This window comes from Cavia porcellus, unplaced genomic scaffold (genome assembly GCF_034190915.1).
Source record: "Cavia porcellus strain 051 isolate PalLab524CR breed Dunkin Hartley unplaced genomic scaffold, mCavPor4.1 scaffold_33, whole genome shotgun sequence".
Classification (NCBI taxonomy): domain Eukaryota; kingdom Metazoa; phylum Chordata; class Mammalia; order Rodentia; family Caviidae; genus Cavia; species Cavia porcellus.
This window is the reverse complement of record NW_026947516.1, coordinates 15,801,268-16,089,625: the sequence shown is the minus strand read 5'-3', so window position 1 is coordinate 16,089,625 and position 288,358 is coordinate 15,801,268. Positions and strand designations below refer to the sequence as shown.

At 35.0% G+C, this 288,358-nt stretch overlaps 1 protein-coding gene, 1 long non-coding RNA gene and 1 other non-coding gene across 6 annotated transcripts; all 3 read right to left on the bottom strand.

Moving 5' to 3' along the window:
* Window positions 1-56,392: 56,392 nt before the first annotated feature.
* Window positions 56,393-60,727, bottom strand: LOC134474516 (uncharacterized). Its single transcript, XR_010045375.1, has 2 exons — window positions 58,269-60,727; window positions 56,393-57,509 (listed from the first exon to the last, which is right to left on the bottom strand). It is a non-coding gene; the product is annotated as an uncharacterized LOC134474516 (long non-coding RNA).
* On the bottom strand, window positions 57,724-57,797 carry Trnak-cuu (transfer RNA lysine (anticodon CUU)). Its single transcript has one exon. It is a non-coding gene; the product is annotated as a tRNA-Lys (tRNA).
* A 758-nt stretch (window positions 60,728-61,485) lies between the features above and the next one.
* On the bottom strand, window positions 61,486-277,975 carry Glra2 (glycine receptor alpha 2). Of its 4 annotated transcripts, none has more exons than XM_005000505.3 (10): window positions 277,725-277,975; window positions 277,067-277,243; window positions 274,849-274,982; window positions 230,538-230,605; window positions 222,729-222,952; window positions 205,442-205,524; window positions 202,716-202,853; window positions 201,049-201,263; window positions 114,607-114,756; window positions 61,486-63,119 (listed from the first exon to the last, which is right to left on the bottom strand). In XM_005000505.3, the coding sequence occupies exons 2-10, from the start codon at window positions 277,132-277,134 to the stop codon at window positions 62,841-62,843; spliced, it is 1,359 nt and encodes a 452-aa protein (XP_005000562.1). In that variant the 5' UTR covers window positions 277,135-277,243; window positions 277,725-277,975; the 3' UTR covers window positions 61,486-62,840. The 4 variants fall into 4 exon arrangements, with proteins under 4 accessions (XP_005000562.1, XP_003463087.1, XP_063098805.1 ...); XM_003463039.5 differs by lacking the exon at window positions 277,725-277,975 and adding an exon at window positions 277,471-277,718; XM_063242735.1 differs by lacking the exons at window positions 277,067-277,243; window positions 277,725-277,975 and adding an exon at window positions 277,471-277,718.
* Between the last annotated feature and the right edge of the window lie 10,383 nt (window positions 277,976-288,358).

Here is a 288,358-nt window from a genome sequence, read left to right as displayed (position 1 = left end):
GAAGTTGATGGCTAAGATAATGGTTAGATAGTTACCTATTGTATTAGTTTTCACTGAGTACTACATTACTATACTCCTCAAACTTAGCAGTTTTAAACAATAAGCATATGTTAATCTCAGTTTCTTAAAGGTAAGAATTTAGGAGCAGTTTCTCCAATAGATTATGATTTAGAGTCTCATAAAGTTGCAATTAGGATGTCACCTAAAGCTATAGTCGGAGACTGAATCTAAACTGGGGACCATGGTCACTCTCCTAGCTGTTGGCAGATTGGGTTACTAGGTGTCTTAGTTACATTTTACTTGTTGCTGAGACAAAATACCTGAAGCCCAAGTTTGGAAAGGAAAGGTTTATTTCTTATAGTTTTTGGAGGTTTCAGTCCACACTCAGTTGGCTCCAGGCAGGCATGGCTGGGCCGCAGTTCATGGTGGCTGCAAAGAGCAAGCAGGAACCAGCAAAGAATAAGACATACCTTCTTCCTGCCATTACATTACATCCTGGCTCCACCCCTATGTGGGTGTAGCACTGACACCATCAATCCAAGCACTAGACAATGAACAATCATTAATGCACAATGCAAACTCATAAGGCCTGGGGGCCACAGACATAAACCATGACATTCCACCCCTGACCCCCAGGACTCATGTACATCCTTTATAGAAAAGACATTTAGTCCACCTCCAAGAGTTGCCAATGTCCTAAGTTTCAGCATTGCTGAACAGTCCAAGTCCCAAGTCTCCTCCAAGATCTATGGCAGACTCTTAACTATAACCCCCTGTACAAACGAAACAAGGTTAAACATTTCTGAAATGCAAAGGCACAAGATAAACATTACCATTCCAAAAGTTACAAACAGGGGAATATAAAGCATTGGAAACAAAGCAAGTCCAACATGCAGCAGGATGAACATTAAGTCCTAGAATTCCATGCTCAGCATCTGAAGCAATCTGGTTACAAGCTTCAAAAGGCTTGGGTGATTCCACCCCCATGGCACTTCCAGGGATATCAGCTCCCACAGCTTCTCTCTTAAATCCTCTCTGCTCACTTTTTTCAGCTTTCCTTTCCTCCAGCTGTTCCTGGCTTTTCCAAACTTCTGGAGTCTCCCCTGCACCTTTGGCTTCACCTTTACATCTTCACAAATTGCCCTCTCAGGGGCACACTGCTTGGCCTCCCAAGCCCTTTGCAATCGAGGTGGAAGCCATCTTACCCTCAGAATTCATGCATTTTCCTTGCACCTAAAATCAGCACCTTGTGGATGCCGCCAAAGTTTGTTGCTAGGTGGAGCAGTAGCCAGACTTTTCTCTCTCTTGGCTGTAGGGGTCAGTTGCCTGGATCTCAGGGCTCTGCTTACCTGATTGTGAGGAAAAGCTTCTTGATGTTGCCACCATTCTGGAACCTCATGTGGCCTCTGTTGCCATTCTGGAACCTCATGTGGTCTGTCGCCATTCTGGAACCTAGTGCTCTGCAGATGTCTCCTCTTAGCAAATTCTTTTACCTTTGCAGTGAGGCTGCAAAGGGTGGGGACCCCCTTCTTGGGATGCCCCAGGGCCATCTTTCTTATCTCTCTGTTTCTCCTCAGCAGTCACAATCTCAACTCTGTCTTTAAAATCCACAGCTTTCCTGGCATTTTCCTTCTGGCCAAACTCACAGTATTGCAAATTATCCTGCTGGGCTCTTTGCACTTGATTTGCAACATAAAGCTGGCTAAAGGCCCCCAACAATAGCCATGCCAAAGCCTCAATATTCAATTGCTTTTTAATTTCTTTTTCAAGATTAATCAGTCCATTTCCCTTTGTCTCTGTCCCAGGTAAAGTCTCTGGGCATGAGCAAAATGCAGACAAACTTTCTGCCAAGCCATAACACACATCATGGGGAGTCCAACAACCAATGCAGTCCTTCTTCCCAGTGGAAACCTCCCAAGCCTGGTCTTTACTATCAGGTTTTCTATCAGCCTTCTGGTCTCCTGAGTTCTGACCAGAATGTCCTCTACAGAACAGCCTAAGCTGCTCCAGCTCTATGCATCCAGGTGACATGTCTGAACCTTTCCAAACTCTGCCCACAAGCCATTTCCAAAGCCTCTCGAGAAACATGGTCGGGTATAGTCACAGCAAACGGCCCCACTCCTCGGTACCAAATTCTGTCTTAGTTACTTTTTACTCTTTGCTGAGACAAAATACCTGAAGCCCAAGTTGGGAAAGGAAAGGTTTATTTCTTACAGTTTTTGGAGGTTTCAGTCCACACTCAGTTGGCTCCAAGGCAGGCGGGCATGGCTGGGCCACAGTTCATGGTGGCTGCAAACAGCAAGCAGGAACCAACAAAAAACAAGACACACCTTCTTCCTGCCATTACATTACATCCTGGCTCCACCCCTATGTGGGTGTAGCACTGACACCATCAATTCAAGCACTAGACAATGAACTATTACAAATGCACAATGCAAACTCATAAGGCCTGGGGGCCACAGACATAAACCATGACACTAGGTTTCAGAAAACACACACAAAACCAAAACTCAAAATTCCCAGCTGTATTTGAATTTCAGATAAACAATGAATAAACTTGTAATTCATCCCATGCAGTATTTTGGACATACGTATACTAAATTGTTTTTTCATTGTTTATCTGAAATTGAAATTGGGTTGGCATTCTTTTGCTTAAATCTAGATACCTAATTGGCAGTAGACCCCAGAACACCTTGTTGCATGGCTCTCTCCAAAGGATTATTGTAAAGTCCTTATAGCATGGTGGCCAGCTTCCCTGAGAACTAGGAAAACTAGGTGGAAACTGCATTACTTTTTATGATCTTATTGCAGAAGTTATATTTCACTACTCTTGCTGTATTCTATTGGTCACATACAACAACCCTGATAGAGCATGACAGGATTAAACAAGAGTATGAATATTGGTTGCCACCTAGGATGCTGTGTCCCATACCTGTGTTGCAGATATTTAGAATTTCTGAGAAAATCATCCTCCATTTCCAAATATTATCCTTCTGTACAAGACCAAATTTTAAGATAACTGCTGATGAGTTATGCCTTTACTGTCCTCTTGTATGTAAGTAGAACCAGGGACTTTCTTCTAGCCAGTAGAATATGATAATGGTGATGAAATATTACTATCTTGATTGTTCTATGTTATATAAGGAAAGTGATGAAGTGTCATTTTTGTAATCCTTTGTATTATGTAGGAGTCCCTCTTTGGTGACTAGCACAAGAAACTCTTCCTTCTTGGCCTTGAGGATACTGCCACATTGAGAGGCCTGGAACAGTCCTGCAATAAAGAATGTAGACAAACTCTAGTAGCATAGAATTTCCTTCAGCTGACAGGCATCCAGGAAGCAGTGATTTAAGTCTTACAGTGGCAAAGAACTGAATGTGACAAACATATCCATGTCAGCTTGAGAGAGAACCTTGAGCCTACTGTAAGGAATACAGCCCTGGCTGCACCTTGATTGCAGCCCTAGTAGGTCCTGAAACAGAGAACCCAATTGATCTGTACCTGTCTGTGCTTGTGACACACAAAAACTCTAACAGAATAAGTTGATGTTGCTTTAAGATGCTAAATTTGTAGTAATTTTATGCAGTAATAGATAACTAGTTTGCTTCCCTATCTTTCCTTTTTGGGGAGGAGGGGTGCCAGGAATCAAACTCAGGACCTTGCACTTCTCAGGAAGGAGCTGTGCCACTGAGCTATATCCCTTGCTGTCCTACCTTTTGCATTGCAAAATATTTGGAATAATATTCTACCTTTGGAAGAATATTATTAAGTTGTCTTCCTTTCACATGCCCACTACTGAACTTTATACTCTTTGATGATATGCCTGAAAAGATATATTAAAGTCACTTTGCCAAACTTGTTTCAACAAGTAGCTGTAATTATATGCAGAGTATTGTTATCATAGGAACACAACAGGTGACTTTGAGCACACAGCATGATAAGCTAAAATAGTCTAAGAATTCAGGAAAGAGCTAGGAGAACAAGAACTAGCTAGATGAAAGTGTGATGGGGAGTATGAAGGCAGATTTTTTAAAAATTTAAACAATTACGGTATGACATAATATATAATATATAAAAATCCAATGCATGTAGGTTGACAAATTTTCACAAAACAAACCCTCATACAAATATATTCACATAAGAAACAGAGTATTAGCTATTAAGTGCCTCCTAATACCTGTCTTGTGTCACATTCCAAATAGTAACCCATCTTCTGTCTCTTTAAGGGTGATGATATGATTTCTAACACCACAGTTTGTACACTTCATACACTGTATGTAGAAACTATATCTTTGCATTTTTTATACTTGAAATAATAAAGTATATGCTGTTTTGTTTTGGTTTTCCCTTCCCAATGCTGTTAGTTAAGATTCATTCCTGTTGTTGCACGTAGCTATAATTGCTTTTTCTACTTAATATTCCCTTTTCAGAAGATATCACACTTGTTCATATTACTGTGGATGATCTGGGTCATTTCACATTTGAGAATCTGTATTACATACTGTGGTATTATGAATATCCTTGTGCCTAATTTTGTTGAACAACTGTATATTTGGAGTAGATCATTAAGAGTAGAATTGGGTCATCAGTAAAAGGCATTGGATTTCTGAAATCAGAAAGGATCTAACAATGACCTACCTTTCCAAGCTCAATTTAGACCATTCTCTGAAGTCCAAGTGTTTGTAACAGATAGAATGTTAGGGTAGTGCTTAATTCTTCACTGTCTTGAAAGATACATTAGCATTAGACTTCATCCTAGAAAATCAGTAAAGGGTTAAAATGAAATGAAAGGTCAAATTTTTCAAAAATATGTCTTCTTGGTTATATTTTAGAGAGAGAATTGAAAAGAAGCAAACCTGCCACAGGGAGACAAGTTGACTATTATTAAAATAGCTGTAAACCACAAAAATTTTTGAACTTTTCAGAGTTTATTGAGTCCAGTGTTGGTGAAGAAAGTTATGATTTATGAAGAAAGTTAGCTTGCATTTAATCATTATCTCATCAAGGATTGGGGGATTTAACTGCCATTCTTCACAGAACTGATTGGAGACATAGTTTGCTTCATTGGCTGGCATACACACGTGGTAATTTTGCCTTCTATTACCACTGTACCACTGTACCACTGTACCACTTGTTAATAAAATGAGTGAAGCATGTGGGCCACTGTCTAAATGGGGTATTTTGGTTTGCTCCTGTTAGGCACATGTGGTCAACACATCCTCATCCATCCACTGAGACAGTTCCAAGTCCAGTGCCCTCTGCCAGTATTCTTTCTAGGCTTTCCTCTATTGACCCCCTGCTTCCTAACTGTTTCATCATGATCTCTTTATTCATTTTCACTCAGGCTTAATCATTATCCCTAAACCATGTATACTTGCATAGTGTCATTTTCTTCCTTCTGATTATAGAAAACTAGGTCTCTATTTAAGGACAATTGTCCATTGTTAGCCATGGGGGATTAGTGCCAGGAACCCGTTTCGACCAATATCCATAGATTCTCAAGTCCTTTCTATAAAATAACATGGTCTATGAACATATTCCTCTATACTGCAGTCATTTCTGGATGACTTAAAATACTTAACACAATGTAAATGCTATGTAAATATTTGTTATGGGAATTGTTTATAATGTTGTTTAGGGAATAATGACAAGAGAAGAAAGTTTGCATATGTTCAATGCAGACATAACTTTTTTTGATATTTTTGATCAGTGATTGGATCTGCAGTTGTGGAACCCATAGGTATGGAGTTAATTGTATATGCTTGCTCCTTGCAGCAAGTATTGTGCTTATAATCTATTTCTTATGTTTTTCTATGAATCCTCCATCCTTCACTCATTTTTTCCAGTCTGTCACAATCTTCTTATTTATCTGTGTTTTTATCCAGTAAACCCCAACTATTCTGGTAAACTCTGCCATACCCAGCATTTCCTTTCCATGGCTACTATTGCTGAACTTCTTTCCACTCTGAAGGCTGATGCAGGAGGATTACTACAAGTTCGAGACCAACCTAGGCTACAGAGTGAATCCAACATCAACCTGAATTGCATGGTGAAACCCTATCTGAAAAAGATTTTTAAAAAGAAAGAAAGAAATGTGTCTCATGTCAGCTTTTTTTTTCTCCACATTCAAACCTTCATCAACTCTATAATCATTTGCAATTTAATGCAGTGTCACCATTCTCCCTTCTCCAATTTATTTTATCCAATGTTGTCTTTAAATATTAACATCTGATGTTAATCTGAAGAGCCTTTTAAGATTATCTCTATGAAAATAAAATCCATTTTCTCCTTAATAAGGCCAGACCTACTTTATGTAATATTATTATTATTTTATTATTGGCATTGTTATTATTTTGGGTTTTGGAGACAAGGTCTCTGTGTAGTTTAGTCTTGCCTTGAACTCACTATGCACTGCACACTGACCTTGAACTCAGCAGTTCTCCTGCCTCTGCCTCCCAAGTGCTGGGATGTACCACCATGCCCGAATTAAGTGTTTTAATTAACCTCTTTAAAATTTAAAATTCAGTAACTTTTGTTATATTTACAATGTTGTGTAACCACCACTATTTTGTTTCAAAATATTTTCAACATTCTGAAGGCAAACCTCATACTCAATAAGAGTCACTCTTCATTCCTTAGAGAGGAATTGAAAACTGTACATTCTGTCTCTATGGATTTACTTATTCTGGATACCTTTTATGTGTAGAATATTATATGTGACCTTTCATGTCTGGCTTCTTTCAATTAACATAATATTTTCAAGGTTCATTCATGTTGTAGCTTGTATCAGTATTTGCCTCCTTTTCCTGGATAGTTTAGTAACATTCAGTTGCATGATGTGATCAAAATACATGGTTAATTTTTACATTTTTAAACATTTTGTTCTGTATTTGCTTTATACTTTTAAAGTTCTTATTAGTACATATTTGTAGTATGTAATGATTACATTCACCATGGGGAGTTGCTGCACGTATATGACACATTTAGTTATTACTTATCCCTTCCCTTTCCACTATCTCTTAGTCTCTTTCCCATTTGCTAAAGATCTAGTTCCTTATTTCCTACTATCTGTATTTTATTTTACTTTTTCCTTTTATTTTGGGTTTCTCATAAAGAGAAACTATGCAATGTTTTCGCTTATGTGTCTGACTTATTTCACTTCACATTTTGGTCTCAAGTTTCATCCATTTTTCTACAAATGTACTGTTTAAATTTAAACATTTACTGCAATAAAAGACATGGCACCATTAATCTTCAATATACTCTCCCTCACACTGAACAGACATCATTCTTGCCACTTTCCAAAGTGGTTCTAGGAGTCCTTTGTCATGAGCATCATTATGAGATGCGATCAAAAATTCAGTGAATGCTGCTCCTAAGTGTGATCGAACAGAAGGCAGACTCATAAAATGTTAGAGTATGCTCACTTTATACAGACTTCTGGGAGAATATGGCAGATAGATCACAGCAGCTATGGAGGCTCTCTGAGTTAGCCAGCTTAGAATCCAGGAAAGGTGCGGTGTGAGGAGTCCTAAGCAAGGAGAGATATACCCTGCCAACCCAGGAATGAACTAAGTTGAGAGAAACCAACTGGAAATGCAATCCTGGTGCTATAACCAGAACAGATAAAATCTCAGCACCGAAGCTGGAACCTGTGCATCTGGAAGCCACGATTTGAATTTCCTGCTGCCGCTGCTGCATCTGAATCAGCATAGCAGGGACAGAGAGGCGAAACCTCTGAGAGCAGAAATCAGCAAACAGAGATGAGAGCGGGACTGATGGGGAGCCCTGCATCGACCTGCAGTGATGAGAGGAACGGGGACCCTTCCATATACTAGGAGGCTCCAACAAAGGACATTCTGGGACCTAGCAGACTAGCCAGAACAGGACGCTGCAGTGACTTTAGTTGCAAGTGGTATTAGTGGAGAGCACTTGGCCTGGGTGATGATGCAGACTAAGACCCAGTAGGATAGCCCAAACTAGGTCCCAGCGCCTGGCGGTGCACCCTTCACTTCACCCAGTGAAGCCTTCAGTAGATTGACTGACCTGAACGGGCAGGTGCCGCAGAGGCTGCCCAGGTCTGTGTCTCCCTAGTACACTGCAGTGGGCAGGAACACCTGGCCAGTGCAATTCAAACAAACTGTAACTGACAAAGAAAGAAACTGGACCTCCTATATATGCTTGTATGGAAGGAACAAAAAGTATGGGAAGAGGGAGCAACAAGAAAGGGTCCTCGGCGCCCAATCCTGAGAACGCTGATCCAGGAAAGGTAAATGCAAGGAGAATGAGGACAGAAAACATGCAATGTCAGACATGGCATCAATAGACATAAAGCGATATCTCCGGAGCCTCATAGATGAGTTCAAAAGTGAAGTATTTAATGACCTAAAGCAAGATATAAGTAGGATAGTTAGAGAAATGCTAAACACCACCCAAAAAAAAAAAAAAACAGATCGAGGAATGGAAGAACAGAAAAAAAAAAGGGGAGAATTGTTTGATGGAGAAAGTAGAGAAAACATGGAATACGTGAAGCAAGTTCAAAGAGATTTCCAGGAAACGAAAAATTTTATTGAAAGCTGGCATAACAGCTTGAAAGAAACTAAGGACAGATTATCTGAACTGGAGGACAGATTTGTAATGTGGGAGCATGAAATGAAAACTTAAAAATCACAAGAAAACAAACAGCAATAATATAAAGGCTTGAAGATGATAAGAGGATCTATAACTTAAGAATTAAGAACATAAAAGAAGAAGTAGGGACACAAACAAATGAACTACAAAGGCTATTCACAGAAATAATCCAGAGAATTTCTATAATTTAGGAAAAGGTAAAGATACTCAGATGTATGAGGCATACAGGACCCCAGCCATCTACAACCCAAACAGAGCTATACCCAGGCATATAATAATCAAAATTCCAGAAATCCAATATAAGAACAGAATATTAAAAGCCGTCAGAGACAAGAAACCGATCACTTACAAGGGAACACCCATCCAAATTACAGAAGACTTCTTGGCACAAAACATCAAATCATGAAGAGTGTGGGGGGAAATAATTCAAGCATTGAAAGATAATAACCTCCAGCCACGATTGATATATCCTGCACAATTGTCCCTAGAAATTGATGGAAAAACAAGGTACTTCCAGGATAAAGAGGAACTAGGGGAATTTGCAACCACCAATTCAACTCTACAGAGAATACTGCAGGACATTTTAAAACAAGAAAAATACCAAGATTCCAGAAACAGTGGCAGAGAGGCCACAATGCATGGAGCAGAAAGCAAAATGCAGAAGACAAACTGACCACTAATGACAGAAAAAGAGCTCAACAGAAATGAGGCAGAGATGGTTGGATGGTAAGAATAGCTGTTTTGCAGGAAATAAGACATCATAATAGCTAGTGCTGATTTAATATCATCTTGTTTCGAAGTACCAACAAGCTTTTGTTCTTCTGTCTCTATTGACCTTAACATGTTGTATCTTATTGGATTTTATTATATGTGATAATATAAACAAAAACTTTTACAGACAAGGAGATTACACAGAAACCATTGTTCATTTTCTGTTAGTTGGTTCTAAATACCCTGTAATACTGTCATTCTCTTGAATGGTTTTACATTGTCTTGATATGTTTGATGCTACAGTATACTAAGTTATACTCAAAGATTTCAAGGAAAGAGACACTATGGTAACTACTTTTATGTGGGGATATCTGGTGGTGAAACACTATTTTGCTTGAATGGTTATGTTTTGACCTGTGCTGTTTTGTTGTTTTGTCCTCTTATCTCAATCTCCTTTTTATATTATTTACTTTTTTATTTTTATCTTCTTAATTAAGGGAAAAATTTTAAAAAGCAGGATATTTTATAGTAAACCACTTTGATTTCCTATTAACTTTACTTGAAACCCTGTATTGCTCTCACCATCTTGTTTTGACTGATTTTCCTCTATTCTGTTTTGCTTGATAGTATCATGTTCGAGAGTATAGGCCACAACTCTGAAAACAATAAGGTTCATTATGATGCCCATTCTGGTTTGACTATTGTCTTCTTTTGAAGTCCTGTAATGTCTCCAATGTTTTGGTTTTATTCTTTTTGTTCTTTACTGTTTTGTTCAATTTTATTATAACTGATGATATAGGCAAATCTTTTGAAGATAGCAATAAGCATTATGGTAACCAATGTTGTTCACCTTGTATTTTGTTTTTACAGTATGTATTATGTCCCTCCTTTTGATTTGACTGACTCTGTTTCGTTATGTCACATTTGGTTTTTTTCTCTTCAAAAAAGTAATAAGAACTGTGGGAGTAATAATTCCCAAAATGTGTAATTGTCATTGTACAAAAGACAGGAAAAGAAAGTGCTCTAAAGGATATAGCTGCATGTATATTTAAGTGTATAAGATAGATAACCATATTACTGAGTTTTGTTGGATCATTGAACAGAATTGTTTGTAGTCTCACTGTTTGAATGTCCAGTTTATATGCTTTAATTTTGTGACTTGAACTATTTCTAAGATGACAATATGTAACCTATTAACTAGTGATTTCCTATTATTTTTTCTGAAGTTCTATATAACTTGTACCCTTTTTCTGTTTTGTTTTTTTTTTAAATTTTTCTCCTTAAATTAAAAAAAAAAAAAAAAAAACTACACACCAGACCTGGCACTCTGCAACTTCTGCTTCTTTCCCAAAGTCAAAATGACCATTAAAGATAAAAGTTTTGAATACATTCAAGATGTTGAGGCAACCATGACAGGGCAACTAAAGGAACTTAGGAAATAGAGCTTCCAAAACTGCTTCAAAAAGTAGCAAGAACAATGGGAAAGGTGTGTTCTGTTTTCTTGATTATGGCCACCCTTGCATATGTGAAGTGGTAACTCCTTGTGATTTTAACTTGCATGTCTCTAATGATAAATGTTGTTGAACATCATGACATGTGCTTGTTGACTATTTGAATATCTCTTTTGGAGAAGTATCTTTATAAGCAGTTTGCTCATTCTTTAACTGGGTTGTTTTTATATTTTTTTGAGTTGTAAAATTTCTTTATATATTCTGGATATGGACCCTTATCTGATAAATGATTTGCAAGCATTTTCTCCATTCCTCTCTAATCTAAGTTGTCTTTTCACTTTTTTGGACCCCTTTTATATATGTTTGCAGCACATAATAGTTACATTCACTGTAGAAGATTGGTACAAGTACATGAAACATTTCAATTCCTTTCTTTTCCCTTCTCCCTTCACCCCCTCTTTAATTTTTCCAGCATTAGACTCATTTATTTATAAGACCTTATTAACTGTCATGCATACAGATTGAAAATCAGACAAAGAGACCAAAGAGCATATAAAACATGTAATACCGTCAAACTAAGTCAAATACACTTTTGGATACATTGTTTACACTGGATTATACTACCTTTTTTTCCATTTTTTTCTCATTGTCATATATTTTGTAACAAATATAGATAGATGCAGATGCAGATACAGATACAAATGCAGATATAGAGTTTTCCATGTAAGAAAAAAAACATTTGGTATGTAAGGTTATGTGTCTAATTTATTTCACTTAAAATTATGGCCTTACATGCATCTGTTTACCTACAAATGACTGAAGTTTATCCTTTTTATGGTAGAATAGTACTTCATTATGCATAAATACCATCTTTTTTAATGCATTTATCCTTTAATGGCCATATAGGCTGTTTCCAAGATTAGCTATTATGAATTGTGCTATTATAAAAATGGGTATGTGTTGGGGACCACTACCCAGCAGCTCTGAGCAGGATTTAAATTTTTCTAATTGGCTTTCTATGTTTATCTGTGAGTCTGTCCTATGCCTCGGCCCCTTGCCTTGGGAAGGGAGCTGTTTCATGGTAAGGGAATCTCTATGAATCACTGGTCCTGGCTGAGGCCTACAGTCCCTGTGAGGCCAGAGATACATCAAAGAACAAGCTGAAGGCCATAGCTGAAGACACATTGGCTCCAACACTAATTAAGTAAATAGAGACTGCAGCTACAGGCATCTCACTCCTGGAGTCTCAATCCTACGTAAATGTAATCTTGGAGATAAGATGGTTCTCCTAATTTGGCTTAACCTACTACTGGGCGGGGGGGGGGGGTCTTTGAAGTGACCCCAGAGGTCCTGCTCATTTCCTGTGTTTTCCTTAGTTCCCCTGCCTTTTGTCTTAGCCCTAATAAAAGTGGGCTAATCTAGAGAATGCTTTGTCTTAGCCCTGTAGTCAACCAAAGGGTTTTGACCCTCCTGGAGCCCTAAAAATCATACAATTTGTCTCTTTTTATTTAACCCCCACTGTACACTCATTTGGAAGGAAGATCGGGAATCTAGGTCAGGACCTGATAGGTATGCATACATCATGGTAGCATGTTGTCTTTAACTCTTTTGAGAAGATATCTAGAAGAGGAATAGCTGTATCAAATGAAATTTCTAGTGTTAGCTTTTGGACAAATCTCCATAATGATTTCCATAGTGGTTGTATCAGTTTACAGTCCCACAAACAATGGAGAAGTGTTTCTTTTCCTCTAAAACCTTGCCAGCCTTTGTTATTATTATTTTTTTGAGACTGCAAACAGCTGTGTTGCCAGCCTTTGTTATTGATTGATTTCTTGATGGTAGCGATTCTTTTCAGAGTGAGAAGGAGTCTTAGGTTTGTTTTAATTTGCATTTCTTAAATGACTAGTGATGTTGAACAAAATGTATTTGTTGGCCATTTATATTTATTCATCTGAGAAGAGTCTCTTTATTTCAGATGCTCATTTTAAATTAGGTCTTTAAATTTTGGGGTTCTAATTGTTTTAAATTGTTAATATATTCTAGATATTAGACCTTTGAGAAATAGCTAGTAAATATTTTTCCTCATTTTTTCAGTTGTCTCTTCATTCTGTTAGTTGTTTCCTTTGATTTGCAGAAGCTTTTATATTTGATGTGATCTCATTTTTTGGTTTTCAGCATTCTGTGCCACTAGGCTTTATTCATAAAGTCTTTGTATATACCTGTGTCTTAGTTTTATAAGTAAAACTTGCAAACTTATAAGCTTTTTCTCCCAGTAAGTTATGTTTCTCTTTTAATGTTTAGATCTTTGATCCATTTTGATTTTAGTTAAGTAAAATGTGAGAGAGATGAATCTAGGTTCAGTCCTTTGCATGTGGATAGCCAGTTTTCCCAACATAAATTTGTTAAATGGGCCATCTTTACTGCAGTGAAGGGATGTGGCCCATTTGTAAAAATAACTTAGCTGAGGGTGCCTGGAATTGTTTCTGTATCTTCTGTTCTGTTGCGCTGAATCACAATGTTAGTTGTTTGTTTTTTCAAATCTATTTTATTTTAAAGAAAAAAAATAAAATTTCAAAACACAATAATTAGGGGATAACAGTAGTATACAGTTTCAGACACTGGTGGAACAATAAGATGTTTGCACATGCATATCTGATTTTTTTTACCAGTACATATTTTTATTACTGTAGCTTTCTAGTATAACTTGAAGTCCAGGATTGTGGTACCGCTTGATTTACCTTTATTGCCAGAATTGCTTTTGGTATTTTAGGTTTCTTCTGATTCTATATAAATTTTACAATTGCTCTCTCTGGTTCTATAAGGAATCTTATCAGTATTGTAATAAATCTATATAATAATTTTGGAAGTAAGGCCATTTTTACTATCTTGGTTTTACCTATCAAAGAACATGGGGGTATTTTTTTCCATTTCTGATATCCTCTTCAATCACCTTTTTCAGAGTACTATAGTTTTTTTTTAAATTTTATTTAAAAGGAAAAAGAGAAAAACACAAAACAAAACAAAGCGGTGTGAGAGTACAAGTAATACAGAGCTACGAAAAAAAGAAAAACCAGTAAGAGATCACCAGTTAATAGATCACATATTATCATCCTAGAGACAGTTGCTCAAATCACAGTATCAAAGCATACAACGTGGACATTCAAACAGTGAGACTGCAAACAGTTGTGTTCAATGATCCAACCAAAAACATTAATATGGTCAGCTATTTAACACCCCTAAACACACTTGCTGTTGTATCCTTTAGAGCTCTTTTTTACAACAAAATTTACACATTTTGAGTTTTATTACTCCTTAGTTTTATTACTTTTTTGGGGGTGATAGAATAAAAGAGTACTATAGTTTTTGTTGTAGAGATATTTTTACCTCCTTGGTTAGGTTAATTCCTAAGAATTTCATTTTTCTTGATGCTACTATAAATGGTATTATTTCCCTAATTTGCCTCGAAATGGGTTTGTTTTGAAGTACAGGACCACTATGGATTTTTTTCATTTACTTATTATTAAGTTGATGGATACGTTTTAGATATACATAAAGATCATATTAAGTATAAGAAATTTGTGCCTGTACATGTGATTCCTCCTTTTTTCCCAGTCCCCTATCTGCTCTTCAGCCCATCTTCCTCGTTCTATTTCCAAAGTTTGGTTCTATTTTACCCTATACTTATCTTTTTCTTTTCTTTTTTTATTTAAATTTTATTTAAAAGGAAAAAGAGAAAAAATAAAACAAAACAAAGCAGTGTAAGGGTACAAGTAATACAGAACTACAAAAAAAAAAAAGGACAGTAAGAAATCACCAGTTAATACATTACACATTATCATCTTAGAGATAGTTGCTCAAGTCACATTATCAAAGCATACAAAGTGCACATTCAAACAGTGAGACTGTAAACAGTTGTGTTCAGTGGTTCAACCAAAAACATTAATATAGTCATCTATTTAACACGCCTAATAACACACTTGCAGTTGTATCCTTTAGAGCACTTTTTTCCCTCTCTTTTTTACAACACAGTTTACACATTTTGGGTTTTATTACTCCTTAGTTCTTATTAATTTTTTTTGCAGGAGAATAAAGTCAAATATGGCAAAACAAAGCTGTCAGTCAAAACCAAGGATAGACATAGCACATGATGTAAAAAGAGAGTACAAGGTTATCAACAATTGTTACCATAATGCCTCTTGCTTCCTTAAAAAGAATGGTCTATCTCATTAGGTATTATAAAATTGAACAAAACAGTAGCGAACAAGACCAATAAAACCTAAACCTTGTAAACATTACAGGATTTCCAAAGAAGATAATAGTCAAACCAGAATTGGCATCATAGTAAATCTTATTGCCTTCAAAGTAGTTGCCTATACCCTTAAACTTGATACTATCATACAGAACAAAACAGAGTCTAATCAGTCAAAACAAGATACTTACATTAGGGAAACTATTCATTATTCACACATGCGAGATTGATTTATTTCACTTATGAGTATGGTCTCAAGCTGCACCCATTTTTTGATAAATATTTCAATGTGATCCTTCTTTGTAGCTGAGTAATACTCCATTGTATAGAAATACCACAACTTTTTTATCCATTCCTCAGTTGATGGACACTTGGGTTGTTTCCAAGACCTGGCAATTACAAATTGTGGTGCTATAAACATAGGTGCACATATATCACTGTGGTATGATGCTTTCAGTTCTTATGGGAATATGCCTAGATGTGGAGTAGCTGGAACAAATGGGACTTCCAATCCCTGCTTTTTGAGAAATGTCCAGACTGACCTCCACAAAGGTTGTACCAGTCTACACTCCCACCAACAGTGTAGGAGAATTCCTTTTCCCCACAGCCTCTCCAGCATTTGTTGTTGTTGGTTTTCTTGACCCTGGCTATTCTTTCAGGAGTGAGATGGAATCTCACTCTGGTTTTAATTTGCATTTCTCTAATGGCCAATGATGATGAACATTTTTTCATGTATTTATTTGCCATTTGTATTTCTTCCTCTGAGAAGTGCGTATTCATTTCAGATGCCCATTTTTGGATTGGATCTTTGAATTTTGGGGGTCTGAGTTTTTTTAATTCTTTATATGTTTTAGACAAAAGTCCCTTGTCTGAGGGGGAGTTCACTATGATCTTTTCCCAATTTGTGGGTTTTCTTTTCACTGTGCTGGAGATTTTTTTTTTGACTTACAGAAACTTTTTAATAAGAGGTGGTCCCATTTATTGATTCTGGGAAGTATTTCCCATGCAGTTTGAGTACTGTTCATGAATTCTCTACCTACCCTTATGTTTTCAAGGTTTCTACCTAATTTGTCTTCCAATAGACTTAGTGTTTCTGTTTTAATATTCAGATCTTTAATCCATTTAGATTTTAATTTAGTACATGGTGATAGGCTTGGGTTGAGTTTTAGTTTTCGGCAAATGTAGAGCCAGTTTTTCCAACACCATTTATTAAAAAGACTGTCGTTTTTCCAGTGACCCTGCTTGGCTCCTTTATCGAAGATAAGGTGGTTGAGTATGTTTGTAGTTGTGGTTGTATCTTCTAATCTATTCTATTGATCCTCTGCTCTGTTTTGATTCCAGTACCATGTTGATCTTACTATAGTTGCTTTGTAGTATAACTTCAAGTCAGGGATTGTGATGCCTCCTGTCTTGCCTTTGTTGCTTAGAATTGTCTTTGCTATTCTAGGTCTCTTCTAGTTACAGATGAATTTTAGGAGTGATTTCTCTAGATTTATAAGGTATGTTTTGGTATTTTTATTGGGATTACATTGAATCTGTATAACAGTTTTGGGAGAATGGCCATTTTTACAATGTTTGTTCTTCCTATCCATGAGCAAGGGATGTCTTTCCATTTTCTGAGATCATTTTCAATTTCTTTTTTCTATGTATTATAATTTTCCCTGTATAGGTCTTTCACTACTTTCGTAAGAGTAATTCCTAAATATTTCATTTTTTTGCTTGCTAATGTGAAGAGTGTGGTTTCTCTTATTTCCCTCTCTGTGATTTTGTTGTTTTTGTATAGGAATGCTATTGATTTCTGAGTACTGATTTTGTATCCACTACAGTACTGAATTTATTTATTATATCTAAGAGTCTTTCAATGGAGTTTAGGGGGTCTTCTATGTAGAGTATCACGTCATCTGCAAACAATGATAATTTGACTTCTTCTTTTCCTATCTTTACCCTTTTATTTCTCTCTCTTGTCTAATTGCTCTGGCTAGTACTTCCAGTACTATATTAAATAGGAGTGGTAATAAAGGACATCCTTGTCTTGTGCCTGATTTTAAAGTAAAGGCTTTCAATTTTTGGCCATTTAGTATGATGCTGGCTGTTGGTTTGTCATAAATGGCCTTTATTATATTGAGGTAAAGACCATCTATTCCGATTTTCTGTGAAGTTCTTATCATGAATGAGTGTTGGACCTTATCGAAGGCTTTTTCTGCATCCAAAGAAATGATCATGTGATTGTTACTCTTGGCTTTATTGATATGGTGGGTTACATTTATTGATTTACGTATGTTGAACCATCCCTGCATTCCTGGGATGAATCCCACTTGGTCATGGTGTATAATCTTCTTGAGGATTTGCTGCATCCTATTTGCCAATATTTCACTGAGGATTTTTGCACCTGTGTTCATTAGGGAGACTGGTCTATAGTTCTCTTTTTTAGTTGGTTCTTTCTCAGGTTTTGGCAGTAGAGTAATAGTTGCTTCCAGGAATGACTTAGGAAGGAATGCTTCCCTTTCAATTTCGTTGAATAGTTTGAAGAGTCTCAGCGTTAGGTCTTCTTTGTATTTCTTGTAGAATTCTGCAGTGAATCCACCTGGGCCTGTGTTCTTCTTTGTCGGTAAGGGCTTAATTTTATTTCCAATTTCATTAATAGAGATTGGGTTATTCAACAGTTTTACATCCTCTTGATCTAGCTTTGGTAATCCATATGTTTCTAGGAATCTGTCTATTTCTTCTGTGTTATCAAACCTTTGAGAGTAGAGGTTTTCGAAATAAGTGTTGATGATCTTCTGTATTTCTATAGAGTCTGTAGTGATTTCACCTTTTTTGTTTCTTATTGCATGAATTTGAGGTTTTTCTTCTCTTTTTTTAATAAGTTTGGGTAGGGGCTTATTGATTTTATTTATTCTTTCAAAGTACCAACTCTTTGATTTGTTGATTCTTTGGATTATTTTCTTAGTCTCTATTGCATTGATTTCTGCTCTGATTTTTATAATTTCCTCTCTTCTTATGGCTTTGGGCTTGACTTGCTCTTCTTTTTCTAGCTCTTTGAGGTGTAGCATCAGGTTATTTATTTATATTCTTCTGTTTTCCTGATGTGGGAACTCAGTGCAATGAATTTTCCTCTGAGGACAGCTTTCACTGCATTCCACAGATTCCGGTGAGTTGTGCCTGCATTTTCATTTTCTTGTAGGTATTGTTTAATTTCTTCTTTAATTTCCCCTGTGACCCACTGATTACTCAAGAGTGTGTTATTCAGTTTCCATGTGTTTGTGGTATTTTTGCAGTATCTTTTATCATTAATTTCTAATTTCAAAGCGCTATGATCTGATAACATGCAAGGGATGATTTCAACTCTTTTGCATTTGTTTAAATATGTTCTGTGAGCTAATATATGGTCTATTTTAGAGAATGACCCATGTCCTGCTGAGAAGAATGTGTATTCTGATGTTGTTGGGTGGAACACTCTGTATATGTCTATCAAGTCCATTTGTTCACAGATGTGATTCTGTTCTGTTATTTCTTTGCTGATATTGTGTCTGGTTAATCTGTCCCTTGGTGTCAATGGCATGTTAAGGTCTCTTGTTACAATTGTGTTACTCATCATTTGAGTTTTCATTTCTATTAATAGTTGTTTTATTTAACTGGGTGCTTTGTAGTTTGCTGCATATATATTTAAGACAGTTATCTCCTCCTCTTGGAGTTTTCCCCTAATGAGTATGTAGTGACCTTCTTTGTCCTTTATGATGATTGTTGGTTTAAAGTTCACGTTGTCTGCAACAGAATGGCTACTGCTGCTCTTTTTTGGATTCCTGTTGCATGAAGTATTGTTTTCCATCCTTTGATTTTCAGTCTGTGAGTATCCTTCTGGGTTAGATGGGTTTCCTGTAAATAGCATAAGTTTGCATTTTGTTTCTTGATCCATTCTGCTAGCCTGTTCCTTTTGATTGGTGCATTGAGACCATTTACATAAATGGTTATAACTGTTATATTCTGGTTTATTGTTGACATGTTATCTCTCTGCTGTTGCATCTTTATCTTTCTGTTTTGTTTAATTATCTGCTTTGCTTAGTGGTTTTTTCCTTTGAGTATCTAAACTGTCTCTCAATGTTTTTTGCAGGGTTGGCTTGGTGTTCATGAAGTTCTTCAGCTGTTTTTTGTCATGAAAGTATCGTATTTCACCATCAAGTTTTGCGTGATAGTTTTGCAGGGTACATCAGTCTGTGTTGGAAATCAGTTTGCTTTAGGATCTGGAATACTTCACTCCATGCTCTTCTTGACTTTATTGTTTGTGCTGAGAAGTCTGCTGTGATTCTGATAGGTTTTCCTTTATAAGTGATCTCCCTTTTCTCTGTGATAGCTTTTAATAATCTATTCTTGTGTTGGATTTCTGGGATTTTGATTATTATGTGTCTGGGTGTAGTTTTATTTTAGTTATGACTATTTGTAGTTCTATATGCTTCACTGAACCTGATGTTGGTTTCTCATCTCATGCTTGGGAAATTTTCAGCTATTACTTCTCTAAATATCCTCTTGACATCCTTTATGTTGTCCCCTTCTTTTTAATTAATCCCTATCAATCTTATGTTATTTTTCTTTACATCGCCTTGCAGTTGTTGAATTGTTATTTCCTGATTCTTTGTTATTTTTAAAAGATCTTTCCTTTCCTGTTCACTAGCTGCCATCCTATCTTCAAAAGGTCTGAAATTCTATCTTCACTGTCATTGAGGCGATTTTTACAGCTTTCAGTGGAGTTTTTATTTCCTGTATATCTCTGTGCATCTGCTTTATGTATTCTGTTTGTTTCTTATATTGCTCATCTAGGGATTCTGTCTTTTTGTTTAGTTCCTCCAATTTTTTAACTGTGTTTTCTTTAGTTATATTCAGAATCTCTCTCATTTCTTTTATCATTTCTTCTTTTACCTGGGAGTTTATTTTGAGTTTGAATTCCTTTAAAGCTTCCTGGAGTTGCTTGTTTATTTGAGTAGCTATTATCTCCAATATTTGAGGTGTATGGCATATATTTCCTTCTATATAGATTGCTCCTAGGATTTGTTGAGATGGGCTGGAAGTTTGAGGTTGAAATTTCATCTTTCATTTTGTCATTTTCCTATATTTCTGTGTTTCAATTGTTATTCAAAAGCTTCCTCCGATCTGTTGGAAATCCACTTCTATGTTCACAGCTCCTCGAGCTCTGGCACCCAGTTCCCCCAGGCCGCTGGGCCTCTAGAAGCAGTGGCCCTCTTCTGCCTGTTTAGAACTCTGTAGTTCCAGATAAGCTGGGCTTCAAGGACACTGTGCGCCCACCTGCTTGCTGCAAACTCCACAGTTCTCTGAGCGCAGCCAGAATGGAGAGGCGGCTGTAGATGCCTGAGACCCACTTAGCCACTTCACTGTACCCGGAAGCCTGGAGGGACCCAAACAGTCTTGGCTTGGGGGCAGAGTGCACTGGGCACTTACTGCAGGCTGCGGGGCCTCTGGAACTGGTGATGCTTACCTTCTTGCTGAGAAATCCAAAGTCCTCCAGACACATGGGGAGGCAGATGCAGGTGTCACAGATCCACCCAGCCCTTACTCTGCACCCAGAAGTTGCAAGAGTCCTAAATAGGCTGGGCTCTGGCAGTAATGTGCGCCCGCCTGCTTGCTACAAACTCCACAGTTCTCCTATTTTTTCCTTTTCATTTCCTTCCTTTCCCCTTCCTGCACCCTAGTTTTTCTTTCCTTTTGAATAATTTCTTCCCATTTCAAAATACTTATTTTCCTTTTTTGTCCTTATTTACCCTCTCTGTTTCTCATACCAGGGATAAAATGCAGTGTTGATACATGTGAGTCCAATTTATTTCATGTAAGAGTATGGTCTCATGTGGTATCCATTTACCTAGCAATGTTGTGTTTTTTCAAATGCTTTTTTCCTCTATTGAGATGATTATTGTGATATTTGTGATATTTTTTCCTTGGTTCTATTTATGTGGTGTGTGGTATTTTTATTTTCTGCGTGTTGAACCATCCTTGTATCTCAAGAATGAATTGTACTTCATCATGATGCATGATCTTTTAGATAATTTCTTGCATTAGGTTTTTTAGCCTCTTTTTGAGGATTTTTGCATCTGTGTCAAGTAAAAAGATTAGGTTATAGTTCTCTTCTTTGGTTGGATCTTTTTCTGATTTTGGGATCAAGGTTGTGCTTGCTTCTAGGAATGACTTTGGGAATACTACTTCACTTTCAATTTAATTAAAGAGTTTCAGGAGTACTGGCATTAGATCTTCTCTGAAGGTCTTATAGAACTCAGTGAATCTGTAGGGACACTGGCTTTTCTTAGCTGGTAGTTTTATTATGATTGTTGTTTTATTCTTCAATTTCATTGATATATTTGGTCACTCAGGATTTTTATATCTTCTTGATTGAGTTTTGATAATTGATATATATATATATATATATATATATATATATATATGAATTTATATACTTCCTCTGAAATTTCCATTTTATTTTTCTCAAAATAGTCTTCTGGATTTCATCACAATCCATTATGATTTCACCTTTTTATTTTTAATTGTGTGGATTTAGATTTTTCACCTTATTTTGGTAAGATTAGCTGAGGATTTGTCTATTTTGTTTATTCTTTCAAAAAAATCTGTTCACTTTATTGATTTTTATGTTGATTTTTTAGTGTCAATTTCATTAATTTCTGCCTTGATATTTATAATTTCTTTCCTTATATAAATTTTAGGTTTGAATTGTTATTGTTTTTCTAGACCCCCAGGTGCAACATTAAATTATTTATTTGAGTTTTTTCTGTCTTTCTGATATGGGAATTTACTGCTATGAGCTTCTCTCTTTATGACTCCCCTCTTCCATTGGTTCTCATATGTCATAGTAGCATCATCATTTTATTGTACTAATTGTCTAATTTCTTCTTTAATTTCATCTATGACCCATTGAGTATTAAAGAGAGTATTTTTAATTCTCATATGTTTCCATAATTGATGTAATTTTTGGCATTGATTTCTCATTTCATTGCACTATGATTTGATAATATGCATGAAATAATCATTTGATTTTTTGAATTTACTTAGACATACTTTACTGGTTAGCTTGTGATGTATTTTGGAGAAAATCTCATGTGCAGCTTAGAAGAATGTGTATTCTGTTGTTGAATTGAACACTATAGAGATCTACTAAGTCCATTCATTTGAAGGTTTGGTTCAACTCTGATATTTATGTGTTAATTTTTTGTCTAGTTGATCTATCCCTTTTTGACAGTGGGGTATTGAAGTTATCATTACTGTTGTATTAGTGTTTGTATCATTACTGTTGTATTAGTGTGTGGTTTTTCATGTCCATTAGTGTTTGCTTTATGAATCTGGGTGCTGTAGTATTTTTTTTTTTTTTTTGTCTTTTTCGTTTTTATCGGTACCAGGGATCGAACTCACGACTGCCTGATTACAAGGCAAGCACTTATGCCGCTGAGCTAAATCCCCAGCCCTGGTGCTGTAGTATTTGGTGTATAAATGTTTCTCATTGTTAACTCTTCCTGTTGAATTGTACACTTAACTAGTACGTAGAGAGTTTCTTTGTGTCTTTTGATCACTTTTGGCTTGAAATCCACTTTGTCTGCTATTAGAGTAGTAACTGCTGCTTTTTGCTGGGTTCCTATTGCATGTAATATTGTTTTCATTCTTTGATTTTTAGCCTGTATATTTTTGAAATATGTATGTTTCTTTTACATGTTGTTGGGTTTTCATACTTAATCCATTTTCCCAGTCTCTGTCTTTTGATTAGGGATTTGAGACCATTCACACTGAGAGTTGTTACAGAGGTAGTAATGTTCTTGTAATTGAATTATTTTCCTGTTGCTGCTTTCTTGACTTTTCCTCTATTGCTTATTTCTTCATCCCACTAGGTAAATTCATTCCTTTTGACTTATTAATGTTTTGGGGTTCATTGTCTCTTTTTTTTGTAATGCTGGTTTGGTGGTCATGAATTTCTTGAGATTTTTCTTTTTGTGGAAGTATCTTTTCATCAATTTGAAAGGAAAGTTTTTCAGGATACTTAAGTTGAGATTCTAAGTTGTTATTCTTTCATGCTTTAAACTTCACTCCAAGCCCTCCTTGCCTTTAAGGTTTGCGTAGAGAGATGTGCCGTGATTCTAATGGATTTACATTTGTATGTGGTTTGCCTTTCTCAGCAGCCTTTAAGATTTTGTCCCTGTGATGGGCTTCTGGAATTTTGAGTATAAGTGACCTGGAGAGGTTCTCTTTTGGTCATGGCTTGTTCACGTTCTGTTTGCCTACTTTTCTATATGTTTGTTTCTTTCCCTATATTTGGGAAGTTTTCTTCCATTATTTCTGTGAAGAGATTTCATTATGCCACTTTCTGTCTCCTGATTTTTTATTTATTCCAATTATTTTTAGGTTTGTCTTCTTTGTACCATTTAGCAGTTGTTGGATTAATTTTCTCTTGCTATTTTGAAGATGTCTTTGAGTAGCTGGACTTTGAAGACATTGCCTTCTTGTTCTGAAATTCTGTTTGCACATTTGTCCATCCTGCTGCCCATACTTTCAGTATGATTTTTTTTTCTTTTTGAGATAGGGTTTTACTATGCTGTTCAGTTGGCCTTCAAGTCACTTTGTACCCCAGGATGATCTCAAACTCACAAAGGTCCTCCTTCCTCAGCATCCTGATTATAGGATTATAGGTATGTGCCACCACATCTGTCTCAGAATGATCTTTAATCTCTTGGGTTTCTGATTAAATCATTTTCATCTCCTCTAATTCTTTGGTGATGTTTTGTACCATTTTGTTTAGCTTATCTATCTTTTTACTAGTGTCTGCTAAGGGTTCCTGCATCTTTTGGTTATTATTTCCATTATATGTTTAGTTATATCCTATTCAATCCTACTGAGTATCTCCTTGAGTGCTTTTCTAATATCCTATCCTATGCTTTTGAGTAATTCAGGAATGTGCTTGTATGTTCTTTTCTTTGGTGTCCCCTGGATTGGATTCAATGTAATTAACAATTTGGGGAGACATTTTTTTCCTTTTCTTCTTGTGTTTCTATTTTCTTTTTAGCTTATTTTCTGCTCATGTTTGTGGATGCTTATAATCTAAAGACTTTGTTGCTACTACAGTAATCTCTTTAGTTGCTTTTCAGTGATTTACTTTGGGCCTGGCCAACTATAATCATTTTCTACAGCCCCAAGATTTGACTACATTGGTTATTTTCAGAAAGGAGGATATAGTGTGGTTAAACCAGTAACCAAATTCTCAGGAAAATTACTATTGTTAATGTCATCAATGTAATCTGAGTGTTTGCTTACAGAGAAATAATGACAAATTTTTTTATTTTTTATTATAAAAACAAAACAAAAAGTTAGAAGTGAAAAAAAATTAAAATAATAGGAAATTAACACTAGTTAATATATTGTATATTGTTATTTTAGAAGTAGTTGTTCAGGTTACAAGGTATAAGCATAAAGATGATCAAATAATCAAACAATGAAAGCACAAGCTTCTTTTTGAAGAACTTACAGAGATTTATAGTATAGTAATCTATCTTTTATATACTATCTTATATATATATATATATATACACACACACACATACATATGTACATATATCTATATACATATAATCTTTTCCCTTCTTTTTCTCCTTTTTCCTATCCCAATTGTTCTTTCCTTTTGATCATTTTGTTTCCCTTTCATTTTCACAATATCTGTTGTACCTTTTGGATATTATTACTCTTTCAGTATTTTTTTTTACACTGGGAAGACAATATGATATTTACACATGTGATTTTGATTTATTTCACTTATGAGTATGGTCTCGAATTGCATCCATTTACACATAAAAGCCTCAAGTTAATCCCTCTTTATAAATGAATGATACTCTATTGAATAAAAAAACCACATCTTTTTAAATCCATTCTGCAGTTGATGAGCATTTGGGTTGTTTCCAAAATTTAGCTGTTACAACTTGATCTGCTATAAGCATTAGTGCACATATATTGCTGTGGCATGTTGTTTTTCAGTTCTTCTGGGAAAATACTCAATAGAGGAATAGCTGGATTGAATGGGACTGCCAATTCTAGTTTTTTGAGGAAGTTCCTTCCTCATTTCCACAGTGTGTCAACACTCATTAACAGAGGAAAAGTGTTCCATTTTCCTCCCAGGCTGCCAACATTTGTGATGGGTTGATTTCTTGATGATAGCCATTCTTTCTGGAGTAACATGGAATCTCAATGTTATTTTAATCTGCATTTCTTTCTTTTTTTGGGACAGGGTCTCTCTATGCAGTTCAGGCTGGCTTTGAGCTCACTTTGTAGCCCAAGCTGGTCTGGAACTCTCAAGGATCTTCCTGCCTCAGCCTCCCTGTAGTGTTGGGATTACAGGCTTGAGCCACCACGCTCCACTTAATTTGCATTTCTTGAATGACCAGTGATGTTGAACATTTCTTCATGTATTTATTTATCATTTGTATTTCTTCACCAGAGAAGGGTGCATTCATCTCAGATGCCCATTCTTGGATTGGATCTTTGAATTTGGGGCCTGATGTTTTTCAATTCTTTATATGTTCTAGATATAATTCCTTTTATGAAAGACAGTTGGCTAAAATTTTTCTACATTCTATGGGTTTTCTTTTCACTTGGATATTGCTGTTGAAATGCAAATACTTTTAATAGGTTGAGATCCCAGTTGTTAATTCTTTGAAGTACTTCCTCTGTGGTTTGTTTTTTGATCATGAACTCTTTTTCTATCCCTATGTCATCAAGATTTCTACCTACTTTGTCTTCCAGTAGTAGACTTAGAGTTTCTATTTTAATATTTAGATCTTTGATCTATTTTGACTTTAATTTACTGCATGATACACATGAGTGTAATTTTAGTCTTTGGCATGTGGAAAACCAGTTCTTGTAGAACTGTTTATTAAGTAGGCTATCTTTCTTCCCCTGAAAATCTTTGACCCCTTTGTCAAAGATAAGGTTGCAGAATGTCTTTATAGTTGTGTCTGCTGCTTCTAATATGTTCCATTGATATTCAGATATGTTTTTATTTGCAGTACCACACTGATTTTATCACAGTAGCTCTTTGGTGTAATTTGAAGTTAGGAATTGTGATGCCTCCTACCTTGCCTTTGGTATTCTAGGTCTCTTTTGTTTCCAAATGAATTTTAAGAATGTTTTCTCTAGATCTGTAAAGTATATTAATGGTAGTTTTATTGAGATTGCATTTAATATGAATAACAGTTTTGCGATTATGGCCATTTTCTCTATTTTGGTTCTTCCTATCCAAGAGATAGGGTATCTTTCCATTTTCTGATACCCTCATCAATCTCCTTTTTCTTTTAGTGTATTATAGTTGTCAATGTGTAGATCTTTTACATCCTTTATTAGATTAATTCCTAAGTAATTTTTTTGGGTGCTACTGTGAAATACACTATTTCCATAATTTCTCTCTTAGTGAGTTTGTTATTTGTGTACAGGATTACTATTAGTTTTTGAGTGTTGATTTTGTATTCATCTATGCTGCTGAGTTTGCTTATTAAATCTAGTAGAATTTCAATGGAGTTTTGGGAGAGGTCTGTGTAGAATATCATGTCATGTGCAAATAATGATATTTTAACTTTTTCATTACCTATCCTTATTCCTTTTTTATGTCTAATTGCTCTGGCTAATGTTTCCAGAACTAAATTGAATGGGAGTGGTGATAGTGGATATTACTGTCTTGTTCCCGATTTTAAAGTAAAAACTTTCAGTTTTTGATCATTAATTATGATATTGGCTTTGGTTTGTCATATATGATTTTAATCAGACTGATATAAAAACAATCAATTCTGATTTACTTTAGGGTTTTTTTTTAAATCAGGGATGAGTGTTGGGCTCTATCAAAAGCTTTTTCTGTGTCTATTGAGATAATGGTGATTTTTGTATTTTGCTTTGTTGATGTGATGTAATCAATAAATCAAACTTATTAATTTGCATATGTTGAACCATCCCTGCATTCCTGGAATGAATGAATATAATGGAATAAAATCCATTTTATTCATAGTGTATAATCTTCTTGATGATTTACATTCTGTTTGCTATTATTTTTATTGAGAATTTTTGCATCCATGTTCATTAGGAATATTGGCCTATAGTTCTCCTTTTTAGTTGAGTCTGTATCTAGTTTTGGTATCAGAGCAACACTTTCTTGCAGGAATGAGTTCAGGAGAACTGCTTCCCTTTCAACTTCATTAAAGAGATAGAGTATCTTTCCATTTTCTGATACCCTCATCAATCTCCTTTTTCCTTTAGAGTATTATAGTTGAGTTGTATTGGTGTTAAATTTTCTCTAAATTTCTCTTAAAATTCAGCTGTGAATCTATCAGGACCTGGGCTTTTCTTTGTTGCTATTTAATGACATTTTTCAATTTTACTAACTAATCATGAGCTATTCAAAATTTTATATCTTCTTGATTCACCTTTGGTAATTCATAGTTTCTAGGAATCTGTCCATTTCTTCTGTTTTCCAGCCTATTTGAGTAAAGATTTTCAAATTAGGCATTGGTGATCTTCTGAATTTCCACAGGATCTGTAATATTTTCACTCTTTTTATACCTCATTGCCATGAATTTGCATTTTCTCTTTCCTTTTCTTGATAAGATTGGCTAAGGTTTAATCAATTTTGTTTATTGTTTTAAAGAAACAATTCTTTGGATCATTAATTCTTTGTATTATTTTCTTAGTCTCAATTGCATTAATTTTTGCTCTGATCTTTATAATTTCCTCCCTTTTATGAGCTTTGTTCTTCATTTTCTCTTTTTCTAGCAGCTTGAAGTGCATCAATAGGTTATTAGTGTTTGTTATGTTTTCCTGGTGTGACAATTCATTGCTATATACTTGCATCTTAGGACCACTTTCATCACATCCCACAGGTTCCAGTATGTTGTATTAGTATTTTCAATGAATTGTAGATGTTATTTAATTTTTATTTAATTTTATATGTATCCATTGATTATTCTGGAGGATGTTATTTAATTTCTGTGTGTTTATGTAGGTTTTCCAGTTTCTTTTGCCATTGATTTCCAGTTTCATTGCACTATGATCAGATAGTGTGCATGGGATAATTTCAATCCCTTCACTTTTACTTAAGCATGTTGTATGGGCTAATATATGGTCTTTTTAAAGAGAATTTCTCATGTGCAACTGAGAAGCATGTGTATTCTGATGTGGTTTGTTTGAACACTCTGTAAACATCCAGTAAGTCCCTTTGTTCACAGGTTTCACTCAGTTCTATTATTTCTTTGCTGATTTTTTTTGTCTAGTTGTTCTATCTCTTTGTGACAATATGGTATTAAGGTCCCCTATTACAATTGTTGTAATTTGGATTTTTCATATCTATTAATATCCATCTTTTATAGTTGAGTGCTTCTGCATTTGCTGCATTTATATTTATGATTGGTATCTCTTGCTCTTGAAGTTTTCCCCTAACAAGTATATACTAACCTTATCTCTTTCAATCATTTTTTGTTTGAAGTTCATTGTCTGCAAACAGAATAGCTATTCTTGCTATTTTCTGGGTTCCAGTCACATGGAATATTGTTTTCCATCATTTGATTTTCAGTCTATGAGTATCTTTTTGGGTTACATGAGTTTCCTGAATACAGCATGTTGTTGGATCCTGTTTCTTCATCCATTCTTCCAATCTATTTCTTTTATTGGTGAATTGAAGCCATTTGTGTTGATGATTGTAACAGATATCTATTGGCTTAACTTTGTCATGTTACTATAACTTTATTATATTATTTTCCTGTTGTTGGTTCCCTGCTTTTCCCCCTTGTTGGATTGCTTTTCTTGCCTTGCAGTTTGTTTCTGTTATTTTTCTGGAAATTGTGGTCATTTTTTTTAATCGCTATCTATTATGTCTTTTAGTATTCTTTCTAGAGTTAGTTTGGTGGACATGAATTCCTTCAGTTGTTCTTTGCCATGGAAGTATCTTATTTCTCCTTTTATTCTGATAGAACATTTTGCTAGGTACATCAATCTGTGTTGAGAGTTGTTTTCTTTCAGGGCTTGAAATATTTCACTCCAAGACTATCTTGTGGATATTTATTGAGAAGCTGACTGAGATTCTACTAGGATTTCTTGATAGGTGTGCTGTTTCTTTTCTCTAACAGATTTTCTTATTCTATTATGATGATGAATTTTTGTGATCTTGATTATTATATATGTGGATGTAGATTTATTTTGGTAATGGCTGCTTGGAGTTTTGTATACCTCATTTATCAATATATCAGATTCTTTTCCCATGCTTGAGAAATTTTCTGATATTCTATAAATAGTTTTTTATGTCATTTGTGTTGATGCTTGTGTTTTGATTGACACCTTTCATTACTATGTTGTTTTTCTTTGCATTGTTTTAGTATTATGGAATTGTTATTTTATGGTCCCTTGTGATTTTTTTAAAGGGTACCAGAGATCGAACTCATGACCACGCACTTGCAAGGCAGGCACTTATGCACTGAGCTAAATCCCCAGCCCCACCCTTGTGATTTTTAAGAGTTCTTTCCTTTCTTGATTGGTAGCTGTGATCCTGTCTTCAAGGTCTGAAAGTCTATCTTCAGTTTTGTTCAAACAGTTTTTTTAACTTTCAATAGAATTTTATTTTCCTGGATATCTCTTTGAATTTGTTCCATGCAATCTTATTTCCTTCCTATATTGTTCATGTAAGTTTTCCATCATTTTTCCATGTTCCTGTACTTTTTAAAAAATCTGTCTCTTCTAGGTATGCTGAGCAACTCCTTTATTAAGGTTGTTATTTCTTTCTTGACCTGAGAGATTATTTCTAATCTGATTTCCTCCACAGCTTCATGGAGTTGTCTCTATATTTTACTTGCTATCTTTTCAGAAATTTCAGGTGTGTGACTTCCAATGACCTCTATTTAAATGTCTCCTATACGTGTTCTGGATGGGTTGGGCATTTCAGATTGCATTTTGCTTTCTTGTTTTGTCATTTTAAACTTTTGGATTAATATTTTGGTCTTTTCAGTCCTGCTAGTTTTGACTGTCCATTGTGTGTGTTAGGGTCTTACGCTGTGGCTGACACTCACCAAGTTGTTGAATTCTACAGTGTAGGGGAGAAACCAGAACCTGTTTCCTCCTGTGGACAGTTGTTTGAGTTCTATATTCTTCCTAGGCTGACTAGTGTAGCAGTATTGATGTGAACTAACCCTCATCATGTATTTTTACTGAAACTTCAGGATGTTCCAGGCCACCAGACCCACCTCTCTATAGTGTGAATACCAGCTGGTACTCTACTGTGTCACTGGAGACCTCACAGGCCCAGTTGGGTTTCTCCAGGTGGGAGGAACCCTCACTGGCACTCTCATCAACCTACCTGGGGCTCTTTGTTCAGAAGAAGGACTCACCTGCACTCTCGCTGGGTTGCCAATGTCCTTGGGTATAGGGAGGGTTGGCTGAGGCTCCTCTAGATCCACTGAGGTCCTCTGCTTGAGGGGAGACTCACTGCACTCTTGCCAGATTGCTGAGGTCCTCTGTGGAGGGGGGAGAGATTCACAAAACTCCCACCAGGCCACCAAAGTACTTCAGGTGGTGGAAGGAGTCCTTGATATTTCTTTGGGCTGCTAATGTTGTCTGCATGTGGCGGATAGGTGGCCAAGGATCCTCTTGGCTGTTCACATTGTCTGGTTGTGAGGGAGGGATTACTAAGGCTCCCTTCAGCTGCTGAGGTCCCATGGGAGTGGTATATTACTGGCTGAGCCTCCCCTTGGGTACTGAGGTCATCTGGGTCAGGGAGATGAGTGGCTGAGGCTACCCTGCACTGCTGAGGTCTTCTGGATGCAGGGGATGGTGTGCACAGTCTTCCCTTGGCTGCTGATGTCATCCAGGTGCAGAGGAGGGTTGGCTGATGACCCCATGGACTGATGAGGTCATCTGGGTGAGGGAGATGGATGTAATAGTAACAATTATGTGATCCTGTTAACATAAAGTGAAAAGGCTACAGTAGTATTTCCAGAGACAATTTAGATACTAGCATATCATAAGAACCAGTTTTGTACCACCCTAATTCCTTGAAAAGAAGGCATCAATTATGATACAAACATTAAGGAAACATAGGTATTGCCTTAAGCTAATATGTATAACATGTAATAGGTATAGCTCTGTTAATCATAGAAAAGAATTCAACTGTGATTTTACAGAGTTTGCTATCATAAGATTAACAAAACTTTGTGGTTATACTATCAAAGATTTAGGATTTTTGGAACTGGGAGAAGGAAGTTTTTAAAGCCTTAAACTATATTATTTGAGGAGCAGAGAGAAGTGATAAAAAGTATCTTCCTGAGAAGCAGAAGGATATCTATACAGTTAGATAAAGGTAGGACAAATAAGTGGCAAGAAATATAAGGTAAAAGAAAAAGGGAAATAAAAGAAATTATATAAAGTGTAAAAGTACAAGAGAAGTAATTAAGTGAGAAAATGTAAATAGGAGAAGCTGAAAAATCAAGAAAGAGAAGAAGAAAAAATATATTAGAATCAAGTCTAAAAGGACAAAGGAAGATTACTAAAGCCTCAGAAAACTAGTGAAAAAAATGAATGAAGGAAAGAAAAAAAACAAGAACCAAAAAAATAGAGAAAACTAAAATAAATAATTGTTCACACTCAACAAAAGTGAAAATAATTTTTTAAAAGCCAGATTAAAAACATAAAACAAAAATTCTCTGATTTTCATCCTGTGATTATCTTATGAGATCAACAGTTTCGTGGCAGTGTCCAATTCAAGGTGTGACTCTCTTCTCACTGTTACACAGAGGAGGCAATTAGAGCCCAGATCTGTCCTGATCGTCACCAACAAGCCAGTTGTGAGATTATAGTGGCATTCCAGTTCTGGGTCTTTCAAATCCACAGTAATTCAGCCTAAACCTGGCCTTTGGTCAAGGCAATGGGGCCTGAGTCATTTAGCTAGCTTGACCACGGAGGTCTCCTGTAGTTGTCCCTCACCCAGTCACTGTTGGACCTTAAAACTGGAAATCCTGAGATGAAAGCACTCAATGGCTGCTTTGAGTCCCAGGTTCAGTTGACCTGCCTCTCAAATTGTGTCTGACCTAGCAGTGTCTCCACTGATAAGACAGACTCTTGGATTGGAGTCACCAACCAGGTAATGTGGCACACAGAATCCAGTTCTTAATTCCACTGATATTTTTCTTTTTAAAGGTCTTTGGAATTGCCTACTTTCACTGTTCCAGTAGGTTTGATCTTCCTTTGTCACAACCGTCAGCCAGGAGCTGGGGAGAAATGCAGATTGCACCTTCCTGTTTATACATTGTGGTGTGTCTCTTTATTTACTCCGTAGGCTCCAGTTTTCCTCTAAGTTACTTCTTGCCTGTCAGGGATCCACCTGCCTTCATTTCTTCTCCAAAGTTTTATTTTCTGTGTCTGGATTCTGAATCTTGGAGAGGCTGCTTCATTGTGACTTACCACTCCACAATCTTCCAAGACCTTTCACCTCTTTACTTTTTGATAGTTTTTTGATGTACAAATTTTTAAAATTTCTGTGAAGTCCATTTAATCAATTTATCTTTGTCACTTGTACTTTTTGTGTCCTATCTAAGAATATTTCATCAAATACAAGACAAGGCTTTTGAATTTTGATTCTATACCAGGAACCTTCATCTTTTGTTTTATTCAAAGAAAACATCTAGTGAGTTCCTAGATAGGCAGTTTCCTTTACTTAAATTTTCCCCTTCCTTCCTTTTCCCATACAAAATCACCTCAGTGTTTGTTCTCAGAATTTACTGGGAGTGGTCATTTAACAGCCTCCTTTCCCTCAGAGTAGTTGTTATCTCATAGACACTTGACATGTAAATTTCTTTTATATCTTTTTCTCCTTTAAAGAATGTAATTCTTTGAGGACAAGGATGGATTTTATTTTCCTCTGAAGCCTATGCCTTTAGTAAATGTTCAGTTTTTGTGAATGAGCAGTTATGAGAAACAATGACTTTTCTTGTCTGATATCCCAACAGTCATTCCTTGCATCCAATTAGTTTTGTGGGAGGAGAGAGATTTCTCAATTCAAGGATCAAATGAAATATAAGACTGATTGAAATGCAGTGCATTGCCATTTGGTGTTAAATACTCAGCAAAGTTCTTTTCAACTCATCTATTCCTCATGGGCTCTTTTAGAAGACCTCTTTCAGTTCTTTCTTAAGGCTGCCCATGATTCTCTTTGCATAAGAATTCAGGAAAGGGAGGTTTCACATAAGATCTAACCTAGGCTTCATATTTTTCAGGAGATACTTCATGTCTTATTTTATTTAAAGCTAGGAGTATGTTATTAGTGAGAGAGAGGGGAATCAGTCATGGGAGTCAGGAAAACTTTTATAGAAGAATTATCTAGTTGCCATATTTTAAATCTATTGTCTCATTCCAGACCTAGTTATAATAAGACACAAGACTCTCTTTACCTAGTTTTTTTTTTTCATTTTCTATTTTCTTCTCTTCCATTTTAATATACTATACCTTCTCTTGTTCTCCTTTGCCTTGATACTGGGGCAATCATGTAGAATATAGTTTTACTGAAATAGCATGTCTTGGACTTAGAGTCATTGTAGTTCATAAGAGATGGAAAATCGCCTTTCAGGGGAGCAAAATCCACCAGGCTACATTGATAGAACTTTTCTTAGGTTAAGATAAGGAATGACTGACTTTTTAGACTGGCATCCATGAGATCCCAGAAATGCCACACAACCTAGGTATTTGTGAGCTTATTGTCCATTGTGGAATAGAGACTATGCCAGTGTGAGGCTATGGTAATGTCACCTTTGCAGTGTCCCCCAACTAGTCATACATAGTTAGTTCATAGAATTTATAGAAGACCCCACATTCCTAGGGAGAAAAAAAACATTTTCTAGGCATGATAATGAATGAATCCCAGAGCAAGACCTAAAGCTTTTCAATATATTGTTGATCACGTACTGAAAAAGATTTACTGCCCACTCGTAACTCTATCACAAACTTAACCCCAAACAAACTCATGTCCCAAATATGAAGTTTTCTTTTCCCAGAGAGACTCTGCCCGGTCAGTTCCGATTACTTACCTTAGTGGCAGAGTGCATGCCTAGCATGTGTGAACCATGTTCTTATACTTGAGAGTTTCCTGTTATGTCTTGAATATCCATTTATGCCATTATTACAAAGTTTAATATCTACATTATGATACATGATATTAAATTGATAGTTATTGAGCATAAATGAATTCATATTTTAGTCACAGGTTAATATAATTATGATATTCTTATAGAGATTAGATCCGTCAATTTTTATTCTCTTTCTCTTCTCATACTTTGATTTCTAATCTAGCTCGGGCTAGCCTTGAACTCACAGGAATCCTCTTGTCCCAGCATGCTGAGTGCTGTGTTTGTTAGACTATCTAGACAAGTTGAATTTTAAAATTCATGTCCCTTAGGCCCAGTTCAACCTATGAATATCCTCTTAAAGATACTTAAGCCAACATGTTCAAATCTAGAAATTTCACATTTAGGGGTAAATTTCCATATTTTCTTATAAAATGATAACTTTGCTGTCCTTGGGTCTCCAATGCTAGAGATCAACACTAAGCAATAATAAAGGAACTGGTGTCACTGTTTTTTTATTTCCTGTATATCTCTGTGCATCTGCATTATGTATTCTGTTTGTTTCTTATATTGCTCATCTAGAGATTCTATCTTTTTGTTCAGTTCCTCCAATTTTTTAACTGTGTTTTCTTTGGATATATTCAGAATCTCTTTCATTTCTTTTATCATTTCTTCTTTTACCTGGGAGATTATTTCGAGTTTGAATTCCTTTAAAGCTTCCTGGAGTTGCTTGTTAATTTCAGTAGCTATTATGTCCAATATTTGAGGTGAATGGCATATATTTTCTTCTATATACATCGCTCCTAGGGTTTCTTGAGGTGGGCTGGAGGTTTGAGGTTGTAATTTGGTCTTTTGTTTTGTCATTTTCCTATATTTCTGTGTTTCAAGTGTTATTTGAAAGCTTCCTCAGGGTCTGTTGGAAATCCACTTCTGTGTTCACAGTTCCTGGGACTCTGGCACCCAGTTCCCCCAAGCCACTGGGCCTCTAGAACCAATGACCCTCTTCTGCCTGTTTACAACTCCATAGTTCCAGATAAGCTGGGCTTCAGGGGCACTGTGCGCCCACCTGCTTGCTGGAAGCTCCACAGTTCTTCAAGCTCAGCCAGAATGGGGAGGCGGATGTAGATGCCTCAAACCCACTTATCCACTTCACTGCACCCGGAAGCCTGGAGGGTCCCAAACAGTCTGGGCTTGGGGCAGAGTGCACTGAGCACTTACCGCAGGCCGCAGGGCCTCTGGAACTGGTGATGATCGCCTGCTTGCTGAGATATCCACAGTCCTCCAGACACAACGGGAGGCGGATGCAGGCCCCCCTAGATCCACCCAGCCCTTCCTCTGCACCCAGAGGGTGCAGGAGTCCCAAATAGGCTGGGCTCCAGGGATAGTGTGTGCCTTCCTGCTTGCTGGAAACTCCACAGTTCTCTAAGCGAAGCGAGAATGGGGAGGCGAATGTAGATGCCTCAAACCCACTTATCTACTTCACTGCACCCCGAAGCCTGGAGGGTCCCAAACAGTCTGGGCTTTGGGCAGAGTGCACTGAGCACTTACCGCAGGGTCGCGGGTCCTCTGGAACCTGCAGTGCTCACCTGCTTGCTGAAATATCCACAGTCCTCCAGACACACGGGAAGGCGGATTCTGATGCCACTGTTTTTAAAGAGATATGTAAGCTCTATTCATTACCAGCTGTGATTTGTGCTTAGATGGATCCCCAAGCCTCATGCAGGTATGGAGGTGGTTGAATCCAGCATTGTTTAGTACTGGGATTGCATGTGTGAGTGCTACACCCACCCAGGGGAAGAGCTAGCATACAGTGTAAGGGAGGGAAGGAGGCATGTGTTACCCCTCCCCTTTTTAACCCTGTTTGCTCCTGTTGTTTGTGACCACCATGAATGGTTGCTCCTTAGCCAGGTCACCCTGCTGTGGTGCCAGCAGTGTATAGACTAAACACTCCCAAAACTGTAAGCTAAATAAACCTTTGCTTCCTTAACTTTGAGCATCAGGTATTTTGCTCCAGCAATGAGAGAAAAGTAGCTGAGACATTACCATAATCTTGGAATTTCCTGTCATTGCCCCAAGAAGAGAGATAGATTGAGTTTCACTTTATCATCATTTTGTCCTTGTTTCTTTTCTTACAAGAAGGACCTATTATTCTGCAGACAATTCTGTCATTCCATTATTGGTGTTAATTGGATTATGGTACAGAAAGTGAATGTTAGGGTTCATTTACAGGTTCGTAATTTTGACCCTTTTTGACCAATAAGAAAACAGCCAGTGACATGCCCTTTACTGGTGGGCTTTTGTGATAAGTCTTTTTCTTATCACTGGTGTTAAAACTTGATTTCAGATTCTTTTATTTTAATTTTATTTAAGGAGAAAAAGAAAAAAAATACAGAAAAGGGGTACAAGTTATACAGAATTTCAGAAAAAATCAACAGTATGAAATCACTAGTTAATAGATTACATATTGTCATCTTAGAGATAGTTATTCAAGTTACAAAATTAAAGCATACAAAGTGGACATTCAAACAATGAGATTGCAAACAGTTCTGTCCAATGATCCAACAAAACTCCGTAATATGGTTATCTATCTGATACACTTAAATATACATGCAGCTGTATCCTTTAGAGCACTTTCTTTTCCTCTCTTTTGTACAATGACAATTACACATTTTGGGAATTATTACTCCCACAGTTCTTATTACTTTTTTTGAAGAGAATAAAACCAAATGTAACATAACAAAACAGAAGCAGTCAAATCAAAAGGAGGGACATAATACATACTGTAAAAACAAAATACAAGGTGATCAACATTGGTTACCATAATGCCTCTTGGTATCCTCAAAAGAATTGCTTATATCATCAGTTATAATAAAATTGAACAAAACAGTAAAGAAAAAAACCAGTAAAACCAAAACATTGGAGACATTACAAGACTTCAAAAGACCAGAATGGGCATCATAATGAATCTTATTGTCTTCAGAGTTGTTGCCTATACTCTCAAACTTGGTACTATCAAGCAAAACAGAATAGAGGAAAATCAGTCAAAACAAGATGGTGAGAGCAATACAGGGTTTCAAATCGAGTTAGTAGGAAATCAAAAGGGGTTACTATAATATATCCTGCTATTTTTTAAATTTTCCCTCAATTAAAAAGATAAAAAAGTAAATAATAAAAATGGAGATTGAGATAAAAGAGGACATAACAACAAAACAGCACAGGTCAAAACATAACCATTTAAGCAAAATAGTGTTTCACCACCAGATATCCTGACATAAAAGTAGTTACCATAGTATGTCTTTCCTTGAAATCTTTGAGTATAACTGCATATACTGTAGCATCAAACATATCAAGACAATGTAAAAGCATTCAAGAGAATGACGGTATTACAGGGTATTTGGAACCAACTATCAGAAAATGAACAATGGTTTCTGTATAATCTCCTTGTCTATAAAAGTTTTTGTTTATATTATCACATATAATAAAATCCAATAAGATACAACATGTTAAGACCGATGGAGACAGAAGAACAAAAGCTTGATGGGACTTCAAAACAAGATGATATTAAATCAGCACTAGTTATTATGATGTCTTGTTTTCTCCAAAACAGATGTTCCTATCATCCACCCTTCTCTGCCTCATTTCTGTTGAGCTCTTTTTCTGTCATTAGTTGTCGGTTTGTCTTCTGCATTTTGCTTTCTGCTCCATGCATTGTGGCCTCTCTGCCACTGTTTCTGGAATCTTGGTATTTTTCTTATTTTAGAATGTCCTGCAGTATTCCATGTAGAGTTGAATTGGTGGTTGCAAATCCCCCTAGTTCCTCTTTATCCTGGAAGCACCTTGTTTTTCCATCAATTTATAGGGACAGTTGTGCAGGATATATGAATCTTGGCTAGAGGTTATTATCTTTCAAAGCCTGAATTATCCCCCCCCCCACTCTTCATGATTAAATGATTTGTGCTGAGAAGTCTTCTGTAATTCAGATGGGTGTTCCCTTGTAAATGATCTGTTTCTTGTCTCTGACAGCTTTTAATATTCTGTTCTTATATTGGATTTCTGGAATTTTGATTATTACATGCCTGGGTGTTTTGTTTCACTTTACCCCAGGGGGCTGGGGTCCTGTAGGCCTCATACATCTGAGTATCTTTACCTTTTCCTAAATTACGGAAATTCTCCTGGATTATTTGTGTGAATAGCCTTTGTAGTTCATTTGTTTGTGTCCCTACTTTTTCTTTTACATTCTTAATTCTTAAGTTATAGATCCTCATATCATCTTCAAGCCTTTGTATTATTGCTGGTTTTTTTTTTTGTAATTTTTAAGTTTTTCATTTCATGCTCCCCCATTACAAATCTGTCCTCCAGTTCAGATAATCTGTCCTTAGTTTCTTTCAAGCTGTTATGCCAGCTTTCAATAGAGTTTTTAGTTTCCTGGAAGTCTCTTTGAACTCACTTCACATATTCTATGTTTTCTCTATTTTCTCCGTCAAACAATTCTCCCCTTTTTTTCTGTTCTTCCACTCAACCATCTGTTTTTTCTTGGGTTGTGCTTAGTATTTCTCTAACTATTCTACTTATATCTTGCTTTTGGTTGTTAAATACTTCATTTTTGAAGTCATCTGTGAGGCTCCAGAGATATCGCGTTATGTCTATTGGTGCCGTGTCTGATATTGCATGTGTTCTGTCCTCATTGTCCTTTGCATTTACATTTCCTGGATCAGTGTTCTCAGGATTGGGGCCCAAGGACACTTTCTTGTTGCTCCCTCTTCCCATACTTTTTGTTCCTTCCATACAAGCGTATATAGGAGGCTCAGTTTCTTTCTTTGTCAGTTACAGTTTGTTTGAATTGTGCCGACTAGGTGTTCCTGCCCATTGCAGTGAACTAGGGAGACACAGACCTGGTCAGCCTCTGCTGAGCCCACCCCACCAGGTCAGTCAACCTACTGAAGGCTTCACTGGTGGGGTGCACTGCCAGGCCCTGGGACCTGATTTGGGCTAGCCTACTGGGTCTTAGTCTGCAGCGTCACCCAGGGTAAGTGCTCCCCACCAATCCTGCTTGAGAGGGGAATGTGACTAAAGTCACTGCAGCGTCCTGTTCTGGCTAGTCTGCCCAGTCCCAGACTGTCCTCTGTTGGAGCCTCCTAGTGTATGGATGGGTCCCCATTTCTCTCACTCTGCAGTTCGATGCAGGGCTCCCTGCCAGTCCCGCCTTCAACTCCGTTCGCTGATTCCCTCTCTTAGAGGTTTCACCTCTCTGTCCCTGCTGTGCCGGTTCAGTCGCAGCAGCAAATTCAAATTGTCGCTTCCAGAGGCGTGGGTTCCAGCCTCAGCACTGAGATTTTATCTGTTCCTGTTTTAGCACTGGGATTGCATTTCCAGTTGGTTTCTCTCAGCTTAGTTTGTTCCTGGGTCGGCAGGTTATATCTCCCCTTGCTTAGGATCGTCAGAGATCCTCCATAGCTGCTGTTATCTATCTGTCATGTTCTCCTGGAAGTCAATTTCAGGTTCTTTCATGGCTGTAAATTTAAGTGTTCTCACTCATGGGAAATCTTTTGTCTCATCTCATTGCTTTTATTAATAACATATTTTTCTCCCTCTAAAAAATGTTATGTACCACTTTTAGCCTTTTTTGTTAGACTGAAAAATAGCCACCAATCATTCTATTCTTTCTATGATTCATGGAAGTGATCTCCCACATTGACTCTTGCCATGCCTGTGATTTATTTTGGCCAGTGAAATACTGACAAAAGTTATACAGTAAAGATTTGGAACATGTTCATGCATTGGTGCTTGCTTTCTTGTTGAGCTTGGGAACACTGTAATCACCAACTATGTGAATGAGGCTAGTTTAGCTTGATGAATGATGAGAAACACAGGCTAGATCATCCCTTGGTGCTCCAGCTATGATTCCCCCAACTTCCAGATATGACTGAGGTCGTCTTAGACTATCCAGCCCCAGTCAAGTTGGCCATAATTAACAGAACCATCTAAATGACTTACTGAATAGTGTGAACTGAGGAATTTTTGGTGTAATATATTTTTGTTTTAAGCCACTAAACTTGGAATGTTTATTATATAACAAGAGATAATAGATACAACATAAAGAGATTCTATTTTGACAATTGGCTTGTGTTATTAAAAATATTAATGTCATATAAGAAAAAACGAACAAGAACTGTTTCATCTTGTAGGAGATTAAAGAGGCATGAAAATAAAGTGTAAAATGTGACACTGGATATGAGAAATTCTTCAAGTCCATTGTTGGAGCAATGGACAAAATTGAAATGTGAATTATAGAATATAAAAATTATGGCATATAAATTTCTTGAATTTAATAACTGTATTGTCAATACATAAGAAAGTGTCCTATTCTTACGAAACACACACTTAAGTATTATGGGGTAAAATGGCATGATTAATGTAACCTATTCTCAAATAACTGAGAAAACTTAATGAGAATGAAACCAAGTAGGAGAAAAGAAAGTAAAAGGAAAGGAATTAGGGGGAAGACAGAATTATAATGCAATTCTGGCAAAATGTTAAAAATTCATCAATCCAGATAGAATAGTAAGGAGTTTTTGTACTATTCTTGTATCTTTTATTTAAAGAATGTTATTTAAAGAATGTTTCTTTTATTTAAAGAAAGACTACACAAAACAGAAAATGGGTAGATATAATACATACTTTCAAAGAAAAAATAAACAATAAGAAATCACTAGTTGATGATTACATATTATTCTCATACAAATAGTTGTTCAAGATAGAAAAGTGAAACATGTAAAGTGGGTCTTCAAACAGCAAGACTGCAAACAGTTCTGTTCAACTACCCATCAAAAACCTAGTAATATGGTTATCAATCCTACACATTTAAACATACCTGCAGTTATCCACATTTGTTCATATCATCATGCGTTAGAAGATCAATTCTCATAAACTGTTTATAGGTTCTATGCATGCATGAGTTTCTACATGTATTTCTATCTTTTCTATATCAGAGGGAGCTACAAAACAAAGCAAGATAAAGCATATTCCTGTAAACACATGAAATGAAAAAGACATATAAAACCACTGTAAAAGGAGTTCTACCATGTTTAGTGTGTTGTCTCTTGTTATCTTCAATAGAATTGGCTATATCATCAGACATAGTATATGTGAATATAGCAGTACATAACAATATTAATGAAAACACAACTTTGTAGATAGTGTAAAACTTCAAAAACAGGTAGTAATCAAACCAGAATGGATATTGTAGTGAATCTTGTCATCTTCTGTGCAGTTTCCTATACTCTCAGACTTAATACTATCAATCATAACAGTTTTGAATAAAATCTATCGATACCAAACAGCAATCAAACAAACCAGATTTAACTAAGATTAGTCATGATAAAACAGTATAAGTTACACAGGGCTCCAGATTCAGTTAATAGAAAATTAAAGATGATTACTGTACTATATCCTGATATTTTTGGGATAACTGTGCCCTCAGATCTAGTGCAAGTAGACAAACTGGGACAGAATAAAATCTATCTAAGCAGAGCAGTGCGAATAATATGGGTTTTAAATCCTGATACACTATTAACAATATCTTCTGCCATCCTTTTGAAGACTATTCCTCCCCTTTCATTCCCCCAGTGTGCACTGTGCATTTTTGGATCTCACCAACACCCTCGGTTTTTAGTTTGGCGGCGGGGGGGGGGGGGCATCCTGCTATTTACCTAAGTGGTTCCGAACCTTCTCCCTCCTGGACTTGATTTCCTTAAGACTACATGAATAGATTTTTAAAGTTGTATTCTTTTACCTTTTAAAGGCTGTCTTTCCAATCTATCCACAAATACTGATCTAGTTGCCTGTATTTCTCTCTAGTTCCCTGTCACATAGAGCATTGTTTTCACATATTTGATTTTTTGGTCCATATACCCTTTTTCAGGTTAATTATATTTCCTATAAAGAGCATCTCAGTGGACCCCACCTCCTGATCTATGCTGCCTGTGTTTTTACTCTCTCTCTCTTTTTTTAGTGTATCAAGGCCATCTATATTAGAGATTATAGCCATCTTTCTCTGCCTCATTTGTGTTATGCTCTTTTCCTGCCATTAGTTGTCTGCTTTTCTTCTTCACTCTGCTTTCTGATCCATTCATTGAGGCCTCTCTGCCAATGTTCCTGGAATCCTGGTGCTTTTCTCTCTCTCTAGAATATCCTTCAGAATTCTATGTAGAGTTGGATTGGTGGTCTCGAATTCACCCAGTTCCTCTTTGTCTTGGAAGTATCTTGTTTCTCCATTAATTTCTATAGACAGCTTTTCATGGAATATCAATCTGGGCTGGAGGTTATTTTCTTTCAGGGCTTGCAATACGTCACTCAAGCTCTTCTTGATTTGATGGTGTGTGTCAAGAAGTCTGCTGTGATTTTGATGGGTTTTCCTTTATAGGTAATCTGTTTTTTGTCTCTGCCAGCTTTTAATATTCTGTTTTTATATTGAATTTCTGGGATCTTGATTATTATATGCCTGGGTGTAGCTCTGTTTTGGTTGTAGGTGACTAGAGTTGTGTATACCTCATACATCTGAATATCATTTCCTTTTCCTATGTTGGGGAAGTTTCCCTTAATTATTTCTGTGAATAGTCTTTGTAGTTCCTTTGTTTATACCCCTGCTTCTACATTCACATTCTTTATTCTCAAGTTATATATCCTCTTGTCATCTTGTAGCCTTTGTATTGTTACTGCTTGTTTCCTTGTTATTTTTAAGAAATTTTTCCTTTCATGATCCCACGTTGCAAACCTGTCCTCCAGTTTGGATAATCTATCTATTAGTTTCTTTCAAGTAGTTTTGACAGCTTTCAGTGGAGTTTTTAATTTCCTGGTAATCTCTTTGAACCTGTTTCATGTATTCTATATTTTCTTTATATTTTCCACCAAACAATTCCCTTCTTCCTTTGTGCTCCTCCAGTTTTCTCTCTGTGTCTTCTTGAGAGGTGCTTAGAATTTCTTTTGTTAATCTACTTATATCTTCCTTTACTTGGTTAAATATTTCACTTTTGAACTCATCTATGAGGTCCCGAAGATATCTCCTTATGTCCACTGATGCTATGTCTGATATTGCATGTTTGCTGTCCTCAATAACTTTTGTATTTACCTGTCCTGGATCAATGTTCTCAGGGTTTGGGGCTGGGGATTTTTTTCTTGTTGCTTCCTCTTCTCGTATTTTTTTTTTTTTTGTTTGTTTCATACAGGCATATAGAGGAGGTCGCAGTCCCTTTCTTTGTTGGTTATGGTTTTTCTGAAGCACACTGTCTAGGTGATCCTGCCCACTTCAGTGTGCTGTTGAGGTGTAAACAAGTGCAGTGTATGCTGACCCTTTCCCTCTGGATCAGTCAACCTGCTGAGGCCTTCACTGCATTAGTGTGCCCCATGCATAGGGAATTGGTTTGGGACAACTTATTGGGTCTTTGCCAGGGGCCTGACCCAGATTAAGCATATTCCACCAATCTTGTCTGGGAAGGGGACAACTGACTAAAGTCACTGTTGTCCCTTGTTCTTGCAAGTCCTGCCCAATTCCAGAATGTCATCGCATTGAAATGATATGCTTTTCTGTGGAAGGGTTTTATTCTTGGCACTCACTGAAGGTCGATGTAGGTCCCTTACCAGCTCTGTTCTCCATTGGGCTTGCCGACCTCCCACTTCAATGCGACTACACTTCAGTGCAACTGTGGTTCCAGTAAGTTGAAGTGGTGGAAATTTGAGCAGCTTCATGAGTCGCAGTTACGTGAGTTGGGGCACCGCAGCAGGAGCACTGAATCTTAGCTGTTCCAATAGTAGCTCTGGGACTGCATGTTTGACTGGTTCTTTTTACTTTAGTTTCTTCCTGGATCAAGAGGATTCGTCTCGCTCTGTCCGGGACTCTCCACGCTGTGTTATTTCAGCATCTAACTTGACTGTCTCAGGGAGCCTTTGTAGTCTGCTCCTATCTATCTGCCATCTTTACTGGAAGCTCCCTAAGCTTAAATATATTTTAAAATAAAGTAGGAAGAAAACCTTGACAATTACAATAAGACAACAACTATTGATAAAGCTTCCTGCAGAGATTTTCTAAAAATAGTATCTTAATATATTTGTTTAAAGCAAAAGCCAAAATACATTTTTGTGAAGACATAGATATGGAGTTGAATGATTGAAATATGAAGTAGAGAATGTTGCAATCATGTTAATTTCATGTTAACTACATGTAAATAGGAACTGAAGTCATTTAAAGGTACAAGGTACTGGAAAGCATGCTTGAGATGGAACAGAAAATCTGAATTTTCATTTTGTTTTTGTCACAACTATATTTATATCTTAAAATATGTTGTACAACTCAGTTTTGGTTTTATTCTTAGATAAAACCAAAGGAAAAGGAAAGTATAAGGAAAAGGTAAGTATAAGGTTTTTACTGATGCTAAAATTTACAAAGTCATTTATACATTGATACTAACTGTGTTTGTCATTGATTTCTATTATTATAATTTTAGTGAGCCTTTGTTATTTTGTGATAATTACACATGACATGTATTTGTAGGTGCTTCATTCAGTATGTAGATGCACAGTGGGTGTAAGCTTGAGTTATTTTTTGGTTACTGTGGAAGCTGGCTATATGGGGTAATATTAGTAGAGAATAACTTTTATATAATCATAATATTTGAAATCTCATTGGTGATCAGGGTAAGTACAATAATCCCAGGATTGTGGTTAGTAAGGAACACCCCCTCCAACATTTGTGCACCTCTACACACACATACTTACTTCTCCAGAATACCAAAATGACAAAGAACAAAGAGTCACAATGACAGAAATGACAGGGTGGCATATGGAACAGGAAGACACATTATAATCTGGACAAGTAGTGGATTACCCACAGGGAAGACTTGTATTTTTAGCAGCATTAAAACAGCTCAAATAAGAATGCCAGCATCACTGTGAAATAATGTCCTGGACCCTTTTGTAACTGTCAGGGATTTGGGGCATATAGTAGAGGCATGATTTATAAAATTGGTGGATATCTCTGCCTCTTGATATTTTACAGCTTTATTTTGTGTTCCTACCATCTCTTCTCTCTTAATGGTTTACATTTCTCCTCCTGATCCTTTTACACACTTCGAATGGCTTGTGACACTTACAAACAATATTAAAGTACTTTAGGAGGTCTGTCAGGGGAAGAACACTAGTTAAATTTTTATTTATTTATTTATTTATAAGTTTTAAAAAATTTTGTTTAAAGAAAGACTAAGCAAAACAGAAAATAGCTAGAAATAATATATATGTTCAGAGAAAAAAAATAAGCAGTAAGAAAGTACTAGTTGATATTTATATATTGTCATTTACAAATAGTTATTCAACATACAAGAGTGGAATATGTAAAGTGGGAATTCAAACAGTGAGACTGCAAACAGTTCTGTTCAACTGACCAACAAGAACTTAGTAACATGGTTGTCAATCCTATACACTTAAACATACATGCAGTTATCCATAGCTTCATTTATGTTTAGATTAAACCAACTAAAGCAGGTTAAAATCATTCTGAACAAAGATTAATAGTATTTCTGGATTTCACATCATGACACTCTGTGATCAGCACTGGGTACTCTAGTGCCTTTTTTAAAATTTAATTTAAAGAAAGACTAAACAAAACAGAAAATGGGTAGAAATAATACATACTTCCAAAGAAAATATAAACAGTAAGAAATCACTAGTTGATGATTGCAGATTGTCTTCTAACAAATAGTTATCCAAGATAATAAAGTGTAGAATATAAAGTGGGGATTCAAACAGTGAGATTGCATCCAGTTCTGTTCAACTATCCAACAAAAACTTTGAAATTGGGTTGTCCATCCTATATAGTTAAACATACATGCAGTTATCCATCTCTTCAATTATGTTGACATTGAATTACCCCAAGCAGGCTAATATCACTCTGATCAAAGAATAATACTATTGCTGGGTTTCACATTATGACACTTCAGGATCAGCACTGGGTATTTTAGTGATTCTTTTTCTTCCAAGTATCTGTTCATTTCATCATGTATCATAAGATCTGTTCTCATAAACTGTTTACAGATTCTACACATGCATGAGTCTTAACATGTATTTCTATCCTTTCTATATTAGAGGGAGAAACAAAGCATGGCAAAATAAAACATATTCCTATAAACACATGAAGCGAAATACACATATAAGACCATTGTACAAAGACTTATACCATGGTTCCTGTGTTGTCTCTTGTTATCTCCAATAGAATTGGCTATATCATCAGACATAGTATAATTGAATATATCAGTACATGACAGTATTAATAAAAACACAATTTTTTATATAGTATAGAACTTCAAAAACTGTCAGTAATCAAACCAGAATGTGTATCGTACAGTCTTGTTATCTTCAGTGTAGTTGTCTATATTCTCAGACTTGATACTATCAATCATATCAGTTTTGAATAAAATTTTCTCTGCCTCATTTCTGTTATGCTCTTGTTTTCCATCAGTTGTTTGCTTATCTTCTTCATTCTGTTTTCTGCTCCATTCATTGAGCCCTCTCTGCCACTGTTCCTGGAATCCCACTACTTTTCTGTCTCTCTAGAATGCCTGCAGTATTCTCTGTAGAGTTGGATTGGTGGTTGCGAATTTCCGAAGTTCTTCTTTGTCTTGGAAGCATCTTGTTTCTCCATTAATTTCTAGAGACAGTTTAGCAGGGTATATCAATCTAGGCTGGAGGTTATTTTCTTTTGTGGCTTGGAAAATTTGGTTCCATTTTCTTCTTGACTTGATGGTTTGTGTCGAGAAGTCTGTCGTTATTCTGATGGGTATTCCTCTATAGGTTATCTGTTTTTTTTGTCTCTAACAGCTTTTAATATTTTGTTCTTATATTGAATTTCTGGGATCTTGATTATTATATGCCTGGGGTGTAGCTCTGTTTTGGTTGTACGTGGCTGGAGTTCTGTATGCCTCATATATCAGAATATCATTTCCTTTTCCTATGTTGGAGAAGTTTCCCTTAATTATTTCTGTGAATAGTCTTTGTAGTTCCTTTGTTTGTACCCCAGCTTCTTCATTCACATTGTTTATTCTCAAGTTATAGATCCTTTTGTCATCTTGTAGCCTTTGTATTGTTACTGCTTGTTTCCTTGTTATTTTTTTTAAAAATTTTTGTTTCATACTCCCACATTGCCAAATTGTCCTCCAGTTTGGATAATCTATCCTTAGTTTATTTCAAGCTGATTTGCTATCTTTCAATAGAGTTTTTAATTTCTTGATGATCTCTTTGAATCTGCTTCCTCTATTCTATTTTTTTTATATTCTTCATCAAATGGTTCTCTCCTTTGTTTGAGTTCCTCCCTTCTTCCATGTGTGTCTGCTTGAGGGGTGCTTAGTATGTCTTTAATTGATTTTCTTGTATCTTCCTTTATTTGGCTAAATATTTCACTTTTTAACTCATCATGAGGTCCCGAATACATCTCTTTATGTCCACTAGTGCTGAGTCTGATATTGCATGTTTGCTGTTCTCATTCTCCTTTGTATTTACCTGTCCTGGATCCATGTTCTCAGGGTTGGGACCTGGGGACTTTTTATTATTGCTTCCTCTTCCCATCTTATTTGCTTCTTCCAAGAGGCTCCAGTTTCTTTCTTTGTTGGTTACAATTCTTCTGAAGTGCTAGATGACCCTTCCCACTGCAGTGTGCTAGTCAGTTGCAGACAGGAACAGCATATGCTGGCCCCTCCCCTCCGGATCAGTCAAGCACTGTGCCCCACACTGTATTACTTTGTGTCACCTCCCCTCCGGGTGGCGGTGGCTGGAACATGGCAGTGGCAGCGGCAGTGGCAGTGGCGGTGGCAACTTTGTGCCACCTCCCCACCAGGTTGGTGGCCATGGTGGGATCAAGGGCAGGGACAGCTGGTGGGCACCCAGTCACTCCCGGGCCTGCAGCAGCGAGTCTTCCAGTGGCCCGGAGGCATTGCAGGTGGTGGCTGGAGTGCAGCAGCACATGGATCATTCAAGTTGCTGTGATGTGCACTATATTTCTTTGCGCCGCCTCCCCTCTGGGTCAGTCAAGCTGCTGTGGCCTGCACCATCAAACTTCTGAGATTTCACTGGGGTAGTGTGTTTAGTGTGCCACCACCACTGTACAGCCTTGATTTCGGATAGCCTATTGGGTCCCAGCCAGGTCACGTGACCCAGGCCTACCTCACTTCACCAATCCCGTTTGGGAAGGCAGCAATTGACTGAAGTCGCTGCTGTCCCTTGTACTTGCCAGTCCTGCCCGGTCCCTGAATGTCATCTGCCATAGCCCCCCTATTTGTGGAATGGCTCCACTCCCATCACTCACCACAGGTCGATGTAGGCACCCTGCCAACTAAGCTCTCCCTTTGGCTCACCAGCCCCTGAATTCAATGTCAAAGCAGTGGGACCACAGACAGCTCGGCAAGTAACCGGGGGACCTCGTCAAGCCACGGTGCGATCTCGGCAAGATGCAGCGGGATCATGTCGGGACCTCAAATGGTCAGCATGTCGCCTTAATTTGTTCTTGGGATGAGAGAATTCATCTCCCTCTGTTTGGGGCTCCCTACTCTGTATTATGTTGAATTCTAAGTTGACTATCTCAGAGAGCCTCTGTAGCCAGTTGTTATCTATCTGCCATCTTGCTCCTCCCCCCTGACTCTAGTTAAATTTTTAATTGATATATGTTTAGAATTTAATAAATTTCCAAAAACTGAATGTACCCTGTAAACAGAGCCCTTGCCCACAAATAGGATTACCTGTAGTCCACAAGCCATTTTCAATTGTTCTTTCTAATGGCAATCATCATCATGACTTCTAGCACTGCAGGTTAATTTTGTCTGTTTGGAACTTCATATAAATGATGTGTTCTGTTATATCTTGCTCAGTGTGTGCTTGTGAGATTTAGCCATGTTGGTGCTCAAAGCTGTGGTTTGTTCATCTTCATTGCTGTGCCTTATTGTATGTAAGATATACCACAATCTGTTTATCCATACTATTATTTTTTTACTTTTTAAAAAAATTTTAAAGTAATAAGAACTATGGGAGAAATAAAACCCAAAATGTGTAAATTTTGTTGTAAAAAAGAGAGGAAAAAAGTGCTCTAAAGGGTACAACTGCAAGTTTGTTTAGGTGTGTTAAGATACATGACCATATTACTGAGTTTTTGTTGGATCATTGAACACAACTGTTTGCAGTCTCACTGTTTGAATGTCCACTTTGTATGCTTTAATCCTGTAACTTGAACAACTATTCCTAAGATGACAATACGCAATCTATTAACTAGTGATTTCTTACCAGTTTTTGCAATTCTATATTACTTGTACCCTTATGGTGTTTTTTTTTCCTTTAAATAAAAAAATTAATTTTTTTATTTTAAAGAGAATAAAACCAAGCAAAATAAAACAGAATAAAGCCAACCAAAACAAACCAGTGTAAGTGTCACAAGACTTCAATACAGCAGGAAATGAACAATGGTTACCATGCCTCTTGTCTTCAAAATAGCTGCAGGTACCTTCAGAGATAGTAAAAATCAAACAGAACAGAACAGAATAGAACCAATAAAAGCAAAATAAGGAATGCAATAAAAGACTTCAAAATAACACAATAGTAAATCCAAAATGGTTACCATAATGCATCTTGCTATTTTTCAAATAGCTGCGCATGCCATTGAATATAACAAAATGAAACAAAACAAAGCAAAATAAAACCCAACCCAAAAAAGCAATGAAAGTGATACAGGACTTCAAAACAAGATAATAGAGAATTAACAATGGCTACCACCTTCAGAAGGAGATCCCCCATAGATGCCACACTGTGTACCAGTAGCCTCTGAATAGATGATCAGACCACCAGCCTAGACCTGCAAAGTTAGTGAAACACCAAACACCACCAGCAGCAAATTGCATTTCACTTTAATATCTATCATTTCAGCCTGTGTTTCTGGGCTTCAGCTGATTGCTCCCAGTCCATGTGCCAGAAGGGGCTGGCGTCTGGCTGTACCCCCCCCCCCAGTGGCCTATATCCATTTTGTTCATGATGGACATGGTATAGCCATTATGAAGAGTGTTGCTACGGACATTCTGGTACTTAACTTTTGACAAAGATATGTGTTGTTTATATCCTTGTGAATGTTGCTGGGCCATAAGAGATGTATACTATACACTCAACTTCAGTCAGTCCTGCAAGGGCATTGTTTTTAAGCATGTTTTGTGGGTCAAGCACTTGTATATCATCACAGTGATCTCATTCTTTATCTTATGTTGCTGAAGACACTGCAATTTGGAAGTGTTAAATAAATGATCCAAGGCCCTTCATTGTTTGGGCTACAACAGGGTTTGGAACCTAATCTTCCTTGACTCTATGGCCTGTTTTTTATTTTTATTAGCTCTCCAGCTAGCTCCTGAGCTGTGATTTAGAATTATGCAGAATTACTTCCATAAGAGATTGGAGCTGGGAACAGGAACACACACTATAATCCTAGCACTCTGGAGACTAAAGTAGGACAATGACAAACTCTAGCCCAGCCTGAGGTACTTAGTGAGACACTGCTTCAACATAAAAGGGCTTTAAATATGACCCTTTGTTTTATCCCCAGTACTGAAAAAAATTAAGGGTCCATATTTCCCTTTGAGGACATGCTTCCAATGACTGAAAACTTCCCACTGGGCCCTGCCTTTTAAGTATTCTACCATCTCCCAGGAGCACCAAGTTGGGAACCAAACCTTCAACACACGAGTCTTTGGGGGACATTAAGTAGCCAACTGAGTTTGATGGTTTGAAGGAAACTTCTTCGCTTTCATGAACCTTATTGAATTTTCCCCTTATGCCCCTTCAGTGGAACCCAAAGCGCTTGTGGTTTGTGCCTGAATTCATGAACCATTGTTTGCTCAAATAAAAACTTTAAAATTTTAAAACGACCAAATCTATCTCTTAAAAGGAAGTCTAAGTGGAATTTAAAAGAGTCAGTTCCTTACCAGGGCAAGTGAAAAAAGGTGTAAAATCAACTTTAATTCATTTTCAGTACTGAGGATTAGGGTCTTCCTGCCCTTGCCATGCCCAACAAAATGAATGGAGCTAAGACACAATAACTTTGAGTTGATTTGAAACCTAGTATCGCCTTGCCATTTCATTAAAAGCTGGTTAAATCAGTTCCCAATGCCATTAAGAAAGTTGCCTGATAGCACACTTTTAATGTTATCTTGAGAGATCCCTTTGGGAACCCATTAAGAGGATCTTTTTGCTTGCCTTGATGTGTGCTGCTTGGATGCTTTACCATGTACAGACTCTGACTTGTGAGCCCATTTTAATGATATCAGAAAGCAAAGCAAAATAAAACAACAAAAACAAAGTAAAAAAAAAACCCAAAAAACAAAGCTAGATTCTACCAAGAGTTTCCTGAGATCAGTACCATAATTACATTTTAGACCCTTCAGGTATTAATCTTCTTTGTTCAGAAAAGCAATTCCATTTTCCTGGCATGATCTCTTAGAAATAATACTGCTTCTCCATAGCTCTTTTTTATTTTTTGTCCCAAGGGAGAAAGAAAGACAAGCCTTTTTCTTTTTCACCTCCTTTGCTCCTACAGCTCTTTTGTCTTTTAAAATGAATGTTTATTGATGCTGTAAAAGGATTATATACAAAGGGCTAAAGTGAAAATATTTTAGACTATTAACGGCAAAAATAGTGTTTTTAGTACTTTTGACACTCCTTGTTTTCATTAGTTTATTTTAAAATATTGTGTTTGTTTTGCAAAGATAATTTTCATCTTTTCTGAACATTGTTATAGGCTAGTTACTGTTATAAATACTTGATCTGTATGAACAGATTTGAATTTTATTAGAATTCTGTAAAATAGTTATTATTTTACACCATAAGACTCTGAGACATAGAGATACGAGAAAATTCACAAAGGCTTACAGCTGTTAAAGGCAGACGGAAGATTTGATCCAAGGTAGTCTCACTCAACCTTGAAGCTATATCTTGCTGATACATAAGTATGCCAAAAGACTATAAACAATTAGATATTTTGATGCCTATCATGGGTTAAATAGTGTCCCCATAAAATTTATGTCCACTCGGAAGCTCAGAAAGTGACCTTTGTTTGTAAATATGATCTTTGCAGGTGTTATTAGTCAAGTTAAGATGAGGTTGTAATGAATCAGTATGGGACCTCTAACGAATTCTTATAAGGATAGGGAGATTTGGAGACTCACAGACCTGGAATGGGAAGATGGCCATGTAAAGACAGAGGCAGAAGTTGCAGTGACCAAACTAGTGATCAATCTACAAGCTAAAGAATGCAAAGGACCACCAGCAGCCACCAGAAGCTAGGATAAGGCAAGAAAGGAGTCTTCCCTAGAGCCATGAGTGGAAGCATGACCCAGATGTCACCTTGATTTCACATTTCTAGTTTTTAATAGTTTGTACCACAGCCCTAGGACTAATATATTACCCTTGAAGTCTCATAGCTTGGTAAAAGAGATAGATTAAGAAATAAGTCATTAAAAAGTGGAATGATGAGATATATAAAAATGAAATATTCAATTTTTTACCTAGAAGTCTTACAGAGGAGTGTAATGATGGATAAAGGAGGATAATACCATGTATCCCATAATGATAATTTCTTTTATTGAAGAAACGATGTAACGTGTTACTAAGAGTATGGATTCTGATGAAAAGACTGTCTGAGGTTGAATCTTGACTGTGACATTTATGAGCTGTGTGCCCTTGGCAAGTTACTTAACCCCTTGTACTCTTGTTTAGTTATACATAAAACTATTTCTAGATACCTTCAACTTTTGTGGTTTTATGTAATTCTCATAGAAGCCCTGGAAAAGTGTGATAATCGCACACATACCATCATCTTCATTTTACAGAAATTGCCATTAGACCACAGTAACTACAGGCAAGGTCTACCTCAATGATGGCGGACCAGTCCTTTAACTGTGTTGTGCTTTAGTTTATGTAAAATAATGGTAATGGTTTTCATGATGGTGATGCTACTAATGGTGTTGGTGATGATGGTTATTAAGGACTGAAGACCTATTCCATGCCTCACCTCCTAGTGGAAAGCCATTATTCTCCATTTCTCACCAAACCAACTGTTTCAAGAGAAATTGAGTAAAGGCCAAGGCTGTCATCATTGTGCTCACAAGATGATTTGATAGAATCTATGTGAAAGCAATCCATAAACTGTACTTATGCTACATCAATATTAGTTATATATAGCAGAAGTCCTCCCAGTAATTTCCACTATTGGCCCTGGTTATATCAATTGAAGCCTTTTTAATGTTTAAACCAGGAAAATGTTTTCCTTTCTCTATTAAGTTAAAATTAAACAATAAAAAACCTGGTTATCAAGGAAGTTTGTTCAGATTGTCTCTAGATACATTTTCACTCTCAGCTAGCATTTTTGATTGTCAGATGATGGTTTCAAATTACAGTAATTAAAGTAGAGCACACAAGGAAGGACTCCATTTATAGGCCAGAAGTTCTGAATGCTATCACTAGTGAAATAAAACATTAAAGGTTGGTGGAAGGGAAATCAGTACTAATATTATTCAGTATCCATTAATAGCAGGTAGTAATCAATTTAATGCTCACCTGCAATTGTATGAGGTAAATATTATTATGCTTCTTAGTATCTGTAGTCCTGAGGCATTAAAGTTTTATCCAAGGAAGAAACAGAAAAAAAATTTAAATTTAGATGTAATTCCAAACACTATACCTTTAACAACTTTTCACCTGCCTTCCAGAAAATGGGCAAATAATTATGTGGAGTTAGAATAAGTTAAAGGAAATAAATTCCATTCATAAATTTCTCTACCTGAAATATATCGGGCAATAGAATTTAGGGGATGTGAGTTCTGAGTCCAAAGGTATATGAACATGCTATGTGACATAGGACATGCCACTTTAACTTTCTAGATCCCAGTAAGGTATGATATTTATAATCAAGTAATAGTTAAGTATCATATTTGAATTGAAGTTGTCTGTTAAAAATCATCTTAATCTTCTAACTATGCCAAAAATATTATAGATGTGCTTTCAGTGTGTTTTGGCTAGGCTGTTTTGTTCCTTTGTAAAGGCAGAGATGATCTTGAATAATTTTGTCCTGTTGAAATGCAAATAATTCAGCACCAAGATCAGATAATCCTGAAGATTGCTGTTTATAACTGTGGTAGGCATCAGCTAGCTTTGTATCTAACCTGAGAAACCTACCATAATTTAACATTGCTTATGAATAGCTAGTTTCTCAAATGCTCTTTGAACTGATTTTGACATTATTTTTCATCAATTTGTAAGCTAAATATTATTTTTGATATTTGTTAGTTTTGTACTTGTTGGAGAATTATGATTTTATACTTTTGAAATGTTTAAGATTATTTAGATAAAAAATACCAAGTCTATAATCTTTTATGAAATATCTCCCTCTGCTTCCTCAATCAAAAGTTGAGACTTCTTCCTAGTGTTTTGGAATCTTCATACCAGATAGCCAATGCAGCAATAGAAGTTTAGTATTCTAGCTTGAAGAATGATCCTGTTAATTAAGGGAAGCTAAATTGCTACTAGATAATAATGATTAGGAGGAATACACCTGAAATGCAGGAAATTTCCCAGGTACCTTTTAGAACTCCCATGTTTTAGAATGCCCATGTTTTCTGATAAAAATCCTTGGTAAAAGACAGCAATTTAGCAAAGGCCTGGCTACTTATATCCCAGACGCTTGTAGATCTGTAGAATTAGGGATTTTTGAACACATCCTTGAAAATATTTTTCTAGTGCAATTCCTTCATTGTTACAGACTCAAATCTACTTAAGTTTTGACTGCAGTTTTTGTCTAATTGGGTAATATTGACTTGCTCAGGTCCTACTAAACCTTCCATACAGGCACTCAATTAGCTTAATAAATATGAACTATTCAATTAATAACTGAATAAATGATTTATTGATTAGATATCTACTAAGTGTCATGCATAATTCTAAATCCTGTAAATAGAACTGTAAAACAATTTCTACATTTTTACCTGGAGAAAGAGAAACAGATAGACAGCAATGCCAATTGTCAGAAAGTGAAAAAGCTTAATGTAAATATAAGACAAAAATTGGAAATAAAGCATAATGGTTGGGGGGTACTAGTTCATACAAAGTGATCAGAGAAGGCTTCTCTGACAAGACATTTCAGTAGAAGCCTGAATTAAATGAGTGACTAAGCCTTCTATGTATCTAGTGCAAAGATTGATAGAGTACTATTTGTAGGTCAAATCTAGTCTGCAGCTTGCTTTTGTAAGCAAAGCTTTGTTTTATCACTGATTTATCTGTTTGTTTATATATTGTCTATGACTACTTTTTTGCTACAATAGTGTGGTTGAGTAGTTGTGGCAAAGACTCTATGGCCTGTTAACCTTAAATCATTTACTGTCTAACCCTTTACAGAAAAGGGTTGCCAACCTTTACTCTAGAGACATAGAGACTGCCATGGCAAGTACCAGTGGCCTATGGAAAAAGTGTGCTTAACATGTTTTTGTATTGCTAAGGTGGTAAGTATCATAGAGAGAGAAGGGACAAGAAGGCACAGTAGGTAAGCAGGACAGACTCTGTGGTCACAGTAAAGTATCTGGCTTGATCTCTGAGTAAGATGGGCAGCCATTGGAGTTTAAAGCAGAGTGACCCAGTACAACTTTATCTTACAGGATATTTTATGTCTGCTGTCATTCTTTTATTTATTCTCTCTTCCCCACTATACTGTCCTGAAATATTTCTCCTCAAGAAGCAGATATAATTTAAGAAATGATTATCCATTGAATTTGACACAGGCATGGCTAGTTATGATCTTTGCTAATGAAGGGTCTTCTTATCCCTGATGCCATCATTTTTGAGGAAAAGAAGCCTTGAATGATGCTTTAGTCTGTGTGAGGGCTGATCAAACTGTCCATTCCATGAGCATCCTGGACCCAGTTTAAGAAGGCCAGTGCCATGAAGACTTCATAAAGTATACCTCAGGTCTTTGCTCTCTCTCTTTGAAGAAACAGTCATTTATTTATGGATCATTTGTGCCAGAGTGATGATATAGTTCCTAAATGCTGGCACATAATCAAGAAACAACTAATACACTCTAGAACCCTCATCTTTGTGGAAATATATTGCCACGGCCAGCATGGGGAAGGAGTCAGGTGAGAGACTGAAGACGCAGGGAGACTGATTGCACAGGAGGCAAAAGGCGATTTATTAAAGGACTCCAGAGTTTTTATAGTGTTTCAAAACAAAGAGCAGTACAAGTCACTTCAGGACACTTTCTTGTGCATGCAGCAAAGGTAAACATGTTCCTGGGCCCATGAGAAACTTCTTTGTTTATGTTATGAAGCTATTCCCAGGTTCATATTAGCACGATGCTTTGTCTAGAAGGCTGAGGTTAGTGCAGGATAAGGAACTGGTTGAGGTCCAGCTTCAGTGTGTGGTTTTCCACACCTGTTCACTGCCAGATCCCTGGTTCCTGCTCCCAACATATCCCCCTTTCTTCTTAAACAAAGCGTCGCATGGGAATTTCGTTAGCAGTTGATTCTAACTTAAAACGTTTCAAGTCTAGACACACATTTCTCATTTGCCCAACAACAATTATCACAAGATATGGAAAAATTGTTATCATGGAGATAAATGCTAGAGCTCCAATCACATAGACCTTTGTAACATATAGTATAATTATGATGGCACAAAAGCCATGAGGGTCCATATACACTTTTGCTTGGGTATTTTTGTTTACATTCTGGAATATGCTCAGGGGGATTGTCTTTTCCCACTCTAGTTTCACTACTGTTGCGAAATATATACATCATATCTACTCCCCAGTGCGTTCCATTAGCAAAGTTTCCATCCCAATCAGAGTATCTTTCTATTAATGTACAATTCTCATTTGCTTTAGAAAAACATAAGGGTAATGAAGTAGACATTCCAGTGTAATTATATACAATAGAGATAGGTTGTATATGAGTGGAAGAAGGAAAACTTAAGACTCGAGTATTATTTACATAAACAATAACATCATTGTTGTCACCCCATGACATAGGGTGCAACAAAGGAGGATTAGGTACAAATGCCCAATAATTATCCGCCCACACAGATATATGAAATGTATGCAAAACCCAAATAATGCTTAACAGTTGAGCCAAAAACAGAAGGGTTTCATTTCTTGTTGCAGGAGGCCTTCTGGTCATTGTTCTCGTCCTCGAGGTCATGGTTAGTCGAAGCATCTTCCTGTGCAATTTTTCTATCTTGCTCTTGAGCATGTCGTACACAACGTTCTGGGATCCACCTGGGTGTATCAGCGTCTGTGGGAAAAACACAAACATATCCTCCTCCCCATATCAGTACTGGGTCAGAACCATGTAATTGATTAGTTAATGGGTCTTTTCAATAAACCATTGGTTTGGAGGGCAAATCAGGAGACCAATGTCTCTCAACTGCAGATCTGTTGTAAGCATCAAAAGTTTAAAAATTAAGAATGTAAAAGCATGGTTAAGAAGGGTTTTGGGAGAATACTTATACCATTACATGGGGCTCAAACCCACGACCCTGGGATTAAGAGTCCCATGCTCTACCAACTGAGCTAGCCAGGCTGCTCATAACAGGGTGGCTCAGAGAGTGGTGGTGGAGCAGAGGGCAGGGGTGGGTATAAGGAGGATGCCACATTCTCTGTGGATTTGGTTTTTCTTATAAAACTTTCTCGAGTTCTTTTTTCCCATTTACTAGACTCAGAGTCCCCTTTTAAACAGTCCTAATTAGAGTCCAAATCGGAAACACCTCCACAGGGACCTTCTCAGGGCCCCAAGCACAATAATAATCCTTAATCTTTTCTCCTACTGCCTTCCAAGTCTCAACATTTATTGTCCCTTGCTCTGGAAACCAGGGGCAAACCTGATGCACAAAATCAACAAACCGATAAATTTGGAGCTTAGCTACAGGAATGCCCCTCCTCTTTAACAAAGAGGAAATAACTTGTTCAAAAAGTTCCCGTTCTAAAGACGGGGAATGACCCATTCTCAATCCTTGTGTATATGCCACTCCCTGTTACTTTCGCTTTCACTTACCCGGGTCCTCATAGCAGCGGTCTTCTCGGAACTCCCGATTCTCCTTCCACTGGAGGAACGCTCTGAATGCTTGTATTCCAAGCCCCACGTTCAGGCGCCAGGTGCCGCGGCCAGTGCGGGGAAGGAGTCAGGCGAGAGACTGAAGACACAGGGAGACCAATTGCTCAGGAGGCAAAAGGTGTTTTATTGAAGGACTCCAGAGTTTTTATAGTGTTTCAAAACAAAGAGCAGTACAAGTCACTTCAGGACACTTTCTTGTGCATGCAGCAAAGGTAAACATGTTCCTGGGCCCATGAGAAACTTCTTTGTTTATGTTATGAAGCTATTCCCAGGTTCATATTAGCACGATGCTTTGTCTAGAAGGCTGAGGTTAGTGCAGGATAAGGAACTGGTTGAGGTCCAGCTTCAGTGTGTGGTTTTCCACATCCATTCACTGCCAGACCCCTGGTTCCTGCTCCCAACAATATATTACTTGTTATTTTAAAAAATCATTTGTGCCAGAGTCAGAGGATTGCATCTTTTCTCATGTTGGCACATGTGAGACAAAGGGAAGGTCATTTTCACTCCTTCAAAATTGAAATAAAGACTTTTAAAGCTGAATTCTATCAGTTGTTTTTTCAATCCCATTATCTTTTGGGGGTACAGTCACACAAGATATTAAATCTCTTTGAAGATGTTCTTAAATTATATTCAAAATTTTTAGCTATTTATCTGAGACATTTTAAATATAAATATTCCATTGTATGCCATCTTTTCCAATTTTTTTTGTCACCTGTGAAAGTGAGTCAGTGTTACCATGACTTTTTACTTTCCAGGCTTTTATTTTCTTACATAGTGTAGACATAGTGAAAGTACATAGTTTGAAACATTTAGAATCAAATTTTTCTGGATGTTTAACCTCTAGTATGGTAGATGAGTTTTGGGAAGACATTTAATTCATGAGGCTTCTGATTACTTATTAAAGGATTAATATTGATTATTTGTGATCTGGCCACTTTAAAATCAAACACTACTGCAGTTATTAAATGTGTTGATGTTTTGAAGGCAGTATGAGACTGTCATACCATCTTTAGTTTTTTCTACTTTATGATGTATGAAAAATATGTACTGCTTGAATCGTTCAAACTGTATTTTAAAAAGAAAAAAGCTCCAATTGATGAAAGTAAGAAAAAGTTTAAAGCTAAGGTTGAAAGACTTAAAGGGAGTATATCTGGAAGACATATAATTTAGATTCATCCAACAAATTGGCTCCAGGATTAGACTAGGAAATGCATAATCCTAAATAAAAATAAAATTCTGAGTCGATTTTTTCTTTCTCAAGGCTGTGAATCATATGATATGGAATTTTATGTTTTATTTAGGTTAGAACCTTAATACTTGATATTAATGGAGTAAGTGAAATGTAAAATGATATTCATTTAATCTTTATTGGAAATTTTGCTTTCAGAATTTGGCAGTTCTGTTCAGTGGCACAGATGAGAAGCTTAACGCTAACACTTTTTGGGAGAATTTTAAAAAATTCACAGCTGGTCTGGTTTGTGTTATCTCTTTAGGGCCAAGGTATTTGAGAATGCCGTACTCTCAAGCATAGGTAATTTTGATGTGTTCTTCAAAACCAATGGTAGAAACTGAAAAACACTTAAAAATAAATCTCCCAATAATTCATTGTTTGATAAATGGTGGCAGTAGATGGTTACCCTGTGTGATTCCTGTACTGGAGTAAACTTACATAAATTTATCTACACACACAGCAAAGGATCTTTCACCAATCTTTCCTAGTGGTAGTACTAATACTCATTGAGCATTTAAGATTTGGCAGGCATTGTGGAGTATCCATGAAAACATATTAAAATCTAATGAAAACAGGTAGTGAATTCTCTTCAAGCCATAAGTTTACTCTTTTACTTTTTTCTTTCAGATTTCTTATTGTGAAAGAAAATTGTTCTAAATAAAATCTCTAATAATATTTTAGAGAAATTTTCTCTTTCTCTAACATATGTCATGTGCAGATGTCTTCCATGAGATGTTGTCTTACTTATTCAATCAAAAGTGATGCATTTTCAAGGTTTTTCCCTGAAAGTGGACTTGAGCAGTTAGTAGATGTGTTTTTTTTTTTAAATTTTCTTTATGGGTGACTGCACTGCCCTCATAGTTACATGGTACACACATTGATTAAATATGACCATTTGCCTTAGGATTTTTATCCCCAAAGGGCTTTTCCATTGTGCCATAATGCAAGATCAGGGTTTTTTCCTAAGATACTTCCAGAGTTAGACTTATTTGCGGGGAGGCATTTTAACCTCAATTTTACTGTTTTACAATGTGAGTAAAAGAATTCAGACTTCACTTATTGGGACAGGAGTGAGCAATAAGACAGAAATAGTGTTTTAGGAATGATGCAAAAAACATGCCAATTAAACTTGCCAAGCCTAGACCTTCTAAAGCTTCTTGTTTGGAAGATAACCAATAGAATTCAGAATAATTATTCTATTATTATCTATTATTTATTGAGAATTTGTTATATATTGGATATGATGCTAATGAGTTTACCTTCATTTTTCTAAGATAGTTCAAGACTATAAAACAGAAATTGTTCAGAGAAGTCAGGTACTTTATCCAAGATTATACTGTTGATAGGTAGCTGAACTTGTCTCTTTCCAAAATTTATACTTCTAAACACTCTATAATATTCTTCTCCATGAAAATTACTTACATTACTGCAGTATTTGTGTAGGGTTAGTAGGTCATAACTATTGATGCCCTTCTTTATGATGGGTATCTTTAGCTAAGGGAAATCTCCAAGGGTTAAGATAAGTTACCTCTACTTCACGGGGGTTTTCAGTATTTTTTTTTTCAGCTTGGAGCTCCATTGCCAGTGAAATTATAATGGGTATCTTGACCAGTTGGTCTTATAAGTTTCTTTTCACCTTAAGATTTTACTGTTCCTCAGTGCTGTTGGAACTTTTCCATGTCTCATATAAAGCACTCTGTTTTAGATTCTGCTTGCATTTGCTACTATTACTACTATTTTTATATTTCTATATTGAGAATAATGTAGCTTTTCTTTTTTACTGCAATTACTATAGCCATCAATAACAAAAAAAGCTGAATATGTGGCTAAAGGACATTTATGAAGAAGACCAGATATAAAAATACAAGTTATCATTGTCTTCTAAAATAATCACATTTAAGTACAAAAATGGAGAATCTAAAGAAGTTTGTGGCACACTTAGCTTTATTGAAATTGAACAAATGCTTTTTAAAATAACCCCTTTTACAGCACATGTAAAATTTAATTATATCCTTATATTTTTACAGATTGTGTTTTATCTGAGTAAGCAAAAATACGTCTTTTTTTTCTTACTTAAAACATGTAGCCAGAATTTAAACCACGTAGCTCTGGTACCAAAAAGGCAACGGGTTATGAAAATCACAGTACAATTTTAAAATTTCTTAAGTTAATCAAGGATATTTAAAATGATATTCGCTTAGATTGACAGTAGAAATTATGAGTCAGTCAACATTAGGACTAGAAGTTACATCTACAATGAGAGCAGAAATGGGAAGTTCAAGCTAATCTGAGCTACGCCATTCAGGACACACCATCTCCGTAAGTACTGCTGCCCAATGGCTAAAATGGTTAAATCACACTTGGGCACTTCAAGTCACGCATAAACATAGCAAAAAATTTTATATATATATATATATATATATATATATATATATATATTTATAGAGAGAGGGAGAGAGAAAGACATTAAGAGTGAGAGAGAGTACACTGACTTGGATCTAAAATAAAATGAGCATCTGTTTTACGAGGGCATCTTATTAAATAATTACACAATACACAATTTCAACCCCAAAATTACATCTAGGAAAAAAATAATATTAAAGTGCACACCTACATAGATAGTACAGTAGAAATCTGTTCCTTGTCATTGTTTTTTGTCATTGTTTTTGGATAAGTAGAAATACTTTACGACCCACGAAAGAATTCGTTGGGTGAAACACTTATTACAGACATTGTAAAGAACATAGCTTAGGAGGCTTATTTTAAAAATGAGGCAGCATTTTCCAGAAAAGGTTTGGTCCTCAACTCACTATAGACTAGTCACTATGGTCAGATGGTAAGCATTTTCAGGGTGTGTGTGTGTGTGTGTGTGTGTGTGTGTGTGTGTGTGTGTAGCTGTGTGTTTTAAGCTTACTTTTCAGTACCAGAATTAGTTCAAACCAAACCAAACCAAACCAAACCAAACCAAAAGGTAGTCAGCCCTTGAGAACTTGACCCTGCATGTCATGTCTGATTGATGTGTCATCTTAAAGAACAATGCTACAGACTATAGATGGGAATTATGCTCATGTGATTCTGCAACATCTTACTTTTGTGCAAACAGTTTTCTTCATTGCCCACATAACTTTTTCATGTAGGTACCAGGAAGCCCACCCCCCTCAGGTTTGCCCTCCCCCCTCCCTCAGTCTTTTCCTCTGTCAAAGTGATATAAAGACAATTTCACTGTGTATTTACAAGCACAACACTTTAGGCGAGAAGGTCCCAGCATCTGTAGGGCACATCTATTTCTTGTGGACATCTTCATGCCGAATGATCTTGTATGTGATCCAGTAAAAGATGTTGAATATGAGGAAGGCCAGTGGGAAGGCAGCTCGAGATATTGTGTCAATCCTTTTTGCCCGGTCCACAAACTTCTTCTTGATAGCATCTGCATCTTTGGGTGGTTGTGGAAGTGGGTTGGCAGGTGTGGCCTTGACAGCTGTTCCATCTTTCACTTGGAGGCAGTGACCCATCCCATAACCACTGAAATTAAAACGGCTTTCACGAGTCACATCTTCTTCCTGGTATAGTAAAGACAGAGGAAGCATAAGTTGATTTTCAATCAAGTTCGATGGAAGATGCTTAAAATTCTTCATAAGTAAAAGGATAAATCACAGTTGATTGTTAGTGTGGGAAGCTTTTGGAATGGCGAGTTACTTTTCAAGTTCAACTCCATTATTCATGCAACACATACAGTTCATTAACTTCTCAGCCTGAGAAATTAAAAGTAAGAATAATGACTTTGTGGTCATTTTAATTAGTTACCAAATATAAACATTATGCCATATTTTAGTATTGACTTCCCGGAAACCTAATTCATTAATCCATAGATATGAATAGATTGTTTTACAGCTAGTTCTCCAAGTTGTAATATTATACTACAGATCAATGAAGAGGATTATTCATTTATTTGTTCATTTTGTCACTCATTAACACACACACACACACGCACACACACACACACACACACACACACACACACACACACACATTTACTGAGCCTCTCCTATGAACCTGGCTCTGTATTAGTAACTGGCCCATCTGCAACCAAGTTTTTCCATTAACTTTGGCTTCAATATTAATGTTAGATCTAAGATGGACTCCTCATATGCTCTAATTCATTCTGTTATATAGCAGAGATTAAATATTCATTATTTGTTGTGAATATTTCTACCATGGCCAATCTTTTCAGTGTTGATTTTTAACACTGAAATTTTTGCCAGCGAATCATCTCTACCACATTTAAACATGTGTCCTTTCAGCTAGTGTTAATAGTATTTCTTTTTTATTATTTCTTCGTTGATTAGATAAAAGACTGAAAATTGTATTTATGGCTTGGTATAAAAAGAAAATAGCCTTAGAGACAAACATGCAGGACCTGGATATGTGATTGAGTCAAAAGAGGGAATCAAATAGTGGTGTTGAAAAGTTCAGATTGAAATAAACTGCTTAATACTAAGTTAACCATAAATATCCATTGGTTGGATCATCTTCTTTTGTAACTAGATTACTGCCTTGACAATACCATGCAACCCCTGCTGTATTCTTTATCTTATGAGATAATAATAATGATTATAAGATAGAGACTTTCAGGGATAAAGGGCAGTTGCACTGCTGGGCCCCAGCTCAGGACTGTTTGCTTACTGAAAGTATAGTATGTACTATTCTTTACCCCATCACTCTTACAAACAATCCTATTGACCTCAGTAACCAGATGAATTATTACAGCCAGGATGGCTTTGGCATAGTGTCTCCAAGAATAAACTTGGTGTGGAAGTAAAGCTACTGGGGATCATTGCAGAGGGGCAGAGGACTAACAAGCTTGTGGGCCCTTAATCTGTTACTCATTAAAAGCATGGTTTCTTTTCCCTCTGAGGTAGAAGAGGCAAAGATATAAAGCTATGTTTGTTAAAACAAAGAACCAAACCTCCACTTGGGTCTATAGGTGTACGGTGGGTAGTAAAAACTGAACAGAAATTGACGTTCCAGTAGCTGGGAATATAAATCAGTGGCCAAAGCACCTGCCTGGAAAGTGCAAAGTTTTTAGTTCAATCCCTGGTAGCAAACAAACAAACAAAAAGTTGACACCTGTGTTTTTATTTTGTATGTCTCCTTTATTACCTTTAAACTTTGAATCAGATCCCTACTCAGCTCCTCAAATAGGCGTGTTAATCACTAAAGGAATGCCTGTCTAAAAATTGTTAATTCAAGGTTTATTAGTCCTAAATTTATCTAACCTAGCTCACTCCACTTTGAGACTAGAACATCAAGATAAGAGATTTGCATGGACATTCAGCTACCAGAGTTTATGATATTTTGTTCCAGGCCCCCTGGAATAGGTACCTATAAGTCTTCAGTCATTGCGTTAAACCTATAGTCACCATGGATTCTAGTAGTGCCTCCATAAGACTGAGACTAACCCCTTTCCCCCAAATAGGAACAGTCGTCACTGGATACTAAATTGCACACAAGCCCTAAGGATTTCTCAGCGCTGTAACAAAAGAACTGAGATAATGATGAACTACATCCTAACCCAGTGCAGCATCCTATAAAACTGGTCCTTTTTTCTTTCTTAATCAACCAGCTTGATTTTCTTCATCAAAACTGTGCCTTCTTCATCTACTCAAGCCAGTATTTTCCACTTTTATCTTACTTTCCAATTAAAATTTTGTTTATAAATTTATGTTGTTGCCTTTGTTTTAATTTTGATTATCATTGAAGCAAGGAATTGGGCTACCTGGTGACAGTTCTTTCGCAAAATACAAGAAAACTTTGTATGAATTGCATTTTACCATTGTTAAATCGATGCCTTCAGCTATATACAAAAGCCATACTAAATGGAGAACTTTTATCATAATATGAATCAGAGTTTGACTGTAACCCAAAACATGAGAAAAGGACAAACTGTATCTTGAACACTAATGAGATTTGTAAGTTCAACAGACTATCCTAAGATAAGTAAGGAATGTGTGAAGAGGTTTTTCAGTTAATTAAACTTCACTGAGTATAAACTTGGGAGTGAGAGAACACATGGCTTAAAAAGAAGTGCAAGGACTTCAGAATGGTTTGATTAGACTTTAGTGTATGTCCTCAGCTGAGTGACTTCATAACCTAAAAGGAGGATAGATTAGCTTCCATGTGACTCATTTTGCTAGATTAGTAACCAGGTTCTGCTTCCTTCTGTGGGAAGTACATGCAGCCTGCAAATGAAGACAAAAGTTCAGGAGTCCTTGGGGCCCTTGGTTGATCAGCATTGTCATTGTGATACAGTATCTCTGGTGAGGATAATTCAGAACATGGCTGATTATTGAACTGCAACTTGGCAATGAATTGGAATTTGAGCTGCGTGGATAACAGGTGTGAATAATTGCTAAACACTTCATGTCACTCTTCCACGTAGATCTGGTCTCTAAGAAAATCAGGCTAGAAAACAGAGGGTTCATTTACTTGATATGTTATTAATTCTTATTAATGAATGCTTCTAGTGTAACCAATAAAACACATTCATTATATACTTTAATCAGCCCATTTATAATTACAAAATGCAGTCCAAAATTCTTGTAAAAATAACTGTGAACCTACTACATTGTAAAGTTATGTTTGAATTATTTTTATTTATGTGACATTGTCCTACAAAAGTTGGTTCAAGGCACTCTGCCTCATTTTTTAATAAAAAATAATAAAGGATTTTTCCTTCATCAATTAATTGTTGAGTGCTGAGTCTAGGACAAACATTGTACCACATTCTAGGAGACAGTGAATGAAGTTAAACAAGGCCTCTACTTGCATGGAATTTTCAGAATTCAGTAGAAGAAGCCAAAAGGCCAAAATTATGTCAGGAAGCTGGCAAAGAATATTTAGTCTGAAATTTGGATATTTATATGCATGCAGCTATGTAAACTCAATTATCAAGATTTAAATTGAACTCAGATTCAAATAATGTTTCCTTTCCCTTAAAATGTAAATGATATATTTTATGAATGCAAGAGTTTCAAATAAGGGAAGTTTTTTTTTAGAAATGTGCAATTAACAGGTATATTAATCACTCAGATTTCCATAACCATTTGAATACTTAGTTATTAGCAAGAAACAAAGCACACTGGATATAAGGAGGAGGACACTTGATTTCACTTGGGTAATACATAGTCTGAACTTCTTAACTATTGTAAATTGGTTAATTAGGTCCCAACCAGTGTGTTAGTGAAGTAGAAATTGTGTAGTTTTCTTTAGCAAAGACAGATCTAGACTGGCTGATAACCTCTATTTACATTAGGCAAACTACTTTCAGGGGCTTTGTATTAAAAATTTCAAGGGTGCCCCTAGAGCTGTGCATTTTAGCTTTGGTTGCTATAAACATTTTAAAACTATATTTATATTGGTCCTTCCTCCCAGCTCCTTTCAGCCCAAATGAATCAGAATCAGGGAAGAGAATTAAAAACCTATGTTTCTAAAAAGCCAGTGATTCTAATACAAAAGAGTTGGAACTAGATTGATGAGTTCTAATGTTCACCTCTAAAATGCAAACCTGTTCTTTTTTTATTTTGAAAAGAGCAAAACCAAATGAGAAAGAAAACAAACAGGATCATTCAAAACAAAAGGATGATTAAAACCTAAATACAAGGTGATTTGCAATGGTTACTATGATGCCTCTGGTTATCTTCAATAGAATTGTCTATATCATCAGGCATAGTAAAATTGAACACAGTAGTACAGAACAATATCAATAAAAACATAGCATTGGAGACATTATAGAACTTCAAAAGCCTTCAAAACCCTTTTTACTCCTGAGCTTGATCTAAGGTTTTATTCCTTTACCTACAAAAGCCTGAAGCCTCAAGATTTTCCTTCATTACAGCTAAATAGGGGCTGGGGATTTAGCTCAGCGGCATAAGCACCTGCCTTGCAAGCAGGCAGTCGTTAGTTCGATCCCTGATACCGATAAAAATGAAAAAGAAAAAAAAAACATTATAGCTAAATAGTTCACTGCAATAAAGTGTCATGTCTTTCCAACCTATCTTCAGCTGCTGGAGCTACACCTATTTCTCCCTAGTTCCCTGTCACATAGAGCGTTATTTTCTTATCTTTGACTTTCAGTTCATAAACCCTCTTTCAGGTTGATTGTATTTCCTATTCACAATACCTTGATAGACCCTATCTCCTGACCTACTCTGCCTGTGTTTCTTTTTGTTAGTGTATCAAGTCCATCTATGTTAGAGATTATAGCCAACCTTCTCTGCCTCATCTCTGCTATGTTATTTTTCTGCCATTGGTTGTCTACTTTCTCCCCTCATTCCACTGTCTGCCCTGTTCATTGAGGCCTCTCTGCCACTGTTTCTGAAATCCTGGTGTTTTTTTTTTTTTCTCTCTCTAGAAGGTCCAGTATTTTTTATAGGGTTGGATTGGTGGTCACAAACTCCCTCAGTTCCTTTTTGTCATGGAAACATCTTATTTCTCCATTAATTTTGAGAGATAGTTTTTCAGGGTACATCAATCTGGGGTGGAGGTTAATTTTCTTTCAGGGATTGGAAAACTTTGCTCCAAGCTTTCTTGATTTGATGGTTTGTGTTGAGAAGTCTGCCATGATTTTGATGGGTTTTCTTTTATAGGTGATCTGTTTCTTTTCTCTGACAGCTTTTAATATTCTGTTTTGTGGTGAATTTCTGGGATCTTGATTATTATATGTCAGGGTGTAGATCTGTTTTGGTTATACCTGGCTGGAGTTCTGTATGTCGCATATATCTGAACATCATTTCCTTTTCCTATGCTTAGGAAGTTTTCCTTAATTATTTCTGTGAATAGCATTTGTATTTCATTTGTGTTTATCCCTGCTTCTTCACTCACATTTTTTTCTGAAGTTATAGATTCTCTTGTTTTCTATTCTTTGTATTGTTAATTCCTGGTTCCTTGTTATTTTTAAGAGATGTTTCCTTTTGCAATCACACATAGCAAACCTGTCTCCAAGTTTTGATAGTCTATCTTTAGTTTCTTTCAAGCACTTTTGCCAGCTTTCAATGGAGTTTTTAATTTCCTAGTGATCTCTTTGAATCTGTTTCATGTATTCTAGATTTTTTTAGATTCTTCATCGAACGTTTCCCTCCTTTTATGTGCTCCTCAATTCTTCCATCTGTGTCTTCTTGAGAGGTGTTTAGCATTTCTTTTATTAATTTTCTTGTATTTTGCTTTACTTGTATTAGTATTTCTGTTTTGAGTTCTTTTATAATATTCTTTATGATATTTCTTTTACATATTTTAGATATTTCTTTATGTCAGATGCTGCTGATGCTGATACTGCAGGTTTGCTGCCCTTGATCTCTTCTGTCTTTACCTCTCCTGGACCCATATTGTTTGGGTTGGAAGCTGGAGACTTTTTTTGTTTCTTTCTTTTGTCATGTTTCTGGTTTCTTCCAGACAAATATATACTTGAGTTCTCAGGCCTTTTCTGTATTGGGTTATGATTATGGTGAAGCATGCTGGCTAGGGACTGCTGCCCTCTCTAGTTTGCTATTGATCACTGAGGTACAAGTAGGGGCAGTGCAGGGTGCCCCCCCCCCCCAGCCATTCAGCCACCGGGGATCTTCAACACGGTAGTGTGTGCTGCATGGACAGTACTGGTTCAGGACAGCTTCTGAGATAACTTTGTCCCTGGCTATTTGGTCCCACATAGGGGTGGGAGTAAGTCCAAGCAGTTCCCACCAATCTGCTCCCTGCCACGAGCGGCCAAGTGAAGCTGCTATAGTTCCAGGTTCAGGCCTGTCCTGCCTGATTCCAAAATGTTGCCCACCAGGTCACACCCTCCTGTGGGAGGACCAAATTCTGAGCACTCACTGTGGGCCAGGGCAGATCTCCATGCCAGCTCCATTCTCTGTTGTGATGCATTCTCCCGCCAAGGTTCTTGGGCATGCCAACCCTTGATTTCAGTGCGACCACAAGTCTGACTGGCTCCAGTGAGAGTGCATCTGGCTCCAGGCTTACATCCACATTTTTCTTTTCTTTTTTTTCCTTAGTTTCTTCCTTGGTCACGAGAATCCCTCTCCTTTTGTCTGGTCTTCTCCATGGTGTTAAATTCTAGCATCTGTGCTGTTTCCTCTCAGAGAGGTTCTTTACCTTGCTACTTATCAATCCATCATCTTGCTCTGCAAATCTATTCTATATCATTAAGTCTAAAGTTACTTCTCAAATGGAAACAATCCCTTAAAATATATTTCCCTTATTGCCTAAAATTATTCTGCACTTTTTTCTTTCCTTGGTGTAGAATCTTGCAAACTGCTGTACTCACCTTTAAAAGCATATTGAAAATTATGATTAAATATATAGTCAGTTACTTGAGTGAGAAAATTATTTTGAACAGAGCATCTAATGGATTAGAAAATGTAATTAGCTGGTAACCTATTTTTAGCACATAAAACAAAAGTAATCCTAAATATACATGTTCACTTTTCTTCCCAGACTGATTCATTTAATTTCTATGGCCTATTCCTATGTACTGTGACTGGAGAGCTGAAGAGATGAACTCATTCAGTTAACTAACAAGGCTAAAAAAAAGCGTGCCATGTGCACACAGTCATGTAAATTGTGTATATTTAATAAATGTTTGCTGAATAACGAACAAAATCATTTTAAGAAGGATTCCTCAATACTGAAAAATACTTTTTGTATTCATTCAGTGGTATTTCAAATTATGCTTCTAAGCATAGTTACAGTTAACTAAATCAATTCTTCAAAATTTCCACCACAAAAATAAATCTGTTGTAGGTAATAGATATCCATTTAATTTTTCAATATGCAGGAGATGTGAATACTAGTCTAAGGATCTTATCATTTACCATTACGACATATTGAATCCATTTACATATACAAGTTTATCCACATTAACAGGTATGGTTTTGATTCAGAAAACATGATTACAACAAATGTGAAAATTTTATGTTATATTGAATAGCTAATTGCCTTTCTTGCAGGTTAAGAATAAAATGTTATAGTACTATGGTAAGAATCCCATATTAGGGCAAAATGAAGATGAGTTTGAGACATGGGTAAAATGAAGCTAAAATAAAGGAAAATCTGAGGACACAGTTTAGTTGCGCATATTCATAGGAAGAGTCAGACTCTGCTAATAAGAAAAGAATTGTAGGCACATATTCTCCACTTTCCTAATTAGCTAGAAATTCAATTAGCTTATTGTTGCTGCTTATATACCAACCTCTATAACTGAGCAGTAAACAATTCTAGCTCACCTTGTTTCATTATTTTCTGATTAAACTCATCAGAAAATGAATCATCTCGCCAGGTTCAGTACATGCCAATTACTGTATTGGATGTCACTCTGCTATCCATTTGAGATTTATTATCTTTTTTATTTACTTTACATCAGTTTTTACTTATAAAATTTAGTAGCTCGGGTTAAGAATAAGTTGTGTAGATGTGAAATGGAATTTAAATATCAACATAATTGAATTTTAGGAAATTGTTGTACTAAAATGATTTTTATATAATGAAAGAACATAGTATCTATAAAATGAAATGTTTTAGTAGAAATAATATCTCTGATGTTTCTTTAATGCCCCAGAAAGCAAGAAATAAAGGGTCCCTACAAACTAGGGTAGAAGAAATTCTTTCCAATGCATCTGTCACCCAGATTCTTTGATTGGACTTAGTTTCCCTTTTATTGGAACAGGAAAGTGTTCAGTTGGACCTGAACTTCATAGCGAGTTTCAATCAATGCAAGGACATAATAGCATTTCCAGCCTTCCTCAGGAAACAGTGTGAGTCAAAGCACAGTGAGATTTCAATGAAAAACTTCCCCAAATGAACGATGGCTAAATGATGCTTAATTGTAAACCTGGATGCTTTTATAACCTGGATACAAGGAACAGTGACGGTCTTGGGAAATTCCGTTTTGGGGGTCTCAATTTCTTCTTCTTATCATAAGGTCTTATGAGAAGATATGAATAATAAATAGGTATCATTTATTCATTGTGACTATATGCCATGCTTTTAAAACCACACTTAATTCTATTACCAAACCATCCTGGCAAGTCACATGATTCCTAGGGAAACAGACTAATAGAAGATAAATGATTTTGCAAAGTTATATCGCTAATACAGTAAATTTAGAATGTGAGAGTCAAATCCAAATCTGACTAATTCCAAAATTATCTGATTCCAAAAATACTAGAAGCCTTTGATATATGTGAAATTTTGCCCCTATCAAATCCATAATGACTTCTACTCAAGAGTTTGTATTAGGAGTTGTAGTGAGCTTTGCAGAGCAAAGTTAAAATAAAGAAGAGCAAATATATCCTGTTGATTAATGACATATGTGGTGAAATGAATTAAAATGTTAAAGTGTCATTTTGAGCAGATTATGGAAAGCAGATTTTCTACAAGAAAATTATATCAACAGACCATATCTTTTTCAATGGAAGACATTGTTATCATTGATTTTGGAAGAAGAAACTTCCATGATTCATTACTTGCCACCTGTCATTTCTTTACTCATATTTTAAATAAATATTTATTGAGCACCTTTTAGTTGTGGCAGTGATATAGCAGTGAACAGGAAGACAAGCATCTTCGATTTTTTGATGCATATATTCTGGTGAGGAATATATTAATGAGCAAATAAATTATATATACACACAGCCAAACACATATACATATATACACATGCACATTTGTAAACTTTGGTTATAAGTTGTCAAAGTTAACTTCAGCTTAAACTATTAGCTGGATGATGGTGCCATTCAACAAGAAAGAAAGCACTAAAAGATCTTATTAGGTTGTGAGAAGATAATGTGTTTGAGGTATTACCTTGAGACATTCAAATGGAAACTTGGGGTATGTAACTATATACATGAAACTCAAGTGAAAAATCTCACCTAGAGGCATAGACTTAGATATATGTTAACACATTACTGGCCATCTTATCCACTCCAAACTGTTTTTAAGGCACACATAAAAAATACTGAAGGCAACTTATGCAACAAATGTTTGTTATTGTTTGAACAACAACAATAAAAACCCAACTATTGAACACCAAGCCTTCTAAGATTGTAGTTTTAAATACTCCTTGAGTTCTCAGATATGGAAATATTTGCGAATAATTGTGAATTCCAAATCTTTCTTTTGATGCCAGTGATCAGCTGATATTCAGCTCAGTAGGCTAAAGCAAGTTTTATAGAATAGCTCTGATTTGAATCTTCAGGTGGGACCTCCATATGTTTATACCAGAGGGCCTTCTCAAAAGACCATGTGGATGGCAAGTAGCCTGTCATTGTTATGGCTTGTACTAGATGTCCTCCCAAAGCCTCATGCCTATTATAGGTGGAGAGTTTCAAAGCTGGGTGAATTAGGGCATGTGAATGTGTATAAGGATGTGATGCTGGGTATGAGTGGCACCAAACAGTAAGCTTACAGCCTGGGTGGAATATAAAGGACAAAAAGAAGGCAGCTGTTTCTGCCTACTGTTGATGTTGCTGCTGCTTGCTGCTTTACTGGCTCCCATCTGCTTTGTCCTCTGTGATACCCCTCTGCCATTCTTCCCTAACTTGAAGCCAGCTGACTATGGACATGAAACCTCTACGAGTTGTGAAATAAACCTTTCCTTTTTTTAATTTTGGGTGTTGAACATTTTGTCTCAGCAATGATAAAAGTAACTAAGACTGTTGTCCAAAAAAAAAAAAAAAAAAAGACAGGAGAAACAAGTCATATGTCTTTCTCTTCCTTGTACTCATGTGGAAGTCACATTGTGTTTGCCAATGATGACAAGTATGTCATTCATCCCATGTGTTTTTCCTATACCATTGACACTCTTCTCACTAAGACATGGAGTCTGTCTCCTTCTTGAGTCTGAGTGGGCTTGTATCTTGCTTCTAGTAAGCAGAATATAGTGAAAATGACATTAAGTAACTTCTGAAGCTAGCCTATAATAAATGATAAACTTTAGCCTGATTTGCTGGAACTTGTGAACCATGAGCTTCCATATCACTTGTCTGGCTGTCCTGAGATTACTATGCAATAAAAACTTAAATCAACCCATGTAGGGAGAACAACTTCAGGTGGATTGATACTCTAACAGGAAAGAAAGGTGTTTTGCGAGCTTCAAAGTGTTCCAAGTTGGTCTATTGTCTAACTGCACCCAATGGAGAGAACAACTCAACTGAAATTTTCCCGAATTCTTGACGTACAGAAACCATGATAGATAATGATCTTATTGTTGTTTTAAGCCATTATAATTTTGGAATATTTATCAAGCCATAATAAATAGATGCATTGATAATTGACCCTGTACTAAAAATTTAAATTTTGTAGTAATGTCTTTCGGACCAGGCAACTGTCAAAACCTGGAGTGATCTCAAGGTGATATCTGGAAAGCTTGGAGGAGAGAGAGGCAACTGTTATGAAAAGCTGAAGAATGGTAGGTATTTTATTAACACTGTTTCATATGAAAATTAGAAAATATATATAATAAATCTGATGACCTAGTTAAGGAGATTTCCAGGCAGAATATTGGGGTCTTTTAGCTTTAGTTACAGATAAACTGAAAGAGTAAAAACAAAACTAAAGAACAGGCTATTATATGTCCAAGCACAAACTGGAGTAAAGGTTAAAAATTCCAGAATCAATCCTTTGCTACCTACAAAGCCTTTTTCTTTTAAATAAGAATGAGTCACACAGGAATGTCTATGTCCATGATGGGATTGTTAGAGATTTCATTCATATCTGAGAAGTATCTAAACCATAAACTTATAAACTCTTCCTGATGGACAGGATCATCAGAGCATACTTGGCAGATTCTCTCCTTTAAAAAATATAAGAATATTAAGGGTATTTTGCCATATCAGCCTTACAGAGAGCCAATAATAAAGGAAGGTATATCTTTGTTTTTAATTTTAGAAGCTAATTATATATATTTATGGAGCATAATGTGATGTTTAATATGTCTCATTGAGGAATGAATAAATCAAACTTATTAACATATCAATCTTTCCATATACTATCATTTTAAAATGAGAACATTTAAAATTTTCTTAGTAACTCTGAAATATAAATTATTTTTATATTACACTTATTACATGTATTTACAATACATACAAATTACACTAAGCTCGAGATTTTAGTATCTTGATCATTTTTATTCCTACTTTTCCCCTGCCCTCTCCTTTCTTCTCTAGATCCCTTTCTCATTTCTGCCTCCCTGCCTCTTAAAATGTTTGTTTTATTTTGGTCTTTGAGTTATTTATATTTTGAGTTTCTATTATTACAGAAACCATGCAGTATTTAACCTTTTTGACTGACATATTTTACTTAGTAGTATGGTCTAAGGATTCATCAATTTTCCTACAGATAACTGAAAATGATCTTCCTTTATGGCTGAGTAGTACTTATATATATATGCCACATTTTCTTTATTCATTCATCTATTCATGGATTTATAGTCTGCTTCCATGATTTAGCTATTGTGAGTTGTGCTGCTAAAAACATGGGTATGCATGGATTACTCTAATATGATGTCTTTCACTCTTTTAGGAAGCTACACAGAAGCGGTATTCTGACTCAAATGACATTTCTATTTTTGGCTTTATAAAGAATCTTCATCTTTATTTTTAAAGTGGTTATACTAGTTTACATTCTTGCCAACAGTATAGAAGGGTTTCTTTGTCTCAACATCCTGGCCAGTACTTGTTTTTGAATCCTTGATGATGACCATTCTTAGTGGAATGAGGTAGAATCTTAGCATTGTTTTAATTTGAATTTTTCTAATGGCCAAAGGTGCTGAATATTTTTCATGTATTTGTTGGTCACTTTTATTTCTTCTGCTGAGCCGTGTGTATTGAATTGTCCATTTTTTGACTGGACCTTTTACTTTTGGAAGTCAATATTTTTTATTTCTTTCTATATTGTAGGTATTAATCTGCTGTCTGAGGAGGAGCTGGTAAAGATTTTTTTTCTCATTCTGTAGGTTGTCTCTTCACTCCTTTGGTCATTTTCTTTGCTGTGCAGAAGCTTCTTAATTCAATATAATCACATTTGTTGATTCTTGGAATTATTTCCTATGTGATTGGTGTTCTGTTCAGGAAGTGATTGCCTATATCTTTAAGAGTTTTACCAATTTTTTAGTATATTCAGTATGTCTGCTTTTATATCTCTGCTTTGGACATTTTGGGTTTGATTTTAGTACAGGGTGGGAAATATGGATCTAGATTTGATCTTCTGCATAGGGTTAAGCAGTTTTCCTAGCACCATTTTTAAAGAGGCTGTCTTCCAGTATATATTCTTAACTCCATTGGTGAAAATTAGATGGATGAGGGTGACCAAGGCTGTTTGTGAATCTTTTGTTTTATTCCATTGGTCAATATGTCTGTTTTGTACCAACACCATGCTTTTTTTACTACTGTAGTTTTGCAGTATAATTTGAACTATGAGATTGAAATACCTCCTTACTTGTTGCCCAGGATTGCTTTGTTATTCTGAGTATTCTGATTCCATATAAATTTTGCAACTATTTTTCCAGTTCTATGAAAAATTTTGATAATATTTTAATGAGGATCACATTAAACCTAAATATCATGTTTTTGTGATATGTCCATTTTGACAATATTACTTTGGCCTATCCAAGAACAGGACATGTCTTTGGAATTTGTAAGTCCACTTCAGTCCCTTTTTTCAAAGAAATTATGGTTTTTCATTATAGAGATCTCTCACTATCTTAGTTAATTCTTTTTTTTTAATTTTATTTAAGGAGAAAAAGAAAAAAAGCAGAAAAAGTGTACAAGTTATACAGAATTTTAGAGAAAAAAATAAACAGTAGGAAATCACTAGTTAATGGATTACATATTGTCATCTTAGAAATATTTGTTCAAATTACAAAATTAAAGCATATAAAGTGGACATTCAAACGGTGAGACTGCAAACAGTTCTGTTCAATGATCCAACAAAACTCAGTAATATCATTGTCTATCTTATACACTTAAATATACATGCAGTTATATCATTTAGAGTACTTTCTTTTCCTCTCTTTTGTACAATGACTATTACACTTTTTGGGTTTTATTGCTCCCACAGTTCTTATTACTTTTTTGGAAGAAAGTAAAACTAAATGTGACATAACAGAACAGAGTCGGTCAAATCAAAAGGGTGGACATAATAGATAATGTAAAAGCATAATACAAGGTGATCAACAATGTTTACCATAATGCCTCCCCTATCTCAAATAGAATTGCCTATATCATCAATTATAATAAAATTGAACAAAACAGTAAAGAACGAAACCAACAGAACCAAAATCTTGGAGACATTATAGGTGTTCAAAAGTAGATAATAGTCAACCAGAATGGGCGTCATAATGAATTCCACTATATTCACAGCTGTTGCCTAAACTTTCGAACCTGGTACTATCAAGCAAAACAGAATAGAGGAACATCAGTCAAAACAAGATGGTGAGAGCAATACAGGGCTTCAAATCAAGTTAATAGAAAATCAAAGTGGGTTACTATAATATATCCTGCTATTTTTAAATTTATTTTTCCCTTAATTAAAAGGATAAAAATAAAAAAGTAAATAATAAAATGGAGATTGAGATAAAAGAGGGCATAACAACAAAACAGCGCAGATCAAAACATAACCATTTAGGCAAAATAGTGTTTCACCACAAGATAATCCCAACATAAAAGTAGTTACCATATTGTCTCTTTCCTTGAAATCTTTGAGTATAACTTTGTATAATGTAGCATCAAATATATCAAAACAATGTAAAACCATTCAAGAGAATGATAGTATTACAGGGTATTTAGAATCAACTAACAGAAAATGAACAATGGTTTCTGTATAATCTCCTTGTCTATAAAAGTTTTTGTTTATACTATCACATATAATAAAATCCAATAAGATACAACATGTTAAGGCCTATGGAGACAGAAGAACAAAAGCTTGATGGGACTTCAGAACAAGATGATATTAAATTAGCATTACCTATTATGATGTCGTTTTCTCCAAAATAGTTGTTCCTATCATCCAATCTTCTCTGCCTCATTTCTGTTGAGCTCTTTTTCTGTCATTAGATGTCAGTTTGTCTTCTTCATTTTGTTTTCAGCTTCCTTCCCTGTCGGTCACATTCTGTTTAAATTGCACAGGCTAGTTGTTCCCACCCACCACAGTGCACCAGGGAGTTCCGGACCAGGCAGCCTATGTGGGGCCTGCCCCTCCAGGTCAACCTACCGAAGGCTTCACCACTAGGGTGCACCTGCAGGCACTGGGACCTGGGTTGTGCTAGCCTACTGGGTCTCAGCCAGCAGCATCACGTAGGCTAGGCACTGCTCATCAATCCCACTTGAGAGGGGGATATGTGTCTGAGGTCACTATAGCGCCCTGTTCCGGCAAGTCTGCCTGGTCCCAGAATGTTCTCTGTTGGAGCCTCCTAGACCGTGGAAGAGTCCCAGTTTTCCTCACCCACTGCAGGTCGATGCATGGCTCCCCGCCTGTCCCACTCTCAACTCCATTCACTGATTCCCATTCTCAGAGCTTTCACGCGTCCGTCTCCCTGCTGAGCCGATTCAGATGCAGCAGTGGTGGCAGGAAACCCAAATCACGTCTTCCAATGGCACGGGCTCCAGCTTCCATGCTGAGGCTTTATCTGTTCCTGTTATAGCACCAGGATTGCATTGCCAGTTGGTTTCTCTCAGCCCAATTCGTTTTCGGGTCAGCAGGGTATATCTCCTCTTGTTTAGGATTCCTCACTCCACACCATTCCTGGATTCTAAGCTGGGTCTCTCAGAGAGCCTCGGTAGCTGCTGCTATCTGTCCGCCATGTTCTCCCGGAAGTCATTTGCCTGTATTTCTAACTAACTCAACTGCAGTTGACGCCATGACACTGGAAGAGCTCTTAGTTAATTCTTAGACATTTAATTTTTGAAGCTATGAAAAATGAGATTGTTTCTGTGATTTTTCTCAATGGCTTCATACTTGCTGGTTAGAAATACTATTGATTTTTGTGCATTTATTTTGTGTCTTGACACTGTGCAATTTATTTATTAGTTCTAAGAGTTTTCTGGTGCAGTTTTTTTTGCATCCATATGTAAAGGATTATGTCATTTTCATATAAGTATATTTTGACTTCTATTTTTTATTATTTTATTTTCTTCTATATTTTATTATTTTCTATTTTCTATTAGAATCCCTTTTATTCTTTTTTCTTGTGTAATTGTTCTAGCTAATGTTTGAGTATGATATTGAACAGGAGTGGTAAGAATTTATACTGCTGGTTTCTATTAATTGATTGAAAAGAAAGGTTTGTGCTAATATTGTTTGTACAATATCTCATGGCTATATCTTTTACTCTGAGTAGCTACTCTGAAGATAACAGCACACAATTTATTGATTATTGTTTCTCTATTATCTTGTTTTGAAATTCTGATTTTTTTAAGTAAAAAATAGAAATCTTTGTTTTGTTTCTGATTTTAGTAGGAATGTTTTCAGTTTTTCCCACAACGATGTTGGCAGGGGAGTTGTCATAAATGACTTTTATCATTTTAAAGGTCCTTTATATCAAAATTTTCAAGCTTTTTATCATTCATGGAAGTTTAGATTTTATCAAAGGTTTTTCGGCCTCTATTGAAATGATTATGTGATTTTTATTCTGACTTTTATTGATGTGTTACATTATTGATTTACATATGTGAACAATCCTTGCAACCATGGAATGTGGTTGTGATATATGATCGTTTTATGTATTTGTTATATTCTATTTGTAAATACCTTGTTTAGGATTTTTGGATCTATGTTCATTAAAGAAATTAGTTTCCTTATTATTTTTGAAAATCCTTGTCTGGTTTTTGTATCAGGGAATGAATTTAGCAGTGTTTCTTCCTTTTTAATTTTATGGAAGTATTTAAGGAGTACTGACTTTAATTTTCTTCTGAAGTTATTTTGAAATTCAGAGGAGAATTCATCTGGTCTTGGGATTTCATTTGGTAGGTTTTTAAAATTACTGGCTCATTCTCCTTGCTTGTTTTTGGACTGTTCTGTATTTTAATATCTTCTTGGTTCAGTTTTGGTAAATCACATGTGTCTATGAATCTATCCATTCTTGTAGACCCTCAATTTACACAGTACATCATTAATTATAGTCACAATGTTGTGCAGTCAATTTCTAATATTTGTTTACCATGTCATATTGAACCTGGATTTATCTTGAAGAGACATGGGTATGACTTTAATCCAATGAAATGAATCCTACAGTGAAACACAAGAAGCTTGCAGATGTTTTTAAGGGAATTTTATCTTCTTGTAGTTAAAGCATAAAAATCAATATAAAATAAAAAGATTTTAGAACTCCTAATTTCTTATGATCAATGTATAGACTAAAAGAGTTTATTTAATTGCAAAGAAGAGCCAATTCTTGTGGAGAGAGTACAATGACTCAAATAGCACAATAAGAGCCAAGGAAGCACAGCAAAACTCAGAGGTAAATTCCAAGGAGTGTATCCCCAATCAGGGACCTGCCAACCTGTGCATTTATGGATTTTAGAATTCCTTTTAACCAGTGATTGCTTATCGGTCTCTTGTTTCTTCTATCTTTGAGTGAATGACTCTATAGCAATTACTCTATTCATATCTCCATACTGCTTGTTGGGTAAGTGGGACAGATACTTTGTTTCTTTAGTTCCCAGGGTTTTGTATTGAACTGTACCAAAAGTACTTAACTTGAGGTAATGAATTTGATCTCAGCTGATGAGTGAGATTTTGAGGTGCATTTTCATTCAGATCCCTTAGTCAGTTTCTCCCATGGAAGCCTTTTAATGGTCATCAATTATTTCTTCTCACCCAGAATATAATATAGCAATAATAACAAAACCCTGTATTTCCACATTACTATTCTTATATATGTGCATTTAATATTAAAGGTCTTGATAATAAAGGTGAGTATGTTTTGCATGCAGGAGGCAAATGAATAGTGGAAATTGGGTAGACTGTGACAGGATATCTTCATCAAGCATAGCTTCTACCATCTCTTCCATTCAGGTATTTTCTTCTGTGTAACTTTGAAGCTCTTCCTATTAGGAATTTTGGGGTCTATCTTTCTTCACTTTGAATTTGGCACGCTTGTGAAGGACGTGGAATGAAGCTATATGGCTTCTCATGCTAGTTCATAAAAGGTGGTATATCTTCTGTCCCCTTCACTGGTGGACTTCTGCACTTTTACTTGGAGTTGTGAGCTACCATATGAAAGGAGCCACCACTATGAGGAAGAAGCCATGTCACATGGAAAGATCACATGTAAACACTCTAAGTAACAGTCCCAGTCTTAGAGTTCTCCCAATTCATGTACCAGACCTGCAACTGAACAAGTTTACTGATGAGTAACTCGCAGCTGTCAAGTATCCATCAGCCTTTGAGTTTTCCTGAGATCATAAACATCATGTAGCAGAAACTATTAATCTCCATTCTCTATTTCCAAATTCCTGAGTGATTTATTATGTACAGTAATCAGAAACAGACTGTTTAAATCATCATTGTGCCAAAGTTCACACTTTCAATGGTTAGGTATCCAAACCTAGAATTCCTGGCAGAAAGTAATGTAATAAATATTAAAGATATATAGGATTGAACAGGTTCCTGATTGAATGCTGGATTTTCAGATTTAAAAGCTGAAGTAAATATGCCAACCTAAGTATACTGCTGATGAAAAATTTTTGTAGGCTGTGCTAAGTAATTTGGTTGCTGAGCCTTTCAGAAATGAGCTGCCTGTAACTTCTCTTAACATCTGCAATATACAGTATCACAGCATAAATTCCCAACATCTACTGTTTTGTTGGAATAAAATCAACAAAAAAAATAGTAGCACTGTAATTTAATGTAATGCTGATGCTGGGGATGTAACTCCTGTTTGAAAAACAAACACTTTGACTTCACCTTAGTAATGATTCAGCAGCAGGAGACCAGTGTCATACCTGATGACAATTCTCAGGGACACCATTTCAGAGAATCATTTACTCATCAGCTGGTTTCTTCTCTGTTATAAAACAAATCACAAGTATGCTTCTTTTCAAGTTAAGTATCTGAGCCATAAAAAAGAGATAAATTAGTGTGTGATATCTTTGATACTGGATTCAGAATCAAATACCTAATACATGATCAATAAACCTTTGATAAATCCTTATTTCAGGGTGGATTTTCTTTTCCAATTTTTTGTTTTATGGATAAATCTTCCAGTAGTTAGTTAATCTAAACTCAATTAATGTTATAGTTGCATCTAGGTGGCTCCCCAAGCCAGTCATGGAGGCAGCTGAATCTAGTGTTTATGATTGGTTCTTTGTCTAGTGTTGGGATTGGTTGTCTGAATCTTGCACCAGCTTAGGGGTGGAACCAATATACAATGTAAGACCGGGAAGAAGACGTTTCACCCCCATCTTTTGCCCTGTTTGCTCTTGCTGTTTGCAGCTGCTGTGAACAGCTGCCCCTGTGCCACACCACCCTGCCTTGGAGCCAGCTGAGTATGGACTGAAACATCCAAAATTTGTAATATAAATAAACTTTTCTTAATTTTGTGCATGAAGTATTTTGTCTCAGTAATGAGAGAAAAGTAACCAGACAGAATTTGGTATAAGTGGAGTGGGGTCATTTCTGGGAGTGTACCTGACCATGTTCAAGAGCTTTTGGAAGTATTTCCTGGGAAGAGTTTGGAAAGGTTTGGAGATGTCACCTGAAAGAATAGCCCTGAAACAGCTTAGGCTGTTCTGCATGGGAGATTCTGGTCAGAGCTCAGGAGACCAGAATGATGACAGAAATCCTGCCAGTAAAGACCAAGCTTGGGAGGTTTCTGCTGGAAAGAAGGATTACATTCGTTGTTGAACTCCAGACTATGTGTGTTATGGCTTGGCAGAAAGTTTGTCTGCACTTTTCTCATGTCCAGAGGCTTTAATTGAGACTGAGATTAAGGGTAGGGGACTGACTAATCTTGCAAAAGAAATTCAAGGCAGTTGAATGTTGAGGTGGTGGCATGGCTATTGTTGTGGATTTTTACACAGATTTATGTTATGAGTCAATAGCAAAGAGCCAGCATAATGATTTAAAGTGTTATGAGTTTGGCCAGAAAGAAAGCGTTAGTAAAGTTGTGGACTGTAAAAATAGAGCTAAATTCTCCATTGCTGAGAAGGAACAGAGAAATAAAAAAGATGGCCTGGGGGCATCATGAGAAGCAGTGGGTCTCCACCCTTTGCAGCCTTGAAACTGCAAAAGTGAAAGACTTTGTTCAGAGGAGAAACCTGCAGAGCACCATGTTCTAGAATGGTGGCAGAGGCCACATGAGTTTCCAAAGTAGTTGTGGCAGCCACACCAGGTCTCAGAATGGTGGTGTCATAGAGAAGCCGTTGCTCATGATTAGTTTGAGAGTGCTCAGTGATCCAGGTATTCAACCACTACAGCCAATAGAGAGGAAAGCCTGCCTACTGCTCTAGCTGACAGCGGACCTCTGCAGCATCCACGTGGTACTGATTTTAGGTGAGTGGAGAATGCATGAGGGCTGAGGTTAAGGCAACTTTTACCCCAATTTCAGAAGGCCTGAGAGGCCAAGCAGTGTGCCCCTGAGAGGGCAATGTGTGAAGCTGTTAGTGTAAAGCCAAAGGAGACCCCAGTGTAAAGCAATGGAGACCCCAGAAGTTCAGAAAAGCCAGGAATGTGCATCATCTAAGGAAAGCTGCAAGGACTAAGCAGACTGGGCTTAAGAGAGAAGCTATAGGGGCTGAAACCTCTGGAAGTGCCATGGAGGTGGAGCCACTCAAGCCTTTTGGAGTTTGCAACTAGATTACTTCAGATGCTGAGCATACAATCCAGGACATAATGTTTGCCCTGCTCGATTTTGGACTTGCTTTGGTTCTAATCCTTTGTATTTCCCTATTTGTAACTTTTGGAATGGTAATGTTTATTTTGTGCCATTGTATGTTGGAGGTGTCTAACTTTGTTTCCACTTCTACAGGGGTTTGAAGCTAAAAGTTTGTCTTAGATCTTGGAGGAGACTTGGGACTTGGACTTTTCAGCAATGCTGAAACTGTTAGGACTTTGGCACTTTTTGGAGATGGACTAAATGTAATTTGCATAAAGGATGTACATGAGTCTTTGGGGGATCCAAGGGTGGAATGTTATGGCTTATGTCTAGGTGGCCACCCAAGCCTCATGTAGTAATGGAGGTAGCTGAATCTAGCATTTGTGATTGATTTGTTGTTTAGCACTGGGATTGGTGGTGTGAGTGCTGCACCCACCCAGGGGCAGATCTGACATACAATTTAAGGACAGGAAGAATGTGTATTTTTCCCCCCTTTACCCTGTTTGCTATTACTGTTTGGGCCTGCCATGAACAGCTGCCCCTGTGCCACACCACCCTATCTTGGAGTCAGCTGAGTATGGACTGAAACTTCCACAACCTGTAAGAAATAAACCTTTCCTTCCTTCATGTTGGGTGTCAGATATTTTGTTTCAACAATGAAAGAAAAGTAACCAAGACAATTAATTTCTGATTTGGTCCGTATACTCAACCTCTTCTATGACATAAATATTCCATACAGTCAAATGTGCTTATAACTATATAACTGTAGTTCAAAATAATCTAATCTATGTATACATATATGTGTGTTACTATTAGAGCAGGCTGATAAAGACTTTGAAAGAATATGAACAAAAAGTGAGACTTTGGGGCTTATTAGATCAGTTTTTTTCAATTTAAAATTATCATTAGTGAGTAAGACTTTGTGTAGAAGCTTCTTAAGTGAAATAAATCATACATACAAGCTTAAACATTCTCTCATATGAGAAACCCAACTTATAAATAAAGGACAAAATAAAAGATTGATAATGGTAGGGAGCTAGAGCTTTCTCAGAGGAGAAGAGGATCAAGAGATGGTGAGGGGAAAAGGAGTGGGAAAAGAGATGAAAAAGGAATCAGTGTGCTATATACATGTACCAACTCCACACAAGTAATGTAAACATTATGTATTGAAAACATGGACTAATACAATGTTTTAATAAAAAAGAATTAAGTTCAGATAGATAACTTGATATCTGACATTTGTTTATTCCATTCAGCAAAGAAATCGACAGAAAGATAAAAGGAAAAGGAAATGGAGAAATAGTATTTCTTTTTTTTTTTTTTTTTTTTTTTTTTTGTCTTTTTCCTTTTTATCGGTACCGGGGATCGAACTCACGACTGCCTGCTTGCAAGGCAGGCGCTTATGCCGCTGAGCTAAATTCCCAGCCCCGAAATAGTATTTCTTGTATGTGATTGACCTGCTTTCTGTCTCCATGATCCACTGAATATTCCTCTGCACCCAGGTCCTTCACTTGAACTGAAAAGGGCTGGTCCTCTCTAGTTACACCATAACCATTTGCTAATCCACTCTACTTATCTATCCTCATAAATAATACTGAAGAAAGAGACTCTCATTATAAGGCAGGTATTAGACATGGATATAAGTACAATGATGAGTAAGATCTATTCTTAAATGTGAGTCATCTTGTTTTAAAGGGGGGTAGAGAATTAAGTCGTCTGTCATATCATAGAGAATATATACATATAAATATATATTACATATATACATATTTATATGTAAATTTATGGCCTTGAAGTCTCTAGAGTTAGTGAGAGTATCAGCAGTAACATTGATGAGATATACAAGGCAGTGTACAAAACATTCATGATACTCCTAATCCTCAAAAAGACCAAAGCAACCTTTTGGGTTTATTATTTTCTCAGAATTTTTCCTATTTTAATTTTTTAAATTATTATTTTAAAAGTTTGAATCCTAGTTACATTACAAAGTGGTCCAGGACTCCAGATGATAGCTGATTTCAACTATTGTCTTCATTCCAGGAAGAGTGAGCTCCTGGGGTGCATTTCAGTCCTGTTCCTTAATCCTATTCCCTATGTCTAGACCTAATAGTTATTCAATAATTGTGTGTGAGAGGTAATCCTCTTCATTCTAAGAGGTCAGTAAAATAGTACTTCTTGGGGGAGAGGAAAGTCTCTTTGCTGACAATTTTCTTTTTACCGATTCAGTATTTCTGAATCTTCTAGATTAGTCTTCCTCCCAAAGAAATTCCATCCCATCTCTGAATCTCCAGATTCAGTTTCCTAGATATCATATAGGGGAAGTGGGAAACATTGGATTAGAGTACAAGAGGTTTGAATTAAATTTATATCTTTTTTACTTCATAAATTTGTGAGTTTGGAACAATGCTTCAACTCTTTTGCTCTTCTGTTTCCTCATCTTCAAATTAAGAGTCTGCACATTTAGCCACTTTATGACATTGGAACTATAATGCTAGCCAGTATGTCACCTTGAGAATAATCTCTACCTGGTTGATATGTTTAAGATGGTTCTTTCCAACCAGGGAAAAAACAACATGCAAATAAGATCCTTAATGTCTTGCACCTCCCCTACCCTTAAACTTTTTATAGGTCATATTCATGGGCTTGAGTACTGTAATGGTTAATGCACTGTGTCAACTTGAGAAGTTTAGAAGTTTAACTAATCAACTCAGTCAGGAGCCAGTATCCTTACTTTGTAAAAATCCTCATCCTGTGCAAAAGGAGGGTAAGGAGATGGTTTGAGTGCTATGCTTACCTTAGGCGGTGGTAGCCTGTTTACAGTATAAGGGAAAAAAAGAAGCTTGTTCCCCACCCCCACCACCACTGCTATTGCTGCCTTTGCTGTCTTGGGCTGCCTTGAAGTGTTGCCCCTCTGCCGTGCCACCCTGTTTTGGAGCCAGCTGATTACAGATTGAAGCCACCACAAACTGTGAGCTAAATAAACCTTTCCTTCCTTAATTTTGGGTATCAAGCATTTTTGTCTCAGCAATGAGAAAAAAGTAACCAAGACACATACTGTGCAGTTACACAGGGCCAAGGGCTGAGAAAGATCCTATACTTCATTTACTGCTTCACTCTAGCCATCTTGAAATTCATAACAATTTTTGAATAAGGCCTCACATTTTCACTTTGCATTGAGTTCCCCATATTATCAAGCCATTCCTATATTCTGCTATAGTAGAATTGATGTCATTAGCCCATGGTTCCATTCCTAGATTTAATATTTTCAACAGTTTCTCATCTCCTGAATGACTATTCAGAGGCTCCTTTACATGAGCTATACAAGGCAGTGTACCTCATATTGCATTTTATACCTACTTCTCTCCTTGGTTTCATGACCTTTGGCATTGTTAAACTGCTTCCCTTTGCACAGAGCACACTTAACATATTTTACCCAAGTGAGATCCTTCATATTCTTCAACACCGCACTCTGCCATCATCTCATTCAGCATGTCTTTTCCTGATCCTTATGATGACCTGGTATGGACTATGCATTTCCCCTTAGCTCATGTAGGAACAGGTAGATGTCTCCATAATGGAATTTACTGCCTCTTCTTAAAATAAGCTACTTATATGTCAGCCTCTTTCAAGTAGCTTTTTTTTTTTTTTGATACCAAGGATTGAACTCATGACCTCATGTTTGCCAGGCAGGCACTTAGGTCACTGAGCTAAATCCCTGGCCCTTTTCATGTTTAGAACAAAGATCCAGTCTCATGTATCTTGATATCTCCAATACCTAGAACAATACTTGTTTAAAACTTCCTACATTGAATATATATAAAGTAAATTCTTAAACATATGGTAGAAGTGTCTTTTCTAATATGAAAAACCATATCCTTGCCTATTTGTCATGTGCTTATTATAATGATTTTAATTATTGACATATTAGTTGTATACATTAATGGGATTCACTTTAATATTTCACTACATGCATACATTGTACATTGATCATGTCCATTCACCCTGTTGCTATCCTTGAACTCTCCCTCCTGCAGCACCCTTCTCATTCATTAGAAATTCATTTAATTTCTTCCTAACCGCTCTATACTCAAACCCTTTTCTCTCTCTCTCTCTAATCATTATTCTGACCCACATTGTTATAAGTCGATTTATTGGTTTTCATAAATGAGCAGGAACACGTGGTATTTGTTTTTCTATGTCTGACCTGTTTCTCTCAACCTAATGCTCTCCAGCTCCATCCATGTTTCTGCAAATGATATGGTTTTATTCTTTTTATGGCTTTATAGTGTTCCATTGTGTAACTATGTCACATTTTCTTTATATATTCATTAAAATTAGCGCGTGTAACCTCAACAATGTCACTCAAAAACTGAGGTATTTGTGGTCTATATTTGAAACTGTTCTTTTATTTGGAACAGGGTTAAGCTAGTAGACAGCTTGGTAGTGTGAAAATTGGATACACTCTAGTAGAAGAAAATGCATACTTCTTCACAAAACAAAATGGAATAGACAAGCACTCCAGAATATAAATAAATAATTTTTGTTTATGTGTCTGTGTTTACATATAACTAAAAAGATAAATGGAAAGTTAATATACACTAGATATATGTAAATATTTTATCACAAAGCTTAGGTATTATCAGATATTATCCACAGGAAATACTAAGGAAAATTTATATAACATTAGGGTACTTTGATTTATATGCCATTTGTTTGGGTTTGGCAAAGAAAGTAAAATCCATGTAAATCTATTTGGATATTACCAACATCATTTTAAGTTGTTAAAGTCTAATTAGTAGAACATTATCTTTACAAATCTCTTAAAAACAAATTATTAGCCATACTCTGGTCCTTTGTACCATTTAGTTAACCCCCTTAATTGCCTTGTTCACATGTTATTTTTAAAAATTTCATAAAGGTTTCTTGTTTATGACAAACTTCACTCTTAATAATGAGCAAATGTGTGGGCAGGGGAGGACAAACAGAACTCATTTGTGTTATGAACAGAAATTGTGGAACTGTTATTACACAACCTGCAAATGGCAGAAGCATAGGCACAGAAGAACTAAATTAGACTGTCTTCTAGTGATCTATCCAAATCCATTCATTTTTTTCTTACATTGATGGATCATCCTTTAATTTACATTTGGTACCAGATAATTATTTGTTGTTCAGAAAAGGGCTTTGCATTTCAGGATTCACTGTATGCCGATAGTATCTCTCTTTCCCTAGTAGTGACAACCAAAAATGTTTACATTTGCCAAATATGTCCTAAAGGAGCAAAATCATCCCTATTTAAGAACCCCTGTTTAAGTGGTCACATGTGTGCATATGGAGAGACTAAACTTTCTAGATCCTTCTGTACCTATGTGAGGCTGTGTAACATATTAGCTATCAGGTATTAAATAATTTCAAGATTCAAGGCAGGATCTTGTCACATTGATACCTCCAACATGACATGCTAGTCTGAGCCAACTCATAGTAGCTCATCTGATGTATTCTCACCAGAACTATTGCAGTGGTCTAACATGGCTATGGCTTGTAGAACCTCCCTCCAATCAATAATAACTATTCTTGACATTGCAACTAGAGGGATCCTCTTACAATGTGAATCTAAACAGTCTTAAACTCAAAATTCTCCAAAAGCTCTTATCTCACAGATTCTTGGGATGTCTCCTTTATATCTTGGAACTCAGTTCCCACTGCTGTTCCTCTAGACCAGAGGTCAGCAAATATGGTCTGTAAAGGACTAGATAATAACCCTCTTTAGACTGTGTAGACCATGCAGTCTCTGATGTCCACCTATTTTCAATGTATAGTTCGAATCCAATTTTCTATAGTAAAATACACATGTCATTACTTTGGACCACATCTCACATATAACACCGTATTTTAATGCACTGGAAATAATTTCTTAGTCATTTAGTTATCTGCTCAAAATGTGTAAAGCAGAGATATTTTTTCTTAATGTCCACTGTAGTCTTAGGAATCAGTGTAGAAATCAATAACATATTAACAATGTTTCAATTCCTCAAGAGAGAAGCTATGGCTTGCATATGGAAATTCCTTCCTAGTAGATTCTGTCAATTCTGTTCTATAGCACTCAAAAGACACACTAAATTCGAAGAAGCATGAAGGTGAACAGCTTCCATCTGGAGTATAAGCTGTTAGATTATTAACATCATTTGCCATCTGTTTTGGGTGCAAAGTGAACATTAATAATGGAAGGGAGATATGATCAGGGTTGAACTCACTGCTTAACTCAAAATGGTAATAACAATAGCACTGATGAGAAATTCACATCAAGCATTTGTGGGTTTCTAACCTGCGTGATTCTGACTGCCAAATTCTCCAGACCTGTTATTATATTTCAGAATCTCTATTGTCTGTCTGTCTCTGTCACTCTGTGTGTGTCTCTGTCTCTCTCTCCCATCTATTAGAATTATATTTCCCAGAATTCTCCACTTTATTGGTTTGGGGTTAGTCAGAAATTAGGGAGATTTGGAAGATAGAAGAGAAACTAAGGGCATTATTATTGAAACTCAGTGGGGCTCAGATGAAGTTATTTTCTTAAAAACAGCGATATTTTGCCTTTCTGTGGACTTACACTTTATGATCTTACCTTAGTGACTAGACATCATAGCTTCTCTAGACTTCCTTGTGCTTATCTGGGTTTCCACCGAGGAATTCAGGTTAAAGTTTCATCTGTTACATTTTAAGTCTTCATTACCCTGATTACTCTCACATTCTTATAAACCAAATTGTTGAATTAAACCCTTTATTTTGGTACAACTTTTAGTATTTCTATTTTCTGACTAAGCCCAGATAGATGTAAGTATTCTGTACTCTGCAAAATACTGCTTTAATGTAAGTTGTTGTAGTTTTCTTCAATTAAAATTCATTGCACATCATAATGTACGAAGAATTGGAAAGAAACAAGGATAAAGAAGAGAGTTCTGGCCTTGAGGTCAGAATGAGAGGAGGTCTAGAACATAAACTGGTGGTTTGTTATCAGGGTCAATTTTTTTCCATTGGGGATACTTGTCAATGTCTAGAGATGATTTTGGTTGTCACAGTGATTGGATATATGTTCTACTGGCACCTAGTGGGTAGAGACAAGCATACTGCTAAAAATCCTGTACACAATCCCTACACAAAACATGAATTGTCTAGCCTTAAACATTAATAATTTGGAGGCTCAGAAACCCTGATGTAGACAAATACTTATCTGCTAATTTAGTCATGGCAAACCTTTTAGAGAGAAGCACCCAAACTGCAACCCCATTTATTTATTGCAGAGTGACAACACTGCAAGTAAACCTGATTACTGAGGTTTTAGTTTAGAATAAACAATTGGTACATTAACATCTTTTGTCTTAAATGAAAAACAAGTAACATAATGCCATAGGTTCACCACCACTCTCTAAGACAAGAAATGCACAGACTACTGAATATTATGGAAGAGGTAACGTTTTTACTGAGTAGTTAAAGGGAAATTAGATGGCATTCTTTTCTTAATAACATTACAAAATTCACTGCCTTTGAAAGATATATGTGGATATTATGGATGTGTTACAAAGAAGCAACCTAGATAAAGGCAGCCTCATTTTTATCAAACCTGCTTTTTAATGCAACTCTGGAGCAGCTCAAATGCACTATGTATGCCATTTGGCCAGGAGTTAGGGTCTTCTAATCATCCTGTACCTTAATAAAGGAAGATTTGTTGCAAAGTATAGAAGTCCACTCATGGTAGTTAAATTAAATGGGGAATATTTTTAAGTAATTATTTTAAGAAAATTAGCTTAAGATAATCTTATGAATCTTCAAGATTAGGAAACAAATGTCCCATAAAGCTGAGAAGACTGCATTCTGGAGACAGCTCAAGGTTTCAAATCTTGGCTCTGCCACTAACCAGTGTGAGAGCTGGGTGTCACTCAAACCTATATGTGCCGCAGTATCCTCTTCAGTAAAATTCAGAGACTGGTACCTTCTTTATAGGTATTTTGAAAGGATTCAGTGAGCTAATGGACTTTAAGGATGTATACCGTTCCCTGGTATACAATGTGTACTCAGTAAATGTTAGCAAGATGATGCTATTGATACAACAGTGTAAGCAGAGTGAGCAAGTTTAGCAACTCCAATGATGAAGTCAGGAATTTGATTATTCTGAGTCTCTCAAGGATGTTATTCTCTACCTTTTCTGCTTTTCTCCTGCCAGCTTCCTTTACTCATGGCATGTTCTGACCAGGCCACCCCAGCCTCAATCTTATGATAACATATTCAATTTAAATCCTTACTAAATTGTAGCTACTATAACTGTTACTGAATCTTTTTATTCACATCCTTCAAAGAGACAATCTCATAGATATTCCAGTTCATAGATGGTTGTCAGTATGCCATTGAATAGGATAAAGGACAGGGTCATGAGATGGCAGCAGGACTCATTGAGGGCAAAGTGAAAGGTAAAGAAATGCTTCTAGGATAGCGTGCCACATGAGGAACTGTAGAAGGAACTAGAAAGACGGGCCTTAGAAGAGATGAGTCTGATTAATGTGACAGCTGTTTTCAAAAGAGTGAAGGGCTTTTATGAATTCAAATTCATATTTATATTGATGTTCCAAAAGAACTAATCAGAAATAATTTGTTGACCTTACTACAAGACACAGTTCACCTAAATACGAGGATGAACATTTAACAACTCTATGACTGAATGTGAAACATACCACCTTAGAAGTTTATGAATTCTTTGGTAGGGATAGTCAAGAGTTTATGCATTTGTTGGAGATGCCTGATGGTTTAGGGAACTAAGTTAAGAAATCTAAGAGGGCAAACCATTCAATAAGCTCTGCCCAGCTGTGACCCTCTTGACCTCTCTGAAGTTTGTAGTCATTCTGATCCAGGTGCACAATGCTGCAGGTGTCTTTTCTCTCTCAATTATCTTTTTTCCCCTAAATTTTATTAGTACATGATGTTTACATTTACCTTAATATCTTGATTGGTTTATTCCCCTTCTCCTCCTTGCTTCGTCTCTCCCCATTTTTATTGTTATTAATTTTGTTAATTTCATTTTGTTTGCAACATGTAATGATTACATTCATTGTGGGTAGTTCATACATGTATGTACTGCATTTTAAATCTTCCTTCCCCATCTCTTGTTTCCTTCCCATTTGCAGAAGTCCCCCTGTTTCATCAGTTTCCCCCGTTTCCCCCCGTTTCATCAGTCTTTTATTTTGCTCTTTATTTTACTTTGAATTACTCAAATGGGAGAAACTATATGACATTTAAGCCTGTGTGTCTGATTTATTTCACTTATCATTGTTTTCAAGGTATACCCAATAAATATTTTCAGTTTATCATTCTTTATAGCCAACTAGGACTCCATTATATATAGTTATCACATTTTCTTTATCTGTTAATCTGCTGATGGACATATAGGCTGGTTCCAAGATTAACTTATTATAAATTATGCTGCTGTAAGCCTTGTTTTGCTGTAACATGAAGCCTTTATCTCTTTTGGGAAAATACCTAGAAAGGGAATAGCTGCGTGAAATAGAGTTTCTATTTTTAATTTTTGAGAACTCTGCATACCGATTTCCATAATGGTTTACTCATTTACGTTCCGACTAAAAATATAGAAGAGTTCTTTTTCACTGCAACCATGTCAGCATGTGCTATTACTATTTGATTGCTTGATGATTGCAGTTTGTTCTGACATGAGATGAAATCTTTTTTTTTTTTTTTTTTTTTTTTTGTCTTTTTCCTTTTTATCGGTACCAGGGATCGAACTCACGACTGACTGCTTGCAAGGCAGGCGCTTATGCCGCTGAGCTAAATCCCCAGCCCCGACATGAGATGAAATCTTACTGTTGTTTCAATTTGTATTTCTCTAAAGGCCAAAGATATTGAACATTATTCATACGTTTATTGATCATTTGTACTTATTTTCATTTATCCTTCTTTTGGTAAGTGTTCATTTATTTCATTTGCCCATTTTTTTATTTGATCTTCTACCTTGGGGGCTCTTATTTTTGAGCTCTTTGTATATCGTAGATATTAGTCCTCTGAGGAATACCTGGAAAAAATTTCTTTGACTTGTGCAATATTTCATCAGTTCCAAGGGATTCAAATTAAGCAGCAAGTCTTTTGATGCTGTTAAAATTTTGAAGAAGATTCTAATATAAAATATATGGAACAAAGAATAAGGAAATTCACCAAATAGCAAATGCAATATCATTTGATGTAAAGAATTAAACAGTGAATTCGATATATTTTTAGAGTCCAACAAACCATGTTCAGAGGCCTGTCTTTATTATATTCAGTTTTCATAGCCACTAAACAATAATATTAGCCTTGCAAATAGCCATTTATTTCTTTATTCTCCTCCATCCAACTGCTTAGTTTCTGCTGAAAAATACCTCATAGGGAGAGGAGCCAGTTCTGTTGCCAGTAGAAGTTTGCTGAATTGTTTGATTCTGCAGCTCAATAAACTGGAGAACTTATAGTAGGATCAGAATCTGTTTTGTCCTGCTTTTGATGTCTTGCTACCAACTTGAAAGAGATGCATTAAGTTTCTGCTATCATCACCAAAGTATGTCTTGGAGAAGCACTGGGAGATTTTCAGTAGAAGGGCAGTGAGGCATGTCCTAAGGGATGAGATGTCTATGGACCATCTCTTCATTGTTTTTTATAGTTGCAGAATAAATATGTTTCTCTACATAAAAAAAAACAAATACAAATTTTCTTCTTTGCCAAACTTCTTTCTAAATTTGCATTATCCTGTTAAGCTAGCTTTTCTCTAATGTGTATGGACTATAGTTTATTTTTTAAAATTAGCATTTACTGAAGCAGGTGAATACTGTAAACCACTGGGAGATACTTTTTTATTGCTTCTCCCAAGGACATTCAAAGCAATAGAGTGAAGCAGAAACACAATCTAATAATCCCTCATTCTGGTTTATTATTTAGTTGTGTAGATCATCTGTGCCCTGGCTCTCTTCCACTTTCCCTGCAAACATTTTTTCATTAACACTACAGCTATACTGTCTCATGAACACCTCTTCTAAAACAAAGGAAAGTAATTGATAAAATGAGGAATTTTTTTGGTTTTGTTGTTTGTGGTGGATTTATTTGTAGTGTGTTTCCAATATGTCCTCTTATTGCTGCTTTATACTATATCTACTAGATTTAAGACCTCAGTAAAAAAAAAACCTGTCTGTAGTCCCAGAGTGAAGATTGATTGCAGTACACACAGAACACAGAGATTGATCACCATGTGAAAATAATACGTATCTGCTGATGTAATTGTTGACCAACTGAGTTTCTAGTTAAGAAAATGTGCATGAAGGTATATAACATAATATTTGAGAGTCTTTCTCCCTTTTCTTTTAAAAGATGTCAGTGTGATAGTTATGATCAGAAGCAGAAATGAAATCTTATGTGATTCTAAATATATTTTTAAAGAAAAATAGATTTAACTCATGAGTTATTGTCCCATTTGTTTTCTCTGCTACCAAGGCTGCATTGTAATAAGGCACATATTGTGCCCAGCTGAGACTGACACAAATGGGACACTGAAATCACAGGTTACCAAGTGCTGAGCCCCTTGGGTCATGAGTATCACAGTCGTCAGATGGGATGTGAGTGTGGGCTGGTAAAACAAGAGTGAGAGGGTTAGTGAGTTTTGATGAAATGCAGTAAATTATTATGAGATATACCTGCTGTCCCTGTCGTTTTACCAACTAAGTCAGGACCCTTGCATTTGGATCTATGACTACCTCTTGAGGGTATTTGAGAAGATTCAAGGCAGAGAAGCTCAGATGAACTTGCTTTTTTTTGACCTGACCCACTGGAAAGCACTGGCTTTTAAAAAGGTTTTGCTGATATTTCACATGATCTCACTTATATGTGGAATCTAAAATAATCAAACTTATCAAAGCAGAGAATGATTCATAGGATTGGAACAATTTTGCATGTTTGTGTCAGATGGCCTGAGGAACTCTTGAAGATCACTATGTAAAATATCAACCTCAGTTCTGTTCCTAACATCATGTTTTGAAGGCCTGTATCATTATTGTTTTGGGCTCTTTGCTATTGTTATTTATTTGTCTTTCTTGTTTCTTATTTTTCTAGTAGTCTATTTTGTTTTTTTTTCTCTAATGCAGAAAGGATAGGTATACATGTAGAAGCTTATACATGTGTAGAACTTCTCCTAAACAGTTTATGAGAATCGATTATATTATGTGTGATGAAATGAACAGCTACTTTGAAGAAAAAAAGACATTATGGTGTCCATTTCTGATTCCATATTGTCATGCTGTGAGATCCAGTAGTGCATCTATTCTTTGTTCAGAGCAGTTTTAGTCTGTTTTGTATTGTTTAACTTCAACATACATGAAGGTGTGGACACCTATTTTGAAGAGAACAAGAGACATTATAGCAGCAATTTAATTTTCATATTGTCTGGTTTTAAAGGCCTGTAATGCCTCCATTACTCTGTGCTGATCAGTTTTATACTATTTTGTTTTGTATGAATCTTGTGTGTGAAGATATAGACAACCATTTAGAAGAAAACAAGAGACATTCTGGTAGCCACTATAGATCTCCTGTTGTCTTGCTTTGAAATCTGTGTCACTTACATTGTTTCATCAGAATCTGATCTGCTTTGTTCTGTTTTGTTCTGTTTAGTTTTTCTCCTTTTTAAAAAATTAAATTAAATTAAATTTTAAAAAGCAGAGAATGGTGTACAGGGTCTGGGAGGAGGGGAAATTTGGAAGGTTTTGGTCAAGGGATGCAGTTTCAGGTATGCTGGATGAATAAATTCTGGGGATCTAATATATAGCTATATGACTATAGTTAAAATATTATATATAATATAATTGATATTTGAAATATGCTAAGAGATTATTCTTAAGTATTCTCAGCACACATACAAAAAGACAAAATGCCAGCTATGGGAGGCGATGACTAGGTTAAATTGCTTGATTAGGTTGTTTAATATGTATGTATACATATATTAAACTGTACTCTTATGTACATGGAATTTTTCCAATTATTCTGTAATACATCCGGGAAATAACATAAAGATATCAATGTAATGATGCATAGCACACACATGCACACATTCACACATAAACACACACACACACACACACACACACACACACACACACACAAACTCTTTTCCAGTCCTCACCAGGACATATACATACACACACTCTCATATACATTAATATGTCTAACAGAAACATAAGCTTCACAAAGTAGTACATATTTTTGAAAAGTAGGATGCATTGTGATATTTTATTTTTTGAAAAACACTGTCTGTGAGCCACTGAACTGACTTTCTGACCCCTAAGTCAACCACATCCACAATTAGAAAAGCTCTGTGTTAAATGGAATCAAGGATTGTTTTGCTATCAATATTCATTCATAAAATATTTACTGAAAGTCTACCAACTGATAAGAATGTGATAATCATGGAGAAATTAAAAATGAGGCCTTCAAATGCATGAAAGTTTGATGAATCAAATGTTGTGTTTGAATTCGTTGTAACTCATTAAGCTTAAGAAAGACTTTGATTTCACCCATCATGGTTGAAAAGGCACTTAGATTTCACCAGGGATTCAGCTAGGCTCTGAGACTTTCTACTGAGTCCTAGACTTTTTGTGTGCACAAATTTTCACTGATTTTAGTAATAAGATAGCCATTAATCCTTCCATGTCCTCAAGAGCTTCTCAAGAGAAGTAACTCTGTGCTATAAGATCCAGTGTTCAAAATTTCTGAATTTACTTTTCTACTTATCTGTAAACCGATTGCCTGTTTCTAGAACATAAATGAAGAGTCCATGGGTACAGATTACAAAGCTCTCAATTGTCAGACCCTAAAGGGTTATTCCAGTTTACTTTTCTATCATTTCTCATTAATATTTTATGCTTTAACAGTCTCTGTTCCCTCCATGTGACTCAGACTTTCCCATATGCTATTCTTTCTATCCAGCGATCCTGTTTGACTTTGAATTGCAATTCAGTGCAAATGATAGCCCCTTTAAGGAGGTTTTCTTCCCTTCTGATTTTGACCCCTTCTGTTAAGGTGTAACCACAAGTTTTCTTTATTTTCTCATAAATTCTTGTGTTTATTATGCTGATTTTTAATAACGCAGTTATGAGTCAAGAGACACACTGAACAGCAATTAATCAAATTAAAGTTTCAATTAAAGAAGCAGAAGATGTTTTACACAAGTATGAAAAAACAAATTACACAAAGAGCTCAATTATTCTAGGTAGGTGTCAATTCCTTTTCCCATAGATGTGTGCTAGGCTAGAATTCAGATACCAGTAGGCTGGGTTCTTAAATACATATAACTATACACATTTAACATGTCCCATGAATAAATGGCATAATTTCTAATTATTTAAGTCTGGGTATTTTTCCACTTTCAAACCCCTGATATATGAACTCTGAGTAGAAACCAGAAATTCATTCAACAAACGTGTTTTAGGTATTTGGTTAGTATGTACTAGAAATCATGCCAGGCTCTTCAGATCCAAATATGAGCAGGCTCTGCCATTTGGAAAATTTCAGGTGATATTTTCCTGAGGCTTTACCAATAAAAGCAAACAACAGGAGAACAGGTGAAGGGAAGAGGAAATATTTGATGAGTTCTGGAAGTGTGCAAGCTGTCATTATTTACATGCATAATCTTGCGTACTCCTAACTACAACCCCAATGGGAGACGATTTTATTGGATTCATTTTACAGATGAAGAAACTAAGATTCAAACTATTTACACCATGGCTCCAAATCACCTAGAAAACACAGCAGCAGCCAGAACGTGGACTCAGATGGTGGATCTGCTGGCCCTGACTTCATTTCATTATGCCATGCTTTTCTCCTGTATTCTTATTTGCATGTTTGAGGGGAAAAGTTATACATTTTTAAGAGCATGGTAATTCAGTGGCAGAGTTACTCTATAAAAGAATACTATAATAAACCATTTTGACAGAGTACTTGACTGAGATAAAGAATGCTAGTTTTGTGACAGGGATTTTTAAAACATCAATCTGTTCTAGAAACAGGAAGTATGAAACAGCATTGGATGATTCTACAGTATATTAAAACATCTGAGGTCTGGCAACCAAGAATTGAGTGTACAATATTCAGCAAACCTTAAAAACTACCTATAGATATCACTGCTAAACTACCATAATTTAAAGCACTTTATGCTTTTCAGAATAGTCATGATTATTTAGAACTATTTTTTTTCTGCTGTACATGTGGGCACGATGCATTGTTAACAAAGTTAAGAGCTTCATTCTAGCATGGATTCTGTTCCATTACATTTCAGATTGCCCATTCTTGGTGTATGGAAATATAGAGCTCAAAAAGGGCACATTCTTAGTGTTACAGGAAAGATGCTGCTTGGGGTTCCCACTTGGATCCCAATAGTAGAATGATAATCCTGGACTTCCAAATAGCTGCTGTTTACTTTTCTTAAGAAAAACAAAAACTGAGGATGTAGATTTGTGATACATCTTATCAAATGAAAAATAAGTTTATTGAGAATTTGGGAGCACTTTCTTATGTCTTAGTAATATGTCTTATTTGACTACATATTTCTATATATATACACTATAGAATGAACTATTTGAGGTATGTCACAATTTTTGAATGAAGAGGAATTGTTTTGGGTCATATATATGAGATGTGATCAAAATATATTATGAATGTTTATATTTAAAATGTTATTGCAGTAAAAGACACATTAATCCCTCTGAAAACATTCTCCTTGCCTCAAACACACTTAGACTATCATTCTTTTTTTTTTTTCCTTTTTATCGGTACCGGGGATCGAACTCACGACTGTCTGCTTACAAGACAGGAGCTTATGCCGCTGAGCTAAATCCCCAGCCCTAGATTATCATTCTTGCCACTTTCTGAAGCAGTTTTAGAAGTTCTTTTTGTGATTATCTCTACTAGGCACAGTAAAAACATTGTTTAGTGCTCCTGTTGAGAACCATCCATTGGAAAGGCAGTCTCATAAAAGCATTGCCATGTATTCTCATCCATCTTATTATTAGATTTGGCACAGGATGCCTTCTGGCTCTTCCTCCAAGTCAAGAGAACTTGAAAATTAAGCATTTTTTAAATTGATTCAAGACATGGAGGCAGGCATGACAGTACAACTGAAGATGTTCACAAAAGTGGTCTTCCAGACCTGCCTCAGAAAGTGGCTAGAATGATAGAATTTGTGTATTTGAAGTGAGGATGAATATTTTGAAGGGAATTAATGGCAATATGCCTTTTACTGTAATAAATTTTAAAAACTTAGACAATCACTGTTTTTTATCAAATCTTAAAACCTATAGTAAAGTCAATGTATGTAAGTAACAAAACTTCATTTTTTGTCTTCTTATTGTAATATTTTTCAAAAGGGCAAAAAATAAAGGCAGGCACAAGTTGGCTGAACTTGTGAACATCACTTCTTAAGCTTTAATGTGCTTGCACATCTAAGGAGCCTATCATAATACACATTTTCAGTCTTCAGTCTGTGGTAGGCGTAAGAGACTATGTTTCTAACAAGCTAGGTGATACTGATGCTGCTGGTCAGCAGATATTTTAAGAAACAAGGCATCAGAGCAGTAGTCCTCAAACTTGGCTGAACGTTGGAATCATCTGCAAAGCCTTAAAAACCCAAGAAGTCTGCTTTATATCTTTGGGTTGTGAAAAGTTCCCAGCCATTACTGATATGTAGCCAGGATTGAAAAACATGCTCTAATGGATTATTCATTTCCAGAAAATACTAGAAGTCATTTCTGTGTAACTTCTGTTACTGCAGAGTAAATCCAGTACTGTGAATAAAGTAGGAACATCGAATAACTTAATCTCCTAATATTTTCGCTCATGTTAACTTCTTGGAAAGTAATTAATTCATGCATCCAGCAGAATTCATGCCCTCGTTATTAGTGTAAAGAATCATATTGCATATCTCTTTTATGCTCTCTGGTGTGAATAAAAGAATTTTTCACAGAGTAAAAGAGACCATTTATAAGGAGGAAATATCTAATTAAAAGGAATTTGTGATTATCTCATCTTTTGGGATTATACCAGCTCTTATTAATTACTCTGGACAGAAGTGACTTTGTCATAAGCACTCATAAAAGTGAACTCTGCTTTCTGTCAAATACCTGAGTCTTCTGCGTGCACTGCATGTCTGTCCCTCAGATTTGAGTTTTTAAATCTTGCCATTCCTCATATTTGGGTTAGATGACCCCTTGCTGTGGGTGCCATCCCATGCATAGCAGTATGGTTAGCAGAATTCCTGGCCTCTGCCCACTAGATGCCAGCAGCACACATAGTCTCCACCCTGTAAATTGTGAGAACTAAAAATGCTTCTGTACATTGCCAAATGTTCCCTGGGGCAGGGGAAAAATAGCCCTGACTTGAGAACCACTGCTTTGGATCAAAGGAAGTCTCCACGTCACTGACACTTTCATCTAAACCTTATGTGTAGTAAATAAACCCTCTGGGTTCATCTGATGTAAATGAACACTATCTGGACAAGGTGGGAGGAGGCCATTGCCTGCATTGTCCAGTGAACACTGATCACCACCATAAGAAGTACAGTTTTCCTTACCTATTCGATTATTTAATCTCTGTGTAATCTATAGTTAACATTCCAGCACAAAATGAACTTTACAAATGTTACTTCCGCCTTCCAAGTAGATCTTCTTTAAGAAATGGAAGTACATTTCTTTTCTAGGAATTGCCACAACCACAATTATAGTTCTGTTCTTAACATTCTCTGTCCCATATTAGAATACTATGTACTTAGTTTTTCTCTTACTGATTTATAAAGTTGTATAAAAACAGGTTTCAAGTAGACACTCTATATCACTTAAGCATTCAAAAAATATGTTTGAACAAAAGAATACTAGGGCTCTCTAGCAGCTTAGTGAGACTTAAGAAGATAGGGCCATTTCCTTAATACCCACTCTTTCATGGATCCAAAATAATTTATTTTCTAAGTGTTTATATTTGTGTCTGATGCTACTTCATCAATCAGGTGGGAAATAACTCCAGCTTCACTTAATTGTGTTGTCCACAAATGAGTTTATTAAATATAAGAACAATACTCATAGTTGACAAAATACAAACTCACATCTGTCTAATGCAATATACTAGACTTCTATTTTATTCAGTTTGATATTTTTATGTGACTGTCCAGTTATGTTGAAATAACCCCTGTTTGAGTTATCATGAAGGATCATACAGCAATTAGGGCTAGAGAGTAAAAACATTTTCAAATATCTATAAATTGCCTTATAATATAATAGTAGATCTGAAGTCACAGGCTTGATTTCAGGAACATGAAGCAGTGGAATTGAATTATGGTGCCTGCTGAGTAGTTTGGAAAACCCAGTAGCACTGAAATATCTTAGACAACTGTATGGTGCCATAGATAGAATGTACTTATTTGTCAATAATTTGGAAAATACATTTCTCTGCCCTCAAGGATATCGCTTGTCCCTCTTACAACCTTTACCAAAGTGTGGCCACAAAAGATACTTTGGTCTTTGGTGAGGTAGTAGAGAATAGGGCTCAGAAGACTGTTTCTCATCAATCTTCTGTTCCAGGAGGAATTAAGCCTTAGTTTGCTTTACTTTGTTCTGTTCAAAACAACTCTGGGACAGTGAATTGCATGCAGGAGTTTTATTGGGGAGATAATATTAGAAGTGTATTTAGGGCGAAATGGGCCCAGGAAAGTAATAAAGTGTTTGGCTCACAAAGATTGGTAAATGGAGCTCAAACTTCTGTGACACTCAAGCTTAACCTACTAAGGGATGACAAAGATTGGTATTTAACCACCAACACCTAGCTTTCATTGGTTGGGGCCATTTCTTGACATTTACCTCCTGGCACATTTGCCCTACTTTGGGTGTGCATGCAACATTCTAAGTGGTCAGTAAGCACTCTGAGTTGTAAGAAACCATTGCTATTTGTGGAAGACTATAATGATTACCAAAGATGTCCATATCCTGATCCCTGGAATTTGAAAATATGTTACCTTCCTGGGCAACAGAGACTCATAGATGTGATTAAAGGGCTTGAGATGGAAAGAGGGACTTGCCTTATACTGGTGAGCCCAAATTAATCACTTGGATTCTGGAACTGGAGAATGTTGCCAGCTATGATCAGAAGTAGATGTCACTATGGAGGAAGGGTCAGTGAGTTGCAATGTTGTGACACTGAAGTTGGAGAAAGGGAATCAAAAGCCAAAAAATGGCAGTGACCTTTAGAAGTTTGAAAGAGCAAAAAATCACATTCTCCCCTCAGGCATTGTTATTTAAGTGAGCTGAAAATGGCTTCTGTATATTGACCTCTAAGTTGTTTGTGTTCACTCTTAAGACTTGTTAGTTCAACAGTCTGCCCACATCAAACTCATTTTACACTTTCTATTTTTTTAAATAAGCCAAGCAAGCAGTTTTCTCACCATCTAGAGCTTAGCTGCTTTGTATTACTCATGAATCTTTGCCTAGCATCTGCCAACCACTGATAAGCTTGTAATTTATTTTTATTTTTAATTTTTTCCAAAATATTTTATTAGTGCATATTAATCTTACAGAATACTGGGTTTCATTGTGGCATTTTCATACATACCAATAACATTTTGCTGATACCCATAATCCCATGACTTTAGAATCTTGTAAGCTTTAAGACCTTGAGGTGATCCTGCCCTCTGAAACTCTCTGACCCAAGGCTTCCTCTGTATTGCTGAGCACATTACCTAGACATTTGAATCCCCATCAGATCTCTACCCTAAAAATCCCCTCATCTTCTCTGCTTTTGGATAATAGCCCTTCCTTGTAATCCTGTGAAGGATTTCCTCCTCCTGCAATCTTGTCTAGTCATTACCAAGTTAAATTTGTTACTGCTTCTGGTCATATATTTTTTTGATAAACCAAAAATATCTCCATCACCTTTACAAACTTCCAGAAGCAATATAGCCCTTCCAACACCTCAATTTTAGGCCAGTGAGATTTGTGCTGGACTTCTGACCTTAAGAATTGTAGATCATATGTTTGTCTTATTTAAGCCACTAAGTTTGTGGTGATTTGTTGCCACAACAAGAAAAAAACATACATTACTATAAATAATTCAAACCACAAAGCCTTTTCATATTTACACTAGTTTAAGACAAGCTTTGCTAAAGTTATAGTGTGTGTCCCATATTTGGAAAGCTTGTTGCAGCAGAATTACTAAAAAAAAGTACCATAATGATCTGTGCCCATAAGGAGGAGCTTTTACATAAGTGTAAACTAATTATAAACTAATAGTGTGTTTAAATAGAATTGCTGAAGTGACATTTTCATGATCTTGTGCCTTATTCCAATCTCATCTTTTCTATACTGTGGTATTTCTACAGTTGCAACTTGTGAGTAGCATTCCACTATCTTGAAAACCTTTTAGTATCTCCTACTTGATGAACCTCAGAAGTCTTTCTTCCTGCAAAGTCCCATGATGCCAGCACTGATTCTTTATGCTGTGTTGAAAGCACCACATTGTTTGCATCTCCCTTGTAGGTCCATTTCCTATGTCTCTGACATGCTGTTGCTCACAGGGCTTTGTCCTTAGCTTCCTGTTTTTCCTTTCCTTTCCTGTACTGCCCCTTTCTGCCTTTTTTCACTCCTTCTGTGATCTGTCCTTTTCCCTCTTGGCCACTTTTCCTCTCCTTCTATTCTCATTCTCATCTATGTATACACCTCTATCTACATTCTGAAGGCTCTTCAACATGTTCACCTAACCCACTACTCTCCTGAGCACTGGTCTATCGCATGGAAAGCTCCACAGCCATGTTTCAATTTTCATTATATCGTACACTAAACTTAATACCTGCCTTCTGCCTCCCAACTCTGGTCTTTGTTCTGTAACACCACAATCTCTCTTGATAAAGCCATCCTCCTAGAACGCATCTTAGACTTGTTCCTCATTGCATTTCATGTGTTCAATTAGTATACGCCCCATTGATTTTGCTTTTTTATTTTTCTAAACATCATTTAACTTTTTGTCACCTTTCAGGCCCTTATCATCTCTGATTTTGATTGCAAGAAAACGTTTGTGATGTCTTTCTACTCCAGTACTGCTCTATTTGAAGCGTTTTCTGAAGTGCCCAAGTGGGTTTACTTTCCATAATATAAATCTTACCATTCCATCCCCCTATTTCAAAATGTTTAACGTCTCCCTGTTGCCTTCAGGAAGAAATCCAGCCTTCTTAGCATGGTGTAGAACCATTCTTTACTTAGCACCTGCTCAACTCTCCATTCTCCTATTTTGATACTCATACCTGAAGGACCCAAGGTATGGCTTGTTATCAGTCTTAGTGTGTTCTAGAAGACCCTGAAATAGAGATGTGAGTGCAAGTGGCTTATCTGGGAGGTTTATCAGGAAGCACTAATCGAAATAGGGGAATAAATCAGGACAAGGATAAACACCAATTTAGGTTGCACTGGTAAACAGGTTTTACTGTGGCCTAATGAGCCTAGTCTTACCAATATACAATAATCCTCAGAGGAACAACAGAACTAAGATATTTACCTCTACTCCTCCACTTCTATTGATGTAGAGTTGTTTCTTGAGTGTTAAGTCCTTATCATTTTCAACCTGCTTTGCAAAAGTTGAGCATGGTGCTGGAACCTGAGTAAGTTATCTCCCTCTCTCCCCACACCAAAGCAGAGCAGTAGGCAGCCGCTGGAATATATGGATGCAATGAGCAGCATAGGAATATAGTTGCTACATCAACGCCTATAAGAGAGCCTGTCTACCATACTTCCATATGGCTATCATCATGCATGTCATATGTACATAGAAAACATGGTCATTAACCTATGTTTCCCTAAACCATAAGTATCATAAGGATAGACTGTGTTTGACTTCATGAATGTCTCATAGCAGGTGTACAATACATTTACACTGAGTATGTGTACAAATGAATAGATAAATAAAATGAAATAATCTGAAGATATGAGATTCAAAGTAAGAGAAATAGGAAATAATACAGAGTGAAATAAAAAGAAAGAAAAATATTATCAGATAAGAAGGAAAGTAGTAAAGAAAATAGGTATAATGGGAAATAGCCTGAAAGAATCAGAGGGAGACACTAAAAAGAAAGGTTTCATTTGTAAAGCTACTTCTGCAAATAACATTGCATCTTGCAAGAGAGAATCCCATATCACAAGCCCTAACATAACAGTCTGTCATAATACCTAACAAAATGAAAAATACTTGGAAGAAAATGCCTTAAAACACAAGTCTCATGTTCCTGGTAATGTGGAGATTACAAAATAAAATGACATTTATTTATTCTAGATGACTTTTACAACTAAGTCTACATTCCTAATCCATGCAGGTCTGTTGAAGCCTGATCTAAACTCTTCAACCTTTAAGTTAAAAAACAAACAGGCTTTCTGCCTCCCTGAGGAAGCCGTTACAAGCTCTTCAACACCATACTTGTTAGAGAAACAGTTGTTACCTTAATTAATGATCTATGAAATCTCCTTTAAACAGCTTATGCAAACAGGTTGTAAAATATGGAAAATTATAAATGATAAAAGAGAACACACCATTTTTCTAGGTTCTTCTTGAAATGAAGGAAATAAGACACAATTATGGGATTTCATTTCCAAAAATAAAGTAAAAGGGAACCTGTAAAGATTTAGAATCTTAGTAAGTCTTTTACAAAGTACCTTGTTTTCTATTTATTAATCTTCCAGTGGCTGGTTTCCAAACATGGAATAAACCCCAAGGGTTAATGTCTTTCCATGACTGTGGCAAAGCATGAAGCGATCATAGCATTGCTATTACTAAAAGTCATGATGAGTTTTCTCTGGAGTGTCACTAGTCATCCTGTATTTGTTATAAAAGTGAAATCTCAGGTCCTATCCTGACCTAATAAATCAGATATCTCAGGCTAAGGGTCAGAAAACTGGGGCTTACCTAAGTCTATAGCTGAATCTCATGTGCACCTAATTTTGAAATGCTATGGCCAAGAGAAGGGTGATCAAGGTATGGTGTGTATGCCAGCACCAATCTATGAACTTTTTGTTGTGGTCTGCAACTGTAGAAGTGTAATTTTTATGGATTTCTCTCAATTCCTGTCTACTCCAGGCTAATATAAGGAATAAGACTTCCTATATGAGGATCTCAGTTTTAGTAACAAATGAAATTTAAAGTATCCATTAGATTTGTTTTAGAATGGATAAAACCAGTGTAGGTTAATACTGTCCTACTACCTTCCCTTTCTGATTCTTCCCATTTATCTGTTGTTTAAACACTACAAATAAAGCCACAAAGTCAGCATTTCATTCATATGTTTGAATGGTTGTCTCTAGGAAAACAGAAACATATTTTCATGCCCAAGGAGGATGAACGCTAGTCTAGCTGAAGAGATTCTGAGACACTGACTGAATTATACTTTATAGAAGTGAAGCCTCATAGATTTAAATAATCCATTTCTGGATGATCACTGGTATTGAGTCCTATTAAAACTGGAAGACTTAAGACTCTTGAAACATTGTAGAGGAAGCAGGCAGTATAGCACTTCTGCACTTAAACCATTGGGGCCAGGGGATTCTTTTAAGTTATTCTCCTACATGGGACATTTCATTGGGGTTTCTAGGTTAAAGCCTGGTTAAAAAAAACATAAGTAGCTCACTGTACTTCAAAGTAGTTCATTGTCTAGTTCTCTTTTATGACTTAATGGGAAGATGATTAGTTGAGATAAACATTCATGTACTTCTAGGTATAATATCCTAAATATTATTTTTCAATCCTATTTCAGTTATATATACTCGCATAAGACAAATAGGTAGAAAGTGATACATGTTATGAAAAGAAACAAATCAGGTGTTGGATCAGGAAATGATCCTTTGGGAGTAAACACTTTAGTTATGATTTACAACCTAGAGAAAAGAGAGGAGAAATAAAACTATATAAAATGATTACTGAATTCTCATTTTTTCAAATTACTGTCATCTAAGACATTTTGATCAATGTTGAACATTCTTATTTAATCAGGTTAAGAGGCCATATATCTTCTTGGAAGTGGGGGCTGTGTGTTAAATAGTCTGAAACAGTGAGTGCATTGTTATCATTCTTTTAAAATACAGATTGTCATTAGGTGGGCTTAAAGCCATAACCACATTCTCAAGCAGCTACAATTTCTGTTTAGTCACAGAGAATAAATAAAGAAGTCAGGGCTCTCTGAGTAACTGGAGATATCTAAAATCTGGCACAAAGCCAGAAGTAGGGTAAAGGCAGGTGACACCTTAAAATCCATATAGTAGAGTTTTCCACACATTGTGTAAAGAATTTAAATTGGAATTTAAATTTTAAATTTAAATTTAAAAACAGGAGAAATAACATAAAAATAGGGTTTTACCACATAGACCTAGGGTGTCTCTGACTAATATAGTGGATTTGGTCAATTCTATCAGTGAAGATTTTGGTATGATTGTTTCTGAGAGATTACTTTGATAAAATAGATAGTGACTGCTTTGTGAAATGTAGAAGACACGATCAAAGCAAATATACCCAGTTTCAAATCGCCTGGCCCCTCCTTGAAATGACCCCATTTCATAATTTGATTGTTCAATAAACACCAGGCACTCTTCTCATGCTTGCAAATGTAATTTCAGGCTCTCTCTCAGTAGATGCTTGAATAAATCTTATTCCCATTGTCTCTTTGGGAAATAATCCATTCTTTTTTGTTTCTTATACCTCTGAAAGAATCAATGTGTGTCATGTTTCAGAGGTCAGTTTGCTGGTGGGAAATTAAAAGAAGTGATGTTTAGCATTGTGATTATGGAAAATTTTAAAATGATTTGTTTGTATGTTTTTTAACAGCCTACAACTAGCTAGGATTTCTGCTAGCTAATTAATTTAATAGTTCATGACCAGCTGGGCCTGAATGAGTAGAAATAAAATAGCCTTGGGAACAAAATTGAGGGCATGCTAAAAGTTCCACTACTCAAGATAAATGAAAGTTTGATGCAATATTTAAAAATAATTATTAGTGCAAAAAATTAATGGTAAACAAAATATCAAACTTATAAATAAAAGCAGGATCTGACCTGTACTTGTCTGACTTTCCTCACCACACCTATGTCCTGGTCCTAATCCACTAGTATTTTTAAAAACAGCAGAGAAAGTATTAGAGTTCATTAGAAATATTTTAAGTCTATATGTTGAACTGGGTTGTAAAAACACAAAATTTACACTGAATAGGGCATGCACAGTTTTTAAGTTCAAAGACTCTGGGGACTGCTTTCCTGTGTGACTTTAGGTGCCTTACTTAACCTCTCTTGTTTTTAGTTTCCCCACCTGTAACGTGGAACAAAAATGCTACATTACTGGTAGGATGACCACTTAATTTATCTGAATAAAAACAGTCATTTTAGTAGAAAAATGACATTAACAGACTTTGCAGCACTATAATATTGATTATTATAAAATAAACTATTATCAAACCATAAGACAATTATAGATTCATATTATACAAAAAAATGACAGAAGTACTCAATCCTGAGCATTCAGATGCTTAAGAGCAAGACTGTAAAGCTTCTAGTTTTTGTTGTTTCATGTTCATGGAACCTATGATTTTTCTTGATTTCCACTGACCCCACGAAGAGATGGCCTGTTGGCTTCATGGATTTTCCATGGCAAGCCACTCACCAAGCTGGCATTCAGGTGGCCAATAGGAGAACCAATGCCCCATCTCTGCCAAAGACCAAAAGAAAGAATCATCTATCCCTAACATTTTGTATTCATGTACATTTCATTTTATGAGTAAGCACCCTGAAAACTACCCTGGAAAGGGGAGTGTTAGGTAACACTATCTCTGGGAAACATCAAGAAAGAGATCAGGGATCATTATTGTTTTTTAGGTTTCACCATATGTTAAAGTTAAAACTCATTTATTTCATGTTACACTTTGTATCTAGATGTCCCCCAGAGCCTCATGTGGTAATAGATGGGGAGTTTCAAAGGATTAGGATCTCTGAATGTGGATTAAAAGTGTGATACTGGGATTAAAAGTGTGAAGAATGGAAGCCCCACCCTGGGTGTGGGTGGTATCAGTCAGTAGGCTTAAAGCCTGGATTCCATAGAAAGGGAAAAACAGAAGTCAAGTTGCTGCTTGCGGCCTTCTGCCTATAACGCCATGGATTATTTCTCCTCTCTAATGCCCCTCTGCCATACGACTCTGCCTTGGAGCCAGCTGACTATGACCTGAAACCTCTACATGTTGTGAACTAAAATAAACCTTTCCTGCTTTCACTTGTGGGTGTTGGGTATTTTGTCTCAGCAATGAGAAAAATAACTAAGGCACTGCATATTCATTACCCCACACTAGAGAGGTCACACCAAAACAGAAGTCAGATGTATAAAGTGGAAGTCAATAAACCCATTTTTCTCTTTTAGTACTGGAGATTGAACCATAGGCCTTTGCATCTGTCATTTACAGTGACATATGGAGGGTCTGTAGTGTGGGCAGTAAGAGTTTACCAACTATCAAGGAATATAGAAATGTAGAGTTTATTGATGCACTACAAGAGAGCAATGGGCGAGGTCCACGAGGCTGTCCCTCAGAGTGAGAGGCTGGGATTTTTATAAGGGATTGACAATGTAGTAAAGGGTCTTAATTAGCAAATATATGTATTCATTTTCCAAGGAATCTTTTTCCTTCTTAATCTTCCAGGAAGACCCGCATTGTAATTGTAATCAAAGTTGTACATCTAAGTTGCAAATTGGCAGAGTCATTTACTTTGGCCTCACAGAAGTTCACTTCTCATTGGAAGGAATATTTTTTTATCTCATGTTGGTTTGTGGCAGTGTATTATCTCATTACTGTTTAGGAGTATTTGTCAGGATTGTTTTAATGGTAGGGTTTTGTCAGCACTCAGCTACACACCCAACTCTGTCTTAAATTTTTTAAAATTTTGAGGTAGGGTCTTACTAAACACCAAATTGCCCTATCTGGGCCTAACCTTGTGATCCTCCTGCCTGGCATGGTGGCACCACATCCAGAAAGTTTATTTTAATGAAATTATTAATAAAATATTTTGTTTAAAATAAAGAACCTGTGGGATAAGTACTAAATCACACAAGTTACTGGTATAAAACAGGATTTTCCTACATAAAGTAGGCTCTGTCTGTATAACTGTACTGTTCCAAGAATTGTAGTGGAGATTAAGTAAGTGCTATATATAATGTGTTGAAAACAGTGCTTGGCATGTAGTAAAGCCTCAGTGAAAGGTCCTGCTGCCATTTGTTTCTTATCATGGTTCAGCCTCTAAAAATTGATAATCTCTGCCTTTCCCTAGGTACAAATAATTTGGAAATGACTTTTTCTTTTTTCTTTTCAAAATTTAGTCATCAGTGATAACTAGGAGCCTTGACTACAAAGATCAAGCATGATTTGTTTTACTCCCTTCCTTCCCACTACCCAACTCATAACCTTAGTCATTCAACTTAGTGTTTTAAACATTAATTTTGAGATCTCCAAACTCAAAAAAATTTCTAGGTAAAGCATTTACCTTTGTCAGTACTTAAAAAATAAACAAAGCAGTTTTTCTGTCAACTAGTATCTCTAAAAACTCTCATGTAATCTTTAGTAATTTAGTAATGAGTGCACTGTAGCACCCATATCTTCCCTTTCCTCAAACAGCTCCTTTGGTATCTTTGAAATTCTGGTCAGTAATTTCACTATTAATTTCCTTTATAGATGCTGTTATCTACCAGCACCTTACCACAGTTTCTTATTAGTTAATGACTTCAGCCCCTACATCCCTCTTGACTCACCACTCAGTAATACTCAGGGAGAAGAAGTGTATCTATATGGTTTATTGATCTCATCCTAGACCTCTCTATTTCTAGACTACTTGTCCATACTTTTTCCTGTTTCCAACCTTAGTCATGTACTCATACCGCCATAACCTTTTTTTTAATCTTAGTTTCCTGTGAAGAGCCAGTATCTCCTTCATGTTCTTCCTCATCTACCTGATTACTGGTTCCTCATTATGACCACTCCCTTGTGAACCTCTTTAACTCTTTCTTTCATACTTCCTGCCTTCCATTCTTCCTCCAAACTCTATCATACTCTTTGTCCTCTTTCTACTTTTTTACTCAGCAAAACTATAATTGTAGTTAACTGGCTGTACACTTAGGTACCTGAATCTGAGTCTGAAGGGTTGTTGGAGTTAAACACTCGCTTGCTGATTCTTCACACTGTAAATTCATAACCATAAATTCCATGTGTACACATCACAGTCTTTGTCTGAGTATTCTGACTCCATCTATCTTAGGGTTCTGGTTTTGTAACTGTAAAACTGCTATTTACTATATATACTTTTCCCCACAATCTTTCTACAGTCCTTTCCACAGTAAGTCTCAGCCGATTAGTTGGAAGGTCCTACATTTTACATTATAAAATTGACCAACTAACCAGCATCTTCCATTTTGGCTATACAGTGGTGAAGCACATGGACTCTAGAAACAAATTTTATTTAGAATTCTGCTATGCCATTTCTTGGCTCAAGAGCATGGACAAATTATACAATGTTTCTGTGTTTTAGTGTCTTCATCAATGAATTGTCAATAATTTAAGCATTTAAAGTGAATGAAATACATGTCTTATATAACACCAATTTTTTTGAACTGGATTTTATTCTTTCTCACTTTCTCAAGACATTTGTTCTTGAAATTATGCTCTGCTTTCTTCGAAGTATTAATGTCTTCTTTTTCACTTTGTCAAACATGTTCTTTCATCTTTTATATTGGAAAAATCCTTCCACGAACAAGAATCCTCTTCCATACCACCTTCTGTGCTCCCCTACCCAGCAGAAGCAATTGCAAGTGATATCTAAGGTCAATCAGTTTCCTTTATTCTTTTTTCTGTTCAACTTACTCTAGACAGGCTTCCTAAATGATAGAGTGCTCTATTCTCAGAGCCATTTAATTTCCATTCTCTCAGCGCGTGATTTCATTCAGTTTTACAAATCTAAAATATTATGTGCTTGATGGTCATTCCCAAATATATTTCTAGATTTTCTTTCTTACTCAAGCACATATATTTATCTAATTACTTGCAAGCTTGTCTCATAGGCATCTAAACTTCTTAGGGTAAAAATGTGATTCCAGAATTATAGCCTAAATCTAGCTCTCACAATAGTCCCCATCTTAAGAAATAGTAACACCAACCACTGAGTTGCTTAACCTAAAAATTTGTGACTTATAGTCAATTTCTTTCTTTTGCTTATCACCTCATATGAAATGAATCAGAATGACCAATTGGTTTTACCTTCAAAGCATAACAATTAGATGTACGTTTTATTAAAGAATTGGGTTTTGCCTGTACTGTTCAACAATGTAGTCTAAAGATTGATGATGCTTGGCACATTCTAGTAGAAAATAAAGCAACCATTTGTGGAATGAAACCTGAATCTGACCATTTCCCTCCATTCTTATGACCAGTGGCTTAGCTTAAACCAATACCATGTCTTACCTATATTTCTGTTATAGCCCATAACCTATCTGCTGCTACTCTTCACTATAGGCTAAATAGCCTATTTGTAATGTTAAAACTGCTGAAGGTATTCTATTCAGTTAGAATAAATTAAATCTTTTGTACTTACCTGAAATCCTTCACGTGAACCATAATTCCCTATTGCTCTAATATATTATTTACTTCTTTATGTCTCTCATTTTCTACTGTATTCCATGAATACCTTGGCTTAGCATAATAGCTATTCAATAAATTAATGAATGAATACATTTTTATTGTTTTTTGAGATGGGGTTTCACAATGCAGTCCAGGCTAGCCTTGGAGTAGCTATGTAGCCCGTGCTGGCCTCAAACTTACGGCGATTCTCTTGCCTCAGTCTCCCAGATGCTGGGAGGATATATGTGCATATTAGTTTGTTGTCCGTAGGCTGCAAGGGGACAGAATGTTCTAAAATGTAGCAGTGAATTAGAGGCAGGGCAGGCAGCTGGATATATTTATCTTTTTTTAGAGTATGTGCAGGATACAGTCAGGACTCAGTGAGCTTACATGTGTAAATCTCTCAATGTAAGTCATATCTAACAGCAAACATGCAGCTTTACATTTAGATATTTGGAAGCATTTAGTTTGACAGTGAAATATTTTTGCATTTGCTACAATGTAGCAGCATATAATTGTGGCTTCAGCAGATTTAATTTATTAAATTTTAGAGGACACAGATTTTTGGAAAGTCTAGTCTATTGTGTGTAAGATTTTAATTTTGTTCTCTAACAACATTATTATATAGGTAACATTCTCTATATCAAAGGATATATTTCTATACCAGAGTTTGAAACAGAAGATAGATGCAAGAATTCTGATGTTCTATATGGAACTGGGTTATAAATCAAAGCAGTAATTTTCAAATATGTCCCCACACTGGAATTGCCATGGAACTACATGATATCTGTTGTGTCACATCTTGAAATTGGTATTTAATTGTTTGATGTGGCCAAAATTTTGGATTTTTAAAAAAATTTCAAATGCAAACAAGTTTGGAAACTCCTTTACATTTCAAATTTCAAGTCTCTGGATGGTGCAAAGGTTAAGTTACTTCATTAAAGTTTAAATTGAGATAATGAGATTGGTCTAGATTTATCAAGTTGCAGTCTTTATGAATATGTCAGTATTTGCATAAAACTGGAGCAAATGATAAAAAAGTCAATCAAATCAGTTATATGCACACACAATCTTGACACATAAATGATCAGTATTCAAAATAGGATTTTAAGTAATTTTGTCATGTTGATTCTTCATACCTAGTTGCCAGATAAAATACAGACAGCCCTATAAAACTTTGCATTTCAGATAAACAAATATTTTAGTATAAACACATCCCATGCACTATTTGGGACATACTTATACTAAATATTGCTTCACATCCATCCATTCAAGTTTACCCACATGCCCCCTATTTTTATTTGATAAACTGGAAAATTATGCCCAAAAGTTTTAGGGAATGACATGAGCCATAATTAATTGTGCTAGGAAAAATCATAACAAAAATTAACTTCAACTTCTTGCTCATTCTATGTTCTTGTTTTCTAAGATACATTGCCTGTTAACCTCTACATGACTTTGTATTGAGGGCTAACTGTACCTTATTCTGCCTCTTCTGTCTTCTTCGGAGACGCAGGAACTCTTTGTGTTGCCTGGAGACAAAGTTCACTGCTGCATATTCCAGTAAGGCTGCAAACACAAACAGAAGGCACACCGCCATCCAGATGTCAATCGCTTTTACATAGGAGACCTGGAGGGGGAAGGAGGGGAGGGGTAGGGAGGGTGGGGGAGAGAGAGAGACAGAGAGAGACAAACTATGAGGCAGTGGTACTCTGAAACTCTGATAGCTTTCAGGGAAACCAAATTCATAATAGTATGAATAGCAGAATAACCTTGTTTCCTCGATCAAGATTTTTTTAGCCTTTCCTTAAGAAATTATGTAAATTAATTTGACTAGTGCCGTAATAAACAATCTGAATGTCCATCAGTAGAGGAATATGTAAAGAAAATGTGGTATATATATACAGAATGGAATCCTATTCAGCCATGAAAAGATGGAATTCTGTTATTTGCATCAATATGGATATAACTGGAGGACATTATGTTCAGTGAAATAAGTCAGGCACAGATGGACAAACACCACATGACCTCCTTCATAAATAAAATTGTAAAAACTTGATTTTGTACACGTTGAGAGTATAACTGTGGTTATTCAAGACTGGGTAAGTGGAAGATATTGGTAAAAGGTGGGTAATGGATATGATGTTATAGTAAGAAGAAATAAATTCTGATGTACTATGGCACAGAGGGTGAATAAAATTAACCATAATACATTATATGTTTAATGTATTAAATAGAGGAAAAGACTTTGAATGAACTTTCCATAGAGAATTATAAAAATTTAATGTCATAGATATTCTAATCACCCCAAGGTGATCATTATTCCATATACACATGAATTTAACATCTCATTGAGGGTGGAGCTATAGTTTAGTGATAGAGCACACACTTAACATATGTGAGGCCCACAGTTCAGTTTCCTGCACCATAAGGAAGCCCTAAAACATCAAATTGGACCTCATAAGTATGTAGAAATATTATATGTTAATCAAAAATTTAAAAGATTATAATATTAAAAATGTATCAATTCTTCTGAGAATTTTTTGAACAGAGCAGTGACAGTCACAAGCCTTCCCATCTCTTTTTGTCCAACTATTTCAGCATAATCCCTAGCTCAAGTAGCTTCATCATTGAGACAGCTCCAAAGATAATAACATTTCCCTAATGAGAATGGATTTCTAAGTCTTCTTACCACAAAAAATAAGTATGAGGTAATGCACATGTTAAACAATTCAATGTAGCCATCCCACAATGGGTAGATATATTAATATATCATGGTGTATATTTTTTCTATTAAAATTCAAAGATTTCTTTAATGAAGAAAAAAAGCAAAATTTCTAGAATAAAATAATGTGATCACTATCATAAAACTTCTCCCTTTTATTTTTCTTAACAGTTAAAATGCAATATTTTTAGAATAATTCTAAACATGAATGAGAAATAATCTCTATATTGGCCTTATGCCAATTTGTAGTTTCTTTTTTTTTTCATTCTGAAATGTTACATAGGGACATAAATATTAAGCAGAGAAAATGACAGAATGACCTTCAAAATGTGCATGGGAATACACTTCCTTGTCCACATTGTCACTGTGATATTGTAGACTGGCTCTGTCTCAAATCAGCTCTTACACTTTATTTCAGTGGATGTAGGTCAAAATCTAAAGATTTAAAACTTCAGTAACATAATATTTTCAAGGCTTTGGTCATTTGCCTCAAAGAAATCCCAAATACCATAGAAACTATTGGTTTGGAAGGCATATGCCTTCGTCTTTATACAAAATTCTTTTCTCTATTCACAGGGTGAGAAATATGTAATTTGGAATACATGTCACTTAAGCTTTTTCCATGCCATCACAGTTACGACTAGGACCTCCAGGAGGGCTTAGGAAATTTTCCAGCTACATCATCTTCTCCATGGACCTTTCTTGGGTCCTATACCTGACACTGACTCTTGGTGTTCCAGTGAGTTGAACAAGCAAATAGAAAATTTTAAATATAAAAATTAAAGAATGGTTAGTGTACTGCCCTTCTCCATTATAGAACAATCATTTATATTTAGTAATCTTATCATTTATCTCTCTCACTTATTTGTATACATGGAAATCATGATCTTGACCAGTTTGTTCTTGACTTTCCTGTTTTTCAACCATTAGCAGGGCCAATGCATCCATACTGCCAACACCTCCCAGAGATTTTCATAGAAACCAGAGATAACTACATCATCTTCATCTTAGTTGATAATTTTTGTTTCTGTTTCCTCTCTACATCATCAGCAGTTGTCTTGCTTTGTCTCAAAACCACAGCTACTGTTCACTGTTGCTACCTTAGTGAATGCATATTTCTAGACTGTGCCATTTTGTACTCATAAGCCTTAATCACACTGTTTCCAGAATCTGCTACCTGCAAGAGGAAGAGTTACCAATCTCAATATGAAAATACAAAAATATTCACCATTATTTTCACTGTGTTGAATCATTTGGGGATGTGATCCCCAACTAAATTCCCATAAAATCCAGAGGTTTTAAACTCAGTTGTACACTCCATCCTCCAAGTGTTTTCTAATAACAAGAATTGAAACTTAATCAGCCTATCACTTCCCTGTAACAGCTCAGGATTTTTCTTTCTTTTTTTTTAACTTTTTTTATTTTAAAGAGATTAAGACAAAGAGTACAGAACAAAGCAGATCAGAACAGAACAATTAAGCAACACAGTACTTCACGACAAGACAATCCGATATTAATAGTGGCTACTTTACTGTCTCGTTCTTTGAAATAGTTGAGTGTACCTTCGCATATAATACTATCAAACATATACATCTCATTCCAGAAAGAATGGCCAGGATCAAGGAAACTACCAACAACAAATGGTGGAGAGGCTGGGGGGAAAAAAAAATGCTCCTGTACTGTTGGTGCAAGTGTAGACTGGTGCAACCATTGTGGAGGTCACTCTGGAAATCCCTCAGAAATCTGAGATTGGAAATCCCATTCTACCCAGCTATTCACTTCTAGGCATATTCCCAGAAGAACCCAAAACATCATACCACAGTGATATATGCACACCCATGTTTATAGCAGCATAATTTGTAATTGCCAGATCTTGGAAACAACCTAACTGTCCATCAACCGAGAAATGGATAAAAAAGTTGTGATATTTCTATCCAATGGATTAATACTCAGCTGTAAAGGATGATCACATTGAGATATTTATACATAAATTGGCACAACTTGAGACCATACTCATAAGCGAAGTAACTTAAACTCATATGTATAAAATACCGTATAGTCTCCTAGGGTAAGAAATGGTAAGAGTACATAAGATTTTATGGTAACGATGATTCCCCATTACATTGCTTTAAAGCCTTATAATGTTTTCATTCATTAGTTGGAATGGTTTTGTTCTGTTTTGTTTTATTTTATTATGTGTGATGGTATGAACAGCTATTTTGAAGAAAACAAGACATTATGACAGCCATTGCTAATTTAATATCATCTTGCTTTGAAGTCCTACCATGCTTTTGTTCTTCTGTTTCCATTGGTTCTATCATGTTGTATCTTATTAGATATTAATATGTGTAGGAGATCATATAGTAACCATTGTTCATTATCTGTTATTTGGTTCTGAATGTCCTGTAATACTTTCATTTTTTGAATGGTTTTATACCATTTGTAATTTCTATCAATGTACTGATCCTAACTGACATGAAAGTAACTCTAAATGCTTTAAACTCTCAGTTCAAAAATATTCAACTGAATTAAAACATCAAACTTCAGACTTGGGAAGGTATCTAGTTGAAAAGGAAATTTTTGCTACCCATCAATGGCTGGTTAAGTGTTTAGTAGATCTTATAATATGACAAAACAAATACTGAAGGTCAATTATTTTTACTTACAATGGGAAAATATACCTCATCTCACTCAATTTATAGTTATTCAATTAAGGGGAAAAATAAAATTGTAACATTAGACACCACACCTCAAAAGACATTTCAACTTTCAGGCTATGTGTTATATTCAATTCTATCTTTATATAGGATTTTTAATAGTTATCCTTAATGTCAGCCATCATATTTATTATACATGTATTTATTTTTTAACTCTTATTTTTCAGACACAGTATTTTGGTATATACTTCTGGCTGGCCTTGAACTCACTATATAGCCCAGCGTAGTGGTGATCTTTCTGCCTCAGCTTCCTGAGTGCTGGGATCACAGGCTTGCACCGCTATTCCTGGATTAATTTTTTAACTATTGAAACAAATGTATTAAACTGATTTGTGATGTGGAAACTGAGATACAGAGCAGTTAAATTGTTACTCAAAGTCATAAAACAAGTGACAAGGCAAGACTAGAATCAGAACTCAGTTGCCCAGTGGAATTTTCTTTCTGAACAGACACAAACAACCCCAGTATTAGAATTATACAGTTTGTATCCTGCATTTCCCTTTGACGTGTATAGTGAGTATTTACTACACTGATTAACCTTTTCTAAATCATAATTTTGAATGCTTGCGTAATAGTCCATGCCATGATTAATCGTTTCATAGTATAGGACACTTTATGTTCTATTTCATTTCCGTGACTGAGTTTTGCCTTTATGAACATTTTCTCCCCAAATTTTGATTCTCTTTTTGATTATTTGCTAGACCAAATTTTAGATGAATTACATGAGTAAACAAAGCTAGGCTCTTAACTTCAAAAGTTAACAGTAGTAAAAACAGAAACTCTAGAAAGAGATACCCCAAACAAGAAGCATTGCTTTGCTACCATTTCTCTAATTACTCCAAGTTGTTTTACCTCTTTGACTAATTCCTCAAATGTAAATAAAACAAAACAGAACAAAACCATTCCAACTAATGAATGAAAACATTATAAGGCTTTAAAGCAATGTAATGGGGAATCATTGTTACCATAAAATCATAGCACCTGCCTCATAGAGTTATTATTTGGATAAAGGCATTTGGCTATTTGGCTACATAAAGAAGACAAAAATTAACAAGGAAAATAAAAATTACCCACATCCCTAATATAATCTGGTTATTATTTTTAAGGTCACCTCCTGAATTTTATCATTTGTCTTAGACAATTCAAACTATTTGTCAGTCCCATGGATGTTCTGGCAAAATGTTTCAACACTTGGTCATCTCCAGCCCTTTGAATGTGTTACTCTTCCTACTTGTGATACTCATTCTCATTTTTCCTATTTAATGGACTCCTCATAATTCCTCAGAACCTGACACAAATACCAACTGTCCTGAGCTTTACTAACCTCCCCCCTTCTCCAATCTGGGTTATAGGCTATTTTTCTTTATTCTCTTATTCTTTTCTATTGAACTTGGCTGTTTCTTCTTAGTTCATTTGCTTCCATGACCATATCAATGGTCTAAAGGGTTATTTTCTTTCTTTTTTCCCCTCTTTTGTTTTCTCTGTTTCCTTTCTTTGACTGGCTTTGTGTGATATGTATTAGTTTGCATTACCAACATAACATATGACAGCTAGTGAGTGAGCAGTAATTATAGCGGATGAATAAATGATTAGATGACTTAATGAGTAAAAAGAGAGAAAGGAACTACCGTTTTATGTTTTGTGATTTAATTTCAATAATTCTAAAATATATACTGTTGCCCACAATTGCAAGTATTTGATGCTTCTAAGAGTGAAAAATTTTAAGTTTTTTATTCTCTCAGAACACCTAGTATTCCTGGAATGGCTTTTTCCTCAACAAGCAATAAATTTATTTTAGTTACTCTTCTTAAGCCATCTAATCTTGTAACAATAGAACATTGGCATCCTCAGTTACATATTATTCAAATGGCCTGTAAATGTTTCAAGACCCAATAATGAGAAGACTGTGTCAATGCCTGTGATATGTTCATACCAAGAGCTAAGTCCAACAGAGCTAGCTGACCATTGTTCCATCCTTTCCTGGTGATTACAGCATTTAGTAATTTGCAAACCTTTCTCCTATCTCCTTGTGACCATTAGCAGGAAAAGCACGTATTTGGCCTCTTTTCTAGCTGCTCTTAAATGAATCCTTTCAGCTTCTTAATCATTTTGTTTGGTCTCTGAGTTTTCCCCAAATCATGAGCATCTTTCCAGCATTGAAGTGCTAACATAAATGCATTGTTCACATGGATTTAGAGGGGATTGTGAGGCATCTATTACATATGATGTGATGTCCCTTAGTGTGGGTCTCTCAGGATTGAAATTCCTTTTTTTTTTGCTTTTATACATCTCTAATATCAGATTCTTTCCCTTTAGCTGCTAATCCTTAGATGATTTTAGCTCACATCTTTCCCTTTCACATTCTTTTCATGATTTTGGGCTTACGTGATTCCTTCCTGAACTCTTTACTACAAACTTGCAAGATAGTTTTCAAAGGTAGTTAAACCCTCAAAATACTATTATGGTTAACCAAGTTGGTGTCTTCTGGGGCATAGTTAATTGAGAAATTAAAATGATACAAATACTGAGGGTCTGTTATATGGAATGCAGTGCACTAAGTGTTATGAGGTGAGAAAGAAGGGACAAAAATGCCTATGATACATGTTCATTCTTCCTAGAATTTCCCAGATTACATTTCAAGGGTCCCTGTTCATACTATGTACTGTGTTCATATAGATCACAGGGCAATAAATTATGGCCTGAGGATCAAATCTGTCCCACCACATTTATAGTATTTTATTGGAACACAGCCATAATCACTTACTTACATGTTGGCTATGGCTATTTTTGCATTAAAATGGTACACTTGAGTACTTGTGGCAAAAACTAAATGGTTTGCAGTGCCTAAAGAACCATATGATCCTCTAAAGAAAATATTTGCCAACGCCCAACCTACATTATAATGTTGTGTGTTTTGTTTTGAGGTTGTGTATCCAAATAGCACTTTATCAATGCTTAAGAAAGCCGTGGTTCATTAAGGAAGACAGTCATATGAATGTGTAATTGATACAGGGTGGATGGTTTCATATGCCAAGGTAGAGAGGTAGAACCAAAAACTGGTTGAACATGGGGAACTGATGTTGACAAGGAAGTCAGAGAAGTTTCATTCTTGGATGAAGTGACATTTCATTTTGTGCTTGAGGAAAACCAGTATTTTGAGGAAGAGAAGCAACTGTAAAGTCAAAACCATGAAGATGTGAGTGTATTGTGGGTTTTGGAGATGATTAACAGCCAGGTGACTTGGAAATGTGTGGGGTATTAGGAGGTGCCTGGTGAGAGCAGACAGAAGAAGGGAAAGAGAGAGGCAATGAAAGCCAGGAAGGTAGGTTGGAGATTTCATTCAGCTTATAAAAATCGGCTAATGCTGGTTTTAGTGTGGGGAGTTGTATAAGTTCTTTTGTAGTTATTGTGGGGTTCTAGTGGGGTTTTTCTGTCTCCAAAAGCAATAGTCTTAGCAAAATAGTTATTTTCTCTCTTTATGGAAAATTACTTCTCTTTTCGTGACACTTTTCACCTCCGCACAAGGTTGGTTCTCTTCTAGCCTAACGTCTTTAAGTCCTTTTAACCCTTCTTGTTTATTGTGCTCCTTGAATTCTTCCCTCTTCAATTTCCACTCTACCTTCATATTCTCAAAGGATTTGCTTACTCCTGTAGCTTTCTACATATTCTTGTGTATATTAGGGTTGCAGGAGAGGTGTGTGTGGGTGGTGTATATGTGCCCTGTAACAGAGATTGGCCAAGTTTTTATGAATCTCTTTTCCTTTGCTGTAAGATGAAAAAAGGCTGGATCCCTAAAAGACTTAGGGCTACCCACTCCAAAGTTGTATGTAATGATAATGAGAAAGAAACTTTTATTTTATTAATCTGTGGAGATCTCTGTTTCCAAAGCTCCTCAGCCTTGACCTTTCAGTCATGTCCATAGAAATTCTAAAATTTCTACAGTTAATATTTGCCAAATCAAATTCATTTAATAGCCCTTTCTTCTCCATCTCTCCCATTAGAATTGTTTTCACTAACAATCCTTGTTTTACCACTGGTTCTCTCTTTATCTTCATCTCTGTTGATCTCTGATGAGTGCACTCAATATTTCTTTTTGTGAAGTGCACTAGGGTTTACTCTTTTCTCTCCATTCCAAAGATGTCATTACAATCCCAGTAATTAACACTTAGACTTAGTTATTGTAACAACTTCTTAACTGGTCCCTCTGCATTCAGTTCCTCCTGCTGGCACTTAGTCCTTTTAGCTTCTGTGAGATAAATTCAAAGCACCAACTTCATTTTGAAATATATGTGCTTAAGAATCACTCTGGCTGCCTGATATAGGCTCTGGTATTAACGATCTTGCACAGCATGTGTCTGTCCTAGTTATTCAATCTTAGTTCCTTTTTTTCCTAACATAAATTTTGTACATCGAACAATTCTGCTTACCCTTGAGGAAGCCAAGTTCATTGACACTGATGATTCATTGTGTATACAAATAGTTTTCAAATGGAGAAGAGTGCACTCCAAGGGACATTTGGCAGTGTCTTGAGATAGTTTTGCTTGTCATAACCAAGGGTGAATGCTACTGGTATCTCGTAGATGGAAGTCAGGTATGCTGCTACACATCTTAAAATGCTCAGGACTGTCTTCATCACAGTTATCCAGCCTGAGTCAATTGCCAACAATTCTGAGGTTGCAAATTCCTGAGATGATTCAAACAAACAAACAAAACAAGAAAGCCAAACCCAGATATCTATGCCTAGTGCAGTAGTTCTCAAACAGTGGTAATGTTATTTAAGGACATTCATCAATATATGTAGATGTTTTTTGGTGTCCTGATTGGGAACTGGGAGTTGCTATTTTTTCTAGAGATAAAGGCCAAGGAAGATGCTAAGTACCCCACATAATTACAAGACGCCTTCAATGGCAAAGAGTTGTCTAGCTCCAAATATTAATAGTGTTATAAGGCTGAGAAATTGTGGCCTACAGTCTTCTCCCAGCATGCAAATTCACTGCTTACTTCTCTATCTCTTTATTGCCAAATAATTCCTCAAGGAGTAATGCAAATTCCTCCACCTCCAGGAGGATGCTTTCTCTGTCCATTGTATCCTATAGTAGTCTCAACCATCTTGAGAATCTGAAATGAACTTACAATAAGAATCTTCCAGTTTAGTATTCACTGCATATATATGTGTTTTATCTACCCAAATGAAATACAGAATATTTTAGGAATAAAAACACCCAGTATTCATGCCACTGAAGACAAGTCTTTGGCATTTATTAAGTCCCCCATAAGTTTATGTCAATTGACAAGTTTTCCAAGTAGTACATAAATTCAATTTCCTTTCATAATCAGTGCTTTATATGAAAGGTCAGTGACAAAAATTGATTACTAAAATGAAAAAAAAGTTTAATTGGGCACAGTTGCACACAATTATAATTTCAACAATAAAGGAGACAGAAGGAGGAGGTCTGAAAGTTCAAGTCCTGCAAGACCATGTCTCAATTTTTTTTTTAAAAAAGGGCTAAGGGTGTATCTCAATGGTAGAATGACTCTAGGTTCAATACCTAGCACCATGCACATACAAAATTAACTCAGAATTTTTATTTTGAGCTGATAACTGATATCCAGATTGCCCTTTATTTGCTTTCACTAAGGAAAAGAGCACTCTACAACTATCTGATGGAAAATTAGAGCCACATAATTGGTTTTAAATTTTCATGACACTAGATAAACAGTCATCTGCTGTTTAAACAGATCAGTTTGGTGGTTGAATTCAGTTAACTACTTAGTTGTTTTGGCATTATGTTAACATTTGTTCATTTCAATACTTACCTGGAATTTTTGGAAACTTTTGGCAAACTTCCTTGAGTTGATTGTTTCATTAATTATAACCTCAGTTTCAAAGTAAAAAAAATCAAGCCTGACATTTTTTAACCCTACAATTTGGTTTGTTTGTCTTCAGACATTGCAGTGTTTTCCTGTAACATGAAGCCAGTTGTTCATGGGTTGAACCCATGAACATATTTATCCCCAGGACAGAAAAAATAGATCATAATTGTACAGAGATAACCTGAATTTCTTTACAGGTTGGGCATCTTCTCTGTTTCTTGAGCAAGCACTTCCACTCAACAATGTGCAAACCAAAACATATCCACATTCCCTGTCACTAGGATGACCTTCAAGAAGCTTTGACATTCTCTAGTAGCCAATCAAGGAGGCCTGCTGATGAGCATGTACAGAGAGAAGTTCTTCATGGAGAAAATTCACGAATGACTACGATCAATCAATTGCTTTTTGGTAGAACAAAGTCAAATGGAATTCATAAGACAATTTCAATTTTCAGCTGTTTTTCTTTCTTTAACTACACTAATCATTCATACATTCTTCCTTGATTCAGTGTCTATTTTCTAGCTATGCCTACAGACTATTGCTAAAGCAAAGTAGAACGTTTTCTGTCTGACACAGTACTATTTCATTTCATCTAATTTAGAAGTAAAACATTTTAATTAACTTCGCTTATTATAGTTGAGAAAATGAAGAACACCTGTGGACAAAGTAGCCTGGGACGTGCTTCCCTTACACGGAATAGAAGACTTGGACACTCTAACCAACTTGTCTTTTGTTGGCTGATGTGAAGTATACTAATACTTTCGTGATTCCCATTTTATGAGGAGAAGAAAATAATTTTATTGCATGCATGTCTGTTTTGCTACTAATGAACCAAGATGGAAATGAGATTTCTGTTTATTCTGTTTAGTTTCTTATCTACATTCAGTCATTGTATCTTAAGAAAAATATAGACACTCAAGTTAATCTTTGCACCAAATATTCATGATGTTACACAATTTTATCTTTATAGTTTCACTCCCAAGTTGCCATTTTATTGCCTAATTAAAGAATTCACACCTGCTGTTTAGTAAGGGCAATGTCATATTTTCTTGATGAAAAAGGGTGGTGGTAGCCATCATTGACCACTGGCATATCCCAGTATCACCACCCCATTCCATTTACTCTTTTGTCTGATATTTTTGTTAGTATTTGAGGAAAAGTTGTTGATTAAACACATCTCTTACAGGTGTTGTTTGCAGAAATTGCCATTGGGTGGCAGTGGCTCTTAGCCTACAGGAACCAATCAGTTCAGCATTGTGTGGTTCAGACTTAGTTATCTGATATTATGTCTAAAGATGAGTAAGTTTCTCTCCACTATAGTGATCAGGAACCTATTCAAATTAACTCAACAAAGCTCAATACTGATATGAGTTCTGAGGTATGAGAAAAAAAGTAGAACTGTCAACTCCAGAATACAAAAGGAACACCAGGTGGCATTCATTGTTAGAAATGCTCCTCCAAGTCTCAGCCTGCTGCAAATATAGATATCTAGGGGAGTCAAGAGGAGGGGATTGCATCCAGAGAAAGGGAAAGAAGCAGGACTAAGAGGTGTATTTTTCCCTATGCTTGTGTTTGCCACATTCCATTACATTTTTCAACTCATAGGAATACTGATTCCTGACATAGTCTACTTCTTGTGATTGTACCTCAGGGGATAAAGTAAGTGCTGTATATTTCCTCTCTAATAAGGCAGGGATGAGAAAGGAGTGCAATCCAGTAACAAATTGCCCATTATTTGCAAAACAACCCTTCTGAAGAAAAGAGCCAGTTGGATATCCAAGTATTAGAAACTATTAGGAGGTTTCTCAGTATTAGAGCTTTTAGGAGAAGATGAGATGATGCTCCATTTAAAAGCTGTTTGCATAGTAAGTGTATGCATGCACATGTGCTTGTGAGGGAAGAAGGGAGGGAGAGGGGAGAAGAAGAGAGGGCGGACAGGGAGAAAGAGAGAAAGAGAATGAAAATAAAAAAACATCTTTGGAGCCAGACCACTTGTATTGGAATCCTACCTGAATAGCCAATGAATTTGGGGGAAATTATATAACCTTTGGAATTTCGGTTCCTTTATATTGAGATAGGTACCCTAGGATTCTAGTCCTGTGGGGTTTTTGAAGAATTGAATATGACACTCTATGTAAATCTTAACACTCATTTGGCAGATTGTGATGCTCAGTCACATTGGTTTGCAAGAGATGAGCTCCTAAAGACACTGCATAATTCAAAATTTGCATAATTCAAGGAAAATTTCCCCAGAGGAATAAATGTAAAGTAGAATCTGTCATATTTCATGTTCTATGCATGTATTAAGACCTTATTAATATTTTTATATTGCCCCATTTTAAGTTCACATATCCTAAGTTCACATAAAGCAGAACTTCATTGTAGTGAACCATCTTGTATGTGGTGAAAGCTGCGATACTCTGCCATAAAAACTGAACCAAACAGTACCACCATAATCAATGTAACAAAAACTTACTGTGCACAACTCCATGGGTTATCTCCATAACAAGAATAAGAAAACTGAATTTATTCATTAACTTTATCAAAATCACACAGCAAAAGAATGGTTGAGCTGCAATCCACATGTAATATATTTAATATGCCTTGCCTCCAAATTCTGTGCTTTTTCCCCTTTGACTTAGTGAGCCCTGGGGAACTTCCCTCTCTGGGGTTGAGTCAAGGGAGTTACTCACTGTATTTTCGCCAGATGACAACATCTGACGTAAAAGAGATAAGATGGTACATGCAGTAGGATGGGTAAATAAGAAAAGAGCATCCTCGGAGGTACTATAATCATAAATGCTGAAAGATGGCAGATGAACACAGTCTTCTTTATTTGCTTTCTCAGCCAGCAATCAGTGCATCTTTACTTTCCAAACACATCCAAGCCCAGCTTCAAATTTCATACTCATGAGTAAGGAAGGAACAAGGAAAAAGAAATTGAATAAAAACAACTTAGTCTTGTTCTTTTGATTGCAGTAAATGAAAGGCTTTGGAATTGTGGGTAGGCCTTATGGTGACAATAAAGACTTTTTCTAATTTCTATCCTATGTACCCCTAAAAGAGGACTTAATGGGAGGAAGAATATAGAAGAGCTGAAAAGTTTCTTTCCCATGAATTGAGCTTATTGATTTATGATTTCTGAGTCAGATATGTTTTCTATAATGGGATGAGGAGTCCAAATTCTCTATTTTATTATGATTTTTTTTTATTTTAAAGAGGGTAAGATTGAACAGAACAAAACAGATCATAAGGAAATAATTTTAAGAAACACAGATTTCAAAGCAAGTCCACTGGAGATCTTCACCGTCTATCTTATTGTCTCTAGTTTTCTTCCAAATATCTCCCCATCTTCACACACATTGAATACATACTGAACATTATAGAACTAATCTAATCATAACAGGATGATGAAGGCTTTTTAGGTCTTCAAGACCTGACATTGGGGAAGTCAATAATGACTGCCATATCTCTAATTCTCTTCAAAGTGGCTGTCCTTATCTTACGGTATACTGAAGTTGACCATAAGAGACTAGACTAATACTACTCTGAACAGTGAATAATAGTATTGCTAGATTTTATATCATAATGCTGCAGAATTAGCACTGGGTATCTTCTTGTCTCTTCTTCTTCAGAGCATCTCTTCATTAAATTGTGCATTATATAATCTGTTCCCACAAACTTTTTAGAAATTCTCCCCATGTGTAAATCTCTACATGTATATCTATCCTTTCTGTATTATAGGGAAAAACAGATCAAAACAAGACAACAAGACAAATTCCTAGAAAAACATGAAATGAAAAAGACATTTAAAACTACAATATTAGGTGATCTATAGTAGTTACTATGCTTTCTCTTGTTATTTTTCAATAGAATTGTCCACATCATCAGACATAATATAATTGAACATAGCATTACATAGCTATTTTAATAAAAACACAACTTTGGAGACTTTGTAGGACTTCAAAAGCAGTTAACAATCAAAAGGGAATGGGTATCTTATTACACATCTTGTCATCTTTAGAGTAGTTGCTTCTACTCTTAGACTTGATTCTATCAAGCATACTAAATTTGAATAAAATCAGTCAAGGCAAAACAGCAGTCTAACCAACCAGCTTCAAATAAGATCAGTCATAGTAAGACAATGTAAGTAATACAGGCTTCAGTGTAAGTTAATAGGAAATTAAGGATAGTTACCGTGGTATAGCCTGCTATTTTTGAGAGAACTGTCTGTGCCCTCAAATCTAGTATGAGTAGACAGACTGGAACAAAATAAAATCAAACTAAACAGCAATAAGACTATTGTGGCTTTTAAATCCTGATACACTATTAATAATGCTCTCTGCCTTCCTTTTTTAGGCAATTCCTCACCTTTCCCCTTCTCAGGATGCTTTGTATATTTTGGGTCCCACTAGCTCCTTTAGTTTTTAGATTAGGGGGTCAACCCGTTATCTATCTGAGTGGTGCTAAACCTTTTTTGCCCCGACCTTGATCTCGAGCTGTATTCCTTTAATTACTAAAGCCACAAGGTTTCCTTTCCTTCTAGCTATGTATTTCTACACTGCACAAAAGTGTCAACCTATCTGCAGCTGCTGGATGAGTTGCCCCTATTTCTCTCTGGTTCCCTGTCACATAGAGTATAATTTTCTGATCCTTGACTTTCAGTTTATTAACCCTCTTTCAGGTTGAGTATATTTCCTATTCAGCGCATCTTGATGGATACTGCCTCCCAATCTACTCTGCCTGTGTTTCTTTTTGTTAGTGTATCAAGGCTATCTGTATTAGAGATTATAGCCTAACTTCTCTGCCTCATCTCTGCTATTCTATTTTTCTGCTATTATTTGTCCACTTTTCTCCTTCATTCCACAGTCTGACCCATTCATTGGGGCCTCCCTGCCTCTGTTGATAGAATCCTGGTATTTTTTTTTCTCTCTTTCGCTCTCTAGAATGACCTTCAGTATTTTCTGTAGGGTTAGATTGGTGGCCATGAACTCCCACAGTTCCTCCTTGTCTTGGAAACATCTTATTTCTTCATTAATTTTGGAAGAGAGTTTTCAGGGTACATCAATCTGGGTTAGAGGTTATTTTGCTTCAGGGCTTGGACTGTTTCCCCCCAGGCTCTTGTCGATTTGATAGTTTATGTTGATAAGTCTGTCGTTATTTTGATGATTTTTCTTTTGTAGGTGATCTGCTTCTTTTCTCTGACTGCTTTTAATATTCTGTTCTTGTGGTGCATTTCTGGAATCTTGATTATTATATGTCTGGGTGTAGATCTGTTTCGGTTGTAGTTGATTGGAGTTCTGTATGCCTCATTTATCTAAATATCATTTCTTCTTCCTATGCTTGGGAAATTTTCCTTAATTATTTCTGTGATAGCTTAGAACCTTTGCTCACCTAGTGTCTTGCCTGTGACCTAGTTTAGCAACAAGCAGCTCTGTACTTTAATGTGAAGTCACACTAAAGGCTGTAGGTCAGCAAGGAAGTCTCCATGGGAGTCAACTTGACACAAAGCTTACCTTGTTAGCGTGGGAGACTGGATGCTCAATCCTAGGTGTTCTAGCCTACAGCCCTGAAGCTAATCATAATATCCAAAGCGAAACTGAAATGGAAAAATTCCAGGTCCCCACTATGCTCTGGATTTCTTGTAGGGAGAAGAAAAGGAGTTACAGGTCAATCAGACCTTAGGAGTTAATGTGTTATGAAAGTCTCTGGCTGGACTGATGATCTTCCTGTTTTAGGGTAAAATACCAAGATGTCTCCACTGTGTCCAGTTCCTTTAACAGCAACATTTTGATGCAAGTCAGCTCAGTGCTTTTTTCCTTACCACAAAAACCAGAAACACAAATCACCACCTAATAATTACATACTTATTTGCGGTAGATACTTACCTGCAGGAGTCTGTTAGTAAATAAAAAGAAATCCTACAACCTCTTGAATAAAACGACTTATATAAATGTGCAAACTTTTTGAAGAAATTAGTTATTATTTTTAAATAGGGAACTATACAAAATGCTTAAAAATGAAATTCTAAGTTGTAAGAACATTTTGGTTGGGTTTATTGACTACATAGATTTCTAATATATCAGTTGCATATATCTGCCTTAGAGAGTTTAGATCAATTTCAGTCTCTTGATAGGAATCAGTCTTGTAGGATTACATGATGAGGCATTGGGCTGTGATAATGAAAGCAGTGAACAGATGCCAGGGATGTGGGTGTTGGCTTTGACACTGGTGGATTTTGCAAACTCTATCCATCATTTCACCACTATGGGCCTCAGGCTCCTCCACTGGTATACAAAAGGACTGATCTGATTAAGTCTAAGGTTTGTGTTATTTTATGATTCTGTGATTCAGGGAAAGAAAAAGTGATTAAAGAGGAAACTAGCCTGATAGCAGTACTGAGTCCCAAATTCAAGGTGATCAGCATTATGAGTCCCAGTAAACCCTTCAAGCTCTCTATTCTGCATTCTTACCACTTTTAGTGTCATAAAATGTGTATTCATTAAGAATCTCTGTGTATCAAGCAGAACTTGCCTAAATGGTGAGTTAATTGTGTAGAAACAAGTGGAATTGATGATAAAAAAGAAATACATGTGTGATACCATATGTGTAACAAGTATACTGAGTTTACATTAAAAATCATTGGACAATTATGTAAATGATCAGTAACTTACTTTAAGCAATTGAATCTGTTTTTTACCAAAGAGATTTCTTTGGTAGCTTAGCAACTTTTTCAACATGTGTGCAAGGAAACCTAGAACACTTCCAGAGGCAGGTGTAGAGATAGAATTTGATAGATAGACATCTCAGATTTCCTGCTACTCAGTCGGTCAAGTCTGAAGAGAATTCTACAGTTTTTAGGGGATTCTCCAGAAGTATCAGAAGCTAGTTGCTTTCCATGCTAACCAACTCCTTAATACACTTTGTTTGCTTTTCTACTTTCCCTGTTTATACTCCACACTTACTCTTGTCCATTCTGAGATAACTTTCCAAGCAACCTATCTGAATCCAAAATACTAGTTATAGACTCTGCAAGTTGCTGAAACAACCCCAAGCTTCAACTTAGGTCAAGAAAATGTGATACAAAAACAATGCCTGCTGCATCAGGACCATTTAGAACCAGGATGGTAAATCCTCCTGAAAATTCCTGTATTATTAACAAAAGTCCTCTATCTGACTGACTAGCAGAAGATCTATAAGAATAGAATGTTGACACAGTTAAAAAGTAGTGTTGAGCAAGTACCAAATCAATTTAGCATCTCTATGACTCACACAGTATAAAACAGATCACTTCTTAGTTTGCTCTGCACAGCTAGTTTTAAATTTACAAGATTAGAATTGTGTAACTCTGGTAGAAAATGATATTTTATATCTAATACTATGCAAGAAGTTTTCAGCATATACCAAGCCTCCTCAGTCAGGGTAATAATGAGAGCACTTTATTTGCAGAAATATCAAATAGGTAATATGTCCTGTATTGAGTATGAAGCTCCTTAGGAAGTCTGAGTCATAGTTATATTTTAAGCCTGTAAAGATGTAGATATTGTGAAGCTACAAGTTACTCCTATTGATAGGACATCAATTAAAAATATGAACAGCATCTGGGCATTGTTGTACATGCCTATAATCCCAGTGCTCAGGAGGTTGAGGCAGGAGAATTGCCATGAGTTTGAGGCTAGCATGGATCATATAGTGAGTTCAAGGCTGGCCTGAACTTCATAGTGAGACTCGATCTCAAAATCAAAATGTGAATTGGAGATGTTAGGAGAACCTTGGAAAGGAGGCCAGACACTTCAGAAGCCAGAAAATGGTCAAGAAATCCAACATTATATTCAGAGTAAACAAGGCAGCATTTACACATTGACCAGCCATGTCTCCAAGAGTTTAAGTAATTTATAGAGCTTTAGTCCATAGAATGCGTCTTCCCATGTATATATAACTGAAAGTGTTGGCAGACAGCTAAGGCTTTCAATAGTGCCCTTATTCTCAGGTACAGAGAAGATTGAGTGTGTGGTATGGGTCAGTCCCATCACTGGTGGATCTGCCTCAGTAGTTATAGACAACTTCCGCAGGGTCCTGCTCAACCTCCAGTCTGACCTAAACAGCTTCTCCTACTTGGAGAACTCCAGATAGAAAAAAAAATAATTCATGTCTTCACATTCCCACTTTTCTCAGGCAGCATCCAACAACAGACCATTTATCCCGGTATAAATACCCCTACATAGAAATTACTGGACTTGTTTTTTGCTTGTTTTTCATTTTGTACGTGCATGGGAGGAATGTGTATGTGTGTGTGTGTGTGTGTGTGTGTGTGTGTGTGTGTACACATATGTAAGGGTATATCAATGTTAGTTATTGCTTTAGCTTCTGTGGTGTTTTATCTTAGTTTTTCAGGTTCTCATACACTAACAGTTGCTTCAGAGGAATTTCTAGCTTTATTTTGCTATTAGTTCATTACTTGGATTCAATATCCCTGTATCTACTCTTACTTTTCATTTATATACCCTTCCTTGTCTTCTTTCATTCTTTTCTCTTTCATAACCTCTCATATGACCCCTCCCTTTTCCCTTTTTTTGTATATAAGTATTATTATTAGACCCATTTTGTGTTGTTTTTTTCTTTTTCTGTAGCATACTTTATATTATTTATTTCCTATTCCTGGTTAGTGAAATAATAAGAGAAAAATTTTGAAACTTTTAAATTTTATTTTGATATAAAACTGGTCCCGTAGCTGTTGATATAATTGTTATTCTATCCACACAAAGCAGTGCTAGGGTCTGGACCTAATAGTCTGAACAGGATGTTGAGCTGCATTAAACAGGCTGAGATGTAACCACAGGCAAAGATACATTACAAAGATAAACACACTTTATAAAATCATGCAAAGTGGTAGAGCTAATCATCTCAAGTTATCTGAAGACCTCAACACAAAAACAAAAGAATAATGAGATAGCAAGGATATAAGGTAATTGTAAAAATTCATAACACCCCAAAACCAAACCCATAAATATGGAAGAGAATGAAATTGCAATGAAACTATATAAAAGTGGATAGTTAAAATTATCAGTGAAATCACAGAACATACAAATGGGCAGCCAATTGAATGAATTATCAAATGAATGAACTCAAATAAGATATAAATAAGCAACTGGATTAACCAAAGAAGTTAATACAGCTTATGAAACATGCCTTTAGTAATGAGAAGTTCTGAAACAGAAACAAATAAATCATGGAAATTTGTCAAATAAAAATTCAATTCAAAGTATTAAATGAGATTAATCAGAAAAAGAATATGAGGTTTTGAAGACAAGGTGGGAGTACTAGCATTTTTAGATATTAACAGGGAAAAAAATAAAACATTATTCAAGAACGCTTGGATAATTCTCAAAGAACAAATTTAAGACTCATCAAAGTTGAGAAGAGTTAGGAAGTGTAAATTGATGGTATAGAAAACATATTCACGTTAAGTGTGAAAGATAGATTACCATACTACTAAGTTTTTGTTAGTTCATCAAACAGAATGGTTTGTACTGTCATTGACTGATTGTCCACTTTTTATGCTTTGATTTTGAGACTTGAGCAACTACTTCAAAGATAACAATATGTAATTTATCATCTAGTGATTTCTTACTGCTTTTTTGAAATTCTGTATTATTTATTCCCTTTTTTGCTTTTTTCTCATAAGAAAAGAAAAGAAAACCTTTTCACTGAAATGATAGCAGAAAAATTTCCCAAATCTTGGAAGAGGGTAGATACTAAAGTAACAGAATTATCTAGAAACCTAAGAAAACATGACTAGGAAAGAACCTCTCTGTGACAAATGATAATCAATGTGCTAAAACTCAGAATAAAGGAAGAATATTAAAATCAGTTGGGCAGAAAGAAGACAATTTAGAATAGGAAAGTTATAATAGTCAAGTTATAATAGGAAACTCAGAAGCATATTTCTTTCTTTCTTTCTTTTTTGGACCTGGGATCAAACTCATGGCCTTGTGCTTGCCAGGCAGGCACTTATGCCACTGAGCTAAATTCCTGACTTCCATAAGCATATTTCTCAACAGAAATCTTAAAGGCCAAAGGGATTGAATGATGGATTTCAAGCCCTAAAAAAATTATAACCAACCTAGATTATTGTGTCCCATAAGGCTATTTTTTGAAATCAAAGGAGAAATAAATACCTTCAAAGATAAAGATAAACAAAAGAAATGCATGACTACTGAGCTAGCATTGAAAGTGTTGAAGGGAATCCTAAATGCAGCAGATGATAGTCACAACCATGGGACCAAAGGGACAAAATCATACAGAGAGCAGAGAAATGAACAAAATCAAGAATGAATCACACTAGTAAAACATCAAAATGACAGACATTAATACATACTTTTAATGACAGCACAATATAAATGGTTTTAATTCTCCTATTAAATGACAGACTGGCAAATTGGGTCAAATAACAAGAACCATGAATATGTTTCTGGCAGTAAACATACCTTACCTGCAGTGATTGAAGGTGAAATGAGGGAAAATGGTATTTCAAGAGCAGGATTAGCTGTACTTGTATCTGACAGAATAGACTACAAACTAAAATTAGAAGAGACAAAGAAGGCCACTGTATACAGATAAATAGAAAAAAATCACTCAAGGGATAACTGTTATAAATGTACATACACCACACATTGGCACACTTAATTTTACAAAATACACCCTTATTTGACATAAAAGATAATAAAATTCCAGTAAAATCATAGTGGGTGACTTTAATGCCCCACATTCACAATCAGGGCAACTAAAAAAAAAGTCAACAGAGAAATCTCAAAGTTAAACTACACAACAGACCAACTGGACTAAATAAACATCTATAGAGTGTTTCATTCAACAACTGCAGAATACACTTTGTTTTGGCAGCTCACAGATCTTTCTGCAAAATCGACTCTTTTTTTTTTGTACCAGGAATCAAACTCAGAACCTCACAGTTTTCCAGCCAGGACTGTGCTGCTGAGCTATATCCTTGGCCTTAGATCGTATTTTAGACCATGAAGTAAGTCTCAGTAAAAACAATAAAAAATGAAGTAATTTTGTTAGATCACAGTAGAATGAAGTTAAAAATGATCAGGAAAAGAAATTTCATAAATATATGGAGATTAAAAATGCTTTTGAATGACCAATGTGTCATGGAAGATATCAAGGGAGAAATGTAAAAATTTCTAGAGTTGAATGATAATTGAAACAAATCATACTGGAGTCTGTATGACACAATGGAACAGTTAAATAATGGAAGTCTATAGTTATTAGTATCTACAGCAAAAAAGCAGAGTGATCACAAATAAATAATGTAATGTTGCATCTCAAGGTCATAGAAAAAACAAGAAGAAACCAAACTCAAATCCTGCACAAGAAAAGATTAGATCACAGTGAAAGTTAATAAATTAATGAGTAAAACAAATATATAAGGATGGATGAATCAGAATTTGTTGTTTGAAAAGATAAGCAAAATTGGTAAGACCTTAGCCAACCTCACCAAAAGAAAGAGAAGATGCAAATTAATGCAATTAGAGATGAAAAGGGAACATTATAATATACTACTGAAATCTGAAAGATTATTAGAAACTATTTTGAAAATTTATATTCCAACAAATTGATAAATCTAGTGGAAATGCATACATTTCTAGACACATATGAACTACTTAAATTGAACTAAAATGATGTAAAGAATCTAAACAGATAAATGACAAGCAATGACATTGAAATACAGATAAAATATTTTCCAACTAAGAAAAGTTCAGGATCTGACATATTTACTGCTGAACTTTATCAGACCTTTAAAGAACTAACAACAAAACTATTCAAACTTTTCCATGAAAAAGGAAGGAAAGAAATGCCTTCAAATTATTTTTATGAAGCCAGAATTACAATAATACCAAAACCAGATACTCAACAAAAAAGTAAAAGTACAAACCAAATTCTTGTTAAACTTATATGTAAAAATCATCAGTAAGATTCTTTTCAGCAGAATTTGACAACCTATTAAAAAGATCAAATGCCATGAACAGGTTGATATATCAGTAACACAGGGTGAATCAAGAGACATAAATCAACATAGGAAATACACCACATAAATGGAATGAGTTATAAAAATTATGATCATCTCAATAGATGCAGAAAAATCTTTTGACAAGATTGAACATCTCTTGATGATAAAACTCTGGAGAAAATAGGTATAGAAGAATCTTCAAATTGATACATGTTTTATATGAGAAACTATAGCCAGCATCATACTGAATGGGGAAAAACTAAAAGCATCTCTTGTCAAATCAAGAACAAGATAAAAATGTCAACTATCAGCACACCTATTGAATATAGTACTTGAAATTTTAGCTAAGGTATTTGGGCAAGTGTATACACACACACACACACACACACAAGTGGAATAAGTCAAATTTCCCCCATTTATGGGTGAAATGACCTTTTACATGGAAGACCTTAAACACTTCACCATAAGATTCTTAGATCTGATGAACAAATTCAGCAGGACACAAAATCAATACACAAAAATCAATAGCCCTCCTATACACCATAGTGAACCTTCAAAGAAACAAATCGGGAAAACAAATCCACTTATAATAGCTTTAAAAACCCTGGAAACTGATCAAAGTAAGAAGGTAAAAGACATTTTCAATGAATATTGTAGAAGACTGAAAAAGAAAACTGAAGAAAACATGAGCAAATGGAAAGATTTGTAGTTCATGGATAAGGAAAAATAATACAGGCACATTGGCCCTATTATCAAAAGCTATTTACACATTCAATGCAATCTCTATTAAAATGCCAGCAACATTCTTCAAAGAACTCAAAAATCCCCAGATTCCTATGAAATCACAAAAGAGAATGGCCAAAGCATCCTGAGCAAAAAAGAGCATTCCCTGATTTTAAATTATACTACAAAGCCATGCTAATAAAAACAGACATGCACAGCAATGGATATACATGGAAACAAACCTAAGGATTTCACCCATCTGAATTTTAACAAAGAGGCCAAAAGCATAGACTGGAAAAAAGACAGCCTCTTAAACAAATGGTGGGGGAAAAACTGGATATTCACATACATAAGGTGGAAACTAGGTCATCCTCCTGCACTAAAATTAAACCAAAATAGGTTAGAGTCTTAGATATAAGAATATAAACCTTGAAACTGCTGGAACAAAATCTATGGGAAGCACTGAAGCCATGGCCACAACCAAGAACTTCTTGAATATTAGCACAAGAAATAATATCAATAACCAACAAATAAAACAACATAAAATTACAAACCTTCTGCACAGCAAAGGAAACAACAAAATGAGGAGAGATCATACAGAATTGGAGAGAAATTTTTCTATCTACTTTTATGATGGGAGGGTTTTTAAAATTTCTTATTTTATTTTTGTGACAGGGCATCACTATGTAGTTCAGGCTGGCCTTGAACTCACTGCATAGTCAGGGCTAGTCTTAAACTCACTGAAATCCACCTGCCTCAGTCTTCAAAAGGCTGGGATCTCAGGTATGTGCCACCATGACTGGCTTGAGGATCAATATAGTGAATATATAATGAACTAAAAAGTTTATCACCAAATACAACAGCACAGTCATTAAATGTGCAAATGAATTCAACAGAGAATTCTGAAAAGAACAAATGGCCAATAGTGTATGAAAATAATCAATAAGTGTATAAAAATGTTTAACACGTTTAGTCATTAGGGAATACAAATCAAAAGTACATTAGATATCTATCTCACCTCAGTTAGAAGGACTATCACCAAGAATGCAAAAAACAATTAGTCCTGTCAAGGATGTGGGATAAAAGGTACCATTCTACACTTTTTATAGGAATGTAAACTAGTACAATTATTATTACAGTCTGTAGGGAAATTGCTCAAAATACTAAAAAGAGATATATTCTGCCTGATCCAGCTATAGCACTATTTGGTATATTTCCAGAAAAACAAAAGACAGCAATTTATTCTAATACATGAATACCCATGTTTATAGTGGTCCAATTCACAATAAGTGAGCTGTGAAGACAGACTAGATACCCATCAGCAGATGAATGGATAAAGGAAATGTGTTACATAAACAATGGAATGTTATTCAGCCATCAAGAAGGAAATAATGTCATTTTCAGACAATTAGAACTGGAGACCATTATGTTAAACAAAACAAATCAATCTCAGAAAGTTAATAATCTTATGTTTTCCCTTATATGATAAATCTAAAAGAAAATTAGAAAATAAATAAATTATTGAAAAATGACAGGAAACTTGAAGAGTCTTGCAGATATGGAAGAGGATGAGGGAGAGGGGATAAGAAAGGGAATAAAATTAATGAAAATATGTTATATGCATGTACCAATATATCAAGAAAGTATCAGAAATATAAACTAAGAAAAATTTAACCACATTACACTAAAAGATCAATTTACAGTTAATTTTCATAGTATATTGTAATAAGCCTTCTAAAACATGTCCCAAAAATAAACAAATAAATCAGTTCCCAATGATTCCTACATAAAATACTACCTAGTCATTTACAGAAAAAGTATTATGAATTCCTACTTTAATCCTATGTTGTAATTCCACTTGCCTGGTTCCCAACATAGTCTGAACTCTAAATTTTCTCTATATTTTGATCAACCTAGAAAGTAAAATTGGATACTTTGTTCTTTAAATCATTCCATTATATCATAAAAGATCATTACAAAATGACTGAAATAAATTTTCATCTTGATTTTTTATTGCTGTAGTATACATAAATATAGGTTCCCAAAATGAATTGTGTGTTTTCACCAGTCAATAAACAAATCATTGTTGAGTACTCCCAATGTGTGAGATGCTGAGAGGTGCAGGAAACTAATATTTGGTTCCTATCCTTGAGTAACCTGTTTTGCAGAGATAAAGAAACACAAGAGAATGGATGACAGCAGCACACTTTATCCCTGCTGGGTTGGTGTGGTGGTAAATCTTGTAAGCACAAGTGTTGCACTTTGAGGATCTAAATTCTGATTTATTCTTAGCTATGCAAATTGGGAAACATACTTAATAATATTAATCCTTATCTTCTCAACTGAAAATGGGGATGATAATGGAACTCACCTCATAGGTTTGCTATAAGATTTGAGATACACAAAAAATAACAAGTAACTGGGACTTAGTATTTATCTGGGTAACTATTGAGTGGCTAATTATCATCATGGTAGACTTCTTATTCTTCTATAATACCATTGGAGTCAATACCCTGAGTACTAAAAATTAGTTAGATTAAAACCGGGCGTGGTGGCTCACTCCTGTAATCTCACTACTTAGGAGGCTGAGGTGGGAAGATTGTTGTGAGTTTGAGACCAGCCTGGGCTACAATGTGAGCTCAAGGCCAGCCTGAACTGCATAGTGAGACCCCACCTCAAAAAAAGACAAAAAAAAAGAAAATTAGTTAGATTAATTAATAGTTCCACTCAGTTTAATATCTTTATTAAAGTTAAATGCAAGAGTCAGTCTTCTATGCCTTCTTCCTAGAAGGAAGCACTTGGGAGATTTGGGGCAATTGCTCTATCTTCAAATCAGTGGTTTCTGTGGGTGGCTGATTTTCCTCCAAAGACTCTTGTTTTAAACTTACCCTTTGACCTGAAACAGATGAACTGTACCTTTAAATAACAAACCATTAATTTTCAGAAAACTGGACAAAATTATGCCTCTGTAATTTTAGTATACTGAATATTAATTTCAGTTTGTGTTTTCTCAAATGCCATTAGACATGCATTTTTGGTTTACAGTTCATAATTGAATTTGATCCTTGCCATAAATGTCTATTAGATTCAATCTAATGTTATAATTCATGGTGGTAATATATAAGGTACGCAATTAATGAGTAACATAATGAAAATACTAACTGTTTTAGTCAGGGGTGGCAAGGAGAGCAATTACATATAAGACTACATAATTTAAAGTAGTATTTTATGCTAGTCTCCCAGAGTCAAATACAAGAAGTGCACGAAACCTGTCTACACACCAAAGACCTAGAAAATCTAGCCTAGGGCCTGGATCCCATGGCAATACTTTGCATGAGTTCAGCTGAAACCTATAGCCCATAACAATACCTCCCATGAGTCCAATTGGAGGCCCAGAGCCCACAACAATGACTCTTTCAAGTCTGCTTCATGGATCTGCAACTGGGAAGGCCCAAAGATCAGTGGTGGAACCTACAAAGTCTGTGCCAGTAGGGTAAGGATCTATACTAGTAGGTTGAAGGTTCTGCACTGGAGCCAAGGAGTGACACTTAAAATAAAGACCAGGGCTCCCCCAAAATTTTCCATGGCCATCCTCAGCAACAATGAGATCCTGAGTTCCTCTGATGATAAGAATAGCTGAATTAACTAACTTTATATAGTTTTCTCTAACATTATGAAGCACCATGAACAATAATATATATATAGTATCGAATACGTTCATCTTTCAAAAATTTTAATATCTAGCCCATTGTATCTACATATCATAGTTGTGCAAATACTGAAGTCTAGAGTTTCCCAACATCAAAAAAACAGTTAAGGGCAAAACTAGGCCTCTAATTAAGTTCAGCTGTATTTTCATTGTGATATCATATATTTATTCCAGTTTACCACTTGAAATATTTTTTATTTCTTTATTCCCCCTTTTATGAGTTCAATATTTGCCTTGTTTGTCTTCACTATATTAGCTAATAGAATTTTATCAAGTTTTTCAGATAAGGGAAGAGAAAGGAATGAGTGAAATTGAATATGGATGGCTAATATAAATTCATTCCATGCATAATTAGGCATATAGATGGAGATTCATTTTGGTTCATTCATTCAGAAGATTCATTTAGATGAGTAGTATCCCATTTGGGGATGTACATTTGCCCTAAAAAATTAAGTTTATGGAGTCAGTCACAATTCATTGCAAATTACTTTAATAAAATTGATAGTGAACCGAGACTAGCCTAATTGGCTGGAATTTCATAGCAGAACCAAAATATAGGACTAAGAAAGTTTCTGAATGTTGAAAGTAGAACAGAAATGTGAGAGTAGTTATGTCTGGGTACCATGAGGAATTAGAGAGAAAAGTAGAAAAAGACTGATGATGAACAATGGTCACTTTGTGATTTTTCCTATTGCATTTGGGTTAGTAGTGTGCCACTGACCCAAATCCGAGTACCAGTATGGTAGGCTGCCAGTGTCTGGTTGGTAGGACTCGTTTGTGAGACTGTCCACCTTCCGTAAACCTTCAGTGTGTCCTTAATATTATCAATCTCCTTTTCCCTGTCTACAGCTTTTCTCTAAGAGGAATCATATAGTCAAAAATCTTGAATGTATGGACAAGTGAATATGCAGTTATAATACAATGCAATAATTCATAGCAGAAGTACAGGTGTTAGAAAATCAGATAAGAATTGAGCCTATTTGGACATAGAGTGTATGAGGTTTGAGAAGATATCTCAAAGGAAATGTCCGGTAAACTGAGAGTGGAAGTTAAGAGTATGTAGAAGACGAAGACCTAAATAACATGATTAATGAGAAACATCTATCTGATTTCTTCTGAACTTTGTAAATGAAGGATATGTTTTCTTTGTAAGAACCTATAGAATATTCACAAAAATCAACTATTTGTTATGCTTTGTATCTACATGTTCCCCCAGAGTTCTATGTGTTCATAGGTGGGCTTGTGGAGATGATTGAATCATGGATGTGTGATATCCATCAGTGGATTCCTTCACTCATGAGCTCATAGCTAAATATGATGTTGAAAGATGAAACCTTGTCAAAGGGAGCAGGTCATTGTGAGCGTGGCCTGAAAGGGACTGTTTTTCCTCTTTAGACCTTGGGCTAGGCTTCCTGCCAAGCCATCAGCTGTTTCTCTTCTGCTTTGCCGCTCTACCGTGCCCCTCCGCCATGCTACCTAGCCTTGGAGTCAGCCCACTGTGGGTTAAAACCTAGAGAACTGTAAGACAAAACAAACCTTTCCTTTACAGAATTGTGGGGGATGGGATGGGGATTTAGCTCAATGGCTCAAGAGCTTGCCTGGTGAGCATGAGGTCCTGAGTTCAATCCCAGGTACCAAAAAAAATGAGTTGTAGATTTTGGGTCTTGTGCCTCAGTGACAGGAAACTAAGAACTATATTCTAGGCTATAAAGATAATCTCAATACATTTTTTAAAATTGGAAACATCAATTTCTCTTAAAAATAGAAATAAATAACAAGAACAACAACAAAATTCAGAAAATAAGCTTTTACTTTCTGGAGAAAATCAAATTCTCTTCATAATTCAAATAAAAATATATACTGAAGTTGTGTAGTATCTAAAATAATAAAACAATAATTTATATAATAATTTATAAGATAAATATAGTATAATAATTTATAAGAATTTAGTATAATAATTTATGAGTATAATAATTTATAAGAATTACCTAGGGCACTACTCAGAATGATTTTTTTATTATTAAGCAATGAAATTTACTGAAGGAAAATGGAATAAAGGAATTTAGTAAAGATAAAAGCAGTTGTTAGTGAGTTAGAAAAAAGGAAATTAGTTAAAAATATACAATGAAAAGCTGACTTTTTAGATAAAGTAGACTGATAGGTAAATTAATCGAGAACAAAAGGAAGACAAACCTTTATAAAATAAGAATTAATCATAGGAAAAAACAGGTAAAGGAAATTAAAGGCTCATCAGATACTACTTTTTTAACTTATACATTTGAAAACATGGATGAAACAGTTTTGTAGAAACAATATAATTTATTAAAACCACTTAATAACAGATTTTTTAAAAAGCTAAATAGTCTTACTTCCCTAGTAGAAGCACATTTTTCAATGATTGTGTGTTTCAGCATATAATAATACTTTTCTCCTTAGATAAATTAATATTAATTAATATTAATATTAATAAATACAGTATGTGTTTTGGTAATCAATTTTATTTTAAATTGTCATAACATTCTTGAATAAATCTAACTTGGTCATAACATATTATTTTACTTCCTTGATGAATTATTTGCTACATGACATTCTTGAATGCTTTTTCCTGAGTGAGACTTCTTCACAGTTTTGTGTGTGTGCGCGCGTGTGTGTGTGTGTGTAATCTTTTTTGGGAATTGTGGTATTATTATGCTTGCTTTATAATTAGAAGTTTTTCTTTCCTACACTAGATTATGAAGCAATAAAAACAGTTTAGAATTATCTACTCTTTCAAGAGATGCTAGAAGTGCTCCATAAACCTGTCTTGGAATGGAATATAAAAAAAAGAAAATGATCATCTCTTGAAATGTTAAACAGATGTTTTTAAAATTCAACCTAAATTTCCAGTAAAAATCTTCAATACTAATTTGGGGAAATTACATTCTGTATACAAAAGCCAGAATTATGTTTAATGGGGATATACTTATATAATTAGAATCACGACCAGGAGCAAAACAGGAATGTCCATGAACACATTGTACTTGAGGTAGAAATTAAGGCAACTAGGCAAAGTAACTTTACTAGCAATAAAAATTTTTAAACAAAATGGTAATATTATAAGCATTATGGCCATCTATCCAGAAAATTCAAGAGTCAACTGAAAACTGGAAATATTAAGGGAATTCAGTAAAGTAGTATAAAATTAATATATAGAAATGAATAACTTTTATTCATCTAAAATGTAATAAAAATAACTTATTCACAATAACCATCATAAAAGAATAAAGTATCAGTAAACCAGAAATTTGAAAGAACATGAAAATCAATGTGAGAAAATGAAAAGATATTGCATGTTCTGGCATAAGAAATATCAATATCATACAAGTTTTAATCCTTTTAACTCTAATGAGTTCTTGATAAATACACAAAATATTTATTTGTTGATAAATGTAAATATAGGAAATGGGTCTGTAGAAGATATAGTTAGGAAAATAATTTTTTTCTCCCATACTGTGGGTTGAATTCAGCCCTTCACATAGTCTAGGCAAACACTGTAGAACTGAGCTATATCTCCAATTCTTTCTCAGCTTTCTGTTTGGAGATGGTCTCACTAAGCCATCCAGGCTGGCTTTAAAGTTTGGATCTTCCTGCCTTGGCCTCTGGCTTTGCTGAGGGTATAGGTTTGCACCCCCATACCTGATTTAGGGATGAATTTTTAAAAACAATTTATGTACATTCATTACCTATTCAGAAAATTAAATGAATGTTTTAATAAATCACTTTTCCCTAACTCTCTAAAACTTAAATATTCATATACATTTTGGGTGGAAGTTGAAAGTCGTACAAGAGTAATATCTCTGTTTTCTATTATCATTCGTATCTGAAAAAGTTTTAAACAGAGTTTACCTAAGTGAATTGCATTACTCATTTTTCTGTGCAATAGTGCATTACCAGACATTGATATGAAGAATATGAGCTAAACTTTATGAAATTCTAGTCAAGTTTTTCTGCTGCTTTAAATAAAATTATCTTTTTTTTTTTTTTAAATTGGTACCAGGGATCGAACTCACGACCGCCTGCTTGCAAGGCAGGTGCTTATGTCGCTGAGCTAAATCCCCAGCCCCAAATAAAATTATCTTATCGATGGCAAATTTTCATTAACAGATCTGTATGTGTGTGTGCATGAGTGTGTGTATGTGTTGTGTCCTGCTCCATGAATTCTAGAGACTGAGATCTGAGAATATATGATTCATTTTCATATATCACAAGTCAACAGAAGGAATAATAGTCACAAACTGGGGAATATTCAGGGAAGTAATGAATCTCAGGTGTCCTCACACTTTAGTTCTATTTACTTAATTATTTTCTCTCTTAAATATGATCGAAAAAATGATAAAATATTTATATTAGTATTACATTTATTTGGACAGAGTTGCTAGTTTTAATAAATCATGGATTTGGGATATTAACCTCAAAATTATTAGTAATCTGTGCAAATATGCATAATTCTTAGATTGTAGATGATATTGACAAATCTTTTTACTTTTAAATTAAGCTTTTAATTAAGTTACATACTTCATAAATTTTACTATTGTTATGTTGGCTCAGTTTGTCAAATTTAGAATTTTTCTCAGATGGACAAATGTACTCGCTTGTTTTCTTTGAAATTCAGTTTATCTGATCATCTAGCTTGTGTAGAATTGGCAACTCTTTTTTTATCCATACGAACCATTCTCTTAAAGTAAGAATCATAAGAGCTTGAACTGTGAACATATTTATTATTTTTCATGGAACTAAAATCATGGAAACAGGGTCAAGTTCAAAGGTCACACAATATTTTACTATATAATAATTTAATATTTTACTATGTAAGCTTCCCACATGTCCTAAAAAGTAAAAAGAACAATGTGGGGTCTTCTCCCTTCCAGTAGAGGTAAATATTCAAAATATTTATAAAGGGCATAAATTGGCCTCATTAAAGTGTGTATCCATTCATTCATTCATGTAGCATCTTTGATGATCAAAAAATGTAAAGTATTATCCATTGTGCTCCTGGCACTATGATATGAGCAACAAATAAAAAGATAAATGAGACACAGACCTGACATTAAAGACTCTACAGTGCAGCAAATTAAAGAAAAAAAGCCAGGAACTATATTTCAGTCAATAAAATTAGTACAGTATTTCTAGCCAAAGACTTCTATTAATTCTACACTCATATCTAGTGCCTACTGAATAACTCTACTTTGTTGTCACACACACAGCCACACTAAACTATTCTACTTCTAACATTTCCCATGGTCAGGATAGCTGGTAACCACACCAAGTAGTTGCTACACAAACGACTTTAACTAATTTCTTTTACCTAAATCTCATATGCAGTCTATCAGGAAGACCTACTGTCTCTACTTCAATACAAACAATGGAATTTAACCCTGTCTCATCTCCCCAGTGGCAGTCACTGGTTCTAGGTTCTGCCATCTCTTACTCGGATAATTTCAGTAGCCTCCTGTTATCCCTTTTCCTCACTCACTTTTGCCTCCTGTATCATCAACAAACTGCAACAGCAGTAACATGCTGATTACTAAGTATCTGTAGGTTCTTAGTTCAATATATTCCATGGCCCACCTTTCCTTTAGTGTGTAAAGTGGAACCCTTCAGATTGTCAACAAGGGTCCATGTGATCCATCCACCATGATTACTTTGACCTCATTTACTAATTTCACTTTCATTCTCTGCTACAGACACGCTGTCTTCCTTCTGTCTTTCACCTTAGAGTTTTTTCACTGAAAGTTTTTGTCACCTAGAATGCTATTTCCCACATATCTATGTGCCTTTCTCTTCACTCTGTTTTTACTAAAATATTATCTTAAAAAGACTATTCTGACCATGCCATTTTAAGCTGTATCATTACTTCATTTATATTTTCAATCACTCTTACATTGTCTACTACTTTTTCCCCCATTGCACTTAACTCCTAGTGTACTATGTAAGTTATTTATTTATTGTATGCATTTTTTACTATTTGACTTCTTTTGCTAGGATGAAGCCTGTAAGAGTATAGGATATTTATATTTTTCGATGATAAATCATAAAGTACTTGGCATATAAGTAGAGTCTTCGTTAATATTTCATGATGAATTTGTTGATGGAACTGATTTTTGAGAACTAATCTGACAACATTAAATTTACCCAATGATATTTTACCAGATATAACATACTTAAAAATTATCAGGCTACTTTATAATTATCTGTAGATTAATAGCAACTAGTATTGAATGGCATGGTGGGACTCTAAAGCTAGGAGAAGCTAGGAATCCAGAAGTCTGGGCTGTTAAACTTTCTTTCAGCTTCAGGGATGCCTGCGTTTGCTCTCTCCTTTTTCTCAGACTTATCATAAAGAGATGGCCCTCCATGCTGTGTTGTAAGCTGACTTCCTTCTCTTCCCTTCCTCAGGCTCAGTGTCCTCTTTCTCTGTTCCAGAACTCTACAGCTACCTCAGTAGAAGGAAGGACATTGAAAAACTGAACATCACTGACACATTAATTAGGAAGACAAAATAAAAACCAACTAAACATTTGCAGAAAGATTGAAACACTGTTAAACTGTTTTAGCTGACATAAATTACTTTAAATCATATAAATTAACTAAACAAATGCATTTTTTGTAAATTGCTAAATATGGTAAATAGTAGAGGTAACCTGAAAATTGATTATTGGTGAATTGTCCTTCTCTGATTAACTATTACAGGTGTTAGGATGATATTATAGAGAGTAGCCAGCCAACTTTCTTCAGAAAAAACACCACATAATGAATATTTTACGTTTTGTTAGCCATATAATCTGTTATAACTTCTCAACCTTGCCTTTGTAGCACAAAAGCAGCCATAAACATATGTAAATGAATGAATGTGACTATGTTGGATGGAAACATTATCAACAAGATCATATAGTGAGCTGATTTGTCCCTTGTCTTATGACTTGCTGACTCCTGCTCTAAAAGACACTGAAACTCTTAAGGAAAGTAGAAAGGATTAGACAACACAGTGACTGGTATAGCTAAAGTCATGGACTTTCGTATATTCAGACTAAAAATAATTTTGGATCTGCATTCATTTATCCTACTGCACTGGGCAAAATACTTATCTCCTCCCCCCTTTTTTGGTACTGGTAATCAAACTCAAGACCTTGTGCTTGCCAGGCAGGTGCTTTTGCCACTGAGCTGTATCCCTACCCCCAACTTACACATTTTTGATCCTTGATTTCTCATCTCACTTAGACTGGAGAGGATACCAAGCTACTGCAGAGAGAGATGTGAAAAGATGGTGAGAGAAATTAAAGAAGAAAAGAACAGGGGAAAATCAACCCTGGATTGAATTCCAGGGAGAGACTTTCAGAAGGCAATCAGATCAAATGCAAATTTCAGGTGTTGCTTTCTAGGCAGGAAGAATGTGGGTAGATGGCATAGAGGGATGGGGAAGAAGAAAGAGGAATCTCTGAACTTTTGCTTTGTTTTATGAATACAGTTCTCCTTCTGGAGTTTTAAGAGAAAATTTAATAATGACAAGAGGTACAATTTAATATTATACTGTAGAACTTTGAATAGGCCATTTTATTGCCTGGCTAGGAGGCAGTCTGATTTTATAATGGTTACACAAGGACACTAAGCACATAGCTTTATAGAGAGTAAGAACTCAAAATGGTAATATAGCTTTTATTGTAGTATTTATACTGATGAGGGGTGATAAGGGAAAGCTTCATAGAGAGTAGGCTCATGATCTGAATTTCATGAGACGAAGGGGTTTGGCAGGCATTTGAATAGCATGTCTATGAGCTCAGGCTTTGGAACCAGAATGATAGAATTTGAGACCCGGTTTAATTGCTTCTTCTATGACTTCGGCAAAGTACTCAATGTCTATTTGACTCAGCTTCATGTTAATGAGGTGGCAGTATCTAATGTATAAGGGGGTTTTACATTTGATAAAATGTATAAGCCACTTAAGGGTGAAGTGCAATTAAGTTTATTTTTGTGTTAGTTAATGTTGTTAGATAATGAATATCTAATCTGCACTGCAGAACCCAAATGACATGTGCAAGAGAAGAGGCCCTTCATAAATATATTAATCATCACTATAGTCATTATCATCACCAATCATCATCTTTAAGCATTGTTTCTTTGGGATCTAGTATTCTAACTTCAAGACTGGTGATATTTACACACAATGGAGTACTGCTCTGCCATAAAAAGATAAATGAGTCATTTGTAAGGAAATGGAAGCATCTTCAGTCCATAATGTTAAGTTAAATAAATCAGACACAGAAGCTTAAATATTGGACAGTTTCCTCTTATATGAGAAACCTGAAGTATAAATAAAAAGCAAAATAAAAGTAGATAATAAGAAACAGGGAGATAGATCTTTCTCAAATGGGAAAGAGACCAAAAGGTGGGGAGAGGGGGAGGAGTAGAAGAGAAAGGAATGAAAAAAGGAATTAAGATGTGACATATACATATACCAACTCCACACAAGGAATGTAAACATTATGTACTGGAAACATGCACAAATAAAAAATTTTAAAAATTATTTAGGATTAAGAGTTCTATGACTGCACACAAATCTATGAACCCTAAATGAGCTGAAGTTCATAGCTGAACTGTAAGAATAAAACTATGACATCTATTTTTTTAAATGACTCAAGAAGCAAGATAATAACAAAGTCAATGCCATTTAGATTCTTTTCTTTTCATTTTTTATTTTAAAGAGAATAAAACAAAGCAAAATAAAACAGAGTAAAGCCAATCAAAACAAAACAGTGAAGTGACAGGTTTCAAACCAAGATAATGGAAAATCAACAATGGCTACCATAATGCCTCTTGTTGTCTTCAAAATAGCTGCCCATACTATCAAATATAGGAAAGTCAAACAAAACAGAACAGAATAGAGTCAATAAAAGCAAAACAGTGAATGAATGAAGAGTAAATACAAAATAGCTACCAACATATATCTTGTTATTTTTGAAATAGCTCCCCATGCCATCAGACACAACAAAATCAAACAAGGTAAAACAGAATAAAACCCAACCAAACAAAACAATGAAAGGGATGCAAGACTTTAAAAACAAGGTAACAGGGAATTAATGGCTACCACCTTTATATGGAGATCCCCCACAGATACTATACTGTATATTGTTATCCTCTAAATAGATGATCAAATTACTTGCTTTAGGCCTGCAAAGTCAATATAACACTACAATATAAGCATTAAATTATATTTTACTTCAATCCCTATCATCTCAGTCTGCCCATTTAAATTCTTGACTGGAACCAGAGACTCAAAGAATTTGGAATAAGCGCCATGCTCAGCATCCAGGATGCCTGGCCCAGAAGGGTGGCCCTTTCTCCTGATGCTGGCTTTGTGAACAATTCACAGAGCTTTCCTGAGAAAGAGATGAAGGTAAAAAGACAGAAGCAAGAGAGCGTTTTAATGGATTTTTTTTTTTTTTTTACTAAACTCAAGGCATCACTTGGAATGGTAAGTATTATCTCACTAGGTGTGTGGGAAAACATCCCGCAGACACCAAAGTAAAATATTACTATTTTGAAAAGTAGAGAAGTTGAGCCAGTGATACTGACATGGAGTTTCTTTCTCTTCTGTTACCCCAAATTTGGATAATTTTTTTTCCTGTAGGGAATTTATATTTTTCATAAATGATCTTTAGAGTCGTAGACTGGAGACATTTATGTAGAGTGTTGCTACAATCACTTCTGCCCTCTCACTAGCCTTTTATAAACATATTACTGTGCTTTATTTTCCTTTCTGCTGCTTATTACTACCTGTACCTTGGTTCTGCTTTATATTTTTATTTTCTTGTTTTTCATGCTTATTTTTATTATAAATTCTGTGAGGACAAAGGCCTTTTCTATCTTTTTACCGTTATATACAGTACACAGTGCCTGGAGCAACACTTGGGATAGAATTGACACTCATACATTTGGGTCGAATGAATACATGTCTAAATAACTACTAGAATAGAAATTTGTTCATGTGTGAGTGACAAAATGTTGACTTTTCAAGAGATCTGGTGGTCTATCTAAGGTTAAAGAGGCCTAGTCATGCAGTACCAGGACATGAACACTAGTCATCTCTCTCTTGCCTTAGACCTCATCAGCCATGCATATGTCGTGTAGCAACCACTGTACATTAAAAACTGCATCAAGGACAATTTTGAGGGTACACAAAAAATCAAAGAAATGAATTATTCCTCAAAAATATTTCAGTAACACAGAACATGCAAAATATGCAGATAGAGGGATACAAATTTTTTTTACCAATTATTGCTTATTCTAGAGAAGTATGTCTCAACTGTGGAATGAAATAAATACAGAAATTCACAAGTGCGAAGCTTAAAAATAATACCCAAATCAAAGCCCTGTTTCAAACCAGTACTAAATCAGAATCTATAGGAGTGTGATCAAACTTTGTTATTTTTTTAGTTTTCCATATTACTAATGTATTACCAGCTTCAAAAACCTGTGTTCTACAAAAACAAACACCATATATTCTCTCTTATTTGGAAGCTAAACAAGCTAGTTTCATAGAAATGGCAAATAGAATAGTGATCACTGGAGTCTGGTAGAGGTAGGAACAAAAACAGATTGGGTAATGGATGCCAAAACACAGTTAGAAACAAGGAATAAATTCTAGTGTTCTTCAGCACAATTGGATGATTATATATAGCTTATTATATATTTTCTAAATATCTATAGGTTTTGATCACTCATTTGATACATGTATCTTATTTTCACATTGTGCCTCATAAATATGTACAGTTATTATGTCAAAATTATTTTAAAACACAGAGCTCTAGTCCTGTGTATCTCCAATGGCAATATTCACACAAATCACCTGGGGTCTTGTTAAATTGTAGGTTGTAAGGCAGAAGGTCTAGGATTCTACTCAAGTATGCACTTTCTTCCATATTTAAAGAATTTTCCAACTATAGGCAATCCTTGCTGGGTGTAGATAGTATAACTGGCTTCTTTGTTTTTATCCCAATGTCTCTCACTTTCTTCCATTTTGAATATTCTGAAAATCCATGGTACCCTGTCCTTCAGCTCAAAATATCACAATATCCATTATGCATAGGGCACTGAGTCTAAATATAAGTTTACCAGAGGCAAATGCTGGTTTCAAAAGGTAAAAATGCATTGGTGGTAGAAAACATGTTCTATAGAGAGAAACTCACGAGAAGGACACCTACCTCAGTACTTACGTTTCACAACTCACTAATATAACTCCTGTTCAGGCAAACAAAACACAGGCTAGATGACAGGCCCAGGAAAGCAGGTGAAGCAATATTAGTCAAATATGTTCTAATCTCATATCATAGCTCTGGCTATCATATCAAGATACCATAGATTGGATAGCTTAAATCATATAAAAAAGTTTTTCACAGTCCTGAAATTTGAATGCCGGAGATCAAGGTGCTAGCATATTTGGGTTCTGGTGAGGGCCCTTTTCATGGCTTGCAGATGACTATCTTCTTACTGTGTGCTCACATGAAAAAGAAAAGGAAAGAGAGCAAGAAATATCTCTGGTGTTTCTTCTTATGGGGGCACTAGTCTCTCCTTAAGGGCCCAACCCTAATGACTCCACCTGAACCTAGTTCCTTCTGAGGGCTCCATCTCCATATTCTATCACAGTGGGAGTCAGGACTTCAACACATGAATTTTGAGAAGACACAAACCTTTTGTCCACAACAGCATTTTCCTTTGGAATTTTATGATTAAACAGATGTAATTTTACAGTGGTATATTTGAATATAATAACATAGAATTAGACTATAGTTAAGCTATTTGTATTACAATATGTATATTGTATAATAATACAAAATCAGAAACAGTTACTTTGAAATTTTTCTCAACCTTAATTCTTGCTTCTGAAAAAGCACACTACCTCCTATCCACACGCTTGTAATTATGAGTTGCAGTAAAAATAGTCTAGAGTTATTCAGAAGTTCTTGCTTAAACTTTATTTATTAGTAAATCTTTCCCACATGAAAGAATAACATTGCATGTATAAATGATAAAGGCCTCTATTTTATTCAAATTCAATAGAATAGTAAAGAACATATTCATGTTTCTACGAAATTATTTCAGCAATGGTATGCTCTATAGTAAATACCACACTCATTATGTCTCAATCCCTTTAGGCTCCATTAAGGAGGAAGCTGGAACAAGTGCCTGCAGACTGACTTTAATGAAACAAAAGACTTCACAAAGGTAAAAGTGAACAAGGTGGAACATTCTGATGTATTTTTCCTGTCTTGCCATGTTTACTTGATTAACGCAGCTAAAGAGTGAAAGAACATTAGAGAACAAGGGCATAGGAACTTGATTAAGTTTTTTTTCTGAACAGAATTTAATTTTCACATCATGAAGAAAAATTGATCTTTAGGTCTGCTACTCTGCTGAAGGTGTCCTATGTAGAAAATCAATTTTCTTGTCTCAAGTTAGTTTGCCTATTTAATTAACTCAGTGGTTTAATGGAAACAAACATGATTAAAACACAGTTTGAGAAAGCTTTCAAAATTATCATTTATTATATAGAATAATATTTCATCAAAGATTTCTCTGTAGTAATTATAGTGTGTTTAAGTTTTGTTTTCCTTATTCCAATGTATTATTAGTTCTGCAAGGTGATTAGCACAGTGATAATTAGCAACTAAAAGATTCCTCTACTTTAATATATGCAACACAATATTACCCTAGCAAGAATATTATTTTTAATATGAATCTGTAATTTGATTGACTTTTTTCTGGTTATCTAGAATTCTTGCATTGAGCAATTATTCTGCTGTTCCTAACTAGTTAAAAACAATGATGAAGAGTGACTTTTAGGAAATTGCTGATTTTATATCTGTTTAACATGTTTTTAGCACACTATTTTTTTTCTGGTGCCCAGACCTGGGAGTGAACCAAGCTCTGCCTTTTTAAGAAAAGCAATCAAAATTGTTGATAAAAGATAAGGAACAAAACTTATTCAAGACTATGTTTACAATATTATTAGGCAGATCAGAGAAAATTTAAACATTATGGATAAAGGAAATATAATTATATATTGGACTTTGTTTACCTTAAAGCTATTTTATCTGTCTTTTTTTTATCAGTATGGGAATCAAACTCACGACCACATGCTTGCAAGACAGGCACTTATGCCACTGAGCTAAATCCCCAGCCCTATTTTATCTCTTAATAAATTTTATTTTAAATTGCTAACCTTTTAAAAATATTAGCACAGTGAACTTATTATCTTCTAGCTTTTTAAAAATTTAACTTTAAAGAGAATAATAAAACAGCAGTATAGAATTTCTAAACAAGATGATAGGAAATTAAAAATGATTATTATATTGCATAATATCATCTCTGAATAGTTGCTCAGATTGCCAGATATAGCATGCAAAATTGATGAAAATATATAAGCACTAACTGTTCCTTTCAATGAACTTACAGGATTAGCAGTATAATTATCTTAGTTGTCATATATATATATATATATATTTTTTTTTTTTCCTTTACCCGATCCCAGTTGTTCTTTTCTTTTGAGCAACTTCTTTTCCTTTTACCTTTTGGATCTTATTTACTCTTTCAGTTACCTGTATGAGGGAGACAATTTAATATTTATTCATGCAAGTATGACTTATTAATGATTATGGTCTCTAGCTGCATTTCATAAAAGTCTCAAGTTTGTCTTTCTTTAGAGCTGAATAATATTCCATTGTATAAAAGTAACATATCTTTTTTATCCATTCCTTAGTTGAGAGCTGTTTGTTTTGTTTCCAAGATTTAGCTATTACAAATTGTGTTGCTATAAACATGGGTGCACATATATTGCTATGCTATGATGTTTTTAGTTCTGGAAGAGTACCCAGAAGGGGAATAGTTGGGTTGAATGGGACCTGTAATCCTAGTTTTATGAAGCATCTCCATAGGAACAGAATACAAGATATAGATACAAATGCCAACACACTCAAACTCTTTCCTCTAGTTTTTTGCTATGGGTACTGTATCTGCATTGTCACAATAAATTTACTATACATAGCCCAGAGTTTTTTATTTTTATTTTTTGCCTTTATAGGAAATTAGTTCTACATAGAGTTCTACAGGTGCAGATCATATAATAATCAGTAATATTCCTCATAATCTTCCAGTCACACTATACATATCCACTATAGTATGTATTCATTAAACTATCGATGGATATTTGTATTGACTTCAGTTTTTGAATATTGTAAGTGATATAATGTTAAGCATTCATATATAAGTCTATACAGACATATCTTTTAATTTCTCTTTAGTAAATGCATAGATGAGATTGTTGTGTTTTAATAGTAAATTTGCCTTTAATTTTATAGTACATTGCCATATTACTTTCAAATGAGCTTTAACGTTTTATATTCCCATCACAAATTAATGAGTATGTCAGTTTCTCTACATTTAACCGTCATTAAGTATAGTCTTTTAAACTTGAGTCATTCTAGTAGGTACACAAAAATTTCTCATTTATGATTTTGTTTTGAATTATTCTAATGAAGAATGGCGTTGAGCATCTGTTTGCTTATTAGCCACTTATATATCTTATTTTATAGTTTGTGTGCGAGCTATACACATTTGGAAAGATTTCTAGAGGGAGGAATAGCTATCTTAAGTTGCAATTCTAGTTTCAATTTTTTGAGGATTCTCTACTGATTTCTATAGTGGTTGTACTAGTTTATATTCTCACCAGCAATGTAGAAGGGTCCCTCTTTCCCTGAAGCCTTGATAGCATTTGTTATTATCAGATTTCTGGATGGTAGCCATTATTTTTGGAGTAAGATGATATCTTACTTTTTTTAGCTGCATTTCTCCAGTGACTAAGTATGTTTCACAACAGAGGAAAAGATAAAGAAAATGTGCCATTCATACACAATGGAGTACTATTCTCCCATAAAGAATGATAAACTTCAGGTATTTATAGGTAAATGGATACACCTCAGATCCATAATGTAATATGATATAAATCATACATACATGTTTAAATATCACAGTTTCTCTTATATGAGAAACCCAAAATATAAATAAAAAGCAAAATAAAGGATAAATAATAGGAAGTAGGGAGGTCTTTTTCAAATGGTAAGGGAGATAAGAACTGGAAAGAGGAGGGAAGAAAGGAAAAAGTATTTTAAAAAGTGAATCAAAGAAAAAGTGGAAATAGAGCATTTATAATAGGAAGGTCATTAAGAGTTGAAGGGAACAGGGAAGAATGGGAGAGGAAGGAAACAACAATAACAACAAAACTTCAAAATAATTAAGATATGTTATGTATATGAACAAACTTCCTACAATAAATGTAATCATTATGTACTACAAATATGTACTAATAAAAAAATCAATAAAAATGTTATAAACATGGAAGTGACACATTGTTTATATCTTTGGTTTCTTGTGTGATTTTAATGAAATGGTACAAAAGCACTTCATAAAGTTATGTAAGGAACTAATATTATAATTACATTTATTCATTTAAAAAAATTTCCCTGTACATTGAAACTCATGGTCTAGCAAGGAAATGAATATTACAGTAAATAATTATAAGTATGATATTATATCCCAAGCTTCCCACCTTTGTTTTCCTTATTCCCTTTCACATATTCAATGAAACAATTGAACCAGATAATTTACTGTTCTTTATTTGTCCCCCTAAATTTTTCCTCTTCACATTTATTCCAGTTGTCTCTTCTTCCTTAAAATTTTCTCCACTTCATTTTTAAGTATATCCCACCCATAACAAAAGCCACCACTTTTATGTACATTTCCATGACTGACTAGATAAATGTGAGTGTTCTTTCAAATACACAAACACAAATATTTTTTATCCACTGTTATATTAAATAATGTTTGTCCTTTTTCCATCATTTTTTCTTTTTTTTTAGTTGAAGGAGAACAAAACAAAACAAAATGAAACAGAATAAAACCAATGAAAACAAAACAATGAAAGCAGTACAGGACTTCAAAACCAGGTAACAGGAAGTTAACTATGGCTGCCATAGTGCCGCTTGTTATCTTCAAATAGTTGCCCGTATCATCATGCATAATAAAATCAAGCAAAACAGAATGTAATAAAACCAATCAAAATAAAACAATGAAAAAAGTAAAACAATGAAAGTGATACAGGACTTCAAAACAAGATAATGGGAAATCAGCAATGACTACCATATTATATCTTGTTCTTCCCAAAATAGGTGGCCATACCATCAGACATAATAAAATCAAAGAAGACAAAGTAGAATAAAACCAAACCAAACTAAACTATGAAAATGATACATGACTTCAAAACAAGATAATAAGAAATCAATAATTGCTACCACCTTCACTTTTCAGACATTTTCTCCTCTTTCTCAGTATCTGTTGTAAATTTTGGATCCCACTACCTCCTTCAGTTTTATATACTATGAAGACAACACAATGTTCGTCCTTGTGAGTCTGAATCATTGAGCATTATCTCAACTTGCATCCATTTACCTATGAAAACCTTAGATTATCCTTCTTCGTAGCTGAGTAGGATTCTATTATATAAAAATACCATATCTTCATTATATGTTCTGTGGATGATGGCAAGCTACTCCTACTTTTTTTCTGGGTCCCTGTCCTATGAATTATTGTCTTCTCTTCTCTGACCTTCAGTCCATTAATTTCTTTTTGAGTTAAATGTGTTTCTTGTACACAGCATATTGATAGGTCCTGTCTCCCAAAACACTCTATCTATGTTTCTTTTTATTGCTGAAATGAGGCCAACTACATTAATAGGTATGATTGACATGGCTCATCTGTGACACACTATGTTCCTGCCATTGGCCCTCTCACTTTTTCCTTCCATTCAGTTGCCTGCCCTTTTCGGCAGTCCCCCTCTGCTGCTGTTCTAGGAAATCTGTTCATTTTTAATTATCTCTAAAATGTCCTTCGGCACTTTCTGTAGGATTGGTTTGGTGGTCAGGAATTCATTCAGTTGTTCTTTATCATAGAAATATCTTATTTTTCCATCAATTTTGAGAGATAGTTTTTCAGGATACATCAATCTGGGTTATAAGTTGTTTTCATTCAGAACTGAAACACTTTACTCCAAGCTCTTCTTGACTTAATGATATGTGTTGAGAAGTCTGTCATATTTCTGATGGGTTTTCCTTTATAAATGATCTGTTTATTTTCTTTAACAGCCTTTAATATTATTTTCTTGGGCTGAATTTGTGGGATCTATATTATTGTATGTCTGGGTGTAGATTTTGGGTGTGGCTACTTGGAGATCTGTATGCCTCACTTATCTTCATGCCTTCCCACGCTTGGGAAGTTTTCTGCTATTACTCCTGTAAATAGTCTTTTATGCCATTTGTGTTGACCCCCTGCTTTTTTCAATGACTCTTATCATTCTTAAATTATTTTTTTTGCATTATCTTGCAGCTATTCAATTGTTATTTCCCGATTCCTTGTTATATTTAAGAGATATTTCCTTTCCAGATCACTAGCTGCAATCCTGTCTTCAAGGTCTGAAAGTTTATCTTCAGTTTCTTTCAAGAAATTTTTCCAGCTTTCAATGGACTTTTTAATTTTCTGGAAATCTCTTTGAATCTGTTTCATGCATTGTGATTCCTTCCTATATTGTTCATTCAAGTTTCCATCATTTTCCTATGCTCCTCTTTTTCATCTATGTCTTTTTGTTTGTGCTTATCAATTTTTTCATTATGTTTCTTATTTCTCATATATACTGAGATTTTATTTTTGATCTGATTACTGTTACAGCCTCATGAAGTGGTTTCTTTATATAAGGTGCTATCTTTTTCAAAGTTTCAGGTGTTTAGCTTCCATTTTTTTTCATGTATATGTCTGCCACACATATTCTTTGTGAACTACTGGGCTAAGATTGTCTTTTGCTCCTTCATCTTGACACTTTCCTGGGTTCCTCTGGACAAGCCAGTTGTGGGGTCCCATGCATTTCCCACGTTGGCTGCTTGTTGGCAGTGTAGGGGAATAGGCTAGGCATCTGGGTTTCTCCTAAACTAGATTCCTGGGGAGGTGATGCATTGTGGAGTGGGCTTCTCCAGACATGTGTGGCTTCTCTGAGGCTCCCCATATTGTGCCAATTGCATGAGGACTTGGTGGGCTTGTTCTCCCTGCCCACACTGGCTACTGGTCCTGATGGAGGCTGGCAGGCTCCCGAGGTACATGGCTGGCTGGTTCCCCCAGAGCATGCTGTCCATGGGTCCTCATGGTGGCTGGTAGACTCAAAAGGCATCTGTCACTGTTCTCTTAAAACTTATCTCTTGACTTTTGGCATGTTCTGTGTTAATAGGTTCTCATTGCTCTCCTGCTGCTGCTCCCTCAAAATTGCATTATTCAACCATATCTGACCTCAGACTGATAGTTATAAGAATTGGATTCTAGCTGTTCCTGTTAGGCAATTGAAGTGTGATTTGGACCTTTGACTACTTTGCAAAGAAGATTTAGTTCTGCCTGCCTCTTGAGGGCTCTGGAAATTAAATAGTATAATGAATGAGAAAATTATTTGCAAATTTAACATGCCATGCAAATATAAACTATTCTGATCATTATTGAAATTAACCTTTAGCATCTATGTAGCTATCCAGGCATTTCTTATCCCCACAGTTGAAGATAGATATTTGTTTAGGAGGCAGATCTTGTTTTTTTTTTTTTTTTTTTTTTTTTTTTTTTTGTAATCTATCAAAATAACCCTGCATCTGCCTGTAGCTAAAGAGATCCCTGAATTTGTTTCTCTCTTGTTCCTTCTGCAATTTGCTTTGTGTTTAATTATATGCTTTAGTATTCCTTTGTGCACTTTATCCATCTGTTCATGCTTCCCCATACAGCAAATGTGAAAGGGAATGTTGACCTATTTTGCATGATTTACTGAGGTTTTTGAAGTTGTGAAAACTTGGCTCAAAGATGACTGTTACTGTGTTGTGTACAGTCCTGAGACACAGATGGCAGAGAGGAAAGTAGAAGCTCAGAGTAAACAGTTATTCATATTCTTAACACCGTTTAGGGATTATGCCTCCTTAGGCAAAGCTGTGAAGATACTGCAGTGAACATCCCCTCTTCTACGCTAGTGGACTCTTATCACTTTCTTAATCCCTCCCTTTGCACTATATGATTCTCTTTCTTTTATGTCACATATTTTCCTGAAGATCTCATTTATCATCACTCAAGTCCCCTGGAATAGTTTGAGATATGGTACAACTCCCTAAATTTATTTTTCCTGCCCAATTTCCTCACACAGTAAAGGATCAAATAGACAGTAATATAAGAAGAAGCTCTAGTTAAAATCACAATCTTTGCAGCAAGGTTTTCTGAATTCAAATTGTATCTCTGCCATATGCCTTTTCTAAGATTGCAAATGGTTGAACTTTCCTTACCTCTATTTATAAAACCATAAAATGGGCTGGTGAGAGAACCTACCTTTTTCTTTGTTTAAGTGAGTTAGTTAAATAATCAGATAAAGAATTCAGAAATGTTGCCCAGCATTTTATGCCAATTAAAGGAATAAAACTAAGCTAGAACAGAGTCATAAAGCAAAAATGTTTAGGCTCTGAAATATTTCAGTTTTCATCTTTTCTCTGCTAATTACTGACCATCCATGAAATTTAAGTCTAAATGATTAATCTCTACAGGAATGAATTTCTTCATCTATAATGTCAGTACCTCCACCATATAGGACTGTGTGAAACATTAAATAATATCATATGTATAAATTACTTTTAGCACAGGGTTTATTACATAAGTATTTAAAAGATGGCTATTTTCTTTCTTAGGCCATTGCAGTTCCTCTCATTAGCTATGTAACTGTGTTCTTCTGGAGCACTGTCCAGTTGTCTTTATATATTTCAGTAGGATGAGTTTAATATAGTACTCTTAAAAATCAGGTTGTAAGGCATAATCATTATTTTTACATAGACTAGATTTGTGATACTTCTCAAGTCACAGAGATTCAATGGCGATATTACATAAGAATGATAGAAAAATTTAGAAACAGACAAACAAATGGGCAGTTTTAATTAACCAACAGATTAAGATCTTTAATTATTTTTGAAAGCACATCTATCTCATTTTGGGAAACCCACCCTGGTAATAATCCACCAAGTCCAGCAAACCCCAGATGAACTGTCTCAAAGCTGTGGTATGTTTTTTTTCTAGTTTTTCTTTCAGGTTAATTACAAAGAGGCAGGATAATGAATTGAGAATTGTGTTTTGTTTGTATCTGCCTTTAAAGTATTTTGCTTTGAAAAATGTTTCTGCCATTTGCACATGTGTTTGTGTATTGTGTCTCATTATACACTCAAAGAGGGAAAGACTAAAAAAGAGTTTTATTGTAATTTACATATTTTCCCTTTCTATTGATAAATAATTAAGCCATATCCTGGAGGAAGAGAATGAGAACTAGAACTTGATAAAAATGTGAAGCATGTATAGCCATCAAGAATGGGGAAGGGAGAAATTAACCAACCAACTAAAAGTCAACCTTTACTAGCACAAAAAAAGAAAAATGTTTACTAGACACTCTGTTCTATAAAGAGGTTCTATGGCTCAAATTTTAAAAAGTACATCTTTCACCCTGAGATCATCCTTTTTCTATCTGAGTATATTAATCAAACTATGAGCGTAACATACTACAGTTAGTTATTCATTTTTACCTGGCTCTCCCATTCCTATGGATCATGGAATTCACACCCACTGTATAATATCAATGTTTCTCACTAATGTCAGTATAATAAAGTTAGGCAGACCATAACTTTATTTATACTACTATCAGAATTCTTCACATGAAAATGAAAGCTTAAATATTATGGTTTCTGCAATAGAACAATGAACACTATTAGCAACACCCACTTACTACCATGATTGCTACTAGTGGTTGGCACTAGAAAGGTAGAACATAAGCAAGTAAGAAAGAAATTACTTTTTCAAACTATAAAGTCAAAAACCAATAATGTACTGAACTATCTTCTCCTGTTCATTCCTGTTCTTCAAATCAGCATTTAATTTGAGTATCAAGAATGTTTAAGGACAGCTATTACTTTAGTTAGAACCTTCAGATATGTAGGAAATAAAATTCATTACTGCATAGAACAGGAAACCTTGTAATTTTTAAAAAGCATACTAATTAAAAAGATAAAATCCATCTGTAAAAATCTTATATCAACAAAAGAAACAGTAAGCTAGAATAATAAAATAAATTACCCTGGTTTCAGGTCCTGATATTTTCCCTTTGAGATTTTTGGCCAGAAAGAATGCATATGTTTTACCATGTTTGTACTGGCTAGTTATGAAAACAGCACTTTGTTTCTCTAATTTTTTTTCTATTTGTTTCAATGTTTGCAATAGTCTTGAAAGGAGGGTCTTTCCAAATCTCTATATTGCCATATATTATTTATGAAAATTAATGGCACTCAATTTCTTTGTTCATAAAAATTATACTTTATTTCTTTATTTGACTACCTCATTAGTGTGTCATCACAAAGTTTTACAATGAAGCATGAGACATGACCTCAGAGGTGGAAACGGCTGCAGGAAATGGAATAGTGTCATTTGTAATAATATGAAGAAATTTATTTGAAAAATCCTGTCCTATATACTGGCAGGGCTCTTGTGTTGGCCACAGGAGAAAGGAAAAGAAGGTCAAGAGGGTAGAGAAAGTCCGTAAAATTTGGTGACAGATATGGAGAAAGAAAACCCAATTGAAATGGTCCAGAGTAGGTCCAGAATATGCTACCAGAGAAGAGGATCTGCACAGCAGTTCCTAGGAACTACAAGAGACGGAGAAGTATATTCATCTCCATCAATATCTTATTTTACCTATCTATCTATTCAATACATAAAGTATAGCTATACATAATCATAGTGATCCTATGATATTTGAAAAATGTGAAATGACCAAATCAAACCAACCAAACTATCTTTATTTTAATCTTGTTGTATTAGGTACCTTTCCATTGCTTTAACAAATACATGAGAAAAATTAATGTAAAAGAGGAGAGGTTTATTTCGGCTCATAATTTCAGAAGTTTTAGTCTACTTTATTCTACTTTGTGGCAGCAAAACATATCACAGTGGGAATACAATAGCACCTCAGTTCATGGTTACGGTTCAGCCAGAATCATGGAATCAATTCTGCAACCAGAATCATGGTCAAAATTTAGTTCGTGAACTGAGGCACCCCTGTATGTGGTGGAGGAAGCTTGTTCACCTTGTGTGACCGGGAAGTAAAGAGAGAGTCAGGAAGAATCTGGGGTCCCAATACTCCTTTCAAGGCTATGTCCCCAATTATTTCACTTTCTCTAACTAGACATCTTAAAGATCCCAGAACCTCCCAGTAATGCCATGAGCTGAACTAAGCCTTTAACCTATGGGTCTTCAAGGAACATTTCAGATCCAAACTGTAGCAACTGAGTTAACCGCACTTGAGAATCCTCCTGCCATCCTCTTTCTCCTTAGAGACTACTGGTTCCACATAATATATCTTCCTGTGTTTATGGAAATTGCTTAATATTTTTAGCAATACTTGCTAACTTGTACTTTTATCACACCTTACCAATGCTGCAAATATTTTAATAAGTTTTGTGACAAAAAGGTGTGATGTCAGCATATTCCCATTTCATTCCTAGTGCTATCATGGTACTCCTGGACCATGGCCCTATAGTTAGAGATGGAGAATAGCTCCATAAGCCAAAAAGGAAAGGGAAGCACATAAAGCAGAATAATATTTCCAGTGTAATTCGGATTTGAGAGAAAATGATGGTCAAACCCAGCACTGGTGAGCTCTTAAACTCTTAATGGAAGAATAGATACTCATTTTTCCTTTCCCTAATTATATTATGATAATTACTAGCAAAATGATGTCAATTGGAATCTCCTTCTGGCAAAGTTACCCCATGATCTCTGATCTCTGAGTATTTCTCAGGCCATATACTTTGCTTTATCCACTCATCCATTACTGAGCCATTTAAAAGAATGCAATGAGAATGAACTGGCTATATTAGTTTTCAATTACTGTGTAACATATTACTGAATTTAGTAACTTTACCTATACTGATCAATTTATTTCTGTAGATTGGAAGTCTGGCACAGAATGTCTGAGTGTTCTGTCTAGAGCCTCACAATGCTGAAATCAATGTATGAGCAAGCTGCATTTTCATATGGAGCTTGGTGTTCTCTTCTAAACTCATTCTTGTTGGCAAAATCAGTTCCTTGCTGTTACATGACTCAGGCATCTTTTGGCTTGATCACTGTCAACTGAGGGGTTTCTCTTAGTTTCATAAGGCTGCCCTGATCCTTCTCTTGTGCCCCTCACTCTCTTTAAACAAGAGTTAAATGTTCCTTGTGTTTCAAATCTCTCATACTTCCTCTTTGCCAACAACCAAATAAATTTCTTTTTTAAGGACTCATGTCACTAGATATAACCCTTTTGGTTGATCTCCCTACAATAGGGTCATTTGTACCATATAACATAACATTGTCATGAACACACTATCTCAATGGATTATGGATTCTAGGTGAAAAAGTACAAAAATTTGATGGGAAAGGTTATAAGAAGCCATTATGTGAAAGAAAATTAAGCAAAATAAAATATTATCTTATGGACATATAATAGCAAGAAATGTATGTAGCCTTAACTGGATAAACCACAAAAAAATAGTGACAAAATGAAAATCTTTGTGAATTATTACATGAGCAATAATAAATTAATGTCTTGTTGACATCAGATAATAAAGGATATGATTCCCTTCTGAATCTAATGACTCAGCAGTGGAAAGACAGGCAGTCAGCACTATTCTCTGCCCTCATTGTAATCCTATGGCCAAGAAACTAGATGACTGAATGATCATTACTGATTATGCCTTGAACAACTTCTTTCCTGAAAAAATTATTTTTGACATGTTTCTTGCTCATAAAAAGGACTAGAGATGAAGACTTGCTTCTTTCAGTATTAGGAGGAGGATATTCTGATTAGCAGAAAATCTACCAGGCTCTCATCCCAGGAAGATGGACTTAATGAGAGAAAAAGGCCAAGGCCCCCGGTAAATTACTTAGTAGAGAGGAGGTTCTCTTAGGCAATTTTGCCCCCTGCCACATTAGACTCATTTTTCTTACCAGTAGTGTGCTCTTAAATATATAATTTTCATAGAAGCATATTGCAGATTTCACAAAATGTTTCTTGCAGAGCACACATTCCTATTCTATTGAACTTCTCTGTTTTGGGCTGCCTAGAAGAAGAACTGCTCTTTTTCTCCTAAAACTTTTAATTCCTACTCTGAGCCAGAATGAATAATTTACTAGTCAGGAATACGTATAATTTGACCTGGACCTTCCTACGTCATATACTCATGCAGCCATTAGGCATATGCTGGATCCTCAAAGCCAAATGACCCATTAACAAGAATATTTACAACAGTATTCAGTAATCATTTCAGTGGTCATTGCATACAGCTAGTCCTGCAGATTTAGACTCAATCTCCCAGTTCTTTTCTGAGTGGTCCAGATCTCAATGTGAATGCTTTCTCAGTTGACTGGTTAATGTTCTGTCCCTCTCATTTGAAACAGATACAATAAAGACCTAATATGGTACCTTATGAATGTTGTCAATAGTTAATACTTGTTGAGGTTTCACTATATATCAAGCATTGCTCTAAGAGCTTTATGCAGCTCCACAAGACTATGAAGCCAGTTGCTCTATGATTCTCATTTTGCAGATGTGATATCAAAGACCATTCAAATAACATTAAATTTGGTTTAAATCCAATTATCTTCTCTGAATCACTAAACTGTGGGATTTTATTTCACTTCTGAGAATATACACAGAAAAGGAATTCTACGCTATAGAATCCTACTTTTTGGGGGCAGGAAGGTCCTTTTTAAATTGTAGCTCATGGAAACACCATAGAGAACTAAAATGGCAAAAATATTGCCCATGATAAACTTCATTAAAATGATTTAGTAAAATCATTTAAAACTAAGCCTAGCTATAACAACCATTGTTGAATTCCTGTTATCTTGGTGTGAAAGCCTATATTGTTATTGTTTTTTTTTGGGGGGGGGGTTGTTCCTGTAGGTATTGTTCATCACATTTGTTTTTTGTTTTATTTTTCTATTTTTTTCCTTAAAATAAAAAACCTCTCAACTTAGAGTCTTCAAATATTAGCGTTCAAATCAAGAATTGTGCTTATATAATAAAATAATGGGAAAAAACTTGGAACAAGTGCTTTCCAAAAGATAACTAAATGGCTATTAATCATAAGAAAAGGTACATACATGGCATCGTTAGTCATCAGGGACATGAAAATTAAAACTACATTGAGCTACTGTATATCTAAACATCTGACTGGCTAAAATGTTGGCATGCATGAGGAGCAATTAGAACTCTAAAGTATTGACAGGAAATGCAAATTATTTCCACTACTTGGGAAAACTATCAATATATACTAGAGTCAAGCATTTTTTTTATCCTGTGCCCTAGAAATTACACCTATAGATATATTTTCAAGATAATGCTTGGATATGTCTATCAAAGGTATGTAACAAATTTTTACACCAGATTTAAGGCATAATAACCAAAGTTTTAGAATTTATGTTCACCAACAGGACAATAAAAAGAAATTAATTAGAACTATGCAAACAGGCTTTGTGAAAGAAATACACACTATTAAATTCCATTTTTGAAATTCAAATATAGGCAGAACTACTCAAAAGTTAAATAAGTTAGAATAATGGTTACCTCTGAGAGAAAATGTTGATTGTGAAGGGGAAAAAGGTAAACCATTTTAGGGTATTAGGAATATTCTACATCTTGTTATGCAATGTATGCAATGTTAATCTTTTTAGAATATATTCAACTTTTATGGGTTTTTTTTTGCATAGATATCTACAAAGACATATACTCTGAAAAAGGGAAGGGAAGACATGTGCCTGTGGAATGTTTTGGTTTGTTTTCTGGTCTTTCTGGGGGATCAAACCCATAGCCATATGCAATGATAAGCAAATACTCTACTATTGAGTTATGTCCTTCACCCAGGAAATTCTTTGTTATAGAACATGACATGTTAGCTCTTTTTCATTTTTCTTTTATTTGCTTGCTATTCCTTGCTCATCATTCAAGCAATATATGTACTGAGTGCTTACTTTTCTTATGAGTTTATCACATAATGTTAGGCATCTTCCAAATAAACACGACAAATCATTCTATATTTCTTGCCTGCTATGTAGTCCCTGTCTCTTGGGAAACCCATGAAAAGTTCAACATTTGTTTTTTTTTTTTCTTTGGTCCCAAACACAAATCTTTAAGGAAAGTAAATAAAAGATCCAGTCAAAAGTGGGCAAATGAAATGAATAGACATTTGTTAGAAGAAACACAGTCAATACATACATGAAGAAATTCTCAATATTGTTGACTGTTAGAAAAGTTGCAAATTAAAACAACACTGAATGTCCATCTTACCCCAGGAAAAATGGCCATCATCAAGAAATTAAATAATAATAAATGATGGTGAGGCTGTAAAGAAAAGGGTATTCTTCTACACTGTTGTTAGAAATGTAAACTAATACCATTAAGCCTAAGCCATTGCGAAATGCAGTATGGAAATGCCTGAAAAAACTAAAACTAAAAATTTCGTTTGACTCAAATATTCCTCTTCTAAGTATCTTCCCCAAAGAGTTAAAGACGATATATGCATAGCCATGTTTATAACAGCACAACTCATAAAAACTAAATCTTGAAAACAGCCTATATGTCCATCAACAGATAAATGGATAAACATAATGTGATATTTACACATAAAAGAGTACCACTTGCCATAAAGAAAGATAAACTTGAATTATTTGAAGGAATATGGATACATTGTGAAATCATAATGTTAAGTTAAATAAATCAGGCATACAAACTTAAATATCACATGGTTTCTTTTATATGAGAAACCCAAAGTATAAATAAAGAACAAAAGGAAAGATAGGTAATAGGAAGTGCAGAGAGAGAGATCATTCTTAAAGGAAATGGAAATGAGATGGAGGAAGGAGGCATAAAGGGGAGGGGTCAGAGATGAAAAATTAAGTTGAGATGTGTCATATACATGTATCAACTCTACACAAGAAACATAAACATTATGTACTCCAAACATGTACATAAAAGTAAGGGAATCATTGGATGGAGGGAGTTGAGGAGAAAAAAAAAACATGAAAAAAGATACTAAGATGTATTATATTCACGTACCAACTTTCCAAAAGGACTGTAAGCATTATATACTGTAATCATGTACTAATAAAAAAGAGACCACAGGAGCATTAAGAGGTACCTATTGTAACAACTGGCTTGGCCAAGGGCACTGAAAGCCAATAAGGGACTCAGTTTTAAGAAAGTCTGAACCCTGAATGTTTTATCAATTGCACAAACCTGCCTCACCTAGAGATTTAGCAAACTTTCTTTCCACTGTCCTCCAAACATCAAAGAAACCACATATTAAATAACTCTGTTATCTGTAACCTAAATGCTTAAAATGCCAATTCAGTGACCCTTTTCCATCTGAGATACAGGGTTGAAGAGCTCAAGGGTATTAGATGAATGATTAGAAGATGTGGTACTGAGATCCTTCTTGTTCTGTAATGATACATTCTCTAGACACTCCTCTATCACCCATAAAAAGTTATAATAGCATTTCCCTCCTTATCTCTTAGTTAAAAAAATAGAGATTTGAAAGATATTAACATTGTATAAATGTAAGACATTATTAAGACAGTTAGACTATCACTCCGAAACTAGCATAAGCATTATTTTTTCCAATAATATGTTTTCTTGTTTTATTGTATGATTTTCATTTTTGTAGTTTTTGTTTACAGAACTACACACAAATCGACATTTATGTATTTCAATATACGTAGTATTATAAATGTATCCCTTACATGAGACTCATGGGAATAAAATTCAGAGTTTTTCAGATTTTATGAAGCTACTACTGTAGTATACCCAATTTGTTGCATATTACTTACTCTTAGTGGGTCTCAGAGAAGACCCCATAATCAAACACATGAATATTTCTTTGAAAATGGTATAAATATTAACACTAAATGGGATATGAGGAGTTTATAATTAGCTTCCCATCAGTTCAGAAAAGCTTTTGCTGCCAACTAAGCCAAATAAACCTTTTGGTTTTCAAAGCTTGGGGAATGTCAGAAGAGTGCATAAGGGGTTTTGGACCTTTATATTTTAGAAATATTAAACATTTATGTTTCATATTAAATTAGTTTTTCCTCCTCAATCTTAAATACATCATACTCATCTGTGTACCTTTATTGGATGAAAGCTGCCCTGCCCTGCCGTGCTCACTTCTCTCCATCCTGGTAGGGGTTCTTTTTCTTCCTTGCTTTGCCTGTCTCATAGTGTCCTATCATCCACGAGGTGACAGTCTGGAAATCCAGATACAGCTATGTTGCTGTGCTTCCATGATAACAATTGATTTATCTTGAGCAAACTGGGGGGAAGTGTTTCAGGGAGCAACTGCAATAGGCAAGGCTTAGTATTGTTGCTGTTGTTCAAGGATCCCATACAAGAGAACAGCTTATGTTTAGTTGTCATCTCTTAGGGTTTGTTTGTTTGTTCTGCTAACATAATTTTTGAGAATTTTTTCATTTTTTGATGGCAGTTTTGAGGAGTACTGCTTAGGTATTTTGTAGAATACCTTGCAACTGAGAACTGTTTGATGTTTTCTCTTAAGTAAACAGATACTATGTGTTTTAGGAGGAAGATTAAGGAGGGAAAGTACAATTCTCATCACATCATACCAAGAGTATAAATATGTAATCAAATCTAAGGTGAAGGTTTGATTACAAAAAAGACAACTTATCATTAATCCTCCTTTAAATATTCACCCTTGCTTTGAGAACACTTATTTCATAATTTTTGCCACTTTCTGAAGCACTACTGGAAATCCTCTCATGTGTGTCTAAAGATTGCTCTCATGAGTGTTAGGCTGTATTATAAACTTCCCTGTATTATAAACTTGACATTGAGCTTCATCACTTCAATGAGGTAGTATTTGTCAGATTTTCCCACACAAAGTTACTTTCTCCCATTTTGTAGTTTACTTTTTGGAAGGAAATCATTATGGGAGACCCACTTTGGGCACAGGATAACTACATAAATTAGTATTTTTCTGCATGCGTTTTTGTTATTCACCCAAATTATTCTTATGCAACCATCTATATAAGTATGGGCCCAGGGATATTTACTTTAAATATGGTTTATTTTCCAATACTATTTTATTTATTTTGTTGCTTTAATAATTCCAGCTTTAGTCACTGGGAACTCATTCATTTGCCTTCTGTGTTCCTGTGGCGGTTACGACTGAAATGTCAACCTGATTGCCTTAGGAAGTCAGCTGGGGGTTTGATGGAATATGCTTCTAGGTGCATCTTGGTGAGTAATGGAAGCATAGCCTTGGGTTATGTGTTTGGTTTCTCCTGTGTCTTTGGCCGTATTTCCCTGCTCTGCTTGCTGGCAGATATGGACTAAGCAGCTTTGCTCTTTCTTGTCCCTCCACCATGATGCTTCTGCCTTTGAGCCAGCTTGGTCATGAGCTGAAACTATGAGCCAGTTAAACCTCTCCCTTTAAAATGCCAAGTTTTATGTTGAAAAGCTGACTAATACAGCCCCTTTGACATATACACCACTATCATGTTCTTATTTTGTTTGACTCAATTTCCAGAGACAAGAATTGCTAGGAAGAGTGATTGTATTTAGGCAGAAAAAAGAATATATTTTTTACTCTCTCTTCAAATTGCAGGTTAGTCCCTATGACTTGGAGAATAGGAAATAGGAGACCTGCTTAAAATTCTTCCCTTTTGGTTGTTTCTGGTAGAGACAACATGTGACACAGATGTTAAATGGCCTAATTAATTCATATAAAGAACACATCTCTGAAGCTCTTAATGACCATGATTGAAATTGTCTTGCTGTCTCTCATATTTTGAAATCTAGATCATTATTATATAGTTTTCTTCTGAACAGTGACACAGACCCAGTCCTCATATTTACCCTAACTTATTTGCTGATATGGTGACATTTACTAACAAAAGAACATTCCTAGTCATAAGCTACCACCTACATAGTCTCACAGACACACAGGTGTTGTATAAACAGACCTCCTGATGGATGATGTTACTATTTGTTCCTATAAAACTCAATTAAATGACCCTTCTCCTTTATTGGCTCACATGTGTAGTCAGATTCCATTTTTGATGTCTATCTTCATTTTCTCAGTGGACATGACAGAGACAATTTATAATTCTGCAGTTAATTACTGTCATTGTAATTCAGGAAGTTCATTTAAATGCTAACCATTTGGTGTTTTTCTTTAAGGAACTGCTTGGAAAGTATGTGTCTGTGAAACATTATACATTTTACAAAATGATTTCAATGGGATACTAGTGATTCCAGAAGGATTTGAGAATCTTTATCAGGTTTTCTATCTTCTCAGTTAAATGTGCCATAGGCAATTTTGTCTTCTGCTACATAATTAATAGAACACATAAGCTTTTAATTCACTTTCTATGCTTTATTATTCATCTTAGTATTATAACGATTTCATTTTAACCAATTTAAATTATTTATTCCAAATTTAATGCAAAAATGTATTCAAACATAAAGATTAATTCACTTAATTAACCTCTTGATTAAAAATAAGACCTTAGTACTTATCTATATGGATTTTCTCACTGAAATAGACTGTAGAGAATTCCAACTTAGAAGCTATACACAAGTGGCAACTAATTATGGTCAACTATAAATGATGGGGGAATTAAAAGAATTAACCTATGCACAGCTACAAGATCTCTTACTGAAGTTGCTAATGTTTTAAAGAGTAAACATTTTCACTCCTTGCCAATGAGTTAGTCTCCAAATCATTTCTGTAGGACCTTTATTTATTTGATAAATCCAAATGATTTGTGCTGAAGTAGTTGGTTTCATGTATTAATCCTGCAAATGTTTTTGTTGTGCCGCTGGATTCCATATCTGTGCTAGAAACAGTGGGGATTCAAAGATGAGTGGTGCATAATCATTGCTGTAAAGGTGAGGATTGTATAGTAGAGGAACAAAGAGAAGCACAAAAATAAATCTTCACTGCTTAATCATCTTTGTTATTTATTTCGGGGTTTTCCTCATAAATCTTCCTTCTTATAATTGTATCTAATTTTAATGCATCAATATAAATATAGCTGCCTCATTAAGTCATTCATTTTATTTATAAACCAAAGTATTAACATATAAATCACCCTTCCTTGACATGCCATAATATTTGGTTCCTGACCCTTTTTGTCATACATATATTTCTCTGTTTACTCTTCTCTGCTTATTCCTATTAGACAACAGATTTTTATTTAACATTGCTCATTTATTTACATATTGTCCATAGTTGCCTTTATATTTACTGTCTGCTTCTTTACAGGTGATGTTTACTAACTCTTGTGCAAGGCATAAATTTTTCCTGGTGAATGAACTTTCTTCTCTCCTTTTGACTTAATAGCTAATTTACTAGATATACCTTGAATATTATAGAATTGAAGCACACCTAATTAAAGTGAATAACTATGATTTAGTGAAAACACTAATGGAGACATTAATGAACCATTTAAGAAACCATTAAGAAAAATGACTTGTGAAGAGGAATTGCTAGATGTAAGATTAGATCACATTCTGCCAAGCAGTCTAAAGTATGTAACAAAAAAAAAAAAAGAATTAAGAGAGACACAGCTACTGGTCCAGCAGGAAGACTCCAGCAGTGGGACTTGGCTACCAGCCATCAGGAAAAATCCAGGTGACCGGCCCCTCCCTCCTACATCCTCCTACATCCCCTACATGGTGGAACCAGATGGCTGGTGGGAATGTCAGCAATACCCCGACATGGGCAGGTGGGATGAGCAGCTTAAAAAGTCTTAAACAACAGTAACAATACAAGCCTACAGGTGTTAATTTAGGAGAACCAGTGTTGTTCTTGGGAACAAAAAGCATGGAATAGAAGCAGGTTGGTGGGACCCCTTTCCCCCCCTCCCCTTTTTCTTTTTCTTATCCAGTCACAGAAAACTAATTCCATCTCCCAAAGCCAGAGACCAAGTTCAGATAATCTCTTGCTTGCTCCTTCATTCTTTTTCTTCTGCCCTCTTCTCTAGTTTTCCAAAGCTTGTGTGATCATCCTATCCCCCAGCCCTGCTTCTATTTTCTTTTCAGTTATCTTTGCTTTATCTACCCTCTTTTGTACACTTCTCCACCAAAGGGTAAAAACACCCTCCCAAGGGGGAAACATTTTGCACACAAACTCCCAACTTGCAATCTATACTGCTATATAACTATAGATTTTGCTCCTTTGGTTTAAGGTATAAAATTAATAGTTACTAAAGTTGGTTCTAAACTATCCTTGATGCTCTTGTTATTGTTAATTATACTACTTTAGCTAGGATGTCATATCTGTTGAAATCAATTGTTTTCCCTTCTGTAACAACACTGGGAAGTTCTGGGGCAATAACCACACCACAGCCCGGCACCACAGGACTGGGGAGAGTGAAATTTCAATATCTCACTGTTAATTAATTGGGAAGGTAAAATATTAGGACAGACACAAACGAAGAACTTCCTACTCTCAAAAGATACTCATGATTTTTCCTAGAGGCCTTGTTGCTAGTGATATAGTTACCTACTACAATAACTTATAAGGATCAACACAGAAAACACAATAAAAATGTTTTGAAATAGAAAATGGCAAAATACAGAAGCAAAATGCAATCTCAAATTTCCAGCCCATCCAGAACAATTCCAGAATACAACAAGATACAGGAAACTGCAAGACATACACTTGAAAGTGCTAAAATGATAGCAACCACAGTAAAGAAACAAATCCATTAGGTTATAGAGGCAATAATATCAGAAACAATCTATCATATAAAAAGAGAAATGACACCCATAATAAAGGAAGTGCTCAGCAAATCTGCAATAGACATACATTAAACAAAATAGAGGTGTATAGAAAAATGATGGAAATCTTGAATGTCCAATGTAGGAAACAAATGGGATACATTAAACAGACTCAGACATATATGCAGGAAATTAAAATTTCTATTGAAAGCTTGCAAAGCCACCTAAATGAAACTAAAAAATATACTTTCAGATCTTGAAGATAGGATCATGACTAGCAATCATAAAAGGAAAGATCTTTCCAAAAAATAACAAGGGATCTGTAAATATAAATTAAACAGATATAAGATGATGCAAATAAAACAAAATAAGACTGCTGTGGGGAAAAGGAACTCTTCTGCACTGTTGGTGGGGGTGCATACTGGTGCAACCACTGTGGAGGTCAGTCAGGAGATTCCTCAAAAATCTGGGATTGGAAGTTCCATTTGACCTAGCTATCCCACTTCTGGGCATATTTCCAGAAGAACTGAAAACATTATAGCACAGTGATGTATGTGCACCCATGTTTATAGCAGCAAATTTGTAATAGCCAGATTTTGGAAACAAGCTAATTGCCCATCAACTGAGGAATGGATAAAAATGATGTGGTATTTTTATACAATGAAGTACTACTCAGCTACAAAAAGAATGATTACATTGAGATATTTATAAATAAACGGATGCAACTTGAGACCATACTTATAAGTGAAATAAATTAAACTCATGTGTAAATACTGTATAGTCTCCCTAGTGTAAGAAATTATAAGAGTACGTAAGATTTTATGGTAATCATCATTTCTCATTATATTGCTTTGAAGTCTTATAATGTCTTCTTTCATTGGTTGGATTGGTTTTATTCTGTTCTGTTTGGTTTTATTATGTGTGATGGTATGAACAGCTACTTTGAAGAAAATAAAACATTATGGCAGCCATTCTTGATTTACTATTATCTTGCTTTGAAGTCCTGCCATGCTATTGTTCTTCTGTTTCCATTGGTTCTACCCTGTGTGTCTCATTAGATTTTAATATGTGTCATAGTATATACCATTTTTTATGGAAAATGAGATTTTATAGTAGCTGTTGTTCATTTTCTGTTATTTGGTTTTGAATGTCCTGTAATACTTTCATTCTCTTGAATGGTTTTATACTATTTTGTTATGTTTGATACTATTGTTTGTGAAGGTATGCTCAACTATTTCAAAGAAAAGAGACTATGGTAGCTACTATTGATATCTGGTTGTCTTGTTGTGAAGTGCTGTGTTGCTTCCATTTTTCTATTCTGATCTGTTTTGTTCTTTTCTCTTTTGTTTTATTCTTTTAAAATAAAAAAATGAAAAAGAAAGAATTCAGGGAGAAAAAAAGACTGATGGGTGTCAATGAAAAAGCAGGAGTCACACAAGTGTCATCAAAAGACTATTTGCAAAACTAAGAAAATTTCCCAAGCATGAAAACAGAATCTGGCATATACATAACTGGAGCATATAGAACTTTAATTAGCCATGAACAAAATAAATCTATACACCAACATAAAATAATCCGGATCCCAGGAAATCAACCCAAGAACATAATTTTAAAAGCTGTTAGAGAAATAATGGTTACCTATAAAGAAAAGGCCATGAGAATCACAGCCAAATTTTCAATAAAAAACCTCAAGTCAAGAAGAATGTGAATACTTCAAGCCCTGAAAGAAAACAGCTTCCAAACCATATTGATGTACTCTGAAAAACTGATTTTCCAAATTAATGGAGAAGTAAGATGACAAAGGACAACTAAAAAAGTTTATGACTACTAAACCAACCATAGAAAAACTACTGAAAGATATAGAAAAAAGATAAAAAGGACCACAATGCCAACAACAACCACAGAAATAAAACAATTAAAGACAAGCAATTAAACAGAGGGAAATAGCAGTAGGAAAATAACATGACAAAGACAAGCCAATACATATCTGTTATAACCATCAATGTAAATGACCTCAATTCACCAAGCAAAATACATAGACTGACACAATGGATCAAAACACAAGATCCAACAATATGCTGTATACAAGAAACACATTTAACTCAAGAAGTTGTTGTTATAGATTAAAAACTGGTCATCAACTTAACAATAGTGCAATTAAATCACCGTGGTGCTGAACGTAGATGTTCCACCTGAGGAAAGTTGCTAGCATAAATACAGATGTGGAGAAGGAGAAGTGAGGTGTTGAAGAGTTGTGGGTTCTCCTACGTGTTGCGATTTGAGCTGTTGATTTTCCTGGAGGAGCTCATCATGACTAGCTTCCCCAGTGTGAGTCCTGCCATTGTCATCGGAGGAGCTTGGGACCTTGTTTGTGAGAGTGACTGTGCTTCACTTTGGGAGAGCTCTGGTCCTTACACTTAAGTAAGGACCAGAAAGGAAGACATGTGCCGTTTAATCTCCAGGACAAACTCGTCATGCTGGCTTTGTGGCATATGCTTGACTGTCCTCAGGGCCTCTGTGATGCTGAGGATGGCTGTGGTGCTTTTCAGGAAAGCCCTTGTTCTTATTATGAGTGTGACTTCTTGGCTCCAGCATAGAACCATTAACCTACCAGCACAGCTCCTTCATCTTGCTAGCATGGACTTTTTGGCTTTCACCGCGGACCTTTGGTTCTTCCCAGCACGAGTCCATAAAACAGACTGGTACGAGTCATTCTCATGGGCTCAACCCTCCAAATGAACTTATGGGAGGTATTGTCATGGCTTCTAGATTTTCATCTGAACTCATATAGGACATTGCTTTGGGATTCAGGCCATTGGCTGAATGTTCTATGTCCTTAATGTTGTGGATAGATTTCCTTCACTTTCTTGTGTTAACTCTGGGTGACCCATCATAAATAATATTATAAATTCTGTGTCCTGATTCTAATTATTTTCCTCACAACCCTTGACTACAATGGAAGTTAATACATGGAAAGTGAAAAAATAGAAAACAATACTCAATGCAACAGGAACCCAGAAAAAGCAAGGGTAGCTATCCTGTTTGAAGACAAAGAAAGAATGATCAAAAAAGATACAGAAAGACACTACATGTTTGTTAGGGGAAAACATCAAGATAAAGAGATAACTATCATAAATAGGTATACACCAAATATGGGAGCACCCAATTATATAAGAAAATATTAATAGATATGAAAAATCAAATAAGCAATAACATAATTGTAATGGGAGTCTTTAATTTTCCATTTTTACAAAGAGATCAACTAGACAAATAATCAGCAAGAAAATCTCACAATTGAACTAAATTTGTGGAAAAAATAGACTTAGTAGATGTTTACAGAGTGCTTTACCAAACATCAGGATCCATATTCTTCTTAGATGTACATACGTTTTTAAAAAATAGACCGTTTACTAACCCATAGAACATGCTTAAATAATTACAAGGAAATTGGAAATTATTCCATGCATATTATCTGACCATAGTGAAATGCAATTGGAAATTAATGACAAAAGAAACCACAGAAACTCCATAAACACATGGAAATTAAATAACACTCTCCTTAATAACCAATGAGTCACAGATGAATTTAAAGAAGAAATCAAGCAATATCTACAAGTAAATGAAAATGCAAATACAATGTACCAGAACCTGTAGGTTGCAATGAAAGCAGTCCTAAGAGGGAATTTTAAAGCAGTGCATTCTCATATTAAGAAAACAGAACAAGCACAAATAAGCAACTCAATTTTGTACCTCAAGCCTCTAGAAAAAGAAGAACAAGTCAAGCCCAAAGCCCATACAAAGGAGGAAATTATAAATGTCAGAGCAAAAATTAATGCAATTGAGACTAAGAAAACAATTCAAAGAATAAATTGAAGAGTTGGTTCTTTGAAAGAATAAATAACATTGATAAACTCTTAACCAACCTTATTTTAAAAAAAAGGAAAGAGAAGACTCAGATTCAAGCTTTGAGGTAGGAAAAGTGTGAAATCACTACAGTCCCTCTGAAAATTCAGAATATTGTCAATACCTACTTCAAAAATCTTTATTCTCATAAGATAGAAATAGACAGATTCCTAGACATGTATGAATTACCAAAGCTGAATGAAGATACAAGAATTTGAAATAACCCAATCTTATTTAATGTGATTGAAATTTGAATTGAAAACATATGAACCAAAAAAGCCCAGGTACGGATGGATTTACTGCTGGATTCTACAAAAACTTTGAGGAGATTTAATGCCAATACTCCTCAGACTCCATAATGAAATTGAAAGGAAAGCAGTACTCCCTAACTCATTCCTGGAAGCAAATATTACCCAGATACAAAAACCAGAAAAATATCTAGCCAAAAAACAGAACTACAAGGCTATCTCCCTAAAAAACATCGATACAAAACTCCTCAGTGAGATACTAGCAATCACATTGCAGCAAATCATCAAGATTATGTACCATGACCAAGAGAGATTCATCCAGGCAATGCAGATGGTTCAGCATACTCAAATCAATAAATGCAATATGCCATATCACAACAGAGGCAAAGGCAAAAATCACAGTATCATCCAAATAGACACACAAAAAGCAATTGACAAAGCCCAACACTCATCCATGATAAAAATCCTACAGAAAATTCTAGTAGGTGAACTTTACCTCAGTCTGATAAAAGCCATCTACAACAAACCCAAAGCCAACATCATACTACTAAATGGGTAAAAAATGAAAGATTTTAAACCTAAAATAAGGACCAAGACAAGGATGTCCACTATCACCACTTCTATTCAGTGTAGTTCTGAAAACAGTAATCAGAGCAAATAGACAAGAGAGGCAAATAAAAATAGTAAGGATAGGAAAAGAAGAAGTTAAATTATCATCAATCATAAATTACATGATATTCTACATAGAAGAACCCAAAAACCCCACCAAAAGACTAATAGATTTAATAATCAAACTCAGATGCATAGCTAGATACCAAGTCAACACTCAAAAATTAATAGCATTCCTGGAAACAAACAATAAAGAGAAATTAGCAAAACAAACCCTTCACTGTAGCACTCCCCAAAATTGAAATACTTAGGAATCAATCCAACAAAGGAAGTAAAAGATTTATGCAATGAAAAATACGGTACTCAGAAAAAGGAGATTGAAGAGAGTATCAGGAAAAAAATATCCCTTGGTCCTGGATAGGAAAAACAAAAATAGTGAAAATGGTCATACTGACAAAATTGTTATACAGATTTAGTGCAATCCTAATCAAAATGCCATTAGCCGGGAGAAAATATTCCTAAGCACATTTGGAACCAGTAGAGACCGAGAATAGCAAAAGCAATTCTGGACAATGAAGGCAAGACATCACAATCCCTGACTTGAAATGATACAACAAAGCTATTGTGATAAAATCATCATGATACCAGCAAGAAAACAGACCTGGGAATCAGTGGAACAGATTAGAAAATACAAACACCACTACAACCGCCCTCAGCCACCTTTTATTTGGCAAAGGGACCAAACATACTCACTTGAAGAAAGACAGCCTCTTTAATAAATGGTGCTGGAAAAGCAGGCTCTACATGCTGAAGACTAAAACTAGACCTATTCTATCACCATGTGCTAAACTAAAGTCAAAATGGAACAAAGTATTTTTCATGCCTACATCTTGTAACATGGGCAACTACTTCTAAGATAATAGTATGTAATATACTAATAAGTGTTAGTTTTCTGTTTTGTGAAATTCTGTATAATTTCTATCCTTTTTTGTTTTACTTTTTTTTTTTTTTGTCTTTTTCGTTTTTACCGGTACCAGGGATCGAACTCACGACTGCCTGCTTGCAAGGCAGGCGCTTATGCCGCTGAGCTAAATCCCCAGCCCCTTGTTTTACTTTTTAAAAATAAATAAATAAAAAATTTTAAAAATGGATCAAAGATCCATACATTAAAACAGAAATTCTAAATCTTCTGGAAGAGAAAGTAGGTAGAAATCTTGAGTACATAGGTGTAGTCAGAGATTTCATAAACAAAGCCCAAACTGCATGAGAAATACTTAAAAAAATCAACAACAGTGATCCCATCATATTTAAATCTTTCACACATAAAAAGAAATCACCAACAAAGTGAAAGACAATTCACAGAGTGGGAAAAAATTTAGCCAAGTGTCCCTCAAACAAAGGAGTTCTGTTTAGAGCATATAAATTTTTGAAAACAGCAGATCACTCAGATTCAAAGACCCAATCCAAAAATGGGCATCCAAGATGAATATGTACTTCTTTGTATTGTCTCCCTAGTGTAAGAAAATGAAAGAGTAAAAAAGATCTAAAATGTACAATAGATACCGTGAAATAGAAAGAAATCGTTGAAAAGGGAAGAGAGCTGGGGATTTAGCTCAGGGGTATAAGCACCTGCCTGGCAAGCACAGGGTTGTGAGTTCAATCCCCAGTACAAATAAAGAAAAGGAAAGAGAAACTGGAATGGCAGAGAGGGGAAAGGAGAAAAAAGGAAGGGAAAAAGAAAAAATATATATATGCAAGATATTTAAGATAGTTATAGTACTAATTTCTATTAGTTCATTGAAAGAAATATTTATTTCTATATTGTTTGATCAATTTTTCATGTGTATATCTTGTAATATGACTAACTACTTTAAAGATAACACACAATATATTAACCATTGTTACTCTCCTATTATCTTGTTTTGAAATTTCATATCATTTTTTATTATTTTTTTCTCTTTAAGATTAAAAAATTAAGAGTAATCAGTAATTGTTAGCCTAAACACAGTGTAACATATCACTTTATAACAAATCTTTGGCTGAACACTTTCAGAGCAAAACTGTTTTCCCTACTCAGATGCTAATATTCTGGTCCACACATACAAGTTTTAATTCTTTTACAAAAATTTGCTTTTAGTCTTAGCATTTACAGGTTGTATATTTACAAAATGTAGTCCTCCTTTATTAGAACAAGTTATTTTTTATCATTTACAGCATAATACCAGTTTTGATAATTATTTCAATTATCAAAATTATCATTTTATTTATATTTTATGTCAAAATTTAAAAATAAATTGAATACCCAAGACCATTCCAGTGATGGCTAATTTATGGTCAAGTTAGAAGAACAGGATTTAGATTTATCCTTCATTCTGAATCAAAACAAAGAATCTGAATGAATAATACGTAAAATAATAGTTTCTAAGGCATTACACAGTTGGCAAAAAGATAGTCGTCCCTGAAAGATGGTAAACAAATGAGGTTATTTCTACTATTTTTCCAGCTCATTGTCTTGAGAGTGTTCAATGTCATGAGGTAGGGAGGAAGAATCTAGGAATCTAAGTAGAGCTCAATCCACCCTCTGAATTGAAGAGATAAATCTAAAGGTTTGGAGAGTCCACAGAAGCTAGAGCTCATAGGACAGAGTATTAGAGTGAAGAGAATTGGAAAGTGCAAGAAAGACAGAAAGGAGAGACATACAGAGACAGAACTCTAGAAGTCTAGAAATGGTTGATTTCTCTGGAGCACTGAGAAAAAGATTAACAGCATGCATGTAAGAAAAGTAACTGAGATCTGGGAGAAGATCAGCAAAAAGTAGAACAGAACCGAATGCTCCCACAGTGCTGAGAATAGTCCTTGTTCCCATTATTCATACTGGAAACCCTATTCATTTGTAAAGTATTAAAGAGAGTGCTCAGAAACATCTTACCCACCTAACAAATCTTAATAGCAAGGCAAAATGATCAAATTGTTCCCAAATAATCTGACTGAGTCTCAGAGTATCTCAATTTTTATAGACTAAAAAATCCACCACTAAACAAGGTAAAAATCATAATGCCTGGAATCTAATAAAAAATTCTATTGGCAATACAAAGAAGCAAGACATTTATACATAAAATTAAGAATAAAAATAAATTGCCTGAAACCAATCCAGAATCAACATGTATTAGAATTAGAAGATAACATTAAAACACATTGTACATATATTACATATGCACCAAAAGCTTGGGAAAAGACTGAATGAGTTTGCAAGATACATAAAAGACATAAAATGACCAAAATCAGACTTCTAGAAATGAAAAGTATAACATCTGCAATGAAAATTACTTTGGTTTGGGATTAATCATAGATTGGACATTGCAGTAGAAATGTTAATGAATTTGAATATGAGACAGTAAAAACTAAAATAAAACATGTGCTTTTATCCCCTCTCAAATTCATGTTGAAGCATTCTCCAAAGCAGTAGTTTTTGGAGATGCGGCCTTGAGGAGTCTATTGTTTCCTGAGAACTCTGCCCTCAAAAATGAGATTAGGTACACTTCAAAGAGCTTGTTGGGTGCGATTTGTCCTCTTTTGCCTTTCCATCTTCTGTCATGGGAGGACAGTGTTCTTCCCATCCAAAGGACTAGATGATTAAGGCATGATATGGAAACAGAGATCAAATCCTTACCAAACAATGAACCTGCTAATCTTGGATTTCTCAACTTCTAAAATTGTGAGAAATAAATTTTTGTTCTTTATAAATGATTCAGTCTATGATATTTTGTTATAATAGGACAATGGCCTGAGAGAAAGTTAAAAGTCCACAAAGATAACAGAGGTTTAGTGAGCTATACAATAATTCCCAGTAACATGACATATGTACATGTAATTTTTTTAAGTCTGTGAAGAAGACACTGAAAGAGGTACAGAAAAAAATAATTGAAAAACTAATGGATAAAATTTTCCCAAATGAAAACTGTGATCTACAAATTTAAGAAACTTAATGAACTCCAAACACAGAAAACTATATTGTGATCAAACTGATGAAAACAAAAGGATACAAAGAAAATAAAATGGCCAGAAAAAAAACTATTATTTGAAAAAAGATGACAACAGATTTTTAAATTTGAAACAGAATGTGTAAAATATAAATGGTGAAACATCTTTAAGGTACTAATTAGAGAAAAAGTCAATCTAGTATTTTATAACCAATAAATATGTTTCTAAAGACTCATGAAGGAAAAGACTCTTCAGGCATATCAAAGTTGAAATAATAGGGCTTATACTATAATTAAGGTTAAAAGAAGTCCCCAGGTAAAAGAAAATGATAACTGAATTGTGCATCTACCCAAGGAATTGAGTACCTTTGAAAAGGCAACTACACAGGAAATTGTAATTAAAAATACAAGATATTTTCAAATTATTATATTTTCTAATTATTGGAATGATTTAAAGCATAAATTATTGTTTAGATACAACTAGTAATAATGAATTGTGGGATTTATGATACATAGGAAAATAAAATATAGATAGCAATAGAACAAAAGTTCGGAGAGAAGAAATGAAAGTTTTCTTTTTAGGGTTTTTATTACGTATGAGAAGAAATGTAATATTAAAGGCAGACTGCCATCTGTTAAAGGTTATGTTATAAATCTTAGAGTAACCACAAAAATAGTTATGAACAATAAATAACAAATGATGCATATGATGATAATAGTATATCTTAAAGAAGACAGGAAAAGGGGAAAATGTTGCAAGGAACAGATGGGACAAAGAACAAAATGGTATGTTTAAATCTAACCATATCATTAATCACATTAAATGTAAATGGTGTAAAATCCCAATTAAAACTCCCTTGAGTGTACATGTCTCCTAAGGGCTGACGGCTATAAAATGAGAGGTTGATGGTATCACAGAGGTGAGGCTGAAATTACTGTTTTCTGTTGCTGCATACTATAAGCAATGACTTCTTCTATTCTATGATTCAGTGAGCACTATTCAATCTACTATGTTGCAGTAGTAACCCTGAATAAAGAAGTAGGCTTCAGCACCCAATGATACTACTCATTAACATGTAAGCTGCAATCAGTGCTTCTTGTGTTCCCAGTGCTTTGTGGAGGAGGCTTTCCTTTGTTCCTCACAGCTTTCTCTTCCTAGTCCTCATACTCATATCTCAGTTATAGACATCTATTATAAACACATATTTATTTCAAACCTGAGGTTTTTTCCATGGGTCAAGTCCATGGGCCCTCCGTTTTTTATTTTCTTAGGATCAGCTTTCTTCTAGTAGTTGACTTAGGCTTCATTTGTCTCCACTAAACCTGACATATAAACATTTACTATATTCCACTCCTCTACTATAATTACTACCTCCAAAATTTATCTCAAATCTACCCATTACATTAGTATCTCAGCTCATGAACTTAATTCCTTCTATAGTTTTTGGAAAAGATGGTCACATTTGTGTCTGGGTGGGAAAGATGGCTGTGGTTGTGTTTGTCACCTGATACAGCATTTGAAAAAAAATTTTTTTTGTTTTGCCAAATGCTTCTGCTTCCAAGCCAAATTGTTTGCAAAAAACAAAGCATTTGTGAACCAAGATATCACTGTACTCTCCATTCCCACAGCCAATATCTTTTCCAAGGTACCTCTTCCTTGTTATTGCTGTACTTCCACAACTAGTCTCCCTGCATACCACCTAGATCTTCTCAAATCATACTGCACAGTGGTCAAGGTGGCCCTTGAAAAAGATAAATTGGTTTGTGTTACAGCTCCTTACTTAGAAAATTCAAACTTCCTACCATTGCCTATAAGGCCCCAAGCGACATGAGTATTTTTGTGTTTGGCACTTCCCCTTTTGTCCTCTATATACTAGCCACTTTGTCTTATCTTCTGATTCCCTAAGTTTATCAGTTTATTCCAACGACAAGTCCTACAAGTCAGCTGTTTCCCCCTCTGGGATCATCTTCTACCACCTTTTATCCAGGTAACTCAGCCTTCAAATCCCAGTCAGGGGTTTCCCTGGGAAAAGTCTTCTCGTTCCTGAACAGGTACCAGTTACATTATTACTGGTACATTATTATTATTTTACATTACAGCACATGAAAGTACTTCTTAATAAGCATTGGCTGCTGTTTCATGGTCAGTATTTGTACCTTTAGTGGGATGTGAACTCTCTGAGGTCTGTGAACACATCTATTTTACATGTTTTTGTATGCCTAGTGCCAAGCACCATGGCTGGCTGTTAAAGTTCACTATAAAAGTTCATTAACTCTAAGATGCCTATGATTGTAAGATACATCATTATTGTATACATTAAGAAAAACATTTCTAATTAATGCTAATTTGCCTTCAATTTTAAGATGCAACTCAAACTCAGAGATGTAAACAATATGAAAATTTGTGTCTTAGAATCCCATATATACTATAATAAACTGTATACATGAGTAAAAGAGTCATTTTTATTTTTGAAAAGTCATTCTAGCAGGCCCAGCAAGCAATCCCCCAACATGCCTGAGCATTTGTATATCTTGCGGAAAGTTTATGACCTAGATTATCAAACCAGGATCTCCCCCACTATACTTGTAGGTTTTCAGTGCTTTGCATATAACTATTCCTTATTGCTATTTGTGGAAATTATTTTTGGGTAATCTGATAGCCCCTGTTATTTACATTTTTACAGAGCACAATTTCATGGAGTCTACAAAAAGAAAAATGTATACATATGGTTTGGATCGAACAAAATTTATGGGTAAAGAATTGTGGCCTTTGATACAAGCCAATTATAAGTGCTAATTTTTCCTTAGGGCATTTTAAACTGAGGTTTCATAGGGTAGAAATCGTTATTGGGTAAAAATTTCTATTTAGTGTCTTATCTATACACTGAGATTCTCTCCAGTGACAGAAAGTTATTAATTGCTCTTTCCATAAAAAAGGGGTGTTCAGGAAGTGGCCATGAAACAACAGTGGCAAGTTAAAGGTAAAGATAAAGGATGAAACAGTCCCGTCCTAGAAAGAATTCAAAACTGGATGCGTGATTTACCACGATCACTCAACGTAATGAACCGTAATTTAAGTAGTATAAAGAGGGAACCTCTAGATTGCCAAATCTCTCCAGGTTAATCATTTAGCCCTTAAGTATATAAAATGCAGCTGGCATGAAGGATGTCCAATTAAAGTTTGAAGGGCCATTAGTGACTATAAAATGAGAAGGATAGTAGTATAGTAAAAAAGAAATTAGGATCCACTTAAATTTGAATTCTGGTTCTGGTGTTTATTAAACTTGAGACTCAATTTACTTATGTAGAAAATGGGAGCAATAATATCAATCTCATAGAGTTGAGAAAATTAAATAATTTATGAGTAATAAGCACTTACAAGTATGCTGGCACCCGAACCAATAAATATTAGTTTTTGTTATTTTTTTTTATTTTTATTCTGGAAAAGGAAGAAAAGAAAAATGCCTGAAGTGTGTGTATTCTCTATTTGTGTAATATGCTTTTATGACTCCTCTGTTTAAATATTTGACAACATAGATCACAGCTGTCTTTTTCAGTACACCTATGTAGCCACGACTCAGGTCAAGAACATTACAGGCTCCCTCCATCCCACCTCTTTATGGTGCCTCTCAGTGATTACCTCCCCTGCTTACTCAGTTCAGTCATCATTCTCCTTTAAGCAACATAGATTAATTTTTCCTGTTATTTTTTAACTTTAGAGCCTAAAATAACAGTATAATTTTACTCAGTAATTTCCTTAGCATTAGATTTGAGAGATTCATTTCTGTTTTTATGTGTGACTACAACTCTTCCATTTTTATGGATGTCTTCATTTATTAGTGTGTCTAGGCCACAATCTGTGTAGCCATTTTATTTTTGAGAAACATCCAGTCTGCTTTCCTTCAATCTTTATTTGTCACTAAATTATAGAGAATATCTTATATCTGGTTGTACTTTTAACACAAACAGTGTTTTGAATTGATGAAAATAATGGTTACAAGGACTATAATTGAAGAAATAAATAGCAACTTGGGTTAAGTTAAAAGGTCTGTTTGAGGAGAATGTTTATCAACTAATTGAAATTATAAAGTAGAAGCTTGAGGAACCATTACAAAGTATTCTTAATATCAAAGAGTGCAATTAGGCAAGCATTGTCTCTTCCTCAAAATGATGAATAAGGATGCCAACAGCATATAATATGCGGTGAATACAATATGCACAGCCAAAAAATTCAGGAATTTAGAGCCTAGAAAATCACTAAATTCATAGTCAAGAGTTTCCATGTGTAATTGGCGTGGCATGAAAATACGATGGAACTTAAAATTCTTAGTTCTTCTTTTGAGAGAATTTAAGGCGACTTAGTGGCTGAATCTTGGTTGTTTGTTTGCTAGCAACAACTGTGGGCTAATTGCATAATCTCTTTATGTTTTAGTTTATCTACCTATAAGATGATGTTGCATGGTAGTACTATACTTGCCTTGTATGTTTTCTGAACGATAATCATGTAAAGAATTTTGCACAGTGAAAGGCTTGTAGAAGGAGCTCAATATTGATAACTGTAAAAGATAAGGTGGCATAGTGTTTTTATCATGCAAACTTGGAACCATACTGACTAGGTTCATGATCTGTTTATGACCTTAAGTAAGTTATTTAATTCCTCTGGGTCTCAGCAGTCTCATATGTAAAATGGGGCTAATAATAGTACCTACTTCATAGTGTTGCTGTTTAAATGAAGTTTAAGTCAGTGTATAACCTGATACATAATAGACACATAGAATATACTTAGCAACACAATTTAAAGCTATAGATCTCAACCCTGTTTTACTCATTAGAATCACCAGGGCTGGGGATTTAGCTCAGTGGCATGGTGCCTGCCTTGAGAGCAGGCAGTCGTGAGTTCGATCCCTGGTAAGGATAAAAAAAACAACAGCAACAACAACAAAAAAAACATTAGAATCACCTGATAAGATTTTATGCTGATATTTAGATCCTATTCCCCGAGCATTTCATTTCATTTGTTTGTGGTAGGATCCAGGAAAGCTCTGAAATCTGTCCTCATAATAATGTGCAACAAAGGTTGAGTCCCCTGATTTAAGACCTTTCTTTATCAAGCCAGTTAAAATCTCCCCTTAATTCTTGTTCTGATCATAGACAATCTAGAACCACTGAACACTGTGCTCTTTGAGTATTTAAATGATGACTACAGTCTGTTATATGTAAGTCATATAGATTATGTAGCATTGAAGAAAATATGACCTTCTCTGCAAAGAATTTATAATGTATTAGAATAAGTGCACATGAGCCCTGATCACTAAACTACAAGTCAAATGCACTGATTGGGAAAAAAACACAAAATGCTGTAGAAGTAAGTAAGAGGAAAGAGCCATTTGTGCTTGATGGTAATCCATGAAGTCTTCATGTAAGAAGTGGCATCTACTTCAAGTGGATCTTAAAATAGGAAAAGTGAATTTACTTTCATTATCCTAGACTTTTCCTTCTCTAACAGGATTTTGAGACCCTTTTGGGTAACTTAACAAAAAGTCTAAGATTTCATGAAAGCAGTTCATGTGTAGTTTGGAAAATAAATTTACATTTCAGTTTCTTTAATGTATAGTTATTTTTGGAAGCCAAACTAGAATAGCTGGCCTGCCAGCTTTGTTTTAAGCAAGGTATGGAAAATCGTTTGCTTTAGAAATATCAGATAATTTGTCTCAGATTGGAGTTCATTGTGTTTCCCAAGCTTTAGGTGAAATTCAAAGACATTTTTAGGTTCATATGTATAGATAGTCTTTAATGACAACTTAAAGCCGAGAAAAACAAACAAAACTCAGTTTCTTCTGGATAAATGAAAGGATACTAATTTTCTGATATTTGAGTCCTGGTCCAAGAGTACAGGGCTACATCTTTGACCCAGGAAGTTAAGATGAAAACACCCTGGAACACCTTTGTCAGAATTCAAAGGATGAGCTTGTATCTTAACAAACTGGAGAGGCGAGAAAGTATAGTGAGTGCTTGCATCAGCACACTAAGAAACCTCCAAATCAGTTGCGACAGTGCTGAGGAAGCAAAACTGAGATAAAAATAGCCTGTCTGGAAGCTCCCTTATCTAAACCATTATTTTATTTCATTATTATTATTTCTTTGGTTGAAATATTCCAGAAGAAATATCTATCAAAACAACTGAACATAACAATACTTGCTAATGTCAATCAAAGAAGTGGAAACTTATAAAAATGTTGCATTAGAATCACACTATACACACCCAAGATTCTTTAGTCAGTTAGTGAAGAAGAAATTAAAGAAGACATTGGAAGGTGTAAAGATCTCCCTTGTTCATGGATCACCATAACTAATGTTAAAATGACCATGTTAGTGCAAGCAATTTACCAGTTCAGTGCAATCCTCATCAAAATACCAAAGGCATTCTTCACAGGGTTAGGGAAAAAAATCCTAAAATTCTAATATAACTTCCATAACTTCCTAAAGTTCTTGTAAAACCACCAAAGACACAGACTAACTAAAGCAATCTTGAGTAAAACGAGAAATGTCACAGGTATCACAATAACCAATTTTGAAATATGCTGCAAAGTCATAGTAACAAAAACAGCCTGGTACTGACACAAAAATTGACTTGCAGACCAACAGAATAAAAAGAAGACATAGAAACAAACTACAGACCCCTTTTTTTTGCTTGACAAAGAAACCAAAAATATATGTTGGAGAAAAGACAGCCTCTTTAACAAGTGGTAGTGGGAAAACTGAATATCTGTATGTAGAAAACTGGAAATAAGTTCCTGTTTCTCACCTTGCACAAAGATCAATTGAAAATGGATCAAAGACCTAGGTATAAGACAAAAACCTTAGAAAATACTAGAAGAAAATACAGAGCAAACATTTGAATTTTTAGGCAGAGGCAAAAACACTTCACACGATTTCAGTAGCACAGGAAATAGTAAGAATCCACAAACAGGACTATATCAAATTAAAAAGCTTCTGCATAGCAAAAGAAACAACCAACAGAATGAATAAAGAGGCTACTGAAGAGGAGAAATTCTTTGACATCTTCTCTTCTCACAGAGGACTGATACCTGGACTATGTAAACAACTTATAGGCTCCCAAGGGCAGCAGGACAGAGCTAGCTCCAAACCAAAGCATTTTTTTTATTTAAGGAGAAAAAGAAAAAAAATAGAAAAAGAGTACAAGTTATACAGAATTTCAGAAAACATAAACAGTAGGAAATCACTAGCTAATAGATTACATATTGTTATCTTAGAAATACTTGTTCAAGTTACAAAATTAAAGCATATAAAGTGGACTTTCAAACAGTGAGACCACAAACAGTTTTGTTCAATGATCCAACAAAATTCAGTAATATGGTTATCTATCTTATACACTTAAATATATATGCAGTTATATTCTTTAGAGCACTTTCTTTTTCTTTCTTTTGTACAATGACAATTACACATTTTGGGTTTTATTACTCCTACAGTTCTTATTACTTTTTTTGAAGAGAGTAAAACCAAATGTGACATAGCATAACAGAGTCAGTCAAATCAAAAGGATGGACATAATAGATAATATAAAAACAAAATACTAGGTGATCAACAATGGTTACCACACTGCCTCTTGCTATCTTAAAAAAATTGCCTATATCATCAGTTATAATAAAATTTAACAAAAGAGTAAAGAATAAAACCAAAACATTGGAGACATTACAGGACTTTAAAAGAAGATAATAGTCAACCGGAATGGGCGTCATAATGAATCTTATTGTCTTCACAGTTTTGCCTATACTTTCAAACTTGGTACTTTCAAGCAAAGCAGAATAGAAGAAAATCAGTCAAAGCAAGATGGTGAGGGCTATACAGGGTTTCAAATCAAGTTAATAGGAAATCAAAGTGGATCACTATAATGTATCCTGTTTTTTTTATTTTTCCCTTAATTAAAAAGATAAAAATAAAAAAGTAAATAATTTAAAAAAAGGAGATTGAGATAAAAGAGGGCATAACAACAAAACAGCACAGGTCAAAGCATAACCATTTAAGCAAAATAGTGTTTCACCACAAGATATCCGGACATAAAAGTAGTTACAATAGTGTCTCTTTCCTTGAAATCTTTGAGTATAACTTTGTATACTGTAGCACTAAACATATCAAGACAATGTAAAACCATTCAAGAGAATGGCAGTATTACAGGGAATTTAGAACCAACTATCAGAAAATGAACAATGGTTTCTGTATAATCTCCTTGTCTGTAAAAGTTTTTGTTTATATTATCACATATAATAAAATCCAATAAGATACAACCTGTTAAGACCGATGGAGACAGAAGAATACAAGCTTGATGGGACTTCAAAACAAGATGATACTAAATCAGCACTAGCTATTATGATGTCTTATTTTTTCCAAAACAGCTGTTCCTACCATCCAATCTTCTCTGCCTCATTTCTGTTGAGCTCTTTTTCTGTCGTTAGTTGTCAGTTTGTCTTATTCATTTTGCTCTATGCTCCATTCATTGTGGCCTCTCTGCCACTGTTTCTGGAATCTTGGTATTTTCCTTTTTTAGAATATCCTGCAGTATTCTCTGTAGAGTTGAACTGGTGGTTGCAAATTCCCCTAGTTCCTCTTTATCCTGGAAGCACCTTGTTTTTCCATCAATTTCTAGGGACAGTTGTGCAGGATATATCAATCTTGGCTGGAGGTTGTTATCTTTCAAAGCTTGAATTATTTCCCCCCACACTCTTCATGATTTGATGGTTTGTGCCGAGAAGTCTGCTGTAATTCTGATGGATGTTCCCTTATAAGTGATCTGTTTCTTGTTTCTAACAGGTTTTAGTATTCCGTTCTTATATGGGATTTCTGGAATTTTGATTATTATATGCCTTTGTGTAGCTCTGTTTGCATTGTAGGTGGCTGGGGTCCTGTATGCCTCATACATCTGAGTATCCTTAACTTTTGTTAAGTTAGGGAAATTTTATTGGATTATTTCTGTGAATAGCTTTTGTAGTCCATTTGTTTGTGCCCCTACTTCTTCTTTTATGTTCTTAATTCTTAAGTTGTAAATCCTCTTATCATCTTCTAGCCTTTGTATTATTGCTGTTTGGTTTCTTGTTCTTTTTAAGAGGTTTTTCATTTCATGCTCCCATATTACAAATCTGCCCTCCAACTCAGATAATCTATCTTTAGGGTCTTTCACGCTGTTATGCCAGCTTTCAATAGAGTTTTTAGTTTCCTGGTAGTCTCTTTGAACCTGCTTCACATATTCTATGTTTTCTCTATTTTCTCCATCAAACAATTCTCCCCTTTTTTTCTGTTCTTTCATTCCACCATCTGTTTTTTCTTGGGCTGTGCTTAGCATTTTTCTAACTATTCTACTTATATCTTGTTTTATTTCATTAAATACTTCATTTTTAAACTCATCCATGAGGCTCTGGAGATATCACTTTATGTCTATTAGTGCCGTGTCTGATATTGCATGTTTTCTGTCTTCCTTTGCATTTTCCTTTCCTGGATCAGTGTTCTCAGGATTGGGGACTGAGGACCCTTTCATGTTGCTTCCTCTTCCCATATTTTTTGTTCCTTCCATACAAGTGAATATAGGAGGCCCAATTGTTTTCTCTTTTTCAGTTACAGTTTGTTTGAATTGCGCCAGGTAGGTGTTCCCACCCACTGCAGCGTACTAGGGAGACACACACCTGGGCAGCCTCTGCTGGGCCCGCCCCTCCAGGTCAACCTACTGACGGCTTCACTGCTAGGGTGCACTGCCAGGCACTGGGACCTGGTTTGGGCTAGCCTACTGGGTCTTAGTCAGCAGCGTCAAGCAGGCCAGGTACTCCCCACCAATCCCGCTTGAGAGGGCAATATGTGGCTAATGTCACTGCAGCATCCTGTTCCGGCAAGTCTGCCTGGTCCCAGTGTATGTCCTTTGCTGGAGCCTCCTACTCTATGAAAGGATCCCTGTTCTGCTCACTCACCGCAAGTCGATGTAGGGCTCCCTGCTAGTCCCACTCTGAACTCTGTTCATAGATTTCCCGCTCTCAGAGCTTTCGCACATCTCTCTCCCTGCCCTGCAGATTTGGACGCAGCAGCAGCATCAGGAAATTCAAATCATGGTTCCCAGTGGCATGGGTTCTAGTTTCCCACACTGAGATTTTATCTGTTCCTATTATAGCACCAGGATTGAATTTTCAGTTGGTTTCTCTAAGCTTAGTTCATTCCTGGGTCGGCAGGGTATATCTTGCCTTACTTAAGACTCCTCGTACTGCACCATTCCTGGATTTTAAGCAGGGTATCTCAGAGAGCCTCCATAGCTGCCACTATCTATCCTCCATGTTCTCCCAGAAGTCTAAAACTGAAGCATTTTTGAAATCTTTCTGTCACATTTGCTATTTACTCATTGTTTAAGATAAGTCATATGGTCAAGTTCACCATCAACGTAAGAGGAAGCTATTACCCAAACAAGAGTGTGCATACAGGGAGGAAGCTATAAAGCCATTTAAGAAATTCTTTACCATTGCCCATACTGCATACATTTGCTTCTTGTACGTACCAGTGTTAAGGGCAAAAGTTCTGTTTCTTCCTTTCTGTATGATGAGTATGTAACACAGTGCCTCGCATTATGTTGCAAATAGTTCCTTTTTTCCTAAGGGTGTGATGTCTGTAAGAACCTAAGCCACCTAGGCTGCATGAGCCAGTGTTATCCATTTTATTGAAAAGGAAAGAGAAAGATTTCAAAATAATCCTGAACCTCCATATGCTATCCCCAGAAGACTTATGAGCCTTACCAGATCTTGAAAAGAAGCACAGCCTGGGTGACTTCTCCCACTGTCAGCTTCTCTGAAAAAGCTGCCAGCAACATTCTTAAACTAAAGTGCCACTGGTGCTCCAGCTCTGTCCCAAGAGAATGCACACATCATCTCTTTGCATATTTTTATCACATATTCAGTACATCAACAATTCTTCAATTTGCTGTGGCTTGGGAAATGTCAGATGGGAAAGTTTATGAAATCTCCCACATACACAGACATCTGGCTAAAGCAAGCAAACCCACAGATCAATTTGCCAAATCTCAGCTTTCTTCCCTTTCAGGATTTCACTTAAGAACTTCAGAAATTTCTGACTATGTGCAAAATTGTTCCTAACATTTTTCATAAATTCTAATCTGACCTATGAAATTCATTCAAATTAGCTGAGGGGTGTACCTGATTCACAAAAACAATTATCTCTAATTTTTAGAACTAAGACAGATGCCCAAAGCAATTCTCATTTTAAACTCCTGCAACTATAATTCTTATTGCTTTCATAGTTTCTCTTACTGCAGGCTCTAATTACAAGTATTCTTGTGGGGGAGAGAAACAAGACCAAACGTGGAAGGAATATGGACTCTTTTCATCAAATTCTACTCTTTTCCTGGGTTTGACAGCTGCTTGAAATGATCCAGCTGGTCTTAGTTGACCAGGTGGCTGAAAAGTAAGGGGAACTTTCTCTGTGTTGAAAATAGGGCATCCCAGTTAATGATGGCTAAAGAAAATGCTTCTGCATCCTTGCTCCAAAGGAATACCTATGGACTTGTCAGTCACCTGTACACCTATGTCATCTCAGCTGTCCCTTACCTATGTTGGCTTTCATCTCAATTACCTCTGGACTTTCATCACAAACGAACCCTCTAAAATGACTTGGGACTAGCTGCAAATCATCTATAATGACAAATATGGAATAATGGAGAATAGATGTTTAACTGTTTACATATCAAACCTCACTATCATCTCACATCCTACTATTCAGTTTATCACAGTAGCTTCTTTTGGGTGGAAAAGGTAATTGTACACTTTTGTCTACCACAGATTTCATGTTCCAAACTGTTAGAATAGTGTTAGGTTATTGGAGATTGGTAAAGGTGTATATTGAAAAGCCACTTTCAGAATTTCAAATGAGAGGGTACCTATAAAACAGGTATCCTGTTGGTATTTGATTTTCCTGTATTTAGGAAAATGATTGAAATTCTAAAAAAACAAACAATAAGAAAACACAAAAATCTGTGGTTGACAAGAAGGCAGGAAACTAATTGGGAATGAGTAAACTTAAGTTTCTTATGTGAGATGTGTTTAAAATTTGTGAAGCATTCTGGAAACCTGCCCAGACTATCTTATAAAAATTTTTGTTTTGTAAGTGTAGCCCAAATATTATGAGTAGAAGGTCCTCATTGCCTGGAATGACCTTTACCTCCTCCTACTTCGCCAACTTGATATGCCTCATAGATTCAGCTCAGGCTCCTTCCTTCAGGCATTTTTTCTCACACTGCTCCTTCTCCCTCCTCCTTGCACTCCCTCCCTTCTCTCTCCCTTAGTCCCTCCTCCATTGCTTCCTCCTCCACTTAGGTATCCTCCTTGATATGCCCTTATATCTCACACTGTCTAACAAGCATCATGGCAGATTTCTTTCTATGGTTTATCAGACTGCAACCCCTAGTGGGTAGACTGTGTGCTTTGTTTATGTTTGATTCCTAGCACAATGCAAGGCAGAGAGGTGACATTCAGTGGGTATTAATTGAACAAATAAATGAGTAAATTTATTTATTAATGGATGAATGAATCACCAAATCATTATACTACTTGACTGTAAGTATTAAGCGTAGTGTAGAATAAGAGTAGTTTCAATACTGTTTGTTAATTCACTACCCAATTTTACTGAGCATCTACTCTGAGTCAGGTATTTTGTTTAGCAGTATGTATGTAAACTAAATTTTTGTCCTCACAGGGATGAAAGTCTAAAATTAAGAATGATTATTCATAAATGTAATAGTATTTAAGTAGAATATATTTTTTTCTTCAGAATTTCTACTTAAAAGCTTTATATTGAAGAGAGACAGTAAATATATTTGTACAGGATGCAGGACTTTCTAGATGAGAACAGATGTCTATAAACCATTATACTTTATACTATGTTTTATGAAAGAAAACTAGATGTTTGAAAATAATTACTTGAAGTAATAGAATTTATTATTGACAGTGCTATGGCATTCTTCTTATTCTGCTAAAGATGGGGAGAAAGTGGTCTACCCCTCTCTTGTGAAAGACCAAGCTAGCATCTCCTCCACAGGCCATATTTTTGCTGAAATGTTAAAATTTAACAAATTGCCTCTAGATTAGAAAGTAAAAGAGTTCTTAGGAAAATCTATTATGTGTTCTCAGTGAAAGGATTTTGCCCCAGTTGGGACACTGTAGCTGGTAACGCCTTGGAGGTGGAACCAAGAGACTATCTTGAGGTCATCTTCCCCGCCCCTAGGAATTTACCTGTGGCACTAAATGAATACCAATGGGCTACCTGTGCATCACTAATGTCCCTTAGGCACCACCCCCAAACCTGAGCTACATGTATGCCACCACACCACGTGTCTGCCAGAAAGAATGCCAGAACACGAAGGGTCAGGGGGGTCTCTCCCCGCATTCTTAAAATAAAGGTCATTTATATTTCATAGTTCTTATCTTTTCAGCCATGCCAAAATCCTATCACTCAGTAGTTGGGATTTTGTATGAAACTATGAACATAAATATTTGTTTCCAAATTGAATAAATTCTGAAGACAGTAGATTAACTGGAATATCCAAAATGATGGAGTAAAAGCAAAAGGGTTAAAAGTTGGATAACTGCATTTTCACCATTAGCAGGGCAAGAGTGCTTGAATTCTTATTGGGCCAAATAACTGGTGTGGAAGATAGCGAAATGTGAGTTATCTTGGAAGTGTGCCAACCAGTAGGGCTGTCTGCTCCTAGGAATAAGAGTAGTGTATGTAGAATGTGCTGCTAGGAGGTGATAGCTAAGAGGAGATGGTAAGGCATTAGCCAGAAAATACATCATTCATATGGAAAAAATGTAGTATGCAGGATCTCTAGGAAACTTCAAGGAATTCCAGCTCAACTTTCAAGAAAGTCAACTCTCAGAGGTTTGCCACCAATAGTCAGAATATACTAGTTAGGAACATGAAACTTTATTCTATCTTTCCCTTTACCCTCATCCTTCATAGACAGAAGTAAATAATGGGAGTAGGGGGATGCACTGGAAGTGCATGTGAAGGACCTGTGAAGCAACAGTGTGTGCCATATTGCTGCAAATCTTCAAGACAAAAATCAGGCTTGAACCGGTAGCAAAGGCAGGAAGAAACCCTGAACTGGCTGTGAAATTGAAGCCTTGTTTCAACATGATGATTTTTTGAAAAAACTGTTAATGGACAATCTCAAAGTATTTATCATCAGTGCTTTAGCTGTCTTTTAATTATTTATTACTAGAACATATTACATAATGGTCACATTCATCATAGGGAATTTGTACCTGTACCTAACACAGCTTAACTCTTCTTCTTTTCCCATCCCCCTACCCTCCTTTCAATCCTCTTCTCATCCTTTACAAAAGCTTTGTTTCTGTTTTTTTCCCTTCAATTGTGTTTTTAAATATCTTTTTCCTTCCTTCTCTTCCTTTCCCTGCTCCCATCTTCCCCTTCCCAATTGAACATGTTCTTTATACTTCCCAATATCTGTCCTGCATTTTGTTCTTAATAGTAGCTGTCTATTAAATGATAAGCTATATATTTGTGCAATCTGAATCTAATACATGGCACATAGTGACTGAGAATCTACGAACCCTCAATCGTCTTGCAAGCCCAAGGAAGACATTGGTAACTGAAAATGTTTAATGGCAGTGATTAGGGAAACAGGACCATTGTTTATTTAGACCTTCTGGAAGACTGCCTATCCATGAAAAAGTCATGCATTTGTATGTATACGCATTCCTATACAGTGAATACATACTGTGAACTTTTGTTTTATCTCATTGATAGCCCATCTATACCCAAATAATAGACGGTGTAAGAACATAGCATCTTTTATTCATAGGCCTTTTATGAAATTGCTCTTATAATTCCCTATTCCATAGGACAGTCTTTTTTACTAATGTATCGACAGAGAATGGTAACAACAGAAATAATAAAAAAGAGTTCAGTGCCTGCCTTGCACAAAAATTGATCTAAATGATTTATATAGGTAGTGTCTCATCTCTTGTTCGTATCACTTTTAAAATTGACAGGTGATGATGGTCCCATTTTAGAAATGAGGAAATAAGCTTAGCAAACCTAAGTGTAGTAAAGGCCCAAGATTTAAATCCAGTTCTGCCTATATTCCAAAATATATCTTTGTGTATTTATTCTTAGCTTCTGAAACTACTTGAGAACTTCAGAAAAAGGTACCTGCTCCCTTAGAGAAATTGCATTTTAAAAAATTCATGTCATGTTATGCTATCCCTCCATATTTTAAAATGCTATTTTCCATAAAACTTTACCCATGGATTCTGCTTCTAGTCTACGTTATTTTCTATAGGCCTCCTATGGAAGAATTTCTCTAATCAATGAGGGTTTATCAAACATCTAATATAAACCACATATTGTTCTAGGTGCTGAAGTTCATACAATGAAAATGATAAAGTTCCTGCCTACATGGACCATGTATCCTATTGATCATCTTTCCATAGTTCTCCTCTGTTTATTGTAGTCAACTTCAGTTTCTTTTTCCTCCATGCAAATTTCTAAAAAATTTAGTTTGCATATGTATTATAGAATACAATGAGAAAGAAGTGTTCATATACAAGTATATTTATAATGATAATAGTTATAAAAGCAAAAAGGAAAACCCTAAATATCTAAGATGGTAAAATAAATGATGATGCATGCATCATATAAACTATTACTAAGTCATTAAAATTATACTCATGGACTCGACTGATTGCTTAGAATGTGCAAAATCCTGGGTGTGATCCTTAGTATCACTGAAATTTATGCTAAGGTGATATTTTTATGCCACAGAAAATTGTATAGAATTTTATAGTATATAATTATATAGAAGTTTAATTTCAGTTCTCTGTGTATACATATATGTATGTGAGTTTGCTTACAAATGCAAGTAAGGAAATGATGCATCAAAATCTTAACATTTACCTGATAGGTACCATTAATGATGTTTTCTGTCTTTTCTATAACAACTACATTTCATTTTTAAAATGGAGTCTGTGTGTATACTCTGTGCATGGTGTTGCAGTGGGCTCTGGAGCAGTTGTCCAATTAGCAGAGTGAGGCTTCTGGTCAGAGACTGCAGTGTTTATAAATTAAATGAGAATTTATATGTTTGTGTATATATCAGTAAGTGCATGGTCAATTTTTTATTTTACATGACTCACTTTTCATTTCTTTTTGGTGTCTCACTGTCATCCAAATGAGTCAAATATTATGGTCAGTTGAGAGCTAACCAGGTTTAATAACAGCCTAAGAAAAGTACATGTGGGAAGATAAACCTGCTGGTGGCAAAAAAATAATCACTATGAGTTCAGAACCAAATACAAAATCATGTTTGATTGTACCATTTTTTAGTTTATCCAAGTTCCTAATTGCGTGTACATAACAAGATCACCAAGAAGTGACCATTTATTTAGCAATGATTTTGATTGTTCATGTAGAATCACAATAACTTCATAGAATGAATAACAAATTTATAAAAACCCAAGCTCCTATTTTGAAAATGAGTGACTATACTTTCCATAGCAATGAACAGTTCGAGGCTAAATATCTTATGTTTTGACATTATCTACTCACCGTTTGTCACTAATACTTTAGCTGTCTATTAAATTATAAAATATATGTTTGGGCATCCTGAAGTTTAATTGCATGCATGCAGTGATGGTAGTAGCTAATAGCCAGAGAGAAATAAGCAAGTGAAGTTGCTTGAGAGGAGGCACAGAGTGGAACAGAATTTCTATTAGGTAAAATTGATCTGTGATTATGTAGATGAAAAAAGCTTTTAGTATTTCTGACACCTATATTCCAGTAGATATGACACATGTATATTATGCTATTTATTATTTTAGAATATTTAAAAATATCAGAGACAGCTCTGTTTGTTTTTCTTTGGGCATTAAAAATCTAGTATTTACCTTTGGAGGCATAGAATTTAACAAATTGTATAATTATTTCCCCAGAATATAGTACTCCTCCACAGGACTTCCTCCATATTTGTCATCTTATATTTTGAACATAAGAGATAATGTGAAATATGGCCTAACATTTGTCATGTCAAAAACAGCACAACTGAACATAAGATCAAGACAGAAAATATATGGAATTACATCTCAATTATTTTCTGGAGCAGAAATTTGGAGATACTGCATAACCAGTATGAAACAGCGTATACTGAATGCTAATTTGAACTCACATTAGAATCAAAAGATAAAAAAAGGTCAAGTCCATTTTTAGAAATTAAAAAAAACTGAAAGAAAAGATTTTTGAAGTTGTACCACAAAGAAATAATAAATCAGATATGTTTAAACTGATGTAAACATATACAATGTCTACATATAGTGAAACATGATACAGTATGCTATTGATTTGTATAATTTTTATCTTTTTATGTATCAATTTTTAAAAAAATTTTAAAATATTAGAAAAAACAAAGATAAAAATATAAAAATAATTTAAATTCATATTCCAAGAAAAGTGAAGTCAGTTGCTCTATACACTCTTGAAAGGGGAAGCACTCATCAGCACATTTCTGGATTGGTAGGGCATTCCACAAGTAGAACATTTATCAGCAGTTATTTAATCAATATTTATAAATACATAGAGATTGTGTCACATAAAAATAGATAACAGAACCACTTATGAATCATTATTTGAGATACCACAACATATATATTTGTTCTTATTTGTCCCACACTTTGCTATCAACCTGCTATATTTCTGCAGTGACGATGTTGAGCAACTACTGTTCTGTCTCTAGGTAACTGTCATTCAAAAATAATAACATATCGGCCACTAAAGTAAGGAACTGTGCAACAAAGATTCATGTATCTGATTTGACCCACCCTGATATTTTATATTCATTTAATGCATACAGATATTATGAATTCCTTTCATATGCATAAATAGTGTATATTCGTTTCATGTATATTCATTAATATGTGTTTTCTACGTGAATTTCCAGGGACGAATTTAAAATTTGTTACTGTAAATGGCTTCACTGATCATATGAATCACAATACCCACACAATTAAGTAACTGACAGTGCAGCCTAAATTGAACTCACACAGTCTGATTCCTGTAAACGTCATGGCTTATAAACTTAACTGAGGTCAAAATTGCTTCAGAGTTTCTTAGCATTCCTGAGCTATGTTTCTGTTTCTCAACTCTTTTTCCCACTCAATTCTTATTCCAAACTGATTCTGAGGGTCCCCCATGTCCTCAGAACCCTGAACCTCTCAAACTTAGATCTTCATTGTCTTACTGCACCACAGTTCTGACAGTGCCATAAACTGGCAAAATTTCTGTCTTCAAACACTTCTCCTGCCCACAAAACCTTTGGCAAATCTGGCAGGTCACTTATTGTCAAGTGAGAAGATATCTTACCTTTGGCAGAGATGCCCTGGAACCTGAACTCTGGGTGGTCATCGTTAAGACTGTGGTGATACCCAGTGCAACCCTAGCAGGGGCTGCATCCATGTTTATCCAAAAGGAGACCCAGGACAAAATGACTATCAACAGGCTGGGAATGTACATCTGGATCAAATAATATCCCATTTGACGTTCCAAGTGAAACTTGACTTCAATGCAGGTAAACTTTCCTGGAAACAGCAAATTATCATTTAAAGTCTAATTTGATTTTTTTCTAATTCCAACATCCTATTTTACTTTTAAAAATGAAACGTGTTACACATAAATTGGGAAGATTGCACAAAATCCTCACCCTATATAACCAATTCAACCAGTATTGGAAATAACTGTGAAAACGAGTGTTCTAAAGCATTGACGACTAAAGCTGTATGGTATATTTAATTTTTAAAATACGTGCTTTTTGCAGCTATATTATTTTAGATATATCTTAAGAATTTTCAAGACTGACATAAACTGATCGGTGGAAATAAAATATTCAAAATTTGTGAAGTTAGACTACGTAGTATATAGCACACAATATAGAACCCATAGCAGATGCAGAATGGCTTATAGTACCTACAATATAACGTGTAATGGTTGAAGCTGTTCCTTTCAAGTAGTAAGAGGATCTCCCCACATATTTAAATAACTGTACATATTTTTGTGTTATCAATGGCAATGGTTAGTTGCTCGCGAAGATTTAGAAACTATTTGTAGTGTCAATTTGCTTATGAAAAAGAGCACATATGAAAATCTTACAATTGTTAACATAGTACTAACAGATGCTTCTGACTCTACTTTTTCCCCTCTTTAATCAGTATGGAGTTAGAACACTAAGATACTTTGGCTTAGTCCATACAAATTATAAGAGATAGGGTTCATCTTTGTCAGGAAGAAAGCCTTAGAATCAGATTTAAACTCAAAGGAAGTCACTGTTGAGTGGTGGACCAAGTGTTCGTGGGCCATTCTACTCACCCAGTGTGCCTGGATCAGTCAATGGACAAACCATTGTGTTTGACTGCCTCCTCATGATCAGCACCCATGGCATCATAAGAGCATATTCACAGGAATAACCGTCAACATTACTGGGCAGGTATAATCTTCCAGACATCCAGATGCCCACTTGTTGGCTCTTCCTCACATTCTCCCTCAGTCTATGTGTCTGTCAACACTACTGGCCCATGATTTTAGAGTCAGCTGAATTCTGTCCAGCTGATTTTCATCCACACTACACAACACAGTAGTGGGGTTTTTTCTGGGGTGGGGGGGGGTATTATTCTCTTCCACTATGGCAGGAAACACAAATTGACCCAAGGATCCAATATACAGAGTGCATGCCAGGAAGCGCCAGAATTCAAATGTTTCCTATATACTAATGGAGTCTCTTAGACCTTTTTTCAGACTCACGTGACATCAAATGTTTGGCAAGAAATAGCAAAACATTCCCAATTGTTTCTCCTCCTATATTTTGGAAAAATTGTCTGTTGTGTTCACTCATCCATTCCAGAGGGTACAAGAATCTTACCTGTCTAGAAGTATTCTCTATTTGTTTGGTAAATACACAGCAATTATAATGTGATAAGATACACATTCTGAATTGCAAATGAATCTCACTTGGGTTTAGCAACTGAAAGAAAACTTACCAGTATTGTAGTGCTTTGTGCAGTAGCCAAGTTCCTTCTCTTCTTTCAAAATAAATTGAGGCAAGGTCAATCCTTCAGCCACTTGCACTGGACCATCACTTAACCATTCAAAAATTAGATCATTCATTGTGTACCCAACTAGAGGAAATAAATTTTAGAGAAAAAAGTGAATGTATCTTTTCAAGAAATCTTGGAAGAGTAAAGAAACAACAAAAAAAATCATCTAAAGCAGACATATACTCAATTATTTCAAGAGCATTCTTAATAAGAGAGTTGGAGCCAAATAAATTGAAGACAGAAAGCTAATTTTGGATCATTATTTTTCTCTATAATGAAAGAATGGAATCTATAAAGTGTATTTTCTTCTGCCTCTTTATGCACTATTTCTAAAGAACAAACAAGTAAACAAACATGAAAATTCTTTGAAGATTGTATTTGAAATAACTATGTCTGTGGCAATATAATAAGACAATTCAATTCATGGTGCCAGTCTTAGTGTTTCAAATGAAACCGTTTTTAATGAGAATGAATTAATCACAGTCTTGCCTAAAACATTCCAGTTGCAAAATTGGCCCCTCCCTTATGGTCTATTAGGTTTTACTTTCAGAAAATGTACATTAAATATTTATAGTCAACTCTCAATTATGTTAGCTAGTGGGGAAAGCTATAAACAAGTAACCTAAGAAGTTGTAGGATACGCAAATCAAGAATATTTGTTTGTGTTAATGTCTTGCCAAATAGACCTATTCATTACAATTATTATTACAGAGTAAAACAGATTATATGTTATGCAATGTCATACTGTTACAAGACTTGAGCCATCCAAAGCAAAATAATAACTAACAGTTTAGTAAAGCAAAGTCAGCTCATAGTCTCCATGTAACTACCAATCAGGCCATTTTCTCTCAAAGATACTTCTGGGTCTTACTCCATACACCAAAAATAACAGCTTCTCTTTTGGACATTATTTGTCTACCTCTCCTTTGGTTTGTGATACTTAAACTCTTAAAAGGAGACTGATAAGGGCAAAGGATATTATATGAGGTTTTGGCTGGCCAATAACATCACCATGATAATTAAATTTAAAGATTCTTATTCTTGTTTACTGTGAGGAAATGACTCACCAAAGCTCCGTAGAAATCAATGGAAAAGTTAATTGGACTCTACTTTCCTCTTTGTTTTGACCACCTTTTAAATTAGAAGCCAAAAACTGAAAACATGGAAAGCCAGAAATTGCAAAAAGAACCATTTACAAGCATTCATGGGCCACGAAGAGAAGAACTAAGCGTCTTTCTTCTACCACAACCCAGGATGAGTACATCAGGATACCTCCAACAAATATCTAAAGCTTTCTGAATACCCCCAAGATATTCTCTAGTGAACTTCTCCCTGACTACCATAATAGCAGTCCTTAGCTGCCTCCTGAAGCCTCAACATAGGCTAGCCAGGAAAGATAAAAAGGTGGGGAAGTAGGAGATAATATTGGAGTAGAAAAATAAAGAGTATTATTTTTCAGCCTAAACTTAGTAGTAAGGACATAGCTAGTTCTTTGATTTCATTTTCACAAGGAGCAAGTGTATTCACTAATTCACTTTTCAAAGTCTTAAATGAGCCTTACTTCACAGAGAAAACAGAAGTATTGGGTTGAGGCAGGGAGGAGTTTGGAGTAAAAGAGAAGACACAAAGAAGGAATCATTATGAAAAAAGTGCTTTTCTCAACCTTCTCATGAGAAGGGGCAACAGAGAAAAAAATGAATACATAAAGCCTATTATAAGTCAGAAATTTCTCATTGTATCCCTGACAATTTCTTAAAACAAAGATGTTTCATTATTTTATTTGTGTAGGAAGTTTCAAGGGAAATCTATAGTGTTTTTAAATGATCAGAAAGAAACCCTGTCACCATTTCTTTTTTTAAAATAATAGTTGATGTGTCTTTTTATACTTATTATTTTTCTAAGCCAAGAAGTTAAAAGTATTTCTTTGTCCCTTCATCATTAAATCTCCTAACAGCCCTGTAGATCAGTAGCATTATCATTGTTTGCATTCTACAAAAGGAGAAAACTGACAGAGAAAACCTCCGTTACCTTGGAGACATCATCAATATATGGTACATTTCAAAAATTTCCATAGCATTCAGAGCTAGAATGAAAGGGGACAAAGTGGATGGCATTTCCCTACCCCCTTCTCTATACTTAATCCATCTATTGCTTATCTAAGGAAGATACCTCTTATTCTTTCTTATTCCATCTCATCTCATACATCTTGTTTTTGTGTCCTTTACTGACTAAGGCCCATGTTTCGTGTTCTCAAAGCAGTTATTCCTTTCTGCTTTCAGTCTTAATGGTGCAAGATTGTCTATATGGGCAAAAGATGGAAAGAAATATAACTTTCTAATTAAAAGACTGATTCATTTTAAAGACTGAATGGCTAATAACCTTAATTTTCCCAGAAAACATTTTCATTTCAAAGAAAAGCTTATTAAATCAGTCTTTATTTTAGAAAGGAGAGGTTATTTGGAATTTTAGGTTGAAAGGTTGTTTATATTGTATTGATAATGAACTTGTCTATGAGACATGTATGTATTCTTCCTTATTAGGAATTACGACCATGGGTGTCAGTAGGTAGAGAAAATGAATGTTATGCGTGTTCAGTCCTTAATGATACACTAAAAGAACCAGGTTGTTGGTTAAAGTAAGCAGGCAGTTATATCAATATGGCCACTTACAACTCTCCAGCTGCATTGTACAGGTCTGAACATCCATGGGAAAGTTCTTCAAGTCCATGGGACAGGATAAGGTCAAGGTGAGTCTTAGCAAAGAAAAAAATGTAAACACAAGTTTTAGATATTGAGGTTTCATTTTTGAGAAACAAATATCCACTTGGCATTAAACAAAATACATTGATTTAAATACTGAAATATAAACTGTCACTCAGGGTAGTAATTTTTTTAAAATGTAATCATTAGTATTTTTAAAAGTGTTGTAGTATTTTACCAAAACTCCTTAATCTCTATTTCCCATCTTCTAACCTTTGACTCTGCTTCTACCTTTAGCACTTGTTTTTAAGTTTTTTTCTAGATGGAGCAAGACCAATGAAAAATGCTGTAATGTGAACAATATGCTCTTATCCACACTGATGTCCAAAGGATATAAGGCATATATCATTTTAGAATTATTCCCTGGATATAAAACTTTGCATCAAGAACAATGATGCAATAAGCATGAATGATTATGATAACCATTGATTCTCCTTCCATCAAATGGGCAAATACTTAACTTCACAGACTTTTTGTTATTAATCTATGTTTATGGTTTTAACAATGTATCATGATATCTATTCTAGAATTTTGACAATTATGGTGCAAATAGTTGAGCTGGAAAACTCACTTAAGAATAGTGTTTTTCACTCTTTACCTTTTCATACCTCATATGGACCAATATGATACCTGTCCTCTTTCCAACCTTCCTGAGCTCTAGCCAGCCCTGACTGAAACTTGTATCAGAGTATTCATTAGCCTAACGTCTCTTAGCCTGTATTTCAATTTTATTATTCAAAGGGATGATGCACATGTCTTGTTCTGCAATTTTCTGTACTTTCAAGATTCAAATAATGGGATTAAAATTTGACAATAAGCGAATATAGGTTCTCTTCTCAGCACTGCTTCAAACTTTCTCTGCAGTCTAAGTGAGATATTAAACTTGCTAAACATTTCCTTAAAAACAATGAGAGGATAAGATGATGCTCATTCTCATTTGATTGTAATGCTAAAATCCCTATCATTATAAAGTTCAGTACTCCAAATTCTCTTCACTGTATCTCAAACATTTTGTATATTCTAAGATTCCTCTGACAGTTCTTATTTGCTGTTGTGTTCATTTTCACTCTTTCTTCCAGTTTATCTTCTCTTTATTTACTTTTTCTGCTTCATTTTACATTCTATTCATTTGTGTTACACATTTTAAAGAAAGAAAAGCTTGGAGTTGAAATGAGATTAGACAAGGAATACATGCTGAAAATCTTCAAAATCATTTAAAATGCAACAGTAATTGGGAAAAACAAGACACAAAGTACAGCATGATCACAATTACATAAAAATATGTTTTAAGTCTTGGAAAGAAACACACTACTATATTAAGAATAGATAGTTTGGTTAGTGGAATGATTCATATTTTGTTTTTATTCGTTATTCTATATTGTCTACATTGACAAGTATAGGTTATTTGAAAATGTCCATAAATCTGTTCATTAGTTTTTTTCATCTTTATATAATTTTATGTATATATATATGTATATATATAATCTTTATACACCTTACCTCAAATAATAGTCTAGAAGTAAAATTTTAAATTCTGTTTTACTCAATATGTTTTGCTATTATAATCTTGTTATTAAATAATAAATATTTCACTTTCATTGCTAAACAAATTAAGTATCATTTGTGAGCTGTTCTGAGAAGCCAAATATCACAATGCTAAAAAAAATGGTTTGGAGTTCTAAGCAACTGACTTAAAATAATGTCTTAGTAGAAATAATTCTTGTTAATTGTGGAGTTTATTTGTAGATATAGAAATAAACATATAGATCTTTGTTTTTTTTCGCAGCATGAAGACATTAAACTTTGGGGAAAGCATAATTTTACAGAATGTAATACCATGAACTCTTAAAAATAACCTCAGAGTAAAAGAACCAGAATGGAAATCTCTAGGGAGCAAAAGTCTTCCATTTTATTAAGAATGGCGGACCTCAGAAGGATCTATGGCCTTAAAAATGTTATTACTATTATGATAATCTATGTTGTCTTTTCTATTTTCTTACCAAATATTTTCATCACACAAAAATATATTTTTCTTTAACTCATTTATTGTAAACCATGTCGCAGAAAGATACCAAGCTTCAATTAGGAGAAAAGATTTGTTCATAAAGTAGTGATTATAGTAATAATGCATTATATGTTTAAAAATCACTAAGTGAATTTCAAATGTGTTTACTACAAAATATGTATGTAAATGTAAAATACATTAATTAGCTGTATAGAATTTTTCTGCATGTATTCATAAATCATAGCATCATTTTGTTCCCCATGATATACGTAACTGTAACATGTCAATTTATAAATTAAAAAATGAAAACTAAAATGTTTATCACATAAAATAATCAAATGGTAAGTGAATAATTTGAGTGACTAAAGATCAGAAACTTTGAAGATTTCAGTATAATTTTAAATTATACTGAATTGAAAACTTTGCCTTGAGAAATTAGAAAATACTAGCATTATAAAATAGTTTATACTGCAAAAGAATAGAGTTTAAAGGGACACAAAACATAGAATTCAAATATATTTTATTTGCTAATGGAAACAACTTAATTTTAATACCCCTAATCATATGCTTGTTGAGAGTTTAATTCTTTTTCAAAGTGAACTTTTACATTTATTTAGTAATCAGAATCCTCACACACACTTATTCTTTCTTTTGTGGCAAATATAACAATCTTTCCCAGTTCTAACCCAGAACTTTCATGGAGTCAAAATTATTAACAGAATGGAAGATCCCCCTGAAAGAAGTGCCCAACAAATATGAAACTATCCTTGAATCTTGTGTCAAATGAGAACCCAGTGGCAGTTTTTTCTTCCTTGATTTTCTAATCTTCTTCCCAGTTAAATTTTGTTTTGGAATTCAATGAGTAACAATAATAAAGAAGGGTTAAGAACTCTGCAGTTAGTTAAATTATTTTTCATCCTAGCAAATGGAAAGCGATTGTAAAGATCAAATTGGTCCTGTATAAGCTGCAAGTATAATTTATGACATCAAGTTTGCCATACATCTGAACACTGAAAATCTAGATTTTCCCTTTATTTATTTTCCTTTTCACTTACAATACACATTAAATACAGTAAAAAAAAATTGAGTTACAGCACAATGATTTTTAAAATCTATATTCGCCCACATACTAACCATTCAAATTCAGATTTATAATAGTCCCATTACTCCAGAATATTTTCTTGTGCTTTTCTCCTAGCGCAGAATCACCCAAAGTAATGACCATCTCATCTGTTAAGGCTACTTTGTGATTTGAAAAATACGTATATTCAGGAAAAAAACTTGATGTTATTTTGCACAGAGATGCTGAAATTGCACCAAGTAAAGTCACAAAAATGTGAACAGTTTTCTTACTTTGACCTGGCTCTTCAACTAATTTTAGTGAATCTCACAGAATTAAATATTTTAATTAAGAAGCCAGTATTCTTCATGATTTGCCTGGAAATTCAGACATCTCACTGGCAGACATTGCCTACATCAGGTCAAATTTGTTCTCCTCTTTCCCACGATCTGAAATATTAAGGCCATTGTACCTGAAGGCAGTGAGCTGAGACTGCCCCTATTCCTTTTCATTTTTGTTAAAGGACTCATTTCTGAAGCATTATTGTTTATTCTCCCATTGTCAGTGCAGCTGACATACATGCATTTGGGGCACCCCATTCAAGTTTGCACAAGGAAAGGAATAAAGTTCCTTTACAGAGACCTCACTTCTTTACTGACAGTAAGAAAGCTGAGCAAGCATTTAGATTTTAAAAGCAAAGAATGAAACAAGGCACAGAATGTCAGTCTCCAGAAATCTTCTCTTTCCTGCTCTTTCTCTTCCTTCTCTCCTTCACTTCACCTTGCAAATAAAACAAACTCTTGGTTTTTTACTTTACTTAAAGCTTAAGTTACTGATGGATGCAAACACTATAAATGCATTGTTACCTTTACAGTCAAAATTATAATTTTTATATTCCTTATTGGTTTATTGTCCTCTCCAACTATAATGCAAGATACATGAAGGTTGGGACTCTCTTTTCTATCATCTAAGACGGTACCTGCAACACTGTAGGTATTCAATAAATGTTTGTTGAACAAATGAATTAATCAGTATCTTGAAAAATCCATGGGAATTTTCAGGCATTTGTTTCAATGGGAATAGGAAAGGAGAAATGATTTAAAAGGGAGGAGACTTGTCATCCAAGCCCACAAGGTGTTGGCAAGTTATGGAACTTTTGAAGAAGGCCAGTCAAGCTTGCCAAGACCTCTCTGCAAGTCATTACCAGTTTCTCATTAGAAATAGGCAAATCAGCCTAAAGAAAAGCCAGTAATCATAGCTCTAGAGCCTTGGTCAGGAAGGTAGATATACTAGCAGACCTGTTTTCATATTTTTAGAAAAAATATAAATTGATCACTTAACATTACAATATTATGGCAGAGGCTCCTTGACTCATAAAGCAACCATTATTTCCTGAAAAACTCAGAAATCCATTCCCAGTGAGATTGTTGAAGGAAAAATACCATTTGAAGAGAAAATGAATTTTCAAATAGAAATACAAATTTTAACGAATGATCTGCTTGCCTAAAACGTTTGCCAACATGCTATTTGGGAGAGTTAATTCTAGTGGCTACATTGACCTGTCTAGTTTGGAGAGGAAGGACAAAAAGGTGCTTCTCCATTTCTCAGGAAAAGCAATTGAATATTGGCAATATTGTTATTTTTTCTGTTGGGAACCACATATAGCATGCTCCATGCAGGACAAGACAAATGCTGAGCAAAAAATGATACATCAGAGAGGATAAAGCCTATGGCATTTCTTTAGGATTAAAATAGTAATAATAAAATTAAAAATTGTGCTGATGCTATTGGTGTTCATAACCATAATTTTCTGAACACTTATGGTAGGTCATTTTGAAATCATTGAATGACTTCACATGAAGCAACAGTGCTACATCCATTTTTGAGATAACCTGAAACTTACGAATTTTATTTATTAATTTTGTCTTTTTCCTTTTTATCGGTACCAGGGATCGAACATACTTGCAAGGCAGGCGCTTATGCAGCTGAACTAAACCCACAGCCCCGAACTTACAAATTTTAAATCGTGTTTTCAAAGTCACTAACTGAGTAAGTAACCATAGTTAGATTTGAGCTCAACTTTAATTGACACAAAATTCCATTTATTTTCCATTCTACCACATTTTCTCCTTAGGAAATTTATCCTCTTTTGTCTGTGAAGCTGGAAGAGTTGGTTGTGGACATCTTAGCCATCTCCACTATTTGTTTTTCAGCCATCCAGGATTATCGTTATTTATCCTTTTAAAAAATCTTCCAGCCTCTCATAGTAGTTTGGGAATTTATGAAGTAGACTCGATTTACTCCTTAAGAGCTATTTAGTCTTGACTAAATCTCTGAACTTCCTTCCTCATCCACATCTCCATTCTTCTCAACATTTTTGTCAGTTTAAGCTGTTAGTGAATATGCTCAACTTGAAGTGCTTCTTCTCATAGGTGAGTTTACATTCTTGAATATGATGAAGGCTTTAAATTCAAATAATAATTCTTAAAATAAGAACATCCTGGCAAATAGGTGAGGCAGTTATTGCCCCCGCAGAGCTTTGTCATGAAGCATCCTAGAAGGTACTCAACTGTTCCCCAGAAAACATAGGGCTTACTGTACAATTCATATCTATTGGATCTTTCTTCCTAGTTGTATCTTTCTGAACCATGTGATTTTCTAGTGTCAGGGAGATTTGACAAGATGCATCAAGAGTTTAACAAGGGTGTCACCTTAACCTACCTAGACCTTAAGTGAAATTAGCCTAGGGGCAAATGAGAATTTAAAAGTGCATCATTAATACTACCCACACACAATGGAGAGTGGAGAGGGAAGAGGTATGGAATTAGTGGACTAAAATACACTTCCAGGCTGTCTGATCAAAACATCCTTTAGCATAATGAGTTTCAATCTCTGATGGACACATCAAAATGATTAAAAATCATTTTGAGGGAGTTTTGTAGAAATGCAGATTCTCAGGCACTCTAAGCAGCCTAAGTAGTATTGATGCAGGTGTTCTGGAATACACTTTAGGAAGCACTACTTTGGCATGTCCTAAGGGATGACTTTACTGCAACCTGATAGACTGAAAGGAGAAGGTTTGGGAAAAGAAATAGGATAAAAGATTAATAAAAGGTCTGCGGGGCCAGGGATTTAGCTCAGTGGCATAAGTGCCTGCCTGGCAAGCGCAAGGTCTTGAGTTCGCTCCCTGGTACCAGAAAAAAGAAAAGAAAAGAAAAAGTCTGCAACATTTCAGTGGCATTGGTATTCCCTTTGAGAAACATCACTTTGTAGCTGATAACACAGCAGGACAATTAATCCCAAATAGACTACTAAGGGATTGACTAGGGATAATGACATGAGGAAGACTAAGTAAGGGCCTCATTCATAATAGAGTGGCATATTGTAAATTCAGGGCACTGAAGCCCAATTTAGACTACTGGCAACCAAGAATATGGTGGGTACAGCCAGAAGACCAGGGGAGCCATTAAAAGAGATGGTGTAGTTGAAGTAAAGAAGAGATCAAGACCACTGTGTCTGTTAATAAACATGTATGTCCAAATGCCAAAAGTAGCCTAACGAACTGTATTCAGGAAGGTGGTTGCATATTAAATCACTGTCTCTGATCTCAGGAAAATCAACCACAGAGAAATTTCAAAAATGCCAGGCAGGTGGCTGCGAAAATTCATGAAGAGAGTGCAGGAAGGACTAGCTCCAGAGCTTAAGTGAGGAAGGACTGTGTTAAGTAGTACTCTGCATGGGTTGTCCTATTTACATTCAGCAGTTCTTTTGAAAATATTTATTAGCCTCCATGAATTGCATATTTGAAATAAGATAGTTTTCATCTTGAGAGAATGCAAATGTAATGTCAGAATACATGTATATGTATATATAATAATAACTGAGAATTTGTTCTTCAACTTTTGAAGTTTTACAACTTTCTCATTTAGGGAATCTTTTGGAATTGTAAATTAGACCTAACTAAACCAAATGAACAACCTCTAATCACTCTTTCTGGGCCTAAGTAAGCACTCACACTGATTGGATAAAACAAGTATCCTATCTTTTAGACCTAAATCCTGAAAGAGTTCTTTGGATCTCTCAGAGAAGTATGTGTTTAATTAATCATTTCTTGCTCCTGAATTAAAACCGAAGGTACCTAAACAAAGGTTCATCATTCTGAAAATTCTGTAATGAAATGGCTGCTTCAACTCATCCTATAGAGCACAGAAAGTTTCCTGCCCATTCCGTCCCTGAGTTGGTCACCTGCTTCGTGAACATGCACAGATACGCCTTTACCTGACAAAACTTTTCACATAAACAATTCTGAAAATTTGTAATACTGTAAATTGTTCAGAGTTTCAGAAAGATTTCAACATGTCTTGATCAAGCCCTACTAACTCTTAGCCATTATATATAATTAATAGACATTTTGCTAAACGCTAAGATTCAAAAGCTATGAAGAGAATGTTTCAGTTACTGTCAGTCATTTCCTCTTTTGTGGAAATCATTTGGTTAGATTCTCATACTCCGTATGAATATCCTCAAGAACAGACTTTGACACTGAAAATATCAAAAGGAAGGATGAAACTAGAGGGAAAAGCAGGCTTAGAACACTGTGGGTGGTCCTTGGGGATATATCATTTTTTGAGTATCAGCTAAGCCTGGACCTAAACCCCAGATTGGTCCTAAACTGTATGGTTAGATTCTCTTCCTTTAGTTAATTCCACATAAACATGTGAACTGGTTCTTCCTGTCCAACTGGGATATGGAGGCCATAAATGGCAACACTGATTGTGTCATTATCTATTCTACTTCTTTCCCCTGACTAAAATCCCAGTGGCTGTGATGGTCCATGTTTACCAAACATTGTACAGGCATCATAAAAAATGTGCATATGCGTTGAGCAATGGTAACTAGGAAGGACAAAAATACAGTATCTATTCCCATCTGTGTGTGTTTCCTTCAGAAACTGCATACACATATGGTTGGCCCAAATAGGCATTGGATTCAACTTGGAGAGCCATTGATAAATCTGCAGCTAAAATTTTTCCAAGTGCTTTCATAATTCCTGAATGAAATATGTTGAGGGTGTTGAATAGGAGAAGGCTAAATTGAACACCAGAAAAAAAAACTACCTCATATTACAATATTTAGTAACCAACACTGGTCACATTTTAGTTACAGTTTAAATTTCAAAGTCATTTTATATATATGATTTATTTATATATCCAAACATTTGTGAAGATAAAATGTTATTAGCCTATGCTTTAAAATAATGAGAGCTGACTTGACCATTGTTACTATGTATCTAATATTATAGTTATTTGACTGTGACATTCAGGTGAAGAAAAAGAGAAAAGCACCGAATAGCCATTTTCTTAACATTTTATTTGGCATTATCTTAGGTTTGGCAAGAGGGGAAAGAGAATAAGTGCTAGCATTCTTATGAAATGCAAATATGATTTTAAGAAAACCAGAGTAAATGTCTTCCTTTTGACAGTTGAGAGCAAAATGTGTGTTACTTTGTTAGTACTTTGCTGCCTTTAGACATCTACTGTGGCAACTGCTGGAGAGTTGCTGGCTAGTGTTTATAGAGGCAGTGGTTGGAGAGAAAAAGGTGCTCTGGTCAGACGATACAATGGTCCATCCTTGATTCAATAATATTTTAAACAAATACCTACTTTCTCAGTTTACTTGGAATAGGTAACTCAAAGGGAAGGCCTAGTACCAGCCAAGCAATTATGTGAAAAAGAATATGTGTCACTTCCTTTCTGAGCTATTTGCTTCCTAGAAGTTGGAAATTCAAGGTAAAGACAGTATCCATCTATTTTGCACTGAGTTGAGGATTAGCAGTGTCTAAATGATACCGCTACTAAATAAGGATGTGTGTATGTGTATAGGTTAGGAAGGATGCAGGGAACTGTCTCCCCACTTTCTCTCCTTATTCTATAGCAAGCATGGACTAAGGTGTTCATTAAACATTTAGTACGAATCAGGACCTGAAAGAAAAATAAATGCAACTCAAGGGAAGGCCAAATGACTTCTTATAGTCATTTAGTAATATTGGATTTGAACACAAATCTTCTTGACCCTCAGAACTGACATCTGTCCCACGCCTATAACATTCTCTTTAATCTCCATCTTATTTTTTACTGAAAATTTTGAATTTCATCAAACCATCTCTACCAAAAATTAAACACCTAATTCTTTTTTCTTTTATTGTCCTTTCAAAGAAATGACCAGTTAAATATGGCATGGCTTTGTTCTGACAGTGCACCTATGGAATGTCATATAATTACACATGTACTTAATTGACTGTCTCACAATAAGTATACAATGATCAGTGATGTGATTTTCATACTACAGATGCTGTTTTATAGTTTTTTAATGCCACAAAAAAGCACAAATGTGATGGATAGACTGCTGAGTTTTGCAGATGGACACATTCTCATTTTAAAATGAAGTGCCTTTTCTTTGGAATATATGCTATGGGAATACACGAAAATAATCCATGTGTCTCATAGGAGCCACAGTGATATTAAGCATGTTTATTTGGATATTAATATCATTTTTGAAAACCGTTCAAGAACAACAGTATAGACCAGGAAGAAGCCTATGTAGACATAAGTGGAGCACCCACACTCACACCTCTGGTGTTGGCTTCCTGCCATGAGAAAATGTAGGTAATGAGTACTAGCAGACTAATCCTTTGCTGGTTCAAATCTACCATGTAATTCCCTTAGCCTATATTTCCAGTCAATTATTAAACAAACCAACTATCTCTGCATAATTGTTTAGAAGTATGTAAACCTATAATTCATTAATGCCTTTAAAGTAATATCCCATGGATAGTCCTACTGATTGAATCAAAGGGTAAAAACGATCCTGTTTGTGATTGGAAAATTTCTCAACAGGAAGCTCAGCACTGGACTATTTGTTAAATGTTTTAATGCAACCTCTTAAACCACAGGTAGTTCAATCTTTGCTACTCCACTTCCAAATCAGGTTCCTCTCCTCAGGAGTTGGATATTCAGTTTGGAAGAGGACGGTTTCAAGATCCAAATGTATTTGAGATGGGTACATTAAAATGCAGAATCTCCTCTTTCTGACTCTAAGTTTAAATGGGCCTGAAGAATCATTCTTATTTACTCACCAGGAAGGAATTTTTGTGTTTTGGGAAGGAGATAGAGGTCATTTTGAATTATAAGGTAGAGAGCTAGAAGTAGCCCTAGACTTTTTCTACTTTGCTCGTTAAGTTTGTTGTTATGTAGGAAACTAAGATAGACTGATGACTTGATCGAACTGGAGACATTTCTGTGCTACTGGAGGATAAAGTAAATGATAGAAGGATCTATGGTGTTCACATTGCCCTGAGCTACTTTTTCAGTATTCTGTCTGCACCATCACCTGAAGAATAAACTCTGATGAATGTTAATGCAATGGAAAGTTACTTCCCAAAGGACAAAAGTCTTGCTATTGCTAGTCCAGTCAGGTAAACAGTCAAGGACAACTGGTTGTGCCAACTTCCATGTATTTCACAGGAAAGTTTCCTGTTTTCCTTTAAACAAAAATAATATCCTTACCTTGTTACATTTGAACCAGTATTATTTCCAATAGTGCATTTGTATTTATGAACCCAATCAGGAGCTCAACTGAGTTTTCCAGCGCATTATGAAAATCTGTTATCCGCACTGCACACTTCATAGGCTTTAATTCTTCTACCCTCAGCTGCACTTTTTGACAGCTCCTCTCCAAAATTAGCCCATCTGAACCGCTAAGCTCAGCTCCTGCTGAATCCACAAGCATACATATATACCGGCTCCTCCCTCCCTCCAAACCTTGCTCCGCTCTACAAGAATGAGATCATTGTAGTTTCCATGGCATTTCTCAACACTTTCCTGATGACTTACTGCTTAATTCTGATGTGGGCCTTTATGTTACAGTCATTAATTACTGCACTAAGCCAAGTCACAAAACTGATGAAGATTTGAATACAGAGTTAGAAAATGAGAATGTAATTTTCCTGGATTATAAAACACAAAGATGAATATCAAAATATGAACAGAGAGCAAAATTGCAGCCTTTCATACCTGACTTATAGCAAAAAATATAGGTTTCTGTGTCTCATCAAAGTTAAGACTATGTTAAAGCATCACTATTGGCAACATTCAGGCTGGTTTTAGTTCACTGTGCATTTTTTCAACTCTGAAATCTAAATAAAGAGTTCTTTGTTTTCTTATGCCAAAAGAATAATCATTTTATAACTAAAGTTAGAATATTTTAAAATTCTTTCATCAGGCTGTAGTATGTGTCAAGAATGGGAGGCCTTGTGGGAAAAGTTGGCCTTTGATGTGTCTGGATAGAGTTGGTCATTAGGAAAGATTGTTTTGAGGGCACAGTTGGGTTCCTGTCTAGAAATCTATATTACACTTCCTGGTGGTGCCTGTATCATTAGAGCGAGAAGGTATGTCAATTGTCATGGGTTCTTTATTGCAACTCAAATACTACTGGAAAAGTAGAAGACTGAATCATCAATACCTGTAATTGTGAACTAGATCAAAAAGAATTAACAAGTTATAGTAGCATATGTTTGTAATCTCAAGACTCGGGAGGCTGAGGCAGGAGGATCACTTCAAATTCGAGGCCAGCCTAGACTGCACAGTGAGATCCTGTCTCAAAAAAAGAAGCAAAAGAAACAAACAAAAACACCAGAAAAAATTAAGAAAGTCAACTTAGACATCATAAAGGAATAATCTTCAGATCTGATAAATGTTGATGATGTGGCAAGCAGATGTTTTGGTAATACAGGGTGCTTTTGTGGATGTATAGTTCCATGATTATTTGTGGTTTGAAGGGCTCTGCATTTGGAAGATAGCATGAACCCCTCAGGCACTTTGCCAGTCAAAGGAGACACTGAAAGTAAACTATTTCTTTAGGGCATAACCATTCTGGAGATACACAACAAATTTAAAAATAAAGTTCTCCACAGATGAAGGGATTATAGCCTCTTTAATAAGGAGAAGGATTTTTCCCTTTAAACTGCAACCTAAACAAATGAACAGAAAAAAAGAGCTTACTTTTAAGGTTATATATTTAAGGATATATACTTAGGATATATATCCTAATTGCTCTCCTGGAGTTTTCACCTAATCACCCAGGTTAAGAACCCCTACTTTATAAGATTACACTTGAAGAAAGAGTGTATCTCATCCTTTAAGTTTTGAGTTTGCAGAAGTATCTCTCGGTCAGTTCATGTTTTGTTTTAGAGGTTGCAACAGAAAGCTTGATAATTACATTTTAAGAAAATAGTAAGAGCCCTAGAGTGTATGGCAGTGCCATTTTAGAATGTATCTCTATTTAATAGATAGTGTGTTCTATGGATAATCTCTTTTTCAAAACTGAGGATGGATAAAACCAAAAACTGAGAATATAGATGAAGAGAGATAACAAACTCCCCTAAATCGCAAAGCTAGCATTCAAGCGGAAAATGCTCAAACCCAAAAACTGTTTGACTCTAAAGTCCACGTTGACTGCACTGTTAGAAGTAGTGCACAACAGTGTTCAACACCACAGGGTTCAGAGTAGGAGTCCCAAACTGTACAATAAACTGAAAATTATGAGGTGAGCATCTCTGCATTGTGATAGAACACATCATAAAACTAAATCTGCAGTATAATTTTAGTGAACAAGTATTTTTACTAACACTGGTGGGATAAACCTTTTTTAAAGCAAAAACATTGAAGTTATGCTTCCATCCCACCAAAAATGGGGACCCTTTGTTTATCACAGTAGCAGATGGAAGAAAAATTAATGGGTTTAAGTTTCTGCACATGGAATTTATGTTATGTAAGGAAGTATTTCTTCACAAGTTAGCCTAATTAATAATTATTGCAAAATCCAAAGAGAGAATTTCAAATCTTCTCTAAGGAGCTCTCAACAAGTTGCTTAAGGCAGAGAATTGGCTTATAGACTTCAACAGGCCTATTCAGCCCTTTGATCCCCGGAATAGAAAACGTTTTAAGAATGTAGTTAGGCTGTAAAAGCTATGCATTATATATATTCTCATCTTTACTCCTAACTTTTTCCTCCAACAGCCTCCCCCTGCCCCAAAAAGGTTGGTTCCAGAATGACATATCTTTGGTTATGTATTCGTTTGTGTGTTTGGACTTGGTTTGGAGTAATGAGGACCGAGTGTGGGGTAAGAGATGACAGTGCAGAAATAGAAGTCAAGATCTTTTATTCTTATCATAGTTTTCTTATTTCCATAAAAAAGGATGTTGGGCTGGTTATTTGCAAATCCTCTTTCTATAAAAATCAAAATTCAGATGGAAAATGCTCAAAATGAAGGAGATTGAAGGGACGAAATCACTGGAAAAAATATAGTAGATATATAAAACAAATTACTCTTCCCAAAATGCTCACTTTTCTCCTTTTTCTTTCCTCTTGCCCAGTGCATCCCATGTTGTGCTCACTTTTACTCCAATTTATTAAATTAATGAATATGGTTTGAATAATAAAATACATGACCCTCAAAGGTATTCATTATCTCACTATAGTCTCAAGCTTTTTTTAAAGTGTTGTGAATTTAGAATTTGATTCTCTCTAAAGAGGGTGTAAGAATAAGATGCATATCTTTATAGTTTGGTCAGGATGCTCAACAATGAAGGAGTAAGGTGCACAAAAACTTAGAAAAATCAGAGTGTACAATCATAGAGTATGTGTTACACGAGCAAATATTTTTTAAAAAGTCTGAAGAGATGTAGAGTAATAGATTTGACCTTTTTTCTTCAACACAGACTGAGTCTTACATCACTAGATAGAAGAATGATAAAACCTTCTGTCTTAAAATATTTGTTCAAATTTTGTTCAAGTTCCCTAAATGTTTGAACTATGGGGTTATAGAATACCGATCTACTTAAGGAGTTCTGTTCTACAGCCTCCCTTTTTTATACACCATCAGCTTTTGGGAAACATACAGAAACTTGAATACTGTGGTCTTTCTTGTTATAAAGTCAATGGATCATATAGTTCTTTCTGTATTTTCCTTGGCCATAAAACACTGGGATTGTCTTTCAAATACAGTTAATTCTATTTCTGCTCCTACAAATCTAAGAAAAACATAAACTGTTTCCTGGATAAAATACCATAAGCAGGGCCAGGGATATATCCCAGTGGCACAACACCTACCTGGCAAGTGCAAAGTCCTGAGTTAGATTCCTGGTACAAAAAAAGTAACAAGCATTTGCTATAAATATCAGAATAAAGAAGATATAAAAAATCAGTACAGAACAATACTTTTAAAAAGTGGACCAAATGCTTAAGTAATTATTTAACTGTGTAGAGTGGAGGTAACTCATGAGTTTGTCTTTCCTACTTCTTGCCCCTTCCTTGTATCTTCCCCAACCTTTCTTTATTCTCTTCCATTTATCCTCTTTAGTATACTTATTTTTGCTATTTTTTGCAGACATCAACCCTACTATTGAAAATAAGTTACATATCAGCTCTCTGCATCTGAGTATAAATTTAGGTCAATACTTTCTCTGTGCACTCAGGTATTTGAATTGTAAACCTGAGAGTGTAGGGAAATTCCTTCCTAGTGGAACATCAGCAAGACTATTCAACATCTTTGAGATATCAGCAACTATAGCCCACTTGGCCTAAAACTTGAGTCAAACTTTCTAATGTGCACATATTAATAATTATTTCTTGCCATGTAGTTAAACTGACTCAAATGAATCAAATAGAAGTGTGGATATTGACCCTAAAATTCTGGTAATGTTTGGACCACAAAATTCATTTGAACAGTTAGAACCACTTTTTCTTACTCTGTTTTTTCCTTTTAACTAATTGGTCTATAGTCCACCTCACTTGCTAGATTGGAGCTTTTCCAGGTTAAGGAACACATCTTACTCAGCTCTCTGTCTCCTGGCCCAGCACAATGTCTGGCTCATCGGAAACCCTTCTAGGTAAATAATTGGATTCCTGCAGTTTAAATCTGCAAGAGCTTATGTCTCCTTAGAATAGCATCTCCGGTTCTCCTCCACCAAAGATTTTTTCTCTGATTTCAGAGAACACCTGCAATTAAGAAAAAGTCTAAACTAGCTCATCAGGACCCACCTTTCTATCAATCTAAGAAATTGTTAGGGCATTTCAGAGTCTATAATGTGTTACCTTTGGGAATCAGAGATTTGGTAATTTTCTCTGGATCTATATAGTATATAAAATCTGGGGAACATTCTACCTTTCATCATTCTAGAATGGAAAGGCTCTCATAGGATTAAAGGAAAACAACAATACCAACAATCTACTTTTATTTCAGCAGTGCCTGATGCCGGGTATTTACTAGAGCAAACACCACGCAAGGCCCAGAGGATTAGCTGAAGCAGCTGATACGCTATGCTGCTTTTTATAAGTCTTCTCAGCATGATGCTCTGCATATGTCCCATTTCATCAGGTCATATCAACTTTGGTCTTGTCCAACACTGCATCTTACAGCAACCAAATGCTTCCTCACACAGACTGTTCCTTAACTGGGAAGTGGACACTGAAACAAGTTTCCTGGCTCTTTGTGCAAACAGTGCCTTTGATACATTTTACAAATGACCTGTCTTTTTTATTCTGTAAGACATTGGAGCTTTCAGCCATCAGTGGACCTATGAATTTACTAGGTATAATAATAAAATATGCAATAGAGAATTAAATAGAGAGTTGTTAAGTGATGTTGTGATGGTGGTGAGTACGCAAACTTGTGAAAATTATCTGCAAGAACACTAGTCCACTTTTTGGCTGGATAGCAATATTGGAGAGCAAGGGGTGTAGTCTATAAAAGATGTCTTAAGTGGCTGTAGTTATTCAGTGTACTGTGTATCTCTCATATGAAGTACACTCTCCTAGCCCTTTGGAAAATGTTACAAAATGGCCAAATCCAAGTTTTCTGGTCTCAGGAATCTTTCTGTTTAAAATGAATATTTATTTTAAAAAACAACCTTTATTTTACTAAGTGAATGTGTGCTCTATGTCAGACACTGCAAAAGTTTTTATATACTTGACGTAAAGACCCATCATCTATCTTTGTAATTAAAGTTTAACTGAAACAAGCCATACTCAATTAATGTATTGTCTTTGGCTCCTTTTAATCTAAATGATGGAGGTCAGTAGTTGTGATCAAGGCAATCTAAGCCTGCAAAATTTCAAATACTTACAGTCTAACCCTTTAAAGAAAATGTTTGTTGACTGCCACATAGTTCATTCTCACAAGAATATTTAGAGATATTTGTCTAAGCAACTTTGTCAATGTGCTAAAATCTAATGAACCTTACATTTTAAGTGTGTGAACTGTGTGATATGCAAACTTTAGTTCAGTAAGCTGTTTTTTTAAAAGAATATTTAGGGTTAAATATTTTCTGTTTTAAAACTATGGTAACTGAATGTTATAGGTCACATAGCTTAGTAAGTGTCAGAGCTTGGGTTTAATTCGAAAAATCCATGTTCTTATGCTATCCTCCTGCACAGTAATGAAAAATAAAGAGTCACAAAGAAACAGCTATTAGACTTATGAAAATGAGGATATCATTTTGAGCCTGAGTTGATAACGATTCTGGAGATAATATGTGAGTGTAAAATAAAAAATGAATCTCAGAAATTTTCTGTCCTAAGTCCATACCCAAGAAAAACTAAGAGATCATATGCATAGTTGGAAGCAGAAATGAGACCCAAATACTTACTCACCCATGTATACTGTTGACCATGTCAAGACTGATTTTGTGTGTGTGTAGTTAAGTGACTGAATTATTGAAATGTGAGTTCATACATTATGAACTCTCATGTATTATGCTTCTCATAGATTTAAATAAAGGACCTAGAATTCTTTTATTGAAGCAATCAAAAATACATTTATTCTGGTATTTGCAATACCATCACCACCCACAAATCTACAAAATACGTCTTTGTTGTACAGAATCACATATGCTCTTACATGTGACACTTACAAGCCCATAGGAACTTCTGGTACTCTACCAACTTTAATATTCAACTGATACACAAAAGGCCAAAAATTCAAATATTCATGTACAGCCTGCCCTGGAGAATCAGGCAGCTCTTGGCCAGAAGTGAAATGGAGAAATGAACAGGCATAGTCTATCGATGCTTACCTGATACTGTAGAGCACTTTGCCATTTTTTGAAATTCGCAGCAACTTATTGTCAGTGGTGACGTCATGGAAGTTGGCACCCTTCTCATTGGCAAAGAACAAATCTGGTTTCCAAATGGAGTCTAGCATAGATGGGTCCAAGTCCAGGGAATCATCTGGATACTCACTGTAGGCCAGCCGTGAATCATTCCACTGTTGTCTCAGAAAAATATTCACTCGGTAATCCTACAGAAATGTCATGCACAAGAGCTATTTATTGCCCACCCTAACAGAAGAAGACGGTTCAGATTTCCCCCTCATCCTTCTCTCTGGTTTGATATAGTGTTGGCAGCTGAGTAAACTAGGCTATGTAGGCCTTTTTCAAAAATAAATATATGGAGTTAGGTCTAGTTCTGTTAGGATTGGGGGTGGAGAGGGAGAGAGGGAAAAAAAGATTCAGTCAAGCTAGAACACCAATAGAGCAGCTTCACTCAGTTGGACTTTTATTCTTATATTAGTTCTGGGATGAAATATTACTTATGCAAGCTGATTTTCTCATAGAAAAAGGTAATGATGAGTGCAGAAGTGAGTTAGTGACAGCATATTGCCAAATAAAACTGATTAATTTTCCATATCAGAAATGACGTGATTTCTAGTCTTTTTCTGCTCAGGTCATCTGAGCAGAAAAAATTTCATCTTGCAATTTGATAGTGAAAATCTTATAAAACTATGACATGATGCGCCAATACTTTTAAAAGTCTTCAACATAAACAACATGCTTCACATTGACTACATAATTCCTTTACAACTACTTTCTTTCAAAATTTTTAACCATTATATAATTTTTTCAGAATATATTGTACCTCTAGTAGTCATCTTGATGATTCACAGAGGGATCTTTTTGTATATTCTCCATGTGGTCACCTTTGGACAAAGTATTCTCGCTTGTGGGAGCCTCAGTTACATCCCTGGCATTCTAACTTTATCTGGGAATCTCCTTTGGTGCTAATGAATCAGGTTGGGTCACTGCTCTCCTGGAAACTTCCATTCAGAGGTCCTTAGGTTCTTGGAAAGCATTCCTTCACTTGACAATCTGATCTAGACTTCATCACTAATCTGTAGTCAAACAGGAATATGGTTTCCAAGCTAATGGTTATCTGCCCTTACCACTTGTGTTTATATAGGGTGATTCATTCTTTCTGTTATAGTTTGGATCTAGAATGTCCCACAAAAAAGCAATGCATAATATAGGCCTAGCGAGATTAACAATGGTCCACTTAGTACTCAAAATCCAGGTTATTTGGAAAGGCTGAGTTTGTTAAAAGGAAAAAAAAAACCTTGAAGTTCTCTATTGTATAAGGACATTCTGACTTAGAAACTATTTTAGCAGCAGGCATTTATTTGCGTTGTTACCACGCCTGCATACTAAATCTTCAAACCCAACCTGTCTGCTCATCGACTCGCACAGTGAGTAGCCAAGAGAACCGGCACAACCTGAGTTCCCTCAACACATACCAATAATTGTCCCAAGAGACAAGAGGCAGGAGACTAGATAGGCATTATTACCGGTTCGATGTCTTGGTAAAAAGAGTTATTAGAAGCTTTGGAGTTTTGTGTAAGTAGTGTGCGAAAATATGTGATTTGTGAAAATTAAGTACGGAGTTATTAAAATATAATACCAAGATTATGTAAGTATGCATTAGATTCATTTGTTGACAGATTTTCTTAAAGTTTCCTAAGGGAGAAAATGCAGCTTATCCAGTTTCTGATACCCATTCCTTTTTATTTTCCTAGAATGAAAACTACTCCTTTAGAAAATTGTTTGAGAGGAGTTTGTAAGCTTTTTTCAATAGACAATAGAAGATGATCCCTTTCATTGGCCAAATTTGGAGGGAATCTAAGAAATGACAGCTGGAAATGGCAAATGAACTGAGTATTTTAGCCTTCTGGGAGGTCCAAAGTCTAACCTCTATCCATCAGGAAGTAATCCCAGAGTGAAAGGGGCACTAAGAAGCCAGATAACACCAGGCAGTAAAATCACAAAGAAAATATCCTCATAACTTTCCCTTAAGCCTCAGGACATGATTTAAAGATGCATATTGAGAGACATTAGAGAATATTAATGACATACAATATGAAAACAATGACCTTTAATAAAAAACACGTCAACATAGATTTTCACAGCTAATATACATCTTTTTAAAAAGTATTTCCTATGAGTGTTCTCCAGATTTTCTATTTTGAATTTTATATGTGGAAAATGATGGACTAGCTCCTCTTGTATTGCGACTTTAAAAAGAGCAATAGGTCCATTATGTCACACTAGAATTATTAAGTCCCTAAAGGTTAATTTAAAATAGTCTCATTATTTGTAATCAAGGATAAGTGTGAGATTTAGAGAAGAAAATATATTTTATGCCACAATTACAGCAACTACATAAAATAACACCCTTTTCAGAGCTTTCAATTATAAATATGTATTTTTTAGTATGTAGTAACTAAGATTCACCCATAATTTTCTTTATGATGATATACAGTGTTCTAAAATAATCAAAAATCCTTAAAAAAACAGTTAAGAATAAGAAAGAACATCTTGGGATATGCGGAAAGAGATATTTTAAGAAATAATTTTCTGGAGCTATATCTGTGTAATTATTCCAATTCCCTGTCATTTTCAGCGCAGAGTAAAAATGTTACACATCTAATTTATCTAGGCACTGCATCTGTTTATTTACAAATTGGTTTATTTTTTCATGATATTCAAACCACTAGAGAATAATCAGATTGTCCTGTCATCTTTCTTTGTCTTTACTTTTGCTTCTAGGTTTAATGAAATATTAAAGGGGAAGTAAATATTGAGAAACATGCTTAAGTGCAGACTGAGTTTTCCTTCACAATGCCTTCTATCTCCAGGGACAGATTATATGTCAACTAAATGACATATTTCCTTGTACTAAAATTTGTTTGCCTATCATTGATCTGGGTATTGGATTAAGTAATAAAATTTCTCTCTCTCTCTCTCTCTCTCTCTCTCTCTCTCTCTCTCTCTCCTCAGATAGACAGATAGATAGATATACAGATGATACAGATATAGATTTAAATATGTGTATCATATATTTACATGTTATAAAGATATCAAAGACAATGCTATGTTTTCTTGATTGTTTACAGTGGCTATGTAGTACTTTAGTTTTATTGCTGACTACTCTCTTGTAAAACTTTTGTAATGCTGAAACTAGTTTTAATATAAAATGAGCTTAAAATTATGGGGTTAGTTCCTTTATGATGAATTCAGACTTTAATATTACATTGGTAGTTTCAAGGCAAAGACCATTTTATATATCTGTTTAGCAAATGTCAGCTTTGTGGCAGTTTCTTAGTTATTCACTAAGAAGTCAACAATAAGAAACACAGAGATGTACCATGTCTAAACAGCATCTTTTTATGGCTTGTTTCTGTTGCTACAGGGTGAAAGGGAATTTTCAGTGCTGTTTCAGTGCGTAGCATGCACTCAAATAAAGGGTTGCCTACTTTTTAAAATCTGTGTTTCTCAGGAATATGATTTCAGATCCAAAGTAAAGTAGGTCTTCACTTTTCAGATGTAACAAGCAGATAATTGAAATTTACCTAGAGGGGCAGATTTTAGAGTATCCAAAAGTATATTCTGGAAATGTTCGCTGAGTGGACACATTTATGTACTCTGAGCTCTCCTTCCTATCCGTTAAATGAGCAATGGGTCAGGATGTACTGCTATGACATGAGTAATATTCCAATGTCCATGAGTCCAAATCACACAGTTTCTGCTCTCATCCCTCCAAAGTCATTTGTAAACTGAAATGGCATTTCATTTCTGTTTTCTGATGACCTAGGCTAGAGAAAAGCTTCATATATCCTTGATTTTTACCAACATTACTAATATTCTCAAACTGTACCTTTATATTAGGAAAGAGAGGATTTCAACTGTATACTATATCCTGTACATTTTTTTGCTATGAGCACTAAAGTGAGGAGGGGGGAGAGAGAGAGAGAGAGAGAGAGAGAGAGAGAGAGAGACAGAGAGAGAGACAGAGAGAGAGACAGAGAGAGACAGAGACAGAGAGAGAGAGGGAGACAGAGACAGAGAGACAGAGACACACACACACAAAGAGAGAGAGAGAGAGAGAGAGAGAGAGAGAGAGAGAGAGAGAGAGAGAGAAAATGGTGAACTAACATTCCAAAAACAGAATATAAACTTGTCTCATACATCCCTTGCTAGTCTTTAAGTTTTAGGCACCATACAAAATCCATTCCACTGAATACACTTAATACAGGGTCAATTAACAATGACCACCCAACATATCTCAGCCTCTTTAACAAAAATGTATAATTTTGAATAAGGATATCATCACGCTGATCCTTAAAAGTGTTTCTTAGAGTAATGGAAACATGTTATCCTGTTCTGACAAATATCAGATAAGTGAGATTTTGTATTGGATCTGTAAGACAATACTTTGTTGTCAGTCAGTATCAACAATAAATTAGTGAACTTTCATTAACCATAAGAAGGACAGATTGCATAGCACTTAAAGAAAGTCACATTGAGCACTTGAAGCAGATAGCCATTGCCTCTTCTTTAGAAACTGACACTCAAAAAACTGAATCTTTCAGTAATGCTATCTGGGTCATGGGGTGAGGGTGAGGTATAAAGGGAAAAAGGAAAATCAACATGTTTAGAAACTCAAAATCATAAATTATTCTTGCAGAAATTAATTCCAGAATATGTGGAGAAAGCAAAACTTTTATCTCCAGAAAATAGCACTAATCAATGCCCTCAATGACTTCATCACTGTACATAAAAGCTGAAGTTTCTTACTCCAGCTAAAAGTGATTGAGGGAAGAATTTAATCCTGTTTTGTTTTTCGACAAAACTTTCTGAGTCAAATTTTGTAAAAATATCAGTAAATTGTGGGTGGATAAATTATAGAGATTTGGTAGTGGACACTGGGTCTATGGGTTTGGTAACGGACACTGGGACTCACTGGCTCTGTGAGTGTGCAATGGACTGCAGTGTTTGCATGCTTCCCAATCTCACCATTGACGTTAGCTCTAATGTGATAGTATTAGGAGGCTGGGCTTCTGGGACGTAACTGAATCATGAGGTAGAGGCCTAATCAATGGGATATATGCCTTTATAAAAGGGACTCCAGAAAAGTTTCTTTCCGCATTGTGAGGATATAAGGAGAAATGAGTAGTTTGTAACCGTAATAGATCCATTGCCAGAATCTGATTTTACTGCCATCCTCAGAATTCAGCTTTCAAAACAGTGTTAAATAAAATAAATTTCTGTTGTTTGTGATCCACTCAGCCTATGCTATTTTGTTATAGAAGTCTGACCTGATTAACACAGGGTGCAAAGGGAAATTCTCAGGTAGGATCTCAGTTATCCTGGAAGATAAGCTCTTCCTTAGTGGTCAAGTGTCATGTTCTTAAGTGCATTTGAATAATGTTCATTCAGATATCAATGTGTAAGATCTGGGGTTGACAACTTTAGACCTGTCCTATTTTGGTAAATAAGATTTTATTGGAGTACAGCCAAAACCATTTTCTCACTACTGTTTATTGCTATTTTCATGACCAAAGGGCAGAATTGAGTAGTTGTGACAGCAACAGTCTGGCCCTCCTGGTCCTAAGCATTTACTGTGTGGCCTTTTACAGGAAAGTTTGCCAATCCATACCATAGGTGGTATGAGAATTTCTTCTTTGACATCAGCATGACAGGGTTTCCAAAATATGTTTGTAGTTTCACATCAAAGGCATAACTGACAAAAATAAGGTATATTTTTTCAAAGCCAAAAAAGCTTGTCATTACATCAAAAGCTAGGAAGTGAAACAGAAAATCATGATACACAGCACTTTTTAAACCATGCAATACGGTGTTTTACACAGTAGAATAGGTAGGCTGTTGATGTTACCTTTCAGTAATAGTTTCCAAACTTTTGTTAGGAAATATGACAAAGGAGACACTTAATAAGTGACCAAGAAGCACCTAAAGCAGCCCCTGTACTAAACACTTGGAGTTATTCTTAAAGACAGAGAAAAACAGGATATCCATGGCTTTTCTTTCCATTTCCTTAAGTATTTAGTTGATTCTTGCATTAATGCAGATAAAAAAGTACATACTTATTTTTTTTCATATTTATATTTTTGATTGAAGGAAGATGCAATGAAGAGATTTAATCAAAGCAAATTAGGAGTCCAATTAATGCAGTCAGCATTAGGTCGTGCAAATATTGTCATTGAATGCCATCGTGCAAAGTTGGTGACAGTGATTTGGGCTACTGGAAGCTTTGTCCGTCTTTTACAATAATAAAACCAAGAGAGAAGACACAGAAACTGAATGCCAAGTCCAGAGGTGGATTATTCTTCCTTGCTTAACATTTCTTATGAGTCATTTAAGAACCCTGTCAAAACTGCCTTTTTGAGGAAAATTCTCAATGCAGTATATTCTGTCAAAGTTTCAGAAGCCTCTTTTCCAGACAGTGCTGTTTCATGGTAATATTGAATTGGGTAGTGGAGATGCATTTTTTCAATGAAAATGAGCAGTAAAAGGTAAACTAATTCTTCTAGCTTTAAGAATATCAAAAGTACAATAATTTATTAAACATGATTTTAGTAGCCTAACAGAAAATTCGTATTAACAGGAAACCATGTTTTTCAGTTCTCAATGGTATTATTTTCATTATTTTATGTTTTGAGTTTATAAAACATCAGCCACCACAATAATCGGTCGAGCTCAATATTTTATTTGGTCTCATCTAATAATATTTCTGTATAATTTATGTAACGGTGCAAATTAGAACCAACCGTTTAAGGATTTAAAATAAATCATGGATACCAGGAAAACATTTTAGCCAAATGCAATCTCCATACTCTAGTACTGTGTGGAATGAATCTAATGGACATGTCACCAGAAATGCAACCATAATATTTATAAGGAGTTTTGGTGTATTGTTTTTTCTTTTTTCTTTTTTTTTTCTTTTTGGCTGTCCTAGGAATTGAATCTAGGACTTACACATGCTAGGCTAGCACTTTACCACTGAGCTATAGTCCCTGAGGATTTGAAATCTTTTTCAAATTTATGACAGATGTCCAAACATACCCTGTGATGAGCTTTCATTCAGTTTTATTGTTTATATTTTATTGAAAAATCATGCATGCAACGTAATTGCTAGGAAACTTCTATTACCAAAAAAAGCGTGTGTGTGTGTGTGTGTGTGTGTGCACATAATTTTGCATGCTTGTGTGTGTTCTCATACATTCAGTCACTTGACTTGTATATAAGAGACTGGCAATAACATCTCTTGAGTTTTGAAATTTATATTTATGAAATATTGAAGATGTGTGTATTTACTTGATTATATACCATGCTTTTTGATGATAATTCTACCAATAACTAAGCATACATCAAATATCTTCAAAATTTCTCTGGTATGATAGATTAAAGATCATTGCATTTTAAGTAATGATTACTGGATAAATAACTTTCCAAAATGAAGGAGTGTGAATTATTGCACTTTAGGGGTGAGAAAATTGGACATTGGCACTCAATTGGTGTCACATAAATAGACAACAGTGTTTTTGGTCCCATATCCCATTCCTTCACACGATGGCTTCAATGCTCAGCCCCACTCACCATTGTAGTTTCTGCTATTGACCCAAAGCTGTTGATAAATATGTTGCAGGTAACATTTACAGGAGGCCCTGCAAGTTGAACAATAGAAAATTTGACAGGTTGTGTTCATGGCATAATTGAGTCATGTTTTTCTCTTGCCAAGGGCATTGTAGCACTTACCATGGTAGTCTCTGTGACTGATCCAAAACTGTTGATAAAAATATTGCAAGTAACGTTTACTGGAGGACCTGCAGAATGCAATAAGAATATTGCAATAGACATTGAAGCAAAAAATACAGCTCCATCAACATCAGCACAAATAGCTAGAGATGTAAATAAAATGGTGGTGAGATTGCAAAAATGGTTTTACGCAGAGGTGTGTAACAATAACTACTGCACTAGCATTTAGAGTAATGACATATAAGCAATAGTAACTTACCTGAAAAATTTTGAAGTTGGAAGACACAAGCCAAGATGATTTAATTAAATTCATTAGTATACTTTGCTATTATCATAACCCTTTGGTTAGATGGCTTTCTCTGACCTTAGGATCAACACTGCAAGCATCAACAGTGAGTGATTAAATGCCTGGTTCGTGAGGTCAAATTGGAACCTCATTTTGGATTATGGATTGGTCAGAATCATCCATCTCCTTTGGTTTGCCAACCTTTAAATCAGTGTATTGCTTTGATTTTGTTGACACCTCTGAATTTACCCTTTTTCTCTGTAAATTGTGACCCCAATGAAAAATGACAAAAAATATAAAACAAAGAAAATTAACTTATTTTAAGACATAAACACAAATAACAATGTCACTTAATGTCCAGACTGTTTTCTGAGTAAATGTGGTAGAAAGCAAGGATTATTACATTTTAGATATGCTCTGAACAGAGTCTACTTCTCTTTCTAAAGACCCAGGGACTATGCTGACTCTGGCTTGCTTTACCTCTCCTGTTTCATCAACAGGTGAATCACAGGTGAATCTCTCCTGCATGGGAAATGTTTATTGCCTGTATGGAGTTTTCTCCTAATGCTTTATGTGATAAGAAAATACTGCCATAAACCATCTATTTACTCACTGTTTTCCCTATGGAAATTTGTCTCCATTCAACAGAAACGGAGCAGACCAGTGTAGGCAACACTCTAGTTGACTCTGTACCCAACCAGCTGGTAGTATCTGAATGAAGAGGAGTTTGACTTAAGGCCTCCCTCAAAGGCTGGTAGTAAAAATACAAGTTGTGACCATAAAACATTTTTAAACTGTTTAAATCCAAGTTGGGTTCTTGAAATGAGGAAAGAAAACTTGACATAAAATACTATATAGGTATCCAGGCAAGATTCTCTGGTAAACAAAGGAGTAAGGTATTGTAGTAAAAGACATGTAAGTTGTTTTTCTTTATATACAGTTTCCTTTTTTTAATTTAAAAATTGGTTTTTTAAACATTTGCAGGGATAGAACCAGAGGCTTCCAAGTCTTTTATTTTAGCATCTGCCAGAATTTCTTCTCCAAGGTCACTTCCTATCTGTTTGGTTTTGTTTTTGTCTTTTGGTTACTCAAAAGAAAAAAGAAAAAGAAAATTAGCCTATTTATTGGCCATATAATTTATTCTAGTAAAACAACGGTTTTGTTCTAATAAATAAATTAGACAAAGTAGAGACAAGTCAAGAGGAACTGTATATATTTGCTTTCTCTTCTCTCTCCACAAATAAATATTTTCTTTTAGATTGAAGATATTTCTTTTTTTAAAAATTTATTTAAAGAGAAAAAAGAAAAAAAAAAAAACCAAAGAAGTAAAAGGGTACAAGTAGCACAGAATTTCAAGAAAAAATATACAGTTAGAAATCACTAGTTAATAGATTACATACTGTCATCTTAGAAACAGTTGTCCAAATTACAAAATTAAAGCATACAATGTAGACATTTATACAGTGAGATTGCAGACAGTTCTGTTCAATGATCCAACAAAAAACTCAGTAATATGGTTTTCTATCCTACACACTTAAATATACATTTAGGCCACTTTCTTTTCCTCTCTTTTTTACAATAACAATTATACTTTTTGGGTTTATTACTCCCATATTTCTTATTTCTTTTTTTTTTTTTGAAGAGAATAAAAAAACCAAATGTGACAAAACAAAACAGAGTCATTTAGAACAGGAGGATGGACATAGTATATGATGCAAAAATAGAATACCAGGTAATCAAAAATGATTACTATTATGCCTCTTACTATTCTGAAAAGAGTTGCCTATATCATCAGGTGTAATAGAATTGAACAAAACAGCACAGAACAAGACCAATAAAACCTACACTGGAGACCTTACAGGACTTCAAAAGAAGATAATAGTCAAACCATAATGGGCATCATAGTAAATCTTATTGCCTAGATTGAAGATATTTCAAAATTTTTAAATACTGGATAAAATGAGTGATAAGAAAGAGAAAACAGGGAAATGTCATGATAGCGTTCTTATCGAAATCACTTTGGAATATCATCACAGTTTGACAAGAGGAACTTGAAAATTTAAACCTTGCTATTCTTATGTTGTGCATTATCCATTTGACTCAATCCAAATGCCTTAGAAACAATTAGAAGACTGGGTCATGCTATCATTTATTTGTTTTTATCCATTCTAGAAGTAAGTGGCAGTGTGACTATAGAGTGAGACTCAAAATGTTTTTAAGCTATCATGTCTTGACACACTATTTTAAGCACATTAAAAATTATCTAATTGAGTCATCAAAAAAGGGGAATATTTCTTTTACTGCTCTAAGTAATGTATACTGGTGATGAAACTAGAAGTTATAGGAGTTAAGTAACCTGATTAAAGTCCTGTTGGAATAATCAGAAAAGCAGAGGCCAAATTTATCATACTGACTGCAAAAACCTATACCTTGAACTACCTCACTGCCCTGCCTTCATTACACAATATCCTCTCTCCTTCTTAACTTGCTAATCATGGTATCTTACATTGTTTTATGTTTCTGGATCATTTATATTTTGTTTTAAGGTTATATACACTTATATATAAAACTTTGGAAAGAAAAAAGTAAGCTGTCTTAAGTGTTGGATTAGCACATATGTATAGTAGAACTGGCACAAATTAAAAATCTCACTGTGTGCCAGTGCATGCCTCCTTTTTTTCCAGAATAATCAAGAAGTATCATGACCGGCATTTTACAGATGAGCAAAACTGAGGCATAAAGGTGTTTTACTGATTTTTGTAACATCACAGAGTTTGTAAGAAGCAGGAATTGCCTAATTTGAAGGACACTTTTAACTCCAGGGTAAAGTTTCCAAGGCCAACCCTAATAATACAAGCTACCTAAATAGGTGACTTGACTTGCGGGTCTTCCAAGTGATAGAGTAGTGTCTTCTTTTCACCTCAAAGTATTATCCTGATGTGTGCTAGTGCACCAGTCTTTGAACCCAGTGTCCTAGTCACTTTCCTCATTGCTGAGACACAATACTCCACACCCACAATTTAAAGGGAAATTTTAGCTCAAGTTTTCAGTCTGCTGGCTTCAAGCAGGACAGCCTGACTGAGTGCATAGCAGAGAAGCTGCTCATGGCATGGACACCCAAAATCACAGTGAGTAAACGGGGAGCTGAGAAGAGAGATGCACACCCAGAGACCATCCTTTTCTGACTAGACATCACTTCCTAACAGCAAATCAGCTATGATGCCCCATAATGCACTTCTTTTGACATCCCTGTCTATGGGTGCTGAGGCTTTTGGGAGACATCTAAATATAAAGCAAACATCCAACAATCTGCTCAAGTGTTGTGATTCATAAGAAAATGTTCTTAGTGAATAAAAATATTCCGTGAAATATACAAATTGTTTGTACTAGTTAACCTCCTCTAATTGATTTTTAGCAAAGTAACAATATTCCAAATAGAACTGGATGAGAATCCGCCTAGGAAAAAGAATAATGTGAAAATATACTGTCTCATGTTATTATCCCTTCCTTCCTTTTTTTTTTCTACCCTGTCTTCCCCTCCCTCTCCTTCCACCCTCCTTCCCACTTATACTTATTCTCTCCTATTTTCTTCCTTTATTTTTTCCATTGTTCTTATGAGATAGAATGATCTTCCCATAACGCAGCTCAGAGGAGTCACACTGAATCTATGGATCACTTTGGGTAATTTTGACATCTTAACAGTATTTAGTCTTCCTACTCATAAGCATAAAATATCTTTTTACTTTACTTTTGGGACCTTCATTAAATTCTTTTCAGCAGTTTTTTCTTTTACTTCTTTTATTTAATTTATTCCTAGGTATTTTATTCTTTTAGATATTATTATCAATGAAACAAGTTTTCTTGATTTCATTTTCAGATAGTTCATTGCAATCACCATAAAACACAACTGACTGCAATTTTACTGAATTCACTTATTAGTTTTAATAATTTTTTGATTGTTTGGAATTTTCTATATGTACAACCATGTCATTTGTGAACACAAATAGTGTTACTCCTTCCTTTTGAATTTGGGTGTCTCATTTTGCCTTTTCTTGTTAAATTGCTCTGAATAAAACTTCCCATGCAATACTGAATAGCAGTGATGAAAATAAGCATCCTTGTCTTGCTCCTGATCTTATCCCAGAAAACTTTCAGCCATTATTATTCAGCATGCCTCTTACAGACAGATTATAGTTGGATCACATTGTTTGCTGTGGGTCTTCATAAATGTCCTTTATCATATTCCCTTCTCTTCCTTATTTTACGAATGTGTTTTTTGTAATCATGAAAGGATGTTCAATTTCTCAAATGCTGCTTTTTCATCAACTGAGATGATCATGTTTTTTCTTCATTCTATTAATGTAGTGTATTACTTTGATTACCTTTTGAATAGTGAATCATCTTTATATTCCTGAAATAAATCTTAACTAGTCATGGTGTTCTGTTTGTTAGGGATTGTTAATATTTTGTTGAAGATTTTTGCATCTATCATCAGATTCTATCATTCATAATCTTTTGCAATTTTTTTCTTTTTGTAAGATTGGTGATTAATTCTGACTGCATTTATTTAAATCTTCTCTCTTTTTTTGCCTAAGTAAACGTTTGTCAGTTCTGTTGATATTTGAAAGAACCAACTTTTGCATTTGTTATTCCTCAATTATTTTTTCTCTATTTTATTCTTCTAACTTCTAATCATTATTATTTACTTCCTCTGTAACATATGGGTTTCATTTGCTCTTCTTTCGTTCCTTAAGTTATGTGACTAGGTTCTTATTTTAAAAGCTTTTTTTTTTGAAACAGGTCTCTGTAGTTCAGGCTGGTCTTGAATTCACCATGTAGCCCAGGCTAGGCTTGAACTCACAGCAATCCTTTTGCCTCAGCCTCCTGAGTGCTGGGATTATAGGCATGCACCTCCATGCTTGGTTTAAGATCTTTCTAAATGCAGACATTTACATTATAATTTTCCCTGGGTATTACTTTCTGTAATAACATAAATTCTAGTGATTTTTTATTTTGCATTTATTCATCTCCAATTTCCCTCATAATTTCCTTTTTTTTTGATTCACAGGTTACAGTTTACTAATTTCCAAAATTTTTTGAGTTTTCCAATTTTCCTTCTACTATTAACTTATAGCTTCGTACACTATGATTGAAAAAGATCATTTTAATAATTTCAACTTTTAAACTCATTAAAACTTATTTTCTAGTTCAATATTTGAGCTTTTCTGGACAATGTTCCATATACACTTAAGAAGAATGATTAGTGAACTGCTCCTGGTGTAATGCTCTTATACATATGTTAGATTTAATTGGTTCAGATTGTTGTTAATGTTCTCTTTTCCTTAGTGGTTTATCTGTCTCTTTGTCTACCAACCTATCTATCCATCCTATCATTATTGAAAACTGATATATTAAAGTCTCCATCTATTATTGTAGAAATGTTTATTTTTTCCCCATCAAATCCGCCAGTGTCTGTTTTATATATTTTGAAGCTGTACTGAAGGTCTTTAAAAAGTTTAATAAGCCTTTAGAATTTTGAACATAAACTAATATTAACGGCAGAAATAATGAGTCAATCAATATATAGAATAAGAAGTAAAGCTCTGAATTTAATCATTCTGCTTATTTTACTCAGCGGATAGTAATAATTAGAGTTGGAATTAGTGTTGCTTCGAGGAAAATGTCAAATAAGATTAGTTGTATGGTGAAAATGTCATAATTAATAATACTTGTAAAAAGATCAATATTAAGATACATACTTGCATACATTTAGGATTGTTATACTTTTTTGATAAGTTGATCCTTTTATCAGTATGTCACTGTGACTTTAAATATTTCTTTTATGTACTATTTTTAATTACTATATTAAAATAATATTGTTGAAGTATATACACTTATATGCATAATATATTATGTGCGATGTTTGTATTAACCAAGCTTTCTTTCTTTGTTTTAAGTCAGGATCTTGCTATGTGACGCAGGCTTTACTTGTGATGGTGCTTTTGCCTCAGCCTGACAAATGTGGGGATTACAGGTGCATACTACCATGCCTGAAGATGAAAGATTTCTAAATTAGCAATAAATTTCATTTTTTATCTTTTTATTTGTATATGTTTATAGTACATAAAATAATTAAGAATAAATTCCATTTTTTAAAAAAAAGTTATAAAGATAAGCATTAGGATAGAACAGATCATGTGTAATGCCAAGACAATATAGCCTTAATTTTTAGTTCTGTCCCAGTTACTTTAAGTCAAAAGACTCCTTGACAGATAAGAACCATCTTGGAATTCCAGGATGAAAATGTTATGTTTTCTTCTCATGTCACAAATATACAAGACATGTCTTTTCATTTTGCATTTTATTTTTGTAAGTATCTTAACATATCTTGAAGTACCATGAAAATTGCTTCATTGTGGGGCCTAATAGAAATGGAGTATTTACTGTACATATTTGATTTATATAGAAATTAAAGTTCCTTTGAAATGAAAAGATTTTGTATAGCAGAAAAGTCTTGCCTTTAACTCAAGAGATAAAAGGAAAATAATCCAGAAATTGTAGAGGTAAGCCTCAGAGCCTTGATATCATAACACAGGTAAATACTGTGGGTTTTGTTTGTTTGTTTTTTCTTTTTTTTTTTAATGATGGCTTCCTGTGATACATGGTATGTTGACTTTCCTGAAAAAGACAGTCTTGAAATATGGAAGGACTGCAAATGTAGGGAATTGCTTTTCATGGCACAACTCACTTGGTGAGAGGGGATTTGAGATGTCTAATCTGAAGGAATACATTTTTGAAGTCACAATCATAATTATAAAGAGGCATATTATCTAATCCATTGTATTACTTTAATCTTTTGGAAAATTCACCATTAATACCAATGATTCTTCTGCTCATTGCAAAATCACAATGATTTTGCCAGTTCTACTTCATTCAGTTTGTTTGCTGATACCTGACCTGTGTAAAGGGGACACCACTGAGTGGTAAACAAGGTAGATGTTCACTGACTTTCATAGCCTTATAGTTAAGAAAACCATTTGCTTTGGACCACCCACATTGCCAAGCAATGCAAGTAATCAGCACCTATAGTAATTAAAATATTAAGAGACAAATGGAAGCTTGTGTAAGTCCTTTCCACTAAAAACTACCCGTTGTGACTACTTCCTTACAAGATTATAGTGTATGGGCACATTACTCATTGTCAGAAGATCTTGAGAATGCTGGCAAGTTGGTATCTTCGCATGCCGTGGATTTCTCCATGGTTTGAAGAGAAGAGATTGGGATAGAATGGTGTACAACATCTCATATAGGGTGTTAACTTTTAAAAGACAAAGAGGATGCTATTAGTAGTTGCACAGGAATATCAGGGATAAACCTAGAATATCTTCAGAAAATCTGAATTTGGGTCATCGTAATAAAAATGTTCGTTTGAAGTGACTATTTTGTGGAGGCTATGTTGGCTACTTTTTTATCTTATCTTTAATGCTATCTCTGATTATTACCAACTATGGATTTTAAACAAATTATAGGAAGTCTCTGAGTCTATTAATTCTTCTTTAGAATAGGATTCATGTTGCTTACATTTATAGTGATTATGAGAATTAGTAGCAATATATTCACTGTACATAATATTTAAGAAATTGTAGTAGCTACTTTTAGGGGCATTAAATACTGATAGTCAATACTATCATTGTTACAAGTTCCTTGGACTGTCAAAATTTACCTATGCAAAAGGGGTGTCACCAAACTCCTTTTTACTGTAAACTGACAACTTGAGACTACTGCTTAAATCTTCTAACATTCACTTATGTTAATCTTTAGAGAAATGAAGTGCACATCATAACATTTTTTGTATTTTCTCTGTACACTTTGTTTTTTAATCAGTTCTATAGAACTTCTGGTAGGGCTTACAAATGTTTTTACAAATTTCTTCTAGGAATAATACATAAACATTATGTTTGAGACCATTGTAGCCCCCTTGGTTTTGAGATGATTGCTGGTAGCTTCTTTGTTTAAAATTGAGATTCTCAACGTTGGAAACCACTGACATGTGGGACTAAATCATTATTTACTATGAAGAGTTGTCCTGTGAATGCAGGATGTTTAGCAGCATCCCTGGTCTGTACCCATTGAGTACCAGTAGTGCCCCAACACCACCATCCGTGTTGTGACATATATGTGCCCAGGCATTGCCAAATGTTCCTTGGAGTGCAAAATTGCCCTCGGCTGAGAACCACTAACTTACATAAAAAAGGTAAAAATGTCAGGATGGGTAAAAAGTTATTTTGAAAGGATCAAATTTCATGGAACAATGAAATGAGCTATCAAGTACTGTTCTCTTTTAACAAATAAATGCTAGTGTTATAATAATATATTTTCCAGTCACATGACTCTTATGAATAAATGTCTCATATTTAAAGAGTGTGGATTTTAGAAATATTCAAATGTACTTTGGGTGAAAACAATGAAATTATTATGAAATGTATGCTTTTTGTTGGATTTTTCATGAAGAAATTAAATGGTCAGGCCTTTGTTAAAGTCTGTATATTAATGCTATAAATCTTGAGTCCTTTATTACATGAACAAATATTTATTAAGTGCCTATTATGTGCTACTATACTTAGTTTTCTACTGATTATCATCTACAATTAGATGGTGAGTTTTAGAGATAAATATAAGAAACCCAGGCATTAAAGACAAGTCAGCAACAATTTTAGGAAAAGCCCTTAAGTCATTCTACAGGAAATGTCAGATGAAACAAAAAATGTATGTCCAACCAAGCATCACAGAGAGGATATTTTTACTAGGCTTTTATCTAATACAAGTAAACTGCCGCTTTTGTTTGTTTATTTGTTTATTACAAGATCGTAGTGCCCTTAAAGTGGGAGGTTATATATTAGAAGATTTGGGACACTTTGCTCATTACAATAAAGTTCATTTCTTATTTTAAAGATCTCAGAGACTAAATGGAATCCTCAAGCTGAAAATAATTTATGAATGTAATCTACATATATTTCTAGTTGTGCTATAATAAAATGTCATCAGATGGAGAACTACTCTAAAACACGGGAGTCTTCCAATCCTGGAATTGCTATAGACAACAAATAAAGATCCATTTACCCTTAGAAGACAATTTTAAATACCATTTGAAATTAGTTTTGAAATAAAGGGACCTGAGAATTTCTCAGGAATCCACATGATATTTCTTTTCATTTTAGGAAGTAACAAAAATAGAATTAAAGATAACATTATTTTGTTAATTAAATCATCTACTACTTTGCAAAATGAATAGTAAGCGCCTCAACTTCCTAGGTCCTGACAAATAGAAAACAGATTTTTGGCATTAGTAATTTTTAAAGAAGAAATTGTGCTATGCAAAGAGTTATAATAATGGAATTAGTGGATAATATTCATGTACATATATGTAGTTATTTCCATGTCCAGCTCTTCTCTTCCTTCAAAGTCAAATGGTATTTAGTGAATTTCTTCATGATTCGGCCCATCTGAATGTCATCTGTCCTGGCATTTTCATAGCCTCATAACACTTACTGTGTATTGTAGTCACTTACATTTGGCTAATCTTTTCTAGCATGCTCTACACAAGGCATCATTTGTATCTGATTCATTGTTATGTTCTCTTAGGTAGTCAGTCCAGTACTGAACACATAGTAGGTATGTAAATGCATAACATAGAATACTGATCATAGTATAAGCTTTTTGTGTAAGCAAACATCAGTGACATTCCAGAATATCTGATTCAGAACTATTTTCCAAAGAAAGTATTTTAACTCCTTCAGTTGGCCATCCCTTCAGCTTCAAAGGGTTGTTCACTCAAAAGGTAATTCATGGGCTGGTAGTGTAACTCAGTGGTAGAGTAAGTACTTAGCATGCATTCAAGGCCCTGGGTTCAACCTGTAGCACCACAAAAAGGTAATTTGTTTAAATCAGTTGCCTTATTCAAGCCTATAAGCTCAGGAACAAATTATTTTTTTATCTCTTCAGAGCACTCAACAAAATGAGGAAATTGCAACAAAACATGACAGTTGACAATGAGAAGCCACTACTATGCTGCCCTGGTTGATGTGGGGATCAGGAAATTTCTTGACTGTTGTCTTCTCTCCTAAAATCATACCTTACCAATGTGACATGAGATAATGGGAAAAAATCACAGCATCAGGCCAGAGAACTGGGTTTACATTCTGATTCTGCTGTATACTATTTATGTGACCCTGTGTAGGCTAATTACTCTGTGTTCCATCTTTCTCATTTACGAAAGATGAGATATCTTTTCTTCTCAGGTTCACTGAGAGAGCTAAATGAGACATTGTATGTCAAATTCCAACTGTTTCTTTTCTCTCACTATCTCCTCCTATAAGGGAGGGACCTTCTTCTCAAACCTTGAAATTTTCACTTTGTTTGGCATTGAGTTGTAATTTTCTTAAGCACCATATTGCTAATGAATTTTAATATTTCTATCCTACTCACAGTGTTAAAGAGTTGGTTTTATAAAGTGTAAGTAAACTCTAGGAAAAGTTTGACCATCTTGTTGAAGAATTACTTTATTAAATTTAATAACAGTATAAGGAAAAATATGTTTCAGTGAAAAAATATGCATACTGATATAGCACACTCTTCACTGTTATTTGGTTCTAATTCTATGGAAGCTGTTTTACAGCTGTTTATATTATATAACTAATAGTAAGGCCAAACATCTCGTTCTTACAGACACACAAATTTCACCCTGTAGGAGGTCTAGTGGATTTCTTCCCCTAATATGAAATACACTAGTTTTGCATCAATTTTTGCATTGATTACAATATTCTTGATCTATAAAGGCATATGTTTTTTGGAGTTTTAAAAATCTTTTTATACTATCTGGTGATTCCTTCATTAATAAATTAAATCAAAATCTTTAATTCACATCATTTTTTTGCATGACAGTCATAATTTTATCTTACTTTGGAAAATTATCATCTAATATATAGTTTTCAGAAAAAGTGATTATTATTCTTTGGAAATCTTAGGCTGACAGCCAAGTCTGGAATTGTGGATACCTAAACTGTGTCCAAGACCTTTGCATTTTATTTTGTATTTACCTGTCAAAAGAGATCTTAAATCATTATGTCTACCAATGAATGAACAGCACATAAACTCATTTTGCTTTTCAGTTCCTCTGTGACTTCCACAAATGAGAACTTGTTTTCTCCTTAGGCATTCTGCACCATTTCTCTGAGGGTGAGAAGGTCACCATTTTACTGTTGGGAAGCAGGTTTTCTGTGTCAGCGAGAGATCTAAAAATAGAAGAAACAGTTCCTGATATGCCCTCTTCTCTTGTGACAACTAGGGCAGCTGCTTCCCTGCTGCAAAGGAAAGCCCTGGAATCAAGGTGCTTGTTGTTTTTACAAGTGCTCACACTTGATTGATAGGCCCCCAGTGCTTATGTAGTATAGCATTTTCATATCTCTCATCACATTACACTATGTGTCTTTAGAATGCTGTGTAATTAAAAGGTCATTTATTATTCTCATTTGTATATGGTATGCTTACTTAGAGTTCTTCTTAAGTCAAGGATCTAAGTGAAAATAGTTTGTTATGAATATGGATAATACACTGGATAGGAGCTAGGGGAATGGAACAGGTAAGAGAGGAAGACAGGAAAAGGTGTGTTAATAAGTTCATTACAATCTGATGATAAATGAAGCTTTATCCCATAACAACTCTGGAAGCTGCTATTAATCATTAGACGACAATACTCTTGGAAGGAATTAACTCTTCTTAACTTCTAGTCTGCCAAAAGAGTGGGCAAAATGGCTTGGGTCAAAGAAAGTTCTCAAGCAAAGGAAAGCAGCTGCCGCCATTTGGAAGTCAGATCGTGTAATAATACAGTAAGGGATTGGGAATATGTTTGAAATGCTAATACTCGTGCGTTATACCAAAATATACTTCATCCCTGCACTCAATAAACATAATCTGTGATGAGACTGCAATGAAATATCATAATAAGAATGAAATTTTAAGGGAACATGTTAGAGGAAGCAATGAATTGTGACAGTGGAAAGGGAAAGGACAGGAGAAATTCACTGAAGGCAGTGTTACGGCTTAAATAATAAATGACCCTTCAAAACTCTCATGCACTCAGAGCATAGCTTTTGGAAAGTGATTGTATCATGGGGGTAATACACTTACCAATGGATTCAACCACTAATGAGTTCAACTGAGAAGGAAGGTCACTGAGGGGTGAATCCAAAGGGTCTGTCTCCCTCCCCAATTCCTCACTTTTCTCTCTACTTCCTGGCTGCCATGATGTGAGCAGCTTTCCTCCATCCAAGCCCTTACACTGTGCCCTTCCTGCATTGGAGCCAGCCAGCAAGGGATCACAACTTTGATCCAAAATAAACCTCTTCGTTTGTTAATTGTGGATACCAGGTGTTGTATCTCAGTGATGAAAAAGTGACTAAGATGCAGGGTTAAAATTTCTTTTCATACATACAGGAGAAAAATATGGTTCTGTTTTATTGTGATTATATATAACTAGCCAAAATGTAATTAGCAATTGAAAACTGAATACTCATTGTTGTTCTTTATTACATATTCTCCATTAAATTTGAAGATCTCTCAATTTTGTATTATTAGAGTTTTCTTTCTTTCTTTCTCTCTTTAACTCTCTCTCTTTTTCTTTTTGTTCTTTTGAAATAGGGTCTTGTTATGTCATGCAGGCTGGTCTTGAACTGACTATGTAGTGCAGGCTGACCTGGAACTCATGGTGATCCTCCTGTCTCAGCCTCCTAAGTGCTGAGATTACAGGTGTGCACTATGACATCCAACTGTTAAAGATTTTTAAAGTGATGTCGAAATTGCCCTATGTCGCATCTTTTTATCATATATTTCTACCTCCATCTCATTGTGTGGAAATATTTGGTGCTGAGATGAACAGAGCTGTCTCTCCAAGAGTGAGGACACCACATGACCTCCTCTCATTCACCATAGTTAAGCTCACTTATTCTCATCTAATGATTAATGAAGTAAGGGAGGTAATTCTCCCACTAGATATCATTGCTTCCTCTGGGCTCATGATGACAAGCACCAGTGTCGTCTTTGATCTTAATAGGATGATAATTTGAAAACATGAGAGTTTGGAGGAGGACCTTCCAAAGAAACGGAGTGGATTCTATGTCCATTATTCTTTCCACTAGAAGCTGGATTTGTTGAGGCATTTAAAAGGTTCTAATCCTGTGTGTTGTATAATACACAGCAGTGCAGTATTCCAGAAATGAAAGCCTTTTGATAAGAAATGGCCTAATTCCCAAACCCTCAATCAGTGTAGGTAGAAATTCTGCCACGTCAAAAGGCAAGAATCTCAAGGGAATCTTCCCTCTAGTGGGTAACTTGCACTGATGAATACCTCTTCAAACATTCATCTCCAGTCATAGGCGCTGTGCGTTTGTAGATACAGGCATTGCTAACTTGCCCAGACGCCCATAAAGAGCAACACAGCAGTTAAGTAAGGGGGCTCCAGCACCAGACTGCCTGGATCTGTCCACTTGCTCTATCTCTCACACCTATGCCAGCCACAGTGATTCAAAACTTTAATTTCTAGATCTGGAAAATGGGAAATTAAAACATTACTACTTATTGATTTTGTAGGGAACTAGTGAGAGCACTGATGTACCACACTTAACTGATTGTCACATTATGAGGTACATATCGCCTTTGGAAACCCACTCACACTTTACATCCTCTCATTTTTACTCCTCCCTTATACTTCAGCCAGTATCAACTCCCCTTAGTCAGAACTTTTAGACTCCATGACATAATTCCACATTTAGCTGGATGATTATATACATAATAGCTTGTATTGTTCAGCTTGTTTTAATGACTGTTATTTCATTTGCTCAGGAAGCTGATGCATTGGTAGAGGACAACACATGTCATGTTTGTCATTGCTTCTAGAAGTTCTCAAGTCCCTGTATGTTAGGCTCATCATACTGTCTTTCCCAAATACCTCGTGATCAGTTTGTGCCTTGCTGCAAAGTTCCTCTGACTGTGTACACAGGCAGCATGGGCTTTCTCTGCTTAATGAGAAATGAGTTATTTCAGAGAACAGTCTTCTTAGTTCTAAAAGAATGCTACCCCAGCAAGCAGACCTGAGAGCATTCGCTTCCTTGTTCCCTGAGCAAGATTAGACTCTTTACATGTGTTGGAAGGTAATAAAGAGAATAAAATTTAGACTTGAGGCCTAACATTTAGAATTTTCTCTCACTAGATCCGAATGATGGAGATTGTTAAATAAAGCATACCCAAGGCCCAGACAGTAAATTCTACTGGGAAGTATACTAAAGGAATAGATAAGATGCCAGATGGAAAGGGCATGCTTTTGGTATATTAGAGTCAGCATTTTTCTGGGACATGTTTAAATACTTACAAATTTTTACTGCATTGAGATATAAAAATGACTTTTTAAAATGCCATTAAATAAAGACAGATTTGCAGAATGTGCAGTCTCTGTGGCCTGTCTCCTTTCCTTAGCCACAAACTGTCCCCTGCCACCACCATCCAACTCCTGATATACCAGCTCATTTCAATACATCCCAAGCAGAAAGCTGTTGTGTGATTAGAGAGAAATCAGCTTCGCTTGTTCATTTAACTATTCATCAAATATTTATAAAGGATTAAAAATGTGCTCAAACCGGGAGTGTAACTTTGTTTTTTTTTTTGTTTTGTTTTGTTTTTTTTTTTTTTTTTTTGTCTTTTTCATTTTTATCGGTACCGGGGATCGAACTCACGACCGCCTGCTTGCAAGGCAGGTGCTTATGCCGCTGAGCTAAACCCCCAGCCCCGGGAGTGTAACTTTGAATAATAAACAGATCTTCAGAAAAAAAAAAAAAAAAAAAAAAAAACACTCCAAAGATCCTTGCAGGCCTCCAGGATCACAAACCCTTAGAATGTGTAATTAGGGAATGGATACAAGTATAACTTATGAGCTGGGTATATATTTTACAACACAAGTCATTAAGGCCTTTACTAAACCACTAATGGTAATAAAGGAGACTGCCTGAATTCAACAACCAGTTTTGTACCTTTACCAGTTGTATGATTATAAGCAAATCAGCAATCATGTAAACTCTTTTTATATTTCATTACCTGTAAAACAAAGATAATTGCAACCTGCATGCACTTTTCTATGATATTATTAAGAGGATTAAATAAGTTAATAAGCGAAGTTCGTCGAAGTCTGCTTGACACATAGTAGGAACTCAATTAGTATAAACTAGCAATATTATTAGTAACTATTTCTGGGACCCTACAATGAAAATGATGGATAGATGGACCCATCGAGGATTAAAGGGCTGACTAAGAAGGCATAACTTAGACAACACATCTCTTTATCTCCCTTCATATCTCATCTAGGTATTGTGCATAATATTTTTTGGCTTGATTTTCTGCGAATGTTTCAAATGAAGAATATACAAAATATTTTCCTACTCAATGAGCCAACTGACCAGTACTTTGGTAAATCTCTGTCTATATGATGTATTCGAAATTTTTAATGACTTAGGAAAGTCTTGGTGGAATGTCTCAATGGCACAGAGAGGACAGGTATTAAAACATCGGGAGCCTGTTAGCTTCATAGTGACTGCATCCAGGACTAGTCTATGATGACAGAAATGGGCTCTCAGTGGCAAATAACATAGCACTACTTTTCCAGGAAAGCGAGATGGTTGTGTATTAACACTGTTTATTTTCTCCTCCACTTACAAATTTATTATCACAGTAAAAAAAATGGTGCTTCTCTCCAGCACAAGGGTAATCTCTCCATCTGTATTATGAGACTGATTCTTCCAGTCCCTTGAGAACCATGCTCCAGCACCTGTCCTCTCTTTTGTACTGTACTCTCAAATCCCTCAGTCTCTTTTTCTTTTATTCCACAAACACTCTCTTGTCTTAATATATATATATAACCTACCTTTCCTTCAGACACTTTAATCTAATAGCCACTCATTTATCAAATAAGAATCTACACACCTTCCCTCAATTTCTCAAATCTCATTTATTCTACAACTAGATCAATCTGGGCTTTTGTCTCACTGTTTTAGAGAAATTGCTTCTGTGGAGGTCAAAAATGTCTCACTGACCAAGTTTAGGGCATTGCTGCTTTCAAACTCAGCATTCCTGCTGTACACTGGAAGGATTGATTGAGTCATCCTCAAAATTCTTCTCTTAACATCAGTGGCTGTGGTTTTTTCTGGTTTTCCTCCAAATTTTCCAACATTCCCATGTATTTACTTTTGAATCTTACTCCTTTCTAGTCATTTAATGTTTACATTCTCTATTCATCACATATTCTTGCTTGATGATCTTACTTAATATAAATTTTAGGAGACTCTCATTCCTACATTTCTAGACCCAGTATGTCTTGGCTTGAGAGTAATATTTTCGACTGTAGCTTAGACATCCTTATCTGAATGTGTGGTAGTCACCTCAAATGTAACATATGCAAAGCTGAACTTGTTGTCTGCCTCCTCTAGAATCCTGTTCCTCTTATATCTCCAGCAAATATAATCACAGTCTGCTCAGCTACTCAAATGGGATCCTTGGGTCAAACTTCACTCTTTTTATAGTATTCATATCTTGTATGATGCAATTTGATATTAAAGTTAATTTTGTAACTGAACCTTACTTGCTTACTGCATTGCCATTGCCTAAATCCCAATCTCCATCATCTCACTTGTGGACAGTTATCATGGCACTCTAGTTCCTCACCTTTCCAGTGTATACATTGAAAGGCATATTGAATTATTTCTTAAAACTAACAATCTTTTTATGGACCTTTTCTCCTTACAAACCTTGTTTATTTCCATTACCTATTGTTAAATTTATTCCTTTGTAAATTTTCTCACACTCTTACACTAACCAACTTTACCCTCTAAGTTCATTTTATGATTTCCTCCATTTTTTCTAACTGTGCTCATCTTTGGTTAACCCTTAAAGAGAGCATGTTCTTCTCCTTCTAGCCATGTTCTTTTAGACATGGACAGTTTTCTGAGATTCTCCTTTTGTACTACCAAATAACCTACTCGTCTCAAGATCCAATTCAAGTCTATCTCTTTTGTAGATCATGAAATTTGCTTCTTTTTCTCCTCTGTGAGTTCAGCTCTCATATATTAAGGGCTCTTCAGAAAAAGATAAAGATTATCATTTTTGGTGGATACCTTAGCTGGGTTTTCCAGCCCATCTTTAAAGATTTTTGCTTCACTGAATAATCTGGGAGAATCCTGCACCTTGAAAGCTACTTTTCAGTTTTTTATAAATTTGAAAGAAATCTCTAATGGAGAATTTAAGAAGAGATTCTACCACACACTCACTAATTGAAAGGCAATATAAAGACTAACAATAAAATCAACCTGATATCACCTTAGTAGTGAGAACTTCCTAGAAAATCAGGTATATTCAGTATCCAATGAGTACTATGGGATATCTTGAGTTTTATTTCCTAAACCCTGAAGATACTGAGTAGGAGAATTGCATTAGGCCAGTTTGGGTAGGCTAAATATCACTATCCATCTTTTTTTCTAGTACTGGGCATGAAAAATAAAGCTTTTTATAAACGGGATGTTAGCCCTGAAATAGTAGAAGAATGAAATAAGTTAGGATAGTAAGGTTTCAGATTAAGATTCTAGAAAGCTGACAATTTTCCTTTTACTCATCCTCTTCCTTCTACCTAGCATAGTGCCTATATACATAATAAATGCTTGATGTCTGTCTCTATGCGAATGAATCTACTCAGCTTAAACATTAATTTTCTACATAACTAGGAAGTACATAAAGCACATTCAAAGATAAATTAGATCCAGCCTGTGATAGAAAAGTGACTGTGTTAAAAATACGTACAAAGAAAAGTATTTTAGATTGAGAATAAATATCACTGTCATCATCCTTTAATGACCTGTTACATTCCCTACCATTCTAGGCTATTGATATCTGGAATGGGAAAGTAGTATTTGTCTAAATTGCTTTTGGTAGCAAAATAACTTTTTCTTTCACCTAAATAACAAGAACAGTAAAGATATTCCAACTATTTTCTGTTCAAGGAAACATAGTAAGGAGAAAAATGAGATAATACATAGGAAAGGATTTCATACATTTTAAATGAATCACAAATATTGGCAGATAATAACTTAATATTTTAGTTCAATTGTTCATATCTGTGTTTGTGTTAGTACAGATTCTGGGATTATAGATTGATATTATCAACTTTTTATTTATTTGATAAATGTTTATTAGTTGCCTACCTACTTTCACATGTTGGAGGTACCATAATGAACAAGATAAACTCAATCTTGGTCTCCTGGAAGTGGTGTAGCACTGAAAGAGACAGGGAAACCACAGAAGAGACTCAAAACTGAGCATACAGGGCATGGTAGTCCTTTCTAGAAAAGATTATGTGAAAGCTGAGCTCTGAAGGATGAGTAGAGACTAGGCTGGTGGAAAAGCAGGCGTCCTGTTGAGAAATGGAAGTGCAAAGCACCACAAGCAAAAAAGTTTGAGGAAGATAAAACATGGCATTGAGCCAGGCACACAGAGTGTAATGCATGACTAGAGATGCGAAGTAAAGATTTTGAAATGGGCAGTACCAATGTTCCATACTTGTGATTTCATAATTGACTGCTTAAGACCACTGAAGCTCACTTGGTCATATCAGAAGATCAGAAGATACAGAAGTATCTGAGCTACATCCCCCACCTATCTTCACACACCCTGAAGGCAATCCTTAACCAATAATTGATAGAATGAGGCATAGGAAACTTCAGCTTTTTTCTAGTCAAGGAAATTCTGGGATGCAGGTTACACTTGAGTTCTCCTAAGGAATCCTTCACAACCCACCCTCTGCTTGACTTGTCTGAAAATAGACAGTTGGTGGGCTTCTCTCTTCTTCGTCTGATTTCTTCACTGGTATTTTTCCTCTTGTTGCTTATCCTTAAGAAATAATTTGCACTGTAGGGAGCAGCTCAGAATGGGTGCCGCTGTCCTGCCCCTCCCCACTGAGGGCATTTTGAGTGTGTCAGCCTACATTTCCCATGATCCTCCTCTTGCCTACAATGCACATGATGTAAGCACCTTCCTGCTTCAGCCTACTTCTCCCATAATCCCCTCTTGTTGACATCACGTCTGCTTACCTATGTGCCTACCTATGACTTCCTGCTAGTCTGATAGGCCCATGGCATATGAGAAGATCCAAGCTGGCCCATCCTGTAAGGCCACGTCCCCTTTGACTCTATATAAACCATGTACACTTCCTGAATAAATGAGACTCGATTGGAATCTCATCCTGTCTCTGTCTCTCTTTTCTCTTGCCCAGCCCCCCATCTCAGTCCCCTCTCCAGGCGAGGCCTACAGACCGATCCGCGGGCCGGATCATTGCACACAGTGTCTTCTTGAAAACACAACCTCAGACAAATATAGGCAAGAATCTAATCATAAAAATGACGTTAAGCATGTGCAAGCATATGGGCTTTATCCAAAAGTGATGAGAAATCCCAGAAGAGTTGTGTGAGTCCTGAGAGGCCTAGAACAAGAATACAAGGATTTTGAGTACTGCATTCCCTAGGGTGACAGCTCTGCCTGCTTTTTCTGTGAATTCTAATAAAGATATAGTCAATCAGGCACCCAAAAGCAGCTGCACTATGGATTTTCTAAAAAAAGTACAGGAGTTTATTTTTGATCTTAGCCTTTCTTTATGGTTTCTTTGCCATCTTTGCACCTGCCACATCACCCATCAGAAGTCAATAACTTTTTCAAAGGTAGCATTCTGCAATTTATATGGCATATTGAATGATATCACTGATTTAGTTAACAACCTTAGTTCTTTACTGGTGAAGCAGAATTTATTATGTCATTTATTTGAAAACTTGGGCATATCTGTTCATTTGAGTCTTTATTATGTACTATTTCTTATGGCATATATTGTTGGCACATGGTTCCAAATTCTTATGTACTTATTATATTCTTTTAATCTGGGGTGGAGTGGAAAAGGTCCCACAATGGAGGAATAATTCAAATATATTGAACCTTCAATATGTAGATCCATTACTAGTGAATACCACAAAGATTAAATATACATTGGTAACTTTTAAATGAAGTCAGCCAGGAGAGATGCTGTGGAAGACCTTTCATCTGGAAGACCTTTGTAAACCCATTTTCAAAGATAGGCAGGAAGTAAAATGTGTGTGTGTGTGTGTGTGTGTGTGTGTGTGTGTGTGTAATTTTCCTACTTTTATTGTCTAGTTGACAAGTACACATGTGGAATTTACTCCTTAAGGTAATTGTAGTCTACTACTGAAGAAAATTTCATTTAATGGGCTTTGGAATATTTGCCCCAAGTGCCAATTCATGCACTTTGCCAAGAGCCCAACATGTTATGAACTTCATTGGCACGCTGTTGAAGTAAGAATCAGAAAGCCACCTGCTGAGCTTGAAGTGAGAATATTTCCTCAGAATATCTAAATAAAGGGTGCATATAAATGAGGCACATGTGTATGAAAAACACAAGTGATCTTAGAAATGTAGGTGCTTGGAGAGAATAAAAGAGACATGTATCCCAGATTGTGGGTAATTCCTTCTATTTTTGGAGTGCTAGACAAAATATGTGTGATAATATAGGATTAGTTTGATGAGGGTCAGGAAGGTATGCCACTGGTCACTGAGTGTTCACTAATTCCAGAAAAAGGAATGAGGATACACCAGAGAAAATGAATACATGTACTGAATAGTGTAGTTAAACTGTGACCTCAAATTTTAGAGAAGAGTCAAGGTAGCATTTATCTATAAAAATAAACCTCTGAAAAAGAGGTGGAAACTTTGGTGCAAGGATTTCCCATTCATAAGATATAGCACTGGGCATATGTGACATTTTCTTTCAAATGAGAGATGATATTTTAAAATTTTACATTTTGCTTTTCCCATAGGCGTGCTGGGGAATTTTTAAATAGTAGATCATGACCTTATAGATTTCCAAGAAATAATACATTATATAGGAAAACAATTTTTGATGTTCTCAAAAACAGTTTTACTTTTTAAAAACAGATACAGCATGTTCTATGTATATTTTGCTATTTTGAAATATTTCAGGAAACCAAAACAAATTCTTACAACTACAAACAAAAACCTTTAGCATGAATTTGTGATCATGGCCTGTGAATTTTTGAAAACTGTCACAATATTTTTTCTGGTCCTGTGAACTCAACAGTATAACTGCTTGTTTCCTGCCACAGATAGCGGGGTCATTTTCTTCACTCATTTGGCTAAAGCTAACGGGCTCTAATTTTGACAGCATGTTTTGGTCAGGGCTTATTCTTGCAAAAACCATCCATTATGATAAAAGAAACACAGAACATATTCTCCACAACACAAGAAGAAGTTTTGATCAACTACAAACTCAAAATAGGACATAGTGATATCAGAATAGTTTCAAAAGTAGATTTGCAACAACCCTTGAATTCTTTTGATTTATTTCTCCACTGCCTCTGGAGAAGTACTCTGGTCTAGCTTCATCAACATGGTAGGCACTGCCTTCCTTTGACTTTGCAAGCTTTCTTTAAGACATTGAAGTCAAGGCGTTTGTGTAGTAGGCTCTGGCTTGCAGAAACCAAAACAAAGTGGAATGTCTTTGCCTATGAATCCCATGATGTTGCCTCTGTGTATCGCTCAGAAAAACAGGACCATACTATTGTCATAATTGTTCAACTCTTCCTGCTCCTCTTTCGTACAATTCAAGCCCATGAACAGTATCAGAATTTAACCAGTTAGTTTTCTCCTGGCCCAATTCAAACGCCAGCATGAAGAACAGCTCATTGACAAGGCCAAACACAGGTAGCTTATGTAGTTCAATGGCACACCAGCTTCCGCAAGGCCTGGGACATTTAGTTGCTGGCCATGCTCATGATACTGCAATTCTGCTGCATGATGTCCATTAGCTGTTGGTACTTCCTCTGGATGTGGCAACACTTCTTATTGGCTTGTAGCGCCAAGAGCCTGTATCTGCATTGGGCTCACCTAAGCTAAGGTTGTGTTAGCTTCCATTGGCAGTGCCCACCTTACTCAGCTCTTCTGCCTCCCTCACCTGCTTCACCTGTGAGTTCCTGAGAAAGATAATGCCCACAATCGCCTCTTTTCTCAAGTCCTTTCAAGGAAGCTTTGCCACCAGGTATGTCAGCATTCTGACATACCTAATTCCATTGTGGGCTGTACAGTGAAGTATTAGCAATGCTGGTGCCATCACTGTGAATACCTTGAAATAATGTTTTAAATAAAGGTTTCATCAATGTGTCTTCACCTACTATGTGAAATAAATAATGTGGACTACATGAGCCACATCCCTCCCTTACATGAGCAAGCAGACCCACACAGGATAAACAGTGCCCCTTAACAGGAGCAAGCAGGCCCACACATGGTTCTTGGTGCAAGGGAATAATAACCTACCAAATGCAAGCTGGCTCTACATTTTGCTTCCACACAGTGTGGTGCAGTATAGGTGAAAGCTAGCCAAGCAATCTGATCCTGGATGAAGACATGTCTGGGAAAGGAGCAACCAAACCCTATTACTGTGGACACTTAGTCCAACAGCCCACTCATACACCTACCTCAAAGCCTGTATCTAGGAGATATCAGTGGACTGATCATATTCCCCATCTACCAGTAGGAGCAAGGACATGTCTTGGCTTAAATGGAAATCACATTCTGGGGGAAATAGAGCAGCTTCTGCTGCAGGGAGGGTACACAAAAAACCACAGACTGTAAAGTTAGACATAAAAAAACATGACTGGCCAATTCCCAAGACAGCAAATCTTGAAAAGAAACAACTTATTCAATAACACAACAACTTCTTTATTGACTCAATTACTTTTTGCTTTTCCAACTTTGTGTTATTTTTGTCTTTCTTTCATCAGATTGTGTGGTGGTTTGGATTTTTTACCTCCCCCACTAGGTTCTTTTTCTCCTTTTTTTTCACTTTCAGCTTTTCCCCTCTTCTTTATCTTTTTCCTGTATTTTTCTATCATTTTTCTTCTTATTTGTAAACAATTTATTTTGCAGCTTTTCTCTATCACTGTTTTCTTTTACTCCTCAATAGAACTCCCTATCACACTTTCTCCTTTCTCGTATCTCATTGATTATTTTTTCAATGTTGCTTTTTTCATTCTCCAGTTCTACAACCCCTGTACCATTACTAGTTTAATCTCTAAGATTTCTGAATCTCTAGATAACTATTTAACTTTATGGTATTGCTGTTGAATCTATTCTATTGTTAGTACAGGTAAAAGTTTTCCATTCAGTAGATGTTTATTGTAGGTTAATAGTAGGTATATATTTGGTTATTCTTAATACTCATTCTTATAATTACAGATCTCTTCCATGATAAAGATGGTACTATATTCGTCCTTAGAGTTTGTTGATATTCAGTTTCTATTTGACACTTTTACTGATGCTGATTTTACTACTATAACCAAATGTCGTTGCTGTTAGTTTTCATGGGATGCCAATATCTGCATTGCTTTAGGCTCATTAATAGTACTGGGACCCATTCCTAGACATTTGTGTACTTAAAACCTCTCATCCTAGATAGGCAGATGTAGTTGGATCCTGAGACAGAAGCAAAGGCCAATAGGTAGACATTCCCAGAAAACATCACTGAAATGTAGACATTAACCAAGGAAGTCTCTAGACTAGAAACAAAATTTTGATTACAATCAATCTGCAAGCCTCAGTATACACATATACACAAACACACACCTCAAACAAAAATAGTAGCATGAAAAGATACACACAAAATGCCTCCAAAAACTACCAACTTCCCCAAAACTGATCCATGAGGAGGAAACCAAAAACCACATAGCCAAATTATTTGGAATGATATCAGGGGAGATAACAAAATCAATCAATAAGGCATTTGGCAAGCTCACAGAACATAGGAATAATAAGGTATTAAGCCAAATAAAGAAAACAATCATTGAACCTACAGAAGATATTCATATAAAGCTACCAGAGCTAAACAAAATTACATAAAGCATGAAGAACTAGCATAGAAAATAATTGTAGACAATAAAAAGGGTCTAAATAGAAATTCAGCAGATAAAAAAATTCTATAGAAAGTATGGGCAGCAGAACTGACCAATGTGAAACATAGTGTTTATCTAGAGGATAGAGCTGTTGCTGGTGACACTTAATGAAAGATATATTAAAAACCACACAAAAGCATGAAAAATGTATTCAGCAGTCCCTAGATGACAAAAACAAGATTAACCTAAGATTAATTGGAATTTATAAAAAATTAAAATACAACACAGTTAGCATGAGAAAATTGTTCATTGAGATAATAGTTGAAAAATCTCCAAATATGCAAAACAATTCAACATATAGATAAGTGATCCAAATAGCCACAATCAGAAAAGAGTTTTGCACAGAAGTTCAACAATGGAAGAACAAAATTTTAAAAGCAGTTTGAGAAAAGCAATCCATCAGTTTAATGAAAAATACTTTAGAATTACAGCTGATTTATCAACAAAAACTATAAAGGCTAGGAGGGCTGGGAAGTGTTTCAACTCCTAAAAGAAAACAGTTTCCAACCTAGCCTGATGTGTCCTGTGAAATTATCTTTCAAAATTGATGAATAAATAAGATACTTTCATGATAAAGACACCTAAAATAAGTTCATGACCATAAAAAGCAAAAGTCCAAAAACTTCTCAAGGATACCTTAGAAAGACAACAGTGACATTGAAACTAACAATGAAGCTAACAGGATGAATAGGCCAAGAAGGATGAGGAGTTAGAAGTGTAAAAAATTGTAAAGTGAGCAGATAGAAGTAAAAGCAACAGGAAAATAAGGCAAAGGCAGGAATAAGTCAATAATGTCAGTAATAACTCTCAATGTGAATGGTTTCAATTACCCAATCAAAAGAGCGGCAGAATAAACAACCAATGATATCTTGTGTATATGAAACACATTTATCTAAAAAACAAAACAAAACAAAAAACTTCATAGACTAAAAATATAAAACGATGAAAAGTAATATTCCATGGAATGGAAATGAAAAAAACAGGAATAGCTGTCCTACATTCAAAGTAAACCTGAAGCCAAAACTGATCAGAAGAGGCAAGTAAGATCACTGCATATTGCTTAAAGAAAAAATTCAACAGGAAGACATAACAATTTTTAACGTATGTGCACCGAAGAGTGGCACACTCAACTTTATAAAACAAATACTACTGCACATAAAAGACCATATAATCATAAATACAATTATAATAGGGAAATTCAATAATTCGCTATCCATACAGACAGATCAATTATAGACAAAAATCAAGGAAAGAAAATCAGAATTGAATAAAACCTTCAAACACTTAATAGCTATTTAAAGAATGTTCCACCCAACAATAGAATACATGTTCTTTTCAGCAGTACATGGAATTTTCTCCAAAATAGACCACACACTGGTCAATAAAGCAAGTTTTAGTAAATGTAAAATAATTGAAATTATACTGTGCATTTTAATAGATTATACCACAATGAAATTAGAAATCAATGACCAAAAGAAACACACAGAAATTAAGCAAATTCAGAGAACCTGAACAATGCACTCTTAAATAAGCAGTAAGAAATAAGATAGCTTCTAGGACTAAAACATAATGGCAGTAAACCATACTAGAAGTTGTGTGACACAATGACAACAGTCTTAAGGGGAAAGTTTGCAGCTGTGAATACTCACATCACAAAAATAAGACTCCAAATAAAAATTAAGAACAATCAAAACCCAGATTTATTATGAGGAAACAATTACAAAGATTAGAGCAGAAGAACTGAAATTGAGACCAAAAAAAGAATTAATTAATTGAAGAGTTGGCTCTTCAAAATAACAAACAAAATCGACAAATCTTTAGCCAATCTCATCAGAAAGGGAGAGAAAAGATCCAAATCTGTGAAATTAGAAATGAAAAAGATGAAATCACAGTAGATACTGCCAAAATCAGAGATTATTATTTTTTTAAAAAAGAAAAAATAGAAATAAAAAATAAAAGAGTTTCAAAACAGGCTAATAAGAGAATATCAATAATTAATATATTGGATATTGTTATCTTCATAGTGCTTACTCAGAATAAAAGGTATAAGCATGAAATATTGTCCAAACAATATTAGCACAAAACTTTCCTTTCAATGAACTAAGAAAAACTAGCTGTATAAATATCTTAACTATCTTGTGTGTGTGTGTGTGTGTGTGTGTGTGTGTGTGTGTGTGTCTTTTTGTATTCCTTTCTTCTTTCCCCCCTCAGTTTCTCTTTTCTTTTGAACAGTTTCTTCCCAGTTCACCATATCTATTGCACGTTTTGGATCTTTACTCTTTCAGCTTTTCATAGTAGTGTGACAAAATGATGTTAACACATGTGGGTCTGATTTATTTCACTTATGAGTGTGGTCTCAAGTTGCATCCATTTACCTATGAAAGTCTCAAGCTTATCCTTCTTTATGGCTGAGCTGCACTCCATTATATTAAAAAAACTGCATTTTTTCTATCCATTCTTTGGTTGATGGACATTTGGGTTGTTTCCAAGATGTAGCTATTAAAATTGTGCTTCTATAAACATGGATGCACATATATTCCTATGGTTTGAAGTTTTTAATTCTTCTGAGAAGATACTCAGTGAGAATACCAATGGGACCAATGGGACCTCTCAAATGGGGCTCAAAAACCTAGTTTTTTAAGGGAACTCCACACTGATGTCCATAGTCGTGGCACCAGTCTACACTCCCACCATAAGTGGATAAAAGTTCTCTTTTCAGAGGCCTTCCCAGCATTCGTTGTTGGTTGAATTCTTGATGATAGCCACTGTTTCTGGAGTGAGATGGAATCGGTGTTTGTTGTAATTTGCATCTCTGAAACCACCAATGATGTTGAATATTTTTTCATATATTTATTTTCCATTTGTATTTCTTCATCTGAGAAGTTTGTGTTTATCTCAAATGCTTGTTTTTGAATTAGGTCTTTGAATTGGGGGGTTATTTTTTCAATTTTTTATATCTTTTGATAGAAGTCCTTTGTATGAGGGACAACTTGCTAGCTATAATAGTTTTCCTTTAAGCTGGTTTTTTTCCACCTGGATCAGTGATTTTTTTGTTATGCAAATGCTTTCTTAATAATATGAGATCCCATTTGTTGATTCTTTTTAGTAATTATCATGCAGTCTGGGTTTTGTTCATGAAGTTTCTGTCTACAACGATTTATTCAAGACTTCTACCTATTTTTTTTTCCATTCCATTAGTTTTAGAGTGAAGTAAGAGACCATTAACAACTTCTTCACAAACCTGCATGCCAATAAACTGGAAAATTGAAAAGAAATGGATAAATCCCTAAACACATGAATTACCAAAACTGAGCCAAAAATATTTTATAGACCTAAATAAACCAATAAAAGACAATAAAATTGGAGCAATAATAATAATAATAAGTATCAATAAAAATTCAGGTCTAGGTGAGTTCATGGCTGAATTCTACAAACACTTCAAGGAAGTTCTAATACCAATACTCCTCAAGCTTTTTAAAGAAATTAAAAGGGAAGAAAGACTCTCAAAATAATTTCTGGAAGTTGCAAATTCAAACCCAGATAAAGATTGAATCAAAAAATAAAACTATACACAAATTTCTTTGATGACTATAGATGGGAAAATCTTCAATAAGACACTGGCAAAGAGAATGCAATGAATCATCAGTAAGATCATACATCATAACAAAGTAAGCTTCATTCTAGAGATGCAAGGATGGCTCAATATAGACAAAGCAATAAATGTAATATATCAGATAAATAGGGATGAAATAAAAAAATCACACGGTTATCTCAATAATCACAGAAAAAGCCTTTGATAAAATCAACATCTTTTCATCTAAGAACACTGAAGAAATAGGTGTAGAAGGCCTTTATCTCAATCTGAAAAAAGCCATTTATGACAAACTTACTGGCATCATATTAGATATGGAAAAACTGAAACTGTTTCTAAACTAGGAGCAAGACAAGGATGTCCATTATTACTGCTCCTGTTCAACTACTGCTTGAAACATTAGCAACAACAATTAGCCAAGAAAAAGAAATGGGATATGTATAGAAAATGACTAAGTCAAATTATCACTGTTTGCAAGTGTCATGATCCTCTACATAGGAGACCCCAAAAAGTCAAACACATCTCTTAGAATTAATAACAAGTTCAATAATTTAGCAAGATAAACAAACAGAAAAATCAGTAGGTTTCCTGTAAACTGATAATGAGACCACTAAGAAAGAAATTAGAGGAATAAAACCATGCAAAACAACATCAAGAAAAATAATAAATACTTAGAAATTACCTTCACCAAGGAAGACAAATACCCCTAAGAAAGAGAAAAACTGCAGTACTTTGAAAAAGGAAATTGAAGTTATCTGTCATGATTTATATCTAGATTTCCCCCCAAAGCCTCATAAGGGGCATTTTGGAGGTGATTGAATCAGGGGAGTGTGTTACTGAGTGGATTAGTACGTTGATGAATTTGTAGGTGAATGTGATGTTGGGAGATGAAGCCTCTTTGAAGGAGGTGAGTTATGGTAGGGGGCATAACCTGGAAAATATATCTCCCTCCTCTTCCTTTCATTGTTCTCTATTTCTTGCCTGCTTCACCATGAACAGTTTCTCCTCTGTGATGCTTTTCTGCCATGCTACTCTGCCTTGAAGCCAGCAGACTCTGGATTGAAGCATCTACAAACTGTGATGCAAAACAAACCTCTCCATCTTATGGTGTGAGTGTTGTGTATTTTGTCAAAAAAATGAATAAAGTAAGACAACACCAAGAAATGAGAAGATGTCACCTGTTCGTGGATAGGCAGAACCAATAGTCAAAATAATCATAAGTCCAAAATCGATATACAGATCTAATGCACTCAATCAAAATTCCAATAGCATTATGCATAGAACTGGAGAAAACCATCCTAAAATCCATATGGAATTAGAAGAGACCAAGAATAGCAAAAGCCATCTTGAGTAAAAAGATCAAAGCTGGAAGCATCACTGTCCTGGACTTGAAGTTCTATTACAAAGCAACTCTGATAAAAACAATATAGTAATGGCACAAAAAAAACATAAGGATCAATGCAACAGAATAGAGGATGTGGAAATACCCCCAAAAACCTTCCAACTATTTAATATTTTAAAAAGGAACCAAAAACATACACTGGAGGAAAGAGAGTCTCTTTAATAAATGGTATTGGGGAAACTGGCTGTCTACATTACAGAAGATTGAGTCTATACCTGTATTTCTCACCATATACTAAATTAAAATCAAAATAGATAAAAGAATTAAATGTTAAAACAGAAACAGTGAGCCCGCTAGAATGTAAAATAGGGAAAACTTGCAGTTGTAGGCATAGGCAAGAAAGTTTTTAACAGAAACCCATTTGCGCAAGAAATAGTATGGAGAATCAACCAGTGGGATTATATCTAATTAAGAAACTTCTGCAGAGCCAACAGAATGAAGAGACAACCTGTAGAATGGGAATAAAATTTGCCAATTATTCCTCAGACAATAGAGTAATATGTAGAGTATATTAAAACAAAAAAGTTAAACTCTCCCCTAAAATAAAAGATCCAGGCAAAAACTGAGCAAGTAAAATGAATAGATATTTCACAGAAATACAAGTGGGCAATAAATACATGAAGAAATTCTCAACATTGCTGGTGATTAGAGAAATTAAAATTAAAACAACACATCTCAGCATTGGCCATCTTGCCCAAGAAAGGGTGGCCATCATCAAGAAATGAAATAATAAGTAATCCTGCAAAGCTATGGCGACAAAGGAAAACTTCTACACTCTTGGTGAAAAGGTAAATTAGTATAACCACTATGAAAATCAATATGGAGATTCCTCCAAAAACTGAAAGAAATTTCAACTACTTCTGAAAGAGTTAAAGATAGATATCATATTACAGTGATACATGCATATCTGTCTTTTACCAACCCTATTAATAATAGCTAACTCTTGGAAGCAGCCTATTCAACAGATGAATGGATAAAGAAAATGTATTTACACACAATGGAGATAAACTTGAGTCATTTGTAGGAAAGTGGATACACCTTGAGACCATGTTAAGTGAAGTAATTCAGATCCTCCAGTTTAAAGATCATGTTGTTTTTCTTTTATGAGAAAGCCAAAGCATAAATGAAGAGCAAAATAAAATATGGATAATAGGATGTAGGGAAATAGATCTTTCTGAAATGAGGAGATCAAGAGATGGAGGAGAGGGGATGGAGGGAAGGGAAAGTGGTTAAAAAGGGGAATAACAAGTGATGTGTACAAGATGTGTTGTGTACATGTACCAAATTCACACAAAGCATCTATTATGTATCTCAAAAATATTAATAAAAGTGATTTTTAACAAAAGAAATAAATGATGTGGATCAGGACCCCTTGCTTAAATCCGAGGTACCTTTTCTATTTCTACATCCCATTCTATTTTTTTTATTTCTAGGGACTTAGAGAAAGAAATAAGAAAAAATATCATGCTTGCTTACTTGACAAACTCTTTCAGAGAAAGCTTTAGAAAGGGACTGCTAAGGTACGCAATAAGAAACAGGAGATTTTTTTTTTGCAAAAGGGAGAGGACAAAGGGATGGAGGGAAAGAGAGGAAAGAATGAAAAAAAATTAAGATGTATTATGTACATGTACCAACTTCCCATTATGCAATAATCATGGTGTACTGCAAAAGTGTACTAATAAAAATAAATTTTAAAAATGAAAATATACATTATATTTCAGAGTATATATTCTTAATATATAGTATATTTAAGGATGACATATATAATATATATTATATGCATTATATATAAGGATGAGATTATATATATAATACAGAAAATACATATATAAAAATTATATATATATATATATATATATATATATATATATATGTCTTTTCCTTAGAAATTTAGTGATATTTCTCCTTCTTCATCTATAGCCACTGAAAAAAGTTTTGAATATATTTTTGGGAAATTTATTTATCTAAATATGTGAAACTTGATCATTTTTAATCAAATGAACTTGGTGTACATTTTAATATTAGTAATTTTAAAACCAAATAATCCATATGTATGAGTTAAGATAAATGTTGCATAATTTTAATTTTAAATGAAATATTTTACCATAGATCCTAATTTTAAAATTTTAAGGAAGATATGAGGAAAACTTCTCAATAAAGTTGTAGAAACTACATAAATTCAAAAGATTATCCATGTTTGAAAGCTGCCTGAAAAAGAGCATGTCAATTCAGAAAGAAATTCTTTATACTGGTATGAAACTTTCTCAAATCTTGCTGAAGAAATATCATGTTCAAGGTTAAAAGTTACTCATTTAAATGTGGTTGTCGCTCGGCTTTCACAAATCATAGAGACTAAAACATAAGGTGATTATTAGATAAAAATATTGTAGTATACTGACTAAGTTCTTTTCTCTTTAATGGTTGTTTTTCCAAAATGTCACTGTTTATTTGTTCAGATAAACAAGGTATGAGATAGATAGCTGACAATTATGTGCTACTCTAACTCATACAGTGCCTTTCTTATGGCATCAGAATGCTTTTGATCACCATTTGTTAAAATGAAAGCCTTTTTTACTAAGTGCAAGAGATATCTTTTATGAATATTATCTTTCTAGTGCATCATCATATTTTATGTGTATTTAGACTTCCCACATTCATTTCAGTGGCACTTTTTTTAAATATCTAGAATTTACCAAGACTACCTTTTCCCAATTATTTCAAGAAACACCTGCACAACCACGTTACTCATTATAAAGTATTTATGATCAAATGAGTAATAGACAAAACTCCTGTGTAAAAAAAGTTTTTAAAATATTTATTTGTTTATGTATCTACCTTTATTCAGTTTTACTCAAATCTTTTAATTTGATAATCAATATTGGCTCTTTCTCCCATCCATATTTTACAGAATTTCGTATACTTATTTTGCATTTCAAAACATATTGGAGAAAATTTCATAACACTAATTTTTGAGAAGTATCTTTGGTTAAATGCCCATCTGAAATACGTAGCAGCTACTTTTCCAGAAGCAGCCTTTGTATATGAATTTGATGCCTCCAACTAAAGGCAAGGCAAGAACTTGTAAGTGGCTTTAGTCAGTTACCTTCTCGTAAGTTTCCAAGATCTTCTTGGAGACAATATTGGCAGTATTAGAACTTGAAACTAAGATACTGATAATTGAAAAATGTTCTGGAAGGAATTAATAATTTCTCGGAGGAGAGGTTGATTCTCTAGGAAAATTGGAAACATACAGGCTCTTCTATGAGTGAATTTATAAAAGAACATATTGAAGATACTACTTTAGAAGATCAGGACCAGGGACTACCAAAGTTGGAAGGGAATGAGAAACACATATTGATCCAAGTCTTTTATTTTAAAGATGAAAAGAGTAAATCCCAGAGAGGTTAGGTGGCATGTTCCATGTCACAGCTGTCAAAACTGGCATTAAAACCAGGTCTCATGAGTCTCAGTTTAGATCTTTTTCTCTTGTAAGCTTCTCACCCTTTTCTTTATAAGGCAGAATGAGCACACAATGTCTTGGAAAAATACTGTAGAGAAGATATCATCCTTCAGATACATGAGCAAATATTTCTCATTCTATCCCCGTACTTCTTAAACTGCTAGAGTAGTTGTTTAAATGACCATTCTAAGATCGTTCTATCCAGAGAATCTCAAAGGCAGAGCTGGAGAAATATGGAACTTGAGATGTGATTTTTAAATGCTCCCCCCATGTTTTCAATCAACACACAACATGGTACATATTTATGAGATGCCATATAACATTTCAATATATGGATACAGATAGTTATAGTAGTGCACACCTATAGTTTCAGAACTCTGGGACGGTGACGCTGGAGAATTTCAAGATTGGGGCCAGTACGGGCAATTCAGAGACTTAGTGAAACCCTATATGAAAATAAAATATAAAAAGAGTCGCTGGGGATATAGCTTAGTGCAAAGGCTTTGGGTTCATTCTCCAGTATTGAAAAAAAAAAAGACCAAAACCAAAAAAAAGCATTATATGGAATCATTGTGCAATGTTGAAATCAGGTCAGTGTATCTGTCTCTTCAAACATGTATGGCTTCTTTGTGGGTGTAAATAAGACCCTCAGGTAGCTCTGAACACTTCTGAAACTCATGACTTGAGACATATACTTGACTGGTCACCAAATTATTTTCATGTTAAATCTTAAATCCTTTGATCTGACATATTCCATACATAGATCTTACAGTAAAGTCAGTTAATTCAAAGGAAAAATTAAAATACAAGAAATCCATTATAAGGATATATATATCTGAATCTACATTATCTAATTTGAATTGTCACAATGTGATTTGTCAAATGTATGTGTTTCTTACTTTTCAGACACTGAGCTTCAAGGGCAAATAAGCAGGTGTCTTGTATTCTGAATACATTTGGGGAAGGGGAGGCAAAGAAACCACTTTTTCTAAGCGAATGCTTGATTCAAAGAAATCTTGACTGCTTTGTTAGACATGAAGTGGTTCTTAAGAATCAATATCTTGAAGAATTTAAATGTAAACAATTCAGAGGAAGATAGATTATATGATCTTCTATGTACACTTGGGTTTTTAAAATGTAAGAAAAATTGTGTGGTAAAGTGGTTCTGAGGTTTTTCTAAAGTAGCAAAATTGCTACAGTAAGTCTCTGTAGTTCAGGTGCCATAATCAAACCAGCAGACAAGTAGGGAAAAAAGCAACTGTTCTCAGCATTGGCCAGTTCCCGAAAATACGCACTACTCTGCCGTCATTCTTCATGATCTTTTAACCCCTCGCCCAGTCTTTCTTCATTTTTTGTTTTCTTTCTTCTTCCTTCCTTCCTTCCTTCCTTCCTTCCTTCCTTCCTTCCTTCCTTCCTTCCTTTCTTCCTGCCGCCTTTCTTTCTCTTTCATCTATCTATCTATCTATCTATCATTTTGAAATACTGTCTATCATTTTGAGTATTGGACTCAAACCTGTTTCACTGAGATACAACCCCACCCCATCCTTCTTTTTCTGAGACAATGTCCTGGTGAGTCCCTGGATTGCCCACACTGGGCTCAAAATTAGGATCCTCTTGCCTCAGCCTCCCAGAATACTGGAATTACAGGCATGTGACATTAGGTCAGGCTACAAAATTTTCTTCTAAAATACCTTCAGTTCTATATAGAACAATAGAGCATGAACAGAAAAATGTGTCTCAGAAATGCCACCCTAAAGAGGCTTGACATTGTTCAAATCAAATCCAGGCTCACAATATATCTCAACATGGGGCATCTTCAGAGAGTAACTATGGGAACAATCACATCAATATTAGCAAACATACTGAATCAGACTGAAAGTAAACTACTAATTTCACATGATCAATCAGAAATTAGATCTCTCACTCACTTTTTTACTGCCTTCCCCCTTTTTTCTCCCTCCCTGTTTCTTTTCTCTCTTTTTACTCCTTGTCTGTCTTTTTTCCTTCTCCCCCTCTCAAACATTTTATTGATGCTCCCTGTATTTTTAGGTTTAGGAGACAGAACTATTACACTACTGCACATCATATTCTTCTCTCTTCTCTACTTTGGTGGCATTTATCTGTTGGCGTAATATCCAAAGTATGTCCTTTTCCTCACTTCCTTTCTTTCCCTACACCGGTAACAGAAGGCTTACTAAACTTGTCACCAGTTTTGGAGATGTTCACTTGATCACCTGAAGGTTGAGAGGTAACTTTGCTCACAGTTGACATTTGTATTGTTTATTTCTCACTCCCTCATTGACTGCCAGAGACACCCTCTGTCTTGGTTTTCCTTTCTATCTTGGAAACTTGACCATCAGGGTTTGCATGAATGAGTTTCCTTTCCCTCTGACTACTAGGTGAATTTGGCCAGTGAAAGCCTTCCACAGGAGATGAAAGGCAGGAGGAAAGAGATGAAAGGCAGGAGGAAAGAGAGGCCAGGATATTTATTCTCTAGCTTTTTCCCTGCTGAGACAGCGTAGATTGATCACATCACTCCCAACTCCAGCCCTGTTACTATCAGGTGGCTTCTATTTATAGCTGTCTTCAGGAGGTTCTAGTAACTACTCCCTTGCTTCTTCAGATTTACTATTGATGCTCCTGGAACACTACATTTTTCCTTTAGTAGTTGGGTTTCCTGAAAGTTCTCACATCCATTTGGAGCATGTCATCCTACTCCTGAAAAGATCCTGGATGACACAGCATTTGACTTCCAAGTTATAGTCCAGTCTTTATTGAGCTCAGATTGTGGTAGTAAAAATTTACATTTAAAAGCTTCTATCTCTGTTTAACACTGTGCACTTAGCATCTAACATGGTCCCTGGTGCAAAATAACTACCCACTATTTATTTAAAGGAATGATGAGTAAGCTCTATATGTTTTATTTTATTTAAATTTTATTTTTATTAGTGTATTTGTTGTACATAATATTTACATTGTGGTATGATTGATACATTTTGTCAACCTAAGAAGTTTAGAAATTTAACTGAGAGATGCAGCAAGCAGCCTGTGCCCTTACCTTGTGAATACCCTCATCTTGTGCAATAGGAGGGCACAGAGATTTTATGGGTGCCACACCCACCCTGGAGGGGGTGGTGACCTGTGTACAATATAAGGGAGGAAAAGAGGCTTGGTCTCCCCCTCTTTGTGCTCTGGCTGCTGCCTTGAAGTGTTGCTGCAGTGCCACGCCACCCTGCTTTGCAGCCAGCTACTTATGGACTGAAACCTCGAAAGACTGTAAGCTAAATTAACCCTTTCTTCCTTCATTTTGGGTGTTGGGTATTTTGTCCCAGCAACAAGAGAAAAGTAACCAAGATACATTCCTTGTTGGGAGTTGGTGCATGTACAGAACACATCTTAATTACTTTTTTCTTTTTTTTTATTTTAAAGAGATTAAGACAGAAAAGGACAGAACAAAGCAGATCAGAACAGAACAATGTAAGCAACCCAGTATTTCATCACAAGATAACCTGTAATTAATAGTAACTACCTTAATGTCTCTTTCTTTGAAATAGTTGAGCATAACTTCATATACAATAGTATCAAATATAACAAAATAGTATAAAACCATTCAAGAGAATGTAAGTATTACAGGGCATTCAGAACCAAATAACAGAGAATGAACAATTCCTTTTTTGGTCCTCTTCTCTGCGCCCCCCAGTTTCTGGGTCTCCCTTCTTTTTACAAAAGACCTATCTCTTTATTTCCTATTACCTACCTTTACTTTGCTGTTTATTTATATTTTGGGTTTCTCATATCAAAGAAACCATGTGATATTTAAGTCTGTGTCTGATTTATTTCATTTAACTTTATGATCTCAGAATGCATCCATTTTCCTACAAGTGACTCAAGTTTATCTTTCTTTATGGCAGACTAGTAATTCACCATGTATAAATGCTACATTTTCTTCATCCATTCATCTTGAAAAAATGAATTATTGCTTAGACTCAAATATAAAGATGGAAAATTTTTGTATGGAATATTTGTACCCATATAGATGTTGTCTGTCACAACTTTATTCTATTGCTTTGACAATATGTAGGTAAATGTGGCCTTTTCCCCCCTCAAGAAAATGTGTACCACTCCCTTCAGAAAAAGGAAGAAATACATAACATAATGTATCTAGTCATATAGTTGAAAATCATCTTTGGTTTACTTTGCCTTCTTGGATGAGTATTTTCCTAAAACAGAGCTATCTGTAGTGAACTTTTGTTCATCATTGAATGATTGCTACACAAGCCAGGGCCTGAGTCAGAGAGAGTCCAACTTCCATCTTATATTTGACCCTTGAATTTTTTGATTGGTTAGCCAGACTTGACTCCAATGAGGCCAGGGACTTTGTCCTTAACTGCTTTTCACTCTTCAGAATACCACTTACAGACCTATGCCTTTTGCTCATATCCTTCATTTAGTGGCTTTCAAAAGGCTGAAAGTGTCAGTAATCGGTTACAAGTGTCTAGAGAAGCCCTCTTAGGAGAGAAGACCTTGAGCAAATGCTGTTAGGACAGCCTCATAGGAGTTAAGTGAAATAGAAGCCCAGAATGCTTTAAGACTTTGTTATGAGACTTGATCAGATATGTTTCCATGACGACTATATTTTAAGAACTTATTCTAAACTGTCTGATCAAACGCACCATGAAAATTATCCAACACTACTAACAAACCAATAGCTATATTTTCTCACTCTAAACCTAATTGCTCCAACTGGACACATTATAATGACCAGTCATTAAGTACCAAGATATCATGATATCTTGGATATCATCTATTTTTTTTGTAAATCAGTTCTCAGATTATCTGAAAAATGGACTAAATTGTCGTTCAGGATGGGAAGGGACAGCAAGCTCTAAAGAAATCAGAAAAAAATATTTATATAATTTCAATAATGAAAACTAAATATATGTGGTTACTCAGAATCAACCAAGGAATAATGCATTACCTTCTCAAAAACTAAATTATAGGTTTCCATTTCCAGCTCTCTTAACCTGCCGTGTCATAGAGATCAAATGTCTTCTTTAAAATATGCATTCTAAAATACAGAATCAATTTGGTACTTTTGTTTAATAAACCTTTCAGCTACAATCACTGGAGAAGTAGATACATCAGAAATGAAAGTCTCGACTTAAACTTAGGATCCTTTCAAGAACAAGGTGAAATTTATTCTTTATCTTTCACTTGATCTGCAAATCCAAAAAACCTAGTAATTATAATAATGGTGGTAGTAGTAATAATAATAATCCAGAATGGGATTTGAATAGACAGATAATAATTCTTTCCCACAAGGAACTTGAATCCTTTTTCATATTTAGGAATATGATATAACTCTTCACGTTGAAAAATTTCTCATTAAACTTATGAAAGGAAAACTATCTGAGACATATAACATCTATATAATACTTACTCTGATAGAAATCTAGAATGATTTTTCTGAATTTCCTTTATATTAAAAAATTAAGTACTTATGAAGACTCAATCATCGTGAAATACAAATATCAACAATGCATAATGAATGTGGGCTATAAAAGAAAATTGAAATAGTAGTAATAATTCAAATTGTTGGTAATAATCTTAATAGTAAAAAACAATCCTTCCAAATGTATGATCTCATTTGCAGCCTGAACAATTTGAATGAAGTAAGGAAAGAAAATTTAAATCATGGAAGTTATAAGGACACCTTTTCACAAAAGTAACTGAATCAGGACAATCTAAGTCTAATACTCCGTCCACTACATTACTCTGCCATCATAGAATGAAAAACATACTGACAACTTATTGGAATTTGCTTCACCAGAGTTCATTAAAAAGTTAGATGCTTTCTTCTTGATGCTACTTCAATCCTGGATATCTGTTTTCTGGGCCTGCAATAGGAACCTAAGGTGGGTTCCTGCAATAGGAACCCACGTGTATACAAACGTGTCGATTCATGTTCATGTAACACAGAGAAGCTAAAATAAATTGTGACACAGCCAGTGAATTTCAGATATCAAAAATTTCCATCAACATCATTCTTGAAAAAAACCCTAGCACATATAAATTTCCCATTATTATTCTCAGCCTCGTTCAGTAAAATCTCCCCTCATTTTTCTCTTATATTCTCATTCTAAGATATCTGGGGATCATATGTTTTCCTCTGACTTCAAACTAAAACCACGTGCTCCCATTTAAGTTACGGACAAAGTGAGTGATTAGCCTTACTTTTAATTCTATCATGTGCTTTTAATATGAGATTGAACTATAATACAAAAACTGAAACAACAGTGCTATGATTTTAGCATGGTAGCAGCAAGCTAGTTTGGGAAGTATTTTGGGCGAAGAATGTCAAACAGACATTTGGCGTATTCATGAAATCAGGACACAAGCATGTTACTTCAGTTACAGTGACACATCTCTAATCTACTACATTAGGCATGCTACCCAAGAGAGGGCTATCTTGGACTCTACCTCTTTGTAAGTTTCCTTTTGATTGGAAATAAATGTAATGAACAAAATTCAAAAGACATTCAGAGACAAATAACTTTTCTTTCTACTGTGGCACCCCTAGCATCCAGTCCCATTTCTCAGAAGCCACCAATGTTTCAACTTTCCAGAATATCTTTCATTTTAATGCATATGAGTATAGCATAAGTATGTTTACATACTACTCCTACATATTTTTCCATATATTGGAAGGTGAATAGATAAGCATAGCATTTCTACTTTGCAAAATTATTGTTTTATAATAACTAAACCTAAAATAAGTCCATTCTTTCAGCCATATAATTTAATTTCTTTATTTCTTTTTTCCCTTAGTTGTATTCTAGTTCCTCCAATGAATGGTCCCCAATGATAACTATTTTCTCTGTATCCTTAGTGGAAATGTCAACTGTCTTGCAAATGAGCTTAGTTCTAGGCCATTGAAATCAACATTGTTATCACAAATGAAAGATAATGTCTCAAAAAATCACACATTGCATTTATATCCTTTAAAAATATTCACAATTGGCAGCTCTGACTCATGTTTGACATTTAGAGACACCTGAAAACTCATTTTTCTTTGAGTAACTCTAATATGCTTAAACAATGTTTTTTTTTTCCTATTGTGCTTTTTTCCCCATTTTAACACTTAAGGGACAATTTACACCAAGTCTGTTGATTAATTAAGGGAGACCCAGAATTAAGAGAGGATAGGAATTCCTATGTGAAAAAGGCAGCTATCCAATGAGTACTCCAGATAATTCCATAATCTCTATTGAGGTAATTTCTAATTAAACCAATTGTTTTGTGCCCTCCCTAATAAAATTATAATCTCAACACAACCATGGCTTACCCTGTCAGGTATTTGATGATTTACTCTATTTTTTTTTGCACTTGAGGACCTTTGTTAATTATGTCAGATACCCATTCTGTTCCTCTTTCTCAGGGTCCATGGTTATGTCAAATGCCCACATCCACCAGAATGGTCAGAGAAATGGTCATTGTGGGGCTGCATTATCACTAACTGAGAAAAAGCACACTTTTCAATGATTCTTGCTGAACAATTACTCAAACATATCCTATAGGTGTTGGGATTCACATTTGAAATTGAGTTCCACTTAGCTACAGACAGGAGAATTTCCAAGGGGCAAAACATGAAGGCCTCTGGTTTCATGGACATAAATCTAGTTCTACTTATACTGTATATGAAGCACATGTTAAGTTTCTAACTCATTGGAATTTTCAGGAAACTGTAAGTTATGCAAACTTAGATTTTAGTGTATTATATCATACTTTGAAACCAAGGTCTCTAGATGTAGAAAACATTTAGTTTGCATTGCATATATGAAGAAGGGGAGAATAATTATTTTGGTATTAATTATTCCAGATCCTACTCTAAAAATAATGCTAAGGTAAAATACAGTTTTTCACAATAGAATGGAATTCAAGATTAACTTTAAGCTAATATTTACAAGCAAAACGTGTGTGTGTGTTACTTCAAAAAGAGACAAACAGCAAATGAATTTTGTGTGGCTTTGAGTATTTCATTGAAAGTTTAATGTTTAAGGTGACACTCTCAAGATTCAATAATACCAAGAAAAGAATTTCTGATAGGATGATGGGATAACACCATGATAAAGGAACTGAAATGAAACAAATCCCTAAGGAAGGAAAGAGGGTCCTTTGTTGTTATCAAATCAACATATACCATGGTTTTACAGTCAGGTAATTGTCAATAGCTTGTGTTTTTATCTGAATTAAGAATTTTGAAAATGCATGTTTTAACAAGCTCCATTCCAGGTCTCTATAGATGTTACAGATGCAATTCAATTGGCAACTTTGACTCTTAACTTTGTTTATACACTTGTGCTTTGACACATCAAAAAAGTAATTTTTTTATGGTTTCTAAGAATGTCTCTCAATTATAGAGCCTAACTCTGAATCACTCCTGGATTCCTTTTCTAGCATACACCCATCTTTCTTTTTATATATGTGCTCATTATGACATCTTTCAGAGCCCATCAGATATGTGAAATAGACATGCAATATTTTACCGACTTGAAAGTATGCAGGAAAAATTCCTTCCAATAAGAAAAATCATGCACATACTTTTATATTCTCTTGCCAATGTATGGCAGCAAAGAAAAGAGAAATATGATAATATTCAAAAATATTTCTAGAATAGCCACTCTCTTTACTTCAGTAGACCATAAGCAGCTCTTGCTTTTATTCTTATGTTGAAGCTTTGCTTTCTTTTTATTAATCTCTGTTACTGTTATTAATCATTGTTGTTGTCATTGTCAGCCTTATCATCATGTTTATTTTGTTATATTAGCCAACTAACCTTTGGGCATTTACAGGGGAAATATCACTATCCTCGTGCACTTGCATTTCCTAACTACTGATCATTTCTACCTACTATGTAAATTTTCTGATTGATGCATTATTAAATTACTGTGATAAGTATATTAGTGTTCTTCCGAGCCTTCTTGGTGTTTCAAGTTCTGTAATATATTTTATTTTCTTTCTTTCTCTTCAGCTCAATTAAGATCTTTTTTGTTTCCCCCTGTGACTCTTTCCAAACTTCCCACCCTCAACTTCTACTACAACTAATAGAAAGCACTGATCTTTATATTTAATCTGTACTTCCCTCTCTTTCTGTGTCCTTATTTCCTCAGTCTTGGAAATAAAGATGACTGTTTTCTTTATACTACCAATATTTCATATATGTGTATGTAAAATAAGGCACTTCCATGTTCTCTTATATAGAGTTTGGAATGGATAAAGTGTAAGTGTGCAAAAGAACCAAAAGACTTATAAAATTTTGGGGGAACACAAAAGACGTGAAATTATTTTCCTTTAAAAAAATTGGGAATCTTTTACATCAAAAAAGTCAAGTCCCCAGAAAGAAGGGAGCTTTGATTGATGTCAGATAATTGATCTGATATAAATGTTTGTATAAATATAGTTCATGAAGGAAGTAGAGAGTTGAAGGGAGAAGACAAAATTCAATGAATTTAAGTATTTTTCAAATTTTCAATGATTTTCACCCCATTTCTCTTTTGTAAATCATTAAAATATCATATACTTAGGCCTTTGTGTAGTTGATACATAAAAAATGCCATGCTTTGCTAAACCTGACCTTCTCATTAATTTATTCTTCAGTACCGTAACACGTGTTATTTTCAAAGTATGAGATGCCTAGAAAAATTAGGAAAAAACCAACCCTGCAAGCTTATTTTGTATAGTCATTTAAAATAGCAATGGTATCTTGAGTATTTGTTATGCTTTGTACTTTTTTGCACCTTTGAAAAATTATTTCTTAATAGAAATAAATATTAAGTGCTATCAAATAAAGATAGCCCATTAACCTAATCTAGTTCTTAATCTCTGGATCTTCTCTATGAAATCTTCCATGAATTGCTTAATAAATAATCTCTCTGTTTCTTCAAATCTGGTATAATTTACTGCATGTAGTGATTTTTAGATGATATTTTTCCTGCTAATAATTATTTCTATTTGATATTGTAAATATTGATGTAACATCTCTTCCCCACTGAAATTTTTGATGCGACCACATCAGACTGTTTCATCTTTCAACTTTCTAAAGCGCTCAATAGTATTTTGCGTATAATTCAGACTCAAAAATTGTAGCTTAAATATGTGAGTGAGCAATCCCATTGAAAGCTATCACTTGGCTTGTTAGTCATAGGAGCTTATTTCAAATATTGGCTTCCAAAGCAATGAACAAAAAATTGTAGGAAATGAGTTGGAAATGTGGATGATTTTGTGTGTGTAGGGGGGAGACTGAGCTTAGTTCAGTTGTGTCAGAAGTACTTTAAAATAATAGAAACACTTGTTTCACCAAAATTCTGAAGTATTTCTTTATGAAATGTGTCCACAGATGGGTATATTCAGAGGTGTGTCACTGAAAGAAGCGAACTTGAAGTTTAGTTTTTATGCATACATTTTCCATTAGTAAAAATTAGTCAAAACTCAAGGAAAGCCAAGCAATTAAACTGTTAATAAGCAAAAGCAGAACATTTTATAACTTATTACATAACATCTAGACTATTACAGATTGCTTTATTTTATAAAATAATACAAATGCTTCACAAGGCATTATGTTAAATTATAAGTTATAAGGCAATTGCCATTTAAAATACGTATTTTAAAATGAAAGCATAAAAATATTTCAATTCATGAATTATTGATTCTTATTACAGTTTTTCTGATTCAAGGTAAAAATAAACCCAATTAATTATAAACAATTCTATAGACTATTAAGAATATTTTTAAAACGTTAAACAAAACAAAATCTCTTCCATTTGCTTCTCTTTGAGCAAAGAAAGTACAAACCTTTTACATGTGCACTTTATCATTGTGTAATCTTCTTTGTTAATTTTAAGCAAATCATTTCAACTAAACAAAGTTCAAATAAATAGGAATCAAAAATTTCTGATGTACTAAATTAGAGCCTAACAACTTGTGACACTTAAAAGGCCTGAATGAGTATAAAATAACATGTTTTATACTGAGATTTAAACTTCATTGTGATGTAGCTATTTAAAATAAAAAACAATTTTTTGGTGAAAATTCTGAATCTATCATTAGGTACTTGGTAGATATTCATGTCAGTCAAGGCCATCATTTGTGCTTGTAGTCACTTCCAATGGTACTGTCACTTAAGACAAAATAAAGATTGTGGCAATAATCTCCACCACTAGTGTTCTTTGTGGAACAGAGTATGAGTGATAAAAGTTCTTATACATGACAAGTGATAGGCAAAATTTAAGATATTTAAATTAATGACTAATTCAAAAGAATGCCAAAGTAAAATAAATGTCACACTTGTTGCTTCTATTTTGCAAAAAACCCTAACAAGTCCTAAAACTTATTTTCAGAGTAAACTATTCATACACCTAGAAGGTTTCTCAAAGACTTTAACATCAGTTTAAGTGACATTTACCTTTAAAATTTGGTCTGATTCTTGCATCATATCCTGATGTCCTTCCCATTAATTTGTCCAAGAAATCTGAAGGAGATAGGGTCTGTGAAGGCTGTTTCCCAGACCTGGTGTCATGGTCTTTGCAGAAAGCTGCCCTAAAAAGTCATTAAGTTTTTTAGCACCAATTCCATTCTCAACCTCTGAGAAATAAAACTCGCAAAATATTTCAGTCATGACTTGGTAAAGACAATTTGTCGTGTTAGTAAGAAGCAAAATAGAAAAATAGCAACTCTTTGGTCACCTTCTGAACTTGCACATGATCTAAAGTAACTTTAAATGACAGGTATAAACTCTGAGTCATATCTTTCATGTTACCAAACATTAAATATTTTTGAGATCAGACAAAGCTTATAAATTTAGCTTGTAGATTTTATGGATGTATAGGTCAAGCTGCTTATTTTTAGGATTATCAAAAAAAATGAAGAATATATGATTAATTTTATGTGGTGACAGAATAATTTCCCCATGGCTTTAAAATTTTGTTCCAGAATTACTCACTAAATATGTCCTTAAACTTTTGCACAAAATACATAATATGATGAACTGAAAAAATAAACAGTATAATTAATTACCATACTGCTTATTTTCTCACCTGCTAGATTCTATTCTGTTTACTAGTTATTAGTATTTCTCGGTTTTATGTCTAAAAGAAAATCCTCACTTGGAATTTTCACATAATTTTAAAGTGGATCAGGAATTAGCTTGTCTGTTACTTTCAACATTTTATCAGTTGTTATTCATATATGAACATTTAAGTTGTTGACTCCCCAATACAGTATAAATTTAAAAAAAAACATTTCTAAAGTATTTTATGTTTTCCATTACCAAAACACTAAAAGTTGACAGGAAAATTTCTCAGGTTATTATAACCATGTTAAAAGTAGTAAAAAACTTATCACAAACATTTTTATTTATAGCAAAATACATGATCATTATGCTGATTTCTTCAGTACAGAATGTTTCACAACCCTTGTTTTCAATAGTTTAACAAATAGTCTTGCTAATTCTGTTTCTGAAAACATAATCTTTCCAGCTTTTCAAAAAAGAGGAATTAAATATAAGTACAAATATTTTATAAATGTTTGGTAGTTAAAAATTGATGTTATATCATTCAGAAATACTCACATTCCCACAAGCAGATTCATCTGATTAATCAAGTATTATTTGATTATGATGGTGGTGGTAGTGATGATGATGATGATGATTCTAATAAAACTCAGCCTACAATCTATCTTAATCATAGTAGGAGGTGTGAATCTGAGAGGAACATAGTGGGTTTTCCTGGTATTCATAATATTATTTCTATTTGTTTCATTTTTCTTGGTTCTGTGAAAAAATACCATAAAATTTGGTGAAAAATTTATGAGAGAGTTCTATACTTTATTGTAAGAGCATCTCCTCTCTCTATTCTGTGTTAGATTCCTTGCCATTATTTATTTCACTTACAAGTACCTCAAGGTATTAATTGATTTGACAGTTAGTTAATTATATAGAAATAAAAGTGTGCAAATAATTATTGCTCACTATTTTAACTCTGCACACTTCCTTTGTCACACAGCTACAAATACAAAACTGTCATATTAATTAAATTTTTGAAAATAACCAATTTCCAGTAGAACTAGACAGTAGAATATATTGGTAAAAAGACATTTTTGATGTTCCAAGAAAATTCCTGAATTTCAGTTCTCATAGTATGCTCCTTCCTAGTTGATGAAATATAATAGAAGTCCCAAGTTGGCTGAGAATTAGAGTTATTTTATATTTTATGTAAGATGAACACACTCTTGGCAAATTAATACAAATGTTTCCACCATGTGAAAAACATTGCACCCAATAATATCTTTGAATTATTTCCAGAAGAATTTGAGAGCAAAAATACCAACCTTATATAGAAAGGTGAAGAGCATACAACTCATCAGACTACCTTACTATATCACATTGGCTGTGAAAATGTGTTGAAATTCGGAGTGCAGATATGCAACATAAAAGTTGCTTTTGTGAAAATTTATTACCCTCTCACTATAATTAAGCTTTTTAAATGAATAAAACAAATTTATAACTGTCTTCTTTAAAATTAAAATAATATGACCCAGGGCACAGAAAAGACAGATAATTTAATGACAGACACTCAATCAGTTTTCATGTGGAAAATATCAGCATGCAAAGTCGTTTCACCTACCTGAAGTGGTTTGTCTCTAAGAAAAATGCAAACAAGACTGTCAAAATGTTCACTAGCTGCCGGTTCATTCCTGTTTCTGTGATGCTTGTGGAAAATATCCCGAAATGATTCCAAAAAGAAGCTAGACAAAGTATCTATTTATTGTCCGGATTCAAAATCTGGCAGGAATCTAGTTTCCTTGAAAATCAAAAAGAGATTTGGGTTTGCACAGTTTGCTGAGGAAAAACAAAAAGTGCCAATCCTGGGCATCATGATCAGGTCAAACCAAGACTCGGGACCATCAGTTAGCCCAGGAAAGACAAAGCCTGAGAACTGGTGAATCCCTCAGCTGTTTCTCCTGAATAATAATAATAATAATAATAATAATAATAATAATAATAATAATAATAATAAAATGCTGCTACCTTAATCGCATCACCATGCAAAAGGGGCTGGTGACAGTACCATGCTGGAAGTCAGGTTTCTGTGGCTTTTGTTTTATATCCTTTCCGTTTAGAAAAGCCCCTTTCTCTGGAAAATGTTCTCTTTTTAAAAGAAGTTATAACTGAGGGGGAAAAAAGGGCTCTGCGAGCTGGAGTGTTCAGAGGGAAGAGGAGAGGTTTGCTGAGATCCTGTGCTGGAATGAGGGCTACAGAAAGAGACGGAGACGTGATCTTACCCAGCCTATAAATTTCAGCACTCGGACAGCTCCTAGCTCTGAAGTGCGCATGTTTCCTTTTTCAGTAGCTTGGGGCGGGGGTCGGGGAGAGGCAATCAAGAGAGGATGCGCCTGTCGTTCAAAGGCAAAGAGTGACTGGGCGCTTGACGAGGGGGTGTAACGATGGCAGGGGGAGAGCAGAGGTCGAGGAAGACGGAAAGGGTGAGAGCGGCTGGGGTCTGAGCTCCTGGAAACACTAGTCTGCCTGTGGGTGAGTGGGATGGCAGTTTGAAGTAGAAAAGGGGGGGGGGGCGGGGGAGAGGGTAATAAGGTTTAGGCGTGGAGAAAGAAAATTGTGGAAAAAGACAACAGGATTCAGAGTACTGAAATTGTAACAAGGATGTGGATAGTTCACTCCTTGTCAGTGGGAGCTAGAGGCAAAAAAGTCCTGTGCTGAAAAGGGACATTTTCTTGGTATTGAGAAGCTCATGTACAGAAAAAAAAAATGATTTATGAGGATCGATAATTTAATTTAGAAGCCTTTGTGCTTTTCTCTCAAGTGTTTTAGTCTGATTTTAGCAGCTTGTTCTCAAAGGATCTCTCTACCTCTCAACTAGGGAAAGCCCCTTCCCCTGAGCTTTCTTCAGTTTCTCATAATCCTTGGACATTCTCTTCAAGGTACAGATGCGCAGAGAAGGGAAAAAAGACAGTGGGCCAGCAGGGGGCAGTAGCAATCTTTTCCTTCACTGATTAAAGGTTAGAACAGGGCTCCATGTTAGAAATGGAGCAAGGAAAAGTGACACTGGGAGTGTAGTTATATCTGCCCCTCCCAGATTCCAATCACCGCAGAGGATCGTGAAATAAAGTGTAGAACTTCTCTGTTGATTAGAGAGACTGAAATAGTGGATGTTTAGATATCCAGTACAAAATCACAATAGGTAACCCAGCTATCTCAAATTAAATTTACAAGTATTAATGAAAAGAGGAATAGCAGATAGCTCAATGAACACATTTAGCAGCTTTTGGGAAAGAGGGTTAAAAACTGCATATCCTATCATAAAATGAGTAACTTACATTTCGTCTGTCAAATATGTCTCATCAGTCACATCGACACTCCACTGGACTTAATTTTAAAATAAAATATCATTAGTTTTTAGCCTGTAAATGGCTCACTTGTCCTTTGATAAGTTTAAGTTTTGTAGCAAAGTAACAAAACTTCCATATATTCTCAGGAAAAAAATGACAAATTATTTTAATAGTAATGTAAATCACCTAAATATTCTGTTGAAACACAAATTCCGTTACAATAGGTCTGTATTGGGGCCTGAAATTATTCTAACAATTTCTTAGCTAGAGTTGATGCTGCCTGTCCAGAGATCACACCTTGAGTAGCAATCTGGTAAAACTTATGCCCTTTTACCTGATTTCTATGCCACCAAGACAGAGAATGTTGGTACCTGATTTTAGGTAATGTAGCAGTGCCTAAACACTGTACTTACATAAAAATCAATCCTTTAGATATAATTCTTAATTCTCAAAGCCTAGCAAAAGTTATTCAATTTAAAAGAAAATCATGGTGCAGTATGTGACATTCCTGAATTACAGCTTCAAATCTACACACTTCCATACTCATCCACATAGGAACTCTACTCCTGAGGAACTCTTACCCCTGAAGTCCTGACCCCCAAAATGAAATCAATTCCTGGAAATATCTTCCTTCAATTGGTGCTTCATGGGAAAATTAGTTGTGTATTTTATGCTCAAGATTCTCTCCAAAATATAAATATAAAAGTAGAAAAAATGATTTATCTCAAATTTAAGGTTGTAACAGTGCTTAAGTCGTATATTCTTCCAAACATTTCTTTCCACAATAGAGATAAATTATTAAACAAGAGTAGGGTGAGTAAGTAACTTGTGACAAAGGGAGAATGGCCAGCAGAAGGAAACGATACACTAGTATTTTATAGTTCAAGGGTCCTTAGAAAGTATTTAGCCTAGCCTCCTTGTTTTACTTCTCAGCTCTCCTCAGTTTCGATTCTGGCCCTGTCAATCTACAGAAACAACTCTTATCAAGTTTGCCAATGAATTACATGTAACTGAAGCCAAAGCATATTCTTCTGCTTTTATCTTACTTGGCATTTCCACGGTACCTAGCATCATTGGCTTATTTCTTTTTGAAGTATTTTCCTCTTGTAACACAGTGAACTCCCAGTTTGTCTTCTATCTCTCCAGCAATCATATATTCTATCTGGTCTATTAAAATTGGGTTTCCTACAGACTATATTCTAAGATCAATCATCATAGTGTACTCTCTTAGACAAGATTATGATAATATAACATCCATAGTCTTTTTTTGCAGATGATACACAAATGTATACTTATATATCTATCCAGACATATCTATCCATCTACTTCCTAAATAATTCCTGTTGAATGATTCAAAATCTCCTCAAACTCCTCATACAAAAGCCACATTTTTGTCCATTCCTCCAAATCTTAATCCCATTCTTTGGTGACTGTTTAACTGTCACCAAACGATGGCCAAGTCAACATTTCTAAAATTTCTTCTCCCTCATTTCCCATACCCAGTTTTCCCCCCAGTTGTATTCATTTTGTCTCCCCAACATTTTTCAAGTCTGTATCTTTCGCCATCTAAACTTCCATGTCCCCAGGTGAGGTATCTTTATGTCCTACCTGTAGTGCTACAAAAATCACCTTACTATTCTGCCTGTTTCAGCAGCTGGACCTCTTCCACTGTGCTCTGTGCACTACAACCACAATGATTATTCAAAATCAGAATCTGATTATATCAAAGTCTCTGGTAAATATGATGGTTATCAACTGATCTATTGAAGAATAAAGAAATGCTTAACATGACCTAAAAGTCACACACAGGCTAATCCTTGTCTAAATTGCCCCTCATTTCATCCCCTATTCATCTCATCCTTTACCCTCTAAACATATTGGTCATTTTAAAGTCCCTTAAGCTTCCTGTATTGCGAAATCCCATGGAATGATCGTGCTTCCTATTCTTTCTTGTTAGCACTAGCTCAGTTTTCAAATATCTGCAGAAGAATGATTTCCTGAAAAAGGGCTTCTCTGACTTGCATGATTCTGTCAACTCTCCGTTACACAGTCTCTAAGTATTCTGAAACCCTGATGCATAAAGCACATTACCACTGCATGTATACATCTTTGTTCCTACAATTATTTATTTAGATAAAGAGATTTGCAACAAATAGGAATAAGATATAATTTGATATACCATTATATCCCCATATATGCAATGATTATGACAATAATCATAACAGTATCAGTGGTAATTAGGTTAAAAATTTAGATATATATCTAGCAATGCTACTTAAACAAAATAATATATATATAAAATTGTAGGTTTCACAAATAATTTTGTCAAAAATTACTTATTAAGAAATTAAAAAGTTAGGACTGTGGTTATTTCGAAGGAAACTAAGTTTCTTGGCTCAGCACTCTACAACATGAAATACAAATCAAAGTAGAATATTATGAATCTAATGTACCTACTTCAAGTTCTACCTCTAACAATAATTCTTTATGTGACCTTGTATAACTCATTTAATCCATCAGAGCCTCATTCTCATAACATTTTAAATGCAAAATATGCCTAGGCAGAATACTCCTGAAAATAAGAAGAAATCATAGCTAAGCAAATGCTTTGGTCGTAATCTCAGTTCTTGGCATTTGCTTACTGTTAAACTTTATGTTTTGACTTTGTTCCTTAGACAATTTCATTTCAAGGACAGTAAATCTCAGGAGCTTTGGAAAGGTCTTATTTGCGATGCAATAAAGTCCTGTAGTAATCCTCCTGTGCTTTGAACTCACCAAATTACAACTAGTTGAGATATGTGGCACTCTCATTTTGTACTTTTCTTATCCTAAAAATATAGGAACATTTTGAACCATCCTATGATGTTATGAGGATCAACACTATATTTGATTTCTATGATGTCACATAATTTAAAAACTTTAATAAATACAAACAGAAATATTTCTACCAAGTATCAGTATCATCTACTAATAAATAAGCCTTAAGAACTCCTAGTGTCTACTTGATACTTCTCAGTCTTCAAAATGTCTACACTATGTGACAGAAAATAATTCATATCCATATTTTTCAATGAGGAATCTAATGTTCATGTAAATTGATCAATTTTCTTAGTCTACATTATTAAGTAACAAAGTAATATTTTCTGTACTGACTACCAAAGTGAAAAGAATTTTTTTCTCATCATGTGTGATTGATACTATATTTTAAATCACTAGATTACCTTATATCTATAATGATTTTTAATAGCTGTGTTCTGGTTCCATTTCATTGCAGTAAATGCCTTTTTGGGTGGCATTTTAGTCATCATTACATCAAGATACAAATGCACAGTTATGTAAACACAAATATATGAATGGAAAAATTCGTATTAAAAGTCTCAAAGTCAGTTTCTTGAAAGAAGGAACAGAAAGTTGTCTAATATATCAATACCTTGAATCAGAAGTTCTTTTATGAATCTTAGTATATAGATATAGCATTTATGAATATGGGTATTGTTTTATCGATTTGAAAAATGAAATAGAGATTTAGAAATGACCTACTAATCTACAATTGAATTTTGAGGCAAATGAGAGAGGGAAAGAAGCTGTTTCAATAAATCTTTAGTTGCTGAAGGAGGCTTTCTTACAGATAACAGTAACGTCAATTTCAGCTTGCTAAAATGCACCTCTTGAGTTGTAGGAGATATTCATCTGCCTCAAAGAGACCTTCTTCTCACCATAAACTCCTAAATTAGAATTTCTTTCCAAATGAGAAAACCCTCTGACATGAGAATGAATGGTCGTTACTATGTTTATTATATCATGCAGTACGAGATCAACATTGTTGATTACCATGCTTTAACCATGCATAATATTGTATTACATAGCTATACAGATGAGAAGTGATTTATTAGAGGAATTGATTCATGTAATGATGGAAGCTGAGAAGTGCCACAACAGATGACTTACAGAAAGCTGCTAACCATGAGAGGCCAGTGGCATGGCTTACTAAAAGTATGAAAGCTTAAGAACTAGGGAAGGTCTAGGGACCTGGTGGATCACTGATGCAAGTCCTGAAGTCAAAGGCCAGAGAGTCTGGAGTCTGGTGTCCAAGAGTAGAACTCCAGCTATAGGAGAAAGGAAATTAATTAATCTTTCCTCTGCCTTTTTGTTCTACTAGAATACCCAGCTGCCTATGGTGCCTGCTCACATCCAGGGCAGATCTTGCTCACGCAGTCCACTGACTCACACACCCACAGCATCCAGAAATACCCTCACAGACACACCCAGAAATAATGTCTCACCAGTCAAGTTGGCAGGTAAATTTAACCATTACAGATATCTTGCTCAGATAGAAGACCTGAGACATTCGAGCTCCACTTCAGGGTCCACAATGGCTCTGGATTTTCATGGTCATTCAGTGGCCCATATGACCTTTATTTACCAACAATTGTAAAGCAAAGGCACATTGTAGAGCCCAGTCTGTTAGACTACATAAGTTACTAGAAGAACAGGAATGAAAAAAGGAAAGTGAAGGCCAAAGCACTGTTCCTGTATGTCGATTTGTGCAGGCTTATAAGCATTAGTACTAATGAATTTAAGGATTTTTTAATGGCCATCACAGCAAAAAATCCTGAAAAGGTGATGTCACTCTGCATTTATTCTCACTCATTTTGGAAATACACTTTGATTCACTTCATTTTGTGGGATGCATAGAGATACATAGCATGCAGAAACGTAGGCTTCAAAGCTGTGAGGCCTAAATGTAATATCCCTGCTCTTCCAGGCTGCAAGCAGACAATTGGATGTCTGTCTGGGACATTTCTAGATTAAATTACTTGGGAGTCATTTTAGGACTGGAACTATTCTGCTTATTAGTGTTCAGTGTTCACAGACCACAAATGTGTCCAACACTTGAAATAATTTCTATTTCTAGCAATGATTCATGACAAATGATTGCTTCTCTATTGGCTAATGTGAGAAATGCAGCATTTCTTTTTCATATGCAGTAAGGGAAAAAGATATTTCAAGGATAAATGAAATGTAATTCTATTTTAATATATTAGAAACACTCCACCTTTGCTAGAATTCTAAAGATGAAAATAATAAATAACATTAGAATTGACTGTCAGTACCACTTGTCTTAGAATCTTCTAGATGTGGCTCTGCCACTAATATGAAAACTGCCTTAAGATTACCTTCATTATCATAATATTCTGCTGCAAATTTCTTTCAGAGAGTTCTCAGATTTTCAAATTTTATTACTAGTTTCATTAGTATCTGGCTCCTACCCCGTAAAATGTCTCTTGTGGATTGCTTTGTGTTTACAGAATGCTGAAAAGAATCTGATTTTGCAGAGTGAACTAGTTGAACTTGAGTAAGAGGAATGGTTTTATATTGACAAGTAAGCTAATGCATGGTTGTTGAAGTCAAGTTACATTTGTTATAGTCAATGATATTTTGATTACTGTTGTAAAGCATTAGGTAGATACTAACTGGTAAATGTATTTATAACCAACAGTCCCGCCAATCACCCCGTTAACAGATGTTAGATATTTGCTACATGAAAAATACTGTATATTTCTTTGTAAAAGAGGCAAAGTAACATAAAATATGATATCTGTCCTCTAAGGATTTAAAATTTGTATGTAGAAGTAAGAAAAATAAATATTATAAAAGTGGGACTCTAGGTCAAGGTATCATTTGGGGAGACTGGTTTTGACACCCCAAAAGTTTCAAAATATGACATTCACATATTTATTCTTTACACTCTGAATTCTTGTTCTTAGCTTGGTAGGTTCATAAAATTAAATTTGTTAGTTCAATGACTATGTTATCAATCAGGGAAGCAACATATTAACTCTGAAATACCTAGGGGCCTCACATAAAATGAAAATAGAGCTGTTGGCCTGCCAAGAAACCCATGTAGGCCTGCTCAGTGGACAAGGGGCACAGTGAGGTTTCATGACAGGGATGACATTAAAATAACGGAATCTGAGCTTATGCTTAACATGCAAAAAACTTGAGTGGGACCTGCCTCAAATAAATGATGGAGTCATCTCCAAGTTCATAATACCCATTAAGAAACTGGAAATTTATAGCATGCATTCTCATAACTCATTCCTTAGATTAGGATTCAATTTATCTCTTAGGTGTCTCTTTTTATACTCGATTTCTGGTAAACCCCACTGTTAATTGACAAATTCTTATATTTAAAATGGCATCTCATGAAATATTGTACACTCATTAAAAGTATGTTGAATACACGTACATTTTATATACAGTAAGAATAATAAAATAAACTTCTATAAAACCAAAGATTGCCTAGACACAAAAAAGTCAAAGTACCTCAGAAAATTTCTTATATCCTAAATATTTTCTTATCATTGTTTTTCTTTGCTTTATTATTTTAACATATACATATATTACTTAGACTCTGATGTTTATTTATTTATTTATCTATTTATTTTGGGGGGGTTACCAGAAATTGAACTTACTATCTTGTGCTTGCTAGGTAGGTGCTTATGCCGCTGAACTATATCCCTGACCCCCTGATGTTTAACTATACACTAATTGAATGAGACAGTAACCTTCTGTGGCTTGCTTTATTTGGTCAGTATGTTATTGTACATAGCAAGAATTTATTCATTTTCTTTTTTTTTGTTTTGGTGCCAGGAATTGAACTCATGACCTTCTGCTTGCAGGCAGGCGCTTACGCCACTGAGCTAAATCCCCGGCCTCAATTTATTCACTTTCATGCTGTATTGTTCAGTCCAAAATTTACTTATCCGTTCTGCTGCTGATGGATTTTTGGGTAGTTTCCAGATAGGGTTTTCTTTTCTTGTTCTTTCATTTTTTTTGCCACCATAAGTAATGCAGCATAATATTCATGCACATTTCTTCTGTCATACATGTGAAAAATTTACCTAAGATGCATATTTAGGGGAAGAATTATTGGGTCTCAAGATACGCACAGTTTCAAATTTATTAGATGATGCTGAGTTGTTTCCTAAAATGTCACAATTTACACTCTTACCATAGCACAGCAAAGTCTTAATTACTTTTTTTCCTTACCAACCCTTGGTGTATTCATGTTCCTTAATTATTTCCAGTCTGGAGAATTTTAACTAGCTTCTCATTGTGGTTTAATTTGCATTTTTCTGATTACTAATGAGGTTGATTGACATTTCACTTTATGTTCTGATCATCTGTATTTTATCTTTTAAATACGTTTTTATTTCTCTTTAAAACTATACAATTAGTTTGTTTTTTCCTTTTGTATATGTAAAAATTATCTTATAGAAATCATGTCAGTGTACGTTTTACAAATATTTTCCCAGCATGTAGTTTTTCACTATACTATTTAAATTTTTAATAAGATAAATATAAATGAAATATTATTTGTAAAGTTTATTCTCTTTACTCTCGTGGTTTTCATGAATTTTAATCCTGTAACACAAGTATATCAGGAGTCCAGTGCTCTTTTTTAGCTTTATAATAATAGAAATACTTTTTCATACTGATATGAAGATATGTTCCTATATTTTCTTTTAATGTTCTTTATCACTCACATTTTAAGAACTAATAACCAGGGTAAATAATGTATTTAATTATGTATGTGATTGTTGTGCACTCATAGGTAAGAATTAATATATGTAGTTCATATATGTGAAAATATCAAAAGTTTGGTGATCCCCTTCTAAGAGTTTGGAAATAAAAAATCCCTATAATATCAACATAGAATATTAAGGCATGGACTTGCAAAATAACTTGAAGTACTACTACTGATATTATTACTACTAATAGTAAAAAACTCAAAAGGCTAAAAATTATTGGAGAAATTGTAACAACAGAAAAGCATGATAAAATTTATGATCTTAAATAATACTAAATTTATAACCCTAACATCTCAAATCAAGAATGTATTTCAAGTTGGTCTAAGTATATCTGACAGAAGGAATGCTCACTCACTATGGAAAACAAATTTGAACACGTACCTCAAAGTTTTTCTGAAGCTACAGTTATAATGGATATGAGTAGCTTAGCAAGTACTCTATGAATAAATTCTAGAAGAGACAGTGAATAATAGAACAAGATATTCTTATATTTTAGGTATTAGAGTTATCAGATCTAGAATAAATTTATTAAACATGATTAGCAGTTATAATAGCAAATTGTAGAAGAAGTAAGAGGCTCAAAATATAACCAATTAGAACATGTAGAACAGAAAATGATCTAGGGGAAATAGCTCAGCGGCACAGTACCTACCTGGCAAGCATGAGATCCTGACTCTGATTCTCTGTACCAAAATAAATAAATAAAAATATAGAAGTAAAACTAACATAAATAATAATTTTTTAAAAATTTTATTTAAAAGAAAAAAGAGAAAAAAACAAAACAAAACAAAGCGGTGTAAGGGTACAAGTAATACAGAACTACAAAAAAAAAAAAAAAAAAAAAACAGTAAGAAATCACCAGTTAATAGATTACACATTATCATCTTAGAGATAGTTGCTCAAGTCACAGTATCAAAGCATACAAAGTGGACATTCAAACAGTGAGACTGCAAACAGTTGTGTTCAATGATCCAACAAAAAACATTAATATGGTCAGCTATTTAACACCCCTAAACACACTTGCAATTGTATCCTTTAGAGCACTTTTTTCCCCTCTCTTTTTTACAACAAAATTTACACATTTGGGGTTTTATTACTCCTTAGTTCTTATTACTTTTTTAACGAAAAATAATTAAATAAAAACTAAAAGTAGTTATAAAAGAAAATTATAGTAATTAACATGTATTTATTTATTTAACTCACAATTTATTGAACTCACAACTTCACGTTTAATTAACATTTAGAAGTCAATAAGCTTTTAAAAATATTATGTTAGGCATAATTTATGAGATAATTGTTGAACCTGAGGATGGACCAAAAGTATTACCCAGAATACTGCACACAGAGACAAAGAATTTAAAAAACATAGAAGAGAGGTAAAGAAACATGGAGTCTCGAAGGTAACTATTCAACAAGCATCAAGTAGGAGTTTCAAAGAAATAGATTTCAAGAGGAGATCTTTGAATAAACAATAGCTAACATTTTCGCAATTGATGAAAAACTTTATTAATAAGTATTAGGAATTCCAGTAAAATTCAGGTAGAATAAAAGACTTTTCCATAACTAAAAGCATTATACTGAAAATGAAACTAAACAAAAGAACAAAAAACAAAATGAAACAACCTCGCGACTAAGAAAAGACTAAAAGATTATTCAGAAATTTAAAAATAATACTATGAGATAATTGGACAGCTCAGTTCTATACTATCTGAAATAAAATAGAGCAAGAAGATAGCAAAATGACTTATTCAGTATATTGAGGGACAATATCTTCCAACCTAAGATTATGTATCTGCAAAATTCTTTTTTAAGAACAAAAACAAGAGTAGAAAAATGTATTTGCAGACAAACAAAACTGAGAATGTTTACTGAAAAGAGAACTTCAAGGAAGGGATAATAGAAAAAATAAAATGAAGTAAAAGACCTTTTCACAAAAAAAAAAAAAAAAAGGAGAAAGAAACTGCCCTCAGAAGG

What these genes read in the sequence shown, in the direction of transcription:
- Glra2 (XM_005000505.3), bottom strand. Translation starts at nt 277,134, where the DNA reads ATGAACCGGCAGCTAGTGAACATTTTGACAGTCTTGTTTGCATTTTTC. An exon ending in AATCAGACCAAATTTTAAAG is followed by an intron (nt 230,606 to 274,848) that starts GTAAATGTCACT and finishes TGCATTCTGCAG; the next exon opens with GTCCTCCAGTAAACGTTACT. An exon ending in GACAGAAGAGGCAGAATAAG is followed by an intron (nt 63,120 to 114,606) that starts GTACAGTTAGCC and finishes TTACTATACCAG; the next exon opens with GAAGAAGATGTGACTCGTGA.